The sequence below is a fragment of the Panthera onca genome, chromosome B1, assembly GCF_046562875.1.
Source record: "Panthera onca isolate mPanOnc1 chromosome B1, mPanOnc1 haplotype 2, whole genome shotgun sequence".
In the NCBI taxonomy this organism is placed as follows: domain Eukaryota; kingdom Metazoa; phylum Chordata; class Mammalia; order Carnivora; family Felidae; genus Panthera; species Panthera onca.
This window is the reverse complement of record NC_138342.1, coordinates 89,320,899-89,609,256: the sequence shown is the minus strand read 5'-3', so window position 1 is coordinate 89,609,256 and position 288,358 is coordinate 89,320,899. Positions and strand designations below refer to the sequence as shown.

Sequence of the window (288,358 nt, the reverse complement as noted above, 5' to 3'; positions counted from 1 at the left end):
CCTGATGATTTATGTGGTTCAGGTTGTGCGGATTGTTGTGTTAATCCTCAAATCAGTTTTCTAGGTGTGCAAGATGGTTTAGTGTTGATCTGACTGTATTTCATGGATATGACACATAAAAAAAAAATCCATGCTGTTCCACCATCTTGACTCCTGCACTGATAATTTTTCTTGAGTGCTGACCGTGTGCCAGGCTGTGTTTTAAGCATTTTAAATGTATTAACTCATTCATCTCTCAACAATTCAGTGTGGTGAGAACTGTTATTTTCTCCTCTTTACAGATGAGAAAACAGGATGAGGGATGCAGTGAATATTAGAGTAGGTTTTGAACTCAAGGAGTTTACTCAAATTTGTGCTTAGCCTACCAGGCTATTCTCTTCTTGAAGAGACATGGGTTACCTTGAATTACAATGGCCACTATATTCATTTACTGTGGAAGGAAAATGATTTAAATATTATTGTTAGATTTAATCAGCAGTATCACAGGTTGCAGTTTGAAGAAGTGGGCTTTTTAGTAATAACACTTTATTCACACAAATATGACTATAGTACTTTTGATATTTGATGTCTTTAAAATACTTCAAAAGTTAATTTTTATTCCAAAAATAATACATGCTTTCTGAGAACACAAAAAATAAAAAAGTAAACAGAAAAAAACATAAAAATATATTTATAGTCCCACCAACCAAAGACAAACACTATCAAAATTGTAGGATTTTTTTTTCCAGAATTACCTTATACTTTATAAAACAAATATATAGCTGAGTTCTTATCCTATGTAATTTCTATTTTAGTTTTTCAGTTAACATTATGACATAAATTCCTGTAGTCTCAAAAAAAATGATCACAAGGTAAGCTATAACTTGTTTAATCATCCATTTATTACTGGATTTTCAAAGTGTTCCCTTTTAATTAACTCATTAATTGATTTATTTGCCATTATAAATATCACTGCATTGAATAGCTTATAACTTAGTCTGCATGTCAGTTTATCTCCTTAGGCTAAATTTCTAGAAGTCAAATTGTACGAGTGTTGTAAAGTCCTTTAAAATATATTGCCACATTTAGTTTCAGAAATTTAATACCCTTTAACACCAGGCTATGAGCATGATGACTTCAAATTTTCTCTAAACTTGAGTGGTATCACTGAAAAAAAAAACAACTGCTAACCTGACAATTGTTGTAGCATTGTTTTTGTGTGTACGTATATTATCTGTCATGGTTATTTTCAAAGTTATGAGTGGAGATTGCAGTATTTGTGCTAATTTCTATGGGCTCCTTACATGGGGATAGTGTTTTACCTCTTTGATATTTCTGTGAAAATTTCATCCTAATTTGTTGTTTGCCTTCTAATTTTGGTCAGTATAATTGACACACAAATTCAAAAATGTTCTGCAGTTAAAATTATCTTTCATATTGTAATTTTTCCATTGTTTTTAACTTTTGATCCTCCTTTATGCAGAGATCAAATTATATTCAACAGTATTTTTATTTTTGCTATGTATTATTTTTCAGTTAACTCTTTAATCCACAAGTGGTTATTTCAGCATATGATAAAAACCTAAATTAATCCCACATTGATTTATGCCCAATAGTTATCTGCTGTTCTTAATTCTCTTGGTTGAGCAAGTTTTCTTTGCCCCATTGGCTTGTAATATCTCTCTTTTATCAGTTTTAAAACACAAAATCAGGCTGTATATTTTATTTCATTAATCTGTTTATTGTTTGGATGAGTATAAGAGTTTAAATTATATCATTAGTTGGTATAATCATACCATTAGTTGGTAGAACTAAGTCAATGGTCGTGTATCTGAGAGAGCATGAGGAATGGAAGAAAATCCACTCCTCAACAGTCTAAACATACCATGAACTCTTCCAGGGAAGCCTCTAGATTTTTACATGTGTTTGGACTCTCCATAGGGTCCAGTAAAATGCTGTCTACACTGTGCAAGCTCAAATAATATTTTCTATCGTTTGCCTGGTCAGAAGCCAGCAAAAGCATTCATTTCAGCCAGCAAGAGCATTGATTTCAGCAGCCACTTCCAGAGAGACCGTTGAAGTTCTGGTTTGAAAGCTTGCCAGGGTGAATGAAGAGTGGACACGTGTACCAAGGCCTGCTGACTTTTTGTCCATCTGGTCACATTTCTTCTAAGGTCTCTTGGAGGAGCAACTGCTATTCTGTGCTAAGCTATTAAGTATGAACCTGCTGAGATTTTCCTTTTACTTTATGTGAATGTGGAATGGGGGACAGATATCTCTATATGGAGACATGTATAAAATATGACAGGAGAGAGTGGAATGAAGTGTGAATGGATTGATGAAGAGCTATTTGGTGCATTTTAAAAGCTTACCTGTGAAATCATAAGCACAGCCCTATTTAAACTTCCCATGTATACTGTAGACACAGTGCTAACACTCAAACAATTATAAATTAGAAAAGACTCTGAAAATCATCTAGTCCAAATCACTTTATATAGATTAGGAGACAGAGATGCAAAGGAGCTGTTTTCTTGGCTATACAATTAATTAGTAGAGGGGTTTCCTATCTTCTCTTTCAGTACTCTTTTTATCATACTCTGACTTCAATGATTAAAATGACAGCGACAGTTGGAGCCCTTCCAGAACCTCCAATACTTTCCTTTCATATAATATATAGGTGGAGATTCATGTTTAGAAAATTGCTAGTGAATTGCAGTAGACCTCTTAAGAATTTTTCCATTTTTATTATCTATCCAATCTTAATAAACTAGGTCATAAAATAAACAACTCACTAGATTTTAATAGTTTTTTTTTCTTTTTGTTCTGAAGAATCTCATAAAACCCAGCTCTAAACTTATGCATGTGATATAGTTTCTGATGTCACTTTTAAGATACAAGTCAAAAGGAAAACTGAAGCAGCTGACCCATCTTGGAATTGTAGTCTTCAGTTCTGAAGTATAACATGCTCTGCCTTCACCCCCAATACTATGAATTACGTGCTTTCATTCATTATTTGAAACTTTACCAATTTTTAAAACTCCCACCTCTTATGATAAAAAGAAAAAGTTGTTTAATTTGAAAAGTAAAATGCAACCCAAAAGTCAGGACAAATCTATGTGATTTTGAAATGTGTGGGGAGTATTGGAATCCATATTTGTTTCCTATTTTTAAGAGTAATCACTTGCTCAGAGTACTTAAAAACCACCTCAGAAAGCAAATAGCTAAAAGCATGTCTATTTAATATACCACAAATGGCTTATTATTTAAAATAACAGCACTGTTACCAAGTAGAAAAACAGGTTCTACATTATCTAGCTGTGTATGTCCAGCCTCCTGTTGTCAGTAAATCAGATGTTAGATTGTCCGTTTGAGGAGGTTTTGGTGCTAAATTGCTTGGTAAAGATTTATTTTTGTGTTTCTTATAAAGAAATTCAGTGAATTAAAATGTTCCATAGACTACTGGGGAGCTTAGGCCTCCAAAGTTCCTTTCTTTCTTTCCTCAACATTAATGTAAAAATCAAAGGAGGTCATAAAGACAAGTCTTATCAAAATGGTTTCTTTGGTTTTGATCATACCAGAGAAAGAATTTCTGATGTGGCAACATGAAAGTTTTAAACTAGTAGGACTTATCATATTAGCTAGAAGATGATACATTTAGTTTTTCTCTTTACAAAGGGAAGCATTTGGCTATTGCTTAACGGGCTGTATACATACTGTCTTTTGTGCTTTGAGTCTGTTACTGCATCTGCATTTTATGAAAAGCTCATATTATGGGTTTAGCAGATGGACTCATTTGAATTAGGTTTGCTGAAAAGTCGTTCCAAATTATATTATGTAAGAAGCTAAAACAATAGACATGCCTTAATATTTTCTAGAATAATTATTAGGCCCAAAGACTCTTAGGACAAAGAATTAGTTGTGGTACGGAACACCCAGAGCTCTCTCAGGTGGAAGGGGCAATGTCCTTCTAGGAAAGGCATGGTTCCTACCTCAAAACAGGTCCATGAAAAAAAGCCCATTATCTTTCTGACTGTCTGACCCAGATTTCTCAGCTGCAAAGCAAACAGCCTATGAAATTTGCTTTTAATTTTCAAATGAAATTCATTTGAGTCAGAATCCCAACATACAACAGTATGTTTTAACAAAAACAGAAAGGGGTTTCATGACATCAACTATACAAAATATACGTGTGCTATAAAAATACTATGGGATGGGGTCAAATCTCTCAACAGAGAAACAGTTTTAAAGAAGAAAAGAAGACACTCAGATATTCTTAGACTTTTACAAGCTATGTAAAAGTGGTAAAGTGGTTATAGTGACCTTAGGATCCTGGTAATCCTGGCAACAATTTGCTTTTTCAAAAGTAGATGTCAAAACTTCCTATCTTCTTTCTGCATTTTAACTGGAGGAATATAGTTCTTGTATACAACTTCTGCAAATGTAAGATTTGAAAGAAACATTAAATCTTAGAGGGAGCAATGTGCTCAGAAAGGAAAAAGTATGAGGGAATTGTTGGGTAGATGGGATGAAGAAGAAAAGAAAAGCTGAATGTGGCAAAATGGATAGTTTCTTATATACCCCAAGATCAAACTTCAAAAGCAGTCTAGGAAAAAATAGTTAAGCAGAACTGGCCACTTTAGTAGAGTAACATTTTTCTATCCTGGGCAAGAGAAGTAATAGGAACATGAAATAATATGATTTTTTTTTCTTTTTCCCTCTTTTCTTCTCTTCTTCCCTCCCTCTTATCTGCTCTCTCTTCCTCCCTTCCCTCTTTTTTCCCTTTCTTCTTTTTCTTCCATAACAAAGTAAGAGTACATTATCAAAGAAGGGCATATAGATGGACCTATGAAAATCAAATTGACTTACAGATACTCTTTGGTGTTAAGAAAGGGGTGCTTAGCCTGGAGACCCCTGGAGGATCTAAGGATGAGATTTGGTGGTTTATGAATTCCTAAAACCATCAACATGTGTCTATTTGCATTTGTCTAGGGAGAGGGTAAGCTTTTGTCTTCCACTAGATTCTTCAGAGATTCCATGGCCTACAAAGTGTAAGAACCACTGATATAAAGCATTTGAAGCAAAAGCAATAGTTAGATACCATTATAATTTTAAAATGATACTTTGGTAAAACTACGGCTTTCTAAATAATTTTTTTTCCAATAAACTTTAGCTTATGATCATCCATGTAGCACTACTAAAAGAGATTTTTTTTCCTATTTGAAATTTTGTACCTCATGAAAATTAGGGAGACACAGGGCTTACATAGCCTCAAATGATCTCCTCCAAAGTATTTATTACCTACAAAGTAAAGATAGTAACTTTACAGTGGAGAAACCCAGCAGACACCTCTTTATCCTTGTGATCAAGATTAACAACACCAGTAATGAGACACATTTACACTATTAATTCATTGGTAAGTTTCCTTCAGAAGGAACTAACATCCTTGATATTCATGATATTCTTGTCCAGAATGCAGGACCTCCTTAGCCCAATCAAGAGACAAAAATCAGAGAAACCCAAAGTGAGAGACATTCTACAAAATAACCAGTCAATCATCTTTAAAAGTGTCAACTTCATGAAAAGCATGGAAAAACGGAGGAACTGCTATAGATCAGAGGAGACTGAGGAGGCATAAAAACTAAATGCAAGGTGGGATCCTGGTAGGATCTTGAAACAGAAAAAGGATGTTAGTGAAAAAAAAAGTGAACCTTGAATAAAGTCTGTAATTTAGTTGACAGAATTGTACCAGTGCTTCTTAGCTTTGATATTGCACCATGGTCATATAAGATGTTAAGAAGGGGAGGCTGAGTAAGTAAAGGGTATCCAGGAACTCTGGAAATCTGAATTAATGCCTCTTCTAACTTTAGTTCAAAATGAAATAAAATAAAATAAAAAAATTTTAAATGGACAACAATAGATTCCTGATGACATCATCTTAACCTTTGGTTGTAGGTCTGCTTCAAGTTTGACAATTTTCTCCTAACATTGTTGTTAGGTGAGATAAAACGCCTCCCTTTTCTTAAGAAGATTTAAGGAAAATAAAATTCTCTATCTTGGCTTTGTCACTGTGGGCAAGTTACTTGAGCCCGTTAATATATAATGTCCTGAAAATATGTTAAATTACTTTGATCTTTTCTCCTTTTTTGATTTTGCTGAATTTTGAATACAATTCACATTTAACTCCCGGACTCTACTGTACTTTATTCTTGATCTTGGGGACAGATTATACCTTTGTGTTAACTTCTAGGTGTGCGCCGTTGACATAAAGTGCCTGGCTATTTCTTTTCCTATAGTCCATAAGTATTAGAATCTCAGTTATGATTTTTTTGGCATTAAATTAGAATTCATTGACATTTTTCTTTTTCATTATTTCCGCAGAATTCTTCTTAGCAGTAATGCTATACTATTTACTATCAAATATCCAACAACTATCTGTCCAAGAGGATGTTTGGCTATCTTGAACTCTGTTCCTTTGCCTTTCATTCTTTAAAAAATACTTGAGTGACTATTATATATTACAAGCTATTTTTCATCTGGGAATAATACAGGTACGATCCTTGCTAGATTCTCTCCTTCATATATTCATTCTAACCCACGGAAAGGAGAAAGAGGGAATCCAGGTTAAGTGGATTTGCATTTTAGAAGTTACTTACAGGTTACATCCACCTCAGTTCTGTTCATATCCATTAGCCCAACCACAGTCACATGGCCTCATTTCCTTTGTGCAAAAGAGGCAGAGAGACCATTTTTCCACTGAGTATCCTTATACTACCTAAGACGTAATGGTGGTGGTGGGGACTATTATTTTTAAGGAAGATAGAGAGAATAGGGAGGTGTCTGGCACAGTATATTGTAAGTGTAGGATTCATATACTCTGATATGTGTCTTTAAAAATTCACTCTAATACCTTTGTGAACAGCAGAGCTTAGTGGAGACAAAAGTGAAAATGTGGAGACCAGTTAGGAGGCTACTTGTAGTAGTTCAGGTAATGGTGGCTACTATGTGTTGGCAGGGTACATGTTCAATATTTAATCAAGAACTATTGTTAATTTTCACTTGCCTAATGAAATCATTGTACAACACAATAAAATGGAGTATTTATTTCAGTTATGATTGCCCTCACATAACCATTGTTTTGTCCACTTGGCGGTTGATCACATTCTTACATATACAAAGATTTTACAAGTAAATGTAATAAATGACTTTGGCTTTATTTTGGCCACTAAGCTAACAGATCTGAGTTACTTTACAACATGACATTAGCTGGGAGGTGGGCTAGGATGTCTTTATGGTAGTGCCGGTGAGAGATAATAGTGGCTTAGATCAGGATTGTAGCAGTGCGGATGGAAGAAAAAGGAACAATTCAGCATATATATTTAGAGGTAAAGTCAACAGAACTGGCAGGTAGAATATGAGAGGTGAGAAAAGTTAACAATGACTTATAGGTTTTAGCCTTGATTGGTATGGTGAACGTTGCTGCCATTTACTAACCTGAAGTTTTATGAAGAAATGAGTTTCCAGGGTCTGGTGAGAATCAAGATTTTGGTTTTGGTTATGTTAATATAAGATCCCAAATTAAAAATATGGATGTTTAACAGATTATTAAATCTAGATGCCTAAAGTTTAGGTGTCAGGACAGGTGAAAGGTAATCTGTAAATTGACTGGGAGTTCATACTGCAAAGGTGCTCCTGGAAAGTTCGAAGGATGAAATGAGGCAAATAAACTGAGAAGAAAAGTGGAAAGTTCCAGGGGATCTGCCAGGTAGAGATAAGAATGATGAAGAGTCTGAGAATGAGTGGACTGAAACTACCTCCTTAACTAAAAGGCCCCACTCTTAGTGACATTCACAGATGGAGAGAGGCCTATAGTCACAAAGTACTTTCATTTTTACTGTGACTACATAGTTAAGTGGATATTGGTAACAGTGGACAGGAATGTCCTAGACAACCTTCTTAAAAAAGGGCTTCAAAGAATGTGCACTTCGTAAGCCCCCAACTTCTGTCTTGTGTGTAGTCTCCATTCTTTTGGCCTATGAGGTCCTTCTTAGCTCCCTCGAGTGCTCATTGAAGCCTGGCAAGCATTCAAAGTCAGCTGATATTTTCATCAGGATAAGTTTAGTAGAACTTCATAAACAAATCATAATTGTTGGAGTCTTTGCTTGTACATCCTTGAACTTGAGACTAAGTCCAAAGACTTTAAAAGAATACTCTGAGCTTTTTGGAACCGGCCTCTCATCAGGTAATGACAACACTCTTGTTAGTCAACACCCCGGAGTAAAATTGGGAATGATGAAGTGTTATTTTGCAGCGCTTGCCACTTTGAACTTTTTATTTGGTCTCCTATAGTCTATTCTTCTGTCTCTTCCCTTCCCACCCCTTTTCTATGCACTTGTATCACTTTTTAACAGTTCATCACAAAAAGAAAGTAAGAACTGAATGGCCTCCCTCTCATTTTCTAACACTTCTGACTAAAAGTGGATCTGTGACTATAATCACTTCCAGAAAGGCTATGCATTGGGGGCCAGTAAATGGACTCTGGTTTCCAAATATGTACATATGTAGAGACCTGGGGCAGGGGAATGAAGTTTTTTTTTTTTTTTTTTTTTTTTTCTGCTGCCAAGACAGTGCTATTTGCCTGTGCTCCTGGTCTTTATTTTGGGGCACCAGATCTTCTATTTAATGAAACATTTTAAAATAATGCCAGGGGCCAACTTCCCTTTTATTCTGGGTTCTCTCTCTCACTTGGTCCTTAATCTCCACTCATTTACTTAGAAATCAATATAGAAAATCACATCCATATCCATCCATCCATCCACCCATCCATCCATCCCTCCATCCCTCCATGCCTCCATCCCTCCATCCATTTGTTGTTCAGTCATTTGTCATTTATTGAGTGAGTAACCATGTCTGCTCTGCACTGTACAGGGCACTTTAAGAACTTTGAGATGGTTTTACAGTCACTGCCTCCTGTAGCATTTATGGTTTATTAACCACCTGATGCATTAACCATCTAAAATATAATTCTAAGACAGTATTTGCTTAGGTTTGTGATGGTGTGAGCAAGTCTGAAGCTATAAATACTTAGGAAATTAAGCATAAGGAAAAGACTATGGGTTAGTCACTGGTAGCTTTTTAAAAGACACAGTCTTCAAGTGGCCCTTGAAGAAACTTAAGGTTTGAACAGGTTATCTCAAACCTTCACCACATTCCAGTCCTTATTTACTCTGAGAAAAGCTCTGCAAAGGTGACAGGAGACAGTTTGGGTTCTGATCTTTATTGATAGATTAAAAGCTATACATTAATTTCTGTAGCATGTTTGCTTATTATGTTCAGATTTTTTCTCCCCATACTAAATATCTTAATGATAAGCTCTGTTTCCACCTCATCTCATGATTCCCCTTGTCAACTGGCGCAGAACTATACATGTCGTAGACACTCATTAGGCATCTAGGAGAGAGGTGTACCATAGTGATGAAGAGCACGGACTTTGGAGCCAGGATACGGGGGTTCAAACCCGAGTAGTGTTAACTTTTTCCTAGCGATGCAACTGTCTCTCAGTTTCCTCACCTTGACTTGAGGATAATAATAATACCTGCTTCATAACATTGTTGTGAGAATTAAGAATGTATACAAAATGCTTAGCAAAGCGTCTGGATATCATCATCATCATCAAATGTTTATGGGAATGAAATGGGCGCATAGGGACCATTTTGGAAAGATAAGATCAATGGGTAGTTTAGGTAGGGATAGCAGATGAAATATTTTAAGTGCTAAGTAGTTCAGTAGATAGAAATAATCAGCAATAATTGTGGGATATAGTTTCAGCATCAAATCTAGGGGCCAAATCGTTCAGAGTTAGAGACTCAGGGCCACGGATTGGTCATGATGGTAGAGGAGGCTATAGTTACATATGGCAAAGAGGTCAGATAATCACCCATAAAATAACTACATATTTGGTGTGCTGAGGACTGTTATTTCAAAAGAAACATTTGTGTCCCCCTTTTATTTAGTAACATTAATTAGGGCATTCTGCTAGGTAAGACTATCAATTAAATAACTTAGTCATTGTATCTGGGCTTGTGGAGTTTATGGTTTTGTGGGTAGCTGGATCTTAAACAACTTCAATAAAATGCGATGGGTTTGAAGATGGAGAAGCACAGAAGGCAATGGGAGGCATCTCCTAGTCTGTTTTCTCTTCCTGACCACTCCATGCTGCTAACTGCATTTGGAAGCCTTCAGAATCCTTCACCGGAATTTGTTGTTTCATTAATGTTATTTTCTCTTATACTTAATGTTCTCACTTTACAAGCATGCACTGATATTCTAAGTTTCATATTCCTCTAAATCTGTACAGCTTTCACTCAAGACGATATAGGAACAGAGTTCTGGAATGTGAGGTCTCCTCTTACTTTGCTGTGTCCTTTTCTGAAAATCCTTCTGGAATTAGGAATTGATCTCTCAAAAACATACTCATTCATATCTCCTCCCAGAGATCTTTTGAAGTCTGAAGTATCTCTCTGGAGTCAGCTTTCACTTATCACTTTTCACCCACTTTTAGCAGTCTTTCCTGTATCTTTGCGCTTTGATTAATGCATTTTATCTTCCTTTTATCTGGGATAGCCAAGTCCATGATGAAAGTTGGGAAGTCAGATATCCTGGCACCTCGAAGAAGTAGCCAGTTCTGGATCTCATTTGCAGTGCGTTTTTCTGCGATGAGTGCACATATTTTTTTTTCCCAAGTATGGCCAAGAAGGTAGGATGCATATTTGTTGGACTACTGAAAAATCTCACTTATTACAGAAGCAAAAGAAATAAGAGTCCAGTAGTTCCTGCAAAATGAATGAATAATATTAGTGAACATTGTCAGTAAAATCCAAGCCTTACACAACAGTCTCTTTATCTACTGAAACTTGATGTGGTATGAGATAAGAGTCACAGAGCAACAAATCCAAATGAACAACTGTAAACCTTCAAACTGCATACTCAAATTGGTTGGTTATGAGAGAACTCATTTTTACAAGATGGTGAGACAAGCAATTATCTATTGTCTCTTACACTAAGAGTAATCTTTGCACTGACTCATTTTAGACCCTTTCTCTCTCTGGAGAATACCATCTGTACATACTGCAAGGTCCAAGATAGCAATGATCTGGGAACATATGCAGAACAGATGGTTGAAGAACTTATCTGCCCATTTAATCGCTACATTACTCATTTCCGCCACCTTGCTGCCCATGCAAATACAAGGCTGTATAAAGCCTGTCTTTAGGTCATTCCCCATGTTGACTCATAGAGGCCACTTGGCATGGTTGCCTGTGCAGGGGTAGAAGGGCCAGCATCCGCAGACAATGTTGCCTAAATTCCTGGCAAGAACACTTTTAGGGAGCAAGTAAAAAGTAAGATGATGTCATTCAGGTAATGTCCAAGTTACATTTTCAGTCTCCCTAGGGTGTTGTTTGGGAGCTCATTGGGAATGGACTGCAGTCAAAGCTCAGCATCAGTTTACATTCTGCGCCAGCTTCGTGCGTCCAGGAGTCTTGTCCTGGACTAGGACAAGATATATATGAGCAAAGAAGAGCTGAGGAGTAAGGAAAAAAGCAAATGCTGGTCATGAAATGGCTCTAATGTTGACCTCAAATGTTGCTTCCTTTGTCATCTTTATGGTATAACCAATGGCCAAAATTTGCACTTTGAATTATCTAATCCCTCAGTGAGGTAAATCACAAATATTTGCATTTAGATATTTCATACACTACATCTTACAAGATAGATCCAGAAAAGAAAAGGAAAAAAAAAGCTCCAAAACCCAATGCTTTAGAAATTGAGTTTTCAGTCCTTCAGTTGACTGAGTTTTGGTTAAGTCGTACTCAATTTGTGCATCCTTGCATTAAGTAGGCCTCATATCAGGATGAAAGCCAGGTAAGTTGAAAAGGTCATGTTGAGAACCTGTGGTCTTTACCACAGTATTTTCCTGTTTCCATTTAATTGGATTTTAAGTGGGTTCACCATGAATGGGTAAAAGCACTGTACTGTTTCTGCCACTTGGTTTTAATTAGCGACCCGGCATAAAAAAATCTTGGTCTAATTTAGCAATGAAAGGGTTATTTTGAAGCTTGAGAAGAAATGAAACAGTATGCCTTATTAGGTTTTATTTTGTGTTAGGCTACTTTTCTCTCATTTTATTGAATTTATTATGCACTAGTTTTGTGCCAGGCGCTGCACCGTGGAGATGGCACCACGTCCTGTGGAGCTTACTTAGTATAAGATCACTTTATTGTTTGTACTTCAGAAATCTTTCAGAAAAGAAAACCCTCGAGAAAAATCCTGATTGTTTTCACTAATAGTAAAACAAATGTGAAAGCATATTAGATTTAACATGGTCTTCCACTCTATTTTTTTAATGTTTATTTTTGAGAGGGAGCGAGAGAGAGAGAGAGAGAGAGAGAGAGAGAGAGAGAGAGAGGTCCGGGGCGGGGGAGGGACGGATAGAGAGGAGGACAGAGGATCCAAGGATCCAAGGGGGGCTCTGTCTGACAGCAGTGAGCCAGATGCAGGGCTCGAACTCATGAACCATGAGATCATGACCTGAGCCGAAGTGAGTCACTCAACCGACTGAGCCACCCAGGTGCCCCAATCCACTTTTATAAATGACCATTTTTCTGACCAGAATGTTTTCCCACTCGCATTGAAAATATTGGTATATATTCTTTTAAGATATTATATAGTTTAAAGAATACCAGAAAACTCATCATCAAAATAGATAATTTGTATATAATTCGTGCAAAAAAATGGCATATAGCAAAACAATACTTGTGACTTTTTTAGTTCAGGGGCAAGGAAAGCCCACAGATAGCTTTGCAAAGAACTCATAGGTACTTAAACAAAAAGAGTCTACAAATTTTGGCCTATATGGCTCTACCATGCTTGTTTCTCCCTTTTCTTCTGCACGCCATGTTTTAATCTGGAAGATGCTAGTATGGAACACATAACATGGTGAAGTAGCTTTGCTTTTTATGGTTTCCTAAGGCTATGACTCTTTTACAGAGATTCATTCCACTGGTAGTCCCAGGTTTCCTGTTTTTATTATCCGCACTTCACATGGTGGTTTAGACTAAATTGGCCATTGCAGAGTTTGGAGAGCACTCTGTTTAACACAGTGAATTGCAGAGCTACTTCCATACCCATCTCTCACAGCCCATGTTCTGGGCTTGATCAGATACACAGTCACTAACACGGAAGAATGCATCAGTATCTCACTTCCCCTGCTTTGAAGTGAGCTCCTTTAAGAGGTTTTATGTTTCTTTTCTTAGGATTATTTGGCGTATTTCAGTGGATATCAGGAAACAGGTAGTGAGGAAGGAGAGACACTATCAAAATATAATTTCCCTTTCATCAAGAGGAGCTCCTTCACAGTTTGGACCGCCCAGCTGCTGAGCAGAGGTGTGGAAGGCTCAGTGGCTTGCCATTTCACATTGCCTGGTGAATCTGTGATAGAAAAAGCAAACATCTCTTCACGCAGCCATACTGTGATAGCCAGATTTAGTCCCTAAGTAAGCTCTCCTAAATAGAATTTCTCTTCTGGAAGACTGTTAGCAAATTCAGCAAAAAAATCTACATGTGCACAGCAGTTTAGCTAGTCAACAAGAGAAATGGTAATATGTACACAGAGGGTCATTAATAACTGGTAATAAGGTAGACACAGCAGATAACCCCAGCATGGAATAACGAGGTGAAGGAGGAGGGAAAGTGAGATTTGGAAATCCTTGTGATGAGACCCCGGTGTGAGGGGAGGAGTGAATGGGGATGACACATCCTTGCATCCACCCTGGGCGGCCGCCAGCTGCACGCTGCCTTGCTCGGGGCGCAGGTTAGGTTAACTGTCCAGTGCGGTAGCTTGTGGCCGCTCCTCTGTCTTCCCAGTAGATAAGAACTGTCCTGGCCTCAAAAACTCCTTGAAACGATTGCTGTTGCTGCTTTTGTTCTGTTTTCCCAACTTTGACAGTACAGTGACTTGTTAAGTCCATAGATGATGGAGAATTGGGAAAACAAAACCGAAAGCAGTTCAGGCACTTTCAGTGCAGATCTTCCAGTCTCCAGACATTTCAGGAACTCTGAGGCCAGTATATGCATGTTATTCTACAAAGACTTTTTGCAGTTTTCAACACCTCCTTGCTTTTCCTGACTGCTTCCTCTCTCTGGTATTATAACTGGGTCATGACAATGTTCCAGAGAACCATATACCATACAGGAATGAGTAAAGAGAACACATGAAAAAGAGGGAAAAAGAGGGGAGGGGAGGGGAGGAGAGGAGAGGGGAGGAAAGGGAGGAAAGCCAGGAAACAGACTCTTAACTACAGAGAACAAAGTGAGGGTTGCTGGAGGAGAGGTGGGTGGGATTATGGGCTAAATGGGTGATGGCCATTAAGGAAGGCACTTGTGATGAGCACTGAGTGTTGTATGTAAGTGAGGAATCACGAAATTCTGTACCTGAAAGTAATATTACACTGTATGTTAACCAACTGGAATTTAAATAAAAACTTGATAAAAGTAGAAAAAGGAATGAGTAAAGAGAAGCCAAACTGTTGTAATATTCTAGAGAAAGATGTGATCCATCTGATACATTTTGTTTGGGTTGGCTTTCAGAGTCCTCTTTTGACCCACAGCCAAAAAAATAAGTTTCAGCTGAATTTACAATTGTGCCCCTCCCCAACGCCGCACTTAAAATGGTTTTATTGCTGTGTGTGTGTGTGTGTGTGTGTGTGTGTGTGTGTGTGTGTATCCAAGCGTGGGTGAGGGTTTTGCTCTTGTAATTTATAATAGTTCTATCTATAGTAGAGTTGTTTTATGGAAGTTCTGTGGAATGCTAATGTAAGTGATCAATTATGATTGACACAGCTGTTAATCATCAAAGTTTCTGTATCTCTGAAAAAACCAACCAACCTAAGAATTATCACAGATTCCAATGATTTGACAATAGTACGATTGGAAGGAATTGCAACTGTTTGCAATTTGAATGTCTCCATTTATTGTTTTGCTATTTTTCCATCATGGAATGGGAGATCATTGAAATTATCCACAGATGCCTCTGATGTAGGAAAACCACTCAAATCTTCACGACCTAAAGAAGTAAATAAGAAGATGGGAAAGAAAGTGTGCTCTTTATTCCTTCCCCTGAGTAATAAAATAGTAAGATTTTGTTGATGAAGGGGCAGGGGCCAGTCTTGGTGTGTGAACATCACCTGGGTTATGACTATGTTCATGGTTTACATTTTTTTCAAATGTACATTTGTGAAACTAAGCATCGGGCCTCTCTCCTTAGGTCTATCTACACTGAGACATATGTGGCCATGATCGGTGAGGGGAAGGTGAGAAGATAGCTTCTAACTTTCCCCACGTATATTTCTTTTTGCCCAAGACTGCGGGACTGGGGAAAACCACAAGAAATTCCAGGCTTTTGTTAGCAGGTGAGGTGGAAGGAGAAGGAAACAGGCTCCGAACTCCTCTAATGGGTAACAGGATAGGGATGAAGCAGGCAGAATCCTGGAGAATTAGTAGAGATATAGAAACAGAAGAAAATATATCCACGTGTTTCTGGTATTTGCTGCTTAAGCCATAGGCTGAAAGGTCAAGATTACAAATTTCCATTCTTAGCCTTTGGGTATCCTTAGTCAACTGTTTTAATGGTCTGAAGCATTAGTTATGTGTACTCCATTTACTCAAGACTTATTTATTGAGAAATATTTCAGGGGCCTATTAGTTTGTTCTTGCTACCCATTATGGAAATGGTATTTTTTACTTTGAAAGGGTATGGGGAGGGGTAGACTGGTGGTAAAGTAGAAAAATTAGCAAAATATGGACAACTTAGAATTGTATTATTATAGTAATACTTTAAATTTTTTTGGTGTCTCCTGTATCAATTTTCTCTGTGCAAAATATGTTTAAAAATGCATTTGCTAATGTCTATATTTGTCCATATACATTAACTTATTTTAAAACAACTTGGGCTGATAACATCTAGTTGATAGACACCGGTGTGTCAATAATGGTAGTAAAACTATTTAAATAATTATAAATAGCTGCTGTTCCATCTCCGTGCATAACTCCCTGCTGACCCGACCTATCCAGCTTAACTAGCTCATATGCAGCTCCTCCCAGGGCCTCCTGCCTTTCCTTCATTCAGCCATTAAATAACACATAGCAAAGCAAAGCCCTCTGGAGACCTTGTTACTCTAGGGTGGTGGAATTTGCTTGGTCCTTGCCATATCAGCTATTAAATATATTTTTAAATGTTTATTTATTTATTTATTTGAGAGAGAGAGCAGGAAAGGGCAAAGAGAGAGGGAAAGAGAAACTCCCAAGCAGGCTCCATGTTGTCAGCACAGAGCCCAATGTGGGGCTCTATCCCATGAGCCATGAGCCCATGACTGAGCAGAAATCAAGAGTTGGCCGCCTAACAAATTAAGCCACCCAGGCACCCTTCAACTGCTGAACAAGTAAGAAAGCACCCCCGTCCCTCTACCAGAACATTAATTGGACAAGCAAAAGTGTTAAAAATCAGGGTCCTGTGCTTCCAGAGCTTTTCTTTGAAAAAAGAAATTTCTTTTTTATAAAAATTTCTTTTTATAAATTTCTTGTAATCAATAACTCTTATTCTAATTTTTAAAGTATTTTTAAATACTAATGTTCTACCTTAAGTTAATTATTTCTTCCCAAAGCAACTCAAAATACTTGAGTAGCAGGTATTTATATATTCTCCATGCAAGGTGAAAACAGCAATGTGTTATCCACATTACGGGGAACTTTTAGGCTCATCTTGGAGAAGTGCTTGGAGGGTTAGAAATTAATCAGGCTGCCTCCCTTGGTTTTCTGATTATTTGCACTCTTAGTACATGTGTGAAGTTATTAGCAGTTAAGCTGAACAAATAATGCTTCTATCCCCAAAATGTTTCAAGTAACATGTTTTCATGCTATTGATATTTTCCACTTTTCTCCATGGTGATTACATGGAAACATTTCATATACTAAAGTAATTTCAGGATCAATTACTCCACATTGATGTTGATTAAGCCATGCAAAATATGCCTCATGATTAAGGCAGCATCATATCTTGATCTAATAATCATGTTCTTTGGCATGCTAATGTCCATATATACCTGTTCCCCTAAATCCTATATCTAGTTTACTAACCAGAAGGGATTAATGGATTTTGATACTGTTAACAGTGATTAGGCGTACAAGATTAAAATCAGACAGGTCTGGGGTCAAATCCCAGCTTCCCATAATATTCACGAGGCTACTTAAATTGTCTCAGCCACTATTTCTTTATTTGTGCAATGGTAATTATAAGAGTAACTATTTCACAGGATTGTTAGAAGGCTTGAAAAAAGTGATGCCTGAAAAGTGATTATACACTGCCTGACATACTACATGTTAATTACTATTATATTTTATTTCCCTTCACATTATGTGAGAAGCATTTTCAAATGGTATTTTCTTTAGGTATTTTCCACTAGAAAATCTTAGGGACAATTTGATTCATCAGCATTTCTGAAACGTCTTTCACCCAAACTATTGGAACGTTTCTTTAAGCACAATTTTCACAAGAGAAGAATGCAAAAAGAGAAAAAAAGAAAAACATTCCTCTAGGAATGTAGCACTTTTAACAAAACAGAAAATTTTGTTCCATCCCGGCATCTGACTTCAATCCATTGGTACAGAGTCTGTGCCTCTTTAGCCTTCAAACACACTTGAACTTAGTGCTCTCTATGGCTTGTGCTAAGGAAGACAAGACAGTATTTGCAAATCACTATGGATTGTAAGCCTGAAATGAATTGGAACAATGTCCAATCTGTTCTTCAGGCTCTAACATATTGTTAAAGCCTAGAGACAGAAAGATATACAGCTCTGGGGGCAAACAGAAAGTCAAGGGTATAGAGCCAAATAGTGCTAGGGTTTAGGCAGTCTTCCAGAGAACAAATCAAATTTAGCAATTTAGCAATTCACAACAGCAGAAAATTTTGAATGTAGCTGTGAGTTTTCCAAGCCTCTCTACTTTAAAAAAATTTTTTTTGGCTTTATCACTTTTTTCCATTATAGAATTATTTTCTCATTCCACATCACAGTTTTATATCTGACCTCATATACCATCTGTTTATAGTACTTCAGTGATAAGACGTACTATATCTTATATTTTTATATAATTTTTTAATGTTTATTTATTTTTTGAGAGAGAGAGAGAGAGGAGGAGGGGCTGAGAGTGAGGGGGGCAGAGGACCCAAAGCAGGCACCACACTGTCCACACAGAACCCAATGCGGGGCTCGAATTCACAATCCACGAGATCATGACCGGACGTGTAGTCAGAGGTGTATGGACTGAACCCCCCAGTGTCTATCTTATATTACAGTCATTCTGAATTTATTAGCCTATAACTTTTTTTGAGGACAGGTATTGTTCCTGATCCATTTTTGTATCTCTTACAGAGTGGGCATCATGCCTTCCAATATTAAAGCTGTTGATAAATATGTTACACTGACATGAGTTGGAAATAATACCAATGAGTTCTTTGAATTCAGCAAATACCTAGAGCTCATGACCAAGTGTCTGGCATAGAGGACACATTAGTTCTTGTAATAGCTTCTGTGATGGGCTTTGCTATGTAAGCATACAGATGAATCAAGAAATTCAGGCATACGCTTCTATATGGGAATGAGAGTTTGTACCATAAATACATATTTAAGTAGAATACAAGAATCTTCTATAGCTCTAAAATGATTTATATTATTGAAGATCTTGTGGATCTCATTTCTTTAAAATATTTGAGTCAGCAGAGTACTATTTAAAAACTCATGACCACTTAAACCCAGATTATCGTTTCAAATTGTAATAATTTGAAAACAGAAGACATTTCCAAGAAATATTTTTAAAAGTGTGCAAATAATTCCCAAATCCTTAGAAATGAGATATAAAATTGCTAGTGGATCAGGAACTGGAAAATATCTGTGTTCTTATATTTTGGCAACAGCACCAATCCTGGTAAAAGAATCAGTATCTTAGATAAAGTGAGAAAAGGAAATGACAGCTCTCTACGTCATTCTCGTTATTAAGGGTCTTCTCATCTAATTGCCTTGCCTTTCACTTTCCTTTGTCATCCCTAATAGTTGCAGTTTCCCGGAGGGCTCTCTGTTATAGTCTTGGGTCTGATGCATAGGCTGCAGACCCATGTACCCTGGAGGAATCTCTCAGAATTCCTTTGCCTTGGCTCTGTCACAGAACAATAGTCCTTTGGAAGAAAAGTGCTGGCTGGATCCCTGTTATCACCTAATTTCCTTTCATTTGATGAAATCCTAGATCCCTCTTTCAGGAAGCACTCCACAGACTGGAGTTGAAACAGAGAAAAATGTATCTGTAACTGAAATGTATGTGAGATCGCACTTATTCTGTGGCATTCTGGAAAGCACTGGTAGCTTTGGTCACCGTGTGTCTGAAAATAGTTGATCAGAAAGGGGTGCTTGATGACAAAATAAAAGCCCTTTGCAGTACAGTATAAACAGATTTCTTCAGTCTTGTATCAGTGAGACAAGACTTTGGGAGAGAGAAGATGTGGGTGTGAGTTGGCTGCAGGAGCTGTTGATCCCATGCTCCATGTTCCCTGGGCCCACCTGAGTTCACCTGCGTTTATCAAGGACTAACTACTTGTCACCTCCTGTTCCCTGCATCTCACCTGAGGATTTTCATGGAGCCCTGGGAGCCTTCTCTGCTGCTTAGAAGTGCAGGGAAATTCAGGCTCCCAAGGACAACCCTCAATCCAAGGGGCTGGGAGGTGGTAAGGAGATGCTCTTTCTTCCAGTTCTACGGTGGGGCTGTTTAGAGGCCTGTCCCACATGGTTTCTTAAACAGTTCTCAGCAAGACTGAGCCCTGGTTGCTCACAGGGCTAACTCACTCACAAAAACAACCTGTACTGGATTTTCCCCTTCCCGTCTCACTTTCCGTATTCTCTTCTATTTTGGAGGATCACTTCCTAAAGAAACTACCTGCATCCAAGTCTCTGTCTTGGGATCTGTTTTGAAAAGAACCCCAACTAGGACACGGTCCTAACTGTGTATTTAACTGGCACTGAGACTATGAGGAGGTTGTTTTATTTTCCTGGGTTTAATATCTTGACCCATCAAATGAGACAGTTGGTCTGTCTCATTTGAGACAGTTGGGCTGAATTGAGAATTTGAGATAGTTGGGCTGAATTGAGAATTTCCCTATTCATTTAGCTGCAGAACTCTCAAAAAATCAAATTAAATCATCAACAGAACCTCAAAATATAAAAACAGTTAAAAGTGATGAACATGTTTCTTAGGTAATTTCAGGATTTTTGTCTATATGTGACATTTAATTATTTATAGACCACTGAGGCATAATTTGGGTTCTTTTTAAAAAAAATTTTTTTAACGTTTATTTATTATTGAAAGACAGAGAGAGTCAGAGCGTGAGCAGGGGAGGGGCAGAGGGAGAGGGAGACACAGAATCTGAAGCAGGCTCCAGGCTCTGAGCTGTCAGCACAGAGCCCGACGTGAGGCTCGGGCTCACAAACCACGAGATCATGACCTGAGCCAAAATCGGACGCTTAACTAACTGAGCCACCCAGGCACCCCCATAATTTGGGTTCTTATGATTCTTTGAGCACAGTTTAGAATAACTGAGCTAGATGATCTTTAAGGCCCATGGAAAACTAAAATTCTGTGATTCTAACTGTGGATAAGAGTTTTTGAGGAGCTCTCCACCTCCATCTTACTCTCCGGATTAATTCCCCAACTCCAAATCCACACAGATTGAGTTTAGAATCTTTTCCCCCCATACCATTTATCTCCCCATTACCAAATGGTTATATGTGTACATGTATGTGTGCGTGTATATTTACATAGTCCAAAAAAACAAATCAGAAATATAATTTCTCAGCTTGTGGCACACCTTGGCTTCCCAAGACTATAAATTTTGATTACATGCTGGATGCATATAAAAGCAAAACAGTAATCTTCCTCGATTTTTTTTTACTTTGTCATAGGATTTTCAAGCTTTCCCCCTGCTATTTCATTTATAAGAACACATACAGTAATTTTTTTTTAGCTTTAACACAGATATGTCACATATAAAAAACTTCTAAACATTTCAGCAAGCTACGTGCTATAAAATATATATGTACATATATTGCTCCCAAATCTTAACTGTTGGCCATTTATATAACTCTTCAAAGTTGTTTTCCTTTCTGCACCAAGGTATTTTGACTAGAGTTTTAAAATAAGATGATTTTTTCCTAGAAGTATCCACATGCCTCTTTATTTCCTCCTTTCCCACACTTTCTGCCTAAGATGGGATCTGTACTTTCATCAGCCTGTCTTCCCCTATTATGTTGTTTAGAATATTTCAGTACATCCCATTGTCCTTCCAGGTAAACCACTAAAACTGCAACCACTTGTTTTTCCTGGAACTATTTCCAGCACATCTTTCACTTAGCCAGTCTTTCTAGGGACACTTTCTCCTCTTTTGGTTCACTTGTAGAAATACACAGGGGAAAAAAAAAATCCCTGTTTGCATTTTTGTTTTCTGGAGGAGTAGCTGTTTTCTCATTTCCATTTTCCATCAAATTTTTGCCGTTGTAATAATATATTCTTTTGCTCTTTATTTCTCTCTCACTCTCTTCCTTCCTTCCTCCTTCCTTCCTTCCTTCCTTCCTTCCTTCCTTCCTCCTCTTTTTCCCTCCCCTTTTCCCTCCCTCTCTTTTTTTGAAGGTGAATTGGACAGAGGATCCAATTTGAAGGGCTAAATTTGGAGAAGAGATAGAGTAACATCTGCCCTATTTTCTGGCAAATATACATATCCATTAACATGCATACAAGTTCTGTTAGGGAGGATTATCTCCCCAGATATGGTTATTAGTGATGATAGTTTGGCATTTCTTAGTGCAGCTGAAAGTCAGTAAGAAAGAATAACTTATATACTCATTTTAACCCAGCCAGGGAGTCCCATATTTCCAAGACACTTGATGGTTTTAAGTTCCTTTTACAAGTTCTTCATTTACTCATTGATTTTCTGTAGTCTTCACAGCTTTGAAATACAGGACAGAGATATATCACACTTAACATTTTAGAGACCACATCTTTCCCTTTCCTCAGCAGAGCTTTGCTTGAGCTCTTTAGCTGTGTGTATTGCCCTATAATTCTGTTGTTGTTGTTGTTTGTTTGTTTGTTTATTGAGCTCCATCTTTTCTTTCATAAGACGTGTACCCTACCATATGACTTCATCTAGATGCATTTCATATCAAAACCACCCAGTCTGTGGAATGTGGATCTTTTGTCTCCCACACCTGACTGTAAGTTCCTGAAAGGCTGGGGCTCATCTCCCAGAGCTAAGCAATATGTTGGGTGCGTAATAGTCATTTGTATATGCTGACTGAATGAATCATAAAATTTCTGGAACATATGATTTAAGAGTTGCTTTTGGAGAAGGCTTCATTAAGAACTTTTCTGAATGGCTCGAGATTTTATGATCTGGCCTTTTTTCAGAAGCTCTGATCAGCTTTTTTTGTTATTTCCAATTCCATGTATGAATTATGTATCTGAAATTTCTCTTCTACTGTGCTTGGCTTTGATGACATCCCAAGCTTTGAGCTTGCCATCTTTGTAGGTTATAATACTTTATCTCATTCTTGGTCTGGCTTTTCCACCTCGGACACTGATGTGAAAAACAAAATTCCTTTCATTTATGTTTCTTCTGTCATGTGCGTCCCCGTGTTTAGCTGTGCACATATCAAGTATCAGCCCTCACCCTGTCGAGATGACCAAAGGCTCTGTGATAGATGCCAGGGTGGTGGTATATTTACCGCAGACTCGTTAGGGGGCATTCCCATAAGGGAAACAACTATTTTCTTTCCTGTTTTAGTTCCAAAATCCTTCAGCAAATTAAGCCAGTATGTCTCTACATTGTGTTTTATATTATTTCTGGGCAGGAATCAGTACTGATGTGTTATTCCCTTTCATACCAATGCTCCTAACAGTTGGCCAACATACAGCCATAGGTATAGCAGTTGACAAGTTTCATATGTGTTTCCCCATTTTGCTTCTTTATGTTTTTCCCTTTTGTGGAACTTCTCTTGGAACATTTCTAAGTTGTCTTTGTTCTTCATTTTTTTTATTATGGCACCTACCAAAAGATTTTACCAAGTCAGGATCTTGGGCTGGTGGGCATTCCCCGGGGCTCCTGAAAGTCATGTATTGTCATCATCCATTTGGGGCACTGAGAACGGAGAGGCAGCCCTGGAAGTTTTTACATTTATTATCTTCGTGTTTTACTCATCAGCTCGGTTTGCCTGTGTAAATGGCAATAAGGGTGGACAGGACTTGTCCCTTGTTAGTTCTAGTTTTAGATGGGGGCAGACAACAACAATAAAAACAACTATTTGCTGCATGCAGACTCTGTAGAAGGCAATGTTCTATGTATGTTACATCCATTGTTTATTTAATTCCCACAGCAACCGTATGAGTTAAGTATTACTCACCCAGCATCTCCAGAGGCTTCTGGGAACTCTTCTTGTCTCCTTGCTAACCTGGAGTTTCCTGCCCATTCCTGCCATATGTTAGTGTAACATGTGATGTCATGTAATATGTCATACATGTGATATGTTGTTATATAATTTTCTGAGCCTTAATGCGAGGATTATTTTCTCCTCACTTTTAAAACATCATGTTTATTATATGCCCTATTGATTGACAAAGGTCAAGAGGGGGATCATAACTATTCATATGATTTCATTTTACTATTCAATGGTTTTGATGCTGCCTACAAATCCAAGGCGACAAGGGGAGGAAGGGGTAACATGGCATGTGGAGCTGTTTCTCCCCATTCTAAGAATGACATACTCCTCTCTCTTTTTGCTCCTCTCATCCTAGCCCAACCCCCAAATTCACTTCTCTGTCGCCCTCTTCCACACATACCATGCTTGGAAGATAGGCTTTTCTCAACAGCCTGGGTTTTAAATACACAACTTACTCTGAATTCTGTTGGCTAGTTGATGAAGAATCTGGGAAACAGAGTGGTGAAATGGCTTGCCAGTTCATTGAAATATGCCACAGAAGTACATGAGTTATGGGGCTTATCCTTGAGGTCTCGTTCAGATATTACTCCCTGTCTGGAATCTTCCCTGAGGCCCCGTCCACTTTCTCAGAAGGCAGAGCAATTCCCCCTGCCTCTGTTATCTCATGTCACTTTATATATCCCTCAGCACAGCATTTGTCTCAGGATATTGTGACTAGAGGCTTGTTTCTCTTCCCTATTAGACTGTGAGATCCTTTATGGCAAACACTGTGCCATTTATCCACGCATCCCCTGGGCCTGGAACAGCACTTGGCATGTTGGAGGTGCCAGACGAGGGTTTGTTCTGGGAATAACTGCATCCATGCTGTGCAGTTGGCTGCTATTTTTATTCTTGTTCCCCAAGTACTGCTTCCTATGGATCCTGTTGTGTAGTGGGGACTGATATAGAAGGGTAGTCCTATTGACTCAGAAAAATATATGAGGCAATGTGGATTCCAAGTACAGAAGTTTTACCATCAAGATTCCATTTTCAAGTTAAAAACCTCAAGTCAATAACAGACCTTATTCACTCATGTTACGGAATCTCCTTTGTAAAAACTAAGAAATTATTTTAAACATGAAGATCGGATTTCAAAATAAAAGCTCAATTTTATGGTCGGTGTTTTCTCCAAGTGGTGAGAATTTTGTGTATTCACACACAAACACACACACATATGCACATAGGCATCTGCTCCCTGAGGTAATTTAATGTGGTTATATAAACTTTCAATTTACATATGAAACATTACCAAATTGTTTACATCCATGGGTTTTCGACATGATTTCAGCTTGACCTGTGGTAAATTTCCCCATGTAGGCACAGAAAGAGACACACCTCTATCCCAGAATTTAACTCAGAGGCAGAAGTAAGTTATTAGAGGAGTCCAGAGAGAAGAAAAAGAAATAGCTATGCTTCTAATAGAAGAAAGAAAGCAAACATTGATTTAATCAATCGACTTACTTTTAAGTAAGAGAACAGATGTTTTCCGTTAGGTCCCTGGTGAAAATTCAGTAGGCGCCAGTGATACTTTAGGACCAGTGGCTTCTGATAAAATTTGAAACGAAGGTCTGGGCTGTTCTTGCTAAATGGGCTTTTGCACAGCAGGCCTGTCACTGTGGTGTGATTTTTCTCTTAAGCAGGAGTTAGCTCTCTCGTCTTTATGCATTCATGCGCTGCATTTCACTGCCCACTCACTTTTGTTCTTTACCCCTTAGAGTAGGAAAATACCATTAGATTTGTATACGTTGTGATGTTTGACAATATCAAGTGTGAAGAATTTCATTACTCTGCCTAGAAATAGCTCTTTGAATGCTGCCTTTTCTGGCCCAGTAGAAACACCTGTGGTGTGTTCTGATGTTATGTGGGTCACAGCCTCCTCTTTGAGCCATTGAGCACAAAGGGTGGCTGAGGTGCTAGTTTCCCTGATGCGGTCATCATAACATGTCCCCTAGCCTTGTTATGGAAACAGTAACCAGAACCCCACTCACTAACTTCAAAGGGTTCCTCCAAAGGTTTCTAAGATTCTACATTCCCGAAAATGCCAGGTTTTCTTTTTCAGCTTCTTGAAAATTGCTTGTAGTAATCTGAGCCTTTTCCTTCTCATAAACACTCTGGTTTTGTTAATATTCTTGGAAATTCTTTGCCAAATACAATTTGTTCCTATGTTTTCAAGCAGTATGCCATGTTTTTTGCCCGGCCCTCACCTCACCCACCACTTGACAAACAGCTCTGCCGGGACTGTAAACACCTTATGATCAGGGAATGTCCCATACCATTTTGGATCCCCTGCAGAGCATGGATCCTGGTACACAGTGGGGGTGCAGTAAATGCTCACTGAATGAAGCCAGGCAGCTCTGTTATAATCACCTCCTGGAACCCATGGATGGCTAAGGTTATCTCAGACAATTATGAACTTCCCACTGAGGAAATTAAGATGGCCGACTTGCAAAGAAATTTGTTCCTTGTTCATTTTTTTCATAATAAATTCTCCCATTTCACCTATGCATTTTGTATTATCTGATGATCTTGGTCTATATATCCATTTGCTTATAACCAGTAATGATACTATCTAGATATTAAATCTAATCATAATATGATAATATGTAGAACTGTACTGTGACTGTGTTTATTGAATAAACTAGTTTTGAACACTGATAGCATGGCATTAGCAGGCTAAAAAAATATTTTCCAATCTAGTAATTTCTATTCTGTGGGAGATTGAATGAGTGATAAATCTCTGATACCTGGCCAGTAGAGATTGGCACCTACTTGGGATGGCATCTCGTTTTTTGACTAAATTAAGTGGAGGGGATGATAAAATGGATAACATTAAGACACATGGAAGGAAGTCCTTCCATGATTCCTTTCTCAGTGCAGCTGTCTCATGTCTGTTCTGATTTTCACCCCAGTGTCATCCTTTATCCTGTCCCTCAGACTAAAACATCTGTGGTAGGAGCAGGAGAGTGTTTTTGAGGCAGGAGTCTGAGGAATGCTTATTTGAATGGAGCTGACTTCTTACCCTCCCCAAGGGGCAGAGGTGTTGATAGTTTCCATCAGTAATGACCTCATAGGAAAAAGCCGTGTGCATCTCAAAAGCCACCACCACAGCTGGCACTGATTCAGGGAGAAGCTGGAGCCTGAGTCTAGGTGATCGTTGAGACAGAGCTACACTGTGTCCTTTCTGGGTGATCTGTTGGCCCCATTCCAGAAGCCAATTGGGGAAAAACATGGAAGAAGACTCTTTTTTTGCTGTTGTTAATTTTTTTAAAGTTCATTTATTTATTTTGAGAGAGAGAGAGAGAGAACACAAGCAGGGGAAGTTCAGAGAGAGAGAGAGAGAGAGAGAGAGAGAGGATCCCAGGCAGGCTTTGTGCTGTCAGCATAGAGCTGGATATGGGACTCAAACTCATGAAACTGCGAGGTTATGACCTGAGTCAGAAGCTTAACCAACTGAGCCACCAAGGCGCTCTGGAAGAAGGCTCTTTTTAAACCATCTCTGCCCTCTGGAAACAGAGCACCTGATTTCCCAGTCTTAAAATATTTAACGTACATAATTTAGAAATATTAGAATAACTTTCCTCTTTCTTAAAAACCCACATCTGATTACTATATTAACTCATGCATTCACTCATGAATCAACCCAGACATGATGAGTACTACCATGAGGTAAACACTTGTGAGGCAACACAATGTTTACTACCATGAGGTAAACACTTGTGAAGAATACAATGGAGAGCAAAGCCAGAGTTGCCCTGCCCTCAGGAAGTTTTTCAGCTGTGAGAGATAGGTTTAATTTAATTTAATTTAATTTAATTTAATTTTATATGAAATTTATTGTCAAATTGGTTTCCATACAACACCCAGTGCTCATCCCAACAAGTGCCCTCCTCAATGCCCATCACCCACCCTTCCCTCCCTCCCACCCCCCATCAACCCTCAGTTTATTCTCAGTTTTTAAGAGTCTCTTATGGTTTGGCTTCCTCCCTTTCTAACTTTTTTTTTCCTTCTCCTCCCCCATGGTCTTCTGTTAAGTTTCTCAGGATCAACATAAGAGTGAAAACATGTGGTATTTGTCTTTTTCTGTGTGACTTATTTCACTTAGCATAACACTCTCCAGTTCTATCCACGTTGCTACAAAAGGCCATATTTCATTCTTTCTCATTGCCAAGTAGTATTCCATTGTGTATATAAACACAACCACAATTTCTTTAATCATCAGTTGATGGACATTTAGGCTCTTTCCACAATTTGGCTGTTGTTGAAAGTGTTGCACTAAACATTGGGGTACAAGTGCCCCTATGCATCAGCACTCCTGTATCCCTTGGGTAAGTTCCTAGCAGTGCTATTGCTGGGTCATAGGGTAGATCTATTTTTAATTTTTTGAGGGGAAAGCAGGAAAAACGCTCTCTGACCTCAGCCGCAGCAATTTCTTACTTGAGACATCTCCAAAGGCAAGGGAATTAAAAGCAAAAATGAACTATTGGGGCTTCATGAAGATAAAAAGCTTCTGTACTGCAAAGGAAACAATCAACAAAACTAAAAGGCAACTAACGGAAGGGAAAAGATATTTGCAAATGACATATCAGACAAAGGGCTAGTATCCAAAATCCATAAAGAGACAGTTCTTAATCAAATCATGACACTTTGTGCAAACAGAGATAAGTGCTCTGAAGAAAGGGTATACAACAGAACAAATTTCTATTTTTAGAAGTTTTATTTAGATTCTAGTTAACACAGTGTAATATTAGTTTCAGGTGTACAATATAGTGATTCAACACTTCCATACAATACCAGTGCTCATCACAACAAGTGCACTCCTTAATCCCCATCGCCTATTTCACCCATCCCCCACCCACCCCTCCTCTGGTAGCCATCAATTTGTTTTCTATAGTTAAGATTCTGTTTCTCAGTTTGCCTCTCTCTCTGTTTTTTTTCCCTTTGCTCATTTGTATTGTTCCTTAAATTCCACATATGAGTTAACTCATATGGGTATTTGTCTTTCTCTGACTTATGTCACTTAGCATGATACTCTCTGGCTCCGTCCATGTCACTCTAAATAGCAAGATTTTATTTTTTTATGTCTGAGTAATACTCCATTGTATGTATATTCTTATAGGTTGGGGCCAGGACAGGATTGTGGGAGCCACAACTTTTGAAGGCAAAACGGAAATTAGCCAAATGAAGGTGTGGGCAGGAGACCTTTCCAGGCGTAGAGAGCAGCATGGGCAACTGAAGCCTGTGGCAGGAAGCAGTGTGGAATACTCAAGAAATATGCAAACATGGTTTCTATGAATCTTGGTGGGTAGGCAGGTACAGGCAGTGCAGACACTTGTTCTCTTTGTTTCACAACCTGGCTCTGGTTTCAACTCCTCTCCAGTGTTGCACTGAACTATCCAACCCCAAGTGGAGAACAGGGCTGCTGGATGAGCATGTGACCAGGTTAAACCTTTGCTTCTTCCTAGTACACTCTAAGGAACAGTCCTGGAACATATGAACCACCAAAATCGAAAAAAACTTTTCACAGAATTGAAGGAGACTTTTCATAGAATTTAATCATCTCAGCTGAGATCTCCCTGGATCAGCCAGTCCTCAATGACCTGCCTGTTGGCTGTAGATGCGTGCACAAACCAAGACCACTTAGCTGAGTCCAGCATAAACTGTAACCAGCAGAGCTGTGAGCTAAATAAATGGTGTTTTAAGCCACTAAATTATAGAATAATGTTATACAGAACATATTTCCCAGTAATAATCTATTTTACCTTATTTAGTAATTTTTTAATTCACAAAATGTGAATAGAACAGTTAATTATTAAATAAGATAAAAATAAGCTGAACACCTCCTATATTGTGTATTTATTGATCACCTTCTAAAAAAATTTTTTTAATGTTCATTTATTTTTGAGAGACAGATCATGAGCAGGCGAGGGGCAGAGAGCGAGGGAGACACAGAATCCGAAGCAGGCTCCAGGCTCTGAGCTGTCAGCACAGAGCCCCATGTAGGGCTCGAACCCGCAAACTATGAGGTCATGACCTGAGCCAAAGTCAGATGCTTAACCGGCTGAGCCACCCAGGTGCCCCCATTGAGCACCTTCTATACGCAAACCAGTGTTTTAGGCTTTAATGGGATACATGGGTAAATGAGATACAGTCTTATGTCTACAAAGAAATGTGATAAAACTCCTAAGAGGAAGTAAGCAAATGCACACACAATGAAAAAAAAAAGTGCTGAATTTAGCACAAGATTCCAGATAGGTGTGATAGTTAAGTACAAGTTTAAGATCCCATTTTCTAACTGGTTGATGATATATTATCTTCCAACATGAGAAGGCAGTATGGAGTGACCCTGCAGTGAAAGAAACTTTGAAATCAGTTCCACCTGGAATGGTCTGAGGGTCTTTACTGAAAGCATAGGTCACCTCAGCTCCTCAATATCCTCTACCCCTGAGGCCAGGAGTAGGTCCTACCAATAAAATGCTATCTTTTATCATGTTATGACATTGGAAACAATGCTTTCACAGCACAAGTCAGAAGGCATACTCACATGTTAATGCACTGAAGAAGTTTTTGTGAACATTCCACTACTGTGAGTTTCTTGTCAAGTTGATTCAAATTTAAGTTATAAGACTTTTTGTCTGAGTATGTATTGACTGATGAGAAAAATGACTTTATATTTTGAACAAATGCCACATAGCTCAGCATTTCCCCACACCATGGTGTTCTAAGGATGATTTCAGTGACCTATATTTGTTTCCAAAGCAATGTGGAACACATAGCAGGGATTCAAAATAATTAATTTTTTTTAATGTTTATTTATTTATTTTGAGAGAAAGAGGGAGAGTGTACACACACCAGTGGGGGAGAGGCAGAGAGAGAATCCCAAGCAGCTTCATGCTGTCAGCACAGAGCGCGTGAAATCATGACCTGAGTTCAAATCAAGAGTTGGACACCTAACTGACTGAGTCACCCAGGCACCCCTCAAAATAATTGAATATTTGAATTAACTTTAAACTTTTCTTTTTGTCAAAAATGAAAAGAATGAACATTTGATTTTTGTTGGTTTCATATTTTAGCAATGTCTTATGTATCCAAATGGTTAATAAATGGGATATCCTGGATTAATGAAACAGTATGATTAACAAAGTATGAATATTTATATATTTATAGTTTACCTAATATGAATAATAAGAATTCAGTAGAAATGCTAACACTAAAATAATAGTCAAATTTGACTTTCTAGTCATTAAGCTTCCTTGTATAACACTGTAAACAATGTATTTTGGGACTTTCTGAATATTTATATTCCATAAAATCCATGTTTCCCCCAAAAAGTTGTCACTTATAATATTATACCCATACAACCAGAAATCCTATAATCATATAATTATAAATAATGTTGAATTTTACACTTTTGTTTTACTCTTTTACATGGTAGCACACAGTGTTTAATTATCAACACAGGAAGGTAACAGGTACTGTAGAATGTCTCTTCTTGTACTGAAAATAACTTATCGTCTCCAGATGCTTTTATATTTTTTCTGTAATGATGTAGTCATACAGGGGGGTCTGGGTGGCTCAGTCGGTTGTGCATCCGACTTCAACACAGGTCATGGTTTCACAGTTCGTGAGTTTGAGCCCCAAGTCAGGCTCTGTGCTAACAAACAGCTCAGAGCCTGGAGACTGCTTCAGATTCTGTATCTCTCTCTCTCTCTCCCTCCCCTGCTCATGCTCTGCCTCTCTCTGTGTCTCAACAATAAATAAATGTTTAAAAAATTTTTAAAAAATGATGTAGTCATACATACCACAACATCAGGTCTTTTTTTGTTTGTTTGTTTTTAAAGATTCATTTGGAATTAAAATAGTCTAACAGAGAAAGATTCAAATATAATTCAGCAGGAAGTCAGAAAGTCAAATCAAATTATGCATAGCCAGCTTAAAACTCAGACCAAAGTGAAGAGATTTCTACCTTTACAGCATGGTTTTGCAATAAAGGTATTTTAGTGAGATAGGTCTCTCTTCTCTGTGAAGAGTAAAAAATGTACCGTTTTCATTATTGTATCTATTCTCGAGTTAGAGTAAGTCAGAGACAGCTGGAAACTTCATTCAACTGACCAACTAACCGAGCAGCTGCTCAGTGAACTATGTTCCAAAGATGCTGACCACTGTGCATGTGTTCTTAGCTTGCTCCCAGACCACAGCAGGTTAGCACAAAGCCAAAGGCCTTCAAGCACTCAATTAATGGCAGTTGAGTTTAGTTGGATTACATGGTATGTATGAGTTAGCCACTAAATAGCTGTGTGTCTTTGGGTAATTCCTTTAGCCTCTCTGGGGCTCTAAAATGTGACAAAATTTTGAATTATAAAATTATAAATCTTTTTTGGGACCCACAAATCATCAAAGTCAAAACATGTTCTTTATTTTCCTTGGGACCAAGTATCCTTTTGAGGCAACAGAGGAAATATCCTGTATATTTGCCAGGCTGTACAGTTGTTCCATTTATTAGTGTATACCACCTAGCATGACCTTGAGGACAGGTAAGTCCTCAGGAAATGATTTCTGATTATTTGACACCTTGTGATTTACTTCTCTTGGCAGCTAAAAGTATTATCAGACATTCCCTCAACCGTGAGCTTATCTGGCTTTTGCTTCCCTTCAAAGGTCACATAGAGCCAACACTGCTATTATTGCTTATGCACATGTCCTCTAGTGCTTTTAATTTGGATTATTTAATAGGTGTATGAACTAGTATGTATAATGTGAGCTTACTTTGTGAAAAAATCACTGGGAAGCTCTTGGTATATGATATGGCAAAAACTGTGTGAGAGCCCACATGCTATAGTAAATGGGGGATTAAAAATAGTGACAGCTTTTAAGATTCGAGTTTTTCTCAGATGTTATCTAATTTAATCCTTACAATAAGCCTATTATATAAATATTATTGTCTCCATTTTACAGGAAAGTAAAATTTCATATAGATTATTGCTCACTCATTGATTTACTCAACACACATTTATTAAATGCCAACTCTAGGCTAGACACTGTTCCGAGTATTGGGGCAAAGGCAGTGGAGGGTAGAGTGAGGAATAAGATCTTTTCATCTATAGAATTAATTGCATTCCTGTGAGTGGTGGTAGCAGGAGATATTAGCATTAAACAAGTAACAAAGACAGAAACAAATAATTCCAGATACTGTTACGTTTATGAAGACAATACAAGGTAATGTGATAGACTGGCTGGGGTGGGGGGGTAGGGAACACAAGAGGGGGATTAGGGAGGGCCTCAACTCTGACATCTGAGTTGAGATCTAATTTGCCTAAGTGAGTAACTAGGATTCATACTTATGACTCTCCTAGTTTAGATACTCTAATAACATTTATTTTAATAACATTTGCTATGGACATTAAAATACTAAAATGTTTACATTAATGACAAAAAAAATCTAAGAAGCCTGTAAGTGCCTGTATCTTGCCTCCCCTTGAAATGATTAGGGTCAAATAAAAAATGAAAGGAATGTAAAAGCTATAAAGAATTGTGTACACGAAAACTTTCTCTTTGTGTGCCCTTACAGTCTGGCATGGAATGCACGCTGAGAGAGAGAAACAAGAAAAGGAAAGAAACATGATGCAATTTCAGTGAAGGGATGGGAAGTGTCATGATTTAGTCATAGATGAAATGGAATAGTATTTATTCTATTTCTGTCCCCCATGTGTCTTGAAGAAATGGCCTTCCAAAGATGAAAGTTTAAATCATCGATAATCCATTACCAAATGAATGTGATGGTTCAAAGTTTGGTATATTTCTTTCTAAGCCTTTCTAAATTAACATTTTTACCATGAGTCTTTTCTTATATTATTTAAACTTCACAAAACATAATTTTTAATGGTGCTGGAAGAGTCCATCATATAGCCATATACAATATAACTGACCATTCCTTTATACTGACCCTTTAGCTTCATCTTTTTTTTTTGCATTTTAAATAATGCTGAATTGATGATCCTCATGCATATTTCTATGTTTTCTTGCCTCATTATGTTCCTTAGACAGATAACTAGAGTGAAATGTTTGTCTAAAATAGTAACTTCTTAGTCAAAAACATAAAATTTCATTCACAAAGTTGCTGGAGTCATTTCAGGCTCTCTTGCAAAGTCAAGTTTGACATTCTATGTCATCCTGTGCTACTTTGAGTAATAGTGTAACAAGTGAAAGTGTTGACTTACAAGTAAAAGTCCCAGTGGGAGCTGATGGTCTAAACATATCAAGTCTGATAGTTATTTGTGCAATATTCTGATATTGAAGCTTTATTTTAGCCAAAATTTGAGCCCACGTCCAACAATATTGATGTTCAAGGAATAATACTGCAGCCCTGCGCAATCCCAATCAATCATTAAAAGTGAATAACTTATGTTCGGTAGCGTTTTGTATTATATGTTTATAATACTGTACATTATTTATATAGAACTGAATTTATAATTTTCTAAGTCTCAAAAAAATAAATTTCTTTATGTCTATATGGTACCTTTTGATTACTCATGATAGTAGTTAGTCATAAAAGCCCAGTCCCTAAATTTAGGTTTAACAACAGAGTTTATTACACATTATAATGAATTTGTTCCTATTTAATTAAGTAGGGAATAGTATTAGGTGAGTCATGCCCTCCTTCTCCATGCCATTTTACTTTTCCCAAATAAACTTTTTACAATTTTGTTTAAAACACTCTTTATTTATACCGAAGTCTGTCAGAATAGACACGAAGCCTGTCAGATGGCCTTCAGGGATTAGCAAATTATAATTCAGCTGAAAAATGGCAATTTTAGCAGATCAGTGTTCCCCTCTAGAGGCTAAAAAATATGCATCAACTATACTAAGAAAAGGGATGTTTATTTGAAACTCATCCAAACAATCTGAAACCCCTAGATGAAAATCTTGAAGAAAAAGGATTTCCACAGATTTCTTCTTTCCTCTTTCTCACTTTTAGATATTGTAGGAACTTAGAATCAAAGCCCATCTGGCTTTGAAACTGCCTGGGGAGAAGCAGAGCAGCAAGTGGTGTTAGTGAGGGGAAGGCAGAGACAGAGAAGATGCCATTAGAAATCCTTTGAATTTGACTGACACTTATATTCAAGAGAGAAAGGCAGGAGAGCCTATTGTGTCTTAAATGAGTATATTTGGAATGATTTGGAAAGTATAAGGAAATTTAGATAAAGGAAATTGAATATTTCATAGAAGATGAAACAAATGCAGACATAAATTCCCCGTATCGCCTTGTCCATTTGCATTAGGCAATGTGTCTATTTGCATTAGGTAAATGTGTAATATTTCACTCAATGAGCTTATCTTCAAGTGTGGTTATAGGAGAAATTATTTCCTTTAAAATAGCCTATTTTACTTTTAAGATTTCTTTCAAAGTCCAAATTGAACAGAAGCTCAGTTCTTATAAGGTAAGACATATCATGTGATGGAATAACTACCGAGTGGGAGTTCGAATAGTGATTTTCCAGTTACTGATGTGGGACTTTACAAAAGTCAAATCACATTTTTGGACCCATCATCTCCTTCTCTTTAAAATGATAGGATTGGGGCGCCTGGGTGGCTCAGTCGGTTGGACATCCAACTTCGGCTCAGTCATGATCTTGCGGTCTGTGAGTTCGAGCCCCGCGTCGGGCTCTGTGCTGACAGCTCAGAGCCTGGAGCCTGTTTTGGATTCTGTGTCTCCCTCTCTCTCTGACCTTCCCCCGTTCATGCTCTGTCTCTGTCTCAAAAATGAATAAATGTTAAAAAAAAAAATTAAAAAAAATAAAAAATAAAATGATAGGATTGAGAGAGGTAATTTATTTTTAAGATTACTTTTATTACCTATCCCTTAAAAAAACTTACACCCTAAAATTTATAGTTACCTGATGCATCTTTTTCTCTAGCTTATTGCTCTGCTTACTCTCTCCTTCCTCGTATTTTTTATTTAAAATTCTTGCGTGTTTGATTCCTCTATTAGAGATAAAAAAAAATTTATGAATCCTCTCATCCCAATTAACTTTCAATGTACTTGAGTAGAGATGGTCTTTTGTTTCTTATGTGACTTTACATAAACAGTTCCCAGACCTGGTTTTAACTGACTAACCAATGTCTTTACAAGCTCCTGATGGAACAGAGTAAACAGAATAAGCAGATGCATATGTAAGATCATTGAATCTCTATTGTGTTGTTTGTATGTGTGGTGAGTTCCTGAGGTGATATATCCAGATTCTAAATGCTAGAGAGATCAGGGGCATTGTTCTCTGCTTCTTACAGTTTTCTATCAAGCTCAACAGACTACCCCTTTTAGATTTCCACTGTGAGCTGGGAGAAGTGCTCAAGATTAAAAAAGTATATATATGTAACTATAATCTCATTGGGTCCTTAGGACTGACAGCAGGGAGAACTGTTTTTCTTAATGATAAGCCTTCCCCTGGCCTGGGTGCTCTCCCTGGGGTCGCTGAAGGACAGGGCTGTGATTAACCACAGTTGCCACTAGAGGTCAGTGCTGACCATTCACAGAGACAGTGAAGCCAATGTAATTGGCCTTGAAGTCCATTCAAGTTAGAAGAGCATTTGAAGTTCCTTTGTGTCATTGGTTGAGATTAAATGGATGCTGGATCCATTGGGAACTGTGTATTATGTGCAGACCTTAGTAGAAATAATTTTAGCTTCATTGATGATTATATTCAAGAATGTTATTTAGGATTGCTTATTACCGGATGTAAATGAACAGTTCGAGAAACTGACAAATTCTTGCTTTTTGGGATATCTCAGCAGGCTCTACATTTCCTCACTTTTTCCTCTTTTAAAATGTTATGATCAGCCTCAGTCTATAAGTATATGTAGGGTAAATGCAGAGGACAGGGGGATGGTATTTGAGGTACTTCAATAAGTTTCTTGTATTCCCACACAACCTAAAAGACATTCATTTTTCTGATATGGAGGGTTGTCATTCTGTCAGTAGGTATTAGTTCTTTTGAGCCAAACCGCTTTCCTACAGCTCTTCCTACACAAATATTTGTCATTTTCATGTCATATGACAGGAACTGTGCCTTGATCTCGAGTTTCAAGAATTCACTTATTTAAAAAAAATCACTTATTTAAATGGTTCCCTGGAGAGGTAATACTGGGACATAGTTTCCAGTTTATATTTACTTGCAAAGCTCATTTGGCTTTTTGATTATACCTCAATGAGCTATTGTTCTAGAATCAGCCTTGGCTATAAAAGCAGGAAGAACTAACTAATCTACTTTTCATGAAGTATTTCTTATGTATATCTTCTCATTTAATGCTACAACTCCTGAGATAGGGGAGTGCTTGTTATCTTTATTTTATTGATTAGGAGATTGAAGTTCAGAATTTAACTTGCTCAAGACCACACAGTTTATTAGAGAAAGAGCCAGGATTTGAATTCAGGTCTGTTTTTCTCCAAAGCCCATGTTTTTTTCCTAAGTATCAAATTGCCTGCTATGGTATACATAATAAAATTACTGCCTGTCTCCTACCCTCCCTCCCCCAATTTTCTCCCCCTGCTGGACACCCTTGCATCAAATGTGTTCAGGAGTTGATTACTTCTAATGTCTACTATTCTAGTCTGCTATTCTAATGAGAAAGTGTCCTGATCCCAATCCATTTGTTAGCATAGTTTAATCTCAGTTACTGAAGGTCTGGCGTTGAGTCAAGGTGTTTGATCATTGTAATGCACCTCAAGTCTCCTTATAATTAACTGAAACTGTAAAAGCTAAAGGGTCCCCATTAGTCAGGTTGGGCTGCCATAATAAAATACCGTAGACTGGGTGGCTTAAACAAGAGCAATTTTATTCTTATAATACTGGAGGCTGGGAAGCAACCAATTTGGTTCCCCAGTGAGTGCTCCCTTCCTTGCTTCCATATAGTGGAAAGAGAGGAAATAACTTCTCTGGCATCTCTTCTTATAAGTGCACAAATACCATCATAAGGGCCTCAGTCTCATGACTTCATCTAACCCTAATTATTTCCCAAAGCCCCATTTCCACATAGCTTCACATTGGGGGTTAAGGTTTCAACACATGAATCTGGGTGGATACTATTCAGGCCATAGCAACCCTGAATATTAAATACTAGCTATTTTTCCTTTTTCAAAATAAGAGGAAGGAAACTTTGGAAAAGGAAATATTGGGTAAGCATTTTACTTTTATTCTCGTAGTCCATGATTTGGTGGAAATGGTGGACTACTACTATTTGATAGAAATGGTAGTGATGTAGCAACTTTACTCCATTAGTCACTGAGCTTCTTGAGAACAGAGCCTACGTCATTTATTTATATATGACCAACAAATACATGTTAATTGGCATATGCACGTTGAATAAACCAGTGATCTGCTAAGGAACAATATCACCAACCTGCCCTTCTGGTGTGGTTTAAGGTTGTGAGGATTATGTATACTAGGCTCCCTGTAGTTTTCAATTTTTCATGTTCTTTAAAAAAATTAAGCTAAGTTTATTGAAGTATGATTTATGTACAGTAAAATTTATATTTTTATGTGTATAGTTTGATGGATTTTAATGTCTATAATTATGTATACTTGATCACTACCATAGTTAATAAAATAGAATATTTTTATCACTCCCAAAAGTTCCCTTGTGCTCTTTTAAAGTAAGCCCCTTTTGTCCATACCTAGTCTCAAATAACCACTTATCTAATTCCTATAGTTTTGCCTTTTCCAGAATGTCTATAAATACAAACCATATAGTATGTAGTCTTTTGGATCTGGCTTCTCTCTGGAGATTCCTCCATATTTTTGCATGTATCAGTAATTTACTTCTTTTTATTGCCAAGTAGTATTCCATTATACAGATATATCACAATTTATTTATTCATTCACTAGTTAATAATATTTGGCTTGCTTCTAATTTTTGACTATTTTATCTTTTTAATTTTTTTGGAGTTATGTATTATTAACTGAGCATCTGTGCCAGCCTCCCCCCACCGCATTCATATGTTGAAGTTCTAACCTCCAGGGTAACTGTTTAGAGATAGGGCCTGTGGGAAAGTGATAAAGGTTAAATGAGGTCATACAAGTAGTATTCTTAAAAGATGAGGCACTAGAGCTCCATCTCTCTCTCTTTCCCTGAGCAAGGACTAAAAAGAGGTCATGTGAGCACACAGCAAGATGGAGACTGCCTACAAGCCAAGAGAAGAGGATTCAGAATGAAATCGATTTTGCCAACACCTTGATCTTAGACTTAGCAGCCTCAAGAACTGTGAGAAATAAATTTCCGTTGTTAAAGCCATCCAATCTATGGTATTTTGTTAGTCTGAGTAGGCTAATACAATATCTATGCACAAGTCTTTGTGTGGACATGTTTTTATTTCTTTTGGGTGAATACGTAGGAATAAGATTTCTGGGTCATATGGTAAATTGAGCATATTTAGTTCTATAAGAAACTGCCAAACAGTTTTCCAAAGTGGTTCTAACATTTTGCATTTCTGTCAACAGTGTATGAGAATTCTACTTGCTCCATATCTTAGCCAGTACTTGGTATGGTCAAGTCTTTTGAAGTATCCACTATCCTAGAGAGTACTGCTATCCAGTTGTAGTTATAATTTGTGTTTACCTAAGAAACATTGATGTTGGACCTCTTTTATGGCTTATTTGGCATCTTTGGTGCAATGTCTCTTAAAATATTTTGCTCATTTTAGGAAGTTGCATTGTCTTATTATTGACCTATAATAATAGTTCCACATAGTTAGGCTTAAGTCCTTTATCAAATAAACATTTTGCAAATATTCTCTCATATGTTGAATCTTGTCTTTCTTGAAAATATGCTTTGAAGCACAGAAACTTTAACTTTAACAATTCAAAAATCAATTTTGGGGCACCTGGGTGGTTCAGCTGGTTAAGTGTCTGACTCTTGATTTTGGCTCAGATCATGATCTCACAGTTTGTGAGTTCAAGCCCTGCATCAGGCTTCACACTTGCAGTACAGAGCCTGCTTGGAATTCTCTCTCTTTGCCCCTCTTCTGCTCATTCTCTCTCTCTTACTCTAAGTAAATAAATAAACTTAAAAAATCAACACTTTCTTTTGTCTCTCCTTTTTGTATCCTAAGAAATATTTAACTAATTTAAGTTCACAACGATTCTTCTCTTGTGTTTAATTTAGAAATTGCATAGTTTTATGTTGTACTTTTAGGTATATGATATATCTGAGGTTAATTTCTAAATAATTTGCCATGTAGTGGTCAAAATTTACTTTTTAGAATATGAATATCTCTTCTCAATTTTTAAAGAGTAAAATAAAATGTCAAACTAGGACTGTCCCTTTCTTACCACATGGTGAGTCAAGATTATTTTGATCATAGACTTGATGGAATTTAATGGAATACTGACTTGGAAAAATATTGTCTCACTGGATTTTTTTTTCTGTATTTATAACTGAACCTACACTTACATCTATGTCTTTTCCAAACCCTAGACAATCTTCACATTTCATCATTTAGGGGGAAAAAAAGCCAAACAAATAAAAAAGAAAAATCCAGCTGTAAGAAGAAGGCTAAGAAAGAATTTCATTCCAATATACTCTAATTCATTCCAGAATCACTGAGATTCAGAACACACTGTGTTATGGATGAAAAAGCTTTCTAATAATCAACTGCAAGGTGCCAATGAAAATCTCTCAGTTGGAGTCCTTTGGATTTAAATGCTTTCGGTAAGAGAGTATAAAAATGACTTTCAGTAGGATGCATGATTAGTTGTTAGAATCTGTAATGCATGGATAAATTACTTCAGTATACACTATAAAAATAAACTATTAGCTAAAGGGGCAAAATAAGAAAGGATAATTTCTTCAGTAGTTACCATTACATTAGGGCAAATGTTTTTATTGTGGGTAAGTACTTAGAGATAAGAAACAAAGGGCAAGAATAAATAAGCACTTTTCTAACTGGAGGATGATAATGGAGAGATCCTCTAGAGATTGGGGTGGCATTTTTTTATTAACATTTTAGTAAATTGGCTGAATAATAAAATCTCTAATTGAAATTAATATCAAACTGTTTTGACTAAAAGATATGAGGCCCCTGGAAATACATTTAAGGATAAATTCTTAGTTATATGAATATAAAAACCACTGACAGAGGAGCTTAATACATATTATATAAGAGATCTATTTGAAGGGGGGAAAAAAGTGTAGAACTGATGGCTTCAAAGTGTTATAATCCAGGAGAATGACCTAGGAATGATTGCAGTCTGCTCCCCAAGGCACCAACCCAGTGGTCTGCCTCCTGAAGGAAACTGGAAACAAATCAGAAAGCATCATCGTATAATAGTGTAAGAACTGGAATACTACATATTCTCCTGGTCACCACTTCTCAGACAAAATAGAGCTGGAGGAGTCCCAGAGAACGAGAAGTAAAATGATCAAGGGGGCTTTATATGAACATCGATTCAAGAAATTAGGGTGCTTGAGGCTTAGGGACATGAAAGCTAGGAGGAAATATGATCAAAGTCTTAAAGCTGTCAAGTCCATGGGTAGGTGGAATAAGCTTGCTCACAAAACCACAAAATATAAGAACCAAAGCCCTTGATGCTTGACATACTGTATGTAGTATAGCTTTTTAAAGTATCACTTTGTAGCTAAGACAGCATATTTAGTGCATTTTTAATTCAATTAAAAATTTTTAAAGTTTATTTATTTTGATAGAGACAGGGAGTGTGTGAGAGCATGAGTTGTGGAGGGGCAGAGAGGGAGGGAGAGAGAATCCCAAGCGGGCTCTGTGCTGACACAGCATAGGGCCCCACGTGGGGCTTGAACCCACAAACTGTGAGATCATGACCTGAGCCAAAATCAAGAGTTGGCCATTTAACCAACTGAGCCCCCAGGCACCCCTATTTAGTGCATTTTTTAAATGGTAGATTAGGCTGAATGATTGAATGCTTTGTGAGAATTTGATTATCCATGGTTGGTAGAGCCACAGAGCAGAGAATGTTGAAGTGATATCTCTGACTTTGAACAAATTAAGTGTATTACTTTTTTTTCTATTGAAACCATAATACGTGTTAATTATAGAACATTTAAAAGTGTAGATTAAGGGTGCCTGTGTGTCTCAGTTGGTTACAGAACTGACTTGATTTCAGCTCAGATCATGATCTCAAGGTTTGTGAGTTCGAGCCCTGCATCTGGTTCCGCACTAGGACAGTATAGAACCTGCCTGGATTCTCTCTCTCCCTCTCTCTCTCTGCCCCTCCTGTGCGCACTCTCTCTCTCAAAATAAATAAACTTAAAAGCATTTTTTAAAATGTAGATGAAAAAATAATTACCCATGTTCTCATTAAGGGCATACAAAGAAAGTATAACACTTTAATCTGTTTTTTCTCATGGCTTTCTCCGTGCATTTTTTTTTTTTGTATCTGTGTTCATACTGTATATACAATTTTTACTGGAACACTATAAAAATGTTCATTATTATAAAATTTTAATATGGTATTTTTGTGTCCATAAAATTAATTATATGGACATATTATAAATCATTCCTCTATTTCTCAGCATCTAGATTGTTGCCAAACCAAGCTGAACTTTTCTAGACCGACAGTTAAACAGTGGTGATTGTTCAAAAATAATCCTTTAAGGGGGAGTCAGACACAGAATGGAAGAAGGAAAATTTGGGGACATAAGGTTATTGAAGTTTCCTTAGAATCTATATTTACCTCAATAATTAACTATAGACTAAATAAATAAATATCATAAGCTGCAGAGATTTGGTAATATGATTTCTAGGTTTTTTTATATGCTGCTATGATTAATACAATAGAAATTCATTTAGAAAGTCACAGAATGTGGAGTAGCCTTTTGTTATGGATTGTCTCAAAAGTACAATCACTAGCAAGAGAGGAGTTCATAATATTTTTAATTAAAAGGAGATTTTCATGCTTGTAAAGATTAGGTAAAATTTCTCCATAGTCATCTCTTGAGTGTGAATACCAGAGCTAGTGAAGTTTTACTAAAAATTTCATTAAAAGCTGTCAGTATGATTGTTTCAGTATGGTGTGGGACAGTTTATTTTCTTTTAAAGTACTTTATTTGAGACCATATAAGAGGAAAAATAAATCCACCAATCCAACAACTACTTTACTTTGGAAAAATATGAAGATGAATAACACCAGTAGCTTTTCTCAATATAATTGTAATCTAATTAGGGAACCAAAATATACACACAGAAACATAAGTAAAATTTCTATAATAAGTGTAACAGAAAGTCATAGAAAAGAGAGAAATGGAAAATTTTAAAGAGGAGGTAGGATTTAAGTTGGACGTTGAAGGATGAGTACAATTTATGTACGTAAACAGAGGATTCAAAGTCTACTAGGAGGATAATGTAAGAAAGCCCATGGGGGAGGTAATAACATGGAGTAGCTAGGGATATTAAGATTACTTTGACTGGAATGGGGAATTCACTCTAGAGGGTAGTAGAAGACGGAGATGGAAATAGAAATGGAAGATGAATGAAAGATTTTAAAATTTATCCGCATGTATAATGGGGCCTTTTGAAGAGTTATTTAAAAGTAAGATGACATAATAATTATGATATTCTTGGATGATTTAAATTAGTAATGTGTATAATGAATAGGAGTGAAGAGAGACTGAAAGCAAGAATATCGGAAACAGTACAGAGATGAGGAAATAGAAAGGTAATTATCCATACAGGTGAATGCAATGAACAGTTTGTATTTCCCCACAAAAATAGGTCCACCCATTCCATTATGGGTGAAGTTTGCTTTATCTGCCTTCTTTGGGCACCAGAAATATCACTGGGATTTCTCACTGCATTGTATTCTCAGGGTAGTCAAACTTCTTACATGGTATCCATCATCTCTCACTGTGTCTTTTCCAGGAAAATCAGGCAGAATTTGCAAGCTTTCTTATGACCTAGCTTCAAAGCCATGCAGCGTCACTTCTACCATGTTCAATTAGTTAAAAGTGAGTCACCGGGCTAGCCAAAATTCAAGGTGGGGGTACTGTACCAGGGCATGGATACTGAAATTCAGCCAGAGACTCATTACCCATTCTTTGATGACAGTATAATCCTCGTTCCCTGGGCATAGTTCTGTGTTTGTCAGCCATCAATAAGGGAAGATGAACCACTATGAGTGATATACAATAAGGGATTTATTATAGGGACTAGACATTATGTTTCTGTATGGCTGTAGACATTATGTTTCTGACATAAAGATGTTTCTGTAAGGCTGCCTCTGTCTGGTGGTAGTCTGAAGTTGACACAGGTAAGTTGCTGGAAAGAAAGGACGGACCCAAAGCAGAGGAGAATGAAGATAAACTAGAACATGAGAGGACCTACTGCACCCATGAAGACAAACTTCTGTCTCTCATTTCCTCCAACCTCGACAGGATAGGTCTTTTGCAGAAGAAGCAATGAAAGACTGAGAGAAACAGAAGGACATCAATGGGAGGTAGAGGAGCTGTGGGCCCAGCTGCTGCCCTTTTCCAGCAAGACGAGCCAGCAAATTAGTGACAACATTCTCAAGTTCCAGGGATGCCTGGTGCCCACAATGACCTTCAGAGCTTCACATTTCCAGCTTCATTTCAGCCTTCCAAATCTCACACACACTTCTCTTTTGGGTGTCTCTACACCAGAGAAATACAGGGAAGGGGATTCTGGGAAACTTAGTTCCAGCCTAGTTATGTTGATATCAGTACAAACCATCATAAAGTTCTTTTCTCCTCCAACAATACAAAACACTTTCTGCAGCTACTGTGAATATTTGTGTATTGCCCTGGTGAAGTGAATTTTAGAGACATAACTGGTTTCTGCGAGAAAAAATGAACAGTGTTCTTTGCAGATAGTTACCTAAGAGAGAGTCTCTTCATTGTTTAGATATTTACTAACCTTTGATTATTCTCTTTTTCTCAGAGCATTACAAATTTCACATGAATTGTTTTATCAGGTATTTTATCTATTTCTACTTTTATGTATGTTCAGATGGAAAATATTTTTTAAAGAATATTGCTGTGGTTAGAGCTACCCTGAATGTGTTTTGAATTAGAATGTCCTGTTATGGGGAAACAATTTCAGTACTGTTTTACTTGTCAACAAGACCTAACTATAAGTGGGTTTTAATTCCTAGTATATTATAACAAATCTCTCCGAGCAAGAAAAAGTAGGTGAATCAATGATTAGACCTTCAACTCCTATGAGCAGATATAAAGAGGAAATGAGCCAGTGGGAGGTAAGCATTTTGATGGACAGAGGGAGATGGAACAATGAGGAGAAGGCCCTGCTTGGAATGTAAGGAAATCCCTCGGTTACAAAAGAGAGAGGTTGCAGTCGGTAAATATCTTCCATTTGGATGTCAGCAACCCAGAAATTCAACCTAACCCCTGAGTTTCCATTAAGACCAGAGCATCAGCATCAGGACTATCCAATCATGGTCCCTAAGGGATATTTTTAATGGCATCTACTGAAGGAGGAGGTAACTGGCAAGGTTGAGAAAATAGAGGGAAGTGGAGTAAGAGTGTCACTTTTTATTTTGTTCACAGTATCATTTCACTTTTCAAAAGTACCTGATGTTGAGTGATCATTTTGATTTGCCCTTATGATGGGGTAGGAGGACTCAGATAAGCTCGTCCCCCATCCTTAGTTCCTTTAGCCAGCTCAGAGGGATTTTGAGCAAGATTGCACTGAGAGGCCTTATTATTGAGTTTTCATCTTTTACTCTAAGAGAAAATTACGGATTTCAATTGTTACTTTGAGAGAATGTTCTGGATTCAATTGTTACTCTGCGAGAACATTCCAGATTTGAACACTGGAAACTTTCTTCAAAAGTGTGTTGATTCTCTTTTCATTACAATGCCACAGTTGTTTCATTGAGAAAAACATGGAATAATGAGAAAATATGGCATAATAGAAAAAGCACAGGAAATTGAGTCTTGGCTCCCTAAATGGCTCTATGACTTTTTCTAATTCTGGAACTTGCTTTCCTTATTGGTAAAGCTGGTTGCTCTAATTATCTCTGTGGAGGTAGAATCAGTGAGCAGGTGAAAATTAACTAGAGGAAATTGTGGGGTTTTTTTTTCCTTTCAAGCATACACAGGTTTTACTTCTCCCTCATGCTCTGTTGGTTGAGAATAAGCATGACCTGAAAAAGGATTGCTGTGCTTTTTGACACTCCACAACGTCCCATCTTGACTTATCTCTTAAACTGAACACTATCAATATGTCCACCACAGCCCTATGTCTCCATTTGATGACTACACTTGTAAGGAAGAAGAAAAGAAAAATGAATGACAAAAATAAAATTATAAAATCATGTGCAGAACTGTAATGATGGTGATATTCTAAATATTCTACATCTTCTATGTGCCATTTTATTCCCTCTTTCAACCATTTCATATATATATATATTTATATATAATTTTAATATATATATATAAAGTTTATATTCCAGTATACAGAATGATCAGAGAAAATACTTCAAGTGGATATGTAAATGACTTAAAGAATACCATAGGTGAAAATCATCCTTTCTAAATGTAATTTAACCATCCTTTCTAAAGGCAAATATAGTTTTTTTTTTCTTTTGTCTGATTTCAAGAGAGTGTTCAAATTATTGTTTATATATCAGGGTTTGTTTTTTTGTCCTGAAATCTTTAAAAGATTAAAACTTAGGAAAATTATTTTAATCAGCATATAGCCAATGCTGTGTATTTCATCAAGTGTCTTTGTACTGTCAATTCAGGAAGATCATTATGGATTTTGTGGGCAGAGAACACTGCTGGTTGAAGGTTGGGAAGACTTAATGTGGAGGAAGGAAAGTGCAGTTGTTCAATTTATTATTATTCCCTATCCCTTCACCTTTACATATTTAATGATTACAAAGAAAACTCAATCCTAAACAGAAAAAAAGTCAATCCTCAGCAATACGATATTTCTATAGGTTTTTTTATGTGAAACAGTGATCTGTAGACAACTATTCAGAAGTAGCAAAAAATATATTTCTTTTAGGTAGGATCATCCACAACCAAAACATCCAAGTTTTGGCTCAGTTAGGTGGCTTCCTCCTTAACCTAAAAGGTTTCTGCAGATTAAAAAACAAAATGGAAAGTATCAGAGGATGACCAAATTCATTTCTATTTGACACACATTTAAAACTGAGTCCCTTCTAGGCCTTAATATTTTCTTTCAATTTCACATTTTAGTCTTTGGCATCTCAGCATTCTGCTATCTAAAAACAAAGCCCGGTCTTCTCTCTCCCAGAGTAGTAGAGTGCTGTGCTCCAGCAATAAGAACGAAATAAGTGCTTCCAAATGCTTAGATTCTCTTTCTTGCACTTGTTACAATTTTCAGTGGGGATGCCAGTCTGATTCCAGGCCACAAGACTGTCTGGACCATGCTCAGAAAGTACATCAGCACTGGTGTGCATGGTGGGGAAGAACAGGTGGGCTACTTCTTCACCAAGGTGCATGTCAACTGTTCCCACCCAAGGGAAAGCACAGTTGTGGTCTTGGGCCAATTCTGTGTGCCAGTGAAAATGCATTATTTACCTTGAAACTACATGGGATCTCTCAGGGTTGAAAACTGTTTTCTCTATCAGTTAAGGACTTTTTTCTTTCAATGTTGAGCCTAATTCTTGCATTCAGTTCTCAAATAATCACAAGATAGTTTTATAGGGATTTGTTTTGGAAAAATTGAAACTCAAACATTGAAATGTGGCTGTTTTTGCTCCTTATTGACTAGTTTAACTCCTAGTTGATGCTCCAGAACTTAAAATAGATGTGTATTAGCAGCAGAACATGTAGTAGCAAAATTTACTTTTCTTTGTGTGAGACCAACTGAGTTAATGAATAATTTTATTAAGAAAGTGATTCGAGCAGCCTTGATGATCATGAAATATTCATATGAATCTTTTTCACGGGGAGAGTAGGAGTTATAGTGATTACTAACCATTTCAAAGAAATTGGGGAGTATTTATAAAGGATTTTGGGCTCTAATAATAATAAATTATGACTGTGTATTAATCAGGGAAGGATATCACCTCCAAAAAAGGGTGGGTAAGCAGAATGGGATAGTAACCTAAGGAAGTCACAGTAAAACAACTTTGTCTCTATGGCTAAAGTAAGGCAGTGGGAAGCTATGGTGGAAGGAGGGATAGTTCTATTGTGTGCTCACCTGCTGGTCCTTGGTCCTTATTGGACCTCTGATACCAGTGCTGGTGTCACATTTGTGTTTGTACACGTGTGTGTGTGTGTGTGTGTGTGTGTGTGTGTGTGTGTGTTGGGTAGACCCAAGGAGAAAATCAAAACAAGAACAGATTTAGCATTAGGTAATGATTAAACCAGGTCAGAAGATAATTTTTCTGTGTTGCAATCTGTTGACTTTTGTGTTTTAAAGATTGCTATATGTATGGCACTGAAAGAATTGGTAATTGGAAATGGACATTAGAGTAGAGAAAGAGAGAAGTGGTCCAAAAGAACTTCTAGGAGGAAGTGATTAATGAGTTGAATTGTAAAATTATTAGGATTAAATTTGGTTAAAATGGGGAACAAGAATATTTTAGGTTGAAGAAATGATATATACACAAATAAACATATAAAACACACAGAACGGTGAGTGAGAGTGATCATTTGGGCAACAGCAAATAGGTAGGGAAAGGGTGTTTGCTATGACAGAAAATAAGAAAGGATGTGGGCAGAAGTCAGATGATGGAAATTTGAGTGGTGGACTCCAGAACTTGAATTTTATCCTGAAAAGAATGGGGAAACGTTTAAGCAGAAGGACATAGTTGTATCCTAATATTATTTTGGTAGAAGTATGGAAGATTGATTAGAGAGGGTCAAGTTGGAATTAGACAAATTGTCATGATAATTTAGCTAGAAAATTATGAGGCAACAATGTTATAAACAAATGCAAATAAGTTCTCATAAAAAAATTTCTCCAAGTAAATAGTGGAATAATTAATTTTCTGTACTTTTTTGTCAGATATGTTGGTTTCTAAAAATGGTGGCTTAAATATCATATGCATATATACATTTCAAAGTCATTTTCATGTGTGTGTTAGAAATGATTAATAGATATGCCAAATAGTTAATATTTTGAATGGTCTTGTGCTTATTAGATGTTAAGTATTTACATTATTTTTTTTGACATTTCAGAAATAGTTTTAATGTCATTCAAATTCATTGAAGATGCTGAAATATTCTAAGAGATCTTTTATTCTAATTCCTCTTGGTTTTAAGTCTTTTGCTTAAGTTGAAAAACTAAAGATTTTTAGAATTTCAAAAGAAAACAAAAATTAAACAAATGCAACATAAGCTTATCTTTCCATTTCCTTGAAGTCTAAGAAATAAGGTTGATGTGACTATTTATAAACAAGTTAAATATTTCCATACCATTTAATACTATTAAATAAGGCTTGACATAGACAATGGACAATTACTCAGCCGTAAAAAAGAATGAAATCTTGCCATTTGCAATGACGTGGATGAAACTAGAGAATATTATGCTAAGGGAAATAAATCAGTCAGAGAAAGACAAATACCATATGATTTCATTCATATGAGGAGTTTAAGAAAACACAGCCAATAACCAAAGGGGGGAAAAAGAGAGAGAGAGGCAAACCAAGAAAGAGACTCTTAACTATAGAGAACATACTGATGGTTACTGGGGGGAAGTGCGTGGGGTGAAATAGGTGACGGAGATTAAGGAGTACACTTGTCATGATGAGTGTCAGGTGATGTATGGAAGTGTTAAGTCACTATATTGTACACCTGAAACTAATAGAACACTTTACGTTAACTAACTGAAATTTATTTAAGAAGTTTTTTTAACTAACTGGAATTTAAATAAAAACTTAAAAAAAACAAAGGACATGAGTTTTAAAAAAAGAAATAAAAGGGGCTCCCTTACAAAGTGTTTTTTTTAGTTCTTAGAAGGTATAATTAAATAAGACTATGCTGTATCCTGTAAAGGATATTGATTTTTTAACTTCAGTATACTTTATTTCTTTGAAACAAATTTACATTTGAAAGGATTTCTTTTGTTTGTTTTATGAAAGGATGAATTCTAAAAATGGTTATAGTTATACTTTATATTTAAGAAAACCTCACACAAAAAGTGAAATTGTACATTTTTGTCTACATTTTATAGGAGGAATCATTTTCTAATATAAATGGGTTTGACCTAATGTCTAAGTGTTATTATTTCTAAATGAAAGAGGGACTTACATAAACATTTTGACAACCAATAGAAGAAACAAGGGGCAAAATTATTAAAGTGTCTGGTCATGAAGTCACTTTATCTTCATGGTTCACATAGATATTACTTCTCATTTATGAAACCACCATTACATGTAACACCAGCATATGTTTACCATATGCTTTTTTTAAAAATTTTTTTTTAATGTTTATTTATTTTTGAGACAGAGAGAGAGACAGAGCAAGAACGGGGGAGGGGCAGAGAGAGAGGGAGACACAGAATCGGAAACAGGCTCCAGGCTCTGGGCCATCAGCCCAGAGCCCGACACGGGGCTCGAACTCACGGACCGCGAGATCGTGACCTGAGCGGAAGTCAGACGCTTAACCCTCTGAGCCACCCAGGCGCCCCTACCATATGCTTTTTATATCCTTAAGTTTGTTGCCTGGATATATATACATATACAGAATGTGTATAAAATATGGTATATGGGTCATTACCATACTAATTCCATGCAAATTCTGCTAAAGGGCAACAAAATATGGCATTAACAGATTAGAAGAAGAAGAGGGATTCTTTCACCAAACTAAAACCCCATTTCCCTCCTGTCTATGTTTGGTATTTTCCTTTAAGACACATTGTTCTCTAAGACAGGAGATTTCAGTTTAACATTTTCCTGAATATTTGAAAAAAGATTATAAAAGACTCCAAATAGAAAATGTATTATCTATACTCTGTACCTTTTTCTGATCCATTGTAAACACACATGGATATTAGGGGAAAATCAAACTGAGAGGCTTAACAGAGAGTATTACAGAAGACAATGCTGAACCAAATCTCATAAATAGGTTTGCAGCATATCTCTGTGAGCCTCATTTTTTTTTTTCATGAAACCAAGTGGGGTTATAAGAAAATCACGTGGATCCAATCACCATGAAAATATTTTTGTAATTGTTTCCTGGAGGAGCTGCAGAGACATTGGTATTTATATGCATAAATGTCAAAGTTTTCCAAATTTGGCCCCTTTTGGAACACAACACGAAAGGCCAAATCGAATCATCATGGATGTAACAGAACTCTCTATATAGTAAAAGATTTCTGAGATCAGCCAGTGGCTTCCCAAGTTTAAACTATAGCAGAATTCAAACTTGTCCAAAATTTAACTTGTATTTAGGCAATTTTTATACAAAGCTCTAAAAAAGACTGTTAAACCTCCCTGGCATGATGTTCAGCATTATTGACTGAATGACTTGCTGGAGGAGTAGAATGAAGTGAGAACAAGAAAGGGAAAGTAAGAGAAACTAGAGAGTAAGTAAAGAGAAAGAGGTAAGACTTCACACTAAACACAGGTCTCGAGTGTTGAACTTGAGTTTATCTTACTGTGGTGTGAATGTCGAGCCACAAAGCAACACCCAAACCAGAAGTAACTGACTGGTAGAAGGAAACCAGGAGAATGTTCTCACAGGAACTATTTGATATTTTCAATGAAAGAATTGCCCTTTAGACTCTTCCTCTGTTTCTTTTGTTATTTGATAAAGTTTTCTCCACCTGTGTCTCTGCACTGAAACAGAAATAGCTGAGATGTACAACTGCATCATGCCCAAATAGTTTTTAATTTATTTGCTCTTATTTCAATTGCTCTTATTTCAATTTGCTCTTATTTCAATTTCAATTATGTTGTGGGACTTAAAAAAATGTTAATATATTCCAGGCTTACAATTTCTTTTAAATTTCTTTTTAACGTTTATTTATTTTTGAGACAGAGAGAGACAGAGCATGAAAGGGGAGGGTCAGAGAGAGTGAGACACAGAATCTGAAACAGGCTCCAGGCTCTGAACTGTCAACACAGAGCTGGACGAGGGGCTCGAACTCACGGACCGCGAAATCATGACCTGAGCCGAAGTCGGCCACTTAACCGACTGAGCCACCCAGGCGCCCCTCACAATTTCTTTTAAAACTGGATTTTGTATTATGATACCTCCAAATATTTTTCTTACGTGTATGTGAATTCAAGATCTCAAAAAATGGCATGTCTTTAACTTAGCAGGGAGCGTAGAGTTTGGGGCACAGTGGGTTAGCTGTCAGAAGGCTCGTGCTTTCCTTTAGAGTTATTCTTTTTCCTCCAGGAGTTTTTCTTGATTTGAAAGCTTTATTTTATTTAAATATTCAGAGGAGACTAGGTTTCAGTAGACTTCTTTATACTCTGAAAAACTGCATTAAATTCTTTTGTGGCCAAGGGAATACATTTACTAATTTATAGAAGTGAGCTAACTAAAATGGTTTGCTCCTTCTGCACATCGCTACGCAGTTGATAATTATTATTCTAATCCCTTTTACTATGCTTCAAGGAACTTTTATATATCTGATCTCATTAAGTTACTAAGGCAATGAAATCAATGCTCGAACAATCACAGACTCAAAGATCCTCTCAAAGAGAGAATCCACCCACGCCATGGGGAAGCCACTGAAGTTTCCTTCCCATTCTGGGTGATTATTCTATCCAGTAAATTAAATTTGAGATCAGTACATCTCTTTCCTTCAGATCTCTTCTGAGCCTTTCCTCTCTCCCTCAGACTCCTTTGAGATACATGTGAACACCTCCATAGCATTTTGGTTATCTGAGACAACTCAGACTGATAGAGTGATTTCCTATGTCTTACAGCTAGTAAATGGCAAGGCTGGGCTTAGGACTGCAGCCAAGAAGAATTCTTTCTCGTTGAAATGGTCAGAAGTCCATCCACCTTTCTTTTAATTTTGAATGTCCAGTCTGGTGACCACCAGAAAGATTAAAAAAACTGCCATCCAGGGATCTTGGGTGGTTCAGTCCATTAAGCATCTGACTTTGGCTTATGTCAAGATTTCCCAGTCTGGGGGTTTGAGCCCACATTGTGCTCTGTGCTGACAGTGTGGAGACTGTTTCAGATCTTCTGTCTCCCTCCCTCTGCTCCAACCCACTCGTTCTCTCGCTCTATCTCAAAAATAAATAAACATTTAAAAAATAAAAATAAAAAACTGCCATCCTCTCGATATTTCTTTTCTATTCGTGTCATTTGACATGGTGTGAGGAACATTTCTTTACAGGCTTCCCGCTTCTTTTCGGGCCATTCATAAAAACGACTATGTAGGAAAATGGTAAGACCTTGGGCATAATTGTGTCTATATATAGTATATCTATTGTGTGGCAGATTGTATTGTTTGCTTAAAACATATGGTACTTACAGGGACCCTGCCCTGGTGCATTTCCCTCTGGGAGAAATATTCTTCCCACCCAAATTTATCAGTGTTGACCCATGTGACTTGCTTTAGCAAATGGAATGTGAGCAGAATGGACACATCTCACACCAGAGCATAAGGTTTCAGAGCCACTGCATGTACTGCCATTGTTCTTCACCTCTTCCTGTCGAACATTTTCCAGATCGGGGCCACTCTTTCTGCTTGGTTTTGGGAATAAAGAAAAGCATGGGGGCAGGGCCACAGCTAACTCACAGCCAAAGTATGTGTGAATGAGAAATAAACCTTTGTTGTAAGTCACTGGAGTTTGGAGGTTGGTTGTTATCACAGTGTAATCTAGCAAATGCTGACTGACAACACATATTGCATGTCAATTGGGCCATTGGTTTCACACATAATGGCTTTTGATACATTTTCTGTGGATAATTTTGACATAAATATATTTCTAAATCTGATTTCTAGAGTGGATATTGTGCCAACAGCGAAAGGCATACTTCTATATTACTATTCACTGATCTGAAAAAAGAGAAAGGAGCATGAGCTGCTATTTGAATAATGTTATATATTTACTATCACATTACAGTTGGTGAAACACTTTCATATACCAGTATCTTATATTCACAACAATTCTGTGCAATAGGTACTCTCATCTTCATTTTATAGAGGAAAGCATTGGTGATATTTAGAGAGATGGAACACATTTGCTCAAAATTCTGCATTAATAAAAGTGGAAAAGGAAGAAAAAACAGGTTTCCAGTTCAACGTTTCTCCCCAACCCACTATTTCACAGTTGTTACCATCATGCATCGTGTTATTGAATGATTAGTTGTCTTTTTTAATATTTTATACAAATACTTAAGTTTGCAGATAGGATTTATAAGCACCATATTTAAAAGCACTTTATATTGACATATGTGGGAGGCTTAAATTCTTCTTTCTGCCTGAAAATTAACCGTAATGGGGTTGTAGAGGTTAAAATGAAAAGAGTAGAATAAATTATATTCCGTAGAAGTTGTCCATTATATAATGATAGGGATGCCATAGACATTTAGAAATTAGGGAATACTAATACTTTGTTCAGCTCTTATGTTCATCCATCACTTCTTAGTTATGGTGACCAAATCACAGTAGTGAAATTGGATTAAAACGTGCATCCTGCCTGATTCACTAGAGCTGGGGTGTGTTGCTACATCAAGTAGCAAGAAGATGACAATGCTGGTCATAAATCTTATGTTATATTAAGACAGCTACTGGTTAATCACAGTGAGTCCTACTCTACATTTCTATAGCCGGTATATTTTTGCGATATAGGCTTTCATATAACAAAATTCAATGGAGGTTTTAGTCTTCTGTTTCATTCTTTCCCTTGTGTGTGTATGAAGGTGGGTGGGTGAAGAGGGTATAGGGTAACTCTGCTATGGAGGTGATACAATTGTTCTTTTCTAGAAGCAAGTTGTGTGACCTACAAGTTGCCATGCGTGATAAATGTGCATGCTTTTTAAAACGTGCCTCTTGCTTCCTACTACATAAAGATCTGTGCACAAACGTATGTGTACATGTTATGTTTCTAAAATTGGCCCTGTATTGCTTTAAATTTGACCTGACTGTTGTTGCTATATGTAGTGTTTATGCGCAATTGTTATATATAATTGCAAAAGTTTGATGATTTCAAACAAACCTTATGATGTTACCAAAATTGTTTTAAATGTGATAAAAGTTTCTTAGCCAGGCTAAAAATTAACTAAATATATTTTCACTAACTTATTTATTTGTTTGTTATCATAGACCTTCCTCCAACTCAATATTCATAATAGGGCAGAAAGATCACAGTGGCAAAATAAAGTAAATAATGGGCAAATTTTACTTGTTAAACAATGTCATTCGAATCTGTATTTGAACTTATGTTATATAGTAAGTCCAATGGATAATAATTAATATGATTAAAAATGAGAGGCTGCAATAATTAACATATATTATTGTGCTATCTCCAAACATCCTGTTATTAAGCATTTCTTTTGAACGAGCAAATGCTTACCCTAATAAATAATTACAGTAGGGGAGCCTGGGTGGCTCAGTTGGTTGGGCTTTCGACTTCAGCTCAGGTCATGATCTCACAGCTCATGGGGTTGAGCCCCACGTCAGGCTCTTTGCTGACAGCTCAGAGCCTGGACCCTGCTTCGGATTCTGTGTCTCCCCCTCTCTCTGCCCCTCCCCCGCTCATGCTCTGTCTCTCTCTGTCAGAGAGTTTTGGTTTGCTGCTTCAGTGGGGAGTGGGAAATCATTTGTTTAGGTGAACCCCACTGTATTTTATGCTAAGATAGTAAAACCCAATCAGAGAGAAGCCTTCTGAAAGACTGTTTCCTCTGTGAATGAAAGCACTGGTAGACTGTAGCTTCAGGCTTCAGAACTGTCCATTTTAGTTCTAAGATCACGTTTCATCTACCAGGAAGAGCTTTTATCTTCCACTAAAGGAAAATATCACATGAGCAGTGATGGCACAACATGGCCAGTGGAAGGAATTACACAAGATATGCAGAGGCTTGAGGCTTGTGAAGTGCAAGGATGGAGAATATGCATTAAACTGGGGGGAGGGAGCAAAACAAAATCAAATTTTAAAATGAGCTTTCCTGGGGCGCCTGGGTGGCTCAGTCGGTCAAGCAGCCAACTTTGCCTCAGGTCATGATCTCACAGTCTGTGAGTTTGAGCCCCGCGTCGGGCTCTGTGCTGACAGCTCAGAACCTGGAGCCTGTTTCAGATTCTGTGTCTCCCTCTCTCTCTGACCCTCCCCCATTCGTGCTCTGTCTCTCTCTGTCTCAAAAGTAAATAAACGTTAAAAAAAAATAAAATAAAATGAGCTTTCCTTTTGCTAATTCTAAGATTTTTGATCTTGTAGAAATTATGAAATCCAAATCATTATAGCTCTCCATTAGTGGTGCTTTAGATTCCTAATAACAAATATAAATATTATCTTATTGTATGAAACATTCTCTTTTAACCTCAAATCATACACATTAGTTTTTCTTGTACAAAATATTACAGAGTATAATTTCAAGTCAACTTGCTTTATCTTGCTGCCTGATTGATTTTAATCATATAATTCACAATTTTACATGTTTGGAGATTCTTCCTGAGGTTCATGATCATTGCAATATGCCGCTAGGCAATAACCAACATTTTGTCTAACTCTATCCCATGTGTGAGGCTGTAAGAATAGAGGTATTGATCTACCTGTAGTGGTCTTGACAATACAAAGGTACAGGAGTTTCAACTATGGACACTGGTACGATACTGAGTTTGTTGTGTTGTCTTTTCCATCTTGATTCAGCAGAGAAAGGAGTAACTGCAAACTTGCCCACATCATAGGTACCTGAGAGAATCTGTGAGCAAGGCTGTTTTTCCCGTTATAGAATGTTACCATAACTCTGAAATCTAAGAAAGATAATTTGCAAGGAAAGACATTCCTTATATACCAGGACCCTTTTCTCCTTTCACCATCTAAAAAATAAAAATAATAACAGATTGAAGTTTTGTGATGTCATTCATGATTTATATTTTAATGGGATTTACAATTAACCCAAATTGGAATAAATCACCATAATATATAAAAAAATTCAAATTAAGATTTAATTTAAAATTTATAGAGCTTATATTTTTAAAGTGTTAGATGTATAAAAAATTTAAAAAAGAATTAGTACAGCGTTTCCACATACCCCTTTACCCAGTTTCCCCTATTACTAATATCTTACATTTGTATGGCATATTTGTTAAAATTAGTGAGAAAACATTGATATATGATTATTAACTAAAATTCATGTTTATTTAGATTTCCTTAATTTTTACCTAATTATATTTTTCTGTATCAAGATCCAATCCACGATCCCATTAGGCTCCTCTTGTCTGTGACAGTTCTTTGGGTTTTGGTTGTTTTTAAAGACCTTGACAGTCTTGAGGAGTACTGGTCAAATATTTTATAGGATGCCCCTCTGTTGGAATTTGTTTGATGTTTTTCTCATGATTAGACTGAGGAGGAAGTTAATTTTGGGGAGGAAGAGGACAGAGGGAAAGTACTATTTTTATCTTATCACATCATGGGTACATACTATCGTCACGATTTATTACTGGTTCTATTAACCTTGAACACCTGGCTGAGGTAGTGCTTGTCAGATTTCTCCATTGTGACATTACTCTGTTTTTCCCCTTTTCAATACTTTACACTTCAGAAGGAAGTTCCTATGTGCAGTCCACACTTAAGGAATGGAATACCCACATAACTTATTTGGAATTCTTTTAAATAGAGATTTATAGCTTCTCTCACATTTAAATATTTATATGTTGATTTATATCAGTATGTACTTAAGACATTCATTTATACTTTGGGTTATAGTCCCATTCTACTTCATTTCTTTTGTTGCTCAAAATGTTCCAGTTTTGGTCATTGGGATCACTTTCATCTGGCTTATGTTCCTTTGAGATACACTCACCAATGTATTGTTCTTTCTGAGGAGCATTTCCTTAATTTCTGACACCATAAAATACTGTAGGATTATCTTGTTGATTTTGTACCCAGTCCTAGAATCAGCCGTATTTCCAACAAAGCCTAGTTTCTTTTATGGGAGAATAGTATTAAAAAGCAAAACCTAGGCACTAGTTTTCTTGTTTCTATTGATATGTCATTACTTTAAAGACTTCTCAGCTGACAGAGCAAGGAGATATGTGTGTTTATACTAACCCATGTATATGCACTTACCTATATGCATATACATATATCTATAAATATTTCTATGTGTAAACATCTGCATCTATAATTAAGCTAAACATAAGTTCAGACTGATGTCTCCAAATCTAATTCAATACTATATAGATCATTTCTAGCCTTCTCCTTTGTTTTTATCTGAACTCCCATCCTAGCAGTAAGAAACCTGGGTCCATCTACCATCCAGTTACTAAAGTGTTTTATTGTATACATGTTTTATGGCCTAGCATGTGGTCTATCATGGTGAATGTTCCATGATGAATGTTTGAAAAGAATGTGTATTTGCTGTCATTGGATGGAGTATTCTATAAATGTCAATTAGATCTATTTATTTAACACTGTTGTTCCGTTCAACAATATTCTCACTGATTTTCTGCCTGCTTCATCTATCAATTACTGAAAGAAGAGTGTTCAAGTTTCCAGGTATAACTCTGTATGTGTCTATTTCTCTTTTCAGTTCTATTAGTTTTTGCTTTATGTATTTAGATACTCCATTGTTAGGTACACACGTGTTAAAGGTTCTTATGCCTTCTTGAAAATTGATCCCTTTATCATGACATAATGCCCCTCTTTATCCCCAATAACTTTCTTTATTCTGAAGTCAACTGTACCTGAAGTTAATAAGCTAGTCCAGCTCTTTGTTAGTATTATTATGGTATACCTTTCTTTACTCTTTTACTTTTAACCTATGACTTCATGTTTAAAGTTTGTTTTTGTTTTGTTTTGTTTTTGCCCTTTTTTTGTGGATGACATACGGTGGGGTCTGTTTTTTATCTACTCTGACTGGCTCTGTCTTTTACTTGGCACATTAAGATAGTTCACATTGAAAGCAATTATTGATGTAGCTGGGTTAATATCTAACATGTCTGTAACTGTTTTCTATTTGTTGCACTTCTTTTTCATTTCCGTTTTTCTTCCCCTCTTTTTCTGCTTTCTTTTGCTTTAATTGTACAATTTATATGATTCAATTTTCTCTCTTTAACACATCCATTATACTTCCTTTTTAACTTCTTTCAGTGGTTTCACTATAGCTTACAGTATAAATTTTTTTATGAACTTAAGTCTATTTTTAAATAACATTAATTACATCAAGGGTAGTGCTGGAATTTTTTTTTTTTGGAGTTTTTTAGTTGCATTCCCCATTTCTCCCTCCTATTCCTTAAAAATTACTGTAATTCATTTCAGCCATCTATTTGCTACGATGACAGAGTACATTTTACTCTTACTACTTTAACAAATGTTTATCTATTAGATTAAAAGTAAGAAAAATAAAAGATTTTATTTTATATACATATTTCTTCTCCAATTCTTTCCCTTTCTTTAGGTAGATCTGAATTTCTGATCTATTACTTTCTCCCTGAAAACCTCTTTTTTTTAAAGACTTTATTTTAGAGAAACTTTAGGTTCACAACAAAATTGAATGGAAGGTACAAAGATTTCCCATGTACTCCTTTTCCTCATGAATATGTATAGTCTCTCCCATTATCACCATCCCCACTAGAGTGACACATTTGTTACAGTTGATGAACCTAGACTGACACATCATAATCACCCAAAGTCCATAATTTATCTTTTTGGTGTTGTACATTCTTGGGAAACATGTAAAATAACATGTATTTATTTTATAATATCACATGGAGTATTTTCACTTCTCTAAAAATCCTATGTGCTCCCCCTCAAAGAACTTATTTTTATGTTTCTTGCAGAACAGAGCAGGTTTTTACTCGCAGTTAATACTCGCAGTTTTTGTTTATCTGAGAAAGTCTTTATTTCTCCTTTACATTTGTAGGATAATTTTCCTGGACATAGAATTTTAGGTTGACTCTTTCTTTCTTTTAATACTTCAAATATTTCACTTCATTCTCTTCTTGCTTATACAATTTTTAAAATGAAAATCCACTATAATCCTTATCTTTTCTCCTGCATATGTAAGAGGATTTTTTTCAGCCTCTGCCTCCTTTCAAGACTTTTTCCTCTGTCTTTGGTTTTCTACAGTTTGACTATAATATGTCTTAGTGTAACCTATGGCCACAGAAGCTTTAATTTCCTCTAGTGTCCTGTTTGTGTGTCCTCTGTTGTTGAGTTTCCCTAAGAACTTTTTCTTAAATAGAGTTTGAGCCTTGTAGATCTTTAAACTATAACCTACTATTATGATATTGGAGCCTTATTGATGTGACATTAAGGATTTGAGAAGGGGGAGGAGAAGTGTTTTATAAGCTTATGATTAAATTTCAGTTATTTAGTGGTAGTGTGTCCCTAAGCTGTAACCTTCACAAGTGTTTCTTTTCATACTTGCTCTACCTGTGTGAATCAGAAAAGCTGACTCCACGGGGGGTGGGAGTTGGGTAATTGTCCTTAAGTGTATGTGAGACAGACTCTGGTAAAGTCTTCTCACTTGAGAGTAGGTCTTTGTTATGGAGAACACATTGGGATTATTTCAAACCGGTTACTTCCCCCCTTATTCTGCCAAAGATGAGAGGTGATTTTTCTTGGCACCTTACCATAAGAACATGCTGGAGTTTCTGGAGGTGCAATCCAAGAACATATGCCTCCACCCCCACCGCAATCTCTAGGAGTCTCATTCTCAAGGTAGTCTACACTCTACTTCAAGCAATTCATCAAATTAGCATTTAAGTTTTCCTACCAGTTTATGGGTCTAATGGCTTCTGCTTCAGCCGAGTTGATTTCAGCTGTGTTTCTCTATATTTACGTGTCTCTCTAGATTTGGAGGTAGAGGTTTGCCCTGTGATAACAACTCTTGCATGTCCAGCAAAGCCTCCGATTTTCAGTTTGTTCAGCTTTATTCTTGAATTTAAGGTCAGGAGCCTATTACTTCCAAACTGAAATCATGTCAGAACTTAAAGCAGAAGTCAACATTTACCTTGTTGATAAATAAAATTGCTGAATGCTTCCACTTTCAGGAGTCATATTTTTATTAAGGAAAATAATCCTTGATGATGATAGCTGTGAGATAAAAATTTCAAAGTCCATAAGGACGCTCATTGCCCTGAGAGAAAAGGCACACATACAATAAATGGTAGTACTTAATGAACTAGAGTAACCAGAATCTATTCTGAAAGAGACTTTAAAGCAAGTATATTAAAAAAGGTTAGAGTATAAAAGAAAAATAAAATCCGTAAGAAAAGTACAGGACTATATGATAGAATAAATACATAGATATAAGCATCAAACATAATTTATGTAACTAAAAATGAAAGTTTGAAATAATAAAAACACAGTAGATAAATTAAGGCATTGACTAGATATAGGTAAAGAGAGAACTTGAAAATAAATCTGAAGAAACCACTTAGAACACAGCTCAGAGAATAAAAGAGAAAAATCAAATTACAATGGAAGGAGGATAAAATGAGAAGCTTTAATATGCATCTAAAAGGAGTCCCAGGAGGAGGAAATAGAATGGGAGAGAAGAAAAGGTCCTAATGTTACGATTCCAAATTGGTAACAATTGCAAAAGATTATGAGTCCTCCGATTATAAAAGCTTGACAAATTCCTAGTAAGGAATATAAATGCAAACCCATTCCTTAAAAACATCATAGAGAAACTGCAATACATCAGGGGAAAGAGTAAATGGAAGATTTTAAAGGCTACTAGAGAGTCAAAACAGAATACTTATAAATAGATAACAATCACAGTGACAGAAAAGTTCTTAGAAACATCAATAGATCTCAGAAGATAAAAAACTAATGTCTTTAAAATACTGAGGGGAATACTTGTTTATTTAGATTTAGATATATCCCCCTCCCCCTGCTGCCCTGCCAACACACACAACTATCAACAAAATGCAAAGGTAACTTCTGGAATGGGAGAAAATAGTTTCAAATCATATATCTAATAAGGGGTTAATATTCAGAATATGTGAAGAAATCATATAACTTAAGAGGAAAGAACAAACCAATTAATAAATGGGCAGAGGAATTGATTAGACAGTTTTCCAAAGAAGACATTCAAATGGCCAACAGGAACATGAAAATATGCTCAACATCATTAAGTAGGGAAATATAAATCAAAACCACAATGAAATATCACCTCATACCTGTCAGAATGGCTATTTTCAAAAGTCAAGAAATAATAAGTATTGGTAAGGGTGTGAGAAAAAGAACCCTTGTGCACTAGTGGTTGGAATGTAAACTGGCGCAGCCAACCTTGGGAAACAGTATGGAGGTTCCTTGAAAAAATTAAACAGTAGAATTATCATATGATCCAGCAATTCTACTTCTGAACATTTATCAGAAGGAAATGAAATCACTGTCTTGAGGAGATATATACACCCCCATATTCATTATTGCAACATTATTTTTTTACAGTAGCCAAGACATAGAAACAATTTAATGTCCATCAATGGATGAATAAAGAAAATGTGATGTATATAAACACACACACACACACACACACACACACGCACGCACACACACACAGAGGGATATTATTCCATAAAAAATGTTGCCATTTATGACAACATGGATGCAACTTGAGAGCATATTATGTTAAATGAAATAAGTCAGACAGAGAAAGGCAAATACTGTGTAATCTCATTTATATGTAGAATTAAAAAAAAAAAAAAACCTGACTCACAGAGAACAGATTAGTTGTTGCCAGAGGCAGGGAGGGGGTGAAATGCATGAAAGTGATAAAAAGGTACAAACTTCTAGTTATTCCACTTATAAATAAATCCTGAGGATGTAAATATATAGCTTGGTGACTGCAGTTAACAGTACTGTATTGTATATTTGAAAGTTGCTAACAGAATAATCTTAAAAGTTCTCAACACAAGAAAATATATTGTAACTATGTGTGATGATGAATGTTAGCTAAATTTATTGGAGTAACCATTTTGCAATACATATATATGTCAAATCATTATGTTGTACACCTAAAACTAAAATAAAATACATGTAAATTACATCTCAGTGTACAAAAGATTCCACATTTAAGTGAGATCATGCCAAAAAAAGAGAAAATCTTTTCAGATATTTCACAATTTGTTTACCCTTTTTATATCTAATGGTTAGGAAGATGTATAATAATTCAGAAGTGAGTGTATATACAGTAATACTTAAAACTGAGTTTAGAGTGCATTAAACACAACTGTACTTACGTGCATTGAAAGATGATATAAATATTTCTCTTTAATATGTAATATATGTAATATGTAATATATACTATATGTTTAACATGTACTAAGATAATGTCAGTCAATGATCAAAGCTTAGTGCATGTCTGTAATCACAGACCATTTGCCATAATTACCCATGATATTTTCAAAAACTACACCTCCATAGCTTGTCATGTCTCTGTTTTGAAATTGGTTTCTTACAGTTTTAGAAGGGTATGATTTAATACTGAGTTTCAACCATACTGGTCAGCATACCTTCAAAACATATTATTTTCTAGCCTTTACACATTATAACAGATATGCCTGGACCCCAGCTGCTGTGATTTGCTCTGATGGAGATTTGGGTTGCTGTAAGAATCAGTGTAGTACTTCTGGAATGCAGGATGCACTTTGGATCTCAGTGCAGCGTGCATACAATTGGCTAAGGATCAGAGTTCTGGCTGCAATGGATAGATCAGGGCCCTCTGAGAGCAATTTTAATTTCAGGTATCTTAGATGTTGGAGGATATTGCCAAAATATTTTTTATTCCTTAAAAACATTCAGATTTTTTTCCCTCCCCTCACTTTTTCAATATAGAAAATCCCAAAGGAATCTTAAAAATAAAATATATTTTCAAAACAAAATATTTTCTTTCAATCATCGGAGAAACAGCTGTTTATTAGTGGTTCATTCAGTCAGAATACATCCATAAAAATATATATGTATGTATGTATATATATTATATATATATATACATATATATATATACACACACACGTCTATGTTTTAAGAGGGTGAAAGTAATTGATGTGATATAGTTTCAACCAGGCCTTTGCTCTGAGATTAAAAAAAATAGTGTGATTTCCTTCATCATTTACTAGCTCAGAAAAAACCCTCATGATTACAAATCCTTGCCCATCCATCCACTTCTTCTCATACTCAGGAATGCAGTTTCCTAAGGAACAACTTTCAGGAAAATGTCCTACTCTTTTAAGTCTTGGCTTCTTGTCTTTGAATCTCCAAACAGTTTTTGGAAATCCACAGCATGTCTTCTTTTTTCAGCTCATTAATTCGACAAATTTGGTTGATGTCCATGCCAGGCACTATGCTAGTCAGTGGGGATTCCCTGATGACTGTGAGAGCAATAGCCTGTAGCCACGCAACATTAAATACTCAATGCCCTTGATACCAGATTCTTGGCTTCAATAATACTCATTTTCCTTTAAAAGTATCAGAGGTCCTTCTCTCTTGTGTATTGAGCCAGATTCCCGGCACAGAGCAGTGGTCATCTCCCTATCATAGCTCAGCCCAGATCTTTCTGAAGGACTTCCTGTTGCAACTCTATAGAATGGGCCCAGGGGTATCATTTTTCTACAACGGATGAGTCAGTGATGCCCCTTTGTACACACACAGCATTGTGAACAACAGAAGACCTGTTTTGGTTAAAATGTAAATAGACCTTTTTGCAGCAAAGCTTAGTGGAAAATCTTGGACATAGAGTGTTTTCTAATTCTGTCATAGAGCTATATGATCTTGAACAGGGTCCTCTTTTGGCCTCCATGTCTGCATATGCTAAATTGGAATAATATTAACTGGCTTATATGGTTAAGTGTTTATTCAGAAATGGTCCAGTGCAGCAGTAGTAGACGGTGACTATTATATATAAATATGTACATTATATATTCCAAGATGTCATATGGAATCACTATGAATTAACTTAGGTACAACTCTAGTTGTCAGGTGCTCCCGTTTCTCTATCAAATAGCATTTTACCCAGTAATCTCTCTAAACTATGGTGTGTGTGTGTGTGTGTGTGTGTGTGTGTGTGTGAAACACATTTGCATAAAGTGTTCTAAACAACAAAGGGAAAACAATAGAGGAAATAAAGAAATCCAGCTTCAGAAAATAGCACTTCAGAGGCTTGAAAGGATTCCTTGACATATATAATTTATTGCCCAAGAGGGGAAAGGAAGATAATTCAGCAAAAGTGGAGGCTTTATCATTATGTTTGACTTTCACGCAAATTTTTTCCCTTTTACACGAAGCTGGGGTTATTTTATACCTTTTAACCTCTGATTTCCTGCTCCAATAACAAACATGGAGCTATTCCCGTGTTCTTTAATGCAAATAAATATAGTAGTACCCACAGTATTTAGCATAAGCTGGTTGCCTAATAGTATGAAAATCATTGCACGTACAGTTACCAAAATTTAACTTTCCTTTTTCTTAAACATGGAGAATTTTTTTAAAACCCATTTCAAACCTGAAAGATACCTAGGTTTTTATATCTATGACTGGCTTTTGTCCAAATGTCATGTAAGGAATTTATTAATATTACTATAATACTTCAGAGGACTGTGGAATGTACATTCTAGGCAGATTTTTTAGGCTCTGTGGGGGGAAAAGGAAAGAGCAGAGATGGTGGTGTGATGGAATTCTCTTCTCTGCAGGAGGGAGGAAGAGAATTTTCTTTCTGCCACTCTTTCATGCTGAGACTCCACTGCAGTGCCAGGGGCACCCTAACATAATATTAAATTATTGCTTTTTTATATGAGCTACTCATATCTTTCCAATGACTCAGAGGAATTTAATAAGAATTTTAAAAATGTACTGGTGGCAATAAAAAAAAATAGAAACTAATATATTTTATAAATGTATTTCTTGGGAAAGCCAGTGCTATTTTGGTAAAATAATAAAAAAAAATATTTCATACTTCATTGTTAATACTTTGATTTGCAATACACATCATTCTTTGTTTTGTTTCAGATATCTTGAAATATTATTTATTTTCCCCTGTAGACATAAAGAAAGTTTTACGTAATATTTGTAAAGTCCTTAAAGTAATGGGAAAATTGACATAGGTTAATCAAAGACATTGAGAGTACTTGCTGTATTTTGTGAGAATTTGCTCCAACACTTAACTCATTTAAGAACATTTCATTTAGCTTAAACACCATATTCAAAGGTCTTTGCCTAGTCTGTTCTCTTTGACCTATTTCCAGCATTTGTTGGAGTTTTCCTCCCCTTTCTTATTGAAAACTCACTGTTCCTTTGGCCTTTACAACATGTTCCTCCTAAGATGTGCTGATTATTTAGCTATTGTGTCTCAGTTCCAAGACTCTTTACTACTCAGCTCCATGAGGTTCAGCATGGAACTCTACAAATAACTTTTCCCAGAGTTCCTTATCGACTGGCTTCCTGTTAGGCTCTGCCAGTAGGGGGCCCTAGAGACAGATTGGAGGGAGAGAGGAGAGATAAGGTTTTGTTTGTGTGTTTCAAAAAATTTTTGAGTATAATTGACACACGATGTTACATTAATTTTGTGTATACAACATAGTGGTTTTCTATTTTTCCACTCCATAGAAGCATTGTTACTGCAAAAGCAGACGGTTGGATCCAGCTTCCAGCTTCTTTTGACAATTTTAGCTCCTATTGGTAACCAGAACATGCTTCCTTTAAAGGCTGGAGTAGGAGATGCCCCTGTATTCCCTCACACACTGGGACACACTCTTCGGAGCCTCTATTAAGCAGTGTCCCCTCCATAGAGTTCCTGGCATTTGCCAGAGGAGAGTTGAGGTCTGAGAATCAGCTTTAAGCAGCTTTCCCCAAAGGACCAAACACCAGCTTTATTAGACTCCTCCTCCAAATTCTAGGTTCTAGCATTACCAACCTCTTCTCCTTGTTTTTCCAGGCCCAGAGACAGTAGCTGCTTCTTGCAGTTATTAATCTCTGTGTAACCTCAGCATCTTTTTTTCTGTTCCCATAGCTATCTAGTACCCATTAACCAATTCCCATATTAAATTACATTTCAGAAATACCTAGGGCACTCTGTTTTCCTTAGGATTCATGGTTCTCCCTTTGTTCTGCTTCCTTTATTGGATTTTTTTCCTCTTCTGCCCCAGGTTTCTCTTCTTAGTTTCTTTAGTCCTTCATGTGCACCTGAATACCAAAATCTGTACATCAAAGTTATGTCAATTTCATACACAATCTGTATATCAAAGATCTGATCCATTTCTTCAGCTTCCAACATGACATCTCTACCTGATCACATTATTAACTGCTTACTGAGCATTTTTTCTGGGATTTCCTATCAACTGAACATATTTAACATGCCCCAGGGCAAATGCCCATTTCACCTGCCATTTCCATGCTTCATCATGTACTTCTTTTCAAACTTGCTTGTTTGGATCAACGGTACCTCAATGGTCCCAGTCAGGGAGAATCATACTTTGAAATTTTAAGACTATTTCCTATCATTAGACTCTCACATACAGACAGTAATAATATCATCTGAATTATTTTTTACACTATATTTTTAATATCCTTTTCTTACCCACTACTACCACCACTACCTGAATTTAGATCCCCATTACCTTCACCCTTTGATAACTTAAAGTTCATACTGGTTTACCTGTTTCCACAATTATTCTCTTTTGTACATTGATACCAGCCTAATTCTCACAAATGCTGAAATTCTCTTTCACAAACCTTTAGTGGTTCTCTGAGCCCGCACAATAAAGTCTAAGCCCTTCTGCTGGAAATCTCACCTCAATAAATGTTTGGCCTTGCCTCCCATCATTACCCCCAATTAAATCTCTACTTTAGGAAAACTGATTTTCTCAATGACTCCCACTTCTCTCTCCTTACATCTCCATAAAATGCTCTTTTTGTGAAGCCTTCCTAAAACATCTCAGACAGAACTTGTCACTCCCCATGAGGGACTTTGCCTGGGAATCACTTCTCTGTATCACCTATTTGGCACTAGCTGTAAGTTGAATGCACTATTTTAAGGAGAAAAGAAGAGAGTATATATTTAATAAATTACACAGTAGAATGACCATGGCTGGTCATACTGTGTATGTCAGGACTCTTAGGATGCATCTATCCAATGTTACATCAGTAGATTAAGAGCCTCGCCCCCTCCAAAATGTCTTTGAAGTAACAATTCATTTTACTTCTTTTTAAAAAATTATTTAAGTTTATTTATTTACTTTGAGAGAGAGACAGAGAGAGTGAGCGGTTTAGGGGCAGAGAGAGAGAGAGAGGGAGAGAGGGAATCCCATGCAGGCTCTGCACTGTCAACAGAGACCCTGATGTGAGGCTCGAACTCACAAACAGCATGTTCATGACCTGAGCCGAAACCAAGAGTCAGACACTTAACTGACTGAGCCACCCAGGTGTTCCCCTTTTATTTCTTGACCCTAATAAAAATGTTTTTTTTTCTTTAAATTTCAATGCCACTGTATTGATCTTTTATATTGTCTTAATGTTTTGTAGAGGTAGAATTTATTAACAAACCTTGATATTTTCTGTTTTATGGAAGTATGTGCTCCATCATTCATACTTCTAAAATTCTTACTTTGCATCAAGAGATCTGGATGAACTAAGAAAATATAACAAAAGCTGATATTAATTCTAGTACTTCTTAAAGACATAACAAAATATTTGGGGGAAGTTTTGTTTGAGAAAATTTTCCTGCCATAGTATATGTCCTTCCTTCCTTCCAAATATGTTCTAATAACTCTTGCTCCTGAAAGTCAAGATTCTGATAGTGTCCAATTTCATGATTAAATCTGATAATATCAAATCTCATCATTAATTTGACCCACCAGGTAAATGTCAGATTTTGTAGCATGTAGAGATCCTGAAGGCTTCAAAGGAAAAAGTCCTGCAGACAAGTGTGTAAAGTTATATTGTGAAAAGAAAGCCAACAAAATGTGAAGCTACTTTGCCTATACTTTCTTGAATAGCTTTCCATTATCCAACCCTTACAGACAAGTTGAGGGAATAGTAACATAGAGAGGGCCTCAAACTAACTGGAAAAATTATCTTGAACTCTCTAGATTAGGAAGGACTCTAGAAAGAACACAATAATCTTTTGCTTTCAGAGACGTTTATAAATGTAAAACAACAAAAGCTAATCAAGCTCCTATTATGTTTTAGGTCAGTTAGTTATAAGCAGAAGCAGTGAGTCCCCACGGATGGAAACTCTACACCTCCCACAGTATCTATTTTTACAATTAATGTTTTGACAGTCAAGATGATCTTGTTATGTCTAATAAATGGGTAATGAAATTTTAGTTTCTATAAACATATGTTTAATAATTAGATAATGAGCTCAGTGATAGCAGAGTCCTCAATAAACATATACATAAGAAAACAGCCAAAGTCTATTCTGCTTTTATTCTTATCTGCTCTTCCATGGGTAATCTGAGTAAATGATAAATATTTTTCCTCATCAAAATTCTTCATATACTTGAAGTTAGCACAGTCTTTGATTAATAAAGCGGTCACGTTGCTGGTTTGCCCAAGACAGTCCCAGCATGGGTCAGTTGTCTGGGCGAAATCTGTTAATAGCCACCATCTCCCTTTTCTCTGAAAAGTTTTCCAGATTTAAAATCTGGGAATTCTGTGATCAGTCTACCCATTAATCTTCTCATATTCGGGCCAAATAATCCAACATGTAAACCCCCTTTTTAAAGGTTCACCATCATTGTTTTCCTCTAAATCATTTCTAGTGATAGTGAAGCAGGTTGCAATTTTCTCCCCTTAACAGTGTGGAGACATTTCAGTGCTCAAGGTACCTGCTTTTGGAAAATGGAGCCCCAGGTACAGTTATTGAACAACGACAATGAAAGAGTAAGTGCAGGGGAGGAGGGATTGTGAGTGACAGTACTCAGAGGAAGAGAGACGGGGTGCCACTGAAGAGTTTATGATAAGCAGATGAATTCTAGTTCAAGAAATCAAACACCACCTATTTCAATTCCCATCAGAGGTTCAATTAGAAATAGAATCCTTCGTTGCTTCCTGCCCCACACTGGCGTGTTGTCACGGGCCATGCACTGTTTAAACAGCTGCAGAGTCTCACCTCAGGGGTGACTGAATTGCACTGGTGATGTTGATCCCTGTATGGAGCTAAAACTGAGAGGAAACTTGATCATTTGCAGAATGACTTAGGAACTGAGGGTGAGTTATGCTCTCTGTATGAGGATAATGAGGTAAAGACTAGAGAATGTGGAGTCGTAGTACCAGTTTTGCTCAGTAAACCTAGTAGTGTCAGACTCCTCTTTTTAGTGCAAACCAAGAATGAAAAAAACATAGACACAAATGTGAAGATGGTGAATTTGCAAAATTAAAAATAAGAACACTCAAATATGCATTTCAGTCTCTGGTATAAGCCAATGGGAAGGTGTCAGTTGCTTATTTTCTTGTTCTTCAGTATTCCTAGTATTATCACCTCACATTTAATATACTTGTGAACGAGCGATCACCTGCTCTTTATATCCATATGTTCTAGTCCAGTGGTTCTCAAGCCTCATCATGTGTTATGAACACCAGGGCCTCACTCCCATAAATTTCCAATTCACTAGTTTTGTGACAGATTTCTAGAATTCCCATGTGTCACATGTGCCAAGAGGATACTCTTGCTGCTGGCTGGGGATCACACTTGACAACCACTGCTCTAGAAATTCTGTATTTTACTGAAAGGTTTGATAAAGGTAAACTACGAAGAGGAAAAAGGGAAATTCAAATGCGAATGTATTATTTGGGAAGAGCATATGAAAGAGAAGCACAAGCTACTTCAATCGGGCTTATGAAAGTTTCATCACCATCCTTCCCTCCAATGTGTCCTTCAACAACCCTGCCTCATTCATCTAAATTTGTTGCTGGGGGTCACTTCTCAAAGCATTCTGAGACAAATACTCTATTTACTGAATTTCAATTTACTGGTTAAATGAATTCATGGACATGAGAATATTAAGTAAGAGTAACTTACATTAAAATCAACTGTACGTGATGGCATGAAAGATGGTGACCTGACCTGGATTTCGTCTCCCCTAGAAAATTTGTGACATTGCACAGGAGCCGTTGTGCACTGTTTAGTGGCTACAGTACTTGAATGTGTTCATTCAAAGTATTTTGTGTTCATTCAAAGTATTCAATTTATTCTTCTCAAGAATGTAGACTTCTGTCTTTTGATGTATATTTCCTTTCACGTACTACATTCTACTCTGTATTTTTTTCATCATTTTGTCAGTCTCCTTCAATCTTACTACATATCATCCTCAAATTCTTTACTTCTAATTTCACTCATTATTACCTTTACTTTCCTCCATTAGTGTTCTAATGATTTCTCCATCACCCTTTCTTTTCTCCCCCACTCATATCTTTTTTCAGTATCTTTTACAACACTCTGGGATATTTGGTTATTTCTCTTTCTTTTCACCTGGAACCTGTCTTGTGTAACAAAATATTTTGAAATGTCTTTCAGTAATATACCAGAAATCCAGAAATCCAGAAATACCAGCATAAATTAAAAAGTCAAGGCCATTAAAATATAGAAGAGAAAAGCAAATTCATATAAAATTTAGAATTAAGAAATTTATACTATAAAGACTTTAATAGCTTCATACTTTTAATTAATAAATTTAACTCTGAGCTTCTTGGCAGCTGAAGGAAGGAGCTATAATCAGTTTACAGGAATGGTATTCTCACTTAAAGAGAAGACACACTAGTTCTTTGTAAGGTCAAGCCCATGTCTTGAGTGGGTCTTTGTATTCAGGATTCTGGGTTATGTAGTAGATGACATTTTAATAGCTTTATTAAGTAACTATAGCAGTCTATTTCATAAAGCATTTTTTTAGGATATCCATTAATGTAAGCCAAGGGCAAAATGTCAAAGTACAGCAAAGAAAATATCTTGATAGAGGCTAAGAAAATATGGTCTAAATATGCAGCTTTTTGATAGCACAGCATGATTCAGGAGTTAAAAACAAGGATGTATATAGAGAGACATGCATTTCTTTTTTTCAAAACAATCTCCAGAAATGAAATTCCTTTCACAAATGGCTTCTCATAGAAGTTAGTTAGCAAATGGTTTGAAAGTATGTTCTCTGTTAATGAACAATTCCTTGTGACTGATTAAGGACAGATTCTGCATTTAAGAAATCAGCTAACTGAACAGGAGGTTGACGACCTCTTGTGAAAATGAGACCAAAAATCAACACTACTTTTTGAATAGATGGCCACCCAATTCCTACATCAAGGTGGGCTAATGGAGTAGGGAGATCCAAGAGTTTACTTAAGAAACAGTTTAGAGTTGTTTTTTTTTTTTTTCAGCATATGAATAAATGGATTATTAAGCCTCCAAAGTTCTTCACCATACAATGTGATCAAGATGATTTAGACTGGAACATTTTCAAAACATACGTTACCAGCCACCCACCATGGCTATAGAAAAAAATATCACAGCAAATGTACTGATGGAACATCTGGTTTTAAGAAACTGGTTTCCTTGGTGAATCTACCAGCATGAATGAATTACAAATGTATGCTCAAGTAACTAAATTAATTATCTTGTTACATGGTGTTGATATGATCAAGTACATTTTGGAAGATAATTGACGCAAATAATTTTGGTTTTTAAGTAAATGATTTTAAGCAAACTTTTCTGATAACAGCTAGCAAGCAGAACCAATTTTCCCTTGAGAGTTCTGATAGTCTGTGACATAGTCATGTCATAAGCATGTAGAAGCTTGTGGTTTGTCAAGGAGAAAATTGGCATGGAGTTTGAGACAGAATGTATAATTAATGATATCTCTTGCAGAAATACTGTGGCTTTGTAACTCTTTTGTGTATATATATATATATATATATATATATATATATATATATATACACATTTTTCCCCTAAGCCTAAGAATGCTATTGTTCTGTTAATGGAGCAAAGAATTCTTGGTTCTCAAAGAGTTAGAGATCTGAGTGACTGCATATAAGAACTGGAATGCTTCTCCTTTCTTATTTTTCCTTCTCTGTAGTCATTTAATGATAGCCAAATGTCATTGAAGCTTGGGACACATGTAAAATGCACCAAAATAATTTTGCATAGAAGAAAATCAATTTTAGCACCTTTTGGGAACATGACACAAGAAAAACCCCACAAATAACTGTGACCGATACTGAGGTAGGTGAACATATCCTCAAAGCAACCACTAACATGGAAGAGCAGAAAAACAATTTCATGTTTGTACCACTCAATAGAGAAATTATAAAAGACAAAAAGGATTATGCTCTTTGACTCCGAATTCCTCTTGTGTTCCTTATATGTATTTTCTGTATATCACTTCCTTGGCTTAATAACTTGTGTAAAACATGTTTTTTCTTTTGAGCAATTATAAGTGTCCCCTTTTCCCCATGAGGTTGCTCGAAGTTAATTTATCTTAAGAATAAGTGGGGTGTGCTTTGTAAAAATGATCTTTTTTCTACTAATACAAACCTATCTCAGATGAACTGAGAGACAATATTAAAGGTATGTGTGTGAGTGGGACTCCAAAAAAGAAAATAAAAATATTGCATCAGTGGTTTCTTCAAAGGTAATGAGAAAATAAATATATAGAAGACATATTCTATCATTCTGTGTTTACTAGATCTGAATGGGCTACACATGTTCTGAAGACCCCAGTAGATTTGCAAAGTTAGCAGATTTACTAAGCAGACAAAGAATTCCTCCCCCCCAAACCCCTTCATTCCCTCCTCCCAATCTTCTCAGTGAACTTTATATGAGTAGAAAAAATTTGTGTGACAGTCTTCTGGAAACTTGGGAAGACTGAGAAATCACCCCCTTCCCTGAAGTTGTCTCTTGAGATATATTTCTTTTCCTATCGTGTCTCTGAAATATAAAGTTCCTGCACAATCTTACATACCATTTTATTCTTCCTTCCTTGAATTGAAAGGAAGCATGTTCCAGCAGAGTGAAATTTTCATTTGGCATGTAGCCTATATATTGATGTTCCAAATGAAATTTCTGCTAGAACTTTCTGGCTTCCATGATTAACCATTCATTGCATTTCAGACCACATAACTCACAGTACATCATATTTATCTAAGGAATTTTTACTGTTTATATTTAGATGTAAATGGTCCAATCACCCATATATCCCACAAAAACAGTACACTGTATTCTTTCTTACAAAAATGACCTAGAATGCTTTGAATTCAAATATGGTTATTGCACTGGTATTTTGACAAATAAAGCTCAGCATTAAAGCAAGAGATTCTTAGTAACTTATATTACTCTGTAGAGTTTAAAAAGGTAAATTTTCTATCAACTGTCTCATATGCATCTCAAAGGAGGCCACATTACTTTATTTTAGACTATATTCAACATACAATATTTGTTCGTGGCCCAGCATTACTTTAGATGGAATTTCCATGGGACAGTCATTTGGAATCAGCTAATTTTACAAAATTATTTGTTGTCTTTATCACTGAAAACTCGTTTCAAAGAGTAACTGAGGTATAAAGGCACAAACACTCTCAAGGCATAGAAATGATCCATTCTTCTCTGATGGGATAGGTAAAACTTAGTGGTCTGGCCAAGATTCATTTCAAAATTCAAAATGGTTTGATTTGCAGCTTTGGGGTCTTAGAAACATTTCAGTACAATTACCTCAGAGCAGTTATAGTAAAGGTGAATCCCACCTCATTCTCTAATGTCATCAGTAAGAGGCACATATATAAGTCAGAGCATCCACACTGATAATTGTGTACCAGCATCATTTGGAATGGAGAACCTTAATATAAGTGCGAAAACTGGGCAAATATTTCATTTGGTACCAGTAGAGAATTAATTTACAAAGAATTATGTTAATCTCAGAAGAATATATTTCCTAATGAGCAAAACGGAATAATCCTAAGAACAGAGACTTCGTTTTGAATCAGGTTTCAACATAACTACTACATGGGATGTAGAATTGCATTATTGGCATCTACTTGTCTTCCAGTACCTTCTAATGATGGGAGGATCCAAGTTGAGACCTGTCTCCTTCCTATGCTGTGAATGCTCACACCTGCTAGCACAGAGATGTAAATATACCAACCGACTTGGAAAATCTTAATGTCAAAAAAAGTGGGTTCTATAAGTATCTACATCTAATTTCTTCTGTTTAACAAATGCCCATTGAGTTTCCAGGCAACAGTCTGAGGTATAAGTTATGGACATAAGTAAGCCATGGTCCCGACATCCAGTAAAAGAAACAAACATATATTCAACCAATTATAGCACAGTAAGAGCTCTATTAAAAATGTGAATGAATTGTTAGAGGAACACAGAGAAAGAAATGATTTATTTTCTTAGATGAAAGATTCAAGAATTGATTCTCAAAGAATAAAATGTGTGAATTTCATCTTGATATGAATTAGAATTTTCTTTTATCACGTGAACAAAAGTAAAAGCATTTACAATAGGAGAAATAGAAGAAGAAAAGATACAGAAATATAGAAGTCTACCACCTTGCATAAGTAATATTGAGTATCTTAATATGGTTAGAGTGTAGGAAAAGTCATAGGGAGGGAGATGCATGAATGAATGAGTGAAGAGTAGTGTAGATTGAAGAATGCCACTCAGAGGATCCTTTAGTTAATCCAGTGCAGACCATGTGGATCCCCTATAGATTTTGATTAAGATAATGAAAATAACAGGTTGTGTTTTAGAAACCTTGGTAGACATTCTGGAAGCTGGATGAGAGAAGGAAGCTACAGGAGTAATGGTAATTCATTAAACAAGTTATTGTTTTTGCCCAAATGATCAAATAAGAAAATAACTAGTTTTGCCGAAATTATACACATAGCTGTGACTGGATGTATTTTGTTAGATTTATATGGTGTTTTTTGTTGTTGGTGTTGGTAGTGGTGTTTTTTTGTTTTTTTGTTTTTTTGGTTTTTTTTTTCTGAAGAGAAGCCTAGGTTAGAGTCATTTCTCTTTTCATCTTTTTGGATTTTATGCCCATGAAGTAAGGAAATGGTATTTTTTCCCTTATCTGTCTTCGAGTTCATGACATACTATCTATCAGAGGCTTTGAAGTATTTGAAGGAGAATTCCATAAAGATCATAGAGTATTATGGTCTCTTTTGAACTGAGGCTTGCCATGTTTGCCTTATTTATGCCACCTTTGGATGAGGACCTACAAGATACCAGCTGTTGACCCATATTTTATATAAAAGTTTTTCTTCTTGAATAAATCAGAGGACCATTTCCTGGGACCAATTCCAGCAGAAAATATTGCCCATTAAAAAAATGTCCTGGATGTCAATAAGAATACCAATTCCTATAATGATAAACCTGGCTCTTGGAAAATTCCTGGCTCTTGGTGGTATTTTACTATGAATATCCAAGTTAATCTCTTAAAGTAGAAAGGGCCTTTCTAGAAACAATTTATATTCCTTGCTAGAATGCTTATTAACCAAAATTTCTTGAGCATCTCTACTGTCCATGGCTTTCAAATAGTGTGCTATTATAGGCATTTCCTTATTCCCGAAAACTGCTGTTCATGAAGATGTGTTTCTGGGCCCCTCCTAAATTTATGGCTCTTAAATGAAACAGACCTCTGGCAGTTTGATCTCTTAAAGTTAGGCATCTTTGATTTGCTTGAAGGAAAAACTGGAGAAGATCAGCAGGGCTTGGATCTGTTTTAATGTGACAATGCTTTGGCTAGAGTTTTCCTCCCTGTTCATTTTCTGACTCTTTAATAAAAAAATCTTTCCTTTCAGTACCCCAAATTTGAAGACATCTTAAGAATGAGATGTTTTAACCAGCCATTTTTGCTCTGCAGCAGCCCCCGAAACTTTTTTTTATTCTGTTGTAAGTCATTTAAAAGCTGGACAAATGGAGATATAAAATTTTAGTTTATTTTTTAGATATGTGTCAGTCACATGTTTCCTCAAACACTGCACGTTTATCAGCACACTGTAGTATATATTAAGAGTTCGGGCTTTAAATTATTTGATTTTATGTCACAATTAAATACATTTCAACAAATCTTAACTTTTTAGAGCTAACTGGCAAATCTTTTCACACATGTTCACGAATCTCTTTTCGATGTACATGCATATGTATGTGGTGTTTATGGTTGCTTTCAAAGTATGTAATCAACAACCTTCAGGTATATTTTCCACACTTTAAGCTCAAATTACCTGAAGTAAGAAGTCATTGTGTAACGTTAGTACTCTGCTTTAGCTACTATTTATTAACTTTTTTTCTGTATTTAGTAAACACTTATGAGCCCCCATTTCCTCCAAGGCACTATATTGCATTTTAAAGCAATGAAAAGTTAGGTTTACTGTAGGGAATACCCTTGAAAAATTTCATTAAACCCTTCTTGTCTACATAGTTTAGAGTAAATGAAAACACATCCAAACTCAAGTTACTCTGTGTCCATGGAATTATAAACCAATAGGAAGTGGGTAACCATGTAAGTATTTACGTTGGGGTAATGACTCAACATTAGATATTTAATGTGATTTTCTATGGCAAGATGATTATAATATGAGGAGCTTATTTATAAATAAAAATTACTTATACCCAATAATCTAATATTTTGATTGCATTACTGGTTGTTATAACCAAGTCTCTGCTGCATTTGCAATATATTATTATAAAGAATGTCAAGCATAAACAAAAGTAAATAAAATAGTAAAATAAACCCTCTGTACCCACAGCCCATGCAGCCAGCATTGCTTTAAACATTATTTTTTTTCCAGAAGTTTGTGTGTGTTTGTGTGTATGTGTGTGGTGGTGAGAGATTAATGGGTGTGGAGGTATTATAATATAATATTCCATTTGAAGCTCTTGGGATGGCATCTAAGATTTAGCAGCTTGAAATTGTTGGTTCAAAGTATCTGAGAAAAACATTTTAAATTTAGGTTGCAAATGCAACCGCCCAATGGGGATTAATCCCCCTGGTAGATAATGACCTTCAACACTTATATCACCACCAACACTTGAATAGCCAAAGCAAGCAGGAAGAGGGGTATGCTTAGTACAGGATTAGTGTGATTAGAAGAAACCTGTTCTGCTTGTTTTATTCATCCGACTGTTTGTAAATGGACAAGGAAGGTGAAAAATAGCTACCATCCTGAATAACAAAAGTACATTTACCCACCACCCTATCCTTTTCCAGATTTGCATTAAAGTGTCTTAAATGTTCATTTATTTACACATGAAGAGAATTCCAGGTTTCTTCACTGGGCTTTATTCTCAGGACAGAGTTGCTCTGTTGCTCTCCTCTCACCTGAGTTCCTAGTCACCAAACACGTGACTGTGAATGACAGCTGGGCATAGCTGAGAGCACAACTTATAATGAAAATCACAAACTGCTGATCTTCTATCAGAACCTAGTCCACTAATCTTCCAGTGTGTGACCTGAATGAGGTTCTCAGGCCATTTTAAGCTTACACGTAAAATACAGAGATGGCACATAAAAAACTTTTATTTTCAACTTCTTTTGAAAAATTAGAAAGTTTGGTGTCACTGAACTCACAATGGCCAAGTGACATCTTCCCCTTTGGACTGGCATGTTCTCATAATAGACCACAGTTCCCACCTGACCAGAGTCATTCACCCATGTTCCTGTCCAAAAGAACTTGAGTTTGCTAACCTTGATCTGCAGCCATTAACAAGCGCTGTCCCCTCCACGTAAACTCACTGAACAAATGAGCAGGCCCTCAGGGACAGAAGACCTATTAGTGGCTTTATAATTGGTTGTAAAAAATTGGTATTTTGAGCAAGGAATCAAGGCACGATAGATGTGAATTTCTAACATGTTAGAATATGAAGAGGAAATTTCCAAATAGATGACACACAACCAGTTTGATACAGTTAAAACCCCTGAGGAATATTTTAAAAAGAATGAGAAGGGATAATAGTTCTTTTCAGATCTGTCGTTTGTTGTTGGCCTTATTTATCTCAACGAGGGAAGGCTTAGAGTGCTTCCTTCTTCACCTCAAGCGTAGTGATGGGGACTTCCATGCGATCATTCAAAAGCTTGAAATATGTTCACTATGGTTAACTGGCATCATCAGAAGATGCTTAATTCATGCCAGAGAGGGGGAAACACATTCTGTTTGGATCATTGCCCACTTCTATTGAGCTTGGGACAGTGTGTTTTCAGTGAATCGGATGTGGGCTACCCATGTAAGGGAGGACCTATTTTGACCCTCAAGGAGGATGATGGATTCTAATAGCAAGACCCTGTGTGTGAGGTGTGGGCAACCTGAAGTGCCAAGGAAGAGAGTTCAAGTGAGTGATGGGGAAGGGGGAAGCAAATAAGAAACTGACCATCTGTTCTGTAACAAACCCCATAGGTTCTAGCCAGCTAGAAAGGAGGGAATATTTAATACAACATGAAATGTAGAATTATATTACATAGGGTGTGACATTTTACTTACCAAATTGAGCCTGTGTTTACAACTTCAAGTGACCTTGAGGTCTCATCAGGGTCAGACGATTACCACCCCTGAGTACATTTTAAAGGGACCACGGTACACAAAAACAAAATCATGTTTTGATTATATTGGGAGTTGTGCTTGTTCCTTGTATTGTATACAAGACACCAACAGCACAGCAATGTAAGCAACCAGGCTCTTTGGGGAGATTGGCATATCGTCTTCAGGCTCTTAGACCTTCCGGTTTTCACGTATAGCTCTATAAATGTGCTGGCAGTCTGATCATCCGGGTCACCAGTATCTTACCTAGTACATCCTTCTGTTATTTTCCAAGGCTGTTGAAACTATAATTGACATGAATTTTCTTTCTTTCTTTTTTTATTTTGCTCTGCAATTCCCTTAAAATTTTAAATTCTACCAACTTGTGGTTATTTTCACTGAAATTAACTTTACATTCTCAACATTTTTCCCTTGTTGCACAAAGTAGATATAAAGTAGAACATCCTTACTGATAGACAGTCACTTACAGGTTATGGAAAGCAGTCAGTGCTTTTTTCCTATTGTTGAAGAGGGTTCCTGTCTGCAGACTTTATGGCATACTCTAGTGTTTGTTTGTTTGTTTGTTTGTTTTGGAGGAAGGGGGAGGGAAATAAAAGGAAATAAGTGTTTTGATACTTCTAGAAGTTTATATGCAGTTAGAGAAAATAAGTGAAAATGAAAGGTGTTGAAATTAATAAGGTTACAGTTGAAGCACCATGATTATAAAGAAGCAAGAGAGAACCAGATTTATTAGCATGTTATTGAGTTGCATGTGAAGTATATCCTTAGCCATTTCCTGTGAAAGAAAAGCTCAAACAAAAAAAAAAAAATGTAAGAAAAATGTAGGTTAAGTCACCTATGTCAGATGTAATTGATACTTAAGAATCATAAAATTAACTAATTGGACATATTTATAGGAAAGAGAGCAAAAATAAATCAATTTATAATTCCCTGGGTACATTTATTTAGACTTTAAAATATGAAGATGGACATTAAAAGAAGAAGAAGAGAGGAAAGGGACTCTGGAAGAAAGGACCTTTGGGAATCATGAAACATTCCCTGAGCATGTGTAGTTGAGTAATTTGTACGTTTGAGAGAGAGTGAGACAATAAAAAATTAAAAAAATTAAACTGATTTTTAAAAAATTACTTATATATCCACTCCCGAATTATATCAGAGATATAATTACTTTCTCAAATAGTTAGAAATGCATATCTTATTTAAGCAGTCAGGTTTTATTTAGCAAAACCTCTATTAGCAGTAAGAAGTAGGAAAGCATTGTTTTAAAAATATATTCTTAGCACCTAAGGAAACAGAGGAGTCTATAAAAAATTGAGAATGCTGATTCATTAGATTGTGAGTTCGTTGGGAATATTACATTTATACTCAGAACATAAAGAGACTGGTGCTCAAAAAAAAAAAAAAGACTAAGAATGAATGAATGGATGGATGAAAGAATGAAAAACTCAATGTGTAACCTCAGAACTGTTCAAAAACACACATATAAATCTGGCTTTACTCCCCTCTCAAGGTAGTTTCTTCACTCATTGATTTATTGTTTTTGTTTGTTTGTTTGTTTGTTTGTTTGTTTATAGAATGTTAAACCTAGATTAAAGAGATTTCAGGAATTTAGTCTGATCCTCTTGTCTCAAAGGAGAGAGACCTGAGGGTAAGGCAGGTTAAGGTAACAAAACAGAGACTAATATAACACTGTATGTTAACTAATTGGTATTAAAATAAAAACTTAAAAAATAAAAATAGAGCACACACACACACACACACACCAAGGGACTGTATTCAGAGCTGATCCAAGCATAGGCAGTGACCTCAATTTCACTTAAAGTTTCTCTTTTTGGGTGAGGGTATGTTGTCGCTGTTGGAAAGGTAAAAGGTATAGGAGAAAATTTCCTGAGGTCTGATGAATTCTTGCAGTTAGAAAATGTGGGGAATTTACCAAAGCGCATCTTGGGGAAAATTGCTCAAATACAGGCACGGTCATTAAAAATTTCCTTTTGAATCTTCTATTCAGAATCCTAAAAATAAAATAAGAAAAGCTTTAAGTGGAAATGGATTAGTCTATAGTTTTAAAGTAAGAACGAATGCACTTTTATTCAAAGTATGTGCTTTATTAAAATTGTTTAAAAAGTACCCACATTTATTATCATCTCAGTGAATGTAATTTGGTATCTTACACAAGAATGACTTTGAAAACTATGACTCTAGCTTGCCCATCAATGAAAGCAATTCTCATAATGGCCAAAAAATACAAGGCTAATACTACAGTATTCTTATAAACAATGACTAACAATTGCAGGATATAAATGGAAAAAATGCCATTTATGATAATGCAGTAGCTTTGAAACACTTGTGAGGGAGTCCAATTATAGTATCTCCTGCCACCCTTTCAGTATAACACTACCACCCATGAATGGGACCGTGTATCACTTCCTCCAGAACAATTCCATTCAGTTCAATCATGAAGAAAACCTCTTTTATGCAGATCCCCCACTTCCTTCCCTCTGATGTCCAGATCTTTCAAGCTCACTAAGTCACACAGCATTTCTGTGCATTGTTACCTCCTCCTCAATGAAGCTGTTGAGAAACACTTCAAAGGGTCTGTTCAGGAGGAGGAAAAAACCAGCAAGGGGGGAGGGGAAGGAAGGTAAATCAAGTCAGTGTTTGCCAAAACAATGAAAAAAGTGGGAGTTGGTGATAATGGTGGTGGTGATAGTGGAGAAGGAGTAATCTTTACTGAGCCAAATGAAATGGTTACCTGAGAGAAATGTTTAATTCATTCTGAAGAGAAAAATTGATTTAGGAGTTAGGTAATTACCTTAAATTTGTGAAAATGCATAACGTAGAAAGTGGTGTTAAGAGAATAATTCGGGGTGTAAAAGGGGAGTCTGAAAAAATGGGGAGATGCCTTTGACATCCCTAAACTTTTCAAAGCCTCTGAATTTCCATTTTAACTCATTGAGACACCAGGCATGTAGCATTAGTGCAAAAAACCAAGTCTGGACTCATGTGGCTACATTTGTTTGGACATAAATACTTGCGTAGAGGATTTCTCTCCAAGACATGTTCCTGGTAATAAAAACATAGCCATACTATAGAGATGTATAGTATAAAGGCAGATTGTTTTTAAAAGGGGGATTTCAAGGTTTACTGCAAGGCGTCAGCTACTCTTTAAGTTAAAATAATGTTTGACAGGTCAGTAATGAGACATGAAAGATTTAAAACAACAACAACAAAAAAAAAACAAGCAATTCTGTACAACTAAAGGGGCAGAAACAGAAACATCAAAGCTCAGGAACTGTATACATTGCACAAAGCGTTAGGAGTTTCTGTTCTCTTTAACATTTTGACATACGCTGTGTAGTGTGGTTAGAGCTGTTAAGGGAATGCAAGTTGCTTTCCAAGCACTTCTTTTACGGCTCATCATCTTTCCATGGTCGCGCAAAGGGCACTTTGAAGTTTCCTAGGAAAACACACAAGGTAATGTGCTTTGCTGGGTAGGATAAGTACCAACAGAAAATGCTGATTAAGACATGTAGTATAATAATCTATCAAGTAGTATTTGTGTTTGGTTTAAATACAATTTTGATCTTTTCACACAGGGATTCCAAGAGAAATCTCTTATCCTCCCTAGTCGTGCAGCTCTGTTAGGACTGAAAACCTCTTATAGGGGGCTGAGAAGACTTAGAAGCCGGTATTGGCAGGTTGACTGTCCAGTGAAAGGAGAATGTGTGCAGTACCTCCCAAGTGGTAGTAGTTGAACTCCGTATAGAATGATTCGGAAGGATTTTTTCATAATTCTTACATTCTTCTGCTTGATCATGTATTATTTGATTGGATGGTTTTTCATTTAGCTTCAGCAAATTATCAAAAGGATTTCTTACATGGAATAAGGTAGGTGTGATCATTTCTGAAATTGACTTTTTTTTTTAAATTTTTTTTAACGTTTATTTATTTTTGAGACAGAGAGACAAAGCATGAACGGGGGAGGGTCAGAGAGAGGGAGACACAGAATCTGAAACAGGCTCCAGGCTCTGAGCTGTCAGCACAGTGTCCAACGCGGGGCTTGAACTCACGGACGGTGAGATCATGACCCGAGCTGAAGTCGGCCGCTTAACTGACTGAGCCACCCAGGCGCCCCCTGAAATTGACTTTAAACATTTGGCAGAAATGCGTCTGTGGAGGAATGCTTCTTAGAGCATGTTACAGCTTCAGGGACAGGGAAACCTTTTGGTGTTCTCATAACTGACAAATACCCTGAGCCTGATTTCCAGAGCCAAGATATTCCTTGATAGTCAATGTCATGGAATGGAAGAAGCATGGACTTTAGAACCAGACAGTTGTAGATTTATATGCACACCCCACCATTTACCAGCTGGGGGACCTTGAGAAAGTCTAGGCTTTCTCATCTGTAAAATTGGGATAATGATGCCAATTTAACGGAGGCTTATTGTAGGAATTAAAATGCAATTTATGGAAAGCTTTAACATTTAACAAGCACCGGTTCTCCTGTGTTACCTTCAACAGAAGGAGAATTGATTGGAAAGGCTTCCATTTGGGAACCAGAAAAAAGTATGAACAAAATTGCAAGAAGGGAAACTATTCTTTCTCTTCATATTAATTTTTATTCCTGTAGTTTCAAAGCCTATCATCCCCAAAGCTTAAATGTTGGAATCAGAACAAATGAATGAGGGGATTATGTGGACTTATGTCTCTCTACTCCTTCTTATCATTTCTAACCTCCCGCCCCCAGCCTATAGTTTTACAAGTAAGCCATTTGGGGGATCAGCATGAGCACATCAAGGGTGTACACAGATTCCTCCAACTCAGCTTGTCTAATGCTGAACTTAGGACTTTTTCTGCCCCAACCCAAACTGAAAAGCTAGGATTTATCTTGGCCATCCTCTCTTCATACAACCCACCTGCAAGACCTTTTGTTGATACTTTTCATCAGCCCCGGTTCAGGTGCTTTTTCTGTTTCTCCTTTGACTCCCTCTGAGTTTTGGTATTCTTCGATTCTTTCTTTGAAGGGGCCTTGGAGGTCAGAGCCTTTTAATTGGTGTCTTTTTGTCTGGTCTCAATCTCTTCCAAATACAAAGCTAATTTTTTGTAACTCCTCTTGCTTAGAACCATTAAATGTCTGCCCCCAACCTTAGAACTTAAAAGTCTGGATTCCTTTGTGTAGTGAATGAGGCCCTTTATGACATGGTCCTAACCGGGCATTCAGCCCTATATCCTGCCATGCCTCACCTTGTTCCATAAGCTCCACTCATGCAGAATAACTTGAGGTTCCCATACTGCCGCTAAACTCTGCACCTTTGTACCTGATATTCCCTCTACCTGGATCTCCTTTTATCCTATTGCCCACTGGGAAATGAGATAGTTCAAATGTTACCTTCTCTAAAACACTGCCTGATTCTCGTGGCTTACTAACACCTGACCTTCAAAACCAGGGACAATGAATCATTCCCTTCTCTATGCTCCCTCAATCTTGTGTAGACACTAGGACTGCACTCACCCTATTGTATTAGATGTATTTCCACTCCTATGGAACTCTATGAACAGTGAACATATCTTTTCCCCTTTATGATCTCAGGTTGTTCCTCATATTAATTAAGCCTGGTTGAGCAATTGAATTTAGGAGACAGAATCAGGTTACAGGGATGTGGCAGCGCAGGAGAAAGATATGAGGCCACATTTACAACCTGGGAAAGAAAATAAAAGGAGAAGCTCTAGATTATTTAGGGTAGCTTTGGCATAGTGATTTTATATAATGAAAACCTATCAGTAGTATAGAAAGAAGAGTGAAAGAAAATTTAATGGCAAGTGGTATATTTGCTTCAAAATCTCAATGGCTTGACCCTTAAACTTTTAGATCTATTGCATCAGGATATGGCCCAAACTGTTGGAAGAAATACACTCCAACTTGCAGTGGCTTACCTAAAATAGTAGTGTATTTCTCATGGTTCCATAACAAAAGTGTTTGTAAAATATCGGGAGATAGAGAAGGAGTGGTCACTTTGACAGTGGCACTGAGGGAGGCTTTGCAAAAGAAGAGGTAATTTATTTGGTTGAAACTTGAAGAATGCTTATGACTTCAACAGGTTAAAAAAAAGTCAGGAAAAAGACCCTCCGGTAGAGAGAATAGCATGAAAAAAGCAGATTAATGAAACACATGCAGTGTCCAGGGGAATGCAAATAATTTGGTATGAAGAAGTGAGAAAGTGGTGAGAATTTATACTGATCAGGTATGTGGGAACCACATTGTGAAAGTCTTAAATGGTAAATTGGGTAGTTAGGCTTATGGGAAGTCTATATGGAATGTCCCAAATGGGAAGCCACATAAGGCTTTTGATCCAAGTGGTGACGTGATCATAGCTATAATATACAAGGATCCTTCAGATGGCAGTGGAAGGAATGGCTTATTACTATATGGTTATATGGCCCCCTGGTCATTTCTATGGCACATATTCTGGGCAAGGGGGTTTACCACGGATAGATTTTTCTAAATCCCAACAGAGAGAAGAGTTATTTTGTCTGGTATAGCATAAAAGCTGGAATGAGTGCCTCAGCATTCCCATCCTCATTCAAACATCAGAATACCTTGGGGAGGAAAAGTTCAGATGGGGAAGTGTCTCCTTCTAGGCCTGGTGGGAAGAGCAGGATATAATTATCTTTATACAATGAGACACACCAAGAGTTGAACGGCTCACTTAAAATCCAAGCAAACTTAAAATGTATGACCGTAAACTACATGCCCCCCAGTCTATCCACAAAAAAAGATTTGGCTGTGTACTCTTTCCTTGGGGGTGGGGAAAAGAATATAGTATATATTTCTTCACACATCTAAAGATTCCTTTGAACTCATTTTACTTATATCCCTACACAATTTTATTTGAAGGCTGCAGTGCCCACAAATCCATGCAGATAATTTACATTTTGATGTAAGCAATTTCGTAAAAATTTTTCCTGTCTGGATTTTGGGCCAAAATTTTTGGTCAGAGAGGAATGAGTCATAGGCTCATAAAAGAGAGACATTTGGGTCATCAGTGATATTAGTACAATGCTGAACCTATGACGGTTTTCAGATTTTAGTTGGTTACTTTTTAATATCCAAACCCATCTTGTATTTTCCCAGGCTAAAGAAACTGAAGAGAAGATCCCTGCTAGCTGTTTTCATATACCTACTGGAACCTTATTTCCCGAAGAAGCAGTGAAGCCCACGAGTTTATACAAAGGTGATGTCACCGTAGAAAGATCACAGTGAATTTTATAAAACCAAGTCTAAAAGAAATTTAGGCTTTGGATACATAGAAGAAATGTGAAGATTTTGCTGGTTGGCTGAACAGGATATATAATAAAAAGCAGACATTTATTCACAAATATTTAAGTGTTTCTTACAAAATGTTAAACAGAGCTAGGTACTTAGTAGATCTTGAAGAAGGGGTATCTTTCCTGGATAGACCAGGAAAGAGAAGTGAAAAGTAGAATGTGGAGGGCCTCACACAGCTAGCTAAGGCATTTCTAATTTCTCTTGGAGGCAATAATGAATCATGCAGGAGAGCATGTTTGAAAGATTAATCCAGGAGCATTATCAGATAATTGGGGAAAGGGAAGAGAAAGAAGGCAGATGAGCAGTTGAGGGATGCTTGCATAGTAGTCTCAGCATGGGGGAACAGAATCAAATATTGGCTTAGAGATTATTTTTTAAAAATTGCCAGAAGATACATGAATATATTCTTTGTTTGAGACTTGATCACACAAAAATTTTTAGGGGAAGATTTCTATGCCAACTTGGTTTAATAAGAACAAAAGTAGTGTCAGTCAACCAGGTATTAGGAAAAAGATATTCCTGTTAGGTCGAGAAGTTCATGCCTTTCTGCTGAACTATCATTATGAACAGCTTATTTAAAAGTAAGTGTTGTCTAGGATTAAAAGTGTGAAAACCAAGACTTGATTTTACAAACCATAAAAGCCATGTGGGATCTGTGACCATACTCATTTGAGAAACATGGAGTTCCTGGTCTTGGATCAAACAAATGGGAAGAGAGCAAAAGAGAGAGGAAGTTGGTCAGGGAATCCAACCATGATTACAAGCATAGCAGGGTTTGCACCAAGGAAGAGTAGGCATATAAACAAGCCCAGCTCTTTTGCAGGTCTCCAGAGGAAAGCTGACAAGTCTTAAATAGCCAAGTGTACATACCAATGATGGTTCAGACAAAGGCTCACAATGGTTGACATTTTCTCTGACAGGACACCACCCTCACTCCCATGTGAATTGCTCCTTGCATTTCTTTTGCCTTTACATGTCTGTGATTATGTGATAAATGTCTGTCTTGCCTATTGGGCTATAAGTTTAATAATGGAATAATTGAAGGCACCGTGGGTGTTTTGCTCACCATGGTATTCCCAGCAACAATGAGAGTGTCTGGCACATATGTTATTCTTTTACTTTTTAAATTTTTTTTTCAATGATTATTTATTTTTGAGAGACAGAGCATGAGTGGGGGAGGGGCAGAGAGAGAGGGAGACACAGAATATGAAGCAGGCTCCAGGCTCTGATCTGTCAGCACAGAGCCTGATCAGGCTCAAACTCACAAACCATGAAATCATGACCTGAGCTGAAGTGGGACGCTTAACCAACTGAATCACTCAGGCTCCCCTGTTATTCTTAATAAATATCTTTTGGGAAGATTAATGCGTAACACTGTTTTGTTTTGGTTTGGTTTTTTTTTTTTTTTTTTGGCAGGGGCAGGCAGGTTTTATTCCAAGCGCCGGACAGTGGTGGTCCCCCCCTCCTCCCTCGGAATGCTGCTGGGACAGAGGAAGAGCCTGGCTTGGTGGAGCCTGGGAGCCGGCGGCGGCTCAGAGCAGGAAGGGGATGATGGGCATGCGCAGAGGCGGGTAGTCCCGGAACTCCTTCAGGTAGCTGCGGTGCTTGCCCTTGGCCCAGATGGTCACCTGAGTGAAGCCCACCAGGGAGAAGAGGGCCACTGGGAGACACTGTGTCATGATGGCAAAGCCAATCCAGGATCCCACCTCGTATGTATAGTTGGGGCAGGACACCAGCAGGAAGAGCCAGGTGAAGGGGTTCTTGGAGGGGTATGGGATCTTCCTGGTCTTGGACCCAGCTGGCCGCAGGTCCCGCAGGGCCATGTGGATGGAAAAGTTGCCAAGCTGGCAGATCACGAAGATGGCGAGGGCCAGTTTCACCTGCTGAGCTCCATAGGTGGGGGGTGTGTAGAGAGGGTGGTTAATGTAATAGGCCATCCATGCGGCGAAGCCCCAGTAGTAGGTGCAGTTCTTGAAGATGTTGCGCAGGGGCATGGTGCCGTGGGAGAAGCGGTGCACGAAGAGCGTCTCCAGCAGACGCTTGATGTAGTGGAATGAGTGGCAGATGCAGGCAAGGTGCACCACCGTGTGCCGGCTGGACGTGAAGTCATACTTGTGGCTGTAGATGAAGGGCACCCGGAAGTAGAAGAGCAGGTAGATGAAAAGGGGCCCTGCGTACTCGGTCAGGAAGACCGTCACCCAGCTGATCTGGGCCCCCAGGTCCCGGAAGTAGAGTGTGGCCGTGGTGCCCACAGGCAGCTTCTGCAGGACGTCCTCATCCTTCAGGGACTTGCCCTTGGGGTCCAGGCAGAGGGACTGGTGGGCAGGGTACCACTGTGGATGGGTCTTGGTGAAGAGGTTCTTGATCTCGGCAATGGTGGCATGGGGCTCCACCTTGTCCAGGAAGCACAGCTTCTCTCGCGTCTTCGCGTCCAGAATCTCCACCTCATAGTGTTTCATGGCTTCTTCACACAACCCCTACTAATCCTGCTGCTGCTGCTGCCTACCTGCGCGCGACAAGGAACAGGCTCCCTGTTATTGCTCCAATATTATTAATATTCCTCCAAATATTATATATATATAATACATATAATTATATATATATATAATATATATAATATTCCTCCAAATATTAATTAAATATCTATGACTAATTGGCAAACTAGTCTCAAATAATCAGCATTAGGTACTGTGTATTGATAATTTTGAAGACTGTCAATGTTCACATGTCAGAGAAGAATGAGGAAAATGAAATGACAAATAGCAATATTTGAAGGGCTCACCAATCTATGAAAAGAGGCGCAGAAGGGATTGTGAAAAATCCACTATTCTGTTTCACTTTATGAACATTATCAAATTATAAAGTGGTCAAGGTAGTGAAAATTAAAAGTGGAACTAATGGGCATATACACTATGGTGAGGAAAGCAATGTCATTTTCATAAAAGGAAGTTATAGGGGCACCTGGGTGGCTCAGTCGGTTAAGTGGCCGACTTCGGCTCAGGTCATGATCTCGCGGTCCGTGAGTTCGAGCCCCGCGTGGGGCTCTGTGCTGACTGCTCAGAGCCTGGAGCCTGCTTCAGATTCTGTGTCTCCCTCTCTCTGACCCTCCCCCGTTCATGCTCTGTCTCTCTCTGTCTCAAAAATAAATAAACGTTATAAAAAAATTAAAAAAAAATAAAAAAATGAAAGGAAGTTACAGCTGACCGCATTATATATTCCCCTGAAGGGACATGCATATGTGACTGTAAATAAAAGACAAAATGAAATGTAAACCTATTTCCATTTTCAAAAGCTTTTAACAAAGTTCTGCATCAAAAGCCATTGGGGAAAAAAAGGTGTGTCACTATGGAACTGGGGAAAATGTTTTGTCACAAGTAGGAAATTGGCTCAGAAATAGGAAATAAAGGGTAGTGATAAATGGACCTTTTCTTGTTGGATGAAGGTAAACATTGAGGTTCTGAGGGATCAAGGCTGATAGAACTTTTGTTCAACATTTTAACAAATGATCAGTGAGAGGAGAAAAGCTTCTGGAGTTTTCACATCTGAAGATTACAGAACTCTTTCAGGTAAGGAAATGTGGGCTGTCAAGTCACATACTGTGTGTGTGGGCAAAAATTTAAAAGTCAGAACTTTTTAGTTTTTATTCTGGGAAAAGAGATCACATAACATAGTAAATAGTACAAACAGCACAAAAGGATAAGAAATAAAGTGAGGCTCTCAACCTGAGACTACCCTTCAACTCCCTCACCTCAGTTCTATTTCACAGGGTTTACCACAGTACATCCGGTTCCTAGACTGTCTTTCCTGAAATATTATGTGCATATGCATGCACTTATGTGTATATGCCTTTATATAATATATTTACACACAAATGGGGAGCTTACTATACACACTATTCTGAGCATTGCTGATTTTTTTTTTACTTAAGAATAAATATTGGAGTTATGTTTTTATTAGCAGAAACCATTGCATACTTTTGAATGACTGCATATATGCTGTTATATGGATTTTCCACATCTCATTTACTCAGTCCCTTGATGGTGGATATTTAGGTTGCTTCCTGTTTTTGTTATCATTTACAATGGCTATTGTTGTGATTTTTGCTTTTGTTTTTACTACAACTAATGCCACAAGGATGTTCTTGACTGCATATATCTTCACATATTTGGGTGTGTCCCAGTAGGATAAATTTCCAGAAATGGGATTGCTGAGTCTAAGAGCAGATGGAGTTATAGTTTGCTTTGCTTGCTATTACTTTCCAGAAGTATTGTATCAATATATATTCTTACAAGTAGGAAAGGAGCATTTGTTTCGCAATTAAATAGGCAATAGTGAGTATTATAAAAAACATTTCACTTTTTTCAGAGTGTAATTTTCATAATTAAAAAATATTTTCCAAAAAAATTTTTTTCATTAAATATGTATTTTTCAAATACAAGCTGTACACATACACATTTAAAATGGTCACTATTTTCAGCATGGAGGAAATGGAGCCGTCTGTAGGCTGAGGAATGAGAGGGGAGGGGAGGCAGTGAGAACAGATTGTCTTCAGAGAGGCTGGAGGGAAGGAGGAGAAAGAAGTAGCGGGCAGGAAGAAGGGTCAGGGCCCAAGTTAGGAAAAAACATTTTATTTGTTAAGGAATTTGATTATTTAGAACTGTAGCAGTCTTTATCCTGAAGTAGTGAATTTCTTGTCACTGGAAATGGACAAGCTGGGGCTCAGGTGGCCTCTGGCAAAGCCATTCCTGCACTGGAGAGGAGGCTCTCAAATCATCTTGTCTCAGTCTTGTCAGAAGGAAAATAACTAACAGCTAATTGGATCCTCTCAGCATATGTACTTTGTGGAGGTGCAGAATCTGCCTGAATATCACTAATAACAGAGAACTTACTACAGTCAGTAAGATGCAAACAGGGCATCAGAGGGTAGAAAGTGAAGATCTCTAAAATTCCTTTTGAAAATTTTTTAAAAGTTATTTGTTTTGAGAGAGAGAGAGAGCACACAAATAGGGGAGGGACAGAGAGAGAGAGAGAGAGAGAGAGAGAGAGAGAGAGAATCCCAAGCAGACTCTGCACTGTCAGCACAGAGCCCAATGCTGAACCTTGAACCTTGAGATCATGACCTAAGCCCAAGTCAAGAGTTGGACTCTTAACTGACTGAGCCACCCAGGTGCCCCTCCTTTTGAAGTTTTTATAATTAATACATTAAGAAGTATTTGTATTTAATATTCTGATTCGGGAAAAATGGTAGGACTGGCCAAATCCTTTGTAACTGTTAATTGCAGAAGAAAGGAGAATCAATAAGATCTAGTTGATTACAAATTAACATTTATTGAGAAAGACATGCAAGGCCAAGAAATATTTTGAAGCAAAAAACAAGTTCACTTGATAATGCCTGCTTTCATAACTTACTATGCGTATGTGATTTTTCTAAGTATCTTCCCTGTTAATACGTTGTAAGTCCCTCCATCTAGTCAATTACATTCCATATACACTCAATTTTATTTACAACTTGCCCCATTTCAAGTGAATCTCTCACATGTACACAGTTGTTTTCTCATATGGGATTTATACAAATTAGAGAGATGCTGATAAAAGGACCAAGCAGAATTGAAAAGAAAAAAAAACACACACTTTACAAATATAGAAATTTAAGCCTTTTCTTTCCTTGCAGTATTCTCAGCATTTCACCAAGAGCCTGGGGTGGTATATGATAATAATTTAGTTTAGAAGATGACTATCAAGGGTGTATCAAAATATTTTTACCAATTTATATTGAGATGCTTGGTTTCAATATGGCAATCTTTCAAAGGCCTGATTAAATTCATTGGAAGTTTTGTTTGCCAAAGCATTTCACATCCTGGGAAAATAAAACCAAATATGTTGTTTTTCTTTGTTCTCCACTGAGCCATGCAAAGTTAAAGAGCGCTTTTAAAAAAGGAAAAACAAAAATATCTGTATAAATCCCCTCTAAATCAAATTGACCTTTTCTAGGCAATTTTTTTCTGCATCTTGGCAGGGATTGAGTCTATATCCTTTTCTTTCTCTAAGCACGCTCTGTGTGGCCCACTTCCTGTGGTTGTTTCATTCTCTGAAATGACAACATTTTCAAACTACAGTAGCTTAAATAATATTAATTCCCAGTCATTGGAAATAGCCTACATTTCACTCAAGACAAACAAATTGTTCCTGCTTTCTGACACTTGAGCTTTATTGCTGCTGATTTCAGACAACCCAAACACTGGAAGGTGAGAATAACTTTCTTTTGGAAGCATTTCCTTCATGCTTTGCCACCCCACCTCCCTTGCCACCCTCCACACCTCCACTCCCCCCCGCCCCCCCAGCCAGGCTGTCAGCACGTTCTCTTCTCAGGTTGGTGTGGGAAAAAGGCTTGAGTGTGGAGAGATTATTTTAGGTAAATTTAATCAAGCAGTGAGCTTTTATTTTTACTTTTTGTATGTTGGAAAAAAGATCTCACTTTAGAATGACAGAATTCTGGAACTGGAACTAAGTTTTAGAGATTTTCAGTTTTACAGATGACCAAACAAAGTCTCAGACTTACCTGCTTTCCTCCTTTATAACTTGCTTCCCTTTTTTGATCCAAAAAAAGAAAAGAAGAAGAAGAAGAAGAAGAAGAAGAAGAAGAAGAAGAAGAAGAAGAAGAAGCTTTCCAGTGTAGGCAAAATCAAAATAAAACCCAGTTTCCTTCAGTCTATAATATTTGGGAATGGTAGGCTACTTGAAAGGGGGGGAAGATCCCAATTAAGAGCAAAATAGAGACACCTTTTGCAAACTTCATGCAAACACAGACTGGGAAGAATGTCTCTAACATAACTGGTCTAGTAAGGGAAGCCATTCCAGCTTCTTCTCTTTTCCAGATTCAAATAAGTCAGATTAACACATCATCTTGAGTATATGAACCCAGTAGTAAGCACATCATTAATTATAATAAGCTCGATTCTCCATAGTTTATAAGTGTGCAAATTCAAAACTCACATCGTTCTACAAGCTGACACAAACACAAATCACCATCCAGGGAGTCCAACTGATAGAAGTTTACCCTGCCAAATATAAAAGAACTGACTTTACCTACTTCAATTTTAACTCAGCATTGCTCTCTATACACTGGATTGTCGAAATATCCTATTGGGCACTGTTGGGTACTAGAAATTATTTACTGAAAATTTACTGTATGGTGAATAATTTACCCATTGTCTTATTTATTTATTTATTTATTTATTTATTTATTTATTTATTTTAAAAATATTTATTTTTGTGAGAGATCAAGCAGAGGAGGGGTAGAGAGATAGAGGGACAGAGGACCCAAAGCGGGCTCTGCACTGACAGGCTGACATCAGAGAGCCTGATGTGGGGCTTGAACTCATGACCTGAGCCGAAGTTGGGTGCTCAACTGACTGAGCCACCCAGGTCCCCCACCCATTGTCACTTTTAAGCCACCTGACAAACCCCACTTACCAGATGAAGAAACTGAGGCTCCCGAGGTAAGTTAGAATGCAGAGCTGCATATTATTATGTATACTAAGTTATATATAATATTATACACATTTCTGTGTCATATAATTACTCACAATTTTCCAATGGTTAGAGACAGTTGACAGAGTGGTATAGTAAAACACAGACTTTCTGGTAATAGAGACTTAAATTCAAATGCCAGCTTCTCTTGGACAAGTTATTCAGTCCAACGTAACTCATTTTACAAAACCAACTGTCTCAAGGTATATTCCTTACAAGCAGAGCCTTAAGCAGGGATTTGGGATCATGTGCTTTATAAAGGGGGTACTCTTTAGGAAAAAGTAATAAGGGAATGAAGGAAGCATACGGAATTAGAGGAACAGAGAAATGATGTGGTCTCAGGGCTAGTCTAGCCTTGGTCTGAAACATACATTTTATGGTAGTGTTTGCCTCATTGAGGGAAGGGGCAGGGATTTTGCACCCCTTCATCAATCAGTCACTGGCTGACCCAAGCAAAAGCCTGGCTGACCTTCTCCTGCTCAACTTCTGACAAGTTGGCTCCTGACTGCCAAGACCAGTTTTCCTGAGAAGGTTACAGGTGTCAAGCCATCATCTCAAATTATTCTCAGCAGCTGGGTGATGGGTGTTCAAGCAGGTTAAGGTGAGTAAAGCAGGGTGTTTAAAACATCTACTATATTAACTTCTATTGAGTACCAACTAGATGTCATTGACTATATCCCTCATCCTACAGGAACTTAAAACCTAATGGGAAGAAAAGTGTGAAGGGGCCAAACTAAAGCATATTTGTAGTGTGATGGTCTGTTTTGTATGTCTGGGCATGGGGATGGGAAGATAGAAGAAGAGAAGAAGGGAGAAGGAGAAGCACTAAGAAAGATCAAATGATCAAATAGTATCAAATGATACCTCAAGGACCAACCCTTGAGGTGCTTCTTGGAGACCCTTAGAAGTTAGTGGATGAGGTGGCAAAGGGCATTTCAGTCAGTAGGAAGAACATAAACAAGAGAGGCTTGACAAATCATGGCAATTCTGCAGGGTAGCATTAAGTCTCCGTAGGTAGGATGATTGGACTTTGTAAGGACATGGTGTGATGAGACTGGAAGGTGAGCAAGAACCACCTCATGAGTCGTCTATCAGTTTACGCCTCATAGTGGAACTTAATACTGAGACAATGGGAAGGTTGAAAAAAGTTACTGTGTGGTGACATAGTCTCAGGCCTACATTTACCACATCTATTTAGTAATTATATAGCTGCATGTAATTGGATCATACAATGCTGCCAAGTTGGTTTATACTTCTTTTCTCCTACCTCCATTCTCCTGGTAATATATGAAATGTAAGATGGATAGTTGTGCCATACTAATATTATTGATTAAATACCTCAAGTATAATTCTAAGGTTGGTGTTAAATAGGGCATATTGCCTTCTTCCACATGCCAGTACGTTATAAGCATACCGACCCAAGTTTGCAGAGGCTGGCTGTGTGAGTCTCTCTCCAGGCTTCTCCATGCTTTCACTCCCACTGACACATACTCCCTAATCTCTGAAATTGTTTTACTTTCCATTCTTTGAGCTCTATAAGTCACATGGCTGTTAGGCCACTAACTTGCTAGCTTACTTTGCTTTATCTCAAACTCAATACTCGTGTCATTGAACAGTTATAGTTTTGTTCAGGGTGGAGACTGACTTACTTATTTTTGCTTACAGTTACCATTGTTTTCTCTCCATTTTGGTACTTTTTCCTTTTCCTGTCATAGAGTCATATTGCTTTTCCATATGGCCACAGTAAGGCAGGTCCTCTGTGGGTTCTGTGGAACTCCCCTGAATTCCAGCCAAGGTGTGTGCATTAGAAATGCTCTTCAGGGCATGAGCTGGGGTGTGGAGCAGTGGGAAATAGAGGTGCAGGGTTCAGTGTTCAATAGGGGACATGTACGCACAAAAGTCTTAGCAAAACTGTTTATGATAACGAAATCTGGAAGCAACCCAAATGCCTTTTTTGGGGGGTGGGGGATGACTAATGATCGTATAGTTACACAATAGAATATTGTATAGCTGTCAAAAGAATAGATTACAGTCCCACCCAGGAATGTAGATCAAACATAACAATATAACACTAAGCATAAAAAGTCCCCACAATTTATGTATGTCATGATATCCTTTTTTATAATATTAAAAGCCATAAAATAAAACATTTTAAGAATACAAATATAGATGGGACATCTGCATGGCTCAGTTAAGTGTCCGATTCTTGATTTCTGCTCAGGTCGTGATCTCATGGTTCATGAGATCGAGCCCTGTGAAGGGCTCTGCGCTGACCAGCATGGAGCCTGATTGGGATTCTCTCTCTCTCTCTCTCTCTCTCTCTCTCTCTCTCTCCATCTTTCTCTGCCTCTCTCCTGCTCATGTGCACATGCACGCTTTCTCTCTCTCAAAATAAATAAACATTAAAAAAGGAATACAAAGACAATGAAGCCATATAAAAAAAGGAAAAAATGAACAAATGAAAGAGGATTTGAGATGGCAGTTACCTTGCATGTGGAGAAGCAAAGGGATGGACTAGGGGAGGTAATAAGGTGTATGTCAAGGTCCCGGCTTTTACTAATGGTGGTTTCATGAATGCTTATTATATAATTTTAAAAAACCAAAAAATTATAAGTCAATGACAAAAAAAGATGGCCAATATGGACTAATGACGAGTGCATCATGAGCTAAGGATTATGATTAAACTAAGTCTGTGTACCTGAGATCCAAAACAAAAATCATGGATAACTATTGTAGTTATTCATGTAGATAAAAGGAAGTAGCCATGCCTACAGCATAAGTTGTTTTGAGAATTAAGTAGGAAAAGTTGTGAATCAATTTGAAGTCAAAGCTTCAAATTCAGCTATGAAGAAATATGACCTCATTTCTTTATTTCTTTTAAATCAATTGAAATTGCCTCCCAATTTGAAGGGACTTCAGTTGGAGTTTTCAAATTGAGAACCCCTCTCTCTGCAACTTGCCCCCTGACCCAGGTTAAACCACTGGCCTTCCAGAGCAGAATGGAGTTGGGGGCATCCTGCTGGTCATCCTGATCTGAGTCACCCCTCAAGCTGTGACAGCCTCATAGCTTCTTAACTGATTTGGGAATGGGGCATGAATCTTTGTCAAGACTAGGAACCATGATCCTTAAAGTTCAATCTTGGTGAGGAGGTAGCACAGTTGTTTCTCCCTGAGAGAACTTATCACCTATATCAGGTCCTAGTTAAGTCATAGATATCCTTCTGTTCCCACTCCCTGAAAATCCCTCTCTCTTTGTCCACAGAGTAACACGCCTTGCCTCTGGAGTACCCCCAATAAATTTAATTTTTTTAAATGATAGGAAAACTATGACTTCAAGTAGCCTCTGCTTTATGGTCTTCCAACACGCCTAAAGCAAGAAACGATGCCAGGAAAATGGGACAAGAAAAATAGCAGAAAAAATACAAATATTTTAGTAAAGTCTCCTGCACATATATTAAGCACTGGTCAAGTGGCATTAGGTGCTCAGTAAATAGTCTTGACCTGACTCTATCTCCAAGTTAGTAACAGGAGTATGGGCTTTTCTTTCCCTGTTTGGCTCAGGAAATTTTACACCTAAAAGTGTGGAGGGGATTTCAACGGGCAAGATGTGTTTTCCTGTGTTTACCTCTTTCAACGCTGCTTTTCTTTCCAAAGAGCAAAAACGACAACCTGTGTGCTCTGGTGCTCAGAACAGTGTGACATATAAAAGGTGCTCAATGAAAATTCCCTGACTGAAAACTCCAAAATAGAAGAGGTGTCATTTTTTTTCTTAAAAAGAAGAAAACTTCTGGGATGAAGGCAGAATTCACATGTTCTGAAAGTGGCTTTTGTCTTTCTATGGAGCACACTCCAGCCCATTTCCTCTTTCCAGGCTGGAAGAAGCTGGAGGTTTCCCAGTCCAAGAGTTAGGGGTGTGCTTCCTTGGAGGGCGGTTTAGAGCATTCACATATGCCTTTAAGACAGCCCATCCTCCCAGGTCTCCTCTCACCACATAGAATAAGGGAGGAACTGAGCTCAGTGCTATTTTGCTTTACTTTCCATTGATTCATGCAGCAAACAAAATAATGCACTATTCTCCCTTAAAAGAGCAATAGTTACTCTAAATAACAAACTGTCCATACAGGAAAAATTTCCTTTGCCCTCCTAGCAGTTTCATAGAGGTAACCTATTCATTACAGGCATCTACTGAGTAATCAGCAGACCCCAGCCAGTCTGTCCAGATGGCCCCATCCTATGAGGGTGTTGCAATAACATAAAAAGAAGCCATGCTTTGTGTTGGCTGATTTGAAAATGGATCTCTGTTATGGAGATAAATATAGAAAACTTATCAGGTTACTAATCTGCCATTGAACCCAGGCCTCAAAGGAAAGTCATAATCATGCTTGTCATATCTGTCTTCAAAGGCTGTCATAAATATAGCTAATGAATTACAAAAGCACCTGCCTCCACCTTTATCAGCTTCCCTTTATTTAGTTTTCTTTGTCTTTTGAAAATGCTATCAACTGATCTCATCAGATGAAATTAAATGATGATACTGAACAAAACCATGAATTCTGCCCTGCCTTATGATCATTGACCTTGCATCAATGTCTGTGTGTGTGTGTTGTTGTTTTTTTTCAATAATTCAACTAAAAACTTTGGCATAATTGAATGCATACATTCATTTATTCATTCAAAAACATTTATAGTCAACTGTAGATAAAATAGATTTTCAATAGCTCTAACTATCTCAAAGATGTATAAAGCTGTTTTTAGTCTTATATGAAAAGTCTCCATAATTTCATTCATATTTTATTTCAAATTACCTAAAAAATCTTTTTTCTTTGTTGAAAAATCAAAAAACATAGGAGATTACTCTTTGCTGCATAAAACTATTTAATATCATTTCAAATTATTACTAAATCACTTTCTGGGCTTATCAGTTATCTCCTTGTTTTCAACTTTTTCCCCTTGATTTTATAAAACTTGGTCTCTTCTGAACAAGAATTCAAGTGGTTTGTTGCTTGTAACTATTAAACTAGATCTCAGATTTCTGGTACTTATTGTCAGTTCTTAGCACAGTAGAAAGACAAAGTCACTGTGCCAATGAATTTAAGGATTATTCATACTCAAAAGTATATATGATATTAACACTTTAAAACCTATTTCTAGGTTATAAGCAAATGAGATATTTTGAAAAGGATAATTATCTTAAAGTGTAAGTGTGGATACCTGATTAATTGTTAAAAACATTTGGACTAGATATTTTCACTTTTGGTGTTACATGTATCTGGCTAATGATTCTTTACTGAAGGTCTTGGCTCCTTTATCCTCTTTCCAATCTTAGGACCTCCAAGTAGTTTCTTTTTTTTTAAATAAAATTTATTTTGTAGAACAATTTTAGATTTAGAAATAAATTGTGAAGATAATGTAGAATTTTTCTAAATGCCCCCATGATCAGTCCCCCATCATTGACATTTTAGTACAGTACATTTGTTACAATTAATGAACCAATATTGATATTATAAATAAAGTCCCTACTTCATTTAGACTTGCTTAGTTTTCACCTACTGTTCTTTAATGTTTCAGGATCCCATCCATGATATGACATTATATTTAATTGTGTCTCGTTAGGCTCCCTTTGCCTAAGATGGTTTCTCAGACTTTCTGTGTTTTTGATGACCATGACAATTTTGAGGAGTAGTGGTCAGATATTTTGTAGAATTCCCCTTAGTTGAAAATTGTCTGACATTTTCCTCATTGTTAGATTAGGGTTATGGATTTTGAGAAGGAAGACCACAGATGTAAAATGCTATTTTCATCACATCATGTGAAGGAACCATAAAATCAACTTGACTTCCCACTGTTGAAGTTGACCTTTGTCATTTGGTTAAGGTGATCTTTACCAGGTTTCTCCACTGTAAAGTTACTTTTCTCCCAACTCCCCTCCCAACTTTCCATGCTGTACTCTTTGTAGGGAAGTCATATGAATGGCCCATACTTATGGAGTGGGGCTCCTACATAAATTATTTGGAATTCTTCTGCATGGGAGATTTCTCTTCTATCCCATTTATTTCTTTATTTGATAATTCGTTTACATCATGATGGGCTCATGGATATTTATTTTATGTTTTTTCCAAATCTTATTTGCTGATATATAGGAAAACAATTGACTTTCGGATCCTGAAATGTTACCATACTCAATAATTACAGAAGAATTTCTTTCCTTTTCTTTTCTTTTCTTTTCTTTCTTTTTTCTTTTTCTTTCTTTCTTTCTTTCTTTCTTTCTTTCTTTCTTTTTTGTTCATCCTTTAGGATTTTCAACATAAACAATTATGTCATCTGTGAACAATTTTATTTCTTCTTTCCCATCTGGTATACCTTTTATTTCTCTTTCTTGTTTTATTGCATTGAATAGAACTTTTCAGTATGATGTTGAGTAGACATGGAGAGAGAGGACATTCTTGCTTTGTTCCTAATATTAAAGGAAATGCATCCCACTTTTCCCTATTAAGTATGATGTTAGCTTTTGCTTCCTTTTTAAGTATTTTGTCTTAGTCATTTCAAGATTTTACAATAAAATATCATCGACTGGATTACTTATAAAAAACAGAAATTTATTTCTTACAGGTCTGGAGTCTCGAAAGTCCAAGATCAAGGTGCTGGCAGATTTGGTGTCTGGTGAAAGCCCAATTCCTGGTTCATAGATAGCATCTTCTGTATACCTTCCTCATATGGGCATAGAAGCGACAGAGCTCTCTTGGGTTTCTTTTATAAGTGTAATAATTCCATTCATGACCTTCATGACCTAATTATCTCCCAAAGACCCCATCTGGTTGGTGAAGTACAACATTCACAAATAATTCTTATTTTCTATAAACACAAAGCAAATTCTATATCTACAAGTTCAAAATAGTAATTGCACATAACTGGGTTTTATGAAGCTCATGAAAACTTGGGGATTTAAAGCAAAGTTATGACTTGTATTTATTACCAGTTAGTTATACGAGCTTAACTGAGCTGCTTGAGCCAGTTACGATAAAACGTTTTCAAATAATTTATTTCTCAGGAGAGTAGAGTGAGCCTTTAAAATTTCTTGTGCTATGTAATCATTTAGAGAGAGATTTATAGTATTAAAGTCCAGGGGTCCTTTTGTCAACCTTATAAATACGTTTGGAAAATTTATCAGCTCTCCAAAACATGCACAGTATCAGCCAGCAAATTTTTTTATCAAGAGTGTCATAGTGATGAAATATCTGATAGCTATGAATATTAAGCATGGAGTATATTGTGACACATTTCAGTTTGATAAATATTCTTATACCTATGGTCTTTTAAAAGTTTCCTTAAAATCTAATGCTAATCATAAGCCTGGGTAGGAGAGTAAAGTCTGGCTTTTTATAATAGACACTAAATTATATGAAAGGGGTCTGTTTTGGATCATTTGTGTTTTTAAGTATAACATTTGCTAATCCTATTTTGATAAGCCACATTGAATGAGCAGTCTTTTATTTCATGCATAGATAACTATAACAGATTTTACATATTGTCTCTAGAAGTACACAAATCCAGAGCTCAACATAGTATGTGAGAAGCTCTACTTTAAAGAAGGCTATTGCTTCTATGTTGGCCCTCTGTCTGACTCTTGTTCTACATTTAAACTTTTTTCAGAAAGCTGGCCCTTCTAGTTCTTTCTACAAACTCCTGTTTCTCATACTAATGGAGAAAATTGCAAACCTTTTACTTCCTGGTCTTTTAAAAACACTTTTGTTCTGAGCCTGGGTCGTTCAGTTGGTTAAGCTTACAACTCTTGATTTTGGCTCAGGTCATGATCTTGTGGTTCGTGCTTTTGGGTCCCACTACAGGCTCTGCACTGACAGTGTGAAGCCTACTTGGGATTCTTTCTCTCTCTGCTCCTCCTCCTCCACTTCCTCTTCCTCCTCTCTCTCTCTTTCTCAAAATAAATAAATAAATCTTTAAAAAAACCCCACTTTTGTTCTATCCTACCTCAGGAAAAACTCCATAATTTCTATTCACAACAGTGCAGATTTTCTATCTTCTTTGGTGCATTGGCATTCACTATTTCTTACTTCATGTTTCTTAGATTTTTCATTTTTCTGGGATTGGAGGGTGAGGAAAGTTGGGAGAGAGATAGAGTTTGAAGGAATAAAATTTAGGAGTCTTGATTTTTCTGGTGACTTGTACAGTTGAATTTACAAATTAAGCAAAAATTCTAATTTTCTTGATGTGCACAATAAATCTCTCATTCTAGTTCCGTGTATTTGAATTATTGTAGTAAATATTCAGTGCTTTTCTGGGTTATGATTACTTCTCATTTTCCTACTAAAATTCTGAGGCTAGATTGGCCACCCATCTAGTCCCAAATTTCTATAAATTGTTCAATATTGAGTTCACCTCTGTATATGCAGATAACTAAAATTTTTATCTCTGTCAAGCGAATAAATAAATGAACAAATCAAAGAACTAGATGAATTAAGTGGTGTTTAGTCTGAACTTCAAAGTTAGAATTAAAGTCAACACAAGACACACTCATAAGTATTTAAATGATGAGCAAATAAAATATTAACATAAAAATTAAAGATAAAATTAAAATTAGCAATGTTAATTGTAATTTGAGTTAGCCCCATACTTAGGAAAAATTATCAATCTGAGCTTAGAAATCTGTCCTTTGATCTTTGCTGTATTTCTTTCCTTTTAGCAATGGGCTTGGATTGTTTTAAAATTTGACAAAGACCTTCTGTTGTCGTTATAGAAGACAGTCACATTTCAGGAGTTAAGAGATTTCTTATCGCTATATCTGAAATAGGTACCCCATCATATATTTTAAAAATAATATTGATTATTTACCCAAAAGGAATCATCATGGATCCTACTTACAAAGAGAATGTGTTTTCTTGTCTTAGTTGCTAAAGGGAAACCATATCAAAATCAATCAAGTGACTTCCAGCTCTTGAGCTAAAGAAAAAGTTGGAGATTGCTAGAGTGTGATACTGCATATGCTTAATTGCAGACAGGAATTTAACCTTCTTGTGAGTGAGTAAAGACCTCACAGTGAGGAAAAAATAAAAACAAACATGTTATCCTGTATCAGTTATCTAGTAACTGTCTAGACAAATATTGAGTAAATAGAATTTGGGGAATCTTTTGCCAAGTTTGGAACCCACTCAGAAAATGTAGGTTCAAAGTTTGGAACAAATTTCAAGCTTTTTTTCTACTCAACTTCATTTACTATTGGCAAAGCAGTCATTTCCTGTTCTTCAGAAGATTCTTTTGAGAAACTTAACTGAGGAACTGAAAAGCTTCTTAGTCATTAAATGGCTCTGACAAGTAACATCTGTAACTTTTTGGAGGGGTACAATTTAGTGAGTAAATCAGAGACCAAATGAATTTCAAATGACAGATTTTATTCAAAGTTTATCTCCCCTTTCCCTCTTTAATATGCTGATGTAAAACGGACTATGGCCATAAGACCAAGACATGGTAATGGGTGACTTGATGTGGGAAGGCTTTTACAGGAGCAATTTACTTATAGAGACTTCTGGGAGTTAATTGGAACCCCCAAATGTTTTACCCTGTGTAGACCATAAACTTGCTACTGAAAAGTAAAAATAAAACCATCTTCAAGAATATCCAAGAGAGATGGCTTTATGAGTGGAGATAGCAAGGAAAAAGAGAGAGATAATGGTAAATCCATCAGAGATCGGTCCATGGGAAGAAACAGAAAGGAGTACGATGCAGAACTAGAGCTAAGTCTACAAGTAATATGAAGAATATCCTTTTTTTTTGCCAAATCAGCATGTGATATTGGGATAGATATAGACCTTTAATGACATTATACCTATTGGGGCAGTTTGTGAAGTAGCACATGGGAGTCATGGAGAACCTTAGGTACTTTTATGTGCGCTAAGTATAAATCCCTTATTCTGTGTACAAGGTATTCACAGTTGTAATCATCAAGAGGATAAAACTTAGAGAGGATTTAGAATCTTCATCTCCCATCAAAGTCCATGATCTTTAAAATCTCCTGCTAAAACAAGACCAGATATTTGGAAAGGAATCAAAGTCAAAGAGCAGATTGATAAACCACTGAGTAGAAGATTTGCCTTACTTTTACCAAGCCTCTAAGATAAAGAAAAGGACAATTCTAGAGGAGAAGGCATTGTTTAATGTCATCCTGACATTCTACACTTTAAGACTTGTTTTATTCTTGATTTTGGTAAGACTCAGAGGTGCATACTCTACCCAGTCAGAAAAGCTTTATTTGTTTATTATTGTGTCTCCTCTTGTGTTTTCAAAAGTAGGAAAATATCCTTTACTGTAAAAGTTTTTCACTTATGTTTTCTGGTCTCTAGAGGATATCTATTATTTTTTTTACTGGGTTTCTATTATTCAGAAATGGCTGCTCTCTCCCATTCAATATGATTCTGTTGGGACTGCCAATCCTAGCATCACATTCCCTGTGATCACACACAAAAATACCACCACCCTGGTCACAGGAATGGATATGTAACCTAGACCATATTTTTCTATTCTCTTGCTGATGTCGATTGATTCAGAGGCAGGCATGTGACCCAAGGTAGGACAATTTGATTTATTTCTTCGAGAGTCCTCATACTGGAGTCAGAGAATGTTCTTGCCCTTTTGGATAATGACGCTTGAAAAGTACTGTATTTGTTAGTACTGTATTTGTTGTATTCAGCTGATGCTACAAAGACCTCAACTTGGTATTAGCTTAAACAACATACAAGTTTATTAATCTATCATGTCAAAGTCTGATCTGTATAGTTAGTTCTCTTTAACCAAGCCTTTAGAGACCCAAATTCACTTTATGTTGTTATCTTACAATGGCCCAAGATGCCTGCTCCAGCTTCTCCCTTATGTTTGCATTGCAGACATGGACAGAGAGAGAACAAGGTGGGGAGGACATCTCATTCTTTCAAAGGCATATTAAAAGGTGCATATGCCACTGCTGCTCAGCTCAAATTGGCTATAACTTGCATGGCACACCTATCTTCAAAGGAAGCTGGTTATAGTGCCATTACATTAATAAGTGCGTGATTAGTTAGAAATTCTATTGTTATAAAAGAAGTGGAGGGGCGCCTGGGTGGCTTAGTCAGTTAAGCGTCTGACTTTGACTCAGGTCATGATCTCATGGTTTGTGGGTTCGGGCCCCGCATCGGGCTCTGTGCTGACAGCTCGGAGCCTGCTTCGGATTGTGTCTCCCTGTCCTGCTCCTGCTCTGTTTCTCTCTGTCTCTCAAGGATAAATAAACGTTAAAAATTATTTAAAAAAATAAATAAAAGAAGTGGAGAGTGGAAATTTAAGGAAATGTGTCCATTTTTTTCCCAAATATAAACATTAGGGTTTCCTGGAAGCTACCTTTTCTACCTATATGATGTTTTCCTACAGTTGGTAAGAGTTGGTTGGAGTATTTGAATGCATTTAAATTTTATAGTTATGATACTTCTTGACATCTAGAATAAGTAGACCAATGAATTTATTTATTTGTGTGTGTGTGTGTATGTGTGTGTGTGTGTGTGTGTGTGTGTTATGTACCTGTATTTTGCTAAATAAACTTAAGTCAAGCTATTGTCATCTATGGTCCAAAGAGTCCTGACTAGTACATGCTGCAAGGGTAAGGGGAAAGTGATTCTTAGTCATTAAGAAAAAATGAAAAGAAGAGGGCTTCCATTCCTTCTTATATGACACAGGATATGTATAAAGTTGAGTATCATAAAAACAATGGTTATTATATATTGAAAAGAGTTTTGGATACTTGGGTGAAGAAAAATCTAAACTGAGCAAAGAATTTAAAATGTCCAAAATGGTTGAGGTTTAATTAAATCTGAAGTTAAGGATGAAGAGTACAGGGATTTTAATAAGAGTACAATAACAATAAAAAATAGCCATTTCTTTTTTTTTTTAAGTTTATTTATTTATTTTGAGAGAGGGAGAACACATGAAGGGGTTAGGGACATGGAACCACACACAGTCAGAAATCCACTTACAACTTTTGAATCCCCAAAAACTTAACTACTAATAGATAAAGTCGATTAACACATATTTTGTTATTATGTTATATACTGTATTCTAATAAAATAAACTAGCAAAAAGAAAATGTTATTAAGACCTTGATTTTTTAGCTGTTTTATTAAAAAATATAAATTATAAACCTAATACATTCTCACTGTCATTCATTTATTACTGAGAATAGTCTTTAGTGTCAAGCTCTAAACTTGATTTGGGAATGTAAAGGTGTTCAAGGAAATGAGACAACATACAATTGGGCAAGAAGTTGTAATGATACATGTTAAGTGCAAGGAGAGGGGAAGTGCAGGAGAAAAGGGAAGACAGAGGCACCTCACATTTTCAGGGGTGGGACAGGAAGATATCTTAAAGAAAGTGGTGTTTAAACTGGGACCTAAAAGATGAGTAGGAGATGGTAAGGGAAAGAGGAGAGCAGAGTGTTCCAGAGCAAACTGCCTGGCCAAAGGCCCAGAGGCCAGAAAGATGAAATTAGTGGTCATTGTGGTAGATATGGACATGAGAGGAAAGGGCTAGAACTGTAGGGGAAGTAAGTGTCAAGTCATATAAACGATGCTCAAAAAAGGTGGACTTTATTCTAAGGGCAATTGGAAGGACTTAAAATCTTGTAAGGCAATCAGAAATGTACTTCAGAACTTCACTTTATTTCATTTTCTTTTCTTTTCTTTTTCTTTTTTAAAATTTACATCCAAATTAGTTAACATACAGTGCAACAATGATTTCAGGAGTAGATTCCTTAGTGCCCCTTACCCATTTATCCCATCCCCCCTCCCACAACCCCTCCAGTAACCCTCAGTTTGTTCTCCATATTTATGAGGGGGACAAAACAGAACTTCACTTTAGATTGCTGCTTGCAATGTGGAGAAGAAATTGTGGGGGTCAAGACTGAAGTCAGGGTTTAGGATCATCACCAACTTGCAGTAGTCCAAGGAAAATCATCATCCTCAAGAATTACCTGACTTGACATGGCAACAGTTTGCTTTCATCTATATAAAAGCAATGAGAGGGAAAGCAATTCACAAACTTAAGAAATCATTAGGAAGTACAATCACCATGACTTGTGGTTGATTTAAACAGGGACATGTGCAGAGCCTGCTTGGGATTCTCTCTCTCTCCCTCTCTCTGTTCCTCCCTTGCTTGCACGCTTGCTCTCTCTCTCTCTCTGTCTGTCTGTCTCTCTCTGTCTCTCAAAATAAAATAAATAAACTTAAAAAATAACCAGGACATGAAAGCGAAGAAGGATGTAAAGATAACACCACTGTTGCTGTGTGGGCAACCAGTGTTTGGTGATGTCATTCATTTAAATATGGAGGCAGGAAAGTTTTGTAGGAAAGAGAATGAATTAAAATTTTTGGTAAAAGCAAATTATGTGGAAGTAATGTCATGCTTAATGAAAAATTGCAAAGTGACACAAAGACTCTCCTACACCTTTTATTCTCTCTTTCTTTGTACATAAATGTAGATAGATGGTATCTATCTAGATAGATAGATAGACAGACATATAGAGGTATAGATAGATACAGTATTCCTTAACCATTTAAGAGTGAGTTGTTCGCATCATATGTTTTTATCTCTAGGTACTTCAGTATATATATATATATGTGTGTGTGTGTGTGTGTGTGTGTGTGTGTGTGTGTGTATTTATGAACAAAGACATTCTTTTACATAACTACACTGCACTTTTCGACCTTAGGAATTTTACATTGATACAGCATTTTAGTGTATTGTCTGTATTCCAGTTTTTTCAATTGATCCAATAATGTCCTTTGTAACATTCCCTCCCTACCCCACCCTGGAAGTGGATTCATTCTAGGATCATGTATTTCATTATATATCTCTTTAGTCTCTTTCATCTGAAATAGTTCCTCAGACTGTCTTCTTCTTCTTCTTCTTCTTCTTCTTCTTCTTCTTCTTCTTCTTTTATCATTTTTTAAAAGAATATAGTCTTCTCCTTTTTATAATGGAATATTTTCCATTCAGAATTGTCTGACATTTTGTCCTGATTAGATTCAGGACAGATGCATCTCAGCTTATAACATCACACAAGTGATGTGTCCTTCCCAGGATATTACACTCAGAGGCAAATGATGTCCACCCACCTCTCATGTATGATGTTTATTTTGATCACCTCATCAAGGCATTGTCTTGTTTTCCCACAGGATAGTTACTCTTTCCTCTTTGTAATTATAAGCATTTTATGAGGAGACACTCCAGGACATACAAACAAACATATGCTGTTCATTAAAATCTCTTTCTCCCATAATGTATCATCCATTGATGATTCTTGCATGAGCCATATATACTATGTTGCTTACAAAATGATTTTCCAACCCCAACATTCCCTCCACACTTAATCGTTGTCGTTGTAAACTAAAAACCCTCCTTCTCCCCGCATGCATTTGATTTACTTTTCTACCTATTACACCCAGGGACTTTTAGATTTCTCTCTTTCAGTGGTTTATAATTCATTGCCATCTTTACTTATTATCATGTTCAAATTGTCCTATATTTGGCTGGCTTCAGTATTTTCTCTCAGCTATTAGATATGAATTCTAGTTTAAAGTTTGGACATTTTATCATGGGATTCTTTGTGAAGCTGACTTGCCGCTGATGAATTCAGTTGTGTACATGTTGAGTTTTAGTTGTCTGTAGGACATAAAGGAGATCTCCAAGAGACTGTTGGGTTTATAGATCTAGAAGTCAAGAGTGTAGTTTACACTGAAGTATTTAAAGATAAAAATGTATGATGTGAACAACTTACTCTTAAATGGTTAAGGAATAGCTATATCTGTCTATACATCTATCTATCATCTAAATATCTATCTATCTATCTATCTATATCCTACATTGATAGTAAGCGAAATCTGAAAGGTAGATAAGATTGCTGAGTATCTGAATAAGCAGCAGTAGAGAGCACAAATCTAAGGTAAATAATATTAATTAAAAAAATAATGACAGTAACCAGTACTAAGCTTATTTTAAATTATAGTAGTATACATTTATAGTAGTAATTTAAAAAAAAACAAATAATGAAACTAGAAGCCTTTAAGAGAATACTTTGTACATGTTGCCTCATAAATAGTGGACACAGTCAAAATTAGAATTTTATGTTACCTAATTCTTTCTCTCTTCTTTTTTATCTGTATTTCCCACTAAATGTTACCTTTTAAGGCAAACCTGCCTGTAATATTTGTGTTGATCCAAACTGAGTATAAACTTACCCCAAACAAAGAATCCCATGTTAAAATGTTTAGGATTCAAACCAAATACCAACAGCAGCAGCACTCACATCTGAGAGCTGAGAGCAAATATTCCCTGGTCTGTCTGCTGAAATGCTATCTCTCACTGCTCCTTGTGGAATGGCAGAACTCCAGTGCTCTCTGAATCTGTGTTTAACCATGTCCAAGAAGCACCAGGAATAAGAGGCAATGTGTTTCATAGAAATTTCCTCTAAAGTAGGCCACACGCACACACAAACACACACACACACAAAATCATTAACCTTGGTGATTATAAATTTTGTGCCTGTGTTTATTTTCTCATAGGGAGAGGAAGTGTGGTGAGCAACTTATGCTGAACAGGAATGAGAAACATGAGTTTAAGAGAGAGTAAATTCAGGGTACACACATGATAAAGCACTCTTATGGAAAATGAACTGGCTGTCAGGGTGAAAAAGGAATCATCAGAACATGTGTTTTTAGTCATGTGACTAAAAAACCACAAAGTTTTAGAAAGAGAGACAAATTATACTCCTCAGAGGAATTCACAGAATTCTTGGGCTGGTTGTCATTCTTAGATGAGTTGATGGATTGGTGGGGCAGAAGCGCTATTAGATTGAATCAGCATTCCAGCTAAAACCTCCCAGAAAGTGATGGCATGAGTCAATGACAGTTGTCCTTAATGTCCCTTATAACTATCATTGAAAGTGCTTTACAATTACATTTTTCATAGTGAGCATTTCATAATGTATATAATTATAGAATCACTAGGTTGTACACCTGAAATGAGTATGTTACGTGTCAACTCCTTCAATTGAAAATTTAAAAATAAAGTGCATTATGTTTGTAAAAAGAGATTACATTTCTTGAGCTTTCAGTATGTGCTTGAAACAGTTCCAAGTGCTTAACATGTATTAAATTATTTAATTTTCAAAACACACTTCTAAATTATGCATTATCATTTCAATTTTTCAGATGAAAAGGCTGAGCTATAGAGAGGTTGTGTAGTTTGCCAAAAATTGTGCCACTGGCCAAGAAAATGCTATCATGATTGATACAGCTTCTTTTCAAAGAAGTGAGCATAGAAGAATTAACTGTATATATTCTAAAATTTCTGTAAATGAATTGATTAATTCATGATTGACCAGTTGTTTTTTGTTTTTTTTTGTTTTTTGTTTTTTTTGCTTTTTTTTTGTTTTGCTTTTTCTTGAGCTCAGCTGACTCTCTGATAAATAGTACTGACATGTCCCATATCTATTTTGAAAACACAAATTGCCTAATTTGATAGTGCAATGTAAATTCGTATCAAATGATTAGTGTATTTTTATTTTTGCACACTGCTGAGCATACAGAAACTGTAAATTCTCAGAGAGTGGCACTGTTTACACAACATAAATTTCATGCGAAAACCAAGGATAATTATCTTCATATTAATTTAAAAAAATCTCATTTCCCTGTAGTTTTAGAAAAAAATGTCACTTACCTTGTAAATATATCTTGAAGGTATGTCACATTATTTCATAATATTACAAATTTGATTTAAAAACTTTAACCGATAGAATAAAAACCTATAATAATATCAAATTTATTATAAAAAGTCATTAAAAAATGCCTTTTAAAAATGTTTTTTGGACAGCCCCTTCATTCCATATGTAGAATACAATATTTAAATTATTCTTTAGTATCTACATAATTTATAATCATTATTCACAGAATTATCATTAATTTAATTGCTAGCACTGATGATATTCATTATTTTGTGGACCCTTTCATAAAGATTCTTGGAGACCAACTGTTGCTATGCATAATGCAATGAATTGCTAAAACACCTGTTGCTACTTCTTAAAAAGTTGGTCATATACATAAATTGCCTGTCAACTATAGCCTGGGCTCCATCTATTGCACAATGTATGACATTGGGAAATGGACTTTTTCCAAGAATTAATTTTTAAGGCTTTCAAACATAAGTCACCCTTTTGTATACATTCTATATAATTTTGAACAAAACATATCCACTAATACTTTTGCATCCCTTATGAACTTTACGAGCAATGAAACTTCATTATCAAACAAGATGGTTTAATCCATCGTAATCAAAATTTGCTTGACTGTAGTTCACTACTTAGTTGATTTTATCTACCTTTCTTAATGTTGCTGATTTTTCTTCAAAAGGAATCATGACTTGCAGAAGAGGTGAAATTATTATTTTTTCATTATCCTAGTTATAAACTCTTACTCACATAATATTAAATTTATTTTAGTGTTAAGGGTCCCATCACATTTTGTGATAATTTGTGTTCCTCTGTAGGAAACAACTTGATTAAAAGACTTAAAAACAAATCCAATGTTGATATTATGATTTTCAGTGTTTTTCTCTGAATCTCAGTAATATGACACACATTTGTCAATTTTATCTTTTGTATCTTTCCTGTCAGTAGTGCCTCCCTCCCTCCCTCCTCCCTTTCTTTTTTCTTTCCTTCCTTCCTTCCTCTCTCTTTCCTTCTTTCTCTTTAAAAAAAAAATCTGTGTACAAGCAACAAAATAAAAAACAAGTGGGACTACATCAAACTAAAAAGCTTCTGCACAACAAAAGAGACCATCAACAAAGTGAAAAGACAACCTACAAAATGGGAAAAAATATTTGCAAGCTGTATATTTGATGAGGGGTTAATATCCAAAATATATAAAGAATCCATAAAAATCAATAGAAGAAAGAAAGAAGGAAAGAAAGAAAGAAAGAACAAAAGAAAGAAAGAAAGAAGGTAAAAGAAAGAAAGAAAAAGAATAAAGAAAAAAATGATTCAGTTAAACAATGGGCAAAGGTCCCAAATAGGACCTCAAAATTTTGTTTTCCAAAGATCATATACGAATGGCCAATAGGTACATGAAAAGATCCTGGACATAACCAGCCATTAGGGAAATGCAAATCAAAACCACAATGATTCTAACATCTGTTAGAATGGGCATTATCAAAAAGACAAGAGATAACAAATACTGAGATGGATGTGGAGATATGGGAATCCTAATGTACTGTTGGTTGGATTGAAAATTGGTACAAGGCTCAAAAAATTAGACATAGAACTACCATACGATCCAGTAATTTTACTTCTGTGAATATATCCAAAAAAAATGAAAACACTAACTCAAAAAGATATCTGTACTCTCGTGTTGATTGCAACATTATTTACAATAGCCACAACCTGGGAACAACCTAAATGTCCATCGATGATTGAATGGATAAAGAAGTTGTGGTATATATATAATGGAATATTATTCAACCTTAAAATAGAGGAAATCCTACCATTTTCAACAACATGGACGCACCTTGAGGGCATTATGCCAAGTGAAATAAATCAGACAGAGAAAGGTAGACACTGTACAATCTCAGTGTAGAATCTAAAAACAAAAACAAAACCCACGAAACTCATAGAAAAAGAGACCAGATTCGTGATTAGCAGAGGTGGGGATGGGGAAGGGGGAATTGGAGGAAGATGGTCAAAGGTACAACCTTTAGTTATACGATAAATAAGTACTAGTGATATAATGTACAAGATGATAACTATAGCCAACACTGCCCTATAATATGCAGAAAAGTTGTTATGTTATGAGAGTAGATCCTACGAGTTCTCATCAAAAAGGGAAATTTTTTTTCTTTTTATTGTGTCTATATGAGATAATGGATGTTAACTAAACCTACTTTAGTACTCATTTCATAATATATGTAAATCAAGACATCATGCTGTACACCTTAAACCTACACAGTGATGTATAACTGGGAAAATATTTGCATCTGGAGAAAATAAAAACAAAATGGAAAATAGTAACAAAGATAAACAAAGACTGTTTATAGAGATGAGCCATGTTTCGCTGAACTCATTCCCCAGCAATGATCATTTAAATGTATCTTAGCTTTTGCTACAAAAAGTTAACATTATCTCAAATGTGTCTATGCAAACTTTGCAAAAATTCCTGAAAATAGGCTTTTTGCCACAAGGGGCATACACATTTCTTTGTATTGGGGTGGAGAAACTGGAATAGGGCTCTCACTGGTAACCAGATTTCTAAATTTCTCTACTTGTCCTTAAGCCCTCATTCTCGGTAGAGCTTAAAAATACAATTTTTATTTTGAATTAGACAAAGGATGCATGAATTTATATTTTATGAAAAATTATATGGAGAAGAAAATATCATTCCTTTTTTAATCTAAACTCTGGGAGCACCTGGGTGGCTCAGTCGGTTAAACGTATGATTTTGGCTCAGGTCATGATCTATCTCACAGTCCCTGAGTTGGAGCCCTGCGTCGGGCTCTGTGCTGACAATGCAGAGCCTGGAGCCTGCTTCGGATTCTGTGTCTCCCTCTCTCTTTGCCTCTCCGCAGCTCACACTCTGTCTGTCTCTCTCTCTCACACACAAACAAACATTAATAAAAAAAATTTAATCTAAACTGCCAAACTGTTTGGGGGGCAGGGCATGCATACATACATACCGATACAGAATTTTCTCCTTTTATATAATGTAATTACACTATATAAATTGCACTATGAATACGTCAATTCATGAGGTCAAATATTTTTTTAAATCAACTTTATACAATAAAGTTTATCCATTTAAAATGTACAATTTGATGAGTTTTGACAAATGTTTACACCCATGTAACCATCAACACAATCAAGATATGAAATATTTCCATCACCCTACAAAGTTCCTTTGTATTCTTTGGCATTCAATCCCTTTCCCAACTCTGGCCCCATGAAACCACTGCTCTAATTTTTATTGTTTGAGATTTGTTTTGCCAGATTTTAAATTTCATCTAAGTGGAATTATACAGTAAGTAGTCTCCTGTCTTTGGTATCTTTTTTGATACTGAGCATTCATTTTCTGGAGTCATTCATGTTGCATATCTCAATACTTCATTCTTTTTATTGCAGAGTATACCTACATATGCATTTGTTTATGTAATTACCTCTGATGGACATTTGGGTGTTTCTAGTTTGGGCATTATTTTCTTAAAACTTTTTTTCTCAATTGAACTTCTCTGGTACCTTGTTGAAATTAATTGGCCAGATTCATGTGGTTTATTTCTGGACTCTATTCAGTTTCATTGATCGACATGTGTATTCTTAAGCCAGTCTGCTCTGTTGCTTATGGTAACTTTGAAATAATTCTTGAAGTCTGCAAGTTTGTTGTTTTCAAAATAATTTTGCTACCCTAGATTTTTTATCTTTTCATATAAATTTTAGAATCAGTTTTTTAAAAAACACTGATGGAACTTGGATTTTCCATGATTGGTTTTAAAAATTTTGATTATAATGTGTCTTAGTATAGTTGTGTGTGTATGTGTGTGTGTGTGCATGTGTGTGTGTGTGTGTGCATGGGCACACACATGCGGACATATATATCCTGCTTTGGATTATTTGTGCTCCTTGGATCTATGATTTATACTTTTAATCAAAATTGGTAAGGTGTTGGCCATAATTTCTTCATATATTTTTCCAGCGCACCTCATCCTGGGATTCTAATTGTACATTTTAAGACCATTTGATATTGCTTCACATGTCTTGAGGCTTTATTCATTTTTTTCAGGCTACCCCATAATTCCCCATCCTTTAGCTTAAGTGTTTTCTATTGAAGTTTATTAATCTTTATTTCTCTTGCACTGTCAATTATTATGTCGAGTCTGTTCAGTGAAATTTTTTATTTCAGGTATGACACTTTTTGGCTCTAGAAGTTTCACTTGATCTTTTAAAGATGGTTCCTTTACTCATTATATTCATATTTTTCTTTAAATCCTTTAGCATATTATAATAGTTATTTAAAGGCTATTTCTGCTAATTGTATCATCTTTTCCATTTTTCAGTCTGATCCCATTACTGATTTTTTTTTTCTTGTTTAGGTCACATTTTTTTGCTTTTTGGCATTCAGTAATTTTTTTTTTGAGGGGGTACTGGTGATTGTGAATTGTTATATTGTTGAGAATCTGGTTTTTCATGTCTTTATTCATAGAACATGTATTTTGTTCCAGCAGGCAGATGAGTGGCTTTGCAGATCAACTTGGTTCTTTCAAGTGTTTTTATACAGTACTTTGTTAGAGTAAAAACACAGCAGCCTATGTTCTAGGGCTAGTTCAACCTTTTCACTGAGAAAGGGCTCTTCTGGGGTTTCTGCTGGATGTCATGGTTATTCAACAAGGTCTCCCCACTCTTGCTCATCCACATTTGTATACCTCTCAGCACTGTGTGTCCTGAGCCCTGTGCCTGGCTTCTTTGGGGTTTTACACTTTATATGGCAGCTTTATATTCTGCCAAAGACTCCAGGAGACCCCTAGTCAGCCTTCGGAAACTCTTCTGGGTAGCCCCCTCCTTTCCCTGCTCCACCTCCCAGATTTCAGCCACCTTAGCCTCACTGCCACTCTGACCTCTTCTTTCACTCAGAATATCGCCATGTTCTTCCTACACCAAGACCTGGGAAGTTACCTCTGGGCTCAACATCCCAAGTGTTCCTACTGACCACTTGTATTTTTTCCTTTTTCTCAAGGGTCAGTGCTGTACTGGCTTCTGTCCAGTGCTTGAAAGCACTAGTTTCATATATTTTATACAGTTTCTTTTGTTTCACTGGGAGGGCCAGTCTGATATCAGTTACTCCGTCTTTGCTAGAAGTAGAGTAATAGGCACAATTTATTTTGGTAAATTTTGCCAAATTTCCCTTTAAGGAGATTATACCAATGACCATTTCCACCAACTCTGTATGATAATGATATTTTTCTATCCATTATCAAAACTGAGTTTCATTCAGTGAATTCATTAACTTTTTAAAAAAATATTTATTTTTGAGAGAGAGCACGAATGGGGGAAAGGCAGAGAGAGGAACAGAGGATCCAAAATGGGCTTTGTGCTGACAGCAGAGAGCTTGATGTGGGGCTTGAACTCACAAACCATGAGATCATGACTTGAGCTGAAGTCAGACACTTTATTCACTGAGCCACCCAGGTGCTCCTCATTCAAAGTTTTAATATTTGTCTCTTTGAGAGTAATAAATGACACTTTATATTGTTTTTATTTACAATTCTTCAAATGTGAGTTAGGTTCAGTCATTTATATATATTATCATGCATTTGTATTTTATTTTATTGTATTTTATTTATTTGTCTATTTATTGGCCTTAGTCATTTTCTCCTTTATATTATTCCTTATTAATTAATTTCTTAGCATTATTTTTATATTCATTCAACTATTCATTCATTTAGTCATTCGACAAATATTTATTACATACCAGCTATGTTGTAGGCCCTGTTCTAAGTACTGAGGATACAGCAGCAAGTTGACTCTGCACTGACGAAGTTTATATTCTAACGAGTAATGAGGAGTGAGAGAATTAATACAGCATAAACGCCTTTGATGTATCATGTGGTGATAAGTAAATATAGAAAAAATTAAGCAGGGTATGGGAAATTCAGTACAGTGCAAATATATTATTGAATAGGGGGAGGGGCTTCTGTTTTATATAAGATTTTTAGAGAAAGATTCTTTGATAGATGATATTTAAGTGAAGATTTGAATGAATAGAGGGACTAAGCCATGTGGATATGTGAAGGAAGAACATTCCAGTTAGATGGAACAGCTTGAGCAAAGGTCCGGAGATGGCTGTTGCTCAGCATGCTGGTGGATGTGAGAAGAGGCCACTGTGGCTGAAAGGGAGAGAGGAGAGGTGTGACAGCAGTCGTGGTCAATGACATAGCTGAAGAGTGTGTAGAAGAAATTGGCAGAAAATTATGAACTCACTGCTAATCCATTCACCTGAGTAAGATGGGAAGCCATTGGAGGGTAAAGCACAGAACATGGACATAACTCATGTTCATTTTTAAAGAATCCTTCTAGTAGCTCTGTGGAGAAGATACTAACTATAACAGAGCAAAAGGGAAACAGAGAGCAGCAGCCATGTGTCTCAGCACATTATTGAATAATCCATTATTAATTGTGTTGAGTTGCAGTGTTACCTTGATTATATACTAAATTGTCAGATGCATTTGGCTCTTTCTGTTCTTTTTCTTTAACTTGTCTGCTGTTGTTCATGTTACACTTCATCTTGCTCTCTAGTAGGTCTATAACAAGGGTGACCACGTTGCCAGTTAACAAGAACAGTCCCAGTATACACCTGCTGTGGGCCAACTAATACCTGCTAATTACTTTTGAGGGGCGCCTGGGTGGCTCAGTAGGTTGAGTGTCTGACTTTGGCTCAGGTCATGATCTCACCACTCGTTGGTTTGGGCCCCATGTCGGGCTCTGTGCTGACAGCTCAGAGCCTGGAGCCTGCTTCCGATTCTGTGTCTGCCCCTCTCCCACTCACGCTCTGTTTCCTTCTCTCAAAAATAAATAAAGAAAAAAATGCCTGTTAATTACTTTTGATAGGTCTTTTCCATCAAGTGTCCTGGTTGGATGATAAACTACATGCTTACTCTATCACCTCATTACTCTGCTTTCATTCCTAGTTTTCTAGGTCTTCTTGTATGTTCATTTAAAAAACTCTATTGTTTATTTTCTATCATTCCAATAAAAGGTCTGATACTTTGGGATAAAATTGATACTTTGGGATAAAATTGAATTTTAAAATACATTTTGGCATAATTATTATTTTTGTGATATTTGTCTTTTCCTAATTCCAAAAAGAGTTCTGCATTTTTAAATAGTGAAGTCTTCTCTACCCTTCAGTATATTTTAAGGCTTTTCTTTGTATGTTTTTTAAATAACTTTTGATACTTGAATGTAGCATTTCATAACATGTTTTCTCATGGAATTTTTAAAAAATGAAAAACTAATGACTATAGGATACCAGCCCCATATAATCACCACCCAGCTTCAGCTGCCATAAACATTTTCCTAATTTTATAGTCAACTTAATGTTTTTCTTGCTATTATTATTGAAGTATTTTTTATGGATGTATTTTCTAAATAATTGTTCATATATTATCATAAATGACCACATTTATGAATTCTACTATTGTTTCAAAACTTTTTTTGCTCATGGGATTGTCAAATACAAATACTGTTAATTGCAAATGATAATTTGCAATTTATTTTCTTCTCTCATAATTTTGATTTTCTTCTCTCATTATTTATACCAGTTTTTGGCATTCTCATCTTACATTAACCAATTTCTTGTTAACTGGCATAGATTTAAAAACAGCATTGTAATAAGTATCCTTATAACATTACTAATGTTTTAAGGAAATATACTGATAGAAACTTTCATACTTTTCCCTTTTTAAGAACTACAAAATTTGTCTTGCCAGACTTTTTAATAGAGGTTTCGTAAATATGAACAGTTTTAATGCTATAAGAGCAACATCTGCTATTGCACAAACGTTGAAAAATACAAACAATTAGAAGAAAAAAGTCCTAAAATTTGCCACTAAATATAAATTTGAACTTTGGTATTTCTCTTTAGCAGTTAAGTAGTTGTTTTCTTGTTATGAATCTAAAAATCTATATCAAAGTCACTAATACCCAATCATTTGAATCCAGATTGGTTACCCTTAACTTTATAAGGTAAGCAGCTTTACAAATTTTAATAGATCTTTGTAAACACCTTTTTCGATAAATGCATGCTATTCGGTCAGCTCCCGGTATCACTTGGATAGGCTGTGAGCTTTGGGGGTGTTGGAAGGATCTCCCTCAATTGCAGTGTGAGCAGTGCGACCACAAAGCCAAATCACACCATGCCAGAAACCACTTGAGCAGACTCTACATGCCTGACCTCTGGATCACATTCTGTTCTATAACTTACAGTTAAATTGCCCACCAATCTCCTACTCTTGAACTTTAAGCAGTCTCATTTATTTTTTCTATAAACAAAACTGTGTTGAATATCTGTGTCCTGGGATCAAGAATGGATTATCTTTTTGCAAATGGTCTGTCTCCACAGGAATATCTGTAAGGCTTCCCTGGTGGTCTCAGGGCTGGGTGCAGTAGGCTGTCCCTGAAAAAACTCCGGTAATGAACACATTCTCCTCCCAAGCTGCAAAAAGACAAACCAGAACCTGAGCTACCCCAGAACTGTGAAGGCTCAAACCTCCTCATTATTTTCTAATAGGTTCTGCAGATATGTTTATCTCTTTGATTAGAACATAGTATCATCTTTTCTGACCGTTTTCACATCCAGTACTGATCACTTATCCATATTTTCTTTGGGTAATTGTATTTTTCTTATTAATTTATAGAACTATGGCTTTGAATAAGGGATACCAACCATTTTATCTTGATATATATTATCCCTCCAGCTCATCTTATGTTACCATTTGGAAATTATACTAATGAATAAGTTGATAAATCTTTTCCTGGACAGCAAACATTTTTGAAAAGTTTTGCCTAAAGTTTCTTATTTGCTCTTAAGGACAGAGGCAGTAGAGTGTGGTGTCAGGCACCTGTATCCAAATCCTGGAGCTGTTTCTTACCAGCTTCAGCCCTTACGTAACCCCAGAGGTTCCTACTCATGGATCTTGCTCTCATCCCTCACCTCTTGCCTCCTTATGCTTTCTGCTTGGCATCCTATCCTCTATGCTAAGCTTCCACTTGCCATGAGACCTTTGTACATTATACAACACTTTCTTCTGACTTTTCCCCTTATGATTCCTCAGGTATTCATGTACACGTACTTTTTGATCTGACAGCAAAGGGCAAGTGTTGGGGGCAGGAACTGTAAGTTAGCTCACTCACAAACCATTTTCAAACCCCTTCGGATTTGCCTGCCTTTACTGTAGAGCAGGGGTTATCAAACTATGGTTCTGGGAGCAGCAGCAGCAGCAGCAGCAGCTTTTTCTCAAGACTTGGTAGAATTGCAGATTCCCAGACCCCTTTCCAGACCCCTTCAGAACTCTGGGGGTGGGGTCCAGTAGTCAGTGTTTTAATAAGCACTCCAGGTGATTCTGATGCATCATAAGGATTGAGAACCTAAAGCTATTGAAACTGGAGTACTAAAAACCCGATTCTCAGCTTCCCTTGATGCTAAAAGTGGCCATATGATGTGGCTCTGGCTAGTGAGAATTAAGTGAACTCAGTTGCTGAGGATCCTGGGAAGGATTTTTTTGTCTTTAAAATGAATGAATGAATGAATGAATGAACGAATGAAGGCGGATCTGTCCTGAGGTGGTCCTTTTCTCTTGTACCTTTTTGCTGTCTTGAATATGTTTGAAATGAAACTAAATTAGTATCTGAGAAAAGTTTACCGTGTCAAGGGCAATATAATAAAATGCAAAATTTATTGTCATCGTATCTGTGACCCCATTGAAATTATTGCTAAAAATGCATGACTTAGTGCTGAGACCTCCTTCCATGTTAAACTAGTAATTTTTTTGTGTGTATGTTTCTTTTCTATTTATTCAGGATAAATCTTCATTGTCTTTGGAGAGAAGAATAAACCCAATAAATGTAATATTATTTCAAAAGTATCAGCTATACTTTCAAGATACACTCACTTATTTTATATGCCTTACTCCAAACACTAACTTTTGATAGTTGATGGTTTCATTGAATCACAATGAAAGTCAGGGTGGGCTTAAGGGAAAAAAAAAAGTAAAACTTTCAGAATGAACATTTGCTATTGATTATAAGAATGTGTCAGATATGTATATGGGGAAGAGGGAGGGTGAATGGTGGGTAGCTGCATGATCTATTAATAAGAAACAGTTTAATGCAGGAGATCACTAAAGCATGGCTAATTCTGAAGCCAAAACCCACACATTCTTAACTTTCCCCCCAGCTTTCGAACCAGTCTCCACACACTCAGTACAGGAACTGGAACATTATTCTTTGAAAGCAAAGCCAGTGTTTAGAAATTCTGAAGTTGAGCTAACAACCCAGCATATAGAAGTCACACAGGATGTTATTTTAAACTGTAATGCAGAAATGTCAGTTCATTTGATATCTTTATTTGTTACATGTGGGCTTGAAGAAAGCATGTTATGTACATTTTTGCTTTACAGATACTCTGTTACAGGGCATATTCAACTGTCAGGGAAGTTTGAGGTCCATCAAGGATACAGGATCTTTACTAAATAGCTTTTGGAAAGCAAGGGAATTAAAAGCAAAAATGAACTTTTGGGACCTCATCAAGATGAAAAGGTTCTGCACTGCAAAGGAAACAATCAGCAAAACTAAAAGGCAACTGATGGAATGGGAAAAGATATTTGCAAATGACATATCACATAAAGGGTTAGTATCCAAAAATCTATAAAGAACTTACAAAACTCAACACCTGAAAAACAAATAATCCAGTGAAGAAATGGGCAGAACACATGACTAGACACTTTTCCAAAGAAGACATCCAGATGGCCAGCAGACACATGAAACGATGCTCAACGTCACACATCATCAGGGAAATACAAATCAAAGCCACAGTGAGATACTACCTCACACCAGTCAGAGTGACTAAAATGAACAAATCAGGAAACTACAGATGCTGGTGAGAATGTGGAGAAACGGGAATCATCTTGCACTGTTGGTGGGAATGCAAACCAGTGCAGTCATTCTGGAAAACAGTGTGGAGTTCCCTCAAAAAAATTAAAATTAGAACTACCCTACGACCCAGCAATAGCACTATTAGGAATTTACCCAAGGGATACAGGAGTGCTGATGCATAGGGGCACTTGTACCCCAATATTTATAGCAGCACTTTCAACAATACCCAGATTATGGAAAGAGCCTAAATGTCCATAGACAGATGAATGGATAAAAAAAGATGTGGTTTATATATACAATGGAATACTACTTGGCAATGAGAAAGAATGAAATCATGCCATTTGGATGGAACTGGAAGGTATTAGGCTGAGTGAAATAAGTCAGTCAGAGAAGGACAGATATCGTATGTTTTCATTCATATGTGGATCTTGAGAAACTTAACAGAAGACCATGAGGGAAGGGAAGGAGAAATAAAAAATAATAGTTACAAACAGAGAGGGAAGGAGGCAAACCACAAGAGACTCTTGAATACAGAGAACAAACTGAGGGTGGATGAGGGGGTGGGGGAGAGGGGGAAAATTGGTGATGGGTATTGAGGAGGGCACTTGTTGGGATGAGCACTGGGTGTTGTATGTAAGCCAATTTCATAATAAGTTGTATTCATAAAATAAATAATAAATAAATAGCTTTTGGAGTGTGGAGAAAAGAATATTCAATGACTTCTCACTTCTCCTACAACAATATATATTTTAAAATATCATTCAGAATTCATTCAGAGAGGATGTCTGGGTGAACCCACTCAACTGGTTATGCAATTTAATCATCTAACTCCTATTCTATCAACATTCTCCCTCTCCATTGCACATAATTCAAAGATTAAGCACAATTGGATCTAAAGAAAGAGGTAATGAACCTCATGCTTAATTGGCTGCACTTGACTAAAGCTTGTGCTATCTTAGCAACACTATGCTCCACACACTTCATGTAAACCATATCCTGCATTTATATTTTCTGTTTTTCCTTCATTACAAGTTTTATTTGAATACTTCCAAAATGTTAAACTGGATGGTTAATTGCTGGCCTTCTGCTAATTCATTAGTTGGTAAAAGGGAAAAAAGTGGAATGTGAAATTTTATATCAATGACATATGCTTTTATGTTCACCCAGTCTGGACATTACACAACTTTGTTTTGTATAAATAGGATAAAAAATTAGTTGAAAATTTTGATGTCTTTATACTACAGATAAGCAGAAAATTCTTTTGGATATAACACTAAAAGCAATCCTTGGCAATCTTTTTGGAATTGTTTCCAAAGGGGGGAAAAAGTTCTTTTATTTTTAGTAAAAATTAAAAAGGTAATAAAAAAGAGAAAGCTATGGAGTGAGAAAGGACCTTGCTTTTATCAGCAGGAAAATTAAAAAGAAGGTCTGCAAACTATAGCTATACCGATATATTATAACTGTAGGGAAACTAGAATGTACAGTTTAGTGATGGGTCTTCCAAGGGGTAGTGGTGGTTTTGCATCTTGACGGAAGCCACAGTGTATGAAGGACCAGAGCACATTGGACTATAACATCTGTCCACACCAATTTCATTGAAAGGAACTGCCTATCAGTATAGATAATTCCAAGTAAGAGATGGATATTTAAAATATTATATGAGTTTTAAAATTTATTTAACAAAAAGATCTTGATAGAACTAAATAATAGTGACAACAAGCAGGAATGTAATATTTAAAGTGGAGAGATTCTATAACTATGTATACTTTAAAAAGTAAAGCACACCTCTTTGCAAATGATTGCTTTGATTTAAAACTATGCAAAACTAAGGATATTGAGCAAATTTTATTTAAAAAAATAGGCGTTCCTGGGTGGCTCAGTAGGTTGAACGTCTGACTGTTGATTTTGGCTCAGGTCGTGATCCCAGGATTGTGGGGTTGAGCCCCATGTCAGGCTCCCCACTGAGCATGGAGCCTGCTTAAGATTCTCTCTCTCTCTCTCTCTCTCTCTCTCTCTCTCTCTCTTATTGCTTCTTTTCCCTGCTTGTGCTCCCTCTTTCTCTCTCAAAAAAAATTTTTTTTAACCTGTTAGACCAGAGAGGATGGTATTCCGTACTCCTACAGGTGTATGTTGCAAAAAGCTAGGGTAGCAATCAGAAACAGTTTTGTTGACGACAGTTGAATCCTGGACATGTGTTTTGTTTTGTTTTGCTTTTTTAAATTTTATTTTTAAAGTAATCTCTACAACCAACATGGTTCTCAAACCCACAACCCTGCGATCAAGAGTCGCATGTTCCACCAACAGAACCAGCCTTGCATGCTTTTATTATTGTTTTACATTTCTGTTTTTACTTGTACCCAATTATCATTTAAAGTGAAGTGGGTGGTATTTTCTTATGATTTAACAACAGTTGGCCATACAAATCCACTCTCAAGGATACCTTTTTGATAGTGAGTGAATATTTTGCCTAAGAATCTAAGCAACTCTTGTCTTTAAAATTATTTTGTTTATTCATTCACTTACTAATCTGACAAATATATGTTGAATGACCTTTATCCTCTTGGCACTGTTTACGCACAGGAGCTAGAACATTCATTCATTAATATATTTTGATAAGTTTGTTGTCAGTCATTTCCTGGGATTCATGTGTTGCCTGGGGAGATTTCAAGTTGTTTAGAGGAGAATAAAATGGAAAGACTGATGAGAGAGAAACACTGAACAATCAATGAGTTAATTTTTCAATGTTTAGACAGTTTGTGAGTTCCCTAGGTTGCCTATATTAAAACCACACCCTTCATTATATGAGAAATATCTAGCAATGATTGAATTTACTTTGATTTGAACAAGACATGAGTTTCCCACCTTCACTGAACATGCGGGTACAGGAATTAAGTTCAGTCAAAGGTCAATGTAAAAAAACTCAGTTTCTGCATATATGAATTTGTGATTGTAAACCATATAACCATTACATACACATGGCAAAGAACTTGGTGGGAAGTACAAATAACTCCTGTATAAAATCTTCCCTGAATTAGTATCTTATTATTATTATTTTTTGCATGGAGATTTTGAGAGAGACAAGGAGACCGAGAAAGAGAAAGAGAGAGAGAGCGAGCGATAGAGACAGAGATAGAGAATTTCATATATATATAGATGTAATTTTAAATCACAAATTTAAATCACACTGTGTGTCTCAGTGGATTGAGTGTCCAATTCTTGATATCAGCCCAGGTCATGATCTTGCTGTTGTGGGATCAAGCTGCGCTGAGCACGGAGCCTGCTTGAGAGTCTCTCTGCACCCTGCCCACCACTTTCGTGCGCGCAGGAGCATGCACTCCTCCCTTTCTCCCTCAAAATAAGTCAATAAACATTTAAAATAAAAACAAAATCACAAATTTAAATGGTAAACAAAATAAAATACACTGTATTACTTCTAAAATTTTTCGTAGGAAGAAAGTAAGTGAGATCCTGTTTAGAAAAATAGAGAGGACCAAAGGGTGAAAGAAGAATACATCTTCAGAAAATGTCACCCATTTCAATACAAATACAGTGTGAAGAGAGGACTTTCAGAAAAGGAGTGTAAGAGTCACCCCAGACTATGTTGGCATCGTCATGGCAGATATGCCCTACCACACACTTAGGATGTGGATTCTTGGCGGTCGCCATGATTGATCAGTTGTGCTGCCCACATACAGTAGGTCAGCGAGCAGATTCTGACACCAGGCTGCCTGGATTTTTATCTCGATGCCACCACGTATGAACTGTGGAACTTTAGGGAAGTTAATTAATTTTCTGGTCTCTAAATTCCCTTGTTCCCAAAGTAGACCTGCTAAAATTCTCTGACTTACAGAGCCACTCTGAGTTAAAAAACAAAATGCACTTGAAACAATCTCTAGTGCTCAACAATCATCAGCTATTGTTATTTTTGTTTACATTGGTGTTTCAAGTATTATCATTCTTCTGAGATCTCTTATTAACCTTGTCCAGTCTTATCCCTTCAACTGTCTATGTTTAATTTACCAAAATTATTGAATTCTGTGGGTGTCATCTCCCTCTACCTCCTATCTCTTATTAATGAACTTCTCTATAAAAATAAAATTTGTTACTTGCATCTGCTAGGCTTAGGAACATGGCATCCCGCCTCTTGTGGACCAGCTCATTCCTATCCTTAAATTCATCCAAGCTTTTGTCCATTTTTGGACATTTTATTCCATTTATCCTACTTCTGTCCTTTTTGGTTCTCTTGGACTATTCAAATTTCCATGCTAGTTTCCTTGTCCTCTTACAAACCATTCTGCAAAATGTGGCCAGACTGGACTTTCTGAGTTAGTTTGGCTCCAGCTGCTCCTCTAAGTGAATCCTTTCAATGGTATCCCTTTCTTCCTAGAATAAAATGCTAATTCCATCAGATGGCCTGCGTGATCTGGGTTCTGTCTCCATCTTCTTCCACACTCTCCCCACCCTTCACCTCTTTTACCTTTTGTTTCTCCAGCTACATCTGCTCTTCTCTCTGTCACACAGAGGACATCATTCCTACTCTGTTCATGTGGTCCCTTTGCTTGGAATGTCCTTCTCCCACTCCACCATTTTTTTTTACCTGATTTGATGCAATCCATCTTATTCCAACTTCAATATTACTTTATTAAGGGTAACTTTTATGACATTCCAAACTTTTTGATCATGACTTCCTCTTAAAGTATCCTGAAATTTCTCTTCCATCCCTAAAGAATCCTGAAGTTTCCCATGATAGTTATCTAAATTGTAGATTTAATATTGCTTGTTCAATTTTTTACTAACGCAACCAGAACTTCAACAGAATGTAAAACTATGTCTTCTTGCTAACTGTTGTATTTCTGGCAAAAAGTGGCTGGTCAGTTATTTTTGAATATAGTGCTGTTGCCATCACTAGGAATTTTGATGTTAGAAAAATTCCTCCAGTCTTCCCTTAAGGCTATCAAATTTCACAATTTACTGCATGAGTTTTGACATTAGCCTCAGCTTTAAACTGTCTGTAGCCAGCAGAGAAACTCACTAGGAATTTTAGCTATTTCAAATCCAAATATGATGAATCCATTTCCTTGCCCCTCTGGAATTCTCTTATGATAAAAGAATGGGACTATGTAATTTTATAATTGAAATGTACAACGAATGAGTTTGGGCACATTGTTTGTGGCCATCTTAGAATTTTGGGCTCAACAGGTGAACCTTGATAGGCTAGTTAATCTTTCTTTGACTTAATTCTCTCATCTTTAATTTTTTTTTTAATGTTTATTTTTGAGAGAGAGAGAAAGAGAGAGAGAGAGAGTACAAGCAGGGGAAGGGCAGAGAGAGAGAGGGAGACACAGAATCCCAAGCAGGCTCCAGGCTCTGAGCTGTCAGCACAGATCCTGACATGGGGCTGGAACCCACGAACCGTGAGATATGGACCTGAGCCGAAGTTGGACACTTAGCTGACAGAAGCACTCAGGTGTCCCTCCCCTTTTGTTTTTAATTTTTTTAAATGTTTATTTATTTTTGAGAGAGAGAGACAGCACAAGCAGAGGAGGGGCAGAGAGAGGGAGTATTCTCTGATCTTTAAATATGAAAATATGTTTGATCCTTTAAAGTCTTTAAAGGCATTCTTGTAATATAGTAGGTACTCAATAAATGATAGAGGTTCTGTATGATTCTTATTGTTAATATTAAAACCAGATATAGCAGCTGTATCTGAAGCATATATATATATATATATATATATATATATGACTGTGTGCATGTATATGTGTATATATATATATATATATATATATATGCATATATATACACATATGTGATAAGACTGTAAATCAGAGTATTTCTTGCCAGGATACCCATTGTAAATAACCAGAAAGCAAACTTGGATAAGAAAGGGTCAAGAACAGTTTGGTATACTGTACGTATGGGGCATGTATGTGTTGAAGGAATGAATTAATAATAGAACAGTTATAATACCACAGATCTTCCACTTCTTAGAAATACAGGAAAAAATGGAAAAATCTTCAAAACTAATAGGTTAACAGAAAAATTAAGATTTTTTTTTTTTTTTTTTAAATGAGAGAGTGCAAGTGGGGAAGGGGCAGAGAGAGGAGGACAGAGAATCCAAAGCGGGCTCTGTGCTGACAGGCTGACAGTAGCAAGCCCAAAGTGGGGCCCAAATTCATGAACCAGGGGATCATGACCTGGGCTGAAATCGAACACAACTCACTGAGCCACCCTGGTGCCCCCATATTGGGATATTTTAAAATCTTATATATCCATGTTGGTTGATAAATTTACTTTTTAAAAAAAATTTTTAATATTTATTTATTTTTGAGAGAGAGAGAGAGAGAGGCAGAGACAGACAGCATGAGCAGAGGAGGGGCAGAGAGAGAGGGAGACACAGAATCCAAAGCAGGCTCCAGGCTCTGAGTTGTCAGCACAGAGCCCAATGCTGGGCTAGAACCCATGAACTGTGAAATCATGACCTGAGTTGAAGTCGGCTGGTCAACTGACTGAACCACCCAGGCGCTCCTGATAAATTTACTTTTCAATTTATTACTTTGAATTTTTAAGGTAATTTCAGTGTAAATAAACACTTAAATTAAAAGTGAAAAAGAGGTCTTGATAAAAAGCAATATCAATTCTTCTCAAGTTAAATTAATTAAAAAACTCTTTAGTGCTTGCTAGTTGTGGTAGAGCCCTTCTCAAAAGGTTTTAAGTCCCATGCTATCATTTATGAGGATGAGGACCTCAAGAGGATTAGTGACTTTATAAAAGGAGGAAGAGACATGGAATCTCTCTCTGTTTACGTACACACACTAAGGGAAGGCTGTGAATGGACATAACCAAGAGGGGGACCTTCACCAAGAACTTGACCACACTGGCATCCTGATCTCCAACTTCCAGCCTCCAGAATCATGACAAGTAATTGCTTGTTGGTTAAGCCATCCAACAGCCCAAACTGACTAAAATACTAAGTTTCTACGATTGATAGCCCAATTGAAACTATCAAGATCATTTTGAGGATACTTGTCTCTCCAGAAAAGTCACAGGAAATCTAACTGTTACAAAAACCATGGGATTTGGAATTGGTCCTGCGTGCCTTCCAAACCTGCTCCACCACTTAGACTTTATGTTGATTGAAAACAATGTAAGTGAAAATGTAAATAGCAGAACATGGAAATTGATAGGAGGAAGGCACAGACATATTTATATAATAATTTGTCACTTCATAAAATGTTTAATTAAAGAATCCTTGTTAAAAGAGAATACGAAGAATTATAAATATTTAATGTTTTAGTGATGAATCTATTGTCTATTGTGAGATTCTTTCTTTTGTGCAAAAATATACACCTTCTGATAAAATTAAGAATGTAGTAACTCCAAACAAACAGATTTCAACTCTATTCCATGAAACTGTGGAGATCAAGCGATAACTTAAAGAAGTTCATTGAAATACATTGTGGTCACAGAAAACATGCTTTAACACTGCCACTTTTGGGGGCTTGATGTGGACAATGAACGTCCATGAGAGAGAGAAATAAAACTGTCTTCTCTGGTTTGGGAAATCTGGGCTTGTGTTAGGGAACCAGTGACAAATTTATGGCAGGTATTTGGAGAAGAGGTAGTCTGTCAAACAAATGTATCTTTCTTCTCTTCTTGAGAGAGAGCAAGCTGTTTTATGGATTTCCTGAAATCCTTAAAAATAGCAGAAAGATAAAAATTTCCATTATTCATGGAATGCATTACTCCTTCAGGTTGAAAGGGCCAAATATTTATACTTGCATAGGTGAAACTGGAAAGCACCACACCATGCTGGATATTGAGCTCTTTAGGTATGATCCATACCCACAGCCCTACATGCCCTACATCTAGGATCCCTGGGCTTCCTTACTCAAAGGACTGATGTCTGGTTTTAGTATCACGTGGATTCTGAAAATTAGGAAAGTCAGACACAGTGGGAAGGAGAGCAGGGCACAGACTGACCTGACTGTAGTTGCATGTGAGTGCTTGCTGTCTTCCTGGGTCTAAAAAAGGCAGACTTTACACTGCAAATTCCTTGGTCACCTTGCTTTAGACTATTTAATCTACCTGAAAGGTCCTTGCCCTGCCAATTTTTTCTTTCCCCCATCCTCATGAATTTGATCCTATGAACCTTATGCTTTTCTCTTTTTTTAAATGTTTATTTATTTTTGAGACAGAGAGAGACACAGCATGAACAGGGGAGGGGAAGAGAGAGAGGGAGACACAGAATCAGAAGCAGGCTCCAGGCTCTGAGCCATCAGCCCAGAGCCCGACGCGGGGCTCGAACTCGCGGACCACGAGATCGTGACCAGAGCTGAAGTCGGACGTTTAACCGACTGAGCCACCCAGGCGCCCCTATGAACCTTATGCTTTCCTGAAGCTTCTGAATACAAGTAAGTCTGAGATTCAAAATTCACCCTCATCTGTAAATGGGATGTTACTTGTAGTTACCTGCAGGGATGTGATAAAGACTGAATGAAGAAATGTATAGGAATGTATAATGAAGTGCCTGGCACATAATAGACACTCTATAAATGATAGCTTTAAAGTAAAGATATTAAGACCTGCCTCTATCTTCTTTGGATTATTGTCATAACAATATTATCCTAAAATGATTTTTCCCTTCTGTGAGTACTATGTATACTTTTCTTCCTATGATAACCCATAAAAAGATTTTACTTTGAGTTTGTTCTATAAACATACAACATATTTTTCTAGTGTGGTTATAAGTTTAATGAGGTTGAGAAATAATTAGTCAATTTCCTTTATTTTATCCTCAGAGCCTATCTTAGGCACACAGTAGGAGAGTATGTGATAGGTCTTTGATTCTGAAAATGAATTTTGAATATTTAAAAGTATACCCCTCATGCTCCTGGCCATCTATTGAAAGTGGGACAGCTTATATAAACAATTTTCACTCTACTAGAAACAAATGTGCAGGATAACTTTGTTTGATTGTATTTGGCAGCTTTAGATCCTTTTGGAAGATAAGGAGGAAAATAATGCTTCATAATGATTGTAAATTCAATTTAAAATTGATTTAAAAGTCTTCCTCTTCGGTTATTATGACTGTTTAAGTTCTGGCCCTCCTCCTCTAATTACCATGATTTCTGGCCCCTGTACTCCTCCTTTATTTCTTGCCAAGGCATAAAATCAAACCCCGCTGTGATGATCCTTTTTCATGTTTCCAAACAAGCATGATCTTTTCAGGAATATAGAGAGTGAAGTAGGGGAAAGTGAACTTCTTGAACTACTCAGCTCAGAACTCCCCTCCCCTGGGAAACCTTCTTCTATACCTTCCCTGCTCCCCCAAATCCCTATAGAAGCAATTACTCTTATATAGGAATTTTCTATGTTATCTCTGCACCCTGTGCACATTGTTAATCTTTCACATTACCAGATCGTACTGTAACTCATTTCTTTGCACCTGCCTCTCTTCTGAGACTGTGAGCTACTTGTGGGTAAAAGGTTGTGCTGTAAACACCTTTGTATTCTGAGCTGCTGTTTGGATATATATATGGCAATTATTGACTGAACCAAATTGTCGAGTTCTTGAATCATTACTATTACTTTTAGTCAACACCTTTTGAAAACGTGTTTACCTGTCCATGTCCACAATAAGTGATCAAGAATAACTACTTGGCTAAGCCATGATTTTGAAAAAGTTTTCTTTGTAATGTGTTCATATTTTCTATTTTTAGAAGTTAGTGCTTTTATGTTTTTTAATCATTAAGCTCTTGGCAATGAATTACTTCTGCTTTACATACAGCGTTAAGCTCTTGGTAAAAAGTTCCCTGCCTGTTCTGCCTTTTCTGATAAATGTTTTCCTGTTGAGTATATTTCAGATATCTACTTTTCCTGGAATGACACATTCTATCCAACTATATGGTGTCTCTCCATGTATAAATATCCCAGATTTAATTGCCCCTCAGGAACTAGCCTTATATTTATAAGATTTATTTTCTCTTGGTTGTTCCTTTGATAAATAAATTTAGCAAATACAGAAAGGCTGTTCTTTGGAATATTATGTACCATGTTTTGTTTAACCACCTTAAGTTTTTTTTTGAAAAAGGTGAAGGTGAGAATATATAAATTAATAACTGAATTCTGTTTATCTCTCTACCTTATTTTCAACTTTTTTATTTTAATTTTTTACTCTATAAACTTCCAAATGTAACTGCATTAGAATATTAATACTAAGTTTTTCTTGTACAAGTAAGAGATAGATAAATAAAATAATATGTCAAATATGCATATTTATATATAAAATCAAAATGATTGACATGACCACCTATTAAAAGTAACAGTAAAATAATTTTCTACATGCGGTTTGGCCAAAGGGCCGAAATCAATTTCCCTACCCAGAACTAAATTATTTCCTGAATAATAGCAAATAAGTGAGATAAGCAAATATTTTTTAAATGCTTAAAATTACATTTAAGTACAATGATCTCTGTGCCCTGTCATATTATAGAGTTTAAAGGGATATTGATGTTAACTGTCATTTTAAGGATGAAGTTAAGTCACTTGTCCAGGGTCACATACCTAGTTAGTAGCCAAGTAAGTCCTCCTGATATGCAGACCAAGATCCTGTTATTTTTTAGGCAAATAAATCAGAAAGACACATTAAACCATGAATGATCAATGTGTTTCAGTTCTCTCCGTATTAACCATGGAAATTATATAATGGGCTATGTTTTGGTGTCACATTTTTGTGAATTTTCAATGTCTTACTATAGACATGCAAAAAAGCACTATTTAGTGTTTGTTTCCTACTTTATTCTAAACACTTATTTAGCATCTTCTCTGTTCTGCCTGGTGTTAGGAGCCAAGGATATCTTTGCGGCTGAGACACACCCATGCCCTGGGAAGGCATGGTTTTAGTAGAAGAGCCAGCCATGTGAGCACATACTCTGAACATTAAGCAGTCCTTATATAAATTTTCTTTTAATGTTTTTATTTATTTTTGAGACAGAGACAGAACATGAGCAGGAGAGGGGCAGAGAGAGGGAGACACAGAATCTGAAGCAGGCTCCAGGCTCTGAGCTGTCAGCACAGAGCCCGGCTCGGGGCTCCAACTCACGGACTGTGAGATCATGACCTGAGCTGAAGTTGACCACTTAACCTACTGAGCCACCCAGGGGCCCCACCTCTTTCCCACTTTCAGCTATGTCCAGTCATGTTCCTCTAAAAGTTTTGTCTCAAATATGGACCACTGTAACTGTCATCTGTCCTTGCTCGAATGCATTCTTCATCAGCTGTTAAAGGACTGCTTAGGGGCACTTGGGTGGCTCAGTCGGTTAAGCGTTAAGTGTCTGACTTCGGCTCAGGTCATGATCTCACAGTTCATGGGTTCGAGCCCCGCTCCCCGGCTCTGTGCTGACAGCTCAGAACCTGGAGCCTGCTTCGGATTCTGTGTCTCCCTCTCTCTCTGCCCCTCCTCTGCTCATGCTGTCTGTCTCTCTCTGTCTCAAAAATAAATAAAAACATTAAAAAAAAAAAAAAAAGAAAGTGGGGAAGAGGTCAGTGAGGTCTCTTGTTCAGTCCCGAGAGACTGTTTCCCTGGGATTTCTGCTTTTACAGCCACCTCTCATTCATTCCCAGTAAGTTCTGTCCTCCACCTGCCCAGGAATAATTGCTATTTGTTAAGCTCCTGCCATGCATGTGCTGTAACTCAAAGTCTTTTTTTTGTTTGTTTGTTTTGTTTTGTTTTGTTTCTGTGGCCTCTGTCACCTTCCTCTAGTTCACTATTACTATTCATTCCTTAAACCTCGGTTCAAATGTCATCTCTGCTTGGAAGCATTTCTTGGCTCTCCAAAAGCTATTAATCATTTGAAATGCTATCTCTTGTTGAAGTGACCACTATTATCAAATTCTGATAGCTCTACTTTGTCTTATTGCAGTTTTGCATTTTATCAATTAAATAAGAATAACTTCTATCACTTTTTAATCCTATAAAAGATATGTGGCATTCATCGGAAAAATATGCCCTCTTCCTTAGAAATTGAATTGTTATCATTTAAACAGATCCTGGGTTGTTTCCCACAGAGATTATTTGCACATTCACCTTAGTGTGGGCAGACAGGTTGGCAAGAATTTACTTCAGAGGTTTCTTAATTTTCCAACGTGTCATTAGGGATGAATCAATTCCTAACTCTTAGCGTGGCCTCTGAAAACATGGATCTTCATGCCACAAAAGAAATTAAGCAAACCAAAGACGACATGCCACATATGCTTCAAGGGATAAGAAATTTGAAACTACTTTTACCAATGTATTTCTTAGAACTGTATCTGTCTTTAAACATAAGAAGAACACTTTTATGTTTGAATTGAACTGCCAGTTTTTTTATTAATAAAACATTGTCATAAACACCTTTACAAATTTGAAATATCAAGCAGTATAGGAACGTTAAACAGTTATAACAAGTATTGTGCAGTCTATATTACATGGTTTGTATTATTGATTCTCCACTACGTCATTCGCCTCTTTCATCTTCTGAACTTATATCATTTACTCAATTGCCTCATCAGTACTCATTTTAGTAGAGATTATTTCAATATGTCACACTTTAGAAAAAATATCAGATCTTGGAGAGCTTGCATTTTTTGCTTTAGTTTCCTCCAAAATTGCTTTGTATATTAGGTCATAAAGATTTCCTAAAACTAAATCAGACATATTTAATTTTGTATGGTTATAATTTCTTTGCTTTAGATAAATATTATCTATAGTAATATGAATATGTTTTAAATTATTTTATGATGTCTTGAGAAATTATGTCCATTGTAACATCAGAAACAATTTTGAAGTTCTCAATTTATCTTATAGGTTAGTTGCTGATGTTTTTCCATTTCCCTTTCCCCCTGGCCCCAGCCCCAAGATTTCCAGTGAAACCAACATCTCTAAACAATTATCAAAGTGAATGTTATCTCTGGTTTGTTTCTAAAATCTTTATTTAGTTCTGAAATATATTTGTACCACATATCTATGAATGATAAAGAGGTAATACTGTTGATTTTACTTTGTAAGACATAATGGACTGAGTAATTTCAAACATGTGTAATCAGTCTTCTAAGATATTTTAGTTTACTCTTAATACGAACCAAAGTCCTCTGTATGGAATGCAAATCATTCAATAATACTCTTGAAGTATGAATTTATGATTCAAATCATTATGATTTATTTCTTAATGCTATCTCTTATGATTGTATCCTGTTTCCCCAGTGGGAAACAATGCATAAGTATTCCTGTCGTCATCAAAATAGTTTCTATATTACTTTTTGCAGGAGAAAAACTAATCATTACCTTCCTGCTCACATCCTTCCTGAAAAGTACGTGTTCCCACCATCATGGGGAATGGTGAACCTAGGCAGCCTCTTTGTACCAGGTAATCTTGCCCTTGAGAGGATCCAAACAGATTCTTCTGGCCAGGAATTAGAATCTAGAATGATCAAACTGAGTGAGTCATCCAGCTGACAAAAACTGAGTCCCAAGATGATAGAGAAACATAAAAGGAAGTCAGTTCTAAAACAACAACAACAACAACGACAGCAACAAAACTAAATGCAGTTATGGAGAGAAGACAGCTAGAAGTCAGCAAAGAGAGGTGGTTTTCAGGGGTGGATAGGAGACAGCCCCATGGAAAGCAGAGGGAGTGGTCTGGTTCTCAGCTCTGCAGTCTGGATCTTGTGAGCAAGCTAACGCAGCTTTGTTTCTTACCCTCAGATGCCTGGAAGACTGCCTGTTGTGCTCTTACTATCAAATTTCTTTCACTACCTGCTTCAAATTGTCTATGCAAACTTGAGTAGATTTTTATTAATTGCAGCCTAATAATTCTGAGAGCTATTTAAAAATCAAAAGGTATTTTGGGGTCCCTGGGTGGCTCAGTCTGGTAAGTGTCCGACTTCGGCTCGGGTCATGACCTCGCAGTTGGTGAGTTCAAGCCCTGCATCAGGCTTTGTGCTGACAGCATGGAGCCTGGAGCCTGCTTCAGATCCTCTGTCTCCCTCTCTCTGCCCCTCCCCCGCTTACACTCTCCCTCCCTCTCTCTCTCAAAAATAGACAAACATTTATAAATTTAATAATACCTAAGAGGTATTATAACTCAAAAGAGTAAAAGAGATTACCTTACAGTTCCATTTCATATAAAACTACCAGATCCAAAGTATGTGAATAATAAAATATACGTATTTGTACCTAAAAAAGAACCTTTCAATCTTCAGTTGTATTTCCATATTAGAAAACCGTAATTACTTTTTTTCTATATGATATCTATCACACAAGACAATCATGTCAGACATTCTCTAGTAAATTCTTAAACATCTTCTTATCCCTAATCAGACCTGAACTCTGGCATGTGTTATACTTGAACTTAATCGAAAGTATGCTTATTTGCTTAAGTAATACATTTCCTGTATTTGTTTCTAGACTCGGATTTTTCTAAATTGTGTTCTTATTTAATTCTAAGTTCAGTATATATATTTTTATGTATTAGGAATCTTGTGATTCTCAGAGAAAAAAAACAAACCTTGAAATGACTTAGATGAAAAGGGAAGTTTATCAGCTCTCCTAATAGGATTCTCTAACGTAGGCTTCAGGTCTGGCTCAAACAATAACTAAAAATTTTTCTCTCTTTGTCTGTTGACTTCGCTTACCCCTATAGAGCTTTCTTTCTCACATGGGTGCTACCCTATCTTACATCCTCTCAGTTAAGGAATCTTGGAAAAAGGAGAACTTCTCATTCTTTTCTTTTTTAAATGTTTATGTATTTATTTTTGAGGGAGAGAGAGAGAACACAAGTAGGGGTGAGGTAGAGAGAGAGGGAGACACAGAATCTGAAGAAAGCTCCAGAGCCCGATGCAGGGCTGGGACCCACAGACTGTGAGATCATGACCTGAGCCTAAGTCAGACACTTAACATAATGAGCCACCCAAACACCCCTTCTCATTTTTAACGTTTCTAGCAAATGTCTGACCATGCTGCTAAGAAGCAACTTCTGTGACCAGGGATAGAATGCTCTGAGTTATTAAGTCTGGGTCCCATGTCCACTAATGAAGTCACATTAAGTAAGAATGGGGCAATGGGAGTGGGTAGTTTCACAAAGGAAAACCAAGAAGCTTTTACTATAAGGACAGATGGTGCAGGGAGGCATAAGCATCCCTAAATCTACCCAAAACTTCATCCATTCCTGTCTTTATTCTGACTTCACCTGCCCACTTCAGTTATGATAGTTTTGTTGTTGTCAGTTATGGCCTGTTGACCCATAACTTCTTAGACATGATAATCAGTATCTTTTAAATGGGATCCGCCAGTTCAAAAATCATTCATCTAGCAATAGCCTTAAGACCTGAGAACTTTTATGTGATATGCTCAGAGTGCCTGAAGATTTCCTCTTTATTCCAAATATTCCCTCTCACTACTCAACACAGAGATGTGTGTGTGTGTGTGTGTGTGTGTGTGTGTGTGTGTATCCATCCCAGTGGTCTTGGAGTTTTCCAGTTTTATTGAAACACAAATATCCCTTTAGAGCAGTAGTATCTTAAGCAATTCAGAGTTGGTACTCTAGCATGGATTGGTCAATGACTGGTGATAAAACAGCTATTAAGGGGCAATGTCAAAGGGAGATAGAATAGTTAGATGATTTTCGTTGGCACAGCATCAAAGATTTGCTTGATCTAACATCACAATTTTGTTTATGGTCATTCCTGCTGTAAGCCATCTTTTATACTTCTGCAACTCCAGTGGCAAAACGCAGGTAAGTTCTAATGGATAAAAGAGAAGAGAAAAAAATGGCAAAAGAGTTTCATATTCACAGATGTTGAAAAAAATAAAAGTATTTCAAATTGCAAACCACGTGGAAGATAAGATATTAAAGCTCTCCATCAGTGTTTGTGGAGTAAGACTCCGTGTCAAAGAGAGTTTGTATGTTATTATTCTTGTAATTTTTCAGTAGGAAATGTACACTTCAATAACAGATACTGCAATCATTAAAAATATTATTAAATTCAAGTACAAAGCAATAATGTTTTATTGAATTGAATTGAATTGATGAAGAGAGAGAACACAGAGGATATCATTATGTGTTTTCTACCAAAATACTTTAGTACAAATTGGTTATATCTTCTGAGGTTCTAAAAGTTTAGCTATTATATTGTGTAAAACTGTATTTTGCTTTGTAAATATGATTAAATTAATAAGGTCTGAGCAGTGGTCTACTTTGGTTAGATGTTATTTTTACTTCTTTTACATTTTTCAATTTAGAATCTCATTTCATAAATAAATGTGAACTATTTTCTAAGTTGTCTACCACGTATATTAGGAGAGTGTTTTTAAAAATGTGTTTTCTTGATGGGCCCTAAGAGTGTGAAGCTGCCATATGTGACTATATGTAGCCACATACTGGATGATGATGATAAAAAGTACATAGCCATGCTAAAAAATATGCCTGAACATAGATAACTGCAAACAATCTCCCTCTAGTGTCCAAGAAGGAAAATGTACAGAACTTACTGGAGTGGAATTTGTTGGAAACAATGCTCAAGTGAAATCAGAAGATGGTGTTCAGTTTGGGCCTTTCTACTGATGTGCTGGGCACTGAGAACCAGTTACTGATCGGAATCTTCAATAAATGAAAAGAATTAATTGCATCATTGTGAAGTAACTTAGTAGCTGACAACATTTATTATAGATCAGTTTTTACTGTGTTTGCCAAATGGCAATTATAATTATATGTATAATATATAATATATATGATATATATAATATATAATCATTTATTTCATAAACATTTGTCAATATCAAACCCTGTGAATGGAGCTAAGGTATTTTGGGGAAAAAATTACAAAAACAGAAAATCAGAGTCCCTACTCTTGATAACTGTAATATATTTTAGCTTTTCTGTCCTGAGTATTTATTCCCAGCCCTGCCTCTGACACTAAGTGAAACAATTTATGGGTTCTTTCTTCCAGGGAATGTGAATGCTTAGAGAATAGCAATTCATTTCATGTCAGTCTAAGTAAACACAAGGAAGCAGTCTATGAAAGGAAATAAAATATTACATTCCAAAAATGGGTCTTATGCTATTACTTGTCTTTTTTAGTGGTAAAGAATTGATAGAATTTTTTTCATTGATTGAATTTTAAATCTTTTACTAATTGCTTTAAAGTCAGATTTTTTTTCCCTTTAGGCCTTGAGTTCTTGCTCAGTGTTTCCTGGATATTAGTATTTTTAAGCTTAATTTTTCTACCTGCTCATTAAATACTTGAATATAGTGTATGTTTACATTTGCACAAAGGAAACAAAAATACAAATGAACTACACAAAAATTAAATATTATTGGAATATCTATATCTATATCTATATCTATATCTATCTATATAAATCTATCTATATAAATCTACCCTTCACCAACCCATTACCTTCACTCCTATTTCCTTTCCCATGGTAAGCCAGCATTAGGAGTTTGAGTTTTATTTAGATATCCAGCTTATGTACACATATGCCACAGTTATAGTACATTTTTCTGCATTGTGCTTTTCTCACCTAACTGTATAACCTGGAGATATTTGCATGTTATCACTATTCATTTATTTCTATTGCTCCATCTATACTTCTCTTTATATCTATTTGCCCACCTATTTATTCATCTACCTGTCCATCCATCCATCCATCCATCCATCCAATATATCATTTCTAACATCATCTAGTAAGTCTCCTCTCTCCATCGTTCACCTCCACCTCTTTCTATTCACATGCATCAGTCTCTCTCACTAAAGACTGACTTTCTTTCCTTTCTGTCCACAAGACAGAAAGTACTACCAACAACTTCTCAGTGTGCATCTTATATCAAGAACACAGATAGACTTAGTGCTGATTCCGAGTTTCACAGGGAAGGAAGGGACTCAATGGCTTTATTGGGTCACATGTGACATCAAATCCATCCACTGTAGTCTGGGCCACAGATGGCGTTTCAGCAACATGACCATCAGAGGCCTTGCCCTGCAGCGATGAGAGCTGTAAATGAGAGACACTTCTCAGAGAAAAGGGGTTTCTGAGAAAGAGGTAGGGGTCTGGGCATCCGATTGAGTAAGTTTCCACTTACAGGTAAACTTTCTCTTAAAAAATCCAATTCAATTGCAAAACCAACTCTAATACCAAGAGCATTACTTTGGACATTTGTGTAGGAATTATCTTCTAATACAACTATTTCTGGGACATCCTCTTATTTGTCTCCAGCTTCTGGACTTGCATTACCATTATCTGTATCACACTAAAAATGCACTGCCTTGGGATCTGAGCTAATAAAAGTACACTGACTATTTTTCCCCCGAATAAATCAGGATACTTTGTCTGAAGTGTTACTACTGAAATGAAAGAATAGAATTCTGAAATCAAATGCCACCTGAAAAAAGTCAAAACATGTTTACTCTAAGCATATCTCCTAGTAAGAAATATATATGGATAGGGACACTGAAGCCAACTTGTTATTGCAGAAGAATTTAGAGGAAGTTAATTCCTCAAGAGGCCTTTAGGACACTTACAGACCCAATGTTTCAATGTTTTCAACTTTCTTGGAGACTTTCGAGGAACATAAAATGCTATAATCAATATTCATATAGACAGTTGGTTTCAAAGGTCACCTGTTTGTATACTTAGAAGTGTTGGCTTAAAATTGTTGTTATTGTTATTGCTGTTGTTGTCACTTTTATTTATGGACATTTTCAAAGCTATAAAAATTGAGAAGAGTATAATAAAATTACATACACACATCACCCACCTTCAACAATTACCAACTTGTGACCAATCAGATTTAACTTACTCCTCAACACACTTACCCATCCCCCAGATTATTTTGTAACAGATCCCAGACCTAAAGCCATTTCATCTTCGAAGTATTCCAGTATGTACCCTTAAAAGATAAGAATTCTCTAAGAAAACTCATTCACAGGAACCATGATCACACCTTAAAAATTAACAATAGCTTCAAAATTTATCATATATTTGTCATGTAAGTTTTCCAACTTGCCTGCTTGAATAAGAGTCATAATATGATCCATGAACTATAATTGTTTAATGTGTCTTTTAACATATGGGTTTCTTCCTCTATCACCTTTCTTTCCTTGCATTTTGATGTTGTGCCTGCTGCTGTTTGTAAAAACTGAGTCATTTATTATGTAGAATTTTACACATGATAAGGATTTTACTAATTTCATCACCTTGGTGCTTTTGAACATGTTCCTCCATTTCCTGTATATCTGAAAATCCAAACTTTGATCTAGAGGCTTGATTAGAATCAGATTCAGTTTTTTGGCAAGACAACTTAAGAAGTGGTACTGTGTACTTCCATCAAGCAGCACATGTGTTGTGTCGTGTTGATTTCTATGATGTTATCAAACATTGATGATGATTGCCTAGATTCCATAACTCCTTAGTGATTACAAAATGGCGATATTCTAATTCTCTCATTTATCTTTCATCTATTAACCCCTATGGAAGTTAAGTTCTTGACAATTTATTTGATTATCCTGAGGTATCGTAGGACCAGGAAAGGCAGAATAAATGCTTATTTTTTCTCTTTTATCATTTTTCACAATAATAACCTGGTTGCTTTGCATCATCCAAAGGTGACCAATCGTTTTTTTAAAAATTATTATGAATTGATGGGTCTAAATCTATTTTATGAGTTTCAACATATTGCAGTTAATTTCCTTATTGATGCATATTTGTCCAGTGGAGACTCTTTCGGGCTCCTAAATCATTTGGACATCCCAATCTTTTATAATGTCCTTGCTATCTGATTTTTCAAGTTGATAAAGCTTATTTTGTATATTTCCTACTTCAGAATTGCAATTAGTCTTTTCTGCAAAGAGCCCAGATCCTTTTAGTTGGAAGTTAACAATGATACCGCAAATTTAAATTCAAGTATATAGAGTTTATTTGTATTTAACCTCATGGATCTTACATCTGTTTCTCCTTCCTTAAATACCAAAAAGCCTGGTACAAAAGTAATACAAAAGTAATTTCAGTCCTGTAGAAGCCACAGCAGTCTCAGGATAATGATACCAACCCTACCGCTGAGAATATGATTATTGGAGATAATTCAATAATGAATAATTATTTCACAGTTGTGTAAACTATTTGTATGGCTACATGGCCAACTCTATGAAATAAGACTAATTTATATCCATGGGCCCCTCCAACCTATTCCTATTCTCCATTTTGTTTTTGTGGTAGTTTGTCTTTATTTTTAAAAAATCTTAAGCAAAGACATGGAGATACAGTTACAGATATATATTTGTACCCTGCCCTTACTTAGTTATATGATCGTACACAGTTTTCCATCTCGCTTTTATTCACTTAGTGATATATCTTGGAGACCACACCAATGAAATATATTTTAATTTCTTTTTATAGATATAGAATTACATTGTGGATATGTCCTGAGTGTGTTCAACCAAGGCCCTGCTTCTGGACAGTTAGATTCATTTTAAAACCCTTGAGGGGCACCTGGGTGGCTCAGTTGGTTGAGCGTCGGACTTTGGCTCAGGTCATGATCTCACAGTCTGTGGGCTCAAGCCCCATGTCGGGCTCTGTGCTGACAGCTCAGAGCCTGGAGCCTGCTTCGGATTCTGTGTCTCCCTCTATCTCTTCCCCTCCCCTGCTCATGCTCTGTCTCTCTCTATGTCAAATATAAGTAAACATTAAAAAAAAAAATAAAACTCTTGATATTACAAATAGTGCCATAATAAATACCTTTGTGTCTATGTCTTTGCTTATTTTTACCAGCATATCTTTGGAATAAATTCCCCAAAGTGGGATTACTCACTGAATCAAAAGTAACATGTGTGTGTAATTGTGCTAGATTGTCAAATTCCCATCCATGTGGGAAAATGCCATTTTGTATTCCTGTCAACAATGTATGATGGTGCTTGTTTTCTGACAGGTCTGCTGTAGAGATATTGTCAAACATTTTGATTTTTGCTGTCTTAGAGATAAGAAATAATATATTGGCATAGTTTTAATTTGAATTTCTTTTATTATGTATAAGCATTTCTTTTTCACATTTTTAAGAGCCATTTCATTTTTTTCTCTAAACTCTCTCTTATTTCCAGGCTATGTTCTTTATAGAATTTTGGACTTTTTCTTTTCCATTTTTAGAACTTCTTTATACATTAAGGATATTCACCATTTGCTTCTGATATGAAATGTAAATATTTTTTCCTGTTTGTCATTAATCTTTGGGCTTTGTTCAGAGTGACTTTTGCCATGAAAAAAAAAATCATCTTTATGAGATCAAAGTTTCCAAGATTTCTCTTTGTTACTCCTTGATTTTAAATCAGAAGCATATTTCCCTGGTTATGGAAAAATCAGTTTATGGAGGAGTTCATCTATTCATTTTTTTAACCTTCTGCATTGTTTTATGCATTTATTTATTTTTACAATTAAGTTTTTGTTGTATTTGGAATTTATCTACTAGAGTGTGAAGAATAGATCCAGTTTTAGCTTTTTCCAGATGACTATCTGGTTAAACCAATGATTAAAAAGTCCAACTTTTAGACCACAGATTTGGGATGCTGCTTTTATCATATACTAAATGTCTATATGCAGATGAGTACACTGCTGAGTTTTCTATTATGTCACATTGGTCTGTATGTCTGTTTATGTACCAATAACAAATCAGTGCTTTTTTTAGAGGCTTTAATTTTTGGTAGATTTATCTCCATGTCTCTAATTAGTACTCTTCTTTTTCGGAGTTTTCCTGACCATTCTTGTTTATTCTCCCAAAAGATATTTTGATTCGATCTAATGTGGTTTTGTTGTTGTTGTTGTTCTTTTTAAGTAGGCTTCATGCTGAGAACAGAGCCTAATGCTGGGCTCCAACTCACCACCCTGAGATCAAGACCTGAGTGGAGATCAAGAGTCAGATACTTAACCAAATGAACCACCCAGGTACCCCTCAATCTAATGCATTTTTAAATAAACTTCCCCAATTTCAGGGGAAAAGAAACATGGTGTATTTTTATTGAGATTATATTAAATTTATTAATTAATTCAGGTATAACTGGCATCTTATAGTGTTGTGTCTTCTGTTCTGAAGATATCGTATAACTTTTCATTTGCTTCAATCTACTTTTTTTTAATTTTTGGGAGTAGTTTTAGTTGTTTTCATTTCGGTTTTGTATATTTCAGGTTATGTTCATACCTAAGAATTGTATTATTTGTTTTCGGCAGTTGACAAGGGGTCTTCTCTTCTATAATAACTTCTAAATGATTTTTTGTTATATATAAGGACAATTATTGATTATTATTATATTTATTATTGGATACTAAGATTAAAAACTGCTTCTGTAGTAAATTTTGTTTTGGGGATTTTCCAGATATATGCTTGCATTATCTGCAAATAGAAATGGTTTAACTTTAAAAATTTTTAGGGCTATAATTGATTTCTCTTGCTCAATTGAATGGCAATTACCAATAACATTGCTCAATAGCAGTGGGGATTTTGGTCATCCCTGTCTTGTTTCTGACTTCCTTACTTAAGCATCAAGTGATTCTCTATTAAGTAAAGATGCTAACTTTTGTGATATTGATGGAGAGAGATATATATAATATAAATTATATACTATAATGTAAAATAATTTTTAACATGAATGGTGTCAGTTGAGTTTTGCCAAATGCTTTTTCTACATTCATGGAGATGATCATATCATTTTTCTTTTTATATTATATTGATAGAACATATTAATGGATTTCCTAAGCTTTCATTTCTGAATAAACCCCATTTAGTCAAAGTGTATTGTTTAAAAGGACAATTGGATTTTGTCTTAATTTATGACTTTATTTATTACAATTTATTACTACTTTAAGATTTCTTCACATCAGTTTTCACAAGGGCATTGGTCTGTTATCTCTTTTTCTTTCCGCCCACCTCATCCTTGTGTAATTTGTTACTGCATATAGCCATTGTATAATACTGTCTCTCTCTGAAGACCATCATGTAGTCTTAATTCTATATGTAATTGCATATTTAGTACCAGTCCTTATTTCAATGTCTCCCCAATCATTGAGGTTGTCTAAATCTTATTTTCCGGTAAATTTCTAAGGATAGGTTTATGTAATAATATTATATGACTGCTTGGATTCACAAACTAGTTTGTCTGGAATATTGGTACCTGAAGGTTGGTTTAGCTGGATTCAACACCCTTGGTTCACATTTTCTTTCTTTAACTATTTTAAATATTGTACCTAATTGTATCCTCACATAAAACATGGTTGTTAAAATCGACATGATCTTTTTCCTATTGCCAGAGGATATGTTTTCAAGTTCAGTAGTTTAAAACGTGTTATTGTATTGTCCATTCTGGGCAGACTTTCTCCTGTGTAACTTTATGATATGTATTTTCAAATCTTCTTCATTTTGTTCATTTTATTTTAGAACATTTTCTTAAATTATTTTATTTAATGGGTTTGTTATTGTTTTTGTTCCATCGCTTGGGTTTCTTATTTGGGGAAAACTGTTATAAGCCTGTTGGATCTTCTTTTCCTGTCTTATATATCTACCATTTTTCTTGAACTCTTTTTATCTCTTTCCTTATTTCTTTTGATTTATCAAATGTCCCTCTTTGTCATCTAGTATTTCCCTAAAACATTATATGTTGATCTTTTGTTCTTTCCAGTTCAATCTTCACTTCTGAAATAATTTTTCTTGTTACATCTTTTTTTCCAGATCTTTCTTTTCTTGAAGCATATATTAGAGTTTTTCTAATTCTGATTTATGATATTCTTTCATAGAATCGAATTTTTAAAATTTCCTTTAACATGTTTTAGAAGATTAGGTTACTATTTTATGTGTTTATTGGAAATTGTTTTTTGGCTTGCTTGTAGTGATGTTATTCTAGTCCTTATTCTCTTTCTTTCACATATTAAGTTTACACAGGATTGGGCCAAAATCTTTTTTTATTGCCCATTTTTAAGTTTAATAAGTTTTTCTTGTTGTTAGAGAGAGGGTTGGGCCAGAATAATTTTTCTAGCTACGTTACTCTAGCACTCCCCTTGTACTGTGTTTATAAAGTGATTTTTTAAATGCCCTTATATTGTTGATATCTACTTCCTCCTTTTGCTCATTTTTATCTACACTTTTTCTTCTTGTCCCAATTGTTCCTGACCTACTCAATTTGGATTCTATTTCCCTAGGTTTTTCTTCATTGAGGAACTTTGTTTTTTGACTTAGAGCCTGCAGAACCCATTCTCTCCTAGTTATGTCTACTGCTTTCAGATTGGCTGTGTTCTGTCAAATGAGGACTTGAGAAAGACTTGAGCGTTCTCTTCTTGAGAGCCTCAGGTTTTTCCGTCAACATCATTTTTCATAGAAACTAATATATGGGCCTTATAATCACTGGTGATTTTCATCACTCACCTTATTGCCTTGTTTTACTCTAGATGTTATCTGTGGGGTTTGTTGCTATTGTGGTTGTGGTTATGCTTGTTTGTTTGTTTTTGTTTTTGTTTTCCCAGTGTCTTTTTTCTGGTTTTGTATAGCAGGCATTTAAAAACTATGCCATCATGTGTTCCCAGACTCTACCTTCAAACTTTTACCAATAGACTTTTTGAATAACACTAATCCCTTTGTGTTGGGGCTGCTTTATTTGATGTTTATTGCAAGCAGTAAAACATGGGACAAAGTCAGGACAGAGTGAATAAGGAGGGAAGCAGCTTGTTGAAGTAGTTTTTTAAAGAGCTGGGGGTGCGAGGGAGGGGGAAGATGCAAACATTGTTATGGTAGTGGGCAGTCACAGAAGCTAAAGGAAAGTAAGAACTGAGGTCTTTGGATTTTGTTGCCTTAAAAAAAATGTTTATTTATTTATCTTGAGACAGACAGCAGGGGAGGGGCAGAGGGAGAGGTGGGAGAGAATTCCAAGAAGGTTTTGTGCTGTCTGCACAGAGCCCTACGCGGGACTCAAACTCACAAACCATGAGATCATGACCTGAGCCGAAACCAAGAGTCCGAGACTTAACTGACTGAGCCACCCAGGTGCTCTGTTGCTGTTTTGTTTGTTTTTTGTTTTTTGTTTTCAAGTAACCAGAGACAGTTTGAAAATAAAGTGGTAGTAAGATTAAATGGTATGGTTCATTTCCAATGCATTCTGCACATTCGTTAGGCCGTTTGCAACCTGGTTTATCTGCCTTTGTTTCTGAGTGGTCGGGAAGAGTTTTTACAGTAGATTTGGTGCCATATGGGCAAACTGCACTGATCTTGATAAAGAAAGATGGTTCCTTGTGTGTACTTGGGTAAGGGATATCTTACTAACTTTTAAATTGTTTCTAAAATCCTTACAATCTAGGATTCAGAAGTATTACAGCATCTTCATGGGGAGAGTAGACCTGTTGTCAGGTCTCTCCAATTCAAAAACACTGGTATAGGAAAGGTCTTTAAACACTTCTTTCCAGAAAAATTATTTTGTAATAATCTCTAGTTCTTCGTCTTTCTTACTATTGATAAATGTGCATTACTGCCCTCTGCTGCATGAACTTGGACCTCTCCTAGTCTTGCAGACTAATGATAATTTTGTAAGATCATGGATTTGTTTTAAAGCCCATTTCTAAAAGTTGGCAGGAATTCTTCTTTTGTCAGAGAATAATATCATGATGGGTTGCAAGTTTTATCCCCCATTTGTGTGGATTTACTCAGAGGCATTATTTAGAGCGGTTTCCTTAGAGGCATTTTAATATTAAATGGACACTGAAAAAGAAAAGCAGATGATCATGTCTGCTATATTCAGAAAGTGCTTTACAAATGAATGGCAGATAGTGTACAAATTAACTTATAATTAACAGTCTTAGACTGAATCTACACTTGGTTAAAGAGAATGAAAATTGGTGGATTTTAACAAGCATAACTTTTGATCAGAACTTACAATTGTGGGCTTTTTAAATGAATCACCTCCTAGAATTATGCAAACATATAGAAAGGAAAATCACATAATTGCATGAACTTGAAAGTAATACTTAGGAAGTTATAATTGTATCTTGCCTTTTCACATTAGAAAAGGTCCCAGTTTGCATATCTCTGGCCCAGTGCTAGCTCCAGTGTTAAGTGGCAGAAAGACATGCATTCAATATTGTAGAACAAAATGACAGTTTTCAAAATTTGATTAATTCTATTACATGCTAAGAGTATATTTATACAATACATTTTGATACCTAAAAGGCCAATGGATAAAAGACTTGAGGATTTCATTTTCTTATTAGTTAAAATATAGTATTGGTATTGGGGAACAAGGCTAACCCACTTTTAGAACATGGAAACGGTTGTTATGTTCTAGATCTTATTTGATCTTAGGTACATAAAATCTGCACATATATTCTTGATACTAACAACAAAAATAGCATCTTATGGATTTTGGAAAGAACAACAACAAAAACTGAACTAAATCTGAGTTTATTCTAACTCAGATTTCTTTATAACTTAAAAACTAAATGGTCAAAGTGCACATATATTAAAAAATGATTTCATGAGGAGTTTCAATGAAATTAGATATTCCCTCTGCTTCCACATATTTAGCACTGCCTTGAATTAATTAAAGGTACTGTGATTCCAACTGACTATTAATTTACTGAATAAATGGAACAAATCAAATTAAATAAATGGACAAATTAAGTTAGTAACAGAACAACTTGCTGATTGCTAGATCGATCTATTTTTGATTCCCGCTTCCTTTTTCTTTGATCTACAATGATTTCATTTTTGTATCATATACTCCTGTATTTTATTATTTCCATCTTTCATTAACGAGGTGCTGTTTTGAAATGTAAAAATGACCTTATCTTCTTGGCAAATAGCTTGTATTCATTTTCAGGGCCCCAGTGGAATCTCAACAATCATATTCAAACTCAGTCAGCTGGGTCCATAGTTAGCCATAAGTCACATACAGAAGAAAGGTGAGGAAGTTAATATCATTAACACAGGCCAGAGGTAAAATGTAATAGGAAAAATTTGAGTAACATTTTTAAGTGGATGTATGACACATTTCCCACCTTAAGTTTAGGAACTCTGGTGGACTTCCAGAAATGTTACTCCTTCCCCAAATATTTTAATATGCACTGTGTCTATAAATCCATCTGTTAGGGGCTGAATTCTGTTCCCCCCCCCGCCAAATTTACATGTTGAAACCCTAGCCCCCAGTACCTCAGAATGTAACTGCATTTTGAGATAAGGCCTTTATAAAGGACATTAAGTTAAAATGAGGTCTTTAGGGTAGATCCTCATCCAGTCTGACTTATGTCTTTATAAGAAGAGGAAATTTGGACAAAGACATAAAGGGACAGCCAAGTGAGGACACAGAGAGGTGTTAGCCACCTGCAAGCCAAAGAGAGTGGCCTCAGAAGAAACCAAACCTACCCCCACGTTGATCTTGGAATTCTTGCCTCCAGAACTGTGAGAAAATAAAATCTGTTGTTTAAGCCACTCAGCCTGTGCCATTTTGTTATAGTCACAGACTAGGAGAAATAAGACAACATCCAAATTGATAGCAGAGAGCCTTTTTTGTTTCTCTGCTAAATGATCACTGAGTTTCCAAGAGGCTCTACTACATTGGATGAAGCTGCAGTATATGTACTCGTCTACTTACATTATTGATGTTATTTGTAGCCATTTACCAAGCTCACCTCCTTCAGCGGAGTCAGCATTGAGTTCTGCTGCAATGAGGAAATTTTCTCCTTTTTTAGGTGTTCTCTACATCGCTGCCGTAACTGGGCTTTACGTCTAAAATGAGAGCCCGATGTGCTGCAAGTTACTCTTTGCTCAGTGATTATTTTAATATTGTACATTGTTTTAAAGGCATGAACTAAGGAATCCGAATAAGAGGTAATACATGTAATGCATGTAAAGTACTTAACAAGCCGGCATATAGTAAGAATTTTAATATATTTTGCCTGTTATTATTTTTTATTACTACTGTATATTTCAAGCCATTTACCTATAAAATTTCTTCAGTTGACTGTAGTTTAATATCTTGACTTTTCATACCTCAAATTGTTTTTGAGCATTGCAGCCTATTCTTACTCTATCAAAAGGTAGGATCTATTATAAAATGATCATTCAAAAATAGACCAAACACAATTTACATTTCCTATTACCAAGCCTAGTGACGCTTGAAACACAGATTTTAAATTGCCACTTGGGAACCTATTTCCTTATTTTTTGCAAACAGTTTTCACATTATTTTTCAATCTGTGCCACAATTTATTTTATAGTTAATGGTTTTCCATGGTCATTAGTCATAGGTTCGGATAACTACCAGGAAGAAACATATTGTCCCATGACTGGATTAGCTACCCTGCCTTCCATTTTTTAATACTCTCTACTTCAAGTGACCAAATCATTTCTGACTGGATAAATTGCCAGATTTTCAATAGTTTCCCCATTTGAGTAATATTTGTTTTGGAAATAATCTGTAATAATAACAGGGTAGAAATCAATCTATCTTGTTCTTGGCAGGTTGAGGGCTCATAGAATATTTTGCCTAACTCACTGTGGATTCCAAATCTTAGCAGTTAACAGTTGATTAAAACCAACCAATCAACTAACACATCTCTCCCCTAAATAAAAACAATAACGAAAGCAGGCATTTAAAAAGTCATCTTTCTGGATCCCTGTCCTATCAAAAATATAGCAGCTTTAACTTCCTTGTGGGACTTCTCTAGAACCCTGAAGACCTAAGGAATATAGTTTGGAACTCACTGGTCCAGATTACTGAGAAGTTGTTTGTTTTCTTGCTCATCAAGATGAGATTCCTTGCAATGAACCTCTCTTAAGAATTAAACATGTTTCTCTTTCACAGCCAAGTGTAGTAGTTTCCCAAGAAGAATCTTGAAAACAGCCTGCCAGAATTCAGCAGTGGGAGTATGTGGACCACCAAGAAGGATCTGCAGTGTATGGAACCAGCAGAAATTGTGCATCACAAAGGGAAAGGCTTGATGTTAAACATTTGGAGAATGTTTCCAATTTCAGCTTCACCTAAGGTCACTTACATGCACAAGACTCAGTAGAATTTTGTCCACTTGAGTTTCTGACTATAATATTTGCACACTTTTTATTAGTTGGGTTCAGGTGCTAGGAGAGGGATCTGTTCAATAATTCTCTTTCATCTGAGTAGCAGATAAAGTATTGAGAAGATGATTAGTAGGTCAAAGATCAAAAAAAAAAAAAAAAAAAAAAACAAAACCAAGTCATTAGCTAAGCAATTGTGTTTTTGATTGATCCACTGTGAAATCCCTGAAATCATTTCATTTGTGCATGTTTGTGTCAAGTATAGCTAAGTGCCTCAAAAGTGACTGATGAGGCTTTTTCTCATTAGTAGGTCCTGTTGTTCATCAGATCAAGGTAGAAAAGAGTTAATAGCTGAAAATTACAGCAGGGATCAAATAGGAGATACAAATTTTTCATATCTGGTTGGAAATGAGCCCTATCAAGAAACACACACAAAAAATGTTCACAATACCAGTGCTAACTTACGTTTACTGAAGATTATTTAAAATGCAATTAATAGCAACACATGATACTATTATTTCTTAGGCAGAGTGAGAAGCATGAAATGCTCATGTGATAAGATCCAAAATGTGAGAGTACTACTAGAATAGACAGCCAAGTATCCTTGTTTACTATTTTTCCAAGTCTTTTAACCATATTTTCCAAGTCTTTTAACATCCAACAGGAGGAAGGTCTGTCATGTCCATCCTGTGTGGACGAGAGGATTTAGGGTCCTGTGGGGCCTACTAAAATGTAATCTCCTTTCCCAATTTGCCATAATACCATATTTTGGTTCTTAGTAACTAAAATGACCACAACTAGTGTCATTGTAGGACTATTTTCTCCATGTACACTCTAAAAGTGTACATGTAACTTATGAAGAAAGAAAAGACTGGAGGATATATCTATTTTTTTTTTTCTTTCCACAGCCACATGAATTCAATCCAGTTCAGAAGTTCCAGATACCCTATGAGAGACTGAAATTGGCAGAATTCAGCAGCAGATGAGAACAGAGGAAGGCTCATAGCAGCAACTCCTGAGAGGGACGAGAGGCAGATTTCAGTGAGGCAAGGCCTTGACAGTGGACCATAAGCCTCTCCATAGCCAAGGCACTGTCTTATGCACCTTTGTCTTCTCAAGACCTTAAGCTCAATAAATATGCAGTGAATGCATGAACAACTGCTAAACAGACTTATGTAGGAAGTGGTTGCCATTGCGGGGAGAGAGATAATGGGATAGAAAACACGAAAAAGGCAATTATGTATATGCACTTAGCTCACCGTGGGGCTAAGTAGTCAGAAGGAAACCAGGATCCAGAAACAACTAGAGAGATGGTTATTTTTCAACGGAACCAAAATGACTGGAGGAGCAGAGAGAGAAGGGAAAATATGGCCAAAGGAGAAAGTGCTCAGGCACTTTCTTCTAAGAAAACCCTCTCCTTACTTCTGTACAGTATTGCCTTTATGTATTTACTCCCTAATGATGTTATTGCAAAATGCATTAAAAAATCCATTTTTCCAAGTAGATTATGAAGCTTGTATCTTCGTGCTTATGAAAACACACATGAGAAAACACATGTGTGGTTATGACATTAGTCCAAAGGATTATGTTTATTTGCAGTTAGTTGATTTTGTGTATGTATATCTACTTGTCTATGTGTGGGTTATGTGTGTCTGTTCTACCATTTAAAGAGAGCACTTGGATCATGAATACAATTAGTTTTTACCTCCTGTAAAAACTCCTCCTCCTCCTGTTTAGCCTAAGGTGCAATTGTGTATATTTAAGCATTTGATTCCATAGTGTGATTTAGTTTCATGTATATGGGGAAGTGTTAGTGCACCTAAATGTAACTTTGATTTTTAATTTTGATTTGCAAAAATTTCCTTTTGGAGTGTGTAGGGTGTCATGTAAACCCCTGAGATAATCTCTATCATGATACCCAGAGAAGAGGGGTTTCTTGAGAGTACATAAGTTGAGCTTCACATCATTTTGCTTTTCAGCAGATATATTGACAAGAGTTAGGAATGACCATGTGGGACCTTACTTTGGTTGGAAGTAAGGAAAGAGGGAACTGACAGGCAAAGTATCTTCAGATTTTCTCTTGATACATGTGTTCCCTCTTTAGCAGATGATGGATATTTGCAACCTTCAAATATCCTTCTTACCCATATCATTTAGCTCTCTTTTGTCTTTTCCTTTGCTCCAGATCTTGAAAAATTCCCAACCAATAGCCTCCTAACTTGAATTTCTCCATTTCTCTAATATTTTCTAATTGGCATATCACAAAGAAGGCAAAAGATACACCTTCCTTAAGGTGTAAACACTGAATCCCAAGTACTCATTAATAGCATATCAATCAGTTTCCTTGCCCTTCACTAGTCCTGTAATGCGTCCTTTGTCCTTGCAAATACATTCCCAGGCATATTTTTAAAAAATGGAAAAAAAAAATTGAATGTGAAAATCTCTACTCTAAGGAAGCACAAAGGCAATCCAGAGATAAAAGATTCCAGAGGTTTCCTCAGTTTTAATGACTCTTTGCTTGTGTTTAAAAAAAAAAAAAAAATCTGAAAACGAAGAATTCCACGCCAGACAGACTCACAGATCAGGGCAGAGAAACACGCAAGGCTGGTGCTGTCTGGGAGACCCCAGACATAAATTCCTACTTTAGAACTCGGCCCTTTTGTGGGGAAAAGAAAAGAGTGACTAACGTTCTCACTTAGCGACGTGTTGAACGCATACTCCTATAGGCGCTGGTGTGCTTTAGGATCAGGAATCCTGTTAGGATCGGGTCCACAGATCAGATCTAGAGTGCAGTTCGGGAGATAAGCCTCCTTCTCTAGCTGTTAGCTGCCAAGCTGTGCTCACGGCCTCAATTTCTCTGCGCGCAGGCGTTAGAGCCTGAGAAGGACAAATACAACTCCCAAACAAGCCTTTTCATTGCAGTAGAAGCATTGGCGATTAACGGCCAAACCGCTCCAAACCCGAGCCCTGAGTTTGCCCGGGACGCCTTGTCTCCTGCAATACTTCCGCGCCTCGTCCGGCTGCTGCCACTGGCGCCCCCAAGCGCCGCGCGCTGGGCGCCCCAGTCCCTCTTAAATCCTCCTAGACCTTCTCAGAAGCAAACCGGACCTAGGGAGCCTTGTGAGCTGGAAGGAAAGGCTTCCCATGGAATTCCCAGAAGCTAGGAGGCAGGAAGCTGAGGAAAGCAGAGCCTCAAAAGGCTCCCTTGCCTCCGTACATTCCAGTTTGGGATTTACTCTCTGCAAAGGGGGCAGTTGCCTGGCACGGTAAAGGTGCCCGGTAGAACTGGGAGACTGAAACCCTCGCAGCGTAGTCAGGGCATCCCACTCCTCCCAGCCCCAGAGACATAAACGTACGCTGCGTGTGTGGTGGGGTCCCAGGGTTAGGGGTGCAGAAGGCAGACACTAGAAAATCCCAAATGTCTCCTGGGCTTAAAGAATAGGAACATCTTTCCCCTTTCTCAGGTCGTCTTCTCCCCAATTCCAAAGCCCCCATCCATCTCAGTTGGGCACCCCTTGGCACACGGCATTGCGCAGCCTCACACACCGACTGGGAGGCAAAGACTAAAACCCAACTTGAGCATTCGAGCGTACACAGACCACAGCATTAACGCCCAGGTGCTCACTTCTCTAAATCTTCTGTAGGGCTTTCTAGTGCCCCAGTAGGAGTCAGGCATTGGAGGTGGGTGCTGGTGGTCCCCAAGGGCGGTGGAAACCTGCCCCTCTCCACTTCCACTTTTGTCCTCCGTCCGTCCCCAAAGGTCTTTCCACCGTCTGGAGCTGTGGTCAGGAATTAGGAGACCTCACGTTCCTCTGGGACTGAATCCCATTTTCTCAATTGTTGTAGCGTGAAGAGGGGTGTGGGAGGGGGGCAAGGAGGAGAGGCAGGAGGGGGGGCCGCAGAAGCAGCAGCCGCATGGGGGAAGGAAAAGAGTGGGGCGGGAACGTGGGGGGTGAGAGAAACGATTTCACTCTTTGTCACTCTTGAATTGGGGGCGGAGGGAAAAAAAAACCCCACTGTGGGAAGCTATAAAAAGCAAAGGGGGCGGCGGTGAGAGAGCAAACGGAGAGAGGGAGACCGATCCGCGCGCGAGACCGCTCCCAGGGCATTGCTGCGTTCCTGGCAGCCGTAGGCTGCCGGGTGTGAACCGGGAAGCGACCCTTCGCGGCGACTGTGCCTGCGCGCGTGGGAGACCTCCGCTGGCCTCAGACCTCCAGGGTCACGTCTGGGGCGTTCTTGATCCCCCATTAGAGCGTCCGCTAGCACTGTGTCCTGCAAAGGTGGAGGCTTAAAGCTTAAAGCGTAGTAAGGAAGGCAAAGAGGAGAAAAAAGCAACTGAGGCCGCGGGAGAAGGAGCTGGTGTGGACCTCCAGAGGGATTAAGAGGACGATTGGACCGCGGAGATCCGGGTCCAGAGGGATTAAGAGGACGATTGGACCGGCGGGACCACGGAGGTGCGGGGCAAGGAGCAACTGGAGCGGTGCGGTCTGTGGGGCTGGGTCTTCTTGCACCTCGGGTCACGCCTTCTTGGCGAGAGTGCTCCTCGCCTTTGATTGCTTCCAGTTACTGCAGAACTTCCTGCCCCGCTGGAGAAGCGGGTCTCGCTCTGGTCGCTCTCGCTCCTGGTCTGAAGCGTGAGACTGAGTTCACACGGTGCTGGGCCCCCCCAAGCCAAGTGGGGTTGGGGGAACAGAGCCTGCGATCCGCCTCTCCCCGAGTGAGGGGCCAGGTGTAGGGGTCCTCCCTCCTCTCTCATCCGCACCCCTCCCGGCTTTGCGCCTCCCCGGGGACCCCTCGCCAGGAAATGGCCGCGCTGATGCGGGGCAAGGACTCGTCCCGATGTCTGCTCCTACTGGCCGCGGTGCTGATGGTGGAGAGCTCACAGCTCGGCAGCTCGCGGGCCAAACTCAACTCCATCAAGTCCTCTCTGGGCGGGGAGACGCCTGCCCAGGCCGCCAATCGATCAGCGGGCACATACCAAGGACTGGCTTTCGGCGGCAGTAAGAAGGGCAAAAACCTGGGGCAGGTAGGAAAACACTCCAAATACACTCTACAGCAAGAGCGATAGGGACCAGCGCTCTTGAGCGCCTCGTTTGCCTTTGCACGCCTCAACCTTTCAAGTGCGTCCCCAGGTGTGGCGCGCACCACAGCTAGGGAGGGGTTCCCAGAACAGATCTTCGTGGGCAGGGGTGGCTGGTGGCTGCTGGTGCTGGAGGGTGTGGACCGGGCGGATTAGGGTTCTCTCATTTTTCCTTTGGGACATGGGCATGGTCAAAATCCAGAGCGTATCGGTGGGGAATGGTCCTTCTCCAAATTTAACATGGCAATGCTGATGATAATGTTAATAGCAGCTAACACATAGCAACTATTACGTGTCAGGCACCGCTCTAAGCGTTTGCATATATTTAATCTTCACAACCCTATGAGCTAGGCGCCGTTACTCCCTTCATTCTGCAAATGAAGAAATTGAGTTAAGGAGTGATTAAGCGATTTGCCCAAGGCACACAAACTAGTGTTAAGTGGCAGAGTGGGATTCCAATCTAAACAGTCTGGGGCCAGCTCCTGGTCTCTTAACCATTACATTTTACAATGTGGAGGGGGGATTTACCCTCTTTCAGGTTCTGCTTCCCTCCCAACCACTTTCTTCCTTCAAAGAAGTGAGGTCACAGACAGAAAACTTCAGGACAATCCATTTCTCAATTCTCTAGCATTGCAAATAAATCATCCAGGAGGCAGCAAAATGATGAAGCGACATTGACAGCATCGCGTAACGCAGGCGACCAGGGTGCCTGAGACATAGCAAGGTACACGCCGGAGGCATTTCGCAAGCGGAAACTTTTCGAGGGCGTTTGTCACATTGTCATACAGACACATTGACAGTCGCTTGCAAAGAGTTACGCAAATATTCACAAACAATAAAACTAGCGTGCACACTCAGGGCCCGCTGTGGCCAGAGCGCAGCAGCCAGGAGAGGGGGCCTTGTGGGCACTGGGAACCACGACAGCTCCCCCTTTCTGCTCCTTTTGTAGCAAGCCAAAACCGAAAGCCAGTATGCCAAACAGCACACGCACCTCTCAGCACAACTGTCAACCCGTGAAAGCGGCTCATTGCCCCACAGATCCTGGGTTTCCTGGTTTCATCGGAGGACCTTGTTGCACCCGCTGTGCGAGCTCTTGGTGTCATCCACTGCCCCTGCTCCTAGCGCAGGCGGCAGGGTGAAGTTGAGAGCAAGGGCCAGTCCTGGATGGACAATGAGGGAAAAGTTGGCCCGGGTTTGGCCCCCTACTGCCCTCTCACGGGGACAGTTTTGCTAGGTTTACAGTTCCAGAATGCTTCCTAGGCTTTGAAATGACAAACATTTCAGCTATCTTCTCAAAGGAATACAAAGTCTACAACCACAGGACTTTTTTTTTTTTTTTAAGGGTCTCCAGGGAAATGAACTATACATATGTGTGCATACTACATGCATACATGTCCTTTGCACATTCTCGCATGTCTTGTGCACATACCTCCACACTTATGTGACCATTGTCATTCCCTTTTACTCTTCCCTCTGAAACACCCAACACTTTCCATAGTAATGCACTTAACATTCCCTTAGATATCCATCATGAAACGAGGCAAAGTTTAGAAGGAAACAAAGCTGTCAATCCAGATCATAAGACTTTTCTCTAATGCTCCTAACTTCGAATTCTGCCTTGTCAGTTGTTGAAGAGAGCTAGACGTTTAGTTCAGCCAAGGACAGAGGGGTGGACCCAATGATCTTTTGAGGTTCCTATCGATTTTAATCAATGTACATCCTGTGAGTTTCTGTAAAAGACTTTCTGTTTCCGTCACCACTGGGCCCCAACACTTGATGTTCCTGAATCAAATTATCAGTTATGTCAGAACTGTCATTAGCCATGGGTTTACATGGACTAAACTGAGGAGTGCAGCCCAGAATCTAGCTTATGCCTTATGTTTTGATATGCCTATTTTTCTCTGTGTCCAAATATCTGCTCCTTAAAGAGGTTGCAACTCTATGTGGATGTCTTCAAATGGGAAATTGATTTATTTTTATAAATGAGTTTAATTTTCTTCTTTCTTTCTTTCTTTCTTTCTTTCTTTCTTTCTTTCTAATACTCTCCATAACTTAGTGGTTCTGGGGAATAGATTTCATTATATTTACTTAACTGTAATACCATATCCTTAAAATTTGATGATGGGTTTGTGAGAAAATTGGAATTTATAAGAGATAGTGGTAACGTAAGATAAAACACAGTTGAATTGAAGTAAGATAGGTGGAAAATGAGAGGATTATCTTTTGTTATTTTCTGGCTTCTTACTTGTTTAGCGGGTGATCTAAAATGTATTCTATTATGAAGAAGCAAATGGAAAAATCTATCTTCTTTGAAGTAGAAGAATTCTTTGAATATTTACAGGTCTCTTTACCTTCTTTAATCTACTAGTTAGGTGGTTTCTGAAATTCTTTGTACTCTCACTTTCAATAATAGAATGGAAGTTAGAAAGACTATTCAAACAGGAAGATGTCACATCCTTTTTTGGAGAAAAAAATGTTGAATTGAAGTGTAGCCGAGCTGAATTTTTATCCATCAGAATAGAAAAATATGATTGATTGAGAAGATTGGGTGTTAAGTGCCAACTGATCAAACTAGCTAATTATGTAGTGTCATTCTGAGGCCTGATAATTTGATTTTCTCCCCCTCCCCCAATCTTGATGAATGATGCTGAAATGTATGTGTTTCAGAGGTACAGGAACAGGAAACTGTAGGATGCAAATTCAAGCAGGTATATCAGAAACTTAGTTTTTGGTCTTCTTTTCCTTAAGTGAAAATTGAATAATTTTTTTTTCTGATTTACTTTCAGAATATAGAATTAAAATAAAGATTTTATTGCCCTTGAAGAATAAATTAATGAAGGAATTTAATAATTCATTAATCTACAAAAGTGAAAATGAGAAAATAGGCCCGAAGCTTTTCTTCATTCGATGTAGACTGTTTCGTATGAAGAAAACATTCTTATTTATAGGAATTCTATTTATTCTATAGGTGAGATGGATTATTTGTAAATCATTCGTGGAAAAGATGCCTTTGAAGATCAGGAAAGGTTAGGAGAGGTCAAAAAGAGAACATACTGTTCTCCAGAGGTGTTACGATTCTCATTTTTAGGTTTGCTTTCAAAAAGACAGTTATGAGCTATGATGGAAAATGACCTACAAAATTGAATATGGCAGTATTCAAGTGATTGATACAGAAGTAGCAAAAATGATTTCGTTGAATTATTCACATTTATGTTTTAACTTGGCTTTCCATTTTCATCTATTGCTTATGAGTTTTAAAAGATAGTGTATATGTATGTGGGATAAATTAACTTGTAGACTGTTACTAACGTATATACATGTCAAGATATTTCCCTTCCTAAAGAGATTATTGCAAATGTTCTAAGTTAAAAATAATTTTAAACAAAATCTTTTATATCATGTGGATACATATATTCTGAATAAGTACACCGTTGCTTGACATCACCTCTGGAGTTTGAAGTAATCAAGTTTTACAGGCCACTTTAAGAACAAATAAAAAAACAAGTAATTTAAAAAATCAATTTAGCTTTGTAATTCACTTTTCTTTTTTTCCAAATGGAAAACCTTTGGATTTGTGCTTGTAATTGCTTCTTTTAGTCTTCTTTACTCCTTGCTTTGTCTCTTTGAGACAGATTAATTTGAATGCAATGCTATTGGATTTTGAAATATTTTTAGAGGTTATGAGTAGAAGAGTGGAAAATAAGTACATTTTAAATGCAAATAAGCTTCCTGGCATGTGTCTCTAAAAAGAAGCTGAAAACCGGTTTAACATAAATTCGATTCCGTGATTTTCTCATATAACTTGGACATTTGGGCAGGTTTGGATAACGTTGTGCTGTGAAAAAAGAATGCTTGAAATACATTGAAACAGAAGCTTGAGGGAGTCGGTTAGAGAGCCCTAATATTTGTGTATTGCATTTTCTTTAATAAAAAGTGCCATGGCTATTTGTATGTATGAATACTCAGGAAAGTGCTCATAGAAGTAAACTGTATATAAAATAGATGGCCTATTTGCTGTAGGTGATCACTTCACTTTTTGAAATTACCCATGACTTTTTTTTTTAACCCCAGCCCAACTTTCTCCTGCTAGAGAGTAAACATCTGCAATTTTTTCTGAACATCACCTGATGCTAAGTGCAATCAGGAAAACAAATCATTTTTAAAATTTAAACTTTCTAAAATAGAAAGGTTTTGAAACAATCTGCAGTAAGGTTCATTTTCTTTCACTGTGAATAATAGAGAATTGATAGTCGATGCAAGTGGAAGGTGACCTCGTGAATAGCAAGAAAAGTATTTTAACGATAATCTAAGTAGGAGCATCCATCATTTTATTTTTGTGCTAGAGTAGAGAGAGCAAGGGACAAGGGTACTTAAACTCACTCCAGCTGTGACTTTGACCCTACCAGAGTCTTTTTTAGTACTCCCCTCCAATACAAACTCCTCCCAGGATGTTTCAAATCTTATAGTTTTTAAAGTAGAGAAAGCAATGTAATAGAAGGGTAACTGATGTATTCTGTTCTAGAAGAATGTTGCCGCTTCCTCTTCTTTTCCTTGCACAATCATTTTAAATGGATATTAAAATAACTTGTTAAATTGTAGAAGTCTTTTATAATACTCAACATATTTACCATTTTCGACCCACAGTTTTCTAGCTGTTCATTCTTTGATATTGATGTAACATCAAAATGAATTACAATCTTTTTTCTGTCTGTGATTCCCTCACAGCCCTTTAAAGTCATTCTACTTCATTAGACCCCTGGTTACTTGTGCTCATCTATAAAAAGAAGGTAAAGCTGCTCCTAGTTACTTATCTCACAATTGAAAAGATTTATTTACTATGTGTGTCTGCCCATGACTCTCACTGAGTCATTTTTTTAAAAATAATTTTGAAACAGAACCCAAAAGGAGAAAAAATTAATAATAGTTCATGGATAAATTTTTGCATTGTGTAGGATTGCTTTAAGATAACAGAAAGATTAAATATGGAATGCATAATGAAAATTTAGTATTGTCATGGAAGGTAAGCAGAGGTTAATTTCTTTTCCTCCTTTGTCCCCTCTTGCCAGGAGCTAGAGGACAGCAACATATTTTTCTCTAATTGTTTTGTTTTGTTTTGTTTTGTTTTTCAGGACAAATATAAACTATTCTCCCAAATGAAGAGGTCAACTGATATAAAATATGGGAGATTTTTTTTGATAGGAACATCTGTCCACAGGAAGAAAAGTCACCACCCAAATATTTTAAGTAGTGGCTTCCCAACAAGTCTCTCGTGCTAGCAGCTCTGGGTTACTGCCCATGTCTCTGGGTTCAAACCAATGATGATGGAGGCCATGAATGATACCAACATCTAATCAGATGTCCTCAGGGAGAGCTCATCCCATAAATCCTTGTCCTTGGAACGATAAATTGAGCCAGATGAAACTTTAAGGCAGAGGGATTTCAATATCAGGTCTAAAATGCTGTATTTTAACTCAAGTAATTCGTTTACGTAGCATTAAAAAACAATTATTATTTCAACACTGATTCCATAACCACTTAACCATAACCGACTCTATTTGTGGAGTCTTAATAGTAGTTGAGATTTATCTATGTGCAATAAACAATAACAAATAACAAATGTAGCAATAAAATCAGAAAAAAGCACAAAAGTAGTATATTTTTTAAAACCTCATTTCTTCTCCTTCATAGATAAAAGGGACAAATGTGCATTAGTTATCCTTTGAAATATATTACAGTGCCTAATTTAATTGGTTGATTCCACTTATGTATTATAATTTGGTATATAGATAGTTACATATTTTATAATCATACGAATTCTAACTGCTGCACCCTGTCTAAAACAAATAAATAAAATTAATGAGGGAATAGGTACATTAAGTGGAAAAACATGAAAGCATCACAATTAGGAGTACTGATTTCTTAAAATAGTGGATCTATGCAAACATTTCCTGAAAGATGTTAGTTCTCTGTACTATATCTTTCCAAATAAGAGTGTTCTTTTTTTCTGGGGACTGGAGGAAGTAAGTGGTCCTCAGACATATTATTTCCTTCACTGGCTTATAAGTACTTATAGCACACATTAAATTCTAGTACAAAGTTCCATTTATTATTTACTCTGTGCCATACATTGCTCCAAATGCTTCATTATAATGAACTCTTTCGAACGTCTCTGCAGCCCTTCAAAGGGCAAGTCCTATTGTCATCCTTATTTTTATAAATGATAAAATATTTTATAAATGATAAAGCAATAATTTTTATGAGACACAGAGAGGTTATGCAGTTTGTACAAGTCACACAGCATTAAGTGCAGAAAGGCAAAAAACACACTCTCCTGTGTTTATCTGTCTGCATCTGAGGGACACAAGGCGCCTACTGACACCAGCAAGGCAGAGGCCTTCTCAGTGACCTCCCTGCAAGGATTGTGAGTTGGTTTGACTGGCATCACTCACATCTGATCAGATAAGGGAAAAATCATCGAGGGCTAGTGCCTCTGATTGCTTTTGCTTTTCCCTTGCTTTGGACTTCTCTAGCTTCCTTTTGGAGAATCAGATGATCTGTAGCAGCCCCACAGCACTATACTTTCCAAAGAGGTTCCAACTTCTGACTTGCCACTGACCAGCTTAATGTCTTTGGGAAAGTTACTTAATCTCTGGTTCTTTTTCTTTTAATATGTAAAATAAGATAAGTAACAATAGCAACCAAGAGTAATCATATTTATGTTACTGAGCCAGAGGGAAAGGGAAGCGCACTTATTTACTGTGTTAATGTCATTATTACTGCTACCATTACAGAAATAAGTAAGACCAAGTCAAGTGCTCACGCAAAAAACAGAAAATGCTGCTTCATCTTCCCCACCAAACCGGGCAGGGGTAACTAAATAAATGCATGTGATGTGCATGAAGGAAACAAATGAACTCAGTGGCACCAAGGGCAAGATTGCAAAACAAAACAAGACAAAATGAATACACACACAAACATGCTATTACATTTCTTGTATCGAATGTTAACATTAAGAGGGATGGTGAGTCAGTGCTGTCTTGTATAAAGTAAGCAAAATAGCATATAATTGAGTAATTGGTGAAATACACAGAAGCAAGGGTACACCAGACATTAAAATACAATCACAGTAAGTGAGGGTCCTAACAGCCATGGCAATATTAGTTATTTAACCACAGGAACCAAAATAATTGAACAACATGTTAGAGTCTGCTGCCGACAGCATTAATTTGGTATTCTCCAAAGTAAGATAGCCTCTGCAAAGGCAAGTTTCTTGACACTTTCTGCACAGCCTGGGGCCCAGAGAGCTTGCTGAGAATTTGGAAGGTTTACAACCCTTTTTTGAGTGTCAGCTGTCCTGCGAGGAGGACTTAGAAATTCGGGGTTCATAATTCCCATTCCACTCCCTTCACTTTCTTTGTTTTATTTGGACTATTCCAGGATTCAGGTGATTTGGAAGTATTTTAACAATGTTACATTAAGAGTGAAAGTCTTTTAGCATATTGGAAACCAGCTGTTTGCCAATAAGTGTTTCTATCTGGTAATGAGCTAAAAGACTGGGTTCAGATGGGATGATGGGCGTGGGGATTGTCATTTAAAACCAACTGAAATGACAGCTCACATTCAAATAATGGTCTTCACTTGCTCATTCTAGCTTCACTTCATCTTAACCCTTTGAAACTTGGCTCAAGAAGCATTGGGTTAATTTCTCTCTTGAAATCTTTTCAACAATCATCCTCTATGCTCGGTAGCCTATCCTTTATACTTAATTTATCCCCTTGCTTCTGGTGTTACATGTTTCCATGTTCCTTTCTGGATCATTCCTCCCTCTTTCTTTCACTGATCCCTCTACAACCTTCTGCCCATAAATGTGGGCATTTGCTCAAGTCCCTTCCTTACACTTCTTTCTCTGTTCCACTGTCTCCCCTTTGCTGAGAGGATTTCCTTCTTTGCAATCATTTGCCACACAGGCAGAAATCTACCCTTAGTTTGGTTAAACTCCTGAGCCCCCTTACCTGCTCAACTGTTTGGGACATCTTTCCAGAAACAAACAAACAAACAAACAAACAAACAAGTCCCCATATCAAAAATCACACATTTTATGTATAACTTTGAATTGTCAGGAGTTAGGCAACCAAGTCCTTATGATTTCTCATAGCTATCAAAACAAAACAAAACAAAACAAAACAGGTGAAAAGTACCTTAGGTTAATCTAATGCAGGCCACAAGAATCAAGTCTGATTGCCCAAATTCTTCTCATGCTTTGCTCATCACTCACTGGTGATGAAAGAAAGCTCTGTAGATTCCCATGAATGCTCCATATTTAAATGCTTGGGATTTAAATGGCCTCCAATTTTTTTTCTCTATGGTAGACCTGTTGTTAAACAACTCATGTCTGATCAGAATGTGCAAATAAATCTGTAATGTATGCTTATAAAACATTACATATTATAATATGTGCATACACATTTTAAACAATATATAATGTTTATTTTTATAGCTTGAACAACTTACCACAGAGTAATTTTTTGCTATTTGCTATTTCAGAAATAATTGTTAATTTTTAGTGTGAAAAACCTTCTTAACATTTCCTTTCAACCTGACAGACTCTTAAACATGCTTTCATAACTGTGTAAGAGGATTCTTCAAATGTGCTTATTTAATATTATTTAAGATGGAGAGCTTTACAGAAAGAACCAAGAGAACCTTTTATCACCCAAAGGTTTCGAGACCTTGTACAAAACAGACAAATGTAGGCATAGTTGGAGCTGGCAGATACATTAGAAATCACCTAGTTTAACTCACTCCTTTTATATGTGAGGGAACCGCACTAGGAGATATTTCCTGACCTGTCCCCGATGTCAGTGCCTGTGACAAAAGAATTTCTGTTGGAACTTGGATTATCTGACTTCTAACACAAGGCTTCCAAATAATCAAAAGCAACACTTTCTGTCAAATCCATGGTAACAAAGCGCTATAGAAGAATTAAATTCAGTTGATTTAAAAGCTGGTGGGAGATAAATTACACGGAGAGCTCTCTTTCAGCTCTGAATTTTGTCTGTCAAAATGTATTATCAAAGAGTACAATGTCATGATGACAACTATGTCAGTAGGATTTATACAAAATTAATGAAGGGGAGGGGCTTTGACTGTATTGTCCTTGCTCACTTTTTCAGTCATGATACTTAGTGACATGATTAGCAAGAAGTCTGGCTGGAGAGAATCTGCACAGGAACAGCAGGAACACACAAAAGAAGGGAAGGAAATAATGGTGGGCTGGCGGGAACACAGATTGCTTGACCTTTGTCCAAGCATCATCTAGGATAGAGGCCAATGGCTTTAAAACTTTTCTGACAGCGATGCACGGAAAAAATTGTATTTTATGTTGTGATCCAGAATGCACACACACCCCTCAAAACAAAGTTTCGAAAATAAATCTTCTTACAATGGGTAATGCAGTGAGACATTTTAAGAAATTTTAGTCCTTTCCTTCATGTTCTATTCTATGTTAGTCTCCTATTCTATTCTCTCTCTTTTTCTCCCTCTTTCTCCCTCTCTTTCTCCCTCTTTCTCTCTCTCTTTAAAATGCTGGTCATGACGGGGCACCTGGGTGACTCAGTCAGTTAAGCATCCAACTCTTGATTTGGGCCCAGGTCATGATCTCACCGAGCCCTGCATCAGGGCTTGGGATTCTCTCTCTCCCTCTCTGTTCCCCCCCCCCCCCCCACCTCCGGTGTGCTGGCTCTCTCTCTCTCTCAAAATTAAATAAACTTAAAAAAATAAAATAAATAAATAAATGCTGGTAATGACTCATTGAATTCATTGATCAAAATCTGAGGTTTGAAAACCTCTGCCCCATTTGATCCTGCCCTCACCCTGCACAGAACTCAGGGTACCATGCTGGGACATCAGCCATCCTTTAGGATCAGCACCAGTGAGGGGAGGTAGAAAGCAGAGGCAGGAAGGTCTTCATGGACAGAAGCATGCATTGTCTCAGACCTCTCCCACTTTCCTTCTGCAACAGCATGTCGGCCTCTGGCCTAAATGTGGTGGACCTCTTCACCTACGATGTGCTTCACCTTTGCCTCTCTTTCCACTTTTAGGAGTAGGTGACCGATAACTATGCTGCATGTGGTACTTGGATGGTTCAGACATGTTTACTCGGAATCTGTTATCCTACGTTAGTATTGTTCTTCCTGAGTGTATGCTGTGTGCACTGACATATTTTATTTCTGAGAAAATGCAGTCGAAAATGGTTACAGTCTCTACACAGGATAGCAGGTGAACCTCAGAGAGCACGGGATATAGATTCAGAAGCCCTGGGTAGCCTATTGAAGAAATACGCTGGCCCTTGAAGAAATCATCCGACACCTTTGAGCCTTAGTTCTCTCATCAGTAAAATGTTAGTTCATAATAATATTATATTTTCTTATCTGTTTGCAAAATATAAAATATTGCTTATTTAATTAACATCATTAGAAGTTATTTTATGAAAAATAAAATTAAGACCTTTCCACCCTGAATTTATGAAGGACCAATGTGAATTAGAGTCAACTCTAATGAGTTAGAGTTAGCTAGAATGAGTTAATCTAGTTGGATTTTATGATTCTGGAATCATAAATTCAGTTTCTGTTTTAATAGATTGCCTTTTTTATATAAGCAGGAAGATTGAAAGTTGAAGGTGTTTTTTGGTTTTGTGGGGTTTTTTTTCTTCTTATTTTGATTTTCTTGGATTTACCCAAAAATTGCAGTGTTAGTGGTTATACTTTCACCTTTCTGATTAAAACATAGTTTTTGTTTTTGTTTCATTCCTGCAGGCTACAAACTGCTCTCTCGCCTGTTTAGAATATCCTGTCTATGATATTCTAGAAGACCTCTTTTTTTTCTATCATGTCAGAGATGTGTTACTATTTATGTATTTTCAATATATCTTGGAAAGACATGATAAGTGTCTTAATAATAGAAGTAAGTGTATTTTTAAAACTGTGAAACTAAACATGAGGGTCATATTTTGGACACATTATAGGCTATTGGGGTCAGAATGGATAAGTTTAGGGGAAAAGCCAATTGTAGTTAAGTTGCGTGGATGTGAAATCACATGTACGGTGACAGAGGAAATATATTTTGTTAGAATTCTTCAAACAGGAAAGTGGGTATTTTCAGAGCTGTTGAAAGCATATTGTATTGCTAAGGAGGCATTTCCTAGCGAACAATGTAATAAGTCTTATCATTCACGTTACAAGTGCTGGAATCTCACCCAACCATTTGTCCATGCTAAAAATAGTCTAGGCTTCCTGCTTTCTATTCCTGCTCCTAAGCAATTATTCTCCAACGTATAGGATCCTACGTCTTCCTTAATATTGATGTCTTCTGCTGCTTTATTGTCAATCCAATTGTCATTGCTTTGGCTCAGACCATAATCATTTCCGGATGGACTATTTCAGTATTGTAATCATTTTGTACTTCTCCAAACCATCCTCCGTACTACTTCTAAAGTGAGCTTTTTAAAGTAAAACTCTTATCAGGCTATTCTCCATCTCACGGCCATTTCTAGAGCGTGATGTCTGAATTTCCTGAGATGGCACACCATATCATCAATTATTTTGTTTCTCTCTACTTTATCCCTGGGGCCATACAATTGTTGAGTGGAAGATGTGGGATTTATAACTAAGCAGTCTTACTGGAGTCGGCCTGCTCAATCACCGTGCTGTCCTGGAGGCCAGAGAAACCAGCTAGAGAACTTTTACTGGTACACTTCAGAATTCAGATGTGGTTCCATTCTTCAGGTCAGTCAACTTGCTGATTGCTTACTTACTTCTTTGGTGTATTAGATGCTATAGTCATAGTAAACAAACATTTGTCTGACACATATGCCATGCTGGGTATTTGGAGTAGGTAGCCATAAAAGCAAATGTAGTCTTCTTGTGGAATCCAGTCGGCATTTTAAGATTAAAAGAGATAGCCAGAAATGGTCCAGTCCATGCTTCTCTTTCTAATACAATATTAAATCTGGACAACCTGATGTGTTTTCTTTTCTAAAGAGTTCCAAGAATGAACACTTGAATTGCATCACTTAGTTATCTCATTATTTTAACTTTAATTATGTCAAAAACTAGAACATTCTGCTTTCTGTTTTAGTGGAGCATGAATAAAACAAACCTGGATATCAATCTGTATGTAAAATCCCTCCCTTATTAACAGAAAATGTAAGCACATTATTTTAATCATTTTTCACAAATTACACTCTGATTCCCTTGATGAACAGTCAGGCTGACTTGGAAGGGTAAGACCATCGCTATAAACACTCAAGAAGAAGGTCTGTTCATGTTGGACATTATGGCGACAATGTAAAGCAGTGGTGTCTGCTTTTTCCTTTCTAAATATTTTAGAAGGAATTAAATTTTGAGTTTTTTTCCTTTGCAAATGCCTCACTATTCCCTGTGGAGGTCTGATCCTAATTTTACCATTTATAAAGGACTAAAGAAACATTAATGGGAAGAGGCATGCTTATGAGGAATTAGAAGAATAATAAGGAATAACAAAGTTGTACTAGTAGGAGGGTAGGAGTCTGGTGACCTAAAAATGGAAAGGTGGAGGGGGTGTGTTCAGTAAAGTAGACAAGATTTTACCGCAGGTAGGGAAGAGGGATGGAATGTGTGCTAAAATCCATCACAGAATGAAATTTGATAAAGATACAAGTTTAAAACAATCTCCTAGGTTTTGTTTTCTTTAAACAACCACACTCATTATTTTTTGAAATTAGTCATTACAGAAAACTCATCCTTTTGATATTGTCACTTAAATTTTGTTTTGGAACTAACTTCATAAGTAGTTTACATGTTTATTTTAGTCTACAACTTTATGACCACAAACAATGTTATATATATTGATTAACATACCACATTTAAAATGCTAGGCCCTGGGGCGCCTGGGTGGCTCAGTCAGTTGAGCTTCCGACTTCGGCTCAGGTCATGATCTTGCGGTTCGTGACTTAGAGCTCAGCGTCAGGCTCTGTGCTGACAGCTCAGAGCCTGGAGTCTGCTTGGGATTCTGTGTCTCCCTCTCTCTCTGCCCCTCACCTATTTTCTCTCTCTCTCTCAAAAATAAACATTAAAAAATTGTTTTCAGGGATGCCTGGGTGGCTCAGTTGGTTAAGCATCCAACTTAGGCTCAGGTCATGATCTCACAGTTGGAGGTTTGAGCCCTGTGTCAGGCTCTGTGCTGACAGCTCAGAGCCTGGAGCCTGCTTCATATTTTATGTCTCCCCCTCTCTCTACCCCTCCCCTGTTTGTGCTCTCTCTCTCTCTCTCTCAAAAATAAATAAACATTAAAAAATTTTTTTTAATTTAAAATGCTTGGCCCTGAGTGATTTTATGTTGTTTCCATTAACCAAATAACCAACAGAAGGTAAGGATATCAAAGAAATGTGGTGTCATTTCTGAAAGCACTTCCAAAAAGTTCCAAAAGATATTCTGAGTCATGGAATCAGTATTGTGGTTTCAATTGTAAATCTTTCAATGTTGATTGCTTTAAGGTGGAAAACCATCAACTGGGTATAGTCTTAAAATTTAAAAAAAAAAAAAAAAAAAAAAAAAAAAAATATATATATATATATATATATATATATATATATATATGTAATATCTCGTAATTAGGTCTTCTCCATTAGAAGAACCTGGTCAGAATTTATATAATATGGTTATTATTTCTCAGAGGATCATGATGTTCAGGAAGCATTTAATGAGTACAAGCCAGCAGTATGTTCCCCACCCAAACCCACTCTTTTCCTGAAAGAAGAGGCAGGAACAAATCAAACCCAGTGCAATTCCCTAGAGTCTGTCTGGTGACACACATAACTTTATGTGCCATTTAGTTAAAATGTGTACACTGAAGTCAGAAAAACAATAAGGTCCATAAAAAGTTATTTTTTAATGCAAATATAGTCTATTAAAATTTTAGAGAAAAAACTAAACTGCTTTAACTTGGTAAAAATATTTTTGCAATTGTTCAAATTAATACAGTGCTTCCAAAATGGTCTTTGGAAATCCTTGTAAATTTCCTTGCTTGCCCATTTGCCCCACTGCTATCTTCTCAACACTTTTCAGAGGGAAAATTTTCTTTTTTAACCAGAAAAATCTTCTTGAAATTACATTTCCAGGGGGGTCCTGGCCACACCAGCTGCAACACATTGTAACTGAATTTTAGTCTCTGTTTTTCTTATTGTTAACAGCACAAGTGACCAGCACTCAGGTCTTATGCCACTGACATCCCACTGATTGATTACAAATTGGATTCGAGTGTGTGCTGTGAATTTTCCTGTTAGAAAAATACAAGCTTTCAACACAAAAGAGCAGCTATATTTGATGGTCTGGCACTTAAAAAATTAAGTTAGACCAAAAAATATAATTCTGGTTCTTAGTAAATGTCAATAAAGAAGAATGTAGCCCAACCTCACCAGTAATTGTTTTTTCATTTCTTTTTTTTTTTTATTTTATTTTTTTTATTTTTTTATTTTTTTTATTTTTTAATATATGAAATTTACTGTCAAATTGGTTTCCATACAACACCCAGTGCTCATCCCAAAAGGTGCCCTCCTCAATACCCATCACCCACCCTGCCCTCCCTCCCACCCCCCATCAACCCTCAGTTTGTTCTCAGTTTTTAACAGTCTCTTATGCTTTGGCTCTCTCCCACTCTAACCTCTTTTTTTTGTTTTTTTTTTTCCTTCCCCTCCCCCATGGGTTTCTGTTATGTTTCTCAGGATCCACATAAGAGTGAAACCATATGGTATCTGTCTTTCTCTGTATGGCTTATTTCACTTAGCATCACACTCTCCAGTTCCATCCATGTTGCTACAAAAGGCCATATTTCATTTTTTCTCATTGCCACGTAGTATTCCATTGTGTATGTAAACCACAATTTCTTTATGCATTCATCAGTTGATGGACATTTAGGCTCTTTCCATAATTTGGCTATTGTTGAGAGTGCCGCTATAAACATTGGGGTACAGGTGCCCCTATGCATCAGTACTCCTGTATCCCTTGGATAAATTCCTAGCAGTGCTATTGCTGGGTCATAGGGTAGGTCTATTTTTAATTTTCTGAGGAACCTCCACACTGCTTTCCAGAGCGGCTGCACCAATTTGCATTCCCACCAACAGTGCAAGAGGGTTCCTGTTTCTCCACATCCTCTCCAGCATCTATAGTCTCCTGATTTCTTCATTTTGGCCACTCTGACTGGCGTGAGGTGGTATCTGAGTGTGGTTTTGATTTGTATTTCCCTGATAAGGAGCGACGTTGAACATCTTTTCATGTGCCTGTTGGCCATCCGGATGTCTTCTTTAGAGAAGTGTCTATTCATGTTTTCTGCCCATTTCTTCACTGGGTTATTTGTTTTTCGGGTGTGGAGTTTGATGAGCTCTTTATAGATTTTGGATACTAGCCCTTTGTCCGATGTGTCATTTGCAAATATCTTTTCCCATTCCGTTGGTTGCCTTTTCGTTTTGTTGGTTGTTTCCTTTGCTGTGCAGAAGCTTTTTATCTTCATAAGGTCCCAGTAATTCACTTTTGCTTTTAATTCCCTTGCCTTTGGGGATGTGCCGAGTAAGAGATTGCTACGGCTGAGGTCAGAGAGGTCTTTTCCTGCTTTCTCCTCTAAGGTTTTGATGGTTTCCTGTCTCACATTCAGGTCCTTTATCCATTTTGAGTTTATTTTTTGTGAATGGTGTGAGAAAGTGGTCTAGTTTCAACCTTCTGCATGTTGCTGTCCAGTTCTCCCAGCACCATTTGTTAAAGAGACTGTCTTTTTTCCATTGGATGTTTTTTCCTGCTTTGTCAAAGATGAGTTGGCCATACGTTTGTGGGTCTAGTTCTGGGGTTTCTATTCTATTCCATTGGTCTATGTGTCTGTTTTTATGCCAATACCATGCTGTCTTGATGATGACAGCTTTGTAGTAGAGGCTAAAGTCTGGGATTGTGATGCCTTCTGCTTTGGTCTTCTTCTTCAAAATTACTTTGGCTATTCGGGGCCTTTTGTGGTTCCATATGAATTTTAGGATTGCTTGTTCTAGTTTCGAGAAGAATGCTGGTGCAATTTTGATTGGGATTGCATTGAATGTGTAGATAGCTTTGGGTAGTATTGACATTTTGACAATATTTATTCTTCCAATCCATGAGCAGGGAATGTCTTTCCATTTCTTTATATCTTCTTCAATTACCTGCATAAGCTTTCTATAGTTTTCAGCATACAGATCTTTTACATCTTTGGTTAGATTTATTCCTAGGTATTTTATGCTTCTTGGTGCAATTGTGAATGGGATCAGTTTCTTCATTTGTCTTTCTGTTGCTTCATTGTTAGTGTATAAGAATGCAACTGATTTCTGCACATTGATTTTGTATCCTGCAACTTTGCTGAATTCATGTATCAGTTCTAGCAGACTTTTGGTGGAGTCTATCGGATTTTCCATGTATAATATCATGTCATCTGCAAAAAGCGAAAGCTTGACTTCATCTTTGCCAATTTTGATGCCTTTGATTTCCTTTTGTTGTCTGATTGCTGATGCTAGAACTTCCAGCACTATGTTAAACAAGAGCGGTGACAGTGGGCATCCCTGTCGTGTTCCTGATCTCAGGGAAAAAGCTCTCAGTTTTTCCCCGTTGAGGATGATGTTAGCTGTGGGCTTTTCATAAATGGCCTTTATGATCTTTAAGTATGTTCCTTCTATCCCGACTTTCTCAAGGGTTTTTATTAAGAAAGGGTGCTGGATTTTGTCAAAGGCCTTTTCTGCATCGATTGACAGGATCATATGGTTCTTCTCTTTTTTTTTGTTAATGTGATGTATCACGTTGATCGATTTGCGAATGTTGAACCAGCCCTGCATCCCAGGAATGAATCCCACTTGATCATGGTGAATAATTCTTTTTATATGCTGTTGAATTCGATTTGCTAGTATCTTATTAAGAATTTTTGCATCCATATTCATCAGGGATATTGGCCTGTAGTTCTCTTTTTTTACTGGGTCTCTGTCTGGTTTAGGAATCAAAGTAATACTGGCTTCATAGAATGAGTCTGGAAGTTTTCCTTCCCTTTCTATTTCTTGGAATAGCTTGAGAAGGATAGGTATTATCTCTGCTTTAAATGTCTGGTAGAACTCCCCTGGGAAGCCATCTGGTCCTGGACTCTTATTTGGTGGGAGATTTTTGATAACCGATTCGATTTCTTCGCTGGTTATGGGTCTGTTCAAGCTTTCTATTTCCTCCTGATTGAGTTTTGGAAGAGTGTGGGTGTTTAGAAATTTGTCCATTTCTTCCAGGTTGTCCAATTTGCTGGCATATAATTTTTCATAGTATTCCCTGATAATTGTTTGTATCTCTGAGGGATTGGTTGTAATCCTTCCATTTTCATTCATGATTTTATCTATTTGGGTCATCTCCCTTTTCTTTTTGAGAAGCCTGGCTAGAGGTTTGTCAATTTTGTTTATTTTTTCAAAAAACCAACTCTTGGTTTCGTTGATCTGCTCTACAGTTTTTTTAGATTCTATATTGTTTATTTCTGCTCTGATCTTTATGATTTCTCTTCTTCTGCTGGGTTTAGGCTGCCTTTGCTGTTCTGCTTCTATTTCCTTTAGGTGTGCTGTTAGATTTTTTATTTGGGATTTTTCTTGTTTCTTGAGATAGGCCTGGATTGCAATGTATTTTCCTCTCAGGACTGCCTTCGCTGCGTCCCAAAGCGTTTGGATTGTTGTATTTTCATTTTCGTTTGTTTCCATATATTTTTTAATTTCTTCTCTAATTGCCTGGTTGACCCACTCATTTGTTAGTAGGGTGTTCTTTAACCTCCATTCTTTTGGAGGTTTTCCAGACTTTTTCCTGTGGTCGATTTCAAGCTTCATAGCATTGTGGTCTGAAAGTATGCATGGTATAATTTCAATTCTTGTAAACTTATGAAGGGCTGTTTTGTGACCCAGTATGTGATCTATCTTGGAGAATGTTCCATGTGCACTCGAGAAGAAAGTATATTCTGTTGCTTTGGGATGCAGAGTTCTAAATATATCTGTCAAGTCCACCTGATCCAATGTATCATTCAGGGCCCTTGTTTCTTTATTGACCGTGTGTCTAGATGATCTATCCATTTCTGTAAGTGGGGTGTTAAAGTCCCCTGCAATGACCACATTCTTATCAATAAGGTTGCTTATGTTTATGAGTAATTGTTTTATATATCTGGGGGCTCCGCTATTTGGCGCACAGACATTTATAATAGTTAGCTCTTCCTGATGGATAGACCCTGTGATTATTATATAATGCCCTTCTTCATCTCTTGTTACAGCCTTTAATTTAAAGTCTAGTTTGTCTGATATAAGTATGGCTACTCCAGCTTTCTTTTGGCTTCCAGTAGCATGATAAATAGTTCTCCATCCCCTCACTCTCAATCTAAAGGTGTCCTCAGATCTAAAATGAGTCTCTTGTAGACAGCAAATAGATGGGTCTTGTTTTTTTATCCATTCTGATACCCTATGTCTTTTGGTTGGCGCATTTAATCCATTTACATTCAGTGTTATTATAGAAAGATATGGGTTTAGAGTCATTGTGATGTCTGTATGTTTCATGCTTGTAGTGATGTCTCTGGTACTTTGTCTCACAGGATCCCCCTTAGGATCTCTTGTAGGGCTGGTTTCGTGGTGACAAATTCCTTCAGTTTTTGTTTGTTTGGGAAGACCTTTATCTCTCCTTCTATTCTAAATGACAGACTTGCTGGATAAAGGATTCTCGGCTGCATATTTTTTCTGTTTAGCACACTGTAGATATCGTGCCAAGCCTTTCTGGCCTGCCAAGTTTCAAAGGAGAGATGAGTCACGAGTCTTATAGGTCTCCCTTTATATGTGAGGGCACGTTTATCCCTTGCTGCTTTCAGAATTTTCTCTTTATCCTTGTATTTTGCCAGTTTCACTATGATATGTCGTGCAGAAGATCGATTCAAGTTACGTCTGAAGGGAGTTCTCTGTGCCTCTTGGATTTCAATGCCTTTTTCCTTCCCCAGTTCAGGGAAGTTCTCAGCTATAATTTGTTCAAGTACCCCTTCAGCACCTTTCCCTCTCTCTTCCTCCTCTGGGATACCAATTATGCGTATATTATTTTTTTTTAGTGTATCACTTAGTTCTCTAATTTTCCCCTCATACTCCTGGATTTTTTATCTCTCTTTCTTTCAGCTTCCTCTTTCTCCATAACTTTATCTTCTAGTTCACCTATTCTCTCCTCTGCCTCTTCAAGCCGAGCCATTGTGGTTTCCATTTTGTTTTGCATTTCGTTTAAAGCGTTTTTCAACTCCTCGTGACTGTTCCTTAGTCCCTCGATCTTTATGGCAAGAGATTCTCTGCTGTCCTGTATACTGTTTTCAAGCCCAGCGATTAATTTTATGACTATTATTCTAAATTCACTTTCTGTTATATTATTTAAATCCTTTTTGATCAGTTCATTAGCTGTTGTTATTTCCTGGAGATTTTCTGAGGGGAATTCTTCCGTTTGGTCATTTTGGAGAGTCCCTGGCGTGGTGAGGACCTGCAGTGCACTTCCCCTGTGCTGTGGTGTATAACTGGAGTTAGTGGGCGGGGCCGCAGTCCGACCCGATGTCTGCCCCCAGCCCACTGCTGGGGCCACAGTCAGACTGGTGTGTGCCTTCTCTTCCCCTGTCCTAGGGGCGGGATTCACTGTGGGGTGGCGTGTTCCGTCTGGGCTACTTGCACACTGCCAGGCTTGTGTTGCTGGGGATCTGGCGTATTAGCTGGGGTGGGTAGGCAAGGTGCACGGGGGCTGGAGGGGCAGGCTTAGCTCGCTTCTCCTTAGGTGATCCACTTCAGGAGGAGCCCTGTGGCAGCGGGAGGGAGTCAGATCCGCTGCCGGAGGTTTGGCTCCGCAGAAGCACAGAGTTGGGTGTTTGTGCGGAGCGAGCAAGTTCCCTGGCAGGAACTGGTTCCCTTTGGGATTTTGGCTGGGGGATGGGCGGGGGAGATGGCGCTGGCGCCTTTGTTCCCCGCCAAGCTGAGCTCTGCCGTCCGGGGGCTCAGCAGCTCTCCCTCCCTTTGTCCTCCAGCCTTCCCGCTTTCCGAACAGAGCTGTTAACTTATGACCTCCCAGACGCTAAGTCGCGCTTGCTGTCGGAACACAGTCTGTCCGGCCCCTCCGCTTTTGCCAGCCAGACTCGGGGGCTCTGCTTGGCCGGCGAGCCACCCCTCTGCCCCGGCTCCCTCCCGCCAGTCCGTGGAGCGCGCACCGCCTCGCCGCCCTTCCTACCCTCTTCCGTGGGCCTCTAGTCTGCGCTTGACTCCTGAGACTCCCTTCTGCTAATCCTCTGGCGGTTTTCTGGGTTCTTTAGGCAGGTGTAGGTGGAATCTAAGTGATCGGCCGGACGCGCTGTGAGCCCCGTGTCCTCCTACGCCGCCATCTTCACCTCTTTTTTTTTTTTTTTTAAATGGTCTTGTGGAGAGAGTCAGAGACTGAATGGAGAGAATGTTCTGATAGTTGAGACAAAGATGTTCTGAATTTTCAAGGACCATTTAAAATATCTTAGGGAAGTGGGGCACCTGAGTGGCTCAGTCTGTTGAGCATCTGATTTCAGCTCAGGTCATGATCGCATAGTTCGTGAGTTTGAGTCCTGCATCAGGCTGGTATCAGTGAGGATCCTGCTTCGGATCCTCTGTCCTCCTCTTTTTCTGTGCCTCCCCTGCTCACACTCTCTCAAAATTAAATTTAAAAAAAAATGTTTAAAAAAATAAAATATCTTAGGGAATCAAGGCAGGGCAATGTCCAGAGCAATGGACAAATTATTGATTTTGAATACATGCTATCAGATTTAAGAATCGCATGCCCAATGACAAGCCCATTGCAATGACCATAATGAGATTTAACATAAGGATTTGAAAGAGTGATGATCTGCAGCTAAAATGCATGAAAAGGAAGAACATGACTGAAAGTTACTTGTGACTCAATCACAAAATCAAGCAGGAAAAATAGGCTGAGCTTCCAATCATAGTCATTGCTTATCTATGGTTAGGCAGTACACAATGTGAGTAGTACACAATACCTTGCTTCTAGAAGACAGGGCAACTAATATTTGTTGAGAACCTACTTCACGCCAAGAACTTTATATTATCTCAGTCTTCCCAATGCCCTATGAGCTTCTGTCATGTGCAGAGCACTCAGTAAATGTTTGTGAGAGGCAGTCAAGCAAGGAAGAAGTTGCTACAAAAGTGAGCATTTACATTATGAGCAAGCTCAACATATGGTATCTGAGGTCCTGTGATGGCCTAGCTTCAAATTCAGAATTATTTGATTGTAGTTTTAATGTAGAATAGCTTTGCCTTGCTGAGTTAGTAGGGAAGCCACCTTACACTTCTTTTTAGAACGGTCATTATAAAAAAGGCAAGAAATAACAAGTGTACATGAGGATGTGGAGAAGAGGGAACACTCATACACTGTTAGTGGGAATATAAGTTGGTGCAGCTGCTATGGAAAACAATGTGGAGGTTCCTCAAAAAATTAAAAATTGAACCATGATATGATCCGGAAATTCCACTTCTGGGTATTTATCCAATGAAAACAAAAACACTAAATCAAAAAGATATATGCACTCTATGTTTATTGCAGCATTATTTGCAAGATATGGAAACAACCTGTCTGTTAATGGATGAATGGATAAAGAAATTGTGATATATATATATATATATATATATGCATAATGGAATATTATCCAGCCATAAAAAGAGTGAAATCTTGCCATCTGTGACAACACGGATAGACCTCGATGGCATTATGCTGAGTGAAGTAAGTCAGGTGGAGATAGACTAATACTGTATGATATCTTTTATATATGGAATCTAAAAAAGAAAGAGACCACCAAACATACAATAAAAAACCAAGCTTGTAGATACAGAGAACAGATTGGTGGTTATTGGGGGCATGGGGTAGGAGAATAAAAAAAGAAAGTGGAGAGACACAACCAATCACTGAGACTGGAAACTGGCACAACTCCATATGCAATTAATTTAGCAAGTGTGTCTGATTATTCTTTTATGCGCTTCATTTCTTGTACAACATATTTGTTAATTATACAGAAACAGATTAGCATGCTTTACTGAAACATGAACTGAGAAAGAAAATGATAGTGGCATTAAATCTGAATTGCAAGTAATTTCTGAAGTCAGTCTACATTATTGGCTTAATTAAGATTATGAGTTCTTGGTTCCTGTGCCTGAAAATTAAGGTGAATATTCTGATCTTGGTCAAATTGGAATCTATTGAATGACTTTTTTGAGATCTTTGTTATAGTTACTATATTTTCAGGATGATACTGCAACTATATTTGTAATTATATTATATATTTATAATTACATTATAAAATCTGTTTTTTTCCCTATTCCTATCAATTTTTTAAACAGTGAATGAATTTGTCTTCCCCATATTGAGATTTTGTTTTGTTTTGTTTTAGGGGTTTAACAACTTTATAGAATGAACCTGTAAATTCTAGAAACATAATCAAAGTCCTTATCTTCTTATCTCTGAGGAATAAACCAAATTGCCATAATCTTTAAAAGGAATAGACGATAAATATCTATCAAAGGAAAAAATAAACATTTAAAATATCTGATCATTACTAATAGTTGGTGAAAGGTAATAGATGGCTAAACAAGGACTTAATAAAGATAGTTTGTGGGAAATTCAATCCCCAAAATTGCAAAGAAGTGAGTGTTAATTTATACTCTTCTAAATGTCAGTTTTATTGGGGGGTGGGAAGGCAATTACTACTAGTTGTTCAATAGATTCTGAATTGTCCGCCATATTTTCTCTGTCCAGATTTTCATTAATGATCAGGAAGTCAAGGTGTGGGCCAAATGTCTCCTTATGTTTCAGAAAGACTAGGGAAGAGAGGTATTCCCTTGTTGGTCTGATTGTTGCGAACCCAGGGACAAGAACATAGAGCATTTTTGGAATGTGCACATGCTTAACACCTGGAATTTTCTGAGAGTTATAGTCATACTTCATCAGTCACCAGAATGAAAAGCCAAATGCCGATCTGAAGGAGAACTTCTGAGGCAATTCTTCTGGAGCTAGCAATATACCCTACTTGTCATCTCTCAGACATAAGCCTTTAATCCTCTCTTCCTACAATTGTTTATTTTAAAATGTGAGAAAGGCTAAAGATGTCACAGCCGAACTGTGAGCTCTCTCTTTAAAGAATCCCATCCTTCAAACCCATCTTAGGCAAAGGAACTGGCATTCCATGTGCTGAGCAGATGGTGTCCTACGGCACTGGCCAGCCCACATGTGCAGCTGGGCCTATCTGGCACACAGGTGTCCTGATTTGGACCTTCCTGAAATTCTGACACCACACTTTCCTCCATGGGGAAGTATGACTTGGCTATGCTGTTTTCCAGTGACAACAGATATACTGGCCTAACAATGACAGCTCTGACTAAGGGGATAACATAACCCTCTAACTCATATTTAGCTGGGACCCAGGGCATAGGGTTTGTTCTAAGAGTTTGGGCCAACTTTTTGGTTTTGATTTCCTCTTTTGTGTTTTGTCTTTCACATCTCCTCCCTTCACCTCTTCGAATTTTGGGTAATTCTCAGAAGGGTGGGAAAGTCCCTTGAAGGGGGAAAATGCTGTCGTAATAAACAAAGTTAAGCATCGTACATCAAATGGGTGGTGTTTCTATTCATGGGCCAATATCGGGCAACCACATTCCAATATTAAGTAATCTTCAGAGTTTAAAAATGAGCAAAACCAGACAAATTCATTAAACTTTTAATAGCATTTGACAAAAACTACTGTGAAAGTAAAAGGCTATTTCAAAATGCCTTTGTAGGCAACAAAGAAGAAATTCAGTTGATGTTCCTTCTGCACAATCTCTTACATAATCATTTGGGCTCACCAAAAATATTTGTCAGTGCAGAGCCCAGATGTTTTGAAGTTTGTTTGTTTGTTTGTTTGTTTTAAAAAAAGCAATATTTAAGGACTTGCCCATTTCTTTCCATCTTAGTAACAGCTGCCTCTAACAACTGATTATAATGAAAATAGCTAGGTAGGAAAAACATTCATGGAAGTAATGAGGGAAGTAGATGGTATCACAGTTTTGAGCTGCCTCTGATTTTCTCTCTTTCACAAAACATAATTTCAAGAATTATGTATCATTTATGAAAAGCTACTCATCTTCACTCAAGTATGCCCTACAAAATGGATTGGCCCTGCCTTTAGGTAAGCAGACATAATTACTCAGCTCAAGGGGGAATTAAAGTTTATTACCCAGAGGAGATTTTATACCACTGTGTTAAGATAATTCAACCATTCCCATTGATCTAAAAGGGACAATAAAATATGGAAGAGATATTCTGATTACCAAGAAGTAAAGGTTTATTCCAGAGAATGACTGGTTTGATATTGATTCTGGACTGCATCACAAAGCAGATTATGAAAGTCAGTACTCAGGGAAATAGATATACCCAAGAAATAACACAGATTACTTAGAATAAATCATGAAAAAATAATTTTATTATTTCTTGGACAAGGAATTTGGTCTCAGTATAATACGTGCCATCTATAGTCACTCCCTTCATGATTTAATGATTTTAGGGCTTTAAATACCACCATATGCCAATGACTCCCATGTTTGTATCTCTAGGCAAAACCTCTCTTGAGCTTCAGAGTAAGATACCCAAATTCCAAGCTAACAGTTCCACTAACAGATATTTCAAACTGACCATGTTAAAATCCCATCTTGTCCTTTTTCCTAACCTGTTGCACCTATGGATTCCTTACCTCATTTGACATTAAATTCATTTTTCGAATTTCTCAAAGGACTAGGATTCATCTGCAACTTTTTTCTTTCCCTCACACTCACATTTAGCCCATTAGGAAAGATTTTTAGCTCTATAGATCAAAACAAGCATCTCTATAAAGGTATGAATTAATAGTGGCTCACAGAAAAATGACTTAGGAATTTAAATTTGGCTGAATAAGATGCACATGCAGCAGAGCAGACCTTCCTAAGAAAATAACATCATACATATGTGAGAAACATATTTAGTTTATAGTCTAGGTGGTGTTTTATCTTTATAAATTCATAACTAAAAAAAAATTAGAAACCAATTCAATCATCAGTTCTGCCCAGAGGTGTTGCCAGGGCAGGAAAAATTACTCAAGTGGCATTCCTTTGCCATATCCTATAAAAACAAAACACTTTGTCAGTTCTGTTCTTTGTTAGTAAGACTGGGTTCTTTAATCATTTTTTTAAGTGACTAGACAACATCGAAAGTCATATATCAGCTATGTTTTCTTGATACCTTACAAATGTTTTTGTTTGTTTACTTTTTCTCTATGTTAGGATACATATAACTAGCAGTGGGTGCTAAACAGACAAGGAGAATGATTTCTTAGATTGGCCATGATGTTCTCTAATAGTCTTATATAGAGATGTGACTTAGCTTCCCAAACTCAGACTTTCAAATCACTTTGCTTTAATTTGACTCTTTGGGAGGGGAAGGCTTATTTATTATTTAGGAAAAGGGAAATGATAGCACATAGGAGGTGTTATGATATTGTTATCACACTATTTATCATAGTCCCAATTTTTATCATAATATTAAATTTCTCTCCTTTAGTGTTCAATCATATTACCAATATGATTTATCTGTCATACTGGTACATAGACATTTGAGGAAAATTGTATTTCATTTCAGCAACTAAAAGTATCTTCTTTTGCCTAAATTTCAGTTATTCTGTAATCCCATTTATAGGACTTAGTATCTGTGTCTCAAGAGAGATGAAAAATACAAAATTAACATTGTGATATTGACAAATTAACGAATGAGACAGATGATAGAGCCTAGATGTAGATTAGAACATCAATCATTAAGAAAAGAAGGAACTATTCAAAAATGAATGTTGGAAAAATCGAGTATTTACATTGGAAAAAACTGATATTGTAATACTACCTTACTACATATAAAAATCCATTCCAATGTGTTAGTGCTCATAACTAAAGATAAAAAAATATTAAAATTTTAGAATAAAATACAGTAAATATCTTTCAAACCCTGATAAGAAGAGATTTTTTTAGCAAGGCACCAACCAAAAGGGGAAAAAAAGGTAAATTTGACTATATTAAAAGTGGAACCCTAGCCTACCCAGTGACACCATAAAGAAAGTAGGAAACAGACCACTAGCTGGAGGATGTATGAGCATATACAGCCAGCACAAATCTTGTGTGACTAAAGATTGGTGTCTGGAATATTCAACAAATCCTGTAAGTCAACAAAGAATTAAAAGGGAGATAAACTATCCTGGAAGTAAAATAAAATTAAATAAAATTAAAAAAAAATAAAGGCCAAGTAAGCAATCCAATAAAAATAGGAAAAACACATGAATAGGCAATTGACAGAAGAGTAATAAAATGGCCAAGAAATATTTGAATAGGTCCTCAGTCTTATTAGTAGTAAAGGTAATGCAAATTAAGATGTTGACCTTCCATTTTATACACATTGGACAATAAAAAATTAAGACCTTGATGATGCCAAATTAGAAAAACTTGAATATATTGTTCATGGGAGCGTAATTACTACAACTACTTGGCAATATCTTGTAATTCTGAACATTCATATATTCTATAACTTAGATATTTCACTCCTAAGAATATAACCCAGAGAAATGTTGCCTTCATGTGCACCAGAAGATATGTGTAAAAAGGGTAACAGCAGTACTGCTTATATCAAAAAACAGGAAACAACCTATTTTGTCAATAAGAGAATGCATATATAAATGATGGTTGATTAATATTGTGGACTGTTATGGAACAGTGACAATACATAAATGAAAAAGCTAGAAGTGAACATGAATGAAGCTTTGATATATAATAGTGACAGAAAAAAACAATATAAATAACATTGAGGATAGTGTTCATATTGGAGGAAGTCAGAGAATTGGTATATGGAAGGTAAGTTTTAGGTAAGGTATATAGAGACAAGTTATTGATATTGTTCTAGTTCTTGGGTTGGATGATGAGGTCGCAGTTGAGTTTGATAATTTGTAAATACTTAATTTGCATGTGTCAAATATATTTTAAGATATTTAAAAATAAAACAATTAAAAGGTAATTCAAAAGAGGGATGAAAATCTTAGTATAACTTAAGGATTTTCCATTAAAGTGGGATATCTGCAGATAAAAAAATTCAGGAGAGGGGTAAACATTTGGGAGCATGCCCTCTGAAAAGTGTTACCACTTTAAAAGCAATTTTTAGAGGTCATATATTCGCAACACTATGGTAAACAGAACTAGGGAAAGTTGTGTAAGAGTAGGACTCAGACCTTAGAGAATGTATTTAAAACTTTTGTGAACTTCTTTCTCAACCAATGATGAACCACTTTCCTCCTCGTACACACCCCTTCCTTCTAGAATATTCCCCTGATACATAAACCTGTATCTCTCTGCTTACTCACCATCTTTGACAACATCGTGGTTTTGGATATTTTCTACCTAAACCAAAAAGTAGAGACTTTTTTTTTTTAAAGAAAATAATTTATGGCTTCAATAAACACCCCCTTCTGCAAAATGTATCTCTATCTTATTGCTGTAATTTACTATGATAGTGAATAGAGATGAAATTACTTACAATGAATGAGGAGAATAATTAATTTTAAGATCTCAGCACTGAAACTAACATAAATACTGGATGATGTTTATTTTAATCACGTTTACAAAAAACTATTGCTGAATGGTTCTACTTGGAATGTTATTAAACTTATTCGCTCCTTGGGTACCTTGCTTGTAAAGTAGGTTATAATTCATAAGCTGCGGTAAAACAGGTTAAAATCTCTTTAAAATCTGTGTATAAAGTTTCCTTTCAGCAATACTGCATGCATGAGATATGAGATCTTTCAGCAGTTTAGCTTTCCATGCATTTTGCATTCTTGGACAGAGTGGTTTAAATGATTTTTGTTATTTCAATGGTGAGTTATATATAGTTAGCAACTCCCTATGCTAAAGATGATGGGGGGGTGCTATAACTCTTCTCATAAGAGCAAAACAGAAAATCATTTTTTCTAGTTTATTGATATAAAAAATAGCCTTATGCCAATGGTTCTCCAAGTTAGGTCCATGGACTCTTGGCTATACCCAGGACCCTTTCAAGAAGTCTAAAAGATCAAAACCTTTTTTTGTAATAAGAGTAAGATGGTATTTACCTTTTTTCACTATGTTGACATTTGTTATTGATGGTGCAAAAACAATGGTGAATAAAATTACTGGTACTTTAGCATGAATCATGACAGTAACACCAATCTGTACTAATAGCCATAATATTCTTCATCAAAACACTCAGTAAAATTATACATACATACATACATACATACATACGTATGCCACTTTCCCTTAAGAATGCCCTTGATGAAATAGTAAAAATTAATCAATTTGATTACATCTAGACCTTTGAGAAGTCATCCTTTAAACATTCTGTGTGATGAAATAGGAAGCATGCATGAAGAACTTTAGCTGCACACATGATATGACTGCAATATTTGAGTTGCAAGTTGAACTAGCTGCTTTTTTTGTCTTAAGGAACATCATTTTTTTTACCTGAAAGAATGACTGAAAAATAAGTTGTGGTTATTCAGATTCAGCAAGTATTTGGGAAATATTTTCTCAGAAGTGAGCAAAGTGAACCTGTTACTTCAAGAAAAACAATTCATGATATTTGTTTCCATGATAACATTAGAGCTTTCAAGGTCTGCATAACTGCACAAACCAACATTTTCTAAATGATCATTGGATAATGTTGCAAAAATCGTAATGCAAAGTAGACCAAAGGGTTTTAATGTGATAGTGTATGAAAGATTCATTGACCTGGTTTCAGATTCCATACTGCAAGTAACCTTTAAGAAACTACCATCTGCCAAGTTCTGGTGTAGTAATCAAAGAAGAATATTCACAATTATATGAAAAAGCTTTTAAAATACTCGTCTTCTTTCAAACTATGTATCTATGAGAAACCAGATTTTTAAAAATCTATTTCAACCAAAACAACATATCACAAGAAATTAAATGCAGAAGCAGATAAGAGAATCCAGCTGTCTCCGACTCAGACATTAGATTTTCAAAAATGTAAAATAATGCCATGCTTCTCACTACATTTTTCTTCTGTTTCTAAAAATATAGCTATTTTTCATAAACTAGAAAAAGTTATTATTACCTGTAAGTGAATTATTAAATATTATTTTTTAAAAAAACTTCTGATATGGTCATTATGGATAGATACAACAAACATAAACAAAAAGCTTTTTGAAGCCCTCAGTAGTTTTTAAGACTCCATTAGGGTCCTTAAACTCAAAACTTGAGCAACTTTCTTATACAAATTATCAGTCTTTCTCTTCCAGTGGTTAAGCAGCAAAGTAAAAAGAAAACTTTCAGGAGTATCAGAACTTAGTAGGAGAACCAGGAAGGTGACTTGATTCATTGTCTTTAGTTTAATGTTTTAGTTTCTGAGACTTAATGCCTTACTAAAGTTGAACCCCACATTTATTCTCTTACCCAAAGCTTACTGAGAACCTTTTATGGGATAAATATTGTCCTAGAACTGGAAATATAGAAAAAGACAAACACCCTTGTGGTCCCTTAGAAAAGATGTTTAAATTCAATATTGGATTTGGCTTGAGTTGATAAAAGTGAAAGATTAAATTAAATATTTGATTTAGCTTAAACTGATAAGAGTGAAAGACTGTGAAAACATTGATGTGTATTTAATAGATTATTTAAATTTAGAAACTAGGAATAAAAGTATTATCTTTTTTTATTGCCCGCCCGCTCTTATGTTTAGCTGTGTTAATAAAGAGTTAACCTATAATTTTGAAGGAATTCCTTAGACATTTTATAGTTTTAGGTTGATTGGTCTTTAACAAAGAATCATAACAAAGAATCTAACTCACAGAACCTACGCTGTGCCTATAGACATCATCCAGTTACCCCTTTCCTATCTTTGTAGGAAGACAGCCTACTTGTAGGTAAATCATTGAAATGGAAGGAAAAAAACCTACAGGTTTGTTTTGTTTTGTTTTAGTGTAAAAACCAGCTCATTTAAGTCCATAAAATGATGGTAAGCTTCACAGATGGCAAAATGCATTGGGATCCTTAGGGGAAAATAAATCCTTTTGATGTACAAATTTGAAGAATTGAGGAAACTTCACCTGGGGCCAAATTCTTATTCCCTGTAATTCGAGAAGAATTCCCACAGAATTACAGAGATTTAGAAACTGGTTAGCAAGTACTCATTTAAAGAAAAATATGTTAGCCAAAGAGCCTAAAATTGCTTTTTGCATAACAAAATGCCTTATTCCACTTTGATGGTGATTCAAGAATGTCCCTTCCAATACTATGTCAAAGTGAGGGCTTGCATATTTTATTAAAGTGACTTACTTGAAAAATATTGCTGTCCCTTTGCCCTCCCCCAGCTGCAAGTTCCCTTGATGAAGCATGATTTCATAAATTTATTCTGAAACAAAATTTTATTTTTCCTTTGCTCTATCCCTTCCAGCTGCAAACTCCTACCTGGCTTTGTGAAATAATTAATACATATGTTTAAAATAAGAACTCATCTTCTCCCCTCTATGCTCCCAGCTGCATATTTCCAGCCCTTTTTCAACTTTTTATTTGTAGTAATATTTCATAAATACAGAACAAGTTCAGATTCTCCAGTACCTCTTTCCAAGCCCACATGTTGCCCTGAGTCTCAGTGGTTCTGATTCTTGTCAGTGGAGAATAGCTGGGGCTCTTCCTCAGTTACATTATTTTTGAATTCCACTATTTTTAATTTTACTTTTGCAATTTTCAATCCTCAAAACATTACTAAATGAGCATTAGCCAAGGACGGGCATGTTATAATATCCTCGTGTTGAAATTAAGGGGAATTTTTTTCTGTGCTTGAAGACAACGGACATCCTTCTGAACTACCTTTTGAACTAATCACTGAGTAGGCAATCTATAATTCCTTCATATTAAAAATGTCAGTATATAAAAGCATTTCAGTTGTTGAGAAGACACTCTTGGTGTCTTCGAGAATGATTGATGTTTATGTTTGTTTTCACTTATTTGTCAGATTTGCAAACAAATTCTCTATTATTTGGCAGTTTGTGAAAAGGCATTACGAATAATCAAATGTTCTTGATCATAGAATAATGGATTGATATTTCTCTTATACAATCCAGTGTTGATTATATTCATTTGTCGTCTTTCTAAATATCCTGAACATTTTGGCTAAGTAAAATATCAAGGCTAGGGAATCCTTCAATATTATGATTATAGTTGACCTTTGAACAACACAGATTTGAACTACATGGCTCCATTTAGTTATGTGGATTTTTAAAATAAATACAGTACAGTATTGCAAATGTATTTTCTCTTTCTTGTGATTTTCTTAATAACATTAGCTTTACTTTATTGTAAGAGTACAGTATATAACTCACATAATATATAAAATATGTGTTAATTGACCGTTTATGTTTTCAGTAAGGCTTCCAGTCAACAGTAGGTTATATTAGTAGTTAAGTTTTGGAGGACTCAAAAGTTGTATGTGGATTTCTGACTGTGTGCCCATCCCCCATGATGTTCAAGGCCAACTGTACTATTCATTTTATTTGACTTATAATTTCATTAGACTATTAACCCCTAAACATTTGGAAATAAGTTGAGCCTAATTCGACATTAAATCAATCATTCAAAGTCTAGAGAAGGTTCAACAACTCTGTGTGTGTGTGTGTGTGTGTGTGTGTGTGTGTTTAAGGTATTGTGTGTATGAAGATTCAAGGGGCTTTGACCTTCTCCCTTTGCTCTTCCATTTTGTGGCTTGGAGTGAGCTTTCCAAATTACAAATTAGATGGTGCCTCTCCCTTTTAAGATAAAGTTCTGACAGAACCCACAAGTCTATGATTTACAAGAGTGCTTATCTTTACCTAGTACATGGTGCTTTTTCTTTTTCCCTTTACATGTTTTACTTGGATAACTTACCCTGCAGACCTTATTGAACTTCTCAAGACAAAACAACATTGCTGGGTTCCAACAGCACCCTGTATTTATTCTCATTTTAACTGTTGTTATTCTGAATATTTTGGGTCACTGCCCATTATCCTTCACTGCCCATTCCCACCCAAACTGAAAGATCTTATCTTTTTCATCGTTGTATACCCAGTGTCTAGCACAATAACAGACTACAATGTGGATGTGTAGTAAATGTTACTTGAGTGAATGAATGAATGTTGAATTATAAATCCTTCGAAGTCCTTCTCAATGTTAGACGGTATGATTCTATATCGCTTTTTATGGAGTTCATTGAGCTTTTAATGGTGGTGATTAGAGAACATTTATTTTCTTTTGACCCTGTTTTATCAGAGGCTGAAATATAAGTAGGGACATAACTGTAGAGTGCTTTGGAGTTGAATCAAAACAGTGCAGCCAGAAAAGGAGTAAGGAGCAGGAGATGATATGGGGGACTAGTTTGGGAAGTTTCTCATTCTAAGAGTTGCTGTTTCCCAAGGAATTAACAAACCTGTATACTGACATGCAATTGCCTCCTGCTGTTTACCTCGAGTTTTAACAATATCAAGTTTGCCATTACATATCTACACTTGCCATATGGCATGACTGTACCCACTGATACACCAGCTCCTAAACTTAACTACACATGAGAATCAGCAGATACCCAGGCTCCTCTTCAGACCAATTAAATCAAATCTCCTGGTGTAAAATCCAGACATTGTTAGTTTTTAAACCTCGTCAATCAATTTCAATGTGCAGCCAATTTGAGATCCACTGTACTTGACGATGACAACAGAAGTGTTGATTTGGAATCACATTAAACTCCATGAGCATGCTCCAGGAAGGCATCGTTGGATTCGAAAACCACCTCTAGCAGTGAGCTATAGCACCACCACAGGAAGGTATTTGATTTCTTCTCAAAACATTTCTTCTTTGTAGTGGTGTAATTTAAAATTATGTTTATTTTAAAGTACTAATGGAGCCTCAAATGAAGGCACTCTAATTACTTTCAGGAGTGCTGAAATAAATGGCTACTTTGGCAAGGAAAAGCATTGCGTATGAAAAACTAATCTGCTTCCTTACTGCCACCTTCCTGAAGCCCATGCTGAAAAAGAGCTTAAATTTTTTGTGACTCTATAAAGAGGAAACAGAACCTCTGTTACTTTTGAGTCCACTGACACAGAAGGGATATTGAAGTTGCATGCAGGAGCTTCAATTTAAGCACAAACTTAAATATCAAAGCAAACCTCCTAGTTTTAAAAATGAAATCAGGATTATTTTACTGGGGAAAAATCCTTAACCTCAAAAAAGTAAAGCTACCATGATAATCATTCTTATAAGAAAATACACCTGTTTGTTTTACCCTATTAACACTGAAAATTTGAAGTGGTTTTATTTTTAAGAATTTTTTTCTCTTTACAATAATATTTAAAACACTGTCCCTTTGAAAAGTTTTCACTATCAACGTTTGATTTATTTATCGTATTAACACTTCTCATTCCCTCCACTTTCCCCTTCAAAATAGTTACAACAAAGAAGGTTAAGATTTCATTTCAATTCACTCTCAAAGTGCTGTACTTCTCAACCAAATTTTAGAACAATATTTTTGCCAAAAGGTTCTTATCTAACAGTTATATGTTTCCTTAATTTTCATTTGACTTTGCTTTGTACAAAAGCAAGACACAAGCCAGAGACTGTCACCTGCCCTTTCACTGCTTTCACTGAGGTCAAATTGGCAGGTACCTAGTATGGATATGGGGGAGAGGATAGCAGAGTAAAAAGAAAAGTGGATACATCTTGTACTCAATTCAGCCATCAAGTCAATCACACAGAATTTAATACTTCACAAATACTGTGCACTTAATGTGATCTCGAAGTCACTAAAGATTTCAACAAGATCCTCAAAATTTGACCCAAACAAACCTTGGTTACCAAGAGATTGCTGAAGGTATTGCTTTACCCACGACCAGGTGTTGCTAAGCATGGAAAGAGGTTCTGAACCAGCAAGGACCTTCTGCCTGGGGTTTAGTTAGGTACACAGAAAATTTGACTGCTTTGAAATTATTGAGATGTTTAAATTTCTCCTTCTGAATCATGCCGCAACACGCTACTCACATCACCAAAATTGTGTATTCAAACATACTTATCATTAATAAGAAAAACACTGCTTGTTTTGTTTTTAAATCCTTTTAATACGAGACCTCAAGCCATTACCTTCTAGTCCTTTAATTTTTATTTCTGACATTTACCTTCTTGATCATTAGCTACATTCTAGCTCTTTGATTGCCTTCTTAGCTCTTTAGATTTTATTTCTGACATTTTCTCGAATGTTGGAATTGCTCTTTGAAGCCACAACTATCATTTTTTCATGCAGAGGGTGCTATTCATTTTAAACTCCTACTGGCATTATGATTCTAGTTTCTGTATAGCTGTGCTATACAGACCATGGTCTTCCCTAAGGAGCTTCTCCAGTGATTCTGGTATGCTGCCAGATTTGGGAACCACTGCTCTAGAAACAAAAGTGTTTCTTAAATGAGATTGAACAACTTCTTCTTGTAACTAGTATAGCTTAATTAGTGGAAGAAGATATTTCATGGAACTCTATTGATAATTATACGAGTATGAATATAATTTGTTTAATAAGGAGCTTTGCATTTGTTAGAAACTAAGACCAAAATAAAATAAAAACCTCTGCATTATATCTCCCCACTTACAAAAATCTTTGAAAATACCCTCTACATCTTTAACTGCAAGTTCAAAATAATAATGCAAATGGGATGCGTGAAGTATATAGGCAAATTAAGAGAATGGTGCACATCAGATACCACATAAGGAAGAAAGAATGAAATGATAAAGCATCGTCAAAATATCTCCATATATTTTGGGAGAAATGTGTTAAAAGCATTGAGATGGAAGACACAGATCTTCTAGGTCTTTCTGCTGTTTCCCAGTTTAAAATTTTCTATTTACTATTTTTTGTTTTCTTTTACTGCCATAATAAATTACTACAAACCTAGTGGCTTAAACCAACATGTTAATTATCTTACACATGTGGCATTTCTGACACAAAATCAAGGTGTCAGAGGGCTGAGTTTCTTCCTGGGGCTCTGGAGGAGAATTCATTTCCTGGACTTTTCTAGTTTCTATAGACTGCCTACATTCCTTGGCTCCTGGCACCTTTTTCCTCCATCTTCAAAGCCAGTAACAGAAAGTCTTCCTTTCACATTGCATCTCTCTGATCCTTCTTCCTTAGTAACATCTCTAAGTTTTATAGTCCTTCTGACTATAGCCTAGAAACCGTTTCCAGTTTTAAAGACCTATGTGATTACACTGGGGCTGCCCAGATATTCTAGAATAATCTTCGTATCCCAAGGCCTTTAATACCTGCAAAGTCTTTTTGGCATGTGAATTAATATATTGACAAATTCCAGGGATTAGGATATAGACATAGTTAGGGATTTTAATTCTGCCTACTACAGCATGTGTGATCTTTAGCCAATAATTTGTATGCCACATCTTCTATAATTTTATTGAATTACATGAATTATATAGTAAGGTGAATTTAAAAACTACATTAGGTAAGTTTTGTCAACTGCAGATGACTTATGGCTAATGGTAGAACTGATGTTAATAGATTCTTAATTGGGGCTTTGGTCTAAATCGCCCTTGAAAATTTCTTAGGAAGACGTAATTGTGAATCCTAAGCATAGGCCTATCAGTAACAACCAATATAATCTGATTTTTCTTCACTACTGGAATAGATCACTAGCATTGTGATCTAAGTACCAGATACAGTAGTTAGTAGATGAAAACTGTGTATCTTTAAACCTTTTAATCACAGTGAAATGACACACCACAATATCACAATATGAGAGGCACTTTGTAACTGGGTGAGTAATTCAATAGCACGTTTACACACCCAATCCCTCACTCACTCTGATTATATGGCCTGGAATGGTGGGATTAATTTAAATTGTTCTCTGTTGCATTCTATTTTGTAGATTCTTGCTCTCTTGCTCTCCCAATCCACGTGTTATAAATACAAGATATACTGAACCATGTTGCTTCATCAATTTCAATTTTGACCATCGCTCATAAGAAAAGAAATAAGTTAAACAAACAGGGAATATGAATTCCATCCCTGTGAGTTCCCTCACCTCCCCCTCCACCACCATCTAATAGTTCATTTTGGAATGCAAGACTTACACAACTTCTAGAACTGTGCTTCTCAAATTATGATATGCATACAAATTACCTGGTGACCTTATTAGAATACAGATTCTGATTTAGCAGATCTGGGGTAGAGCCTAATATTTCTTAGTTAAACAATGTCCCAGGAGATGTGATGATGATGGACCCAGTTTGAGATAGTTTAGTACCTTCTGATGACATGCTGTTGCTATCGTAACCCTACTCTCTAGGAAAGGAAGCTGCAGATACAGGCATTTGGTGTGTGTGGTTGGCTGAGGGACCACAGGGGCAAAGCTACCATCTGTGGGATTATGACTGAATGCCTCCAAGTTAGAACCCCACTAGGGCAAAACTTTAGGGCATTGTCACCAAGCCTTGTATAACTCTTGGCTCAATGATAGTGAAGGCTGGTGGGATTGCTTGCTGAGATGGGATCCCAAAGCCTCTCCAGTTGGCCAAGAGCACATGGGTGGGTGGGTGGGGGTGCCGGGGAATGGCAGGGTGAGGGACTGAAGCATGAGTGCTTATGTTAGGACTGGGAGTGATGATAAACTATGCCTGAACAGCGTGAAACCAGAGGAAAATCTGGTGAAGGACTATAGCAAGTCCTATGCAGATCCCTCATCTGATCTGGGTAAAAGGGAGAAAGACTGAGTTGTCTACTAGCCGGTTCCCTTCAAAGTTTCCCTCAGCATAGCAGGCACCATGGAGAATGCCATGTGAAAAAGAAGGCAGAGATCTACAAGCCAAGGACTGCTAAAGATTGCCAACAACCATCAGAAGCTATGGGAGAAACAAGGAGCAAATTCTCCATCAGCACGCTCAGGAGGAGCCCGTTCTGTCACCATCTTTTAAGTAACAAAGTTTTAGTGGACTTGAGCTATGAAGGATCTTACTTACTTTCGATCTCTCCATACTCCTATAGAAGGTGCTGAATTATATACTATTACTCATCTATGGAATGTGATAACTTCTCTGACCTATACTAAGCATTTAATATATATTTTCTGATTTAATCCCTACAATGGTGCCAAGAGATGGGCATTATCACAATTTTAAATAAAAGGAAGCAGAAGGTGAAAAAAGTCAATGATTTGTTCAAGACCACATAATTTGTAAGTGGCACAGCTGAATTCAAATACATCTCTGCTTTTCTAGGATCCGGAATTTTAATCACTGTGCTATAGTAAACATTTCAACAGGGAGTATACCCAGAACCCCAACTCCAGACATTAGAATATTAGAATATGAGATTGCGTTTTAATTTTTTATACCATTTTTAGGGCATACCAACTTTGTTGTTGGCTCAATATTTGTTCAATGACTGGTGGTTTTCTCTTCCTTTTTCTTTCTTTTCTTCTTTTTCTTTTTGGCAGTAGAAATCATTGAGCCAGCAAAGCAGAAGCATGTGAAGCCCTCCAGCAGATAAACATTTTCCATTCACATTTTGAAGAGAATAAAAAAGCCAAATAAAAGAACCCAAATGGCAAACACTGTAAAGCCATTCCTTCATAAAAATAAATTTTTGGTGAAGAGGTCTTTCATTTGGAAATTAGATCCAGCTTCTGCTTATGGAAAAAGCAAGTAAAAGACAGGGAGAACCAGTAGGTCTGCTAACTATATAGCCACACGGTGATACTTAGAGTTCCAGAATGCAAAAATGTAGACTTAAAAGATTCGAACAATTTGTTTGCATATCTGTTCCCTGTGAAATCAGGCATTGCAAAGAAACAGTGTCTTGTAGCTAGCTCAGAATGATATAATTCAGGACAGATTTTTTTTTTCTCCAACACATGGTTTTGAAATCGAAGATTTCTTTTCTTTGAAGGAAGATGGAAAAGTCATTATGGACCAAGTGCAAAAAATTAAGCTCAGAGTAAGATTTTCATGGCACGTAACATTTCACTTCCTGCTTATCTTTGATTGGATGGGTATATTTCTTGTCAGCAAAGACCAGTAGGTTTTCCAGAGCTGAGGTCAGTGGTAGTCCAGTGATGGTAACATAGTGATAAGGCTTTCACATTCTAAAGGACAATGATTTTTGTCTGTTGTGAATTCAAAATATTTCTTTTTATTTTAAGATTATTTATTTATTTATTTATTTTGAAAGAGAGAGAGAGGCAAGGAGAGGAAGAGAGAGAGAATCCTAAGCAGGCTCTATGCTGACAGTGAGGAGCCTGATGTAGCTGGATCTCACAAACCATGAGATCATGACCTGACCTGAAACCAAGAGTCGGATGCTTAACCAACTGAGCCAACCAGGCACCCCAAAATGTTTATTTTCTCTAATTATTCTAGAAATTGTCTTTTTGCATTGTCTTATGCCTTACTTTATGGAGGACAAGTAGCTTCTCCTTCCTTTAAGTTAAAAAAATAGTTCATTCTTTTGTACACATAAGCAAGACAAGGCAGCAAATGGTGTGAGAGGTGGCAAGCCATGATCTCTGCCCTGTAGAACCTTAAAATCTGGGGTTTAAATAATCTGGGGTAAGAGGGATGAAAAAGAAAGAGAATGCACTATTCTTTACTGAGCACAAGATACCTCCCACGTCTTGGGCTAGGAGCTTTAAATATATTATCTAATCTCTACAACAATCAGTACTACTAATTGATTTAAGCCCCAGTTCAGTTGTCTCAAAAGGCAATTTCCTTAATTTAGTCCTGAAAGTAGAAATATCATATAAGACTTAAACCGTTTATTTAGAAGATTCTCAGAAGACGAAGACCTTCAGGATTACCAAGATCTATCTATTACTTTTCTAGGACTGCTGTAAGGAAGTACCCCAAACTGGGTGGCTCAGAACAAAAGAAACGTATTCACTCACAGGTCTGGAAGGGTGAAGTCTGAAATCAAGATGTTGGCAGAACCGTGATATCTGTGAAGGCACCAAGGAAACGTTCTTTCTTGCCTCTTCTTGGTTTCTGACAGTTGTTGGCAATCCTTGAAATTTCTTGGTTTTCTATGTTCCTTTGCATGTTGTTCAGGTTGGGGATGCTAGGGTTATAGTGACTGCTCTCAGTGGGACTTTATGTTTCTAAGCTAACAGTAAGTTTTTATTTTTACTTTTTTGTTTGTTTGTTTTGTTTTTAGTAGAGAAAAGAGACATGGAAATATGATATGGGAGAAGTAAAAAGAGGTCGATCAGCAGACCAGTCATACCTGGGTTCTCCTCCCAGGAACCTTCAAATCTATGATCTTAGAACCAGATGCAGTTATTATACAGTTCAGATAGTTGTGGGACTAAGAATAACGACTTAACTCACAGGTGGTGAGATCTAAACTTCCTAGTTGTATAGCCATGGACAAGTGACTCAATTCAATTTCAATTTATTCATCTGTAAAATTAAGATAATAAACATGGCATAGGATTTCATGAAACAATACATTTAAAGAATCTGGAATCATGTCTGGCACATAATGGACCATAAAATTTTGTTCTCTAGGTCCTTTGACTTAAGTGGGTACACTATAGCTCAAAAGGGTCACAGTTTAGGAAATCTGATACAGGGCCCCTCTATTAGCATCTAGAAAAAGAAAAGTAGTAAAATGAACCGTGATTAGCATATAACACAATAGAAGATACTGAATAGTTACCAAATAACAAATTGAGGTATGCGGGTTTAAATTGCCCTTTTGCTCCTTGAGTAGAAGCCTCAATTAGAAGCAATGTTTCAGGCGCTAAAAGTAGTCAAGTGTCCAGTACTAAAAAACGGATGGTGTAGATTTTGCTTAGATTGAAAAACCCATAAATCCAATCTAGTAAACAAAATTCTTTATTCTAAACGAAATAAGTGCTATACTGTTGATGAGTTAAACAGAAACACTGTAATTTAATCTCTAGTCATTAACATCATTTCAAAACTATTGAACTGTGGTTTTGCAGTTTATAACACCAAGAAAAATCCATAATAAAAGCAAAGTTCCCATTCAAATAGAAGGCTATTCTTCTTAAAAGAATGTATTAGATATATAACAACATATATTTGATTATTTATAAAATTGTGCATTGTTTTAAATACTTTAATCTGTTGATCTTTAGATTTCTATTTTATCACCTCTTTACACACTTTCCTTTTCTTCAGTTACATATGCTCTTATCACCTCTTTATGTATTTTTTTTATGTTACATATTTCATCATCACGCTTATTCATTTTCATGGTGATAAAGTTTCTAAACATTCCCCTTCCGTTCACAGGTACCATTCTTTCTAACCATCATTATTTGAAGAGTTGAAACTTTACCCAGTTTAAAATACTCCAGTTTAGGGGCGCCTGGGTGGCTCAGTCGGTTAAGCGTCCGATTTCAGCTCAGGCCATGATCTCCTGGTGAGTTCCAGCCCCATGTCAAGGGTTGTGCTAACAGCTAAGAACCTGGAGCCTGCTTCGGATTCTGTGTCTCCCTCTCTCTCTGCCCCTCCCATGCTCATGCTCTGTCTCTCTCTGTCTCTCAATAATAAATAAACATTAAAAAAAGGTTTTTTTAATAAATAAAATAAAATACTCCAGTTTATATTTATATTACATGATACATATATCTATAGAATATTAAAGTTAAAAAGATGGAAAAATACAATTTAAGCTTACATTTTTTAACTAGCTATTTGTCTTTCATGTAGCCACATCCTTCCTCACTAAAGAAATGAAGTTGAATTAGAAAAAGAAGTTCTCTTAAAAAAAGATACATGCATCTATATGTATGTTCATACACACACACACATACACATACCCATATCCCCACACCTGTAAACATTTTCTTTCCAAAGTAGAGTCACATCTAATGCATTTTTTTTCTTTTTAAAGTTGATATTTTCCTATTTTGAGTGAGACAGAGAGTGCAAGCAGGGGGAGGGGCAGAGAGAGGGGGAGAATCTCAAGCAGGCTCCTCCACGCTGTCTGTGCAGAACCCAACACAAGGCTGGATCTCATGAAATTGTGAGATCATGACCTGAGCCAAAATCAAGAGTTGTCAACCAACTGAGCCACCCAGGTGCCCCACATCTAATGCATTCTTAAAACCCTACAATCTGCAGGACCCCAGAACTTGGGCCAGGTGATTCACATACTTCAGTGATTATTCTTTTTTTTTTTTTTTTTTTTTTGTAATTTTTTTTTAAAATTTATTTTTTAGAGAGAGAGACAGAGCATGAGTGGGGGAGAGGCAGAGAGAGAGAGAGGGAGACACAGAATCCGAAGCAGGCTCCAGGCTGTGAGCTGTCAGCACAGAGCCCTACACGGGTCTCGAACTCACCGACATGGGGCGAGAACTCACAGACTTCGAGATCGTTGGAGATCATGACCTGAGCCGAAGTCGGAGGCTTTACTGACTGAACCACCCAGGTGCCCCTCAGTGGTTATTCTTATAGCAAATCTAGAAGGTAGGCACAGGGTTATCATCAAGAATGTAATTTGCCTAAGAACACAAAAGCTAAGCACTGAGGTCAGGATATGAATCCAAGTCTTTCTGATTCCAGAGTTTGTATGCTGCCCTGTGCCCAATTTTGCCTTTTTTCCCCCCCTAAAGAAACTTGAAGTGTATAATTCTAAGGCATCACTTTACTTGCATATTGGTTAAGTCTATGAGCCCCATTTTTAATGCTTCACTTCTTCCTCTGAAAGTTTTTCACATAGTAGCCAGGAAGCTATTTTTATCTGTTGCAAAGTCACATGCTTATAATAGGATCGATTTATGTGACAACAAAATTACTTGGGATGTTTACGTAAGCTTTTTAATGCGGCCCTCAACATGAACTACTATGTAATGCTTTTTGTAATTTGCGCAAATAAACTGATTTCCCTTTCTAAACAGGACATAGGGGATTTTTTCTCATTAGCTCTAAGCTATTTGATATGGCCCATCTTCAGAAAAGTTGACAACAAATTTATCGAACATGTATTTTTAGGAAGTATTATTGATATTTTATGGAACTGTTCCTTTTACAGGAGAGTTCATTGAAGATTTTCATTTAAAATTATTATTTTTTTAAACACTATTCTTTTTTGACCAGAGCTACTGAATTAAATGAGATTTGTTGTAAACTGCTTGCTGGCATCCATTCCAGAGATGGCTTTTGGAAGGAACATTGGTCGTCCTTACTGAAGTAAAGGAAGGGATGAAAATATACCCTTATGCTGCATAACCAAAGTAATTACACCAATTTGACAGAAAAATATGGATGCACTTTATGTTCTCTTCTTCCAGAAGAAATTTAAGCGAAATAACTTGTTTGGTGGCCAGATGGAGGGCCACCACATTGTGAGATTGAAACAGAATGGACTAGAAAAACCCAGTACATTCAAAATAGATTAGAAAATGTGATTCATTTTATTTGGTGGAAAAACAGGATGTCTTGACAAATGAGAAGAAAAGAAAGCGTCCCAAAGAAAGCATCCCTTTGCTTGTATATTTCAAGCTGTCTCTATGCCAGTTGTTTAAGCATTCTCCTGCCTCACCTACTTAAATGTTCACGGAAAGGGTGTTTCATATGCTGAAGGAGCTCCGTATCATTCTTGTTCTTGAACAGTTCTGACAGCTTTAAGACTGTAATTCTAGAAACAGGAGCCTGGTATTAAGCATCTGCACATGTTCTCCATTATTTCCTCCAGAAGAAAACAATAGCTGGGTAAGATTACACTCTAATGGAATCCATTTTCACTAAATAGGTACATTTAGTCAGATGTAATTTGGTAGACCATAAAAGAGAAGAAGAAGAACCTATTTGAAATGAGAAAGGCAAGTATCATGCCTATTAAAAAGTGTCTGAGTAACTGATTACGCATTCATGCATAATTGGAGACCTGGATACACCTGAGTCTTGGAGAGTTTTCAGAAGAAAAATCAGTATTTAAGCTACCAGGACCTTTATCAAGGATGTTTTGGTTTGTGGACTTAATACATTCCCATCCTCCAATAACTTTTTTTGAATGAAATTTATAAGGAAGCTTTTCAGTTGGCATGGTAAAGGAAAAAATGGACTCTAAAGGAAACTAAGAAATATAACTCGTGGTTATCTAGACAGCCAATTGGTCCCAGATAACCTTCTTGATACTCTCGGTAATTTGCTATATTTCAGGAGGAATTGAATTGATTTGCATATTGACATGCTATGCATAAGTGTGATTGATAAATCACCACTAAAACGTGCAGCACTCAGCTGGTAAAAAGAAAAATCTGAAAATCATTTTACAGGATGAACAAATAATTGAAACTTTTTAACCTGGAAAGGATATCTGGCAATATTTTTAGTGTTGCCGTGGGATGATTGTTTATTCATTCATTCATCCATTCATTCAGCCACTCATTTAACAAACATTTCTTGAGAGCCTACTGTGTGTCAGGCCTGTGCTGGAGTTTAAGACGTAGAAATAGCTAGTGCAATGAGTATAGGTATTCTTTGTAAGTGAAAGGAAGAACTGAGACTAATGCGGAGGCATTACAGATTCAAGCTTGCATTTTTCATAGATTGAATATTTCTAAAAATCAGAGATTTCATAAAAATAATGGGCCATTTTGTGTTATAGAACTTTCTAGGCACGGTCTAAAGGTAAAAATGTGCTAATTTGTAGGGAATATTTAACATATGATAGTTGGTGACACGTTCTATGCTTCCTCTCAACCCAGTGATTTATTTTTAAAATCACATATAATTTAAAATTAGTCAAATTAAAATGAGCTTTTCAGAGTTAATCTTGGCCTAAAGAGAAAGCTAAACTAGGTGTAAGACAGATATTCTTCAGAGAAGCAGGAAGCAAACCTACCAATTGTATTGCTGTCACACCTGCCTAAGAAAGGAGAAAGCCCATATTGTGCAGCTGTTTTTCCCCCTTTCTGCTAGTTTTTAGACTTGCAAAACAAGTCACCAAGGGAACTATGAAAACCTGTTTCCAGCCCATGACCTAGTAATTTTGTGTGTGAGGCTAATCACCAGACATTGCCCTTTCTTTGATGTCTTGGAGTATGAAGGTAGTTGTGGCCTCCAAGATCTGTCAACTTCAACACCCACGTGATTTCATAGTTTACCTTAGAACTTTGGCCTCAAAAGAACTTCATTCAAAAAACTTTCTTTAGAACATACTAAACTTACAGTCTGCTCTCTATGAGAATTGTTCAGTTACTTTTCCTAGAAATAGAATGGAATCTTTATCAGGACATTTGAAACAAGAAATCTCTAAATTTATACTCCCCCCCCCACATTTGTAGATCGTGTCTTCCATAACTCAAATCATAGGCTATTTTTAAAATCTGATCTACAAATTATTGTAGATGGGGCCAGCTTTGCATAGGAACACTCACCACTTAAGAGATCATGTGACTTTGAAGATCCAGAATGACAAATATACTGTGTCTCTGTACATTCTATTTAACTTTCAAGTGAAAGATTTCCAAAGTAGACCTTTTTGGTTTTTAATCCAGGACTACTCCCCATACCCCTTTTAAGATCTCTCAATAATATAGAATTAAGGGTTTGGAACAGATATTCACATGGCTAAGTAAAAATGTAGAAGTAATTTTTCTTTTAATTTCTCATGACAAAAGGGTGCTTAAAGGTACAGAGAGTCCTGTTCCTCAGTGACCTCATTCTACATGTGAGAATGATATGATTTCCCTCCAACATTATGTAGGATTATGAAAATTCATGTTGGTGAATTTATTTTTTGAAGACTCGTCCAGCAAAAAGTGAGTAAGAATAAAATAAATTCTTTCTCTGTATTTTATTTCATGAAAAACAGTAGATCAAACATCCCTTGAGATTTGTATCTAAACTGAAAATGAAAAAAAAAAAAAAACAAAACCGAGACAACAAAGAGGACATTGGTGAAATTTCTGAGATAAAGTTTAATTTCAACTTATACATTCTTATAAGTAGGAAAAATATTTTCAGGACTCTAATCAATATATTTACAATAATGTCTTTAGTGAGACGAAAATAAAATAAAAGGATTAACAAAAAACTATATATTGTAATTCCTGAATCAATAATTCTGAAAGATATCATTTTAGAAAATGAAATTAGAACTATAATTAATCTTACTATAACATTTAATGTTGTTAAATTCTGGAAACATAAAAAAGGAAATAAATTGGATTATAGGAAATGAATATTTAGGTAATAGTTCTGGTATTATATATAATTAATACTATTAATGGTATTAATATCTATAACAAATGAAACGTACTTTTGATAAAATAATATGCCAGTCTTGAAAATTTTTCTGTAGTAGAATAACAGCATATTTTAGTGCAAAAATGAATGGGGAACTAAGAGCTACCCTTTCCCTAAAGCCCTAAAACCTTTTAGGCAGAGTTGACTGCATGTGCCCATGTGTTGGTCAAACAGGAGCCCTTGTAAGTACTTGCTGTAGGTTCAGATGTGCAAGACAGTCCTCAAAGGGGTTCCAGGACTTCAAAGGAGAGCAGCTGGGGGCCAGATGGGGCCAGCGGTAGCCCGGAAAGAGTTAATTTGGTAGGTTCCCTAGCAAGGTCTTCTTATTTTTCCCTGGTTATTCTCCCATTTACACAAAGAAAGTTATGGCACTGAATTATAAAAGAGAGAAAAACAGGATTGGTCTCTAACCCTCAAATTAGTTTGTATCTGCAATAGCTGGCCCACTCAGAATAACCCACTCTTTGAATTATTTAATTCAGAATTATTATAAACTTTAATTGTGAACTTGCCATTAGGATCATTTGCATGCGTGTGTGTGTGTGTGTGTGTGTGTGTGTGTGTGCGTGTGTGTGATTGTTTGGAAAGACTTCTTTCTGAAAGAAACGGGTATATGTGTCTAAATCCTGGACTGAAATTGTCTAAGTGGACTTTGAAAAATTATCTTAAGTGAACGTAAGCAAAATTTCGGATGTGTCATGGCCACTCTGGTCTTTGAACGTAGCCAGCAATGCATGGGCATCACACCGCAAGCTCTGAAAACTTGACTTTTGTCCTTACGAGATCTTAGATGGGTTGGTAACAACTCAGAGATAAAGAAAACTAAGTGGTCCCACTTGGTGAGAAGAGAGGAAGGCATGTGAACTTAATAGTGGAGAGGCTGCTAAATACAGTGTCTGCTGGCAGTTTCCATAAACCACAAAATGCTCTTTAAGTTCTTCAAACCAAATTACCTCAACCACTAGATAAGGTTTCAATGCATGATATTATTATGCCGCAGGCTTTTCTCCCCCTTCCAAGTTAATATCTTTGTTTTGATTTTGGCTGGGGAAGTTCCTTTGTTGGTCAGCCACAACATTTCCATTAACTCACATAAATTCCCCATCTCACGATGCTTGCCAGTTTTCTCCCTGCCCAAACAGGGTAGATAACATTAGCAGTGTTGCGTGAAACATCTAAAATTAAAATGATTTTTCCCACAGCTTCCGACCGCTGGATTGTGAATAACTTCGGTATTATTCACAACCTTCCTAATGAAAGCAGTGAACTTGGGAATACTTTTTATTTTAACAAGGAACTAAATCTCCGTGCCTGATATTAGAAATTGTTGATAGGTTTTAAAAAATAAAAGAATACCAGAGTTGCTCCTGAGATTACTTTTGGATCTTGTGAAATCGTTTGCCTGCTCTGGTTGCCTAGAGCTGTGGTCACTGAGAGCTTGTATGGCTTCCCACTTCAGCTCCTAACAGCATGGAGTTACCCTGTAGGCCCCATATGCCTAATCCAGCAATCCAATCCGTCCACAATCCAAGTGGCCAACGTATTCACTAAATTTCTATTGGGTGTGAAGCAAATTGGTCCTTGTGGATACTGTGGCAGTGACTACATGGGTAAAGTTAGCTAGTATTTTGTGGCTTAAATAAACTACAGAAATGAATGTATTACTGCGATGCCTAGGAACTTCCATTTATTGAGCATTTTACCAGGTATCAGGCACAGGCCAAGTACTCCACATACATCATCTCTTGAGTTATTGACAACAAAACAGTGGTATGCATATTATTTTTCAAATTTTATGGATTTATAGGTACATCTCCTTTAAACAATCTGCCCATGGGTATATTGTAACCAATAAAAGAGCCAAGATTTAAACAAGATGCCAAAGGCCGTGCTCTGAACCATTACTCCATGCTATTTAATTGAACCCCAGTTAGCCAGCCTTCGGGAAGAGTGGAGGAGAATAAACTTCTTTGTACTTGAACTGGTTTCAGATTCAAAAGATCCCAAGAAGAGGTACACACTGGTTCTGATCTTCAAAGCTCCTGAAAAGTCCCCCATTCAGTTTACGGGCAACTCCGTTTCTTTCTCAGAGGGACAGGAACATTTGCTGAGGTCTCAGTCAGACATCTTTGTGACAACAATGATAGCAATAAACCCAAAGGGTTTCTGTCTTCTGCCAGGCACTGTTCTAAGTGCTCTCCATGCAATGACTCATTCAGTCTTCACAACAACCCTATGAGGTAAGTTCTTATGTTCTGGGGGCAGGATGTAGTAGTGGGAGACTTTCCTATTCAAATATATGCATGAAGTGCTACCTACTATATTCTCTTTTTAATGATTCACATTTCACATCAGCCTAGTAAAGTCTCTGAGAAGTTCTGCAATAAAGCAACTTATCTTTGTTTTAGCCAGCATCTCAAATTTATGTATTTTTATTTTATTTTAGAAGGAGAGAGAGCACACAAGTTTGGGAGAGGGGAAGAGGGAAGGAGAGGGAGAATCTGAAGCAGACAGAATGCTCAGCTCAGAGCCCAATGTGGGGCTCCATGTGGGAGCCTCAACGTGGGGCTCTATCCCACGACCCTGGCATCATGACCTGAGCTGAAATCAAGAGTCAGGTGCTTAACTGACTGAACCACCCAGGCACCCCCCAAATTTACTTTAATATACACTCCCATCTCCACTAACACTTATTAACATCTCATAGAGTGCAGATTGAGGGTTGCTGTTCCAGATCTTCAGTAATAGCCCAAATGCAGAGGCAAACCCTTGGGCAAATGTTCAATGGCCAGGAGGTGGGGAAGAGGCAGCAGATGTGGAGAGATGTTATTCCAGCAATTCTAGAGTCCACAGTAGAGACACTGGGCTCAGATGAGCAAAGTAGCATTTGACATGTCAATCAAAAAGTTGTTTGTCAATGCTGAAAAAAATTAGGAAAAGTTTGGCACTTAACTAACCCCAGAAATAGTAGTATTTCTGCTACTACTTAATGTAAATCTTTCATCTAATAATATGGTGATTTCAGGATTTAGGGCAGACCAGCATTATACATGTAACTGCGGATAACAGGATCAATTTGTTCAAGCTGAGATAATCTTGTTACATTTACCGGTAAGAATTGTTGGTGTTTCATAACCTGCTGCTTATCTTGGAACTCTGAGGAAAGTTTGGCAAGTGACTTAGATTCAAAATCTGGTCACCTTGCTGGCTCCATGGGATCAGTTTAGGGTTTAGTGTTAGGATGGAAACAAAATGGAATGATGCAAGGTTCATGGAAACAAAAGGAGAGAGGCTCCAAGTGGCAAAGGGAGTGAGGGAATTAATTGTCACTGGAGTTCAGGGTTTGGAGCTGAGGATGTTGGTCAAATGGTTATGAGGGCTTTGAAAAGTTAAAGCCCCAATGATGGGTGGAATTTGGAGAAGTACAGATTAGGAAAAGTAGTATTGTGATGTGTATGTGTGTGTGTGAGAGAGAGAGAGAGAGAGACAGAGAGAGAGGGAGAGAAAGAGAGAGAGAGAGACAGGTCAGGCCAAAAAACAAAAAACAAAAAAACACAAAAAAATCAGTATGGAAGAAAAGCACTGTAGCAAATTGAGCCTGTGTTCTAGGGATTGCAATCACTCGACCTGGCTTCGTGGAAGTGCTTGCATGAAACTTCAGACAAGTAGGTTAAAATAAAGTTATGGGGTTCTTTGAAGGCCAGGCCAAAAGAGAGCCCTTTAGGTTCCTGAGCAGTGGGATGACATAAAAAACAGTGTCTTGAGCAGTGCGATGACATAAAAAACAGTGTCTTAGGAAGAATCACCTAGTGGTTCCAGGTGGGGTTACCTGGAAAGAAAGAGAGAAGGCAGAGGGCCATGCAGCTGGCCCAGGTACCAGAGCAGCATGATGAAGACATGTATTCATATTGCAGAGGAATGGAACTAAAAGAAAAGGTTTGAAAGATTTCTGAGTATAAGGGTGAAGACAGCCATGAGAGATCGCAGGTGTACAAACCTGGATGAGTCCTAAAATGGAGGCTGAAATAATTGAATCTGAACCTCACTTTATATGTTACATCAATTTTGTCAACATACTGAATAATTATACTATTAATATATATAAGGTCATTGTTTCATGTCAAAAAAGTAACATCTCAATAATTGTAGAATTTCTTTTCACAAAGGAAGTTTCCTAATCCATTGCAAAAAAAAAGAAACGTGCTCTCTGATAATTTGTGAGGCCACATTACTGTTTTACCCAAGTGTTTATGCACCATGGGTTATATTGGAAGGGCATTTTTCCTCTGTATAAATTCTATACTCACATAGGACAAAATTTTTTAATCTAGAAAAGAATCTGATGCCTTTCCTACTTAGCATCCTACCTTCAAAGTCTGTGCTACAGATTTCAGCTTCCTTGTGGTCATTTTCTTCCTATATGTGCAGAAGGAAAAAAAAAGGAGACAGCCCTTTTTTAATTTAAGCATTGGATACATTTTCCCCTTCTTTCTGATCCCTCATCAACCCATTCAGTGCCCTGGGAGGCAGACCTGCAAGAAGTGTGTCATGGGCACCCTTGCCTGTGGTTCCCAGTTGAGTTTGACCATCAGAAAGGAGTAGCAGGAGACTGAATGATGGGAGGAGTTTGAGTGGTATGTTGGAAAGAGCCAATGTTGCCAAGTCCGCTTGCAGTGACATCATGTTGTCAGTGTGCAATCAGCCGTGATAGGAGAATTTATACCATGGAAATGAGCAAATATTACAAATCAGGGTTTTCAGTGTTGGAAAATCAGGTTACCAGCATACCACTAGAAGAGTGTGGGTCCAGGTATTTACACTTTTCATTCTTTCTGTTTCCTAGCCATCTAAGTTGACTATGTACCTCAACCAAAGGTGTGTGGAGGGGACTCTCTCCATATAGCAACACTATTCCAGCTTCTGTAACAAGTGCTTCCTCTTCAGGCTTACAAGAAATAATGGTTTCCTGCTCTGCTCACCTCAGACTACTATACCACTTTTTGTTTCTCTAAACCTGCAGCATCCATTATGGTAGCCACTAGCTACATGGGGCTATTGACCACCTGATGGTGTGACTAACATAATAGGATAACTGATGAATTTATTTTATTTGGTTTATATTTATATTTATATTTATTTTTATATTTATTATATATATATATTTATATAATATATATATATTATATATTTATATTATATTTGGTTTTTATTTTATTTGGTTGCGATTAACTAATATTAAAATTTTAGAAACAAACAGTATAAAACATTTTTTCATTAAATACAACCTTGTTGTTTTGGTAGGACTTCATTTTACTTGAGACATTATTTGAACTGAGATAGGCTGTAAATATATAATACACACCAGATTTCAAAGACTTCACATGAAAAAAAGAGAAATACATTTAATAACTTCTTTATATTTATTACATATTAAAATAATATTTTGGCTATGTTGGGTTAAACAAAATTTATAATTAAGAATAATTTTACCTGTTTCTGTTCACTTTTTTAATGTGGTTACTAAAAAATTCCAAATAATGCCTCCTGCTATTGGCCTTTTCTTCTCTAAACCTTGCCCACACTACTGAATATAGCCCTTTTTTATTCTTTTCAAATACACAGTTTAAATATACCATCAGTTTCTGACTGTTGGACCCAACTAATACCACCCTGCCACCAAAACAATAAAAAATAAAAGAAAGAAAGAAAGAAAGAAAGAATAAAGAAAGAAGGAAAGAAGAAAGAAAATTTTAAAAATCTGTGATTAATTCATTTTATTCTTTATGAGCTAAATTACCACTCTATTTTTAAAATTGTTTTAGAGAGAGAGAGAGAACACAAGCAGGAGAGGGGGCCAGAGGGAGAGAGAGGCTCCCTCTCAAACAGGCTCCATGCTTAGTGTGGAGCCTGATGCAGGGCTCGATCCCATGACCCTGGGATCATGACCTGAGCCAAAATCAAGAGTCGCTAAACCAACTGAGCCACCCAGGTGCCCCAGAACTCTGTTTTTTAAAGAGAAACAAGTTTGTTTGGAGGAATATATTTAGTGGGCACTATTAGCTAGGTGACCCTTAGCTTCTAACGATGTTTCCTAAACAATTTTTATGGTGTGGTCTAGTGGAGTAATCCTCAAAAATGTTTCCCAAATGTCAGGAAATATTAATAATGCTGAGTAGCTATCATATGCTAGACAATTTTTGGATAAATTGTTTAATTCAACTCTCTCAACAATCCTGAGAGATAGGACTGTTTTGAGATACCCTCATTTTACCTACCAGGAAACTGAGGCATGGAGAAGTTACTTGCCCACGGTTGGTAAACATGGAGGCCAAAATCAAGCCCAGATTTCTTGATCTTTATAGCCCAGGATCACTCTAGCACACCAAATAAGAGTTACTCCTTACTCTACGGCATCTTAAAATTTAGAGGGGCAAGTTGTTGATTATACTGGATCTTGATCTTTAAGCTTTCCTTGCAGTGTAGATGGTCTTTAGCCTCCTTTTCCCTCTTACCCAACCTCGCAGACCACATTGCACTTCTTTTGCCCCAAGGGGAACTATTTTCAAACAGCCCTAGGAAAGACCATAGCTCACAATACTTCCATGAAAAGTTGCGTCTAGGGGTGGCTTGTCAGGTCACTTGCAGGAAGGAAGAGCCAGAGGTTTGGTGAAATAAATCAGGCCAATTTGCATTCTGCTCAGTCCAGCCCCATCCCCAGCCACTATCTCATCCCCTCTTGCTCTTGATCGTTACTCAGAGTCCTATGTGGACCCTTAGTCTTGCTTCCCTTTGATGACAATGGAAAAGGGTGTAACAGAGGCTCAGAGATGGAAACTGTGCCCAAGTCACAAAAGAGACAAAGGTCTTCCATTTGGGGTTGAAGATGTCACAGTGCTGCCTCCTGTTCATATTTTCAGTCTATGCATAATTTGATCCTCCTGCACTGACTCCAACTTACAGTGTAATTCTTATTGGGAGTTTTAAAGTGATGTTTACACACATGTTAGCACTTGTTGCCCTGGACTTCACGTATCCTCCCTTGCTAAATGGGTGTGAAATAAAAATATTTTTTTAATGGAGGTAGGGACTGTACTTGAACCCATGTTAATTCTGGAATTGTGCACAGCTGTGTGACATTAAACTCTAAAAAGGAAATTATAGGAGCCTACAGGATCACTGCAAAATTGGTTATGGTTTTGGACTTCTTATTTAGTGCAAGAAATCCTTTGGGTGCATAATAAATACCGACCATCTGATTAAATGTAACAAAGCAAGGGATGCTTCCTCTTCTACCCATTTTACTGTTTAGCCTGATCTAGTATGACTTTGTGACCACCTAGATATCTTCTCATCTAAGCTCTTCTGAAGATGAAAATAGAGGCAATGTTACCTAGGATTAAAAGCTGAGCTAAAATGAGGCAGTTGTGAGTTTAGCCATGTTACTTAAATGCTGCAGGATGGTGGGCTAGCTCCTCTTGACACCCCAATTTCCTTATCTGCAAAAAGAGGGTAGTGTCATATCAGTTAGGGTTCTTCAGGTGCAAGCAACAGAAACCAACTGTTAAGTAACTTACACAAAATATTTTTTAAAAGGGAACTTATTGTTATAATATGAGGTAGCTGAAATAATCCAAGGAAAGAATGAATTAGGCCTCAGAAGAATATGAAGTGATGGAGTGCCAGAGGTCTGGAAAGCAACACTTTGTGGGCATTATTAGGGCACCTCACCCAGAATGGGAGAACTCTTACCTAATTTCATCCTTTGGCCTTTCTACTCAAGATGCAAATTCCCAGAAAGAATCTGCAGGGTCTGGTTGGGGTCCTGCATTCCTTCCTTTGGCCAAGGGAGGGCAGGAGAAAGTAGGGTGTCCTGACCAACAAACTGCAGTAAGAGAGACTGAGTTCTTATATAAAACATCAGGGTGCTGTTACCATGGAAAGAAATGTGGTATTGAGCAAGCAAGAGAAATGAAGTGTCTTACAGACTCTTGACTTATAGAATCATTATGCCATTCAAATGAGATCATTGACTTAGGTACACACAGTGACAGTACATATAAGTTGTCAATTAAGATGATTTAAAAATTGTTATTAAGAAAGAGTTCATAATCCAGTATACTCTACTAAGAATGATCATGTTTTCAAAGAGCGTATTTTATATACACACACACACAGACACACACACACACAGCAGTCCCTTAGATTTTACTAATGGGACATTGTAGCAATTTGCTATCTAACTAGATGGAGATACAGGGAAAACAAAATAAGTAGTAATTATATCCCAAATAGTTAGCATGCAAGTATTTAATTAAAAAATCTGCCTTTGCTATTTCAAACACAAGCCAACAATAAATCCCACGCCATCTATTTTAGTTATGGTAAATCATAGTCGTATGTGGTCATGATTATGGCTAATTGTGGGATAAAGGATTTAATTTTAGAGTATGAATGAAGTACACTCTTGTTGACATTTATGCATGACAGTCTGAGAACAATAGGGGAAGAGCTAACAGCTATGTGATATAAATTCCCCAACAGGGAGAATAATAAAGAACATTTGAATCAATAATTCTGATTCTTAATGATGGTACTGATGATTCTGGAAGCTTGAACTCTCCATATTTAGAATATACCAGCTGCTTCAAATTAGAGAGACTGTAGACTCTTCTGACACGGGTTCATTGTTGTGTGTGTGTGTGTGTGTGTATGTGAATTAGTCTCACTGATATGTGCAAACAGAAAATCTAGAATACTTGCTTTCCTGAAATAGTTTATGGAGGAATATATTCTGTGGTACATTGCTATGCCATACTAAGATTGATAATGTGCATTGAAATTTGTAACTTTTGAAAGAACCTTAAGAGAGAATCTAGTAACATTTGGCCTCAAATTGCTTGGGACTGCATGACATCAGGAACTTAAAAGGAACCAACTCTGATTTTTTTTTATTTAAACTTCTGCTTTCACTTCACAACGTCTCCCATTAAAACTAAACAATTAGCGCTGTCAAAGCAAGGCCTCAAACAATTAACATAAGACTCAAAGTTATTTCCCTCATCATAAATCTTCAGTAACAGGCAAAATATGTATACAATATGAAGAGGAACAGAGTATGCCCTCTGCTTCCATAACACATCCCCATTAAGAAAAACTCGTCTACACTGACAGTAGGTATTTAGTGTCACAATATAGCTCCCGCAAAAATTTTTCAGGGAATTCTGTAAATAAATATGAGTTGAAAGAAATTTAAAATAGTACCATTTTATAATTGTACTGTGTGCAATACACTGCGGGTATTAAACTGAATCTGAGTCACCACCCTTTCCATTATGGGAAGTTCTTAAAATTCACACAGTGCCTCCATTAGGGGGTGAAGGGGAGGAGACTTAGCTAACGGCTCAGGTTGTGTCCCCATCAGAGACTCAGGTTGAATTTGTATATTTGTATATCTGACTGAGATTTCTTTCCTTCCTTCCATCCTCCTTGCCACTCTCCCTTTCTCTCTCTCTCCCTCTCTCTTTTCTTTCTTTCTTTTGGTTAAACGTGATATTGTAGAATCACATGCAATTGTAATAAGTGACATAGAGAGATCCAGTGGACCTTTTGCCAAGTATCCCCCAGTGGTAACATCTTGCAGAAGTATAGTGCAATACAACCAGGGTTTGACATTGATGTGAGTCAGGATACAAAACATTTCCATTCTGCAATTATCTATCATGTTGCCTTTTATAGTCCCGGATACTTCTCTCCTGCCCTAATTTTGTCACTTTACAAATGTTTCATAAACAGGGGCACCTGAGTGGCTCAGTCAGTTAAGTGTCCAGCTTCAGCTCAGGTCATGATCTCGGGGTTCACGAGTTTGGCCCTGCATCGGGCTCTGTGCTGACAGCTCAGGGCCTGGAGCCTACTTCGTATTCTATGTCTCCCTCTCTCTCTCTCTCTGCTCCTCCCCCACTAGTTCTCTCTCTCTCTCTCTCAAAAATAAATAAAACGTTTAAACAAAAAAGAATGTTCCTTAAATGGATTCATGCACTATATAATATTTGGGGACTGGCTTTTCTGACTCAACATAATTCTCTGGAACTTCATTAAGAAGCTGTTGTGTGTATTAATAGTTTATATTTTCATTGCTGGGTAATAGTTCATGGTATGGAATACCAGTTTGTTTAACAATTTACCCGTTGAAAGACATCTGGGTTTGTTTCCCATTTTTGTCAATTAAGAATAAAGCTGCTTGGGAATGCAAGCTGGTGCAGCCACTCTGGAAAACAGTATGGAGGTTCCTCAAAAAACTAAAAATAGAACTATCCTACAACCCAGCAATTGCACTACTAGGCATTTATCCAAGGGATACAGGTGTGCTGTTTCGAAGGGACACATGCACCCCCATGTTTATAGCAGCACTATCAACAATAACCAAAGTATGGAAAGAGCCCAAATGTCCATCGATGGATGAATGGATAAGGAAGATGTGGTATATATATATATATATATATGTATATATATATATATGTATGTATATATATACATACATATATATATATATACATATATATATATATATATATATATATATATATATATATATAATGGATTATTACTCGGCAATCAAAAAGAATGAAATCTTGCCATTTGCAACTACATGGATGGAACTGGAGAGTATTATGCTAAGTGAAATTAGTCAGAGAAAGACAAAAATTATATGACTTCACTCATATGAGGACTTTAAGAGACAAAACGGATGAACATAAGGGAAGGGAAACAAAAATAATATAAAAACAGGGAGGGGGACAAAACAGAAGAGACTCATAAATATGTAGAACAAACTGAGGGTTACAGCAGGGGTTGTGGGAGCGGGTATGGGCTAAATGGGTAAGGCGCACTAAGGAATTTACTCCTGAAATCATTGTTGCACTATATGCTAACTAATTTGGATGTAAATTTTAAAAAAATAAAAAATAAAACAAGTTAATAAATAAATAAAAGAAAGAAAGAAAGAAAGAAAGATCTCCCGCTGACTAATGAATTAAAATACATAAAATATGATTAAATATGTAGGTCATTAAGGTTCTTTAAAAAAAAAAAAACAAGAGACAATACAAAGGGGGAAAAGAAAGAAAAGTCGTTGTTTACCTTTGGAAGATGCAAGGTCACCAATTCATTATTTTGAAAGCTGGTTAATACAGAATGAATTTATCCACCTTTTCTTGTACCAACGGAATCCCAGGGTAACCAAATATGTCTTGAGAAGTTTCTCCTCATAATTATGTTCTAACTTGTTAAGTGAAAGAGATATAATTAGAATACCACCATTTTGCAGTCCTTAATGAGTTGATGGATTTAGATAATTAATACATGTTTGAGAGGCATCAATGCTTCCTCATGGAAATACATAAAACTACCTCTGAAGTATTTTTGCAAGGAAATATAATCTAAATATGATTAGGTCCATAGATCTAAACTTCCAGGTTTCAGGAAATACAAGAGTCAGAGAGATTCTTGTTGTATGATTCCACAGCAAAATTCAAAATGTCATGAACTCAAACAAATGACTGTTTCTTTAACATATAAATTGTAAAGGAAATAAAAATAATCATTTAAAATTGAGAGACATAAAAAACATATCTACCAATTACAATATGTGAAATCTTTTGGTCTTTTGATTTGAACAACTTGAGACAACTGGCAATATTTGAACATGAACTGTGGAGTTTGCTAATATTAAGTTTAGTTTTTTAGTGTGGTAATGGTATTATTGTTTTTAAGACTCTGTCTTTTAGGTATATGTAGTGACTATTTCTGGATAAAATTATATGCAGACCGGGATTTGCTTCAAAATGAAATCTAGAAAGATAAGTATGGATATAGATGAAACAAAATGGTCCTTAAATTGATAATTATTGAGTCTGGGTTAACAGGCATATGGCATTAAATTATATTCTTTTTATATACATACCATAATTTTATTTAAAATTATTATGTGTTATATAATATACAACATTATAATTTTATATAATCTCTTTGTATTAGATAGTCTTTATAATAAAATATTTTAATTAAAATATGAAAAAAAGAATAAAGCTGCTACAGATACTTGCATACCAATGTTTACAGCAACTTTATTTCCAATAGCCAAGAGGTACAAACAACTCAAATGTACACCAACATATAAATGGGTAAACAAAATGTAGTACATGCATAGCATAAAATATTATTCAGCCTTAAAAAAGAGTGAAATTCTGATACAGGCTACATCATGGATGAACCTTGAAAACATTATGCTATATGAAATGAGCCAGAAACAACAGGACACGTAGTGTATGATTCCACTTACAGGATTACCTAAAATAGGCAAATTCCTAGAGAGAAAAAGGAGAGTAGAGGTTACCAGGGATTGAAGGGGAGAGGAAGATGGGGAGTTCTTGTTTAATGCGAATGGAGTTACTATTTGGGATGATGAAAAAATTCTGGAAATGGATAGTGGCAATGGTTGCACAATACTGCGAATGTACTTTATGTCACTGAACTACACACTTAAACATGGTTCAAATGGTAAAATTTTATCACAATTGCTGTGTAAGCACTTGTACCCAGGTTTTCGTATAAGCAGAAGTCTTCATTTCTCTGAAATAAAAGCCCGGGAGTATAATTGCTGGGTCATATGACAGTTGCATTTTTATCTTTTAAAGACATTGCTAAACTATTTTCCCAAGTACTGTGCCATTTAAATTCCCATCACCAATGTGTGAGTGATCCATTTTCTCTGCATCTTCACCAATATTTGGTACTGTCACTAATTTTTAAAAAAAATTTTAGCCATTCTGATAGGTGTGTGCTGATATCTCGTTATTTTTTTTTAAATTTTTTTAACATTTATTTGTTTTTGAGAGACAGAGACACAGTGCAAGTGGGGGAGGGGCAGAGAGAGAGAGGGAGACACAGAATCCAAAGCAGCCTTCAGGCTCTGAGCTGTCAGCACAGAGCCACACGCGGGGCTCAGACTCACAAACAGTGAGATCATGACCCACGCTGAATTCGGACACTTAACTGACTGAGCCACCCAGGCACCCAGTTCATTGTGGTTTTAATTTACAATTCCCTAAGAACTAAAGATGTTGAATATCTTTTCAGATGCATTCTGTCATCTGTATGTTTTCCTAGGTGAAATGCCTCTTCATGTCTTTTGCCTACTCTCAAATCGAATTGTTTGCCTGTTTATTATTGAGTTTTAAGAGTTCTTTTAAAAAAATCTTTTTTTTAATGTTTATTCATTTTTGAGAGAGAAAGAGAGAGACAGAGAGTGAGCAGAAGAGAGAAACACAGAACTCTAAGTGGGTTCCAGACTCTGAACTGTCATCACAGAGCCTGACGCCGAACTTGAACCCAGGAACCCTGAGATCATGACCTGAGCCAAAGTCGGATGCTTAACCGACTGAGCCACTCAGGCGCCCCTGGAGAGTTCTTTATATACTCTGTGTACTAGACCTTTGCCACAGATGTAATTTTCACATTTTCTCCTACTCTGTCACCTGTCTTTGAATTTCATAGAACAGAGTTTTAAAAATTTTGATGATGTCCATTTATCATTTTTTTTCTTTCTGGGAATTATGTTTTGGTCAAGTCTAAGAACTCTTTGCCTAGTCCTAGATCTCAAAGATTTCTCCTGCTTTTGTTTTTCTTAGAAGTTTTATAGTTTTATAATTACATTGAAATCTGTGATTCATTTTGAGTTAAATTTTGTATAAGGTGGAGGGGTTCCTGGTGGCTCAGTCTGTTAAGTGTCCGATTTCAGCTCAGGTCATGACCTCATGGCTTGTGGGTTCAAGCCCCATGTTGGGCTGTGCTGATAGCTCAGAGCCTGGAGCCTGCTTGGGATTCTGTGTCTCCCTCTCTCTCTTCCCCTTCCTGCTTATAACCTGTCTCTCTCTTTCAAAAGTAAGTAAACATTAATTTTTTTTTTTAATTTTGTATAAGGTGTGAGATTTTGGTCAAGGCTATTATTTTTCCCCCCATGGATATCCAATTGCTTTGTACCACTTATTGAAAACACTATCCTTTCTCCATTGAATTTTTTTGATTGCCCAAAAATGATTCTCTTTCCTCCCATCCTCCTTTCTTTTTGGCTACTGCTTAACATACTCTACATAATCTCATTGTGGCTGGCTTTTCTTTGTGTAGACTAAGGTTTTGGCACCTTTATGCTATGAAGTTGGATGCTCAACATGTACATGGAAGGCATAAATTTACATTTTCTTCCATATTTACAAAATAACCACACCAGCATATTACTGGTCCAGTTATGTACTTTCGTAGTTGTCATGTTTATTAATGTGCAAAAGAGAGAAGGAAACAAATAGTACATTTTAGTCCTCCCTTTGTTATACAATGTACCCGGTGTCAACAGCACCAATTAGTCTTGGTTTATTCCTGTTCTGCCATATTAGGAAGCCCAGAAACTAGGGAATGAGGCACAGGAGACTTTCCAGTCAACAAAAGTGGTGATGAGAACAGGAACATATGCGAACAGATCCTGTACCTTCCACTGTCCTTCTCTCTCTTCCTCCCTGAACAAAGTAGTCAGATCTTCACTTTTGAATAAGGTTTTGAATATTTATTGTGTAGGTTGTAATATAAGAATTACAAAATGTGCCATTAGAGTGATATTTGTGTTGAAATTGTTGATAATAATTCATTGATTTGCCCCGTATTTATTGAGTATATCAAAATTGCCCTAATTGCTGTTATAACCCTAAAGAAAAAAAAATTGTAAGTTTTGGTGTCCAAGAATTTATAATTTACCTGAAGACATGAGAATATACCTAAAACATAAATATGTTAAATATGTGCATTTTAAAGGGAATGAATGATAAATGATGGTTAAAAACAAAAATAGTTCAGTGAAGAGGAAAAGTCTCTTTGGTTGGGAATGGATGTGGGAAAGTATCACTGAGCAATGAAGATGGGCTTTGCAGTAAACTTCAAAGTGGAGACAGGATTTCAGATAGTTAAAGACCATGAAGGATGCAAAGGACAGTGAAGATGATTACCCTAACAAAGATTTGGTGTCAAGAAAACAGGGCTCCTCTGTTTGGGGGATGATAGACCAGTTTTGGCATTTTGGTTCAAAAAGTAGGAGATTCAAATACAAAGGGAATAAATGCATGGTAACACAATTTGAATGCAGTGGAAAGATGCCTATTTGTACCTGGACCCTATACTCACAACACCTCCCAAAAACCTTTAAAGATTTAGGCTTTAAATAGGATGGAAGAATGTTTTCATTTGTGTAATTGCTTTTTAAGATTTTAGACTGAATAATGGATAAAATGTAGTGGTTGATAAGAAAAATCTTTATTTTCCCAATAAAAGCTAAAAATATTTGTTTGCATAATTTGTCAGCCTGAAATCACAATTTTGTTGCTAATTCAGTTCACTTTTGAAAAAATTCAGGCCAGGGACACCTGGGTGGCTCCATCGGCTAAGTGTCCAACTTTGGCTCAGGTCACGATCTCTGGATTGGTGAGTTTGAGCCCCCAGTCCAGGCTCTGTGCTGACAGTTCCTTTGCTATACTCTGATTCTATCCATTTCCCCCATATAGGCTGACTGATAACAGCAGAGTCAATCAACACTTTAAATAATTTTTTTAATATGAAATTTATTGTCAAATTGGTTTCTATACAACACCCAGTGCTCATCCCAAAAGGTGCCCTCCTCGATACCCATCACCCACCCACCCCTCCCTCCCACCCCCATCAACTCTCAGTTTGTTCTCAGTTTTTTTTTAAATTTTTTTTAACGTTTATTTATTTTTGAGACAGAGAGAGACAGAGCATGAACGGGGGAGGGGCAGAGAGAGAGGGAGACACAGAATCCGAAACAGGCTCCAGGCTCTGAGCTGTCAGCACAGAGCCCGACGCGGGGCTCGAACCCACGGACCGTGAGATCATGACTTGAGCCGAAGTTGGACGCTTAACCGACCAAGCCACCCAGGCGCCCCATGTTCTCAGTTTTTAAGAGTCTCTTATGCTTTGGCTCTCTCCCACTCTAACCTTTTTTTTTTTTCTTCCCCTCCCCCATGGTCTTCTGTTAAGTTTCTCAGGATCCACATAAGAGTGAAAACATATGGTATCTGTCTTTCTCTGTATGACTTATTTCACTTAACATAACACTCTCCAGTTCCATCCACGTTGCTACAAAAGGCCATATTTCATTATTTCTCATTGCCACGTAGTATTCCATTGTGTATATAAACCACAATTTCTTTATTCATTTAAATAATTTTTCAATTATTATATGCTGCATTGGCAAAATTATGAGCAGATATTTTTCACACAATTGTGATTTCAATTGAGCAACATGTACAGGACTTGGAGTCCTGACCTGGATTGAATTCTTGTTCATGTCACTTGTCATCTTTGAGTGGGGAGATAATAGCATTTTCCTCATATTGTTGTGATAAGGATAAAATGAAACCATGTATGTGTGTGTTTTTTTTCAAGAAAATTGGTAGACTGTTAATTTAATAATATTAGATAATAAACTTCATGATGGTCTGGACTACCTCTCATATATCTTAGGATTTTCCAAGTGCCCTGTGTACTACCTGGCATGTAGCACCTCGTTATTTTTGGTAGCATTATTGAAAATAGCAACAGTACCACAGCACATTTATTTGCCTTTATGCATAGAATCTGTTTAACAAGCTTGTTGATGGATAAATAAATGTCCTATGAACTTATTTACAAAGAATTTAGCATAGAGTTATCTTATTTAATCACAGTCAATCATCTAGAATAGAAAAGTCAAATTCGGGGGGGCCTGGGTGGCTCAGTTGGTTAAGCGGCCAACTTCCGCTCAGGTCACGATCTCGCGGTCTGTGAGTTCGAGCCCCGCGTCGGGCTCTGTGCCGACAGCTCAGAGCCTGGAGCCTGTTTCGGATTCTGTGTCTCCCTCTCTCTGACCCTCCCCCGTTCATGCTCTGTCTCTCTCTGTCTCAAAAATAAATAAACGTTAAAAAAAAAAGTCAAATTCCTTGTGTCCAAAATTATGACTTGCTATACTTGTTATACTTCTGATATGATATATCGTGTAATGCTGAGTAAAAGTCAAATTACATTTCATCCATTGGCTTCACTTTGTGTTTAAGCAGATGTCATGCATTATTTAATAGGATATAACATGCAGAAAAGTTAAAAAGTTTAAGCTTAGAAGGTTCAAGCCTAAACATTTAAACTTACTTTGTGATAACATATAGACAGGTATAATGTTTATATATGTGCACATAACTATGTCTTGAGGTATATATCTATATATGTAAATGTGTAGATGTATAGGTACTGTAGATACACAACCATATAGTCTAAGTTGAAATGAATCCTAGTGCCTCAGAATGTGCTGAGTTTCAAATCACATTGAAACAAAATGAACATGTGTAGCTGTACAGCAATTGTCATGCTAAAATTAAAACTATTTCAGAGTTCATATAGCATTCCAGATGAGAGAAGCTTTCTTTAATATAGACTGGTGTAGCAGAAACCAAAATACATGCAGCAGAATGAAATTTTATGTGTAGGTCTGTGGATGAGTGATTTAAGATTTATGATAATAAATTAAAGTGACTATTTTTATGAATTATCCCCTTATGAATCTATTTGACCATTTATCAAAGTCTTACATGGTTAAATGTCAAGGTTTAGCAAACAAACAAACAAACATCTGGATACTATGACGGATGAGAAAGACAGAAGTGCATCTGTGCACAAGTACGGTGAGTGTAAGTTGGTAGTAAGGCTGGGAATAGCACAGCATTAGCTGAGTGTGTGACACACTTAACAGAACAGATCCTGAACACGTGCGAGCCCTTATGGTTTCGGTCAGCAACACTGTCCAACCACGACATGGGGCCCCTTCTAGGATAAGTCACGAGTGTGTAATTTACCATGGAGTGGCCTATTTATGGTGCACAGGAGGATACCTTGCTGGTTTTTTTTTTCCACAGTCATTAAATCTTACCAGCAGTTAGAATCCATGATACTGTACAACTTTGCACAAGATGACAGCGTGCTTCCTACAGTCTTCCTGTCTTTGAAGAAAACAGTATTAAGCAGTCTGACCAGAACTTGAGGAATGAGAAAAATGTGACTTTTTGAGCCAGATGAACTTGCCCTCACATCCTGGCTCTTTATTTAATTTTTTTTGGCCCACTTTTTAGTTGTCTTTTTTTTTTTTTTTTCACAACAGAGAAATCAGTATGTGCCTTTCATGGGCACTTTGAGTATTAAGTGCGATAATGGATGCAAATATACAATATAATGCCCAATGTCTATTAGGTGGTCATACTCCGTCATTGTCCAACACCCTATCTCCTCTGCATTTCCTATCATCCACGGGTAAATTAAGAAAAAAATCTTAGAGTTTTATAGTTTCTAAAATTAAAACCTTTCCATGTTTTCTTATGGAAAATTGATGCTAATTCATACAAGAAGAATGCGATAGCTTCTCTTATATCAGTACCTATAAAACAAGCCAGCAATGTTCTAGGAACTTTATATATGTTAATATTTGAGTACATGTATTAATAAATAGCTCATCCAGTAGATATTATTATAAGTATTTTGCAGATGCTCAAAATAATCATGAGGAAAAAGTACCAACTTATTTATGTTGGCTTTATAACAAGAATGCAAGCTCTGTTGGAAGAAGACATGTTTGCCCTACTTATATTTTAAGGCACTTTGCTTTTCACTTAATAGGCAGTCAAGAAACATGAATTGATTGTTTCTTCTTGAAAAGCTGCATTGCTAAATCTAGAAGGATGGCTTTATAGAAACTGTTTCTCTGATCCAAGTACAAATCAAGAAGCGTTACATAGTAAAGATCTATCTAGGTAGTAAGTGAAAAAGCAGGAGTTTTCCTCTGGAATTTGTGAATCACTTTGATGAATTTTGCTTCTGTGAACTGGTTTGTTCATCGATGTAAAGATGGGGGTGAAAAGGAGAGGGAGGGAAGAAAGAGAGAGAGGGAGGGAGGGAGGGAGTGAGGGAGGGAGGTGACACAATTTTTTAAATTCTCAGGTGTGAGAAATCACTAGTGAATTATCCTTGAAGTGATCAGATTGCATTTCAGGAGGTTGCACTGAAAAGGGTATATTGCAAAAAAATTATTATAGCATTACCAGCCTGAGGCACTTACTTCTTTGTACCTATTAACTAGCATCACAAATGAACGGACACTCCATCACAATAGATTCAGAGTACTGAAGAAAGTAGTCTCAGGTTGCTACATCTGGATTTTTTTCAAGGGTGGAAAATAAAATAATGAGGATACCAACCGGGCCACCCACTGCAAAATGTGGGTGACCAAATGAGCCAACAGAACCTCTAATGAGTATTTACTCCAAGGGACTCTGCATGTAAACTACTTCCAGACTGATGTGGTGCCAAGCTTCAAGGATTAAGTCTTTCAATGGCTTTTGTTGATCAGTGGCCACAGCATCTAGGAACAAAGGAGGGGTCTCCTTATTAAGCATATCAAGAATATTACTTTCAGACAAGAATAATGCAAAGAATGGATCAAAGAACACTATAAAATAGATGGAAGACGGTAGAAATAAGTAATAACAGCATCATTCATACTCTGCATTTAGAGTGACTATAGTTAAGGCATTATTTTCCAGAAGACTTTAAAGCATCGCTTAACATTTATGTGGTCTGGCCTACATTATAGGTAGTTGTGAACATGTCCTTGGGTTTGATGATTTTGGGAGCAAGAGTTTCTCTGCTCTGTCTCATCAGTGTGCCATTAATCTTTTGTTCTTTTCCTCCTTTAGCATTAAAGAGTATAGATGTAAGTTTTTTAATAATTATTTTTGAAATATATTAAATGGAACCTTGCAGTTATGATGGCTTTAATAATATAGAACGCATGAGGACTAACATAACACGGTTTTCTTTTAGGAGAAAGAAATCTGTGAGACAAAGAAAAGATATCTGGAGGGAATAGCTCAGTATCGCTTAGAAAGTTAGTGGCTGAGTTTATCCTGACTCAGGGATCTTGCATATCTCAGACAAATCCAATCCCTCAATGCCATGCAAATGACAGGGTGCATACGGAAAATCACATTCTCAATATGTTTACCCAGAGAAAACACAAAGCAAGAAAATGTTTATGCACTGTGACAAAAGTCAGTGCTAGAATAGGTTCTAAGATGGCCACCCAAACAAATGTTTACTTCTGTAAAGCAAAACAAAACTTAATTTGGTATTTTAAAAGGTTGAAACATAACAACAGCTATTTGATTCCTTTCTCTTCCTGTTTCTAAATAGTTGCATTATTTGAAAACCTTTATTTTTTCAGTCCCTTCTCAAAGAAGTAGTCAGTTGCAGTTAACAGTAAGATTTCCTAAGAAACACTCCTGGATGTAAATTGTGGCCATGTTTCCCCCTCTTTAGGTACAAACTAGCCATATGGGTATGAGGCGTTGACTTGCAATTTTGGAACTGCGCTGTCTTGATTCAAGATTTTTCCAATGATAATCAATACTAGTTTTGCCACAATCCTGACACATGCTATGGGTCCGACAGGCCCTGTGCTGATATAGCAATTGACAAACTAGTAATAATGTAATAAATACATGATGATCATATTGATGTTGGTGAGAATAGTAATAATAATAGTGACTGTTGAGTACCTGCTCTTTGCTAAGCACTTCGCTGAGATTTTCATATACATCATCTCCCTGAATCTTCAGAGAGATAATGGCAAAGATAGATAACCATTACTCTTTTCTAAATGGACTCCGGTTGGATACTTGCAGTTATACACATAGAGGGCTTCCAAAATTTTTATTTACATTCTTAATTTAACACTCCTATAAAGTGCCAGAAAATGTTTTCATTTCTTTACGTCCACTGATTCATTCAATCCTCACAATAGCCATGTAAAGTAGATAGCAGTAATGTCCCTATTTTATAAATGTGAAAAGTAAGGCTAAATTAACTGTTACAGGTCGTGCATCAGAAAAGTGGTAGAACCGGACTTCCAAACTCAAGCCACCTGGCTAGAGCACATTAAAGTTTGACCCAAACTCAAAAATACACGTTCTGAGGAAAATAATCACAGTGGCTGGATTTTCATAAAATTCTATCCAACTCATAATATCTCTGAAACTGTATGGTAAGCATCTCCCTCCTCTGTTCTGCAGCCAGCTCTAGAGTAGACACAGGAAGTTCTCCAGGTCTTCTGTCCCTGGGGTCGAGTCCCACACAGTGGAGCTGAGAGGAAGGTAGGAATTATGAGGGTGGGGGATATTTCTAACCAAGCTGAACTCCTGGGGATGTTTCTGTGCTCTCAAGGATTCCGTGCCTTCTTTTGTCAGCTCCTTTCCTGTGCCTCTATGAGTCATTCCAAGTTGTTTTTTTCCTCCAGGCATTCTTTAGTTTGGAAAGCGGTGGAATATTTCTCTCACCTGAAGCAAGCATTCAAAGTAACTGTCAAAAGCTTTCAAAGGTGGTATAGCTCAGGACCAGAAAGCAACAGAGATGGTGAAAATATATCACAGGGGAAACATATTCCTTCTTCCCCCAGGGCCCACTTACTATACTTGATACAAGTTATATAATTGATTCTCAGAGTAAAACTTCTTAATTTCTGGAGTCAGCTTGGGGCTGAATTTCCGGGGGGGGGGGGGGGGTGGGGGGAGGGGTGGAAAGCATGGGAAGGGAAAGGTGAGGAAAAAAGGGCATCAGCACTGCTGACAGAATAGGTCCTAAGAGTGAGAAGCCCAGGAAAATAGTCCTGAAGGAGAAGTGGGAGTACCTGGGATGACCTGGGCCATGTGGGACAAGAGAGAAGACAGGGGTCCCAAACTGGAGGCTAAAATTTTTAGCAGAGGCAGGGTGAGGGAAGCCAGCACTCAACTCTAAGCAAAGATAATGAAACTGCTTCTTTAGGGGTAATTGACTCCTAAAAAAAAAAAAAAATGCATAGCCTTATTCTCCAGGAACCTAGCACTGAACTTAATTCCAGAAAGGAACTGGGATTTGTTTTAGGTCAAATGCTTGAATTTCTTCTTGAGTAGTTTTGTTTTACTCCAGGAGTATCTCTACGTTGACCAGTTACGCTTCTGTGAAATCCAAATTGGCAACGTGGGAAAGGGAGGAAGAATATGACCATATATCTTGAGGGAGTGTCTTTTTATCTTCTCTTCAACGGGGGAGTCAATAATATTAACTCCTTTTTCTTAACCTGAAGGAACTACAACCAGAGCCAGCTTTTCAATTTTCTGTAAATCCCATGTGTGACAACAGCTTAGGAAGCTTGCCAATACATTCAAAGCCAAACTGCCCAGAAAGCCATATGGAAAATGAAAAATCAATTACCTCATTATGCAGTCCATTTTATGCATGTTGGGCACACTGTGTTTCACACCAACTTGAATTAAAAGTAAATATATTCACAATAGTCTTAAGAATATAAAGCATGGTCCCAGTGTTTAGTCTCTTTAAATCTTTTTTTTTTTTTTTAGTTTTTTCTAAGTTTATTCATTTTTGAGAGAGAGAGACAGAGCATGAGCAGGGGAGGAGCAGAGAGACAGAGGTAGACACAGAATCCAAAGCAGGCTCCAGACTCCAAGCTGTCAGCACAGAGCCTGACACGGGGCTCAGACTCACAAACCGCGAGATCATGACCTGAACTGAAGTCGGACACTTAACCGACTGAGCCACCCAGGTGCCCCTAGACTCTTTAAATCGCAATCACAATCAAGACCCGTCTGGGTGGAGAGATAGAAAATGATACATATACAAACACATATACTAATATGCTGGAGACAGGATGGATATAAGAACTGGTTATATCACCTTAAGCAAGCTATTTAACTATCTGTAGATAAGTCTTATACCTATCTACAAAAATGATGGTAGAAACCAAAATGAGACAAGCTCTGGGAAAAGTTGAGGAGGCACACAGTGGATGGGAGCTCTAGCTGACCTAGATAAATCCAAATCTTATGCTGCTGACTCTGTCTCTTTGATGTTTCCCTCTTGCTCCCACCCTCCTTCCCTTCTTTCTTTCTTTTAACAAGTATTTGTCAACTCTATTAAGTGCCAGGCATTGTGTCACCATCCTCTTCAAAATCCTGTGTGTGACTTCCTGTTTCTTCTACAATAAACCAATGAAGTCTTAGTAAGCCTCATCTCGGTCACCACCTTGCTCTCATCCCTTGGGACACCCCGTTCTTTTTCTGCCATGCTGTCTTGTGCTGCAGGGACTTTACACAAACCATTTCCACTTTCTGGAACTTTTCCTTAGCGTGGCTCTCCCTTCAGCTAGTTAACTGCTAGCCATCCTTCAGATCCCAGCTCAAATATCACTTCTTTGGAAAAACTTTCTCTGACCCTTCATCTGGATGAGGTTCTTTTGCTATGTGCTTCTACAGCACTTCCACATTGACTCAGAGCACTTAACTCTGTTTATCATATTTATTAATCTCTGCTCCACCAAACAGCAAGCTCCACAAGGAAAACATTGCTTGTCTTCTTCCACCCTTGTGAAGCCAGTGCCTCCCAAGGTGCCTGTGTAGCTTACGTGCTCAATTTTACTAGCTGAATGTGTGAGTGAGTGGATGAATGAATGAGTGGGCCCACCAACATACTTCCCTGTCATCAATTTTTGTCCCTGTCAGTGGTGGTAATGCTAAAAAAAAAACCAAAAAACAAACAAACAAACAAAAAAAAAAACAAAACCAGCAATCCTCCTTTAAAATTAAAAGAAAAAAAATTCGTGTACTTCTGTACTACACAAATGGACTCTAACGATGAAGATAATTCTTTGAAGACAGTTCCTTATTGTGATCTTTTCTTCCACTTGCAATCTATTATTAACCAGAAACCTATGACTGAAAAGCCTGGTAGTTCTGAGACAGCCTCCAGAGACTTATGACTTGCAGGCTGTTCATTAACATGCATATTGTCTAAAGAAAGAAAGAACCCAGAGGCTTACAATATGTGCTTTCAAACATGACTATTTGTGAACAATGGTCAAGACATTTAGTTTACTTCCTACCAGATGAGATTTAAATAAAAAACACACGTACATTCTTGGGAAAATTAGAATGGCTGAAAATTCAGAAGGGATGGAGAGTTAGCTACTAATGAGAAAACCCCCAGGAAATTGACGAGGTCGCTATTCAGTTGCTGCTCTTGTGACTGGAGTTGAGAGTAAGGCTGCATACATTTTGGCTTGTAATGCATATTCCCATGTAAATTCCATTGTGTGTGAAGAAAATGAATGAATTACATGCTTTTCTTTAAACTCAGAGTCTGATTCCAAAGGTTGGAAACATTTGCTATTTTTCTTTAGTGAAGGAATATTATGTCATAAAAGGCAACTTTACACTAGAGTCAGTATATTAGCTACTGCTTTTTGGCAAATTATTGTGTTCAATTACTACTTAGTCATTATTTCATAATTTCAATCACCTTACATAACCTGAAGTTAATTATCTATGTCTTATTACAAATATCTAAATGTAAGTTCATTTGAAACTATGTACTTAAAAGCCTTTAGACTTTCCCAAATTATTTTTACATCTTAAATTACTTATGTATCACTGGACTTCAAATACAATCAAGGACTTCTCAGTGGTATTAATATTCTCTGTAAGAAAATTGAAAGAATTATATAAAAGATCAAAAGCAAGTGAAATAGGTTACATGCATTAAATCTTACTTTTGGTGGGGCGTTTCAAATAGTTTTTATTGCTTTTTAATTAGGAAGACCTGCATAACTCTTGGCTTTGACATTTTTAGGAAACTTATTTCTGCCAAATTTAAAAATAACTAATTAGGCTCACAAAAAGATATTTTACCATAGTTTTAACACAATGGTTATTAGCTATTCCAAAAAAGCCACCCAAGAAATATTAATTATCTGGATAGTAACAGAACATGATAAAGGTATATTTCTATTTTGCGCCCTTAAAACTGCTTTTTAGGTGTTATTTAAATATCTAGAAATAAAATTATATGACATAAAGTCAAAAGGACAAAGGCATATAGGAAAAATATGGAAGATAAAATGCTTTCTCTTTTTGCCTTTATTCTATTTTAAATCAAGTTGGTTGAGTAGTAATAAACATACATCAATTAGGGTTTTCCAAAGAAACAGAATAGGAGAGATATACAATATGTTTATGGATATATAAAAATATAGATATAGAGGTATATCCATATTTCTGTATCTATCTTTGTATCTATCCATCTAGATATAGATATAAACATATAAGTCTATATTAACCAGAAACATATCGATCTATATATTTATATCTATGTATATTTTGAAAGAAATTGGCTGACATGTTTGTAGACCTGACAAGTCTGAAATCCATAGGCTGGAAACTCAGAAATGATACTGCAGCCTTCGGGCAGAATTTCTTCTCTGGGAAACCCTTGGGTTTTGCTCTTAAGGCCTTTCAACTGATTGGATGAGGCCCACCCACATTTCTCAGGATAATCTCTGTAAAGTCAGCTGATTATAGATGTTAATCACATCTACAAAACACCTGCACAGGACACCATGATAGATCAGTGCTTGGTTAAGTAATTGACTACATTAGTCTGCCAAAGTCAACTCACCAACACCAGGTTGCTTATTAGTCTCCAAATTTCTTTTTGCTCCTCACTGGCTATTCAATGTTTATTCTTCTTCTCCTTCACCTTCTCCTTCTTCCTCTTCTTTTGTTTTTTAAAGATTTACTTATTTTTGAGAGAGAGAGAGCACAAGAGGGGAAGGGGCAGAGGAGGGGAGAGAGACAGAAGATCCGAAGTGGGCTCTGCAATGATGACAGCGAGCTCAACTTAGGGCTGCAACTCACAAACCGTGAAATCACAACCTGAGCCAAAGTCAGAGGCTCGACAGATGGAGCCACCCTCAATTTGGAGTGCCCCTCAATTTGTATTCTTAATTTAAATTTCAAAATAAAGCAATTTTGAAAACTGGTACTTGTGATCATCTTTTTTTCCTTTTATTTGCTCACCCTTTTAGTCATTATGTTGTGTATTTGTACATTCATCTAAGAATCAGAATGAAAAAAGAATAAAGCTCACTCCATCCAAGTACTTGATCAGTAGGTTGAGTATACAAGACCCCCTTGGCAGGTTGCTGTAACTTAAGGACTCCTTTTCAGAATAATTAATGTTTTTTAAATATTTATTTATTTACTTATATTTTTTGAGAGACAGAGCACAAGCAGGGGAGGGGCAGAGAGAGAAAGAGACACAGAATTCAAAGCAGGCTCCAGGCTCTGAGCTGTTAGCACAGAGCCCAATGCCAGGCTCAAACCCACGGGCACGAGATCATGACCTGAGGTGAAGTCGGTGGCTCAACAAACTGACCCACCCAGGTGCCCCTCAGAATAGTGTTTAAATAAAATAGTAGAACTGAAAGAAACATCATTGCATTGAAATATGATTAACCAAATTGTGATGTGTTTATATATTGAATAATAAGATCTAGATCTAGGTTTAATAGCCACCATGATTTTAAAATGGTGATGATGGGGCGCCTGGGTGGCTCAGTTGGTTAAGCATCCGACTTCAGCCCAGGTCACGATCTCACGGTCTGTGAGTTCGAGCCCCGCATCAGGCTCTGGGCTGATGGCTCAGAGCCTGGAGCCTGCTTCCAATTCTGTGTCTCCCTCTCTCTCTGACCCTCCCCCGCTCATGCTCTGTCTCTGTCTCAAAAGTAAAATAAACGTAAAAAAAAAAAAAAAAAAAAAAAAAAAATTTAAAAAAAAAAATAAAATGGTGATGAGTAGAAACAGTATTCTGAGATCTAGAAATAACTGTAATGTGATATGAACATATCTGTGATTTCTATTGTTGACAGAGTCACAGATACTAATACCACTGTGATCCATTCAATGCATTCACAACTGAAGGGCGTGTTGTTAGAATTTAGGGAAAATAAAGATGTCATGTTTTCCCAACCAATTCAGAGACATCTGGTTAAGAACCAGCCAGTTGTTTGATGAGGAAAAAAAATAATGGTTTGGTAACTAAGACTTGGAGATTATCTATAGATTTAATTTCTCAAGCTTCACCAGATGACAAGAATAATAATAGCTGTAGTTAACACAGCACCTATCAAGTGCCAGACATTGTCCTGGGTGCTTTATATATGTCACATCACATCATTCTTAGAAAAAATCTCATGGGTAAGATTTTACAGATGCACAGAGAGGTGAAGTAACTTGCCCCAAATCATACAGTGTTACAGGTGGTGGAGCCAGCTCCATTATGGTCTTTTAAAATATTTTTTTAATGTTTATTTATTTTTAAGAGAGAGAGAGATAGAGCACGAGTGGGGGAGAGGCAGAGAGAGAGGAAGACAGACACAATCTGAAGCAGGCTCCAGGCTCTGAGCTGTCAGCACAGAGACCGACGTGGGGCTCAAACTCACGTACCGTGAGATCATGACCTGAGCTGAAGTTGGACGCTTAACCGACTGAGCCACCCAGGTGCCCCTCCATTATGGTCTTTTAACTATTGTGCTATGTATTGTAGTTTTCCTTTATCCATTGTTTTGTTTTGGTTTTTTTTGTTTGTTTGTTTTCAGTTTCCAGCATTCATTTTTTTTTAATATATGAAATTTATTGTCAAATTGGTTTCCATACAACACCCAGTGCTCATCCCAAAAGGTGCCCTCCTCAATACCCATCACCCACCCTCTCCTCCCTCCCACCCCCCATCAACCCTCAGTTTGTTCTCAGTTTTTAACAGTCTCTTATGCTTTGGCTGTCTCCCACTCTAACCTCTTTTTTTTTTTTTTCCTTCCCCTCCCCCATGGGTTTCTGTTAAGTTTCTCAGGATCCACATAAGAGTGAAACCATATGGTATCTGTCTTTCTCTGTATGGCTTATTTCACTTAGCATCACACTCTCCAGTTCCATCCACGTTGCTACAAAAGGCCATATTTCATTATTTCTCATTGCCACGTAGTATTCCATTGTGTATATAAACCACAATTTCTTTATCCATTCATCAGTTGATGGACATTTAGGCTCTTCTCTAAAGAAGACATCCAGATGGCCAACAGGCACATGAAAAGATGCTCAACGTTGCTCCTTATCAGGGAAATACAAATCAAAACCACACTCAGATACCACCTCACGCCAGTCAGAGTGGCCAAAATGAAGAAATCAGGAGACTATAGATGCTGGCGAGGATGTGGAGAAACGGGAACCCTCTTGCACTGTTGGTGGGAATGCAAATTGGTGCAGCCGCTCTGGAAAGCAGTGTGGAGGTTCCTCAGAAAATTAAAAATAGACCTACCCTATGACCCAGCAATAGCACTGCTAGGAATTTATCCAAGGGATACAGGAGTACTGATGCATAGGGGCACTTGTACCCCGATGTTTATAGCAGCACTCTCAACAATAGCCAAATTATGGAAAGAGCCTAAACGTCCATCAGTTTCCAGCATTCAACTCCAGTCCAGCAATAGATCCTTCTGGCTATACATCAGAAGGTCATTAGTAGCCTACCAATACGTCACAATGCTTATGTCATTCACCTCACTTCATCACATCATCACAAGTGTGAGAACAATACAATAAGATATTTTGAGACAGAGAGAGAGGGCACATTCACTTACCTTTGATTACAGTATGGTTATAATTGTTCTATTTTACTGTCAGTTATTATTGTTAACCTCTTACTGTGCCTAATTTATGTATTAAACTTTATGTTTGTATATGTATGTATAGGGAAAACATAGTATATATAGAGTTCTGTACTACAGCCATTGTTTCAGACATTCACAGGGGGTCTTGGAATAGATTCCCAGTCGATAAAGGGGGACTACTATAATTCATAGCTTGTTTCTTTGTATTTGTCTGAATTTTATGGGAAATAATGGGACGTCAGAATTATGTGAGAAACTTGTTGTCAATAGATAACGTTTTAAACTATTTTGAATATCTATAAATTTGCATAAGGGGTTTACTCTTATCTATTTTATAAATTGTTATAATTAAATTGTTCATGTCAGAAGCACAAGAAATGCTTACAAAGAGTCTGTGACTGTTAACTATTAACAGACTTTCTGCTTTTCTTTTAGTACAAGCTGTTGGTGGTTGCAAATGTAACAGTTTGAAATTTCCTTACAAGGTTAAAACATGTTAAAATTTGTTGTTATATGGTTGTTTGACTCAGAATTCTAGAACCACTTTGTTATGAAAATGTTAAGATCTTACAAATTTTAATAAGGTTAAAAATTAAGGAAAACTAACATGGTGTTAAAACATAGCTACTGTAATTTAATATTAAATATTTTTCAACTCTAAAAATTTAGTGAAAGAGACAACCCACAACATGTACCAACTTTTCAACAACTTCAAAATACTTTTTTTTTCTGAAAGATTTAATGAGTTTGGGTTTACTGCTTTAGAACACATAGACATTTAGCCAACTCTTAATTTTCCAGAGAAAGGGGAGGTGAGATGGCATGAGGACTCATACGTAGTGTGGAGCTAAAATTAGCACTTAATATAAACGTTTATATTAATATCAAAATATTAGTTACGCTTTTAACAAATACATGAATTATTTAAATGGAATTAATCTCTTCGTATAGTAATTGGTCAAAAGAGAAAAATTCATGGGACACCCGGGTAACTCTGTCAGTTTAGCACCCACCTTTTGATTTCAGTTGAGGTCATGATCTAGTGGTTCGTGGGCTGGAGCCCTGCATCGGACTCGGCATTGACAGTGCAGCACCTGCTTAGGATTGGTTCTCTCCCCCTCTCTCTCTCTCTCTGCCCTTCCCTCGTTCTCTCTTTCTCAAAATAAATAAATAAACTTAAAAAAATTTTAAGAGAAAAATTCATATAAAAAGAAAAAGAATGAAGTACTTGGATTCCATAAATATGCATAATTATAATAAAAATAAACATACAATGACTATAGATTAAATCATTTACCTTACATAGAGCAGACCAATGACAATAGAATGAACAAACCAGTAGGGAAGAAGAAAAGAGGAAAAATATAAACCTGGCCATTTCGTTTTTTATAATTTAATTAATCATTATTATTAAAACTCACAGGAAAGATAATTTAAATAGTTATAAGCATTTTTTTTCCTAATTATAAGTTATAACTGATATGAAGGCAAGTTTACACATTTTATAACAATATGAACATCAATATAAAACATTTGGAAATTTCAGGCAGTGAGTTTTAAAAGGCCAGTTGGCCATTTATTTAATGAGACTTGAATCCTTATTTATAAAATATATTTATCATGGATATCTAGATATCCAAGTTCTTCCTGCACAGAGCTAGTTTTATCCTTTTGTCTCAGCTTGTATGCCCTCAGTTCAGTTTTCATGCCAGTGAGCCAATTGTTTCATAAATTGATGACATGTTGAGCAAACTCAGAAATCACATTTTAAAAATTACTTGAGCTCATTGTGTATGAGCTTCATTTGCCCTTCCCACTCTGCACTCAAGGGTAAGAAGGGCAAACTGATTTCACAAGGGACAAAAGAAATTGTTGAATGAATGAATAAGTTTAAGACAAAGAAGAGTGAACTTCTGCCAACCATAACTTTTTACAATATCCTTCAGTTTTGCAAACTGCTACTGCCATAAATTTGCTCATATTTTTAATTTTTACCTTATTTTTTGTTAAGCACATACCATATTAAGTTTTAAAAAATCCCCATTAAAATGTGACCATTCTGTTCTAGTAATGAAGCTACTTATGGGAACTTTTTATAAATTGTGGTCTAGGTCCTACTTAATCTCCGCATCCTCTTAAGAAACATTTGAAAAATTAGGCATAAAGAATCAAGTAGACTTCCAAGATAAATGAAGAGATTTACATGAAAAGGAAAGGAGTAATTTCCTTGCACTGAGTACTGCAAACCAGTCATTTCTTAATAGCATGAAGACCAATTTTCTAGAGTCCCAGAGAAAGAAGAATGAGATCAATCAAGAACATAAACTTATGTGAGGCAATCAGACACTCATAAAAACAGCTTAATGTAATGAATTTTTGTGATGTGGAGACTTGGGATATTTCATTCCTAATCCACCAGGAAAGTCCTTTTATATGTTTGGAATATTTTCCCACAAAGGCAAATAAAATCTTTTTTTAAGACGTCTTGTGATTGTAGAAAGTGAAATACAGTAATTGGGCATATATTTTTGGATTTCGAAAATAATGCCTGCTTGATATGATCAACTATTAAGAAAGGAAATGTAAACCTACGTCTGTATTTAATGCCATTTTTTTCATCTCTTAAATTCTTAATAATAACCTTTCTGTTCATTTTGTTTTATTTGCGGAATGGAGGGAACATGAGGAAAACTGAATCTATTAGGTAGGAGTGCAATTGGTTAAACTGGATGACAAAAATTAGAAGCAGCTGTGCTCAAGTGCATAATTTTTCCCTCTTTGGTTAATTAAAGTTTTACCAAACTATAACCTTTAAAAATGATGCTAGGCATGCATCCATGAATTCAGGCTTTCTTCACAGGGCATAATAATATATATTCAGTGTAGTAGGACTTTAGCTTTTTTAGTTTTTTTGTGTGGTTTGGGGCAGTTATAAATGGGAGATTAAGAGTCACAATGTCACACTTATTTCTTGAATACAGTTCCAAATCTTATAAATTATAGGTAATGGGTAATCCAGGAATATTCTCATAGATCTTGAGTTTGCATCTATTTTGATCCTTTAAAAAAGGACTGTGATTACTATATATGCTTGAATTGGGGATTATTATACTTTGTTAATAAAGCTCCCAACAAAGTTAAAAGTAAACCAATCCATTCCAAAGACCCTGTGATATAATCTATATATAATTTATATATTTAATAAACCTTTTAATGTACATTATCATGTTGTCAGTAATTTCTATCCTAGATCCTAAAAATTACAAAAAAGTTTTGCAATGCAGACAATTGTGAATAAATTCTCCGTTCTTTGATTTCGATAGAAGTGGTCAGCTACATTTTTTTGAAGAGTTCTTGTTTCTTTTAAAAATGCTAGTAGAGTATCTCTTAACAAAGTTGGACTACATTCTCTTACTCCCTAAATTAAATTATCTTCAGAATTCCTGTATTCAATAATTATTCACTGATTCTCTTCTATGCACCAGAAACTGTATCATGAATTTGCATATACAGATGAGCCAAACACCTTATCTGCCCTTAGGGAAACTTCTAGACAACCACAAGAGATTGTGATAAACGTGGCAATAAAGGCAACTGAGTGCAGTGGGTAACAGGGAGGGAGCTCTATTTCTGGGACTGGGGTGCAGGAGGGCTGCACAGAAGGGTAATATCCACTTACCTCTTCACTGGGCTATGCGGTAACTTAAATGTAGGGTTTCTCTCTTTATCAGTATTCTGTAGTTAATAGCAGTGGTTTACCACCAAGAAATGTTTTTCATTTGCTCTCTTTATATTTCTGATTATGACAAAAATAGGATCATTTGGCATATTTAGATTTAGCTGCAATTTCACCAAGGTTTCCGTGATATGTCGGATAATTGTTGATCTTTACTGGAAAAAAGGAATAGTTTACGTCTCCCTTGGTATTGTTAGGTGTGAAATGATGAGTCGTGGTGAATTCATGGGTGCTGTATTCTATGTATTGGGTGTGATTCTACACAAGGGAAAACAATTGTCCAATAGACACACTCTGGTGTGGTGGTTCCTTTGCCTACCCTGTAAAACCCCAAATCTCTTGCACGAGCCTAATAAGTGAAGCCAGTGATGAGTCTTTTTTTTTCAATATTTTTTATATTAAATATAATTTATTGTCAAATTGGTTTCCATACAACACCCAGTGCTCATCCCAACAGGTGCCCTCCTCAACGCCCATCAACCACTTTCCCCTCTCCCGCACCCCTCATCAACCCTCAGTTTGTTCGCAGAATGTACGAGTCGCTTATGGATTGCCTCCCTCCCTCTCTGTAACTTTCTTTTTTCCCCTTCCCATCCCCCATGGTCTTCTGTTACTCCTCATCAGGGAAAGACAAATTAAAGCCACACTAAGATACCACCTCACGCCGGTCAGAGTGGCTAAAATGAACAAATTAGGAGACTATAAATACTGAAGAGGATGTGGAGAAACGGGAACCCTCTTGCACTGTTGGTGGGAATGCAAACTGATGCAGCTACTCTGGAAAAAAGTGTGGAGGTTCCTCAAAAAATTAAAAATAGATCTACCCTATGACCCAGCAATAGCCTGCTAGGAATTTAGCCAAGGGATACAGGAATGCTGATGCATGGGCCCCAATGTTTATAGCAGCACTTTCAACAATAGCCAAATTATGGAAAAAAACCCAAATGTCCATCAACTAATGAATGGATAAAGATGTGGTTTATATATACAATGGAATAATACTTGGCGATGAGTCTATTTTTTAAAACATATTCACCTTACATTTACCTTCAGAGAGTTTTAGCCACACAAATACTTTACTTTCAGACTTTGGAAGGATAGGAGAGAAATATGGGTAAAGAAGAAAGGCAAAAAAGCCAGCCACTCAGCCTCTAGTCTTTGGGAGGGCATAAGTATAACATTAAAAGAAAAAATAAAAACTGTTACATTTCCAGTAAGTTGTTATTTTCAAAGATAATTAACATTAAAATCTAGCACACTATGTCTTGTTCATTATTACTTGATTTATGAATTAAAAAATTTCCATTGAGAAGACATGCAAAGTTGCCTCACTGTGCAATTTCCCAAGGCTCTCCAATTGAAGCAAAGCAGAGTTGTTAATTATGAACTTGTGAGGTCATATTCCACAATGGGGAAACCCCTCCGCATTGTCTGGAAATGTCTCCATTCCAGTCTCTACAGACGCGGCTTTCTATGTAACACTGATGGTGGTTTCTGTCTACCATGAACTGCCAAAGACCTGCTTTTCTCTGTTACATAAAAATGGGCATTTCTCAAATTTGATTTAGGCTGTCATGTGAAATAATGGAGTGGTATATTAGAGAATGTACTGTGTCTTGATTAAATGCAATTACAGAATTCATCTCTTCTTTCTCTCTTATGTCCTATGATAAAAATAAACCTGTAGGTAGTCCAAATGGAAAAGTATAAGAAAGTGATGATAATATTATGTCAGGCAAAATGGACCAGCCAAGAAAACAATAATACAAAATTTCAAAATTCATATGCTCATTCCAGAACTTTTAGATAATAGCTTCCTTCCTCAATCTTTTGTCTGTTGAAATTTTAGCTGGCACAGTGGTGCCTCTGGCTTCCTATGGGAGAGGAGACAGCTTTCCATCAGAGGTGATTTTTTTTTTCCATTTTAGGGTTTTTATGTAACTTATTGAGACTACTAACACATTTACAACATTTGCAATGTATTTTTTTAATGTTGATTTTTGAGAGAGAGGGAGACAGAGACAGAGAGACAGAGAATGAGTGGAAGAGGAGCAGAGAAAGAGGGAGACACAGAATCCAAAGCAGGCCCAGGCTCTGAGCTGTCAGCACAGAGCCCGATGTGGGGCTCGAACCCACAAACTGTGAGATCCTGACCTGAGCCGAAGTCAGACACTTAACCAACTGAACCACCTAAGCACCCGAATTTGCCATATACTTTAAATAACAAGTTATCTCATTTGACCACTCAATGATGTAATAAATGGAATAGTAGTTACTATTATACTCATTGCATATTTGTTAAAACCTCAGCTTGGCTGATAATTTGCAAAAGATATCCATGACTTGGATTTTCCTCATCATACTGTACAACAGGACTTTTATACCATAAGAAAACTAGATATCAAGAGCTTATGGATAAATGGACTGGCATCGTAAAGTTAGTACAAATTTGAGGTCTAAAATATTTGCTTTTGTTACCTGAAAGTGATAGGGTTGTGCTGCATTATCGTAAGTTCAATGCCCTATGATTCTGTGACTCTAGAATGTCAGAGAACACTGAATTCTCACTTACCTCTTTGTTGGGCTATATTGTGACTTAAATGTGGGATTTCTCTTTTTATGTGAGGTATTGTCTCACATGGACACAGGGAGAAAAAGAAAGCCTCTGAGCATCTAAGCTAAGGAAAGGGAAGGTGGGGTGGGAAACCTCAAAACTTTCCCTTTTCATCTACTGAGTGAGGCAACTCGTCTATAATGTTGAAAAGCATCACAATGTAATTGATCCTCCAAGTGGTTGTGGTTAAAGCCTTCTCTGTCTCCCATTTTTCTTTATTAAACTCATGTTACTTTGTTATTTTCATGTACAGCAGAATCACCCGGAATGTATAAACACAGTTAACCCCAGAATGGTGTTCTAGCCACCCTTTTAAATTTGTGCTACAAATATGTTTTTGTCTGTTTTATTTCCATAGAGAAAGGTGAGGTTCAATCCCCCCTTTGGAGTAGTGAATACAGTGATGGCAATGGCCAGCACTCCGCTGGTTGTCCTGGTAACAGCATCTCAAATCTTACATTAACATCTGGTGTTCTTAAGCTTAACAGCTGGTTGTCTACAGAAAAATTTGAATAAGGAGTTGAAACACAAATGGGAATACCACAAAATAAAAGTAGTTACCTAGGAGGAATACTAAGAAATAAGTAAGCTTAAAGCAGGAAATTAGATGCAACTTGCAAAAGACAGAGAAATATATCAGAGATTTAAAAAATGAATCAAAGATAATGTTGCCCCTCCTGCAAAATGAAATACAATGAAGATTGTAAGTTTAAGTTTTGTATTGTTTTGATAAGCAAATCAACCAACATCTTGGGAAGATGACAAATCCTGATTAAATTTTGGAGAATCTGGACTCATAGTAGCCGACTTGTTCCGAGTCTCTACAAATCCTAGCAGAAGTGGTACCTGTGATTATCAGTTCAGTTAAACCTCTTGAGAATTCATTGTAAGGTGTCCAAAGATTAGAAAATTCTTGAGAGTTACCCTATAAGTGGTTGACCAACACCTTTTAACTTACTTCTATTCATGGAATTAAACATGGTGTTGTTATATTTGAAGGATTTGAGGCTATTTTTATTTTTGAGAAGATTGTTTTTACTTGAGGGACTCACTGAATACATACTGACATTGAAGGAGTACTCATTTTAAATCATAACAAGACAAATAAAAGTTTTGACATCAACAGGACTCTTCATTTTTAAGGGCACGGAATATGATTACTTACAAAAAGTTGTTAAGTCAGTGATTGTTCTTCACCTTCACCTCTTGAATTAGAAAGTTCATTAAACTCCCAATTTCTATAGGTAAAAACAATTTCTGCTATACCTACTCTCATATTAGGTGATATCAGAATATCCAAAATCAAAATAGGTCCTTGCCTATAAGGAAATTGACCAAAGCCAAATGGAAGTGTTCTTGTGGCTTAGGATACAGTCGCAGAAAGGTGACTAAAACCACTCAACTAATAGGAGTATAAAACTTGCGGTGAGTAGATTTACTAGGCAGAACCAGAAAAACTGAATAGAAACAGAAAGGGAATTAGAGTTTTACTTCATACAGGGGAGAACAGTTTAGGAATTTGTTTCCTAAATGGAGTGGACAGCCCCTTTAGGTCATAATTTCCTCACTGGAGTGAAGGCTGGATGGCCACTTGTCAAAGATGCTGAATAAAAGCTTCGTGTTGAGTTAAATAATTGCTAAGCTCACATCCAAATCCAATATTTAGTTTTCTTCTTTACTCGATGCCATACCAAATGTAGTAATTTCCAAACTTGCATTTGTCTTTAGTGGTATTTAGAAAAAAATAAGCAAATAATTGATTACATTGCTTTCCATTTAATACAAATATTTTCCCAAAGTGTAAACATATCATTTTTACAAGCTATATTTGTGGAGAAAATTTTAAAACACTAAAAATTTTAATTTTTACCTGACTTTCACCACCTAGAATTAAGAGCTTTTTAATGTTTTTCCATATTTGATTAAAAAATAAAATGTTAGAGTTTAACATGTTTAACTTTATTATTAAGAATGCTCTGAACACTACTTCCCTTCCTTCTCTCTGTGGTCTCATCTCACACTCCCTTAGTCACAGGTTTCATTGGTTTTCTTTTAAATTTTTGAGCCACTCCTTTTACCTTTCTGGAGGATGTTTAAGGAGAAATGGGAAAGTCATGACTAAGAGACTGTACTGATTGAATTTTAGTGAGCTTATATGTAAAGACATACATAGGGTGCCAAAAGAGATCTAGAAAATGTTAGGCACTGAAGGGAAATGTCTGGAGTTGCAAGGACAAGTTTTAGTCATCATCGTTTAGAATGTCATCTCCACCAGACAATCAAAGCCATAGATGTGACTAGGGTTCTGGAGTGAAAGATTCTATAAGAAAATTTAAAATCTGAGACCAGAGCTGTTTAGAATTACCATGTTGGATGAGAGAATGGAGAGGACTCATTTAAGACAAGGTGAAGAACCAGGATGATGTGGGCTATAGAAGCCATTGTCCTTTATGGATAATCCTGTCCTGCAGAAAGAGTAGAAAGTGATACCTTGAATTAAGCTCTTAGAGGGTGAGTATACCCAGGACTGATGAGTGTCTGCACATTGGTAGCATCAGGTTTCAGGTTAAATGATGAATTAAAGAATGAATTAGTGGCCAGAAAGAGGAGACTGTATGTGCAAACTACTCTTTCAAGAAATCTACCAATGAAAGGGAGAAAGAGCAGTTAGAGATTTGGTTTTTCATAAAAGACTTTTCTCAAGGGAAAGAAAAGTTACTAGTAGGTGGGAAGAAATACGAATAACATTATCTCCTTTTAACAAAACTTTCACCAGTCAGACTCAGGAAAACAATTTTTCTGGTAGTGGGGCAAAGTTTTACAAGAGAAAGAAAACACAACCGGAAGAGGGAGAGTCTTTGTAGCCTAAAATAAAGACAGGTAGGGAGAAAAAAGACCTTTTTAATGCTAGGTGTGCAACACTATGTTTATAAAATATATCCATTTATTTGTTTATTCAGCATCTGTCCTATGCCAGACATAGTTCTAGATGTTGGAGATGCAGTCATAAAGAAAACAAAATAAAAATATCCCTGCCTTCATCATGCTTATATTTCAGTGAGGGGAGAGATGCTAAATAAGTAAACATTAAAACTATATAGCATGTAAGATGGTAGGGGCGCCTGGGTGGCGCAGTCGGTTAAGCGTCCGACTTCAGCCAGGTCACGATCTCGCGGTCCGTGAGTTCGAGCCCCGCGTCAGGCTCTGGGCTGATGGCTCGGAGCCTGGAGCCTGTTTCCGATTCTGTGTCTCCCTCTCTCTCTGCCCCTCCCCTGTTCATGCTCTGTCTCTCTCTGTCCCAAAAATAAATAAAAAACGTTGAAAAAAAAAATTAAAAAAAAAAAAAGATGTTAAGAAATACTATAAATAGGGAGAAATAAAGTGGTGAAGGAGGCAAGGGACCGGTGATGTGGGGTGTCAGGGAGGCCTCAATAATAAGGTGACATTGAGCAAAGATCGAAGGACAAGAAGGTGTCAGCCATGTGGCTTCTGGGGAAGAGTCTTCCAGGCAAAGAAAAGAGCCAGTGCTGGGCCCGGAGTTAGAGGATGTCTGGTGTGTAGGAATAATCGCAAGGAGACCCGTGTAGCTGTAGCAGGGTAAGCCAAGGGGTGAGTAGTAAAAAAAGTAGTAAGAAGTAAGTAAGTGAGTAGTTAGATGAAGGGAGAAAGGAGAAAGAAGTAGTAAGAAAGTAGTAAGAAGGGCTAGCTCACGTCAAACAGAAGGGGCTCTGACTTTTGTGCCCAATGAGATGGACGGTTTTAGCCAGTAACTGATGGGATTCGACTTCCATTTCAATAGGCCCACTTGGGCTGCCATATTGCGAATACAATGGTGTAAGGGAATCCTGGGATGGAGGGCAAAGATGAGGCTTGGAGCACAGCGCAGCAGCAGTGCAGATGGTGAGAAGGGGTTGGATTCTAAAAACGCTTTGAAGATAGAGCTGACTGGATTTGCTGATGGATTTGAAGTTAGGACTGAGAGACAGGAGTCCAGGAGAGCTCCAAAGTTTTCAGCCTGACAACTGCCACCATAAACTTGCCATTTACCGAGATGGGAAAGATTGCTGTGCAAAAGAAATAGAGTCCCATTTGTAACATTTTTTGAAGATCTGGAGAATCATTCCTACCTACCTACTTGGGTTTTCACAAAACATATGTATCTGCTGGGACTTTTTTTTTTTTTTTGACATTCCAATTTGCAATTGCGTTGTTAAAGTTTTGCAATTCAAGACATGTTGTATACTGTGCAGGAGCCTCACACACGTTATTGCTTGTAAAGCATTTAACACAGAGAGTTGTACATAGTAAACTTTCAGTAAGTATTAGCCATTATTAGAATTTTTTTGTAATGCCAGGCTGTGTTAACAGTGATGCCATTTCATATTTATCAAATGTTCTGTGTAGATATCTAGTTTGTTTCACTAGGTGCAAATGAACAATAAAAGGAAGTGTCGTATTATTTCTGTAATGCAAAAAAAGCAGATTAATGACAAATCACCCCTGGGAAATTGGGAAGTTTTTTGATAGTTGCAACAGATAGCCTGTTAAAAACAAAAAACAAAGTCAAACATTTTTTTAGGTGATTTCCTTTATTCTACAGATGAAAAACCAGAAGACCACAATGATATGTACAAAGTCTACCTGCTAACTGATGGTAGTCAGGACTTGAACCCAGAATTTAGTCTCCTGACCACAAAATGTTATTATCTCTTGTTTGAATAAAAAAAAAACCCATCTTTACAAAGATTCTATGTGTTTTTAAGAAACTGCTTTTTTATTCATCACAGCTCCTCCCTCTGTTTCCCAATTGTTTGTGCTATTATTTGATGTATGGGAGAAAATAAATAGAAGTCATAACAGTGTGACCGGAGCTGTCATCTTTGTCCCCAGAGTAAAAGAGTCAAAATAGCCACCCACCCACAGAGCAGAGATCTAGAAATGTGTGGGTAATTCAAGTCACCTGGTACCATAGGCTCTGCAGGTGTTTGTAACACACACCCTTTACTGGCAAATGGTTTCCTGGTGTTTCATTTAGTCCCAGTGTCACTGCATAAAGAGGGAAATCTCAGACATCAAAGGAAGAAAGAAGATTAAAGGATCCCAGCACTTTAGAAACAAGACCTTGTCAGCTCTACCGTTTACTCTCCTGCAATGCCCCTCCTCACCCAACCTCAAGCTAAGTGACCAGGAGAGAGAGTGAACAGATCTGGTAGGCAGATGTTGGAATATATGTTGGCTATATTGCAAGTTGTCATCTGTACACATGTACCCACATGGGGGAGGGGAGGGCAAAGAAAGTGGTTTGGGGTTGATGCTAAAACACTGGCATCAGCTCATGCAGAGCCAGGAGAGGAGGGGGTGCCCTAATCAGTGCTTTTAAGACCTTTTCGTGCAGTTGGACTATGACATTGGCATGAAACCTGACTTGGGTAAGAATTAACCTATGTGTAAAGCTCTGTCCATAATGTCAATAATGGAGGTTTGCTTCCCAGCCCTGTATCTAGAAGTGTCTCAAGTAATACTAAAAGAAGCCCTCTTACTTTTGATATGTACACTAATTCATTCAACATTGACTACTCTGTCTGCGTGTCAGACTCATGATAGGCGATACCTCTCCCTCTGGCATTCTGGAAGTACAAACTACACAGTTTTCAGTTTCTCAGGCCTGCTGGGAGAGATAATAAGCTTAGCTAGTTAAAAAAGGACTGATTTTCAGCAAGGAATTAAGAGTCTAACCTACGTGGTAATTTTTAAGCGGTTCTATTTCTGGATCTGGCACTTACTATCTGCTGGTCAGTGAGCAGCAAGCTTCCTCCCCAGGAAAGCTTCCTCCCTTGTAGAACTGAAAGGTAGTGATGCCTACCCAACCTGCTTAATGGGGTATTGCATGGGAGGGCTGAAGTGATGGAAATGTTTTGGAACTAGAAAGAGGGAGTGCTTGCTCAGCACTATGAATGTAGTAAATGGTACTGAATTATTCATTTTTTGATGGTCAATTTTATTTTTAAAAACCGCCTACCCACCTCATCTCCCTTGCTGATGAGAGAATGTGTCTGAAGGCTCTTTGCCAGTCAGAAGGTGCTTTACAGATGTGAGTTTGTGGGAAGGCTATTCAGAGAGTAACTATTCTTAGCTACTTTTATTTTTCCTGAAAAACAGAGAGCCCTGTCATTTCAATTAGACAGCCATTTCGCAAGTGTTGCCAAATAATGTGGCATTTTAAAGAAAACATTTTATCTTTCCCTCTCAAGCAGCTGTCCTGGGATGAAACGGGGATGGGCGGAGGGGAACACCAGCTGCAGCTGATGTAGTTGGTATCAATAGATAAAATCCTTCACCTCTGGGTCACACATATACCACCAGTTATTCCAAAATCAAAACAAAAAACAAAAAAACTAAGAAACTCCAGGTACTTAGAAAATTTCCGCTCAGTCTGATATCAGTTCTTTCCTGTTGTTTGCCTTTTCGAAGACAATGGGGTGCCTATGTGCCCCCTGAAAAAAATGGGCTGAGAGTAAGTATATCATTAACCATGTGCGTGAGACTACCCATACAAGGAATGTCTCGTTTCTGCCCTGTGTGATTCTCTTAAGGGCAGGGACTATATCTTGTGCATCTCTACCACCCCTAAGATGTCTACACGAGCAGCCCATCAGTAACAGTCAATGGATGGCAATGGCCTGGGGTGGGTGTTTTCCTGTGGCCTCCTGGGATAATTTTCATTCTAGAGATTGGAGCATCAGAGGCTGGAGGCTAATTCATGAATACAATGTATGCACCACCACCTCCACTTAGTAAACTGTGAATAATCCAGCTTGGGGAAGGTCCAGTTTAATCACGCTACCAGAGGTCTTGTCAGCCTGATGTAGCCTTATCAGAAGTTGCTTTTGCAGCCTCTCCAAGGTTGGAGGATGGAGTCAGAAGAAGGAGAGAATTTTGACTCCACGTTGTCGGGATGCTGCCTGTGCTCTGCGTATGGAACCAAGTGATTTCAGATCGTGTCTGGAGTTGGCTCTCCTTAAATATTAGAGTTTGCCTATGTCTCAGGAGTTCTTTAGTTTCTTCCTGCTGGAAATTTCAAGCGTAGACAAAAGCAGAGAGAATAGTAGGAGTGAACCCCCACATGCCCATCCTGTAGCTTTGATAGTTTTTAACTCACACCTAATCTTGCTTCATCCACACTGCCCTACTCACCCCCACTTTCTGCAGCGCAATTTAAAATAAATCCTATACATCCAGATTATTTGATCCACAAATATTTCAGTTTTCTTTAAGAGAAAAGAACTTTTTACAAATAAGTGCAATACTGTTATTAAAACTAAGGGTTAACAACACTTCCTCAAAATCATTAACTATCCAGTATGTAGAATTCTTGAATGCTTACAATTTTGGAAATTACCAAGAGGAAGTGATTACCATCAAAATTTGCAATCTGTAATGAAGACCAGCCTTTGGTCTTCATTGGTTTGTAAAGTGACATATCGATAAAGTACCTAGGCAAATTGTGAAATCATTTTTGTAAAAGGCACATCTGCAAAATATCTGTAGTTTCCATGAGCCTGTTATTTTCAGGGTCTCATGAAAATGTGTGCATTTTGTAGAGAAGCTATAGCAACTGTGGCATCTGTTAGCAGGAGGAGTCCTTTTGGCTGGTGAGATGGTGAATTTAAGGATCCACGGCTGAGGTTATGTGGAGAGTTACTGAACTCTAGTGAGAAATGTGAAAAGCTCATCCTCACCACACCCAGGTTATGCACCCAAATTCCCAGACAATTTTTGTATTATTTTCGGCAAAGTCTGTCCTCAATGAAAACCATACTGCTCTATCACTGGAAACATATTTTTGCTTTTGATTGGGTATTGGTTGAGGACTCAGCAGTAAACCAGCCAGACAGCAGGACATGGGTGTGTATTATTATCCCATCTCTGTACATCCATATATGTTTATCTATCAGTGGAAAGATCCCCCTGCAGATATTACCAGATGAGAACACATGGATGTTAAATAAAAGTCTCCCTAGAGCTGTGTAAACATATGTTGGCAGTTGTGACAGAGGGAGTTAATTTGTTAATACTTAAGGAGTTTACTACTTTGAAGACAGACAGCTCTAAGTACAGCTAGTGTTAAATATTAATATTAATTATTATTATATAATCAGTAACTGGCTGATTACTCTTTTAACTGATTCATTCTGTGAAGCTGTGTTTTAAAGCTCTGTGATTTCTTTTTGGAACGTTCCCAGAAAGCAGAACTGGACTTCTTAGCAGATTTGCTGTTAGTTATTTAATGTCTCTCTATAAGAAAGGTATTCTAATGTTTCTTGGAATCATCATTTTCAAGTTGTAAACAGTTTTCAATGTTCCATTTGCACAAGTACAGCTCCAATTCTCATTACTATGGGATGAGCAGTCTTATTTCAAGAGCTTATTCTTGGATTTTCCAGACCATCCTGTTTAAAATCCCAGGCAGAATTTGATCAGTGTGTATTAGGCAGTGCTGTGCTCAAGGAAGGGAGATGAAAAGCAGCACATGACCAGATCCTTGTGCTTTTGATCTATCCTCAAAAAAGAGCCTGGCTAGTGCTGGGTTTGGTAATAAAAATCACTTCATCCAATGTTAATGTGGAAACAACTTGACTTGCATGTGTGAATGAAGTTCTGGTGATCTCATTTAAACCCAGGAAATGTTAGAGTCAGACCGTAATCCATCCTGTCTGATACCTGCTGTGCCCAGGTGTGGCTGTGTCCTCGTCATACAGAACAAGGGGATCCAATCACTCTAGTCTCTAGACTGTGAAGCTAAACTGTACAGGAGTCTTATAGAGACCCAAGTTTTTCAAACACACAGTGACATCCCTGCCTGGACTCAAAACATGTAGCAAACATCTAACTTAAAAAATTTTGACCTAGAAGGTAGAGATCTTATTTCTTGCCTCTTTACCCAGGCTATAGGCCCATCTCATTGTTCTACAAATACAAATATGAACCTATCTTAGGCTGAATAAAGTCCTTTGTAAATTTCTTTAAGTTTTTAAACTTGGGAGATGGGTCTGAAAAGTATATGGGTGTCTCCAAAATTCTGATGTGTGGGCATAATGAGAAGTGTTGAATTGGTTTATACAGAAATATAGATAGGATTTGAAATAAATTTTGTTCAAAATCTAGAAGCACTGTCCACATTTTCTTATAAAAATGGACATTCCAATGATATTTAACTGATTTAACATGGCTGGTGAGAACCTTGTTTAGCTCAGTTTCATTAGGATCATAAACAAGTCAGAAACCCCTAAATGCATTGGTGTGGCATTCCATGAGACACACATTTGGAAAAAAATCACTTTAGTTGTTAGGTACTGGTTGCTATTTTTCTGTGACTAAGGTGTACCAGGAAACTGAATCCCCTTAGTATTCCATCTATGTGCCTCCAAGACGTTTAAAGGAAGCCATCGTGAACTACTCGCTCACCTTCTTGCATCTTTGCAATAATACCTCATAGTGGCGGTGGTTAACTAGGAACACTATCAGGTATGATCCACCAATGAGAAAAATATTGAGAGATAAAGGCAAAGAAAAGTTAGAATAAAGTATGTAGGGTGGAGTGTCACCAGCTTCATATGATCCTCAGAAGTACTTAGAGTCATAGTTTCTAATCCACCAATAGGCTTAAACAATTCCCTGAGGACAGTTAGGGAAGAGGTGAAATCCAGAGTCATTGCTGTGAATGGCCTCTAGAATGGCATTATTGCTCTGGCAGAGACTTGATACCACTTAGAAATGAAAGAGCCTACTTTTCACTTTAGGTAATTTACATGTGAAAAATATCATCAGCTATAGGAATGTAATGCAAAGGAATTGATGAGAATACTTGAAAATGTAAATCTGAGGCTCAAAATGAAACTCTTGAAGCCAAGTTGCTGGTTGAAAAATTACTCACCAACCAATCTCCTTTCTTCTTAAACATATAAGATGTCCTTAGCTATATAGTTGTAGGTTTTACTGATTTATGTAGAACTTAGCTAAGTTTTAAAAATCTATTTCAAAATATATAAAAAATCACTGTTTAATTTCCAAGTTCTTTTTCTTTCTTTTCTTCTCTTTTCTTTCTTTCATTTTTTTTTTTTTGTTTTACCATATTCTCATGGGTACTTATGTGAGCAATTTTGTCAATTCATTGTACAGATTTCCAGACACTGTTATGACAAAACTTCGTTCATTAATTCATTACTGGACAAAATGTGGAATGCTGTTATTCCAGGCATGATGTGACCACTGGGGATACAGAGATGAAAGATGGTTTCTGTAATCAAAAAGTATAAAGAAGGCAGAGGAAGACTTTAAGACAGCACACTCTATATCATGGAACAAATAAGCATGAAGTATTAACAGGGTGCAGGTGACATGGGACGTCCGAATCAGCTGGACGTGAGGAGCCAACCCAGAAGGTTCCCCCAAATAAAGTCACTTGATATAATCTCTGAATGGTGAGTTGGACTTATCCTGATGAGGAAGTAAATGGAGGAATGGTATTCTTGGTAGAAGAATATGTACAAATGCCTGGTCATGAGGGAGTGTGGCTAAAGGATGTGCAAGTAGCCCCAAAGAACTGGCATGTGTAATGCAAATGCTGGGGAGGTAGATTGGGATCATGTGTAATGCTGAGAACAAAAATGTGTTCTGGTCATCTTTACTGTGACACAGCTGTCTTAAGTTAAAACAAACAAAACCAAACAGGACAGATTTCAGATAGCATTTCCTAGCAAAGTTATACAAAAACTCTATTAGCCATTTGGCTAATGAATGTCATTTGATTTGTTTGCCTAGACTTTTGATTAACCAACATAGCAGTGGGGTTGTCTGAGGAAGGACAGCTCTACTCCAGACCTCAGGGCAGGTGAGGTGGAGGGTCCTTGTTTTCCTAGTTGCATTCCACTTCTCTTTCCCACCCTCCCTCCCCATCTCACACTTTAATGCCCCATATTTTCTACAAGTCTGCTGGAATGTGAGGCCAGATTCAGAGGTGTTAAAAAGAGTCCAATGCCAGTACATCTGTGATTCTAGTAATGAACAAAGGCCAACAAAGGAAGCAGCAGAAATACAGAGGAGCATACTCTTTGCACAGGCTGGAAGGACCAAGGGATGGAGGGGAAGTGACTTAAGCCCAGAGACATGATTTCATTTGTTTCATCTAGTAACAAATCATCTGACCTCCCTTGCACTATTGAGAATGTGCTGGTTGCCACACCAAAGCAGATGAATGGGATGTGGGTGGCGTGGGGGACCAACGTCTTCAATGTGTTTTCTTTGGGATTACTAACACATTGAGTATTTCATCACAAGATGTACCAAATTTCTGAGGCTGAGATTTGAACAGGAGGGTCACACAAACCAAAGAATCTGTCCTTTGGCTTATAACCTCCTCCTTTTCCAATCTTCTAACAAAGCATTTAAATAGAATTTGTTGATAAAAATAGATTGTAGTCAATGAGTGATGTCTTTATGCCATGCTGTTTGCTCGACATAAGTTTGCTTTGTCCTTGCTGACCAGCTGTCCTTGCTGTCCTCTTCTTTCTTCCACACAATAAGAATTTAAATTGGTTCAGGGGAGTAGAAAGGCTGGTAAGTAAGACCACGTGTGTATCAAGATATCGATTGTTTTTTGGAAAAGTATTTTATTTTAATAAACAACATGTGGTCATATAATTGTTATTATCAGACACTAAAAACAAAAACACTCTCCAAGCTGGGGCTTTTGAACCCAATCATCTTGCAAATGTCTGAAATAAATGAGTAGCCTTAGCTATTGTAATTTCATCCATTAGGAAGTCAGGCAACTATTCTACCCTGATGCTTTAACCCTTTTGTTACATCAGAGACTCTGAGAATGAGTTCAAACTGTCTTCAACATAGTTTGTCCCGATCTTTGGAACCCAGAAATGACAGTATGAGTGTATTTTGAGTGCTCCTTGCATGAATTTCTGTGTGAGAACTGTCCCATCAACTGAACATTCCATAAAAATAAAAATGAAGCTGGGGTGTGGGGCACAGATTCCTAACCTGTTTTACAGGCTATATAAATATTGGCTTGGGTGGCTAGGGAAGGAGTCAAGCTGGGAAATAGGAAAGAATAAGGATGGCAAAATAATAGATTAAATGACTTCTATTCCTTTCACTTCAGTAACAGACATGTTGGCTTATCCAAAGCCCAGAAGTTAAAGTCCGTCCCCCTGCTGCACATGTAACTTGAACTTTAGTCCCTCCGTATGTCAGTAGTGTGTAATGTCATAATGATTCTAGTCCAGGATTCTTCATACACTTACTTTTTATTTTCTTCCAAATGGCAGAAATAGAGGAGTTATTTCGGCAGAATTCTTGTTAGAATTGTCAACCACCTCTGCATCCTACTTTTTTAATCCAAAGGTTTTTAGTCAATTCAATCTTTGTGTCTGTAACAATTAAGTAAACCTCTTGCTCCAACCATTTGGGGAATCACATGGGGCCCTGTTTCTTCTCAAGTCATTGCTTCTCCTCCCAGCACACCAGGAGGGATAGAACGCAGGCCTGCCTTCTTGCTCATGACTCTAAATTTGAATGGTAATATTTTGTATTTTCAATCAATATTTATACAGAGCCTAAAGTGGCTCTTACATAGAAATTGGGTCTTTTCACTGCAAACAAATATTGAGGATTATATGCTGTGATTTTTTTCCCATCTTCCCAGCCGTAAAAGAACAAACTTTTCAGTTCTATTGGCCTTCATCAACTGTTTCCTCATAATCAGAATAGACTGCAGGGAAGAGAAATGATACAGAGAAATGTAAAGTTTGCATGTTCTATACTAAATGAACAATACTATAAACATCACCTCAAGGAATTGTTGGGACGATGGATTATTTGTATGTGTATATAATCTAAATGTATTAATGATCTGACTCTGCTAATAAGGTCACATCAATAAAAACAGAAAAATTTTAATCAAGAAACTTCAGCTTGGATTCTTGATACTCTTGGAAGAAATCCTGACTCTAGGAAACCCAAGCTCTTCCAAGACTTCCTAATTCAAGAACTAGGAGGCATAAATTAGCAAGGAAAAAGAAACTTCACATTAAAGCTCTTAAAATTAGTTCCTTTAAAAATTGTATTAATTTTAATAGATAATACACCATGTGCAAATTAGAAAATTTTTAAAAGACTTTACATGGAAACTAAAATTTTCTTCTTCTCAGTTCTCAGTAATTCTGTCCTACCTTCCATGGGTAAATTCTGCTATGCTTTTCTTGGATGTACTTCCTGAAAAAATGCAATTAATAACTTATGCACACACAGAAACCTGTATACACAGATTAATATATATCTTCACTGGATTTCTTTATCGTCATTCATAAACCATGATTTTAGAAATGAAAAATGTCTCAAACTAATGTAACATTTAAATTTTTTTTAATATTTATTTATTTTTGAGAGAGACAGAGACAGAATGCAAGTGGGTTAGGGGCAGAGAGAGAGGGAGACACAGATCTGAAGCAGGCTCCAGGCTCTGAGCTGTCAGCACAGAGCCGGATGCGGGGCTCAAACTCACGGGCCATGAGATCATGACCTGAGCCGAAGTCGGACGCTCAACCGACTGAGCCACCCAGGCGCCCCCATATAATATTTAAAATTCACAAGCGTTTACACTCGGGCTCAGAAATGTTTATCAACATTTACTTACTCTATAATCCTAAAGAAAGTATGTTAAGTTTTCATACCTACCTGGACTTCAATATTTGAAGTTTGAATGTGATTTTTCACTGGACAGGGAAATTTGATGCCCTACCAGAAATAGGAAATAATGAGAACACACATCCATCTATTTATCATACTTGATACGGGGAGAAAAAGTAGTTGTTTTGTAAAGACCCGCGGGATACAGATCCAAAGAAAACTGCAAAGCTGCGTCTTGCCAACAAGACACAGGTGTATACCACATGAGGATATGAAACAGTCCAGCCACAACGGGTGTGTTGATAGCTCTGAGTCTACACTGTGTATCTCCCCAAGTGCACTGGTATGTTTGTTATGTGTTACTTTATTTTTTCATGTAGTCTCAGAAATTCTCAAGCCTACCCCGAAGCACAGTGGCTCAGCAGTAGGAGTAAAGGTGAACCTGCCTGGAAGTAGCTGTTGTCGGCGAATCTCTTACTTAGACTCATGGTGATGTCGGGGAACCAATTCCCGGCTTAGACCCCTGTCTATCAGAGATAATATTGAGTCCATATCTCATAGAGACCAGGCATTTTCTCCATGATATATATGCAAGAAGCATCCTTAATCTTTGTAACAAGTATATAGAGAAATGTTTCCCTATCTTACTGTATCTATGATTACCAGGACAGAATTTATTAATGATACAGGCTCCTGGACCGTATCCAATTCACAAAATTAGAATCTCTATGAGGAGTCTGTGAACAATTTGTTTTTAAAGAAACCCTGTGAGATTTTAAAGATTTGGTAAGTAGGGAAATGCTGCTGAAGGTAGAAATGCTATCTGCCTTATCTAGGAGAGAACTGAGACTGTTCTCAGTTAAGTAACTTATAACAATCAATCGCGGGGGCATAATTCAAACTAGTAGGACCCCACAATTCTTCCTACCATGTTACCTTTCTGAAGGTCATGAGGTCAGAAAAATGTGTGAGGCTACATTGAAAATTTTATATTGTAGGCCTTCAATCCTGGATTTGGAAGAAAACTTGAAATTGTGTAGTTTCTTCCTCTGTTTTGATTAGAACAATTATACTCCACCAATCACAGAACTACAAAGGGCTTTATAATGATATAAGGAGTATAAAGGGCTCCAACCATTGCTGCAAAAGCACTCCTGAGATGCTGCTTTCTGAGCATGCAAGTGTTTTCATCCTATCTGTTCCAAATGAGAGGAAAATGGGTCAAAAACAAGCAAAAGAAAAATCAGGTAGACTACAAGGTTTAGATTTCTCTAAGTGCTGAGACCTTATGGAAAGGGTTAGCTTTCCCCACCTGTCTCCTGATCAATAGTAGCAATGAACACGTTACAGTTGAACATGTGGTCTGTGTTCCAAGTAGAGAACTCCCTTCTATCTCCTCTGCTTAATGATATTCAGAGAACAGGGTGGAGCAACCCAACTTAGGACTTTGCCTTGATTTCATAGAATTATTATTTCTTAGGATTTAAGTGAGATTTTTCTGAATATATTGGGGAAGTTAATGGACCACTGGCAGAAATCCATCATTCCTAATTTATAATCCAGGAGGCATTAGCAGAAGTCTCTCAGCTCTGCACTTCTATGTCAAAACCAAATATCTAATAATCCCAGCCTTAAAACGAATATGTGGAAGAGGTACCCAAAGGTTTTCCACAGTGTGCACAGCATGAATTGTTTTAAGGGAATTGATTTCCATATCCTTAACTTGCATGATTTTTTTTTCCTTACAATTGTCTGGGAATGTGCCTGTGTTTACAATAAGTCTTTTGCCATTTTATGTGGAAAGAAAGGCAAAATCGTCATGCATTCCAAATCTTGATATACTGCATTAACCAGCAGTATAAAACCTTTTATGGATGACAGATGAAAGTAAAATTTGGAGTATTGGCTTAACAACGATGTTCTTAGTGGTTGATTAGGCATCCTAAATACATCTTTCCTTGTCTTGTCATTAATTCTTTGAAAGTGAAGCTTCGCCGTGGTTGGAATATTATGGATACAGAACATCCAAAATAGTTGTGATGACTTGTATATTTCAAAATTTAGCTGAATGTTTTCTAAAACTAACCATTACCGTGAATTTCATCTTATAAAATATTTAGAATTATATGTCATATTAATAAAGCTAGCTAAACTTGTGCTGAAAAATTTTACATGTTACGCACGTGAGAGAATACATAGTTTTCAAAATTATTTTATGGATAGTGCAGGCAGAACATTTGTAGATCACAGAACTAGTTGTGTCTGGATTGTAGCTGGTGTTCAATAAATAAATGCTAAACAAACAACTATTGAATATTGAATGAATACCCAAACAGCTGCCTTAATGAACCTATGGCACACATCCAGAACATCATGAAATTTCTGAACTTTTTCCCCTCCAATTTAATATAGCTCAATCCTCCTGGCCTTATGTTCAGGAATCCTCAAAGATACACCCTTATCCCCTAGAGGTAATTGTGGACAAAGGAAAAGATCCGATTGCACTGCCTTTGGCATGCACCATGCGAGTGTACATTAGCCAGCTTGAGTTCTATGTCCCTGCATCTCCCGAAGCTGCAATTTTAAGGTTTGGTTTTGAAATTACCACCTTAAACGGTAGCAAAGCTTGTATATTCATTGAAACAGAGAGCTATCATATGGAATGTTAGGCAAGGGAAACTATCTTTTCTCTAAGAACCGAGTTGGAGGTGGGGAGCCAGCCCGATCTGGTTTCCTAAATGTTAATTGCCAACCTTCTGCCAAGTTCCCTTTGAGACCCCAGACCTTCTAGTCCCCAGCCCTTTGCTGCTACCTCCTTCTATGCACTCGCCCCAAATGTTTTTCATTCCCACAGCTGGGTCGTCCCCCTGCAGGCTTTCTTCTTCCCGCCCAGCTGATGATGTTTTTCTGGCTCCAGAAAACTTCCGATTGTTACAAACAGTGCTTGCGGGGACAAAGGATTGTCCCGATTAAAACAACAACAACAAAACTGGGACGGTCTTGCAAGAATCCGGATGGGTGGCCATCCCACATGAATACTATGTGATGTTTCTCCCTTACTTTTTTTTCCTACCCATTATTAAACAGGAACAATGTCATTATTTTGAAAACTTGGGAGTTAAACTAAGGTTTCGGTTGTGGCCAAAGGTCTGTTCAATAGCCAGTGCTGCTGAGATACCTAGATACTTTTTCTCATTTCATTATTCGTAGGGATTTGATGATGTCATTGTTGCATTTGCATGTTTTAAGGGATGGACAACTGTTGAAAACTAAGAATAAATTCAACCCTAAATCTTACTCTCAAATTAACAGGTATTTTTTCCTTGTAGTTCTGAGAATAATTGAAAGAAAAAAAAAAAAAAACAGGCTCAATTAGTTCAAATAAGATGCATTAACATTTCGTTTTATTTTGTTCATTAGAATATTATTTAATTATCATTAATCACATGAAGGGCTTTTACTTGTAACTCTGATTACCTTGAATTTAAGTGGACATAAAACCGTTGTCAAGGAATGAAATGAGAAAATGTTGTTTACGGCATTGTCTGTGTTGTCCGCCAGTATTCCGTCTTTCCAACAGCTGCACCCGGACATGCTGTTGGTATTTGGAGGCTTCTAGAGAGAGAAGTGGCCAAGTTTATTTTTCTAATCTCTAAATTCAGCACACAGGTCAGCACTGAAAACCCCTTCTCTGTGTGTGCATTAAACCGTCACTGGTAAATGCTCTTAGTCATGACACCTTGTAGGGAGGCCTGAAAGCCAGGGTAGGCCCCGAATCCCCGAATTCTCTGCTATTGAGCACATAGGACTTATTTGCAGAAATCACTTAAACTCTCTTTACTTCATTGCTAAAATTTTAAATAATGATTCCAAATTCGCACAGAGTAAATGGATGTAAAAAAAAAAAAAAAATCCTTCATACTAAAAAGAAATGCTCATTTTTGATGGACTTGATTTTCAAGCTGTGTCCAACATGTTCACTCTGTTTTAGTTCAGGTCCTGGCTGTAATAATAACTAGAAAACACTCTATTTTTAGCCTGGAAAGGGGGTTGGGCAAAACTTCTTTGCTTTTTGACCTGATCATGGACAGCTCTCAAACATTCTTAATTTATGGCCTATCACCTGCTATTATTAGGAATTTCAAACGAATCTATCTCCTCATTGTGACTGACACTAAGTCAGGAATGATTTTTCATGGAGGCAAGTATTCCTGGATGATCATGCAACCAAATTTCACTGTTCCTCAGACCGTTCGCTTGACAAGTAAATGAAGAGCCATACAAATTCACTATTAATAATTTCCATAGAGGTAAAAAAAAATCAGTCTTCTTGTTAATTTATAAAAATAAGTAACAAGCAGGCATATTATTGTTTTTGTTAAATGGAAACTTAGACTAAGATACTCAAATTCATTTTTTGTTTGTCATAAAACCATCAACAAACGGAAACAGGAACAGCCTTCCGAGTCCAAAGTAAATGGAAAATAAAGATTTTTTTCTATGGAAAAGTATCTGAATGGCACTTTCACTAATGTATGTAATTCCCTTTAGTGGTCTATTAATTGCCACAGTCCTCACTTCTTCAGGATCCTCTGTAGCTACTTTATCCGTGTGCCTCTCTCCCTTCGTCCCTTTTTTTTCTCCCTCATTCTACCTCCCTTCCTCTCTTGCCTACAAGGATACCATTTCCAGACATGTTAAAGGGGGATATGTGGAGAAAAAACAATAGCAAGCTGCAGAGCCCTCATACTTGAGATGAAAATAGTCTTGTTTCAAACTCTTTATTGAAAAATCATGTATGAGGCTGAAAATACAAGAATTGCTATTAATGGTTCAGATCCATATTTTCTCATGTTCTATGTTTTATTGCTAATGGTTATACCAAAGGAAACCATATGGCTGAGGAGATCTGGGCTGGGCGACATTGATATCAGAAGGTAAGGCATGCCCCCATATTATTTGCTTTCCCAAAAGCCTGCTTCAGTCAATGTGTCTTATCATTTTTTTTTATTTCATTTATATTTGAAGGCTGTTTATTGGAGCAAGCAGTTTTATAAGCATACTAGAAGCTGTATAACCTTGAATTTCAATTACTAAAATTTTACTTTAATTGTCAAAGAATTGCTCTTAATGTTATGTTCTGGGATTCCATTTCAAGTGCAACATCACATTAATGATAATCTTTTATCACAAAAAATTCCGCATAGTTTTCTGCCTGTGTCATTTCTATTTAAAGCCAATTTATATATAATATATATATAGGTGTAATATACATGCATAATAAAACTACACATCCTCCAGTATATTTTACCTCTTAGAACAACTGAGTTTCCCTCTGAAAAACTTGTGAGAATTTTATTGTGACCCCATTCAAATAAAGGACTACTGTACATTTAACTTTTTGCAATATCATCTGCATCAAATATTTTCCATTTCAAATATTTTCCATTTCCCACCATCTGAGAATGGGAAGTTAATGATGTGCCTTCCACAATTTTCTGCATAAATGAACTGCTACTTTTAGCAAACAACTTGTTTTTTACCATATAGACTTTTTTTTTAGTAATTGAATCAAATATTATTCTATATTCAGAATCCCTTGAAGATTTGTTGCTTGTGTTGTAAATTTCACGTGATGTTTTAGGTGGTACATGTTTATTTCCATTGAAAGAACATGTCCTATTTTTGAGGAAGGGAAAAAAAAACTTGTAAGACATCAAATGCTTCTTGCAAAACAATTTGATGAAATAAATGTAAATGAATCAGAAACATGTGAATTGTATTTCAATCAAAATTAATGGGTTTAAATATGAAGGGAGTAAAGTGCTTCGGGGAGAGAGTGTGGCAAGGCGGGAAGTGACATTTGTTTTGTTTTCATCAGTCTTGGATTTTTGAAAAATGGCCTAATACTCTGAATTTACCCTAATTCATATTCTCTCTTAAGGCTGATGAGGGAGATCCAGAATGGGACAACAATATGCAAATTCACTTTATAGCTTTATCTGGCTCCACTTATAATGTAGGCATCAAGCATGGCCACTGTTCAATCCTTCAAAAGCAGTTTCAACTTGAAATTCATGATTTTTCTATTTTCTCTTGAGGGTAAACGGTAAATTGTAATAATGCTGAAGTTATAATTTTTCCCATAGAACATGTAGTTTTCAGACTCTCATGTCAGCTTCACATTCATTTCCTCTGCCAAAATGAAGAGAATCAGATCTAAACAGAAAATACGTGGGGACTGACTGTAGCCACACTTAGCAGGAAAAGAGCAGGGGGAGAAAGAGAGTATAAGAGAGGGAGAAAGAAAGACAAGGGAAAAGAAATAGACCACTCACACAGACATGGGTCATCAAACCTCATTTCATAAGCAGAGCACTCAAATCACACTACTTATTTGAGAGTCATAAAAATTTTACCCATACTTTTACATTTGTACCATGTATGTGTGCTTAAAAACAACTACATGGCTTCTTTTTTACTTTTTATATTTTTCAATAAAAAAAATAACCGTGCCTGACTCTGAAAACAGAAAAGAACTACAAAAAAGAAAAGAAAAACAACTTACAAATAAGTCTCCCTGTCAACATGCTTCAAAATATGAGGGAGTTTGATGTGTGGTGTGACAATGCTGTTTCTCAACTCAGTCTCTGCAAACAGAGACATTTTAAGTGTTCCAAAAACTTCCAAGAGGCCAGGAATATGTAACTGGAGATTATATTTTTACTTTGGGAGATAATATGGGGCACTGCTTAAGTACCTCCCTTGGTGAGAAATGTAGGAACAGAGTCCTTTCTGCACTGAAGGTGCAGTAGCCCATAGGGTTGTTTTTGTATGTAAAGAGCCTGCCTTTTTGTTTCCTGAGAACATGCTGCAATTGGGGTTGAGCATTTATTTCTCTGGCCATTTGGAACTCCCCTGCTGTTCATCACCACATTTGGAATGAGGACCCTGCTCCTTGATTTCCTTGTGCCAAGCAGCTCATAACCTCAAACAGTTCTGGAAGTGGTTCTCTGCCATGGTCCTCATAGGCAGGAATTGTAGGGAGTCCCTCTTAATATATTTGTTCTATAACTGGGCAGAAGATATGTCTTAGCTTCTACCACAACCCTTTGTTTCTTTTTTTAACCTCCCCCTCATCCAATTTCGTGGATAAAAAACAGCATAGCTAGGCTGACTGTTTTATTTATGCCTTAAATCAGTGGTAGTATAACAATTACAACTGGGGTGCCTGGGTGGCTCAGTCGGTTGAGCATCCGACTTCTGCTCAGGTCGTGATCTCACCCTTTTTAAGTTCCAGCCCAGAGTCAGTCTCTGTGCTGACAGCTCAGAGCCTGGGTCCTGCTTCAGATTCTGTGTCTCCCTCTCTCTGCCCATTCCCTGCTCACGCTCTGTCTATCTTTCTAAAAAATAAATAAATGTTTTTAAAAATTTAACAATTACAACTATTTCTGAGCTCTCAAAGTTACCCTTAAAAGCTCCATTGATCAACACAAAATCTAAATTCCAATTCCAAAGTTGTGTCAACAAAAGTATATGAATAGCATCAACATTATCTTTGTTACAATCAACAATCAGTATTTATAAGGTTCTCAAAAAGGTGTCACTATGTAGGATCTATGCTCAGAACATTACTACAAGGGCATGTTTCCTTTGACGAGAACCGTATTGTGATTTATTTCCCATTATGATTTGTTGCAGTAAGTTTTTTTAAGTGTTACAAGATCTAATCTACTTTGCATTTGGTGTTGTTGTTCTACTTTATGACAGGCCTACCCTTGTAGCAGTGATAAGGAATGTGAAATTGGGAGATACTGCCATAGTCCCCACCAAGGATCATCGGCCTGCATGGTGTGTCGAAGAAAAAAGAAGCGCTGCCACAGAGATGGCATGTGCTGTCCTGGTACCCGCTGTAATAATGGTAAGATCTAGTTCAATGTTGATAGGCCTCTTTCTTTTTATGTGAGAGCTGCTTAGCAAATTAGACCAAATTCTCCTTAGCCAGCCTCTGAAATGTAAGGAGTCTTTCAAAATTCGCAGGGATTGGATCATGGTTTAGATATGTGTACAATTACTTGGATTACCTTCCAAATCCTAGTTTTCCTGGATTCTGATCACTTTGTATATCGTACAATTTATGGTGATCTAGGATTTGCCATGTTGAAGTGTTGTATATAAATAGCTAGATATTCTATTCCACCAAACACGAGTGAATATATGCAAAAGACCAAAGAACCTGCTGTGATTTAGCAACACAGTGGTGAGTCCCTCTTCCAATTGCATATTCATGTCATACCTTAATTCTTCTATTCACGGTGTCTTCTTTTAAAGGCTCCACCCTGCACCACACTTATAGGGAGGGAGTGATTTGTTCCTCCAAAAGGAAACACAGGAGTCTATTCCCTAGCCTTTCCATGAGCATGACTTCCCTCAATCTCCATGAATTTATAGGCAGACAATTCAGAATTAATGATGAAATAAAGAATCACAGACAATACATGATAAAATCATTAAATAATTATAGCCAGTGATCATAAACATAAACTTAATCATGTGAAACAATATGATCATACTCCTTTTCCTATACTTGTTCCTGACCTCTGGACAGAGTCCTATTGGAAGTACTGTGGGCAGGTGAAGGGAAGAAAGGCCTCATACCATTCAGGGTGTTTACAGTGTAAACTAGGATTATATTGTTGATTGAACAAAGGAAACTGGATGCTGAAGGTGTATGTCTGGTCAGACATTTTTAAAGTACTAATAGCTAATATTAATTTAATATTTGCTAAGTCACTATTGTAAGCACGTCACACATATTCACAATAACTTAATGCAATGTTTTAATTCCTATTTTTGCCCACAGTCACTTGGTCTTGACAGAGACAAGATTCAAATGAAGGGAGCCTAGCTCAAACAAAATGATTTAATATTATTTCATATTAAATAATACAATTTAATCTTTATGTAAATAAATGAATGGTTCAGTAGAGGAGAGAAAGAGAGACAGAATATAGCTTCATACCTCATATCAGCATCATACTTAGACAGGAGCCATACTTTATAGAATTGTAGAAGTCTAACTGCTTACCTACCATCTCCAGGCATCTGCATCCCTGTCACTGAGAGCATCTTAACCCCTCACATCCCAGCTCTGGATGGCACTCGACACAGAGATCGAAACCATGGTCATTACTCAAACCACGACTTGGGATGGCAGAATCTAGGAAGACCACACACTAAGATGTCACATATAAAAGGTAGGCTATCTGTAGTTGTACATTTACTTTTTCTTGTTTTTAAAAGTAGTAAAGTTAAAATATAGGTAATTCATTGCTTTGATTTTAGAAAAAAAATACAAGGAAGATACTTTATTGGCAAAATTTAACTGAATTCTTAATTTATTCTTAATTATGAGGATCCTGCAGGTTTCTAAGAGATCTTAAATTGTTAGAAAATGCATAGTAAAATAACTACAGCACCCTGATCAATCATGCCATTTTCTAAACAGTCCTGCCTTTAAATGTTTGCTGTCATATGATTAAATCCCTAGTCTTTTGTATCTTTTTCTCACCTTTACAGAAATTTTATTTCAATACACAACCACATATTATACTATTCATAAACCAACTTATCAAAAATCATTGGTTTCTAGTGGAATTATGTATGGTCATAAAATTCCCCTTACTTGTATCAAAATATTTGGGAAGCCTAATCACTAACAGTAAAATTTGAAAGCATGAAATTATTAAACTTAAATACTAATAGTAAAAATTTAAAGGCATGAAACATGTCTATTTTTAAAGGACACATTTAACAAGTGTGGAGCATTACTCTGTTAAGACCTTCTTTGAATAAAAGGGTTTGTAATAATGCATATTCCCATTTTGAGAATTTTATATAATAAATATTGGTATATTGAAGGCTCTCAGAAGTCCAGCAATGAGGAAAACTGATTAAATTTTTAAACACTCTATTTCCCCATATTTCTTGACTACAAAACAATTTCCCCACATTTGCATGCCCAGAGGAGCTAGTATTCCATAAAGTATCTGACCTATTAGACCTGGAATATTATTGTTGACATGGATAGTGATAAGGAGATGAACAACTCCTCTTCAATTATCCTCTGTCTATAATTCTCTGAAGACCTACGTCCTTTACCCAATCTCCTATTTCTATTCCACCAAATTCACATACATCTGTTATTACATGAATATCCTTCATTATTCCAACAGATATCTATGTCACAGTACAGTTTCAAATTTACTAATATTTTTATATAGTTTTATGTATAATTTTCTTCTTTTTTAAAGTTTATTTTGAGAGAGAGAGAGAGAGAGAGAGAGAGAGAAAGAATGCATGCACGTGTGCCCATAAATGGAGGAAGGGCAGAGAGAGAGAGAGAGAGAGAGAGAGAGAGAATCCCAAGCAGGCTCTGCACTGTCAGCGCAGAGCCCCATGCGGGGCTCAGCCCTAAAAACCATGAGATCATGACCTGAGCAGAAATCATGAGTCAGACATTTAACTGACTGAGCAACCCAAGCACCCCTTATGTGTAATTTTCTGGTGGCAACTAGGAAGAACTCTTATGACAATGGCTAGCGAGTTGTGTCCATATCACAGAGGGGGATTGGTTATATCTGGGCTGACAGATAATCCTTTAGACCAGGATTGGCACATCATGGCCTGTGAGCCAAATCTGTCCTGCTGCCTTTTGTTGTAAATAATGTTTTATTGGAACACAGCCTTGCCTATTCATTTAGGCATTACTTATATTTGCTTTTCTGATATGTAGCAGAATTGAGGAGTGACAGATCACATAGCCTAAAAAAGCCTAAAATATTTACAATCTGGCAAAATTACAGAGAAGTTTATTGGCAACCCAACTGTGATATGTGTGTTTGCTCTTTGCTGACTTAGTCATTTTTCTGAGTTAAATATCCAGATTTGTTCTTCCATATGTTTTTAATGAAGCGTTCTTGGTTGACCTTGGGGCTGTCTGTCCTTTCACTACTCCACTCTGTATCACAGCTCTTTATAGACTGCATGTTCTAGGCTCCCTGTCAGGTGGCTTCTGGCCATGCGGGTTTGGCTGTGGGAGAGAAGCAGGGAAAGAAAAAAGCCAACATGCTAAGCCTGCTTCAGGTGATGTTTCTGGCAGAACTGTATTTCCCTGGGGCTTCAGCCCCTGCCAGGTGGGCCTGTTGGGATTCTAGTCATAGCTAGTGATTGCAGATTCCAGATTCTGACATGACCTTCTCCTTCGCACCCTCCAGCCTATATGTGGAAGTGGTTTCCTGCTCTGTTGCTTTACCATCCTCTGGTGCTTCTTAGCCTTGCCACTCACTACCTGTATGTCTGGTTCTCTGCGTTAAACACCTTATATTTTAAGTTTCTGTTTGCTGGCTAGACATTGATACATGGTTGTAGGAGTTCCTGAGAATCTCAGCTTTCTCCTTGAATCAGTTTATTTATATTTCCAGGAAGGTATCAAATTAATTACTTTGAAAGCACTTTTTTTTTTATTTACTTATTTTTCACTTACCTAGTTAAAATAAAAAACCAACAGACATGATCAGGGGAATATCTAAAAGCAGACCATGCCAAAGTAAAGTCCTAGCTATTCATAGAACTTGATATGCAGACAGCAAATAATCAAAATGAATGATAATGGATTGACATGATTAGAGAGACACCCGATTGATATGAATCCAAGACTTTCCATAGTAACGATAACTTCATGGAGGGAAGTACAAGCACAAATATCTTATGTGCTTCTGAGTGACAAGTAGAACTTTTTTCTCAAGTGTGATGATAATATCTTTTGGTCATCATCTCTGTAGGGCATGAAGGAGACCCCTGCCTACGATCTTCAGACTGCATTGAAGGGTTTTGCTGTGCTCGTCACTTCTGGACCAAAATATGCAAACCGGTGCTCCATCAGGGGGAAGTCTGTACCAAACAGCGCAAGAAGGGTTCTCACGGGCTGGAAATTTTCCAGCGGTGTGACTGCGCAAAGGGCCTGTCATGTAAAGTATGGAAAGATGCCACCTACTCCTCCAAAGCCAGACTCCACGTGTGTCAGAAAATATGATCACCTCTGAGGAGAATCAATGCTAGCAGACTGTGAATCTGTGTATTTAATGCATTACAGCATGGTGGAAAATAGGATTTGGATCTTAGAAGAATGGCTAAAAAATAAGGAATGTGATTAAGAATATAGAGCTCACAGAGAGAGAGAAAAAGGAAAAGAGGATAAGCAGATTAGAAAGGGTGACAAATGTAGTACAACCAATGTGTTTCCATTATGCAACTTGTTTATGTAAATAATGTACACATTTGTGAAGATGCTATTACTGAAAAAAGCACACGGTGAAAATTACGGATACCATGTGACTTTCCCAGAGTTTAGGTTGTGCTGGAGGATTGGTTTCCTTCAGATTGGTGATTGCCTATAGAAATAACCTAAAAGCCATATTTCTAGTTCAAAGTTATAGTTTAACAAAATAGTCCCTGTATACCTTGGCATACAATAGGCTCTTATGTAAAAAGAGTTGTTAAATAGGAAACGAAGTCCTGGAACATAGTTAATTTGCAACACAGAATCACCTTTTAGTTTGGAACACTACTTCTACTGCTCAGTGAAAGGCCTTGGTAGATAAGAAAAAAAAGTCAGTATTTTCCAAATAATTTCAAAATAATTGCAAGTCCTTTATGAAGGCCTTTAGGAAAAACCAAACTTGTTTTTCTTCAAACTGTTTATTTACGTTTTTCAAATATTTAATTGCATCAGTAATTAGTAAGAACCAGTAGAAGACAAAAAGAGTGCACTCACATTCTAAAAGAATGACATTGTATCTTTCTTGATTGTATGTAATTCCTACCCTGAATATATTTCATTTTCCAAACTATCCTGATTAATTGTGAATAGTACCGAGCAGAATTTCATAGTTTGCAAAAATTTTCAAGGTGTCCAAAATACAGAATCAATGCTAATTGTTATTTTTTGAAGCTTTGGCATTCCCTATGTTTGATAGAATTAGACTGATAAATACATTTATTCTTTACACATGCTGCAGTATAGTTGGCTAAAGCTGATAATAGAAACTTGATCTATATTTGCCCTGGACAGAAGTACACAAAGGAAATGGAAAAAAAATGGCAAATACTGAGGTTTTGACAACATGTTGATCATACATCTGAAGCACAAAACTGACTATTCATATTTGAAGCCCAAAGCCACACAACCTAAATGGAAGTTTTCCATGGGGTTTGCTATCACAATATTTACTATGCAGATGAATTCTGTGTAGGTTGCTAATTGACCTCAGAGTATTTATTTTATATTTTTGAGGTCCTAAAATAATAGGAGGTCTCATGAAATGGATTCCCAATGCAGATTAGTATAGTGAGGTTCCATTGCCCTTGATAAGCTTCTAACTTGCCAATGGCACCATCTGAAATTTCTGTACCAGTTTCTGTCTGCAATAGCTGTTTTTTGCCAAAGATAGTGTTTCCGTTTTCTGCAGCCACTGAAATTAAAAATATAAATGGAATAACTTGTAAAATCTACATATTGCTAACCTATAGGAACCACAGTCTCGAAATTCTTTGAAACCATTTTATCACTTTTTTACTTTACTCAGTTCTAAATATTATGTCTAGAGCATAAAGCAAAAATGTTATCTTATAGTTGTTACTTTTGACCTTTTCTTTTATAGACTGAAAGTCACTCCTTAATTTTCTTTTACTTCAACCCCTTCTGCAGTCTCAAATTCAAGTTTTCTCAGTAGAAATTGAATCTGAGTCTGCATATCTATTAAAAATTTCAGCTTCCCATACACACTTACTAGGGTGATTAAGATTTACATTTTCCCCACATGTCTGCTAAAACAAAAATTATAAGCTGATCTATCCAAGAACCAAAGTCTGTACAAACGGGTTTCTATAAGCTTGGCAACGTGAAAAATGGAACATTTCAGTCAAACATTTCCTATATAGCAATTACATCTACAATCTGGTTTTTGCATTATTTCCCTTATGTACATCCCAAAATTATTATTTGAAGTAATTTATTTACAGGAAATGTTAATGAGATGTATTTTCTTATAGAGATATTTCTTACAGAAAGCTTTGTAGCAGAATATATTTGCAGCTATTGACTTTGTAATTTAGGGAAAATGTATAATAAGATAAAATATATTAAATTTTTTCCTTCAAAAATGGAATTCAAATTTCTTTGTGCTTTGCTTATGATAAAAACTTTCATAGAATCATAGATTCTCAGAGTTCAAATGGACTTACTTGATCTGATTTTACAGTTGGGTTAGGAATCCTTTGGATGACATCACCATGAGATGATCCAAGGCAGTTTACTATTACTAAAGGCAGCTTATTCATGGCAAGACAGATGCAATTGTTAGAAAGTTATTTTTTCATCAAACTAAAATATGCCAGCTTGGGCTTTGTACCCATTTATTCTTATTTAGCGTTCCAGAATATTTTGGAACAAGGGCTCTCTGCAGACTTCTTCAAAATGCTTGAAGCCACCTAGCGAATTTCCTATAATCATCTCTCCAGATTACAATTTCCCAAAATAGAGATGCCAACATGCTTAGGATATTGGTTCATCCCCCTCATGGCGCAAAGAAGCTACAAAATATCTTTGTCCCTCTATGGATACAGACTGAGTTACCTGGCCCAAATCCACTTCCTGGGAAGGTCTTTCCTCTGCTTCCTAAACACAGAGATGTCAGAAGTGTTTGATAAACAGTACTCACCAATTTTGAGACTGGGAGTGGTTGTAAAAACCCATGTTGTATTAGAGATGTTAATGGGCTGGAAATGTGGAAAATAAACATTCTGTGACAGTGGAATGGATTAAGTGTAGCTATGGCAGCATAATGAAACTAAAACAGTCCCATAGCTAGAGTTCAGAGTTGAAGATACCTCAAGCATTGCTGAAATAACTCCCACATTATTCTAATTAGTCACTCAAATAGTTATTCTTAAATAGTTATCCATTTCCTCAAATTGAGAACATTTGTATTTCCTAGTTACAGTGTATTTTTAGACTATAACAGTCATATGGGTAATATTTTTCTTTTCCACTGAGCTCAGGGAGATGCTCTGAGAACTGACAAATTGTCTAGACTTCCTTTTTAGCCAAGAAACACAATGCCCTATCATAGCACTAGGATTTGAGGAAGGAAACAATCAGTTGCACTTTTCTCCACCCCCAAATTCAGGCCATTTGAGAAAAAAAGTTGAGAGAGAAATGCAGATGACAGATTACCCTAAAGCTGGTAAAGTTATCGGAGAGTGTGATGTGTACTGTGGGCAAGAGGATACTAGAAAGAGACAGATCCCAGAGCAAGATACTAGAAAGTTGCCCATTCTCAGACAACACCAGACAACGTCATTTCTATCTATGGGAGCTGCCCCTGTAAAACTTATAGCATGGATGGGCAGAATGAAATGACACACTTTCTTCTGGCAATTTGTGCCAAAGAAGAAGGGTGGGGAAGGAACAGAACTCAAGAATCTCATTTGAAATTCTACAAAACTGGATAATTCACAGCACATGAAAGGAGTGAGTGAGGGATAGAGTGGGACAAAGATTATTATACACTCCACATTAAACTAGGAAAGAAGAAACCCCTCCCCCACATCATTCCCCATCAGAAGAATCCACCTGTGTATTCCATCTACTTTTAGAGAGTGAGTGGTATTTGAAGCATTACTGCCTTAATGTAAAACTGGTAAAGTTTAGAAATTCACCATTTGGTCTTAGCCTCAACTGGGGTTTCTTTTTTACACACCTAGCATATTCAAAGCATTGCCAGTGTTTGAGAATAGGTTTGGTTTGGTGATGTGGCCTCCATATATCTTGCAGTTTGACCCTTTTGGGGGTGTGCTATAGTGCTGCCTCCACTGCTTTATGCATTACTTGTTTCCTCATCCCTTCATTTATCCAAGCTGTAGAAGCACATCAACAAATTCCTGAAATAAAATTGCTATTGATACTTCTGAAAATTACCTGAGCAAAGGATGCCCCAGGACACAGAAGATATTCCCAAATTATACCCCTTCACTCAACACACACTCACTGACAGTGCCTTCTATATGGCAGGCAGCTTAGTAGGCACAACGGTAGAAGCAGAAATCCAAACCAGTAAAGTTCCTCCTTTCATTGTTTTTACACTCCAGTTATTTTTTAGGGCAGTAAAATAATTAAATAAAAATTATGTAAATACTATAGGAGACAGAGGATGAGCCCCATGAGGAAAATTGAAGCAGGGTAAAGAAACGGAGGAAGACAGTGCTATTTTAGATTCTGTGGTCAGGGAGATCTCTTAGAGGAGGCAACTATGAATAGAAACCTGAGTGAAGTGAGGGTCTGGGAATGGAAATTTCTGGAGAAATGGCAGCCTAGGAAGAAGAGCATGGGCAAACTTCTGACATTGGGAAGAAGCTGAGGGGGAGACTCAGATGGGATGGGTAAGGGGAGAGAGCTGGAACATGAGGTCAGAGAAGAAGGTGGGTCATATTGTGTAGAACCTTACTGACTTGATAAGTACTTTTATTTTCAAAGAGAGACGGAGTTGCTGAGAGCTTTTGAGCGGAGGAGTAGCATGAGCTAACATGTTTTAAAAATTTCACCCAGGCTGTTGTGTAGAGAAGAGACAAGGGCATCCAGGCAAGAACCACAGATGGCTTAGATTTTCGAGGTAAGGTGGAGGTCATGAGAGACAGCTGGATTTAGGGTATGTTGGGGGTGGAGCCAACTGGATTTGCTGTTGGACTGGATGCAGGTTTCATGAGCGAAAGAATCTCTCTAGCCTAACCCAAGGATCAAGGTCATGGAGACATTGTTGATAAGAAAAAAAAAAGGTTAAAAAACTCTTTCCTGTACAGTGCCCTTGTATTTAATATCTAAGGGAAGAATTGCCCTCATAAAATGCTGACAATTCTTTAGAAAATTACCCTTTGCAAATTTCTTGCCAGCATCTTGAGAGCTTGAGAAAAAATTATGCAAAGGAGGGATGGAGTCAACAAAAAGAGAGAGCTTGTTGGATGCACTAAGAAAAGCAGTTGCAGAAAAATGGAGGGTATAGAAGAGGGAATAAACAGGGACTGAGCAGAGACAGTTTTAATGTAGGAAAGAGATGCATCAGGTGGAATGCTAGAAATCTTAAAAAGTGCTAATAAGAAACTTCAATTTGATGCAGATGTCAAACGGTGTCAAGGAAAACTTACAGGAAGAGAATAGCTGACTCACAGCAGTAGGTTTAGAGAATCATTTAAGCAAAGGGTGTAGCCCAGGCACCATTCCCATTGACATCGGGCCAATGAGTTGCAGTAAAGGGCAATTTGTCAAAGCAAGTCATAGTTCTCTTTGAGTTTTAAGTAATTATATAGTGTAGGACCTGGGAATTCTAAAGACATAACAATATGCAAGTAATTGAAGTGCTTTCAGGAGAAATACACTTGCCATCATACCGCTCACACATACGTCATGAATACCACAATGCACAACCTTTTAAAATTTCCTGGGGGTCAACATTTCTTATAGATGCCATGGATTTGTTTTATTTGCTCCACACCTTCCCACTTCACTACACCTGCTACACCAGTCATCATTCTGTATTTAATGGCCAGTCAGTCTCCAGGGGCTAGTAACAGATGGAGAACATCAGATCAGCTAATGCATATAAAATATTCTAAGTCTCACTTAAGCTTTTCAGGCAGACTATGAGCTTGAGATCATTCTATCCTCCATTCTTTTCCTACTTTGCCTATCACTTCTTACCACTGTGCTCTTGTCTTTTGCAATACCCATTTATTCTTTGTCTAATTTTTTTAATGTTTATTTATTTTGTGGGGGAGGGAGGAAGGGGCAGAGAGAGAGGGAGAGAGGGAGAATCCCAAGCAGGCTCTGCACTGTCAGCACAGAACCTCACCCAGGGCCCAAGCTCACGAACTTGTGAGATCATAACCTAAGCTGAAATCAAGAGTCCGACACTTAACCGACTGAGCCACTCAGATGTCCCATTCTTTGTCCAGTTGTACGCCACACTTAAAGCTTGTTTAGAGAACAGGAAAGCCAAGCAATGTCTATGGAAATTTCACAGTAACATGCAAACTATTTAACACATACCCATGTTTTATAACTTTCCAAGATCCAAATATAGTGATGCTACCTTGTATAATGTCTGAGAGAAATACACAACAAAACTCGTTTTTACATGTTTCAAGGGACTTTTAATTCTCTATGAAGAGTATACTCTCCACTACACCATTAGCTTCAGTTTGGGAGCGTTAAAAATCATTCTTAGTGTGGAGATATGTAGGGATGCTATGCAAGACTTTTCTTAATTAAAAACAGTAAATACAACTCAAAAGTAGTTAGGATTTATTTCTTTAATGAGTGTAAGGTTGCTCAAAAACAGGTTTAGGGCTTCGGAAGAGAAGTAATAGATATTACTTAACAGGGAAAAACAATCTCAAGAAAAACCTAACAGTGTTAAGAGTAGGATAGGTTGAAGAGATTGACCATCTGGAAGAAGAACAGGCAGAGAAAATTCAAGAAAATGTTCAGGGAGCAGGGGAATGTGAACTTTCTTTGAAGGAACTTATGTTTTGGTAGCCTTGAAATAAATCAAAGGAAGCATTTAAAGAGAAGGATTAACTGGGGGAAAATGGGCTATTAGGGGTGGGAGTTTCACAGAAAAAACAATGCCTTAGGGACTATCCAAACAGAATATTATGCTAGTTCAACATCCTTCTCAGATTCTTCAGGTAATCTACCAACAACCCAACTCTTATCTCCTCATCAGCTGGCAAAAAAGAATGTTCCTAGGGACACTCTCATAGGATATAGACAATAGTAATGATTATAATCAGCTCTGTTTACTTTGCCTCAGAATGCCATCAAGTGTGATACTTTATTCCTTACAATATGCTTGAATATTTACTATGGACAAGGTGCTGGCTTAGTAGTGCTTCTACACCATCTCCTGTCATTCTTCAAAGCAACCACACTACAGCCAAGAGAGCTGGAGCCAGGATTTGAGACCCTGACTCTCTGAGAAGAGTCTGCACTCTTAGCCATTAGTTTATGCTGCCTCCATTGGAAACAACCGCCCCTTTTATGATTATGGGGGATTCTATGGCTTGCCTACTGACACGGAGCTCATTAGTGTCAGAGCTGAGGTTAAAGTCTATCTTTCGTAACCATTTATTCACTCTAAGATTCTCACTCTAAGAGTAATTCCAAAAGCAGTTACCTTATTTTTCCTGAAAACATAGTAGTTAATGCTGGAATTAGGGCTAACAGTTTATCGCTCTCTCCCCAGCAGATATTCCTCCCCATTGATTTTTTTTCCAGGGGACAAACTGGCCCATTTGGTATTTTGGACAATGCTAATAAGAACATCTTATATGTATATCCCAGTTTATAAAGTTTACAAATAAATTTTATAACAGAGTGAGGTAAGAAAAGACCATTTGTATAATGACTGTAATTTGCTGTTTACAAAAAAAGCCACAACTTTTAGTTTGTAATTGGTTCCCATAAAAATGTCCCAAGTTGGAAAGATCGTTATTGCTTATTGGATTGGTATAAATATTAAGTTGTAATATATTTGAAATCAATTTTTTTTAAAAGGTACCCGATTGATGGCTTTTCTTTGCCCTCTTATGTCCCAGGAGACTGACTGATATCGATTGCATTAGTAGATTCCCTAAAACTCTAGCTCTTTGCTGGATTTGACGAAGGAAGGCACTTGAAGAAGATCTGACAATGAAAACAGAGGGTTCTTGGCTTTTCTTCTGACATGGCCTAGTCTGGTAGTGACAGTATTCTTCCACCAAAGGCCACATATGGGGATGAATGCCCTTTCTGTGACTCCTCTCCAGGTTTCAGAAATGACAACTTCAGACATAGCAACATTAACACCTATTGATCCTAGCCCTGAGTGCATCAACATCCCTTGTTGCTTTTCGTGAACACTGCCTACATCATTATAAATTCACCTTCATCAATCTCTCTTTAATGACCTGTCTCTGTCTGACACCTGTTTCTTGCCAGGACCCTGACTGACACCTTACCTAGGTGTAAATGTTAATATGTGTTTTCTTTTCACTGTTCTCCTTCACAGTCTATGAAAGTCAAGATGCAACATTATAAGATGGTAAATTATCAAGTCCAGGGCTTCATCTGGCTTCCATACATGTTTAGTGTTGTCTACTAAAGACTGGTGTTTAATGTGATGGCTTGTATCCCAATTTTAGAAAAATTTGTATTATTTGCTAACATTTAGAAAATGGAAAGTTCTTACCTAAAAATCTGGATTTCTAGTCTCCTGAAAAACAAAACAAAACAAAACAAAACACCATGAACTATAGGAAAATGCTGGGCCTGCATTTCTGGCATCAGTAATTGACTAAAGCTAAGAGGGGCTGGAGTTCTCTAATTCTTTTTGGTTCCCACCTCTTTCTGGTATTTTGAGCATCCATTGCTTTTATTATTTTTATATATTTTTTTAATTGCGGTTGAGCTTTTTTTCTTGTATGTTTAGAAAAAAGCAAAATGTCACATGTTCCTCTGCTACAAATATCCAGTCTGCCATTACCTCAGAATAGCCTCTAAATCCAACGTGGCCTCCGCCTACCTTCCTGACCTCGTCTCCTCTCTCCCTCTCCACTTCAGATGAGTTTATTTTCTTTCTATCCTCACCAGGGTTGTCCCCATCAAAATCACTTTTCCTTCAGTCCTTTTGCCTAGTATGGTTTCTATCTGACCTTAATTCATTGAGGTCCATCAAATGTTGTCTCTTCAAAAAGGTCTTCTCTCTAGAATGTGAAGGTCTCTATTTTGAGAGGATCTGCCATGTATGCCCACAACTCTAGTATCTTATTCTTTCTTCCAGATCCTCTATTTTTTTTTTATCTCCAGCACCACTGCTTCTCAGGCTCCTCCACCAGCAAATCCATAAATTGTAGCTGCAAGTGAACTAATACCACATGACCTCTCCATGGTCCAGACTCTGAATGTTGCTTTGGCCCTGGGATTAAGGGGTAGAAGACTTATTGTACAGTATTAAAACCAGATGGTGTTATTTTAATTAGAGTAATGGGGGTTCTTAATAAGGAAAAGTGCACAAACAAAGCCAGGATATATCATCATGTCCATTTAAAAAAATCGGCAAAGCATTGCAAAGTCATTATTTTAGAATGTCCCTGAAATTTTTCTGTACAAATATCTCTGTTTCCATTAACATGTATTTGTGAGCCTTTTCCAAAATTCCTTTCACAAGCTTTTATTTATTTTTTTACTCCGTCAGTGAAGAGACAAAACCACAGATATCTTAAAGGACGTATAAACATGCTTCATTTGGGGGTGTGGGTGTGTATGTGTGTGTGTTTCTGTGTGCATAAGGTGTGTTCTCCTGAAAAATAAATAAAATAAAAGACAAATCCTCCCTCTGGAACCATTAACCACAAAAGATTCCTACGAGAAAAGTGAAATTTAATTTGGGAGGGATGAATGGAACAATCTGGTCCCATACGTAGTGCAATATACTTAGCTCCATTCCAATCATTTTAGTAACGCACGCCCACTCTTTATCCCTTTCACTTGCCTGTGTTTTAGCACTTCTATGTGTATCTCCAGAGACCCCAGCATTCTTTCCATGTTTCTGACACTTGTGCTTATACGTATTGGGGCTGATCCTCTCTCCTCCATTAGATTTTAAATTTATTGTGCACCAAGAACTTTATAACTCCCCACTTCACTTAGTAGCCCCACAGCTGAAGTCTTACCTCTTTCATGAACTCTCCCTTAGACCCTTCCGACCCCTGGTGAGCCTATCCTTCTCCAAAATCATATTGCATTTCTCATTGCATCACATCCCACAGCACTTTCTGTAATAACATTTACTGAGCACTTGTTATATGACACACACTTTCTCCGTATTTTATTTGCATTGCTAAATTTAATTCTCATAATAAACTTATGCATCATTAGGTACTATCTTTATGCCAATTCAATAGACCAGATTAAGATATTTGAACAAGCCTTACAGCCAGGAAATGCTATACCCACCAAGTTTTCTGAACTTAGAACATTCTTTTTAACCATTCTGCTTGATCATGTTAACTATCTCTCATGAATGTAATGTCTATTCATTTATGAATTCTGTCCTATAAATTAGTTGAGCCTCAGCCAAATGCCATACTGCACTCAAACAGCCTGTGCAGCACCCAGGTCTGTATTATGGGAGGTATGCAATAAATATACTTGTTAACTAAGCAGTCCTCGTGAGAGTTTCTACAGTCCTACATCAGATCACTTATCTGCACATAGCCAAGTGTTTAACATCTATGAGATTTGAACATTTCTATTTTTGAGATCATCAGTATATTTGAAGGAAATGGATTTATGCTATGTAATTGAGGTTATCATTTTTAGGATCCAAGGAAGAAAAGGTGAGCCTGCAAAATCTGCCATACACCAACGTGACCAGAAACAATATTCCTTTCTGCTATAGACTGAGTTCGAGCATAACTGGAAACACTTCACCTTAGTTTATGCTGTGGGGGGAAACAGAGATGACAAGAGAGAGAGGAGAAAAAGGAACCACTATTTATTAAACTTCTCTTTATCATACATATTACCCAAATTGATCTTAAAATTGGGTTTTATTAAATTGACCTTTAATTGGGTTTCTATCTCTGTCCTTTTGCAGGAGTCCTTAGAACCCCATGGTATCAACAGACAGACTTTGGGGCGCTCAAAAATGTTATGAAAGTCTTGCAAAATGCTGTGTGTCTGTTGTTATGTCTGGTTGAAAAGGTTTGTGATGTTTATCAGTTCCTCAAAGGAGCTTTGAATGGTAAGATCTACTGCTCTCCTGATGACTATAATACATCACACATAACCTGAAAGTTGCTCATTCGTCCACAATCAGGAAGAATAAATAATATTAAACCTCTATGAAAGACAATTTTCAGGATTTAATATAAGGAAAGTGAAAACAAAGAAAACTTCATATTTTAGGACAGCGTGCTTAGGGTTCTTTCATACTCTTAAAAATGATTAAGGACCCTCAAAGCACTTTTGTTTATGTAGACTGTATCTATTAATACTTGCCAGGTTAGGAAGTAAAATAAAAATTTTTTTAAGCATACGCAAGCACACATTCCATTAACCCTCAGGGTGATCGCACTATCGGAGCCACAGTTGTGCAGCCTCTGGAAAACTCTACCCCGTGATCTGGAGAGGAGGACGTTGAAAAAACAAAAGATGTTTGTCTTATTACGAAAGTAGTTTCACTTCGCAGCTCCCTGAAGGGACTAACGGATCCTGAAGTATATATACTCAGATGACATGTGGAGAACTACTGCTTTAGAAAAGCTAAAATCTTGCCATTGGTACTGCTTTCCGATTTCATTTTGGGATTCTGGAATGATGAGGTCCAAGTATGAGATTCATCTCCAGGAAACAAGGGAGCTTTATGAGAGTGTTGATGCTATCCTCTCTCTATCCTCCCTATTTTCTCTTAGTCTTACTTTTGGCCTATATTTATTTAATCTTACTACACCGTGTACATAGTCACAAACGCCCTCAAGTTCTTTTGGAAAAAGATAGTATTTAAAGAAACAAAGACACACACACACACACACACACAAAAAGCACTAGACCACCATAAAAGACTGAGGTAGGGACAACAGTTTTTTTAAGGAATTTATTCTGAAATGACTAAGTTCCATGTGATGACACTGTTAGAAAACTCGTAACTTTTAGCAATTTAAAAAAAGTGTGCAATGGAATAGTTTTAAAGCTAGAAAGGGTTTTGGTGTTTTAATCCAATCTCATCTTTTCACAGGGGAGGGAAATGAAGTAATATTGTCCCTTCAGTTTCCGTAACTTAAATATTGATTTTAAAAAAAGTTTTTTAATCCTTGAATATAGAAATTACCTTGATAGAATTACAAAGTAGCATATTTTTATTATTAAGTGTGATGAATATTTGGTAATTCTCCTACACAAACTGTGATACCCTATATCTCATGTGTGTTCAACATATAATGGCTAATGTTAAATATGGCAGAGAAATGGGGGTCCTGAGTGGGATTGGATACAACAGAAGCAACTAGAATCTGTGTCTGTGTATCATTCATCATTGACAACTAAATACTGTATCTTTCACGTGCGACTGGTGGCTCTCTCTTCCTGCCAGTAGCCCATTGTTAAAGATAAATGTTTGAAAACAGGAGATTTCTCCCATGAAACCATAAATCTGTGTTTGTGGTATTGTCTAATCTCTGTTGTGGGAATGGATCTGACATCACCATTTGAAAATTATGACTTCTTTCAATTCAAAACCGGGATGCAGATGACGATGAAGAAAAACTTCCTCTATATTCAGGCAAATGTCACAATTGTGTATAACTCTGTTAGCCATGTTGAGAGGCAAATGGACTTAGGGTTTACTATCCCTTAATTAGATTTATCTTCAGGAGATGTCATGGTTTATGTGCTCACTAAAGCAATTGAACTGAGCCCTTACTTCCTCTCTAGCTAATCCTGGGCTGGAGAATGCAAATGTCATCACTGTAATATTACAAGTCATGGAAACAACCCAGAAAAGAGGATTTTCATCCAAGGGTTCAAATCAAGTCCATATTTCTAGGGCCCCGATCACTTCCCCATGTTCTTTCATCAAACATTTCCAGTGTGCATCATACCTTGCTGGAAATATCCTTTAAATTCCACTTGTCAGAGTGATATGATGCAAAAGTTGTGTTTTATGGTAGGAAAACAACCTGCCATCTACTTATCTGTGCACCCCTCCTTCAGTCCTTGACAACATCCTCCAAGAAAATAGTATTGCTTTAGTTATCCTCCCTTCATTTTTTAACATCTGAGCATATGTTGGGAGCAATGACATCATGTGCTAACCTTCCTCTCAAAGAGCATGCAACACCTTTCAGGCCAGATGCTTGGAGCAAACATTAAACATGCATCCTACCTCTTTCCCAAACATGGGTAACCACGTACATATCATCACAGAGAAGCTCACTTACAGGAGGTTACTCCACGATCTGATGGAGTAGGTAGGAATAGAAGCCAGAAGCCACAGTTCCCTGGGAAGCATCCCACTTAGAAAACACTAGGCCTGTTTCTTCAGGAAAGAAAACACACTCTGAGAACAGGCCATAGATTTGGTTAAGGGGAGGATGGGTCAGGACTTCCCCAGCCCCGAGTGAACACCCTTCCAAATTCCATCAGTTTTTCTTAGGCAGGTGTCACCTTTGCTGAGCAACAATTTCTATTAGCACAGAGACAATTGCACTCCATGTTTGATAGTGATATGGAGGCAATTTCCTTATTTGAAAAAAGAGAGTAAAAAACTGGAGGAGGAGTGTCACTCTGTCTGGAAAATCTTAAACACACTCTTTGACCTATAAGACAAATCTAAACAAGCAAACAAGCAAACAAAAAACCCATTGTGAACCTCTATAAACATCAGGCAAAAAACATATATTCAGTTTTCTTTCCTTGAATTCATAATTTTTTGTTCCTGTGGGTTGAATTAGGCATTTGGGGCAGCTACTTTAGGTGGTACTGCTAAAAATGGAATATTCTGAATTTATTCAGACCTTAAAATCTGAAAACATCAGCACACCCTCTCCCCCATTTTGTCTTTTCTATACTTTTCCACCAGCAGGGTTTAGCTCAGCATCACTAGAGGGGAAATATTCAGTTAAAAGGAAAACATAATTTGTTTTCTATCTGTATTTCCAACACAAAATAGGTTCTCCATAAGCATTTATTGACTATAATAATGAAAATTGCTATCAAAACCCTTGTCTGTGAATATGCCCATTTCCCATGCTGGATTTATGGGGGAGGAGGGATATGTTTTTAGGGAGAAGGGGGTAGTTTATGGGATACTGAGGAATAATTTGATAATGTGCGCTGCAAAATATTTTGAGGTATATCATTCTCACGCAGGCATAAGTGACATGTATTGAATTTAATGTGTCCTTGAACTTGATTTTACTTTCTTATCCTGAAAAATTATTCCTCACTTGGCATTACTTTAATTAACCAATGCAATGAGGCCACAGTCTCCATTTAAGACCCAAAGGAGGAGTCAGAAAGTTTTACTTATGTATATGCATCATGAGTCAGATTTTAAAGTTACTTTTTATTATTATTTGTAAATTTGTAAAAACTGTAAAAATTTGTAAAAAAATTGTAAAAAATTATAAATTATATTTTCCTATAAACTAACCCCTATTAAGTAAGTTTTAAAAATTTTGAACTTAAATAATTATAACCATATAGAGATAAGCAGACATTTGTCAACCAGTAGACTGCTGGAATCCTGTAGTCTACAGTGATATATAAACTTGTATTAATAAGTGATAAACACAAGTTAATTACTAGAATGATGGGAAGGGGTCAGAGGGAGAGAAAAAGAATTGAAGTAATTTTTAAGTGAGTAACCTTTCACCTGACTCACACTGGTCAGAATCCAATATTGACCAGAGGGACAGGAATTCATTCTGATGATGTGATGGTAAAAAGTTATGAGTTCAATGAGTCTGGAGGTCTTGGAACTATTCCCAGAGAACTGGAGTTCCCAGTACGTAACTGAAGGAAACTTCAGTCTAACTGGCAGTCTTTGTTAGGTCAAAAAAGACTCCGGGTAGAAATGGGCCATTGGGACACATTTTTTCCTTCCTACTGACAGGCTTCATCTCTGACTGAGTAGAAGGAACTCTGGTGGTCACTCCTGGAGAAGTAGTGGCCAGGACCTGATTCTCAGTCTGACCTGTAATTGTAGTGGACTCTGGTTTCGAAGGAGTACTTCCCAAAACCTATTGCTGTCTTTGGGGAACACAAAGTAACATAAAATTTATCACTTGGAAAGATAGAATGATTTCATGTGCAGCCTTCATATCAGAGTCCTTAAGGAGAAGTGATGAATAAGCTGAGAAATTTTATTCAGCAGAACTATTCCCTTGGGTATGGGAAAGAGTGAGCCACGGTCATCTTTATTAGAAATTGTGCACCTGAAGGCTCCCAGACAGAGTGAGAGAACATGCACAATCCCACTGTAAAACACTTTTTAAAAATCTTTAGGATGCATTAGTGCGTTAATACACAGGGGTTTAGCTCTGATTGCCTGATATGGAAATCCCAGCTGCTCATCTTTAAAAGCGAACACTTTCCATTATAAAGTGTTTTTTTTAATCTTTTGCACTGGTTTTCCTCTTTCTTTTAATTTGTGGTATTCATTTATAGAGTCCTTATGTGGTCCCTATGGTTTCTAAAATTACTAAAGGAAAAAACTCTTCCCAAAGTCCTTGTAAGTGGCTAGGGTGAATGATTCTTGTCCCTGGATCAAGCTCCAAAAATATATGGAAAAAATGCAAAGTCAGTTATGGTGAAGTGATTCTAGTCTCTATAATTGTACCATTCCATTGGTGTTCCAATCCAAATGGATTATCTACAAGAAAATGATGCAAAGCTCAGAAGTTCCTCAGAGGGGTTCAATCCCAGTGTGAGAAGAATGCGGGCAATCAGAAAAAAAATTGCAAAAGCAATTCTGTAACAGAAAGGAAAAAGAGCCCCTAGACAATATTCACACATGAAAACACCACACACTAAGCAAGAAAGTGCGAGATGAAAATCTAGTCATCTTCTCCAACTTGCATTTTATTTGACCTGCTGGTAAATCTGACACTGTTTTTTTTTTATGCCCTTTGTCTTGAAATTTTCTCTTTTTTGTTTTCTATACTGATCTCCTAAACAGGCTGCTACTCTGTTATCTTTCTGCCTGGAAAATCTGATGTCTTTTGGGAACCTAGATCTTCTTTCCTTCTGTCTGGTGGTCTTGGCACTATGTCCATCCTGGTGGTCTACAGACTCAGGGAATCCTGTCCTATCCTTTGGCTTTAGATTCCATCCACTTGACAGTAACTCCTGACTGGTCAGGGCTCATTTAGAAGCTAGTGACAGAAATTCAAATGAAACCAAATTAATTATAAAAAAATGGGTATTGGGGCGCCTGGGTGGCTCAGTTGGTTAAGAATACGTTTCAGTTCAGGTTATGATCTCACAGTTTGTGGGTTTGAGCCCCGCAGTGGGCTCTGCACTGACAGTGAGGAGCCTGCTTGGGATTCTCTCCCTCTCTCTCTGCCCCTCTCCTGCTCCCTCTCTCTGTCTCTCTCAAATTAAATAAATAAAAACTTTTCAAATATGGGTACTTATTGGCCCAAACAACAACAACAACAAAAAAAAAACCTAGACATAGTTATGATAAAGGTGTTCAATGTATCTACTCATTTAACAAACTTTTACTGAAGATCTACTATAAGCCAAGCACTATTTAAGGATTAGGGATAGAAAAGTGAACTAAATAGAAAACAATCTCCAACATCATGAAGTTAACAATAAAATAATTTGAAACACTCCCAAAATGTATTGTATGTTAGATGCTGGTAAGTGATAGAAAAATAAGGCATGGAGGGAGATTGGGAGGTCTGGGATAAATAGTTATTCAGGGCAAAATCTCACTGAGGAAGTAATATCTGAGTCAAGATATGAAGGCGCTGAAGGAGTAAGCCATGGGGATAGCTGGAGAAACAACATTCTATGCAGAGGGAATGACAAGTGCAAACACCTTAGGGCAGAGAAAGTCTAGAGGGTGTGGGACCTGCAGGGAGTCCAGGACAACTGCAAAAAAATGGAACGAAAAAGACAGTCATAGACGGAAATAGAGAGGTACCCAGTGGGCAGAATACATAAGGCCTTTGGGGTCTTTGTAAGGACCTTAACTCTTTACTCTGAATGAAATCTGACTTGTTGCTATGTTTTGAGGAGAAGAGAATTGTGATCTAACTTATGTTTTGACAAAATTATTCTAGTGGACAGAATAAGAGAAGCAAAGTTGAAATCAGGAAGACCAATTGATGAATGTGTCATTCCAAAACTTAGGGCTCAAAACCATATGTATTAACTATCACTCGTGCATCTTCAGGTAGTCTGGACGTTTTCTTTGTGGGGTCTCAGCAGTGCCTACCTACACATCTGTGGCTGGCTCCTGGGTAGCTTAGTTGATCTTGGTCATCCCACATTTTGGAAGATTGACTGATTGTAGGCTGGCCTCTGACAGTCTCAGCTGGGATGTCTGACCTCTTCTCTTCATGTTGTTTCATCTTCCACCAGGCTGACCTGGGCTTGTTCATGTGGTGCTGGCAGGGTTTCAAGAGACAGAGGAGGAGTATGCAAAGCCACTGTAAGCTGGCCACAGAACTGTCAGTCACCTCTGTTACATTCTGTTGGCAAAAGCAAGTCAAAGTCCAGTTAAGATGCAAGGGGTGGGAAAGTAATTCCATCAATTTATGGAAAAAGCAGTAAAATCATGTTACAGAAGGTATTCTGGGAGGCTAATGATCCACAAGAAGGTATTGTTAAAAATAGGTAATTGAATTCTCCATATTTTGAAGGTAAATCCAGAAGAATTTTCTGGAGAACTAAAGGCAGCATATGAGCGAAAGAGCTGAGATTGACACAACTTTTTTGTCTCAAACAATTAGAATGATGGAGTTGATGATAACCTGGAAGGAGAAGGTAGCAGGAGGAGAAGTAACTTGTCCTTTCTATCAAGATCCTAATTAAAAAAATTTTTTAATGTTTATTTTTCAGAGGGAGAGACAGAGTGCAAGTGGGTGGAGGGGCAGAGAGAGAGGGAGACACAGAATCCAAAGCAGGCTCCAGGTTCTAAGCTGTCAGCACAGAGCCTGATGCGGGGCTCGAACCCACGAAGTATGAGATCATGATCTGAACCAAAGATGGAAGCTCAACTGACTGAACCACCCAGGTGCCTCCATCAAGATCCTTTTTTAAAGCTCTGATTTCCTCTATAAGGTAGGCTTTCCCCATATCTGAGAAAAAAGTCATCAGCAGCAGCTTCAGGTATGTATCTCTTTCTGGATTAGCAATTAAATAGAAAATGAAAGACTTTGTCCATTGTTTTATTAGAAGTTCTGAACTGACTTTTATTGCCTTAGTTAAGTCCTTTGGCCATTCCAGAGCCAGTCATTAGGACTATAATTACTCAGGCACAAGTCACATGTTCACCCTCAGAGCCTGCTATCAGTCTATTTGAATAACAAGGATTGAGAGTGGAATAGTGGTGCTTTCTCAAAGAAATGAGGATTCCATTACTGGGGAAAATGGATGCCAAACGTGTCCATCACAAACCAAAAGCCTGTATCTGCTACCAAGATCTCTTCTTATGCCTTGTATCTTGAAGATAGTATCACTTGGATATTCCATAGGCACCTCCAGCCTGATTTATAGAAAACTGTACTCATCTTTCTACCTTCCTTGCAAACACCAGATGATCCCTATGTTTCTTACCACAGTGAATGGCACAATCATCCCTCTATTTGCCCAAGCAAGAAACTTGGGAGTCATCATTCATTTCTACTTCCCTGTATATTAAACGAGTCATGAAATCCCATAAATTCCCTGTTAGTTATCTGTTAGAAAATCTGTTAGATTGGGGCCATGATCCATAGGATTATTCCTGCTGCTCCCTACGTTGTCTTTATTCTCATTCCTAGTAATTTTTTAGCTTATTTCTTTTATTTTGAGAGAGAGAGAGACAGCATGAACAGGGGAAGGGCAGAGAGAGAGAATCCCAAGAAGAGAGAGAATCCTGTCAGTGCAGCACCTGATGCGGGGCTTGAACCCATGAACCCATGAGGTCATTACCTGAGCTGAAACCAAGTGTGGGACACTTAAGTGACTGAGCCGCCCAGGTGCCCCTCTCATTCCTAGTTAATCCACCCTTTATTCTAATTCATTTTTTCATGCGCAGACAGCAATATTTCTACAACAAAAAATAGTTATGTGACTTCCTTGACTAACATCCTATAATCAGTCCCTATTACTCTTAGAATAATACAACTTGAAAGTTTCCTGCTTACCTCTTGTTTCCTGTTCTGTTACTTTTTGCCACTCAGACCATGTTCTCAGCATACTGAACACATTCAGTTCCTTAAGGAATTCACCATTTCCCTCTTATCTTGAGCTATTGAACATTCTGTTTCTTTTCCCTGGAATATATATATTTCAAGACAGATCTCATTTTGTCTAGGAAATATTTTCAAACCTTCCTTCCACTTATCTACTTTACCTCTATACCTTCCTTATCATAACACTTTGTACACTGCATTTTACTGATGATTTATTTGTTAGTAATCAATCATTAGATTTTAAATTTCATAAGTAATGAGACATCTGTCTTGGTTACTATTTTCTCCCTCAATAACTGGCTCATACTAATTGGACAAGGTTTCATATGCATCTATGAATAGAAGAACTCTGATTAAACCTTTGTGTAAAGAAAAATCTAATCATCACATGATAGACATAAACTTCGTGAAAGCTTTGTTGTGGTGGCATCAGTGGTTATGGTTGTGCTGGCTGTTTTAGTGTTCTGGAATTCACTGTCAGAAAATTTTGTATAGGAATCATCACAAAGACTAATCAGAAACACTGAAGAAACAGAAGAGAGAATGAGAAAAGGCTTATGACAGTGTGAGCCAATTTTTCAAAAAAAATTAAGAAGGGCAAGTTCCCATTTTATCTGTTAGTGGGGTAGCAGAGAAGCCATGGGTGTTATAGAAAATTCATTACAGTAATTATGCTTTAGTCAGTTGTGAGAGGAGTTGGAGAATGAAGGTCTGGAACATAGACCAGTTACTGTAGAAGCCAAGTATACCCAGCTGCTAAAGCTGGGTCAAATGGGCGGGAGTGTGTGTGCGGATTTATGGTGAGGCCTATGGAACCTCTTCTTTCTGTGTAGCTACCACTTCGTGGAACCACATCCACGTGTCAGGTGGTGGTCTCAAGGCCACTGTTGCTCAGCAGGACCTGAAGTGGGGAAGATCTGAACGTAGAGCAGCATCTCGAAATCTGCCCCTAAAGGCATCTGAGCGTAAAGAGATCTGCTTTACCTCTGATTTATTTCTAGATTTTATTCAAATTTCTAATCTGGATCCATACAGGGAAGGACATTCTGGGAATTATATTCCCCAGCTTGACAAATGTGACCAACATCAACTACTGAATGCTAATGGCCTTGTGTAGATGCCAACAACACTTGCGGATTTCCTTTCCCACCCAATCTGAATCTGGCCAAGAGCAGAGATTTAGACATTGAGCTGCCCTGTAGAGCAGGGTGACCCTGACTCAGACTTCACATTGAACAGCTGTAGTGAAAAAGAATGGGTAGAAATGCCAAAAAGCCTAACCAAGAATGGCAAATAATCTTGAAGATCAAATAAATTCATGGCATATGGAAAAAGAATGAGATCTAGTCTTAATTATAATGGTTTTAAAAATAGAAAACTTGCTGCCAAGAAATAAAGTACAAAAATGTTTAGACTGGGTTTCAATTATAGTTAGAAAATGTAATGAGTTAGAAACCTTGTATTTGTCTTATGGACTTGAGATGCAAATTAAACATCCAATAGAGAGTGTCACGTGAGTTAGTAAATCTTAATATGGAATATCTGCTGCTAATGTTGAGGGAGGATGTGTGCTGTAACACTGAATTCTATGTAGCCATCTTCATCTTTGAGCTCTACATCTGACTTCTAATAAGATCTCCATTTCTTGGGGCGCCTGGGTGGCTCAGTCGGTTAAGCGTCCGACTTCAGCTCAGGTCACGATCTCGCGGTCCGTGAGTTCGAGCCCCGCGTCAGGCTCTGGGCTGATGGCTCAGAGCCTGGAGCCTGTTTCAGATTCTGTGTCTCCCTCTCTCTCTGCCCCTCCCCTGTTCATGCTCTGTCTCTCTCTGTCTCAAAAATAAATAAACGTTAAAAAAAATTTAAAAAAGATCTCCATTTCTTCTCCCATAAACTCCCTCCCTTAGTCTCAGAGTTTCTTGCCAGAGGATACTGGGAAAATATTTGCCCTCAAAATGTTCTCTCTGCAAAGATGATGCCTACATCAGTGATGCAGGCTTTCAAATTATTAAACACAATATCTAACATGCCAGCCTTAAACATGTGTATCCAGATGCTGTCTCCAGTTTCCTGGCCTTTCCAAACACAAGCAGTATTAAACAAGATGGCAAGGAGGCTCACCAAACCAACAACAAAAAGATCACATCAAATATAACTTCTACTTCCCCCTCTTTAAAGCTGCACAATGTCAATTTCTGGCAATTTTAGCATAGCCATCATGCCCTGGCAGCCAGTAAATAAAGCTTTACATATATTGAGGTACAGTCTCAGAACCTTCTAACAGGCAAATGGCAAACTTTAAATGTTATTCCATAATGGGATTAAATATAGATCTTCCAAAATCATTTCCCATTTGCTAGATAGAACTTCATATAAACTACCAAGTAGATTTAAAATCCACTTTTGTACTTGTTTTCAAAGTCAGTGCAGGATATTTTTAATGTTTCATCCAGTTCATTCCCACAACAGTTTCCTGGTATCTCAACCCAGGAGAGTCTCCTTCTTTGTCCATATTCTATTCTTTCAAATAAATGTGCTTTAATACTGTCATTTAATTCCCTTTCAGGACTTGCCTGGCCATTTCTAGCTTTGTCTTAGTTAAGATTTTCTTTGTGGGCATATAAGAGCATAGGAGTCAGAGCAGAAGATTCCGTGGAGAAAGAACCTTCCCTACTGCAGATCATTACTCATCTTCTGACTCATCCACAAGGCTGGAGGCTTAGAACTGTCTATTTTAATTACAATTAGTTTTTAATAGAACTAAAACAACTGTGTTGAGAAATGTCATTGGCACATGACATTTCAGTCAAGTGTGTGGAGGAGGGGTGCTTGACCTTAATACAACGTAGACACTGAGAAAGCTCATGATACACAGTTCCTAAAATTCGGCATAAAGATACTCCGAAATAAATTAGCAAGTGAACAAGCAACTTTTAAGGAAAATTGTATACTTAACTCAAATTAAGCATTTTGGAAACCATTAGAAAGTTAAATTCTGAAAGCTATTTGCAGGCCTTCAAATTCTTGAATGTTAGTCAGGAAAAAATTAAGAATGTCCATTGTCAAAAACCTAAGAAAATTTAAACTTTATGAGACTCATAACTTCATCTTTTTAAGAATCATAATTCTTGGGGCGCCTGGGTGGCGCAGTCGGTTAAGCGTCCGACTTCAGCCAGGTCACGATCTCGCGGTCCGTGAGTTCGAGCCCCGCGTCAGGCTCTGGGCTGATGGCTCGGAGCCTGGAGCCTGTTTCCGATTCTGTGTCTCCCTCTCTCTCTGCCCCTCCCCCGTTCATGCTCTGTCTCTCTCTGTCCCAAAAATAAATAAAAAACGTTGAAAAAAAAAAAATTAAGAATCATAATTCTTTATCTTTAAAATGGTTTATTTGTTGTTTTTTTAATATCAATGTGATTATTTTAAGAGACAATTTAGCTACTTTAGCTGAGTCATTGACACTAACCAAAAGAAAATTTAAGATTGAAGTAGCTGCAGAATAATGAAGACATCATTCCCTAGAATTCATCTTTTCCCAGAAAACCAATTGCCACCTTTGGATGAGCCTTACTATCAGAAACTGATTTAAGAAGAGGATAAAGAGCATAATGCCCTAACATATTAATGTATAGGAGATGGGAGGCATAAATTCAGATTTCAACGTTAGAATTAGTGCAGACTTTGTTATTTTGGGAAAGAACAATCTCAAACCTTTCTACTCAAAGAAAAAAATCAACATCACAAGCAATCATCAAACAAAAATGTGAAACTCACTGCACACACACACACACACACACACGCATGGGCAACTGAAACAGAAACTAGACTAACTCCTTGAACATATTCCATTGAAACAATTTAACACTTTCTGAACTAAAATTAGGGGGAAAATTGTCATTTTTAATCCAGCGCCCAATTGTATTTAGGGGCTATACTAAGTAACGCTGATACTATTTTATGAGTTAACCATTACACATGAAGTTTAACTTCATAGAGTTCATAGAGTAGTTCAGACCCTACTTTTAATAGGACACTAAACATTCATCCAGCAGAGGGCAATGGTGCATGCTTACAGTTCAGCTCCCAACAGGGAAAGGGGGAGAATGCATAACAGGGAAAGTGGCTCAGTAAACATGCAAAGCACAGTACTGTCAGACTGCATTATAAATTCTTCAAGGTTTGTTACTAATGGGAGATAAGGCATTTCAAATCTTCAAGGTTTATTGAGATGTTGTTAGAAAGAGCCAAGAAGGGGGCATATCAGCTTCTGAAATTACAGAATCAGCCTGACTTAACAGCAGTGGGAATTATGCAGCTCTCTCTTTTTTGACCTTTCTAACTCTGTTTTTACTTTTTGCACTTAACACTTTAAAAAATTATCTTGTCATATTGCTGTCTGCAACATTAAAAATAGGGATCACTAATATTTATTGGGTATTTGTAATTTTGTTAGGTACTATCTTAAAGTCTTTACATATACTATATGCTATGGACTGAATGCTTGTGTTCCTGTAAAACTCATATGTTGAGGTGTGACGGAATTAGGAGGTAAGGCTTTTAGGAGGTGATCAGGATTAAATGAAGTCATGAGGGTGGAGCCCCCTCCATGAACCCTTATAAGAGTCATGAGAGAGTTTGTTTCCTCTCTCTGCTCTCTGCTAGCAGAGAACTAGCAGCCTGAAACCCCAAAGTAGGTCTTCACCAGACCCTGACCTCGCTGGCAACCTGATCTCGGACTCCCAGCCTCCAAACTGAGAAATACATTCCTGCTGTTGACAAACCACCCAATCTATGGTACTATGTTATAGCAGCCCAAATGGAAAAAAATACTAGATTAACTCATCTTCTCAGTAACTCTATTTTATATGTATTCTTATTTCCTTTTCAAAGGGGAAGGAACTGAGGTTAAGTAGTTTTTGTACATCTAGTTTATTGCTCCCCACTGGTGGATTGTATTTTAGAGTGTTTCCTCCACCACATTCTATTTATATATTTTTGCATTGCAGAGCTATACATTGCCTCCAACTCCCCACTGTGGCAAGCTCTACTGCAGGGAACCCACTCAAATTTTCCTCCTGTCCAGAACTATGAAATATATATTCTCATGTGTGATTTCTTGGTCTACAATATATCAATACTTAACTTCACAAAAGAATTGCAACTTTTGGGAAGAGCCAAGATGGCAGAACAGCATGGAAGTTTTTGTGTGTCTCGCGTCCATGAAATACAGCCATACCAACACTAAACCATCCTGTACACCTAAAAAACTGATTGGGGGATTAACACAACAATCTGCATAACCTGAACCACAGAATTCAGCAGGTACGTGGTGTGGAGAGTTGAACTTGAGGAGTGAGAAGCCGCGGCGGGCAGGGAGGTGCTTTTGCTGGTAGAGAGAGGACGGAGATGTGGGCGGTGGGGGGAGAATACGGGAAAAGCACCCCTTCCCAAAAGCAGCTGGAGAGAAAGTGGAAAATTGGAAACAGCCGCAGGGACTAAACAAAAAAGGAAGAAAGGAGAAAGGAGAGGGTTTAAATTCCATTAAGACTGTAAACAAGGGAAGCGCAAAGTCTGCAACTCTGCAGTTGATACCTGGCGGTGCTCTGGTGGAATGGGCGAATCCCCCAGAACAGAGTGGGGTCTGGGAGGTTCTTGGGCCACACGGGAAAAGCAGTTCCACTGCTGGAAGGACATTTGGTAGAGACTGTTGAAGCCACCTGGTCCCAGCAGACCCCAGAGAACGGCCACATTTGCTGGTGCTGGAACAAGGTTGTTAACGGTGAAGCCTGATGCCAGATGTGTGTTGTGATTTTCCATAATCCCTGAAAAACTGCTGCTACACAATCTCGCGAACTTGTTCTGGGGCGGGCTGGCTCCTGGCTGCAGTCTCAGGGCACTGGCAGCAGCAGGGTCCAGCAAGCATTCCTGGGTGCAGCCAACATTTGGCCATTGCTCATTCGGCCAATGCTCGGTGAGACCCTCCCACAGAGGGGCAGAACGGGTCGAAGCTGCAGTCCTTCAGAAGTAAGGGGCCGAGGAAAACAGCCGCATCTGAGACAAAACTCAGGAGAGAGGTACTGCCTGGGGCTTGGTCATGGACAGTGAAAAAGCAGGGAGTGGATGGAAGCTGAAGACAGAGAATGGGTGCACAATTGCTGATTGGCGAGAACAGAGTTCTGATACTAGAGACTGGGTGGCTGGGTGACGCTATTTTCAGCACTCCCACGTATGCGCATCGCACATATGAGCACCACAACATTCCATCCCAGTAGGCTAGCGGCGCCATCTAGTGGAAAACGGAGCCGTTGCATGGAGCCCAGCCCAAGTGGGCCAACCTCACTCTTCAAATACAAGTCTCCCTGCCTGCTTAGTTTATGGACTATAAAGCACTTCATGGTCTGGCTTCTAGGGGAAAGTGAAGTAATTTCAGTCCTATTTCAATCTGTTAGCAGGTCCATCTATTCAATTTTCTGACTTTTTTTTCTCTTTTTCACTTCTCTTCTTTTTCTTGAATACAGAAAGAGAAAAAAATTCATTTTTATTTTCAATTTTTATTAATATTTTTCTTTAATTTTTAAAATATATTTTTTACTTCTGTGTAAGTTTTTTCAAATTCTATTTTACTTCCATCATTTTATTTTAGTCTACTTCAGTATATTCACTTTTTCAAATTTTCAAATGATTTCCTTTTTTTCTTTTTCTTTTTTCTCTTCTCATTTCTTTTTGTTTTCTTGAATGCAGAAAGAGAAAAACTTCATTTTTCCTTTCAATTTCTATTAAAAATATTTTTCTTTCATTTTTTACTATATTTTTCACCTTTATGTAAATTTTTTCAAATTCTATTTTACTTCCATCATTTTATTTTAGTCTACTACAGTGTATTCACTTTTTCTAATTTTCAAACAATTTCCTTTTTCTCTTTTTTGTTTCTTTTTCTTGAATACAGAAAGAGAAAAAAATAATTTTTATTTTCAATTTTTATTAAAAATATTTTTCTTTAATTTTTTTCTACTATATTGTTTATTTTGTGTAAATTTTTTCAAAATCTATTTTACTCCCATCATCTCATTTTAGTCTACTTCAGTGTATTCATGTTTTCAAATTCTCAAACGATTTCCTTCCCCCTTTTTTTTCTCTAATCTGTCAAACCACTTTCAACACCCAGACCAAAACACACCTAGGATCTAGCATAATTTACTAGATTTTTTTGTGTGTGTATGTGTGTTTTTAATTTTTTAATTTTAATATTTTTTTAATTTTAC

General features: G+C 37.1%; 2 protein-coding genes, 2 long non-coding RNA genes and 1 other non-coding gene across 5 annotated transcripts; 2 read left to right on the top strand and 3 right to left on the bottom strand.

The window, feature by feature from the left end:
- Positions 1 to 80,925: 80,925 nt before the first annotated feature.
- On the bottom strand, positions 80,926 to 84,308 carry LOC132692224 (uncharacterized). Its single transcript, XR_009616239.1, has 2 exons — positions 84,086 to 84,308; positions 80,926 to 81,181 (listed from the first exon to the last, which is right to left on the bottom strand). It is a non-coding gene; the product is annotated as an uncharacterized LOC132692224 (long non-coding RNA).
- A 1,999-nt stretch (positions 84,309 to 86,307) lies between these two features.
- Positions 86,308 to 152,345, top strand: LOC132692225 (uncharacterized). The gene is made up of 3 exons (XR_013554905.2): positions 86,308 to 86,401; positions 150,596 to 150,776; positions 151,713 to 152,345. It is a non-coding gene; the product is annotated as an uncharacterized LOC132692225 (long non-coding RNA).
- LOC132692222 (very-long-chain enoyl-CoA reductase) lies at positions 87,900 to 89,024 on the bottom strand. Its single transcript, XM_060654486.1, has one exon. The coding sequence runs from the start codon at positions 88,953 to 88,955 to the stop codon at positions 88,029 to 88,031; it is 927 nt and encodes a 308-aa protein (XP_060510469.1). The 5' UTR covers positions 88,956 to 89,024; the 3' UTR covers positions 87,900 to 88,028.
- A 2,500-nt stretch (positions 152,346 to 154,845) lies between the features above and the next one.
- Positions 154,846 to 263,021, top strand: DKK2 (dickkopf Wnt signaling pathway inhibitor 2). The gene is made up of 4 exons (XM_060654488.3): positions 154,846 to 155,830; positions 257,811 to 257,961; positions 259,142 to 259,297; positions 261,884 to 263,021. The coding sequence occupies exons 1-4, from the start codon at positions 155,609 to 155,611 to the stop codon at positions 262,132 to 262,134; spliced, it is 780 nt and encodes a 259-aa protein (XP_060510471.1). The 5' UTR covers positions 154,846 to 155,608; the 3' UTR covers positions 262,135 to 263,021.
- LOC132693382 (U5 spliceosomal RNA) lies at positions 210,305 to 210,419 on the bottom strand. Its single transcript, XR_009616768.1, has one exon. It is a non-coding gene; the product is annotated as a U5 spliceosomal RNA (small nuclear RNA).
- Positions 263,022 to 288,358: the final 25,337 nt, after the last annotated feature.

Coding starts and splice junctions, on each gene's coding strand:
- LOC132692222 (XM_060654486.1), bottom strand. CDS start 88,955: ATGAAACACTATGAGGTGGAGATTCTGGACGCGAAGACGCGAGAGAAG.
- DKK2 (XM_060654488.3), top strand. CDS start 155,609: ATGGCCGCGCTGATGCGGGGCAAGGACTCGTCCCGATGTCTGCTCCTA. Junction 155,831..257,810: donor AGGGCAAAAACCTGGGGCAG/GTAGGAAAACAC, acceptor ACTTTATGACAG/GCCTACCCTTGTAGCAGTGA. Junction 257,962..259,141: donor TGGTACCCGCTGTAATAATG/GTAAGATCTAGT, acceptor TACCATCTCCAG/GCATCTGCATCCCTGTCACT.